The sequence below is a fragment of the Diuraphis noxia genome, unplaced genomic scaffold (genome assembly GCF_037042655.1).
Source record: "Diuraphis noxia isolate RWA-SAM2 unplaced genomic scaffold, SU_Dnox_SAM2 contig0003, whole genome shotgun sequence".
Lineage (NCBI taxonomy): Eukaryota > Metazoa > Arthropoda > Insecta > Hemiptera > Aphididae > Diuraphis > Diuraphis noxia.
The window spans coordinates 30,188,362-30,453,374 of NW_028301713.1; the positions used below are offsets into that span (position 1 = coordinate 30,188,362).

The following is a 265,013-nucleotide window of genomic DNA, read 5'->3' on the forward strand; positions in this document are numbered from 1 at the left end:
ATTATTGAGAAATAAGTTCATGTTAGTTCAACTAGTTACATTGAAGTATATAGGCGTAGGTACAGTGCGAATAGGATAAATTTAAATTTTTGCTATTTTTCATGTTTTAAAGGATATCATAGTTATGGTATGCCTGAATCTTGAATATTACAATCGTTCACACCACGCATTTAGTAGTAAAACGTTGGAACAATGTTATTGAAACGATTACGCAAAACTTATGTAGGTGATTATAGATTACCTGATTGTATAACATATTAGTGTAAACGGTATAGGTTTAAACATTACACTTTTAAAAATAGTACCATCGTTCATTTAATTATTAAGATGTAGTCAATTTGCTCCAAAATATATACAACAAGTGAAATTTACACAATTTTTTTAAAAATGTGTTTGCAATTTGCACCAAAATAAGGGTATGTAAATTTACTTCATTCTCAGGTAGTAAGAAATAGAAATTGTAATTTGCACCAAAATTAAAATCGATTATTTTTTCGATAGTACCAATTTACAAGTTTCTATATCCTAATATAAATTTAGCTTAGTTTTTATTTATTAAATAGCTGAGCTTATATACATATTGTGTATAAGAATATTCGTTTCCATATGGCATATATTATAGTCTTGACGTCAACCAGGATATCGAGGAATAATCGAATATTTCAAAACCATTAATTACATTGAATTGAGTCCCTCAAATACTTTTGGGTTATTGGAGATGAGGCCGACCAATATTTTTAGGTTGTTCGAGTTGAGTCCCTTCAGCTTATTAACGTTACCCAGAACACAACACGTTGATAGTCTCTCAAATAATGTGTGTGATTGTATTTTTTTAATCATAATAACGTTTGTCATGAGAGTTGAAATGTCACCTTTTAAACTCATTACCTATGTAAAATCTTCGATGGCCGGACAGAAATCATCCACAGCTTTCCTTTTAACAGCGTTACTAATTTTCTGTCTATTAAGTACATTTTCGTCACACTTATCATGACTATGTTCATTGGAGATTTTCTGACATAACATTATCAGAGGTTAATTAAAAAAAAACACTTACACGAGTTTTTACAACATGTCCACCGTTGAATCTCGCCTTGCAACATTTTATGGAATCGAAACTTAAACCTTTAATAATTTTTGTTGTTTTTTGTTTTTCACTTAACGACTTAACATACACTCCATTTTTCACTCGTAATAATTTTATAATTATTGTGAAAGTATTAACTAATTGTGTGTTCACAAAGTATTCGGCACGATCTGATTGATTTTGAACGAGTACCTTTATACCACCGGGCCGTTGATGAATATCCGTTATCGTTGCGTATCCGGTATAATATGATGTGCAAGGTCACCGGCTTAACAAGTAGTTATGGCATTTTATCTATGCGGACTCAGTTCAAAGATATTAAGATAATACCCTGGACTCAATTCAAACACATAAAAGTAGCATGGACTCAATTCGATATCATCGCAAATTACAAACACTATTTTCGACTACCTGCAGTGGTGCAAATTACAAACTCCCGTATAATTGGTACTCATATATTAATACATTTGCGCTGATCTAAAATAAAATACTCCGTGATAAAAAAAAATCGCGTTGTCTTAACAAATCTACTTAAAAGCCAAGGCCAACCGTGCATTTGACTATTTACAGCTTTTCAATATTGATGTAAAAAAAAAACCGTTGGTCGTTGTAGGATTTTGACGTTAAAAACGAAAACTACACATTCACACATACACGAGATCGTCGTAAAGCAGCTTTTTTCCTTATCCTGGTGTATCTCATAATATATTATAAAAGACTATAAAAATCGGTTTTGAAGCATACACTTATATATTATATTATATATTATTATATATAAATATATAATATATCTGTAGTTTATATTATTATTTACATAACGCATTATGGATATCGAATGCAAATTTACGCAAGAGTATAGGTTCTGACGGCACACACACGCGTTGCTACCTAATTAAATTGTGTGAAATTTTTTTTTTATTATTATTATTTCTCCACGTTTCTCGGTAGTTAGTACGTTATAAAAAACAAAAAAGTTCACGAATTCTTCCGAAATATATTAGGTTATAACCTATCACGATGGGAGTCAGAGGAGAAGTAATGCAACGCGGTTCCTTCTCTGGCTCTCGATACAAAAAAAAAAGGTTATTACTTATTCAAAATTCGTAGCTTTATTTTATATTTATTGTAATCTGATTATAATTTGATGAATAATTTTTTCGTCGTCAAACATATCATATGACGTCGTGTCTAAAACGGGTGTATAAAAACAAAAAATAATGTAAAAGCCGGTGAATCAAATTATTACGCGCGGAGATACCGAAAGAAAAAAACATCCTTAACGAACATTTATTGTTTAATAGCGATTTGCGTTTGTAATATTGGTATGCAATGTAATTATAATATTGCACACTTTATATTTTGATACAATTCTTTTAATATTTGTTTAGGTGGAACCTACATGTTATATGTATGTATGATTCAAAGGTATTCGCATTAATTATTATGGTTACTAAGTTAAAGTTAAATTAAAGAGTTAACTTTTTTCTTAACTTTTTAACTTAGCTAGTTAATTGACTTAATGAAATTAACTAGTTTAATTTATGTTTGAAATAATTTAGCTTTTCTCATTTTATTTTAAAATAATTCATTAAGTTAAAAAAATTTTGAATTTCTTCGCTTCTATATGGTTTTGTACGCTAATATTAATATTTATTATAAAACACTATAATAATACAAACATTTCTGTTAAATTATTAATTGACACAAGACAATCAATATTTGTTAAATTATTAATTGAGATGTGTATTTTTTTAATACTTAATAATCATGCAAAGTAAAATAGGAAAGTAGGTAAAAGATATGCTGTACGTACAATACGATAAAAGTTCAATAAAATTTAGGAAATAAGAAAAAATGCAGTCACTCTTTATGTGATCCACATATTATACTAATTTAAAAAAAAGTAGATTAACTTTTTTTAAACTAAATTAAGTACCTAAGTATATTTTCCGTGTTAAGTTTAAACTTTTTGTTAAATTTATGATATTTTAACAGTTATTAACTTCTGACATATCGATTACATGTCCTCTTAAATTGACACGAGTTAATTATTTTCATCCACTTGCCCATTCCTTTTGAGCTTTGACTTTAATCTTTTTCCGTTATTTTATTTTCAGTTTTCAATATCGTCACCAACCATAATATTATTATGTTTCAAAGAACACTTTTGCAATTTACTTAAAATATGATCGTGAAAAAACATGCACATACTTTACACGTACTCATATCAAAAAGTAAAATCATAAAGAATCTAGCACGTGCGCGCATACAATAATAGTGACAATATAATATTTCCGTAGCCATTACGGTGGTCGTAATATTTACTCATGAAAAGATTATAATATTCATTAGAATAATGACTAAATATTATATTAATTATAATCAAAAACAGTGCTTAAGACTCGCTTTAATATTTATTCCGTATATCTACATATATCTTTCTTGTATAAGTAATTTTTTTTTAATGGAAATTCAAGGTTCTTGGATATCTGATATACATACACGTGTGCTGATTTAACAATATCATAAACACAATATAATATTTATTATTTATAAATTATAGTTTGCCTAACACTCGAACACTGATTATTCATTAATATTAACAATAATAAAACGTTCAATGTTGTAATGATTTTTTTTTTTTAATGAAATTTTATATTTTCATATTGTAACGTGAGTAATATTATAATATAAATACGTCGATAAAAATGAAATTTTATCGTTCAATTTATTGCTTATAAATGTAATAAATAATATATACGCGTGGTCTGTCAATTTTATGTTAAACAGGGATAATTCAAATATAATATATGAATACCTAATTTATTATAGATTATTAAGTTTCATTAATAAATATTACACTTTGTATACGGATACGGAACATGTCATGATGTGAATTAATCGGAATATTTATATGAAACGCGTATATCAACATTATAGACTATAATACAGTCTATAGGATACTACAATATAATATATCTTGAAGATATAAAAATGTCATTCCGGAAGTTTATATAAATAAGAAACGATTGATGGGACAAGGAGGGAATTAATAACGCAGCTTTTCGTAATAAAAAAAAATACACTCATAATAGAAATCACATTTTTTGTTTTTTAAATAGGTTACCTGTATAATTTGTTCAGATGCGTTAGTTTTGGTTTTTTATTTTTACTCTTCACCTCGAGTTTATAACGCCATGACACGGCACGGCATATTATTGTTCTTGATTCTTATTCATATTTTCTGATCGAATTCATACACATAATTACTATTAGGTATCGGAAATCAGCTTATTATTATACTATACCCGATATCGATCGTTATAAAATATAAAGACGTGAGTTGTGAGTAGGCGTATAATTTTTTTTTTTTTTTTTTTTTTATTTATTAACATAAGACATTCCTAGCCTAAGGCTATCTAAATCTAGGGATATTTACAGTTTACATAATATTTTTAACATTATAACGTGATAATTAAAGATTTTTAAAGGTACTAAAGACTTAATTTACTTTTATATAATATTATAACATTATAATGTTTATAATTTCACTGACTTCCTATAGAATATGGTCGAGTTCAGACCACGGACCTTTTGAAGTTATTATGTATTTATGTCTGCTACGGTTTAAACCTACGCAATGGAACTATAATAACATATAGTAGTATATAGTGTAAACGTTACACGTCGATAGTGATATACAATTTTTGAAATTAAACACAATTTTTTTCTTTTAATAGAGCATACTTTTTTTACTCAAGGAGTCAAGGCGTATAAAAATTAAGAATATATTTTATATTTTAATCTTTAAAGTATATTTAATAACATTAAAAGTATAGAGTTCATGTTTTATTAATTTTTTTTTTAAACATATTTAATAAGTACAGAGGTAAGATAATGTTTAATATTTGCGTGGTGGTATAGCATTCGTAGTATTGTTATTTTATCACAACATTAATGTAAAATAAAAACATTTTTTATTATGAAAATTTCAAATTTAAAGATTTTTAAAATAAAAATTATGAAAATTCCCTTCTTATATCACTAGGTATATTATGTCAACCATCGTTATGTCATTATGTCACGGTAAATTAATGCTACTTAATATACATAATTGACTTAATTACGGCGCCACATGTCTTGAACCCTCCGATATTATACGGCAGGAGCTAAAATATTATATGCTCTTGTACCTGTCGAAGCTAGAAATATTAAATAATAAGATATATAAAATATCTGATTAAAATATAACACTGTTATACATTGGTTTGTTGAATTTGATAACATTTAGCACATAACTGAAAAAAATATATAATTAAATAGCATTATGTTATAATCGTGTTATTACTCTCAACAATTACAGTCGTTTTGCCATCATGCATAGACATATAAACTAAATTAAAAAAAAAAAAAATTTTAATTATATAAAATATAATAGTGTTGTATGCATAATGCATATATGTATAATAATTTACATTCCACATATAGTTTTAAAAATATACAGATTTTGATGTTTGTTTGAAACTTTGAAATCAATTAACATAAAAAGATAGCGTTCCTACACGACTAAAGCGATCGGCTTTAAATATAACTAAATTTGTTATTATGAATTTTGGATCAATGAAAGTTTTTCACCAGGTAAATTTTATAACGGAGTTAGCCAATAAACATAAGCGTAAATATCGTTTATTATGATTTTGGGGGAAGGGAAAAAGTCCTATCTTATAACATAGGCGCTAAGTTAAAAAATAACATTTAGGACATTTGAGGGGGGGGACTATGGTCTTTTTTGTAGGAGTTCGCCTTTTCCCCTCTGATGGCGCTTATGTAAATGAGTTATTATATGTTCATGTACGACTACACAGGGCTGTGATACATCGCGTACCTATAATAGATCATATATCATCGACTCATACCGATATAAGACGTGTTTTTTATAGTATTCACTATTCATGAGGAATAATTATAAATAAAAAAAATGTACAGTTTATTTTACAAGGAATAATAAATACCTACGGTAAAAAGACGAACATATATATATATAGGTTGAAGAACTTCAGTGACTGGCATGAGAAAACATTAATTGATTTATTTCGAGCGTATATATGTATATAATGATACAGTGGCGTATTTAATATATTATAAAGGGGGGATATAAGTTAGCAACAATTATATTTCTCTGAGCTGAGGGGGTAGTTCACTTACCATCGACATCACAGTATTATAAATAAGTAACAAATAATAAGAGACCAAGGGGATCTATAATATATTCCTCAATCTCCTTCACATAATAACTGCGCCTGCACTTATATGATATCCAACACTCAAAACTGGTAGGAACTCAAGTGAAAAAAAGACTATAATATCTTGTTGTTTTTCCGACGTAAAACTGAACAATAAATTATCGATTAATGATTAATTATGAAGTAATGGCGCATATTGAAGACATAATAATCGATGTTACGTATATCCAAAATTCGATACATCATCGCCACCATGACCCTGTACAGTGGCGGCGCTAATATCGAACGATATCGTCGTCGACATTGGGCACAGTGCATAATAATTTCGGACACTTCTAAGATTTTGCAATAATTATTGTTTCAATACGTCTACGTGACGTAACCGATTCGAATAAATTAAATCTCAGACATTTATTGATTTATTGGTCACTCGCCGTGTGCTCTGCAAGGTCCTTGACTTACAATCTGACACATATACATTTATTATTTTTATGTTCTGTGATAAGTAATAACTGCTAAAACGATTCATTAACGTCGTTATACACAAGTGTGTATAGCATAATATGCGTATATATATTTATTGTGTCGAGAAATCGTTGAACTCGTATTATAATATTGTGCTCGAGATAAAAACGAAATAAAATTACTATCGACTCTTATGCAATAGTAGATACTTATATTATAATCTGGAAAATTCTTTGTTTATCGAAAATAAATAAGATTTACTAGACAATATTATATTAAGCAGTAAATGCACCGATATATATATATATATATATATATATATAATGCTGCGGTAATTAAAATTATTATTAATTAGAAATTTTAAATCTAAAAAAAATCACGCACAATATGCGATACGAATGTAGGTATAGGTATAGGTAGTGTAGCCGCGTAGGTATATATAACTAATACTATGGCATCGAATTAAGCGTATATTATTGGGTCTTGAAATGGTGTTTTAAAATAGTATCATGCACGTGCGTTGCTGTTCAGACGAAAATCGCAGCTGGATAACCGTCCCAAACGTACAAGAATTCAATTTGTTTTCTTTTTACGATTTCCAAGAATTTTTTCCCAGCCCGCTCGCGAGTCTGACGTTTAGCATACCCGATATTTTTTACGGTCTACCGAGCATATTTTTACTGGATTTATTTGTTATTAATGTTCACGTGACGCCTAAAATGTTGTTTGGTAAATAAAATATAAACAAAACCGATTTGAATAGGTAGACCGATACCTATAGACTATAATAATAATAAATTACCTAAATGCTAGAAACAAATGGTATATTAGACATATTTTTTTTTTTTTTGTAAGGAGAACCCGCGGCAACATAGGCGATTGGATGTGGGGTGGTACGGTAGGGGTTATTTTTGTATGTTTGTTTGTAGGTTTTTAAGTGGGTAGGGTTGTAACACGTGTTTGTGTATGTGTGGCAAGGATATGTTGCTAAAAATCCCGGGTGGTCACCCATCCAGGAGCTAGCAACTGCGGCCGGTACGTACGCTCAGTGCGTTTCCACAGATTGAGCGTACGACCGCGCCACACCAAGCCACTATAGACATATTGTTCGTCCCGATAAACAAATTCAGTAGTAATAAATATAATCCAGAAGTAGGTTAGGTATATGACCACTAATATATATTTTTTATGTACCACGGGTGGCCAATGTGAATACGTCCACAAGCCATCATATGGATAAATATAATGATAATATCAAGTGCAAAAATGTTTATAAATACATTTTATAATTTTTATAATTTTATCGTTAATAAGTAAATAATGATTTTTTTAGTAAGACACGTGCCGCATACGACTTTGACGTGTATACCTTAAATATGCTCTAAATATAAAAATAGTTTTGCCGGTAACATATTATAAAACAGTTTTTTTTATGCAAACAATATATTAGGTATAGACGATAAACTCTAATACATGTAAAAGAATTTCAAAATTTCAAAACCTAAATAAGTTTAATGACCGACAGCATATGTTTTGGTGTGGTTAACATTAAATGTTCCGCTAATAATTATTGCATGTCTTTTAACTATTATTACTGTTATAATGAAAATTAGGTTATAATCAAAGTTGTTTTGAACTTTAAAAAATAATAAAGTACTCATAGGGAAACGTGCTTGGAAGAATCTAATTACGATATATTATAGTTATTCAAGGAAGTATTTCTGTTGATAAATTTTCAGTAGCTGAAGGTTTGAACACCAGAGTGTGTGGTGGTGGAGAGATAGGTTGAGTATAAATTGAGTTGTTTAATTATATAAGTATTATAATTAATAATTCAATTATCTTTAAGTTCGATGTAGAAAGGAACTTCGGAAAAAGTTGGAGGTTCAATCAATGGTTTTTGACATTATTTTTTGAATTTATTACCATTTTTATCATTATTTATTATTTTATAAATAATAATATATTATGTATTAATATAATATGTGTTTTCATTAAGATGGTGTTTAATATATTTTATTACTAAGGTTTTTCACAAAGTGGTATATTACTATCTTATTATTTTATCAAAAAATAGAAACTATTGAATACCTTATAGAATAATAATAATTATTATTTATTATAATATAAACAAAGTCCTAACTCCTAACCAAAATTATATCAAAATAATGAAAATAATAATTTCGAATGACAGGGGGATGAATTATATCATATTCTTGAATTGCAATAAACATTTAAATTGGGAAAAGAAAGAAAACAAATGGTTTTAAGTGCTGCTACCACTTTGCTCCTCAGTCCTCACCTATTATATATGTTCAATGCTCTTCACCTATCTGTAAGCAGTATATTATATTAACTACATAACATAATGTATATAGTTAAAAACAACAAGTAATATGTATTTAATGACCTATTGGTACATAAATATGGTCTCAACTAGGGTTAAATTTCTGGGGGGGGGGGGCTGTAGAGCACACCTAACAAAACTATTAATTTAAAATAACTTATAAGTGGCTTATATCTAAATAAGGAATATTTTTTAAAGGGGTCTGAATCTTATTCGCGGGAGCTTTGCCCCCACCTCCTCCATCCCACATTGTTGCACCACTGTACATGGGCCCTATATCTTTAGTCGCACATCCACCAATATGTACCGAGTTGCGGCACTGAGTACATGTACTCTTAAAAGAGTACTAATGGTAACCCTAGTTATACTGAATGTCGACGGATTTATAAACTCTGTATAAATAACAAACAAGGTTTCTGTTGAAAATATACCTTTTAATGATTTTTTAGTCATTAACATTTGATTTACACACTTAACAATACGGAAAAAAAAAGAAACTAAAATTGCTTGTGTATACAAATTACAAAATTCAAATATTATAACAAATGAACGAACAGTTAAAAATGTATACATTTATATAGGTACATGTTTCAAATAAAAAAAATGAACATACAGTTTTGAAAAAATATTTTATAACTGGCAAAAAATAGAGCAAAGTTGCAATGATCATTGGGAAAACATTTTTGAAGATATAATATGTATAATTTTTTATTAATTAGCACAAAATGGCTAAATTATTACATTTTTACAAGTAAAAGATTTTCAAAGTCGAAAAAAGGGTTGGAGGAATAATAAATATACATAAATATAAAGAAACAAACAAATACATAAACTAAACGTCACATACAGTGAAAGCTTAGTAAAAAATTTTACAAAAATATAACTTTTAACACATGGATCAAATACAAAAAGGGGAAACATTTAAAAAAAAAATGAGAACATTAAAAAAAATAGCACAAAATAACTATAATTTAAATGTTTTGAGTACAAGATTTAGCCAAAAGGGGTGGGGGGAGACAAACAACATTGAAAAAGGAGATACAACAACAATATATACACAAAAAAAGTTATAAAAAAAATAAAAATAAAAAAATACGTCAGTCAGGAGACACAAAAACAAGGAGGGGAGGATACGAGATGCCGATTGGGTGCGGATTTGTAACAGTTTTGGCCACTGGTCACCTCCAGAACGTTCCACGACCGGTCCCACGGGTAGACGAGTGTCACATGCGAGGATATGGATGAGGTCCCCGAAGACACAACGCTCGACACAGAATATACAAAAGATACCGATGACCAGTTGTCAATTTTCGTGGGCAGTAGTGCATCGTCGAGTGGGCCGTCCTTGGGAATCGAAGTAGTTTCGACGGGCCCCGACTCGAAGAACGGCGCGTCGCCACTCGACCATGCACTACAGCCCACGAAAATTGACAACTGGTCATCGGTATCTTTTGTATCTTCTGTGTCGAGCGTTGTGTCTTCGGGGATCTCATCCACATCCACGGGTTCCGATTCTGGAGACAGTTCGACAGTTCTTGACATGGTATCTTGATCGACAGCAAACATAAGAGAGTTATGACCCAGTTGTACATGTTGTCGTTTTCGTCATAATAGCAGCCATCCATGATACCCGCAATTATTTCATGCAAGATCAGGAGTTATTGGACTTGAACTTCTTGTATTTTGCGATGATAAGCAGTCATTTTTTAAATGTGCGTATGTGTATACTATAGTGTATTTAGTCGCTGGTCGAATTGAGAATTGCAAATGAACTAAAAACGTCCCTTTCAACACAGAGACCGATAAATTTAAAAATCTCCTGGACGACAACGTTTGTTACTAGCCAGTGAGTACGATAGGTAATCGTTCTTATCGGCCAGCAACATTAGAATTTCGAGCGCGTTTATTTTCATAAACTTTCTGCAATATTAGCGATTCAAATACCTCATACTATATCATATTACAATAATCTATATGCAGTAACTATAAATGTAAACATTTTTTATTTCTATCATAAATTTCAAAAAAATATTTCTCAAATGTTCAATAAATCAAAATCAAAAATTAATCTTTTTACTTATCAAAATTACAAGTATTTTATATTTTTAATATTGAACCTAATGACAACATTTATTAGAGTCTTATCAAAAATTCAGTAGTTTTGTAGTGCATTGCACTAACGATAAGAACAACTCATGAGGAACCTTGTATTAAATTTTAAAGTTTTTTTGGTCATCCAACATTTTTTTACCGACACTTAAAAAAAAAATTCTCATAAAAATCGAAAATTTCAGTGGTCTATAAATAACTCAAAAAAAGTCGAAAATTTTTTTAAATTAAACCGTAAATATATAACATTAACACAAACATTTGGTGAAAATTTCAAGTATTTACAGTGATTAGTTTTTGAATTACAACCATATAAAGAAATCGGTTCGGTCGAAAACTAGTTTTGCGTAAAAATTCCGGTTTTTCTGTCACTTTTTTTTGTTTTTCTCGATTTTTTTGAAAACTGTTGGAAAATGTTTACTTTTGACCTCATTAATGCACCAAGGATATTCACTTTCCCATCGGAAACCACCCCCAAAGTTTGAAATTGAAGCATTATTTCGACTAGTTATGCTGTACACAGACACAAAAAAAAAACACACACTAGCAATAAAAAACAGGGATTCTCATTTGAGAAATAGAAGTTAGTATCACCACAGGACAGTGATTAAAATATCTGAAAAAAAAGAAATTGGTAAATATTATCTTTAAAAAATCATCCGGTAAGCATATAAAATAAATTATATTTCAGGTTTAGGAACTATTACTTTATCAGTCATATTTGGGGATGTCACAATCCATCGTCACATCTCTTAGCCACCAAGTAGTCAGGCTAATGTATTTATGTATGTTGTATGAATAGTAAATAATTATATTATATGTCTTGAAAAATAATAACTATGCAAATCAATTTCAATTTTGTAGAATATAATACTCATAGACCTTATACCGTTGATCAATACTTCAAATCAAAGAAACTTAAATGCATATATATATGTGACTACGACTTCAACGATCGTCAATTAAATAAATTAACATTAATCAGTGCAATAATAACATTAATACATTGGCGAGACTAACACTGGTATAATATACCGCATGGGATATTAATATATTATTACCTAGGTATACTCCGACAGTTTTGGTTTTAAATATTATTATTCCCTAAACAAAAACAAAAATTTTTATACTACCAATTTATACAATACCTATATAATATATGGGTAGGATATACGGATGTAGCTATACCGTTTTCGAATTTTGAAATCATTAGGCACGTGCATCAACATTATAACATAACCATAGTATAATAATATAAAGTGCTATGTTTTCCAGTCATGTTATTGTGGTCCTCGACGATATAATCCGTATAACATATTATTATCGTATAATAGGTATTAGGCATTGTTTTGTCGTATTAATTTCGTTATCGTTTGTACGTACGTTACACATGTCGTTCGTTATGTCATCGACGTGTCGCGCTTGCAATGGGTAAATCATTTTTTTTTCACCCTGTAGGGTATCAAATTCATATACTCGCCCGCACGATATAATATATGCAACGATTATTTCGAGAAATTGGCGCGGCAGCAGCCGGAGACTAAACATAATATTATAAATCTCAGCGGCAAGTCGAAATCACCGTCAACAAAATGCATATTGCATATACAGTACGATACAAAATTAGGCACGCTGTATAACTCCGCAGTACATATTATAGACTGTTGCAAATTATGGCGATTTGATTTTGGTCGCCGAGTACTGCAGCTTAACGGGTACCTATTTTCCACGGCGTCGCGTCGTCCGTACGGAATAACAAAATGAGTTCCGAGAACGGGTTTTTTTTTTCAAAATCCCATCCCCCCTCCCCCTGCAGTCGTCGTATGCATATAGCATTGTTTGTATATTTATACAATAGGTATACATAATGTTATATAGGTCAAGCAGCTCACCAAATCTTATTATACGATTCGAACCGGTACCGCCCGCGTATTTTATAATAATATAATAACATTTGCCTTAGATTTTTTTGAACCATCCTAATACATAAATAACGTACCTATAAAGATTTAATATTATAGGACTTAGTATTATACAATACAATATTAAAGTATTTATTTATTTTTTATATTTTCTCTTGTTTTTCACTTTGTATATTATATATAGCTGAAGAGTTTGTGCGTTGTATGTGACGTATATGTTTGAACGCGTTGTAATCTCAGAAACTACTGGTCCGATTTCAATAAAAGTTATATAATAAAATATATTCATATTGAGGCTCAGAAGGTGTTTTAAACTTCATTTTGTAACCCATATTGGTTGGTATATAGGATGGCGCTTAATACTATTCACACTTATATTTTGTTTTTATCGAAAATCAAATCATATTTCGTTATTATATTATACGTTTACGTGCAAGATTGTCAATGGTTAAATAAAAATACTAAAAATTGTTACTATGGGTTTTTTTTCCAAATGACAGAAAATAATATTCAAATATAATGTTTGTTATTCAAATGTACAACAAAATGTATCCCATAATATGTTTGTAGTTTATATAGGCTCAACAAACGCTTGACTGATTTTGACGAAAGTCTCAGAAATATCTAAGAAAGAGATGTCAGATAAGTTTAAAAAGTAGTTTTGACTACATTCAAAAATATACCGCGACGTGCTAATAAATTTAGCTGAATAGATATTTTGCATTTTACATACTTGCATTTGCATTTTTAATTTAATTTTATAACTTACAAATTATTCGACCATTTTAATCGATTAAATTGTAATTTTTAACTTTTACAAGTGTATTTTACATTTATTTTATTATAATTCACAGTAACAAACTCCAAGTCAAACAAGGGATAATTAGTATACACATTTTATATCTATTAACAACTTTACTCTTTATTATATTTGATATATCTATATATCACGTAATTTTAATTACAAGTTTCAAACCATAATTTTTTTTTTTTTTAATTATAGTTTTTATTTTATGTTAAAAGTTATTAATGACGGTAATATGTTAATTTTTCTGAAAGCTGTAGTATGCATACATTGAAATCTTAATTTATGTGTGTATAAGTGAATATATATATATATATATATATTATATATCTACAATAGATCGCCCATCATTAACTGTACATGAAATTCTTATAGGTATCTTTGTAGTATGTATAATACATACTATACAGAATACAGATAGAATAGGTAGATATCATAATAGTCCTATTATTTGTGTTTACAATATTAAAATGAAATTTGTTCGCTTTCACAACAAAAATATTAACCTGCACAATGTACGCCGAGTATAACAATAATACCGTTATTGAAACTTTTGCCGCGCCCGAAATATCGGTGCACACCCTTACGCTATACATAAATGCACTGCCTAGCTGCATATATATAGGCAATAATGGTATACGTTATTATATTATATACTTGACACTTGTAATATATGTATAACGTTTTAATTTAATATATCGTTCGCAGGTATCGAAAATATATTATAGATTTATAGCTATACGATTGAATTATTATTAACCATTGATAAATTATATCTGGTATTCCGTTTATAGTTATAACGAGTGAATTAGTGGTGGGACGAGAGCGTGTCTTCCCCTTTTGGCTTATTTTTGTTATGTTCTCAGAATAATTAAAAATGTATATTCCTTAAAAGAGCTGAGCACGCCACTTAGTAGCGATATCATTATAATATCTCTAAAGCTCAATCAAAGGGAGGAGCGTGAGAAAGCGATCGATTTTCTTTAATGAAACTCTTGATTCAGAGCTTTATATTTTGTAGTCTTAGTAATTCATATTAAACAACTACCTACTCGATTTTTTAAAAATGTAATTATTGGTTTTTCTTTTTTTCGATACATTCAACATAAAGTTGACGTATGGTTATAAAGAACTGTATTAACATGGTTTCTCGTTGAACGCGTTCAGAAACTGAAATTAATACTCAGTGCCATCGTTGTATCATACGCTATTGAAATACTTTTAAATAAAAAATTTTGTTTTTCAGACACGATTTTGAATACGTATGCAATCATATAATAATTGAAATGTGTTATTTTTAATCGATATAAATAAGGGCACGAAAAGAGCAATAATGTATATCGTTGCACAAAACGACTGCGTATATACAACAATGTGCGGTTATTATTATTTCAATACAACATAGGTATTAGGTACATAATTACAGTAGAATATAACTACTTGGTTTCTTATAATATACTTGAGTATATTATGCATATTATATAAATAGCCCCTCCTCTCAAGCCATGACCATTTGCGACAATCAAAATAAGTGAGTAAATATTGTAATTATTATTATTATCACGGTCGCTAGCTGCATTATATATTACTATTATGTGGTGGGTAATCTTTTTATACAGTTATATGCATACAATATATTATAATATGGCTTGGTGTGGTGCGCCATGCGTGGTCGTACGCTTAACTGTGGAAACGCTTTAAGTGTACGTACCGGTCAGTGTTGCTAGCTCCCGAATGGGTGACCACTATGGTTTTCAGCAACAAATCCTTGCCACATATATACAAAACGTGCTCCGAACCAAACTGTTCCCAGCCCTTTCAAACAGCTAATGGCCACAGTTGCCGGGCTTGTGATAAAAATAAAAAAAAATATAAAATAAATATACGCACTTGCAGTTTACATAAATGTATATAATTGTAAAATGTATAGGATTCTAAAATTAAAGTCTTCGGACATGCAATTTTTGCACCATAATTATGAATAAAACGATTTTGTGGGTTATAAGTATATATACTACCAAGTACCGATACATTGTAAATTCACAATTTACATTAATATAATCGTGGTAAGTTATCTATAATTGTATATAGAGTAATAAAGTAAAAAATAATATGTATGTAACACTTGCTGCCGTTAGTAATAATGGATAATGTTTATCAATCGATGATTATTTAGGGATACTAAGATTGTGGATAACTCATCAAGATATTACTAAAAATTGTGAATATATAGGTAAAATATAACAATATATACCTATATAATATAAATAACATTTAATAACGTATATTTTGTGAAATAACGATTATTTAAAATCTTGATTACATTTTATTGAATTGTAGAGTTCTATTAAAGTTGTGTAGACATTATATTGATTAAAATCAAGTATTGCCATTTGTCAGTAATTATAAAATATAGAGTTTAGATCAGGGATGACGAACCCACGGGCCACGGTATGGGACCAAAAGTGGCACGTTTGTCAAATTTCAATAGCACGCGGAATATTAAAATTGTAAAATATTATGATATTCATAAAATGATGCTTGTAAAAATTCAAAGAAACAAATTATATACATTTTAAAAATTATAATATTCCTGTAACACGTAAAATTGATTATGTTACTATATTTATCATTTTATATTTAGTGTTTAACTTTGTAAACTTTAGACACTTGAAAAATTGTCAAACCCTTGATTGCAAAAATTTGGCACTAGGCCCAAAACATGTTCAACACCCCTGGTATAGAGCATAGAGCCATTTCTGATTATATAGCTTAAGCGTATAATATATACGCAATGTTTGAAAATTTTACGGGATTTAAAATATTTCAGAATTTTATTTGTATGTATAATTGCTATAAATAGTTCCATTATTGCATCGTAGTTGGTGATAAGCCATTTTCTGGGGGAAAAATCTAAGTATTGCTACAAATAGTCGAAAACAAGACATAGGTAATAATTAGAGCAAGGACTTTCATGCATTTGCATATTTTTTCTGGTTAACTTTATTGTATGCTTGTTAAATAAAAAATACATTTCATAACGTTTATGATGAAATACTCAAAGTTTTTAGTGCATATTTTGACATTTTTTGGATTAAGGGGCATATTTTTGATTATAAGAGCATATTTTAAGATTTTAGTGCATATTTTGATGGTTTGTCAAAAATCAAGCTCTTTGGTGAATATTTTTCATGAAATAAGGTTAACAAATATGCACCGATCACGTCAGTGGACGTCGAACGAAGTTTTTCGCAATATAAGAACCTGCTGACAGATAAAAGACGTTCTCTGCTATTTGAAAATATCAAAGAAATGTTAATAATTCAGTGCAATTCTAATTTAGGTAAGGTAAATATTTGAGAATAATTCATCAATTATTTTAAAATACCTTTTTTGTTTTATTAGGTGCAGAATAATAATTAAAAAGAACATTCATCAATCATTCAAAACAGATTCCAAATCAATTTAATAAATAGTAATATAAATCTAGTTAAAACTTATATAGAATAATAATAAAATTAATTTTTTTAAGGGCATATTTAACCGCATATTTTTAATTTTTTGATGCATAAGTGCATATTTTTAAATGCATATTTGATGATTTTTTAGTGCATGAAAGTCCTTGCTCTAGTAATAATGTAATAGTATGCCAACCACAACACTCGTCGTATTGATATCAATGATTGAACTCAAAACTCATTCACTAATATTTAACTAGGTATATATCAATAATTGATAAATGACCATTATTAATATTTGTATTGAAAACAATTTTCACTGTTTCACATTTTTGTGAAATATATCACCATATTATAGTGAAATATTTCATACTTCAAACACTATATTATATCATACATATGTGACAAAAACAAAAGATACCATGATTCCGGTTATATAATGTACCTACCTATTTGTGCGACCATATATTACTTGAAACAGAAATAATTTGCAAAAATCTGATTTTTAACAAATATGATATATTGCGGAGTTGAAAAAAATAGTGATGATTGATGGTGACAACGACCGGCATGCGGTGTTGGTCTGTGTCAATAAAAAATGTCACGACATCACGGTAAAAAAATTGTATTTATTTATCATCGTGCGCACGTGTAGTCACGTGCAGTACTAACTATATTGCAGGATGTCTGAAATTGTCAATGTTAAGAGGACACACACGTGTTAATTGTTGTCTCCACCTTGCTGCAAACGGCGCATAATATGTAATATAATAATATACGAATACGATTACCTATACATGGCTACATACATAATGGTATTGTAAATGGCGAATTCGCGTTCAGCAAAATTAATATAAAAATTACGAAATCCTCATACCGATTCTACGCTTGAACACATAATATATTATGTTTCTGTTTGCACAACGTTTTCCCGCTCATGTTCAGTGTGATTCACTGTGAATGCTCACCACCTATTTTTTTCTTCAACAATGCAATTATTCAAAATATGAATTTTGAAATATTTTTTTATATTTAAAGACCATATGTGTAAAGTTTTGAAATTTTACACACTACTCAAGGAGTGTCCTGTGAAGATACGAATTTCTGTTTTTTAATTGAAATATGAGAACCCCCTCTCTTTCATCTGTAAATTTTTCAATGAATACTTTTTCTCAAAGATTTATCAAATTAGAATTGAAATTTATACGAGTAGTTTTTGAGTTATGTATTAAACCTTAAATTACAAATATTTTATACTTTTTTAAAACCATTTTTAAGAACTATTATCCTTATAATAATTAATAAAGTACGTACTTGCTCTATTTTTTAATTAAAGGTAGGTAGATAAAAATGCTTAAGAAAATTATCTCTTAAATAATTCATAGTATAAATGGAGGGATCTGATTTAAAAAAACAGAAGTTTGTTTCGTCACAGGACACTCTTTAAGTAGCACAACAAATTCAAGAATTCGAAAAAAAATTTTCTTTGAGTAGCTATATTTAAAAATGTCAAAATTTTGAGTTTGAACGAATTCATTATTAAAGATAAAACGGAGGTGAGTAAACTTTGTGAATCTTCCTATATTTACCAACTGGAGATATTGCTAAATTAACTACTGCTATTACTGAAATGAATATTACCTATACCTATTATATTTTGAACTGGAGTTATTGTTTGTGGCCTCCATATATCTACCTAGCGGGCCCATATGTGTGTGTTTTAGCATAGTGATTATTACAAAATATTGCTTCAGCGACAATGATGGTTTTGATGATGATGAAATGTACACGTACCTATATGACTATTTATGTAGCTCATAGACACACACACCACGTCAACTGCAGCTGTATAACTATTATTTTAAACAATATTATTATTGGTTGGTGCAGGTAATAATATAATATTATGTATGTACCAGTTGATCTATTTAACTTAAGATTAACGTTTTTAAATATATTTTTCTTATGATTTCATGTATAATTTAGTCGTCAAAAAACAACATTTTTTAATTATTTTTTATCGCACGTAATCAATTTTTACTTTTTTAAATGACAACATTATTTCAAAGATGAATATATTTTTTTGAGTATATTGTAGCATGAAAATCTAATTTTGAAAACGTATCTATAAGGTTAATGATTTAAAAGTACCTATTTGAAGTTCAGATTAACAAAGTACATGCAATGGTATACAGGACCTGTACCACACGAAATGTTGATCCACTATACCGCTCGCCTAAACTTCAAATACTTAAAAGATATAAATAATAGACTACATGTCCGAAAGTCATAGTTTTATTGACTACGAAAAATATGTATGTTGTCATTTAAAAAAGTACAAAACATAATTTTTTCAACAAATGTCGTTTTGTAACACCTTCAGATAATGTAAAATAAATGTTCTCAAAACCGTTATAGTATATTCTGAAATAATAAGGGTCTTGTGGTATATGGACTACGCCATATATATTATATATGTAATTGTTATGATACGTATATTACGTACATGTGAATATAAGTCATATAGGTTGGTACTTATACTATGTAAATGCGAGCAACCAGGATTTAATTTTTAGAGGTGTTTTAATTGTATATTTTTATTTATCATTGGATGGTTCATATAATCTCTGTTATAAAGTAATCAACCTTCAAAATAATAATATAAAATAGAATTATATGAATAGTGAGTACCTGTATAACAACATATTTTTTAGATTTCCGAGAAATAGTCATATATGTATTAAATATATTTTTTGCTTAAAAACGGGGTTTGTCTAGGCTGTTATAACAATTCATCACACAACACATTGACTATATAATATTATATAATATAGTACTGCGTGTTTCGTCTGTGTTTATTTTGAAATCGATATTGGTACAATATTATCCGACTATATGTCGATTAGAGACGATTACAATAAATCATAATAATACGCACTTCACTCATCAATAATTATTACGTGTATATTATGATGGTAATGAATTAATATTGATGGTTCTTGCGACAGTTGTCACTACCTATACTATAGTTTAGATACTACAGGATATTTCTAAGTTTTTGTACGCTCAACCACTTATTAAATCAACGACAACAATAGATGATATTAAAATGTTCGCCTCTAGGTATCTGTTATATTGGAGGGTGTCTTCTATATCAAGACATATACGGCATACGCGTAACATACGTATCAACATATCATGGCAATTTGAACATAGGTTAATATTAGTAGGCAGCCGGTATGTAATTCAGTTAGATTTAATATTCATTACTAATTCTATAAATTGTTTATTTATCATGTTATAATAATCATTGTTGAACATAACAATTTTATTTATTGAGTTTTAATAAACCTAAAATATATTTGAATTAAATAAAATTAGTACCATATTATATTTAATGTATTGCAATTTTATTATTGTTTTCTCATGTTATATTGAAAAAATAATAATTATCTAAACAGAAAAAAAATTAATTAACGATCACCCTGTATAAATATTAATATTTTTAAGCAGCGTCTCATTCGGCAATTATTATATGTTTATGACCTATTGTTATTACTTATCATCAGAGTCTAAAATGTCGTAATGTAGACGGCGTACCTAATACCTATATACCTACGCATGAAGTTAAATATTATGTTTTATGCGATATTGTATAAGTACTTACCTATATTATGTGTCATGTGATGGCTATGTATGATTTCATCAACTCTTTTTCAAGTTGATGAATAAATAATTTAGAATAATGTATACATGTCATATATTATAACATTGCAGGTATTCGTTGATTTATTTTCATTTGCAAATTTCTTGTACAAGCTCTGCAACTTATATCTTCCTATGAACAAAATGCGTTACCGAGTGTTTATCATAAACATCAAGTTTTATGTAAAAAAAAAATAGGTTTCAAGTACAGCAAAATTGTTGTATAAAATTTTTAATTTTCCTTTAAACAAACAAAGATAAAAATAAAAACCAGAATTATGATGTCAGATGTACAGTTGATATTTATTATAGTTGAATTTGAATTTTTAAAATATTATACAAAAGCAGCTGAAATGTTATCAAAAATGTCCGAAAAATAAAACGATTAGGTATAAATTTTAATCATTTTTTATTTGAAAAGCATATACCTAGGTAGGTTTTTGTAGTAGGTGGATCCGGAAGTTGCACGACTACGACCCAGTATCACGGCGTGTACTTCCTCACGTACGCCATTTTTCATGTTACGTTCTTATTTTGAGGTCAATACCGTTTATATTTGAAATTTCTCCGAGGGAATAAGTCGCATGCTGCACCGAGATGTCGAAGAATTCTCGAGGCAAATCCGCGTTCTCGAATGTTTATAAAGTTCATCGCTACGGAAAAACGGAACACATTTCTCATTAGTTCTTATGACGCAATATCGCTATACAAGATTTAAATTAGCAGTGCACATTGCAATAATAATAATAGTTATAATATGCGCGATGGTATTTTAAATCGTCAAACTATGAAGTGGTCTAGGAAGTTAAGCTTTAATTGCAACTTGAAGTACTCTGATAGATAAAAATCAATTATCGTTGGATATGTTACTTAGTTACTATACAATAAAATATGTGATTTATCGAAAATCTATATAGTGAGACGCATATGTTTTCCGATCTCCAGGCTGAACGGAGGCTAATCGTTTTAAATCTATTAAAACTCCTGCAGGAACAATAATATATATTTTAACGATCAATTTATACTTTCAATCTATATATGTAATGTTAATAATATTATACTTAGGTACCTACAGATGTGATACGGTTAGGTTGTATATTTGAGTTGTATTATATGAGTATATTTCTTAAATTATTTACTGATCATATAATACTAACAATTTTTGCCATACATTTAATTAGTATAATTTTTTTTTCAGGTCATTCTGTTACACCCTCTATACATGATAATACCAATATTTTGATATACCGTCGCGACAACGGGAAGTTCTCGTGCACGTCTATAATATAAAATATTTACATGATTACGTCATATTATTATTATTTAGACATATTTTATATTTCACTCGCGACGAAAACCGACACCGCGCGTGATCGGCGCAATATAATATGGTACAAGTATTAGTGCAGTTTATATTACCTATTCTACATGTTTATCGATTTATAGTTGCATCTAAAATATGTCGTAACACATATAATATTATATCCGAGTATTCGTTTTACGAGGATCACGTCATATATTCTAATAAACTTATGACACTGCACGTCATATTCTAATCGTATTATAATATATACTGACACGCAGTGCCGGATAGACAAGGTATCGGCCTACCGAGTTTTAGTTTTTTAACCGGCCCTAAAAGGGGCCTTTTTCAAATAAAAATGTATAAATTGATCTAGATTTGACGTAGCGCACAGAGTTAAATAAATGTATTCAAATCTGTGTTATGAAATAATTGCCCAAACACTTACGATCGACATTTTTTTTGAGCGGCCCACCGAGATTTTGAGATTTTCTCGGCAGCTCGCCTAACCAATCCGGCCCTGCTGACGCGGTGTGTTAAAGATAGGAAGCGCGTAAGACCAATAATATTATTGTGAGGATAGAGAAGTGACGTATTTCGCGTGGGGTGTGAAATAAGTAGGTTGGTGGATGTTATAACTGTGTACAGTATTGTTTTACTTGAGCTTTTATTAGTATTTGTTTTATAATGTTTCATTAAAATTTTAATGATTTTAGGTAATAGGTAGGTACCTACATGATTTAGAAAAAAGAAAACCTTATTATTTTTAAAAGAACGATTTTAATTGCGGTATTCGTCTATATTTTATTTACTACTAGCCTTTATTCCAGAGGCATTTATACATTTTTTTGGACTACACGTTTTATATTGAGTCGTAGGTACGTCTATTAATCCATTAACAGTGAAATGATTTAAATTTTTAAGATAAATTTAATAATATTTTTAGTTGTTTTCTTGGTTATTGTGGTGGTTGGTTATGAAAATTAAATAAAATTCAAGAATAAAAACAATTCAAACCAACGTAGCTTACCGACGTAGGTATACATAAAATTAAAATAAATCTCGGTTCACTTTAATCATCGATTTTATACTTTAAAAGCCGTATTTAGATATGGTAACATGATTTTAGCACCCTCTATATATGCATAACTTTATCCCTATAGTCTCGTAATATTGTGACTCTGTATGCCTATGCAGTATTGTACCTATATATTATAAAATATATTGATATATCGATTTCTTCACAGCCATGCCATAATATTATATACAAACACCAGTTATTAAGCGTGCATGGCAACATCACTGCAATAATAATTAATAATAATAACCGTCAACATCATCCTCATCATCATAATTTATACATTATTTGATCGGCTTTGAGTTTGGCATTTATTGCACGTGCCTGCACTGCTGTGACCAAAAGTAAACAAAATATTGCCATACATTATGCACGTTTAAAATATTTAGGTTAACTTAACACACACACACTGCAAATGTATAATATACATAATACACTCTGGTTGTAACGATACGTGTGTGTGTGTTAGCGCGCTTTTACCACTATCGTACATTGGGTCTGGTGATGGAGGTTAAAACTAGGCCAAACGCTGCGTATAATATATTTCCGCGGCAATAAACAAGAAAATTACAGCACACACACACAGAATATCATATCATACTAACATTTTCACGTCTATACTAGGCGTGCACCAACTGCTGCAGTTTATAAGACATTATCATGTAGGTATATATATATATATATATATATATATATATATATATATATATATATATATGTGTGTGTGTGTGTGTATATTATTGCATATACGAATCGAGTTATGTCCAATAGCCACTTGTGATGATAACAACCGCGACAACAACGATGATGATGATAATATCGCGCTATAACCAGTTCGGACCCGGATCCCGCGTTGTCATCGCGTATATATACATATACGAAAAAAAAAAAAATAATAAACATCGCGTATATGCAAGACTCGGCTGTATAATATATTAGGTATATATGGGTGGGTACAACAGGTGCCGCGCGTCTACACACGCCGAGGCGCCATCCGCGAGACCTACTTCGTATCGGTACGACGTATCGTATGCGGCGGCTGCCGCAGCATCGCACGTGCGCGCGGTCACTCGTACACTGCTGCACCACAAATTATTATTATTATTATTATATTTTAAAAAAGACTTAAAACGGGACCGTCGCAGGCCACGTACCTCGGCCATGAATACAGCAACTGCAGTGACCTGTCCGGAAGTCATCATAACTGCAGCGCCCCAATTTTGGGCCGTCGGACGTTATGCACGCGGTGCTTATAATGAGACGCAGTATAGGCAGCCAATCGAAAAGATTTTAAAGATATTTTAACGAATGAAATGAAACGATAAAAATATGTACTAAGTGTGTGTGCGTATGTGTGTGTGAGACATAAAAAAAAAAATACATATATATCGATAAATAATATTTTGCGCAACGCAGTGGACGGTCGCACTTCGAGGACCATCACTATACATAGGTATCATTGTTTTTATAATAGACTATTTAGCTATAATCAATTATGATAGGTACTATGTGCTCGATAATATTTTTCAATGGTATTATTGTAGTTATGCGTAAAATAATAACATCGTAATAATTAATACACGTGTGACGCCCCGTCGCGTAGGTCGACTTTTTTCCTTATTATTATTATTATTATTTTTTAACGGTTAATATTTTCATCTCGGAGCCGATCCCACGCTAAAACGACACGACAAAAAATGTAACAATATATATATTATATTATAATATCGTATGTGGAGAAGACTAAAAGTGTCTGCCGTCAGTTGGCGGTATATTATTCTTTTAATGCACTCGAGTATTGATAAATGATATTACGACCATACAATCTCGTGCGGAGTTCGGGAACAGGACAAATTACGAATATAATAAATAATATTATACCTTATGATGATTTGTATCGTATATGGAGATAAAACGAGAGAAATTATTAAAAGAGGGTTCGCTGTATTATAATAAATACCAATATTATATTTCCGGGAAAACTTTTTTCAAAATACGCTACACGTGCGATGAATATATACGTGATACATACTATAACTATATCATATATAGACACTAGACTGTGCTCGACTTGGCAATATTAAAGTAGAGAGACTCTATTAACTCTAAATAAAGAGCGTCTCCATCACTTATTAAATGTTACTAAGCCGTTAACCCCTAATGCCCCTCTTAAAATTATATTAAAAAATATTTATAAATAATGAAATTAAAAAAAATTACTATAAATATTATATTGTATATTATAGTGATAACTTATAAAATATAATAACAAACTCAAAAATAACTAAGTAAAAGTCAATTGATTTTAAATATTTATTTAAATAGTTCCATTATTTTTATCATATATATGTTCTTTCTTATCTTTCAATTTGATCCTTTTTGATCAACGGTTTTCTTCTGTATCTCTTTTACCATTTAATATCCAAGATTTTACATAGAAAAAAAATTATGATGTTATCACATCATGCAGTTTTGACAAAAATGCAAAATGACACAACGTCCCGTGCGTTCCCCTTAAAAATTAAAGTAGGGGTACACTAAAATTTCTGAAAAATTAGTTGGGGTACTCCATCCCCCTGCGACAACTCACCCAAGTCAAGCACTGTCTATATATAGATAGATAGATATTGTATATATATAATACCGCACCAATCGGGTGACGAGTTGATCACGAATAGTGAGTACTGACTACTGAGTGGTTTACCGGTACAAACTTGCGATAGATATATTGTTTTGTTATTAATAATATACAATAACTGATGTAATGATATTCATAAGCATATTATTTTAATAAAGAAAACTAAGAGTGCTAAAGTTATGTATTTTATCATTTTAGTTTTTTTTTTTTTTTGTAGGAAAAAGTTTTTGATACGTAATCACAAACATTATTTGAGGATACTAATTTTAAAACTATGGGTGCTAATACTCCCTTATTTGTGCCTATGCTAATGCTAATCATTGATTCTTACAATAGCATATAATATAATTTAATGGATATTTACAACCGTCCTTTACTATGTGCATTATTATATCTATACAAATATAAAAATATATCATATAATTCAAGTCAGCTCCGCGTCCAAATTTCACGATTATACCAATTGTGTATGATAAAAACCGTTATTAGGTTATTATCATTATACATATACATAAATCCATTATATATAATATAAGTGCATATGTGCATATGTCCAGACTCTATAGAGTCTTCTACTCATCTGTTTGAACAATACTTTTCGAGCAGTCTAGTCAGTCTACTACCTACTATACATTGTCTGCTAGTTTATTACCACATGCAGATATTCCAAATAATATTATAGTGTATATTATTATGATTTATGTTATAATTATTTATGATATTATTATATATTGTGTTCAAAAGTATTTTACGCACCCGCAATTTTCGGCCGATTCGTCGGAGCAGCCATATAAGGAAATCTTGATTCGAAAAAGCTGCTGTTGTGGGGACATAATAATATATTATTTCAGTGTGTTCGCCATTAGGTCCAGTTATTTTCATTGTATGTTTGTGTATAAATTTGACTGTGGTGAAAAAATTATGATTATCATAACACGACCGCGTTGTTGTTGTTATTGTCATACCTACTATATTGTGTTCACTGTTTGTCTGTACGACGTGAACATTTTTTGTGTGACTCTCTATTAAACACAGTCGGTTAAAATGCTTTTAGTTGATGACATTTAATTATTTAATACAAATTTCATCTAAAAATGCATAAAAAAAATGTTGAAATAAAAAAATAATTTTAAAACTTATTCAAAATATAAATATACATAGTTCAAGCAGAATTGTGCTTTTTCTTTTTATAAGACATATCAAAAACTGTTTTGGTACAGTCATAGGAGAATATTGGCTGTAAAATATTGTTTTTTTTATTTTATTTTTTATATCGAAACTAAAAAAAGTTAATTTAAAAAAACATTAAGGTAAAGGATTTTGAAACAATAACAACTTTTAAGTACCTTATTATTTAAGTAATATTATGGTTTTTTTTTCATGATATATACCTACACAGAACGGATCAGAGAGGTCAGTCGGATTAACATGGAAATCAAATTTGAACATTACAATAATATGTCAGATATCTTCGTAATACAATTATTTATACTTATATACTAAGATTTACAACAATATCTCTACCGTCTTTTTATATAAAACTATATATATATATGTATTCGGAGTTAGGACTTTTGGGTTAGGTTAGTTAATTACAATAATCAATCGGATTTCGACCAAACCCTTTTTTGTATCCAATAGATTTCACCAGTTATTCGTACTTAAGTACTTTTATCATAACTTACACATAAATTGTATGTAATGTGACTATTAAAATAAGTTACATCTTACGATATAATATACCCAACAATTTCAGATATCTTTGTATAGTACAATAATTGTTTATCCTATATGATTTACCAAAATATCTTGTTTGTATAAAAGTTTGAACTGCAAAAATCAATCGGACTTTGATCAAATTGTTTTATGTTTTCGCCATACCATCACCCTGCAGTGCGGATGGCTATGTATAATATACACAATATGTAATATTTATACATTGTTTAAATCGGCCGACACAACGAGTAATGTTTATGCTGTGCAGTTCGCTAATAATTACACAATAACATAATACTATATACAAACGCAGTGTAGTTATAGGCATTATATTTAGAGATGGCCATGTGGCAAAAGTCGCGTAAATACCTATTTCATATAATATATGATATCAATCGGCAGTATCAATTTATAGAGTGCCATATTATTATTATTATATATACGACTAAATCTAAAAGGGAAAACGTATACATATTATATTATGTAAATATTGCACTGGGCTGACGAAAAACAATAAATTTTAACAGTTTATTGATCGCTACTTTATATATATATATACTGTTTTGCAAGCCAATACCATTAGCGTTAATATTAAATTGTTATGACGTGTATCACCATAAAGTTGGATCGTCTATGAAAATACCGAGTTATACATACCGCGCGCTTATATGAGTGCCAGACAAAAAAATACAGATCAATTATTAAGCATATGTGTGGTTAATTGAATTTCGAAAACAAATATTAATTTGCTGGTCGAAAGTCTCTGCTGCACGTGCGCCGAAATATCAACAATGCACGCAGTATAATATTCACGTATAATTTGAACAATAATTACCAAAATACCAATTCGTATTAATCACAATATGCAATATGTATACTAAAATTTTGTCTTAAGAAAATGAATTGATTTATTAAACAAGATTGAAGATTTATTTATAACCGTACAGTAATAAGTGTAATATTAATTATATAAGCTATATGTATGATGCACAACATTTAATGTGTGCGAAAACCATATATTTTTACAATATTATGATTATGTTTCTTTAAAAATATATGTAACTTTCATTCATTCAAAATTCAACAGATTTGAAAAATTGATTTTTTTAAATATTATAATAGACGAATAACACTAAAAATTACTTTTTTGGAATTTTTAAAAAAACATCAAAAAATATGAGTTTTTTAGATTTCAAACGATAGGATATTAGCCATTTTTTTACATAAAATAAAACTGCACTAGAATATCTGAATTGTATTTTGAATTCATTAACATCCGGTACCTAAATATACTGTACAAATCAATTATTTGGTGGGCATAATAAGAAAACACACGTAAATATGAAATATGAATTACCTATACTATACTATTCATCAACAAGTTATATTTTTGAAAATGGAAATGATTCACTGTAGTACCTTCAGGTAATGATAAAACAATTATTTTCTGATAGTTAAAATATTTTAAGTGTTTAAAAAAATAATCGAATAACATAAAATTATTATAAATACGTTATCTTGGAGATATAATAGAATACAGATAAATAAGTGATAATACAAGTATAGAATATTAGATGTAATATGAACTAATCATTAGTTGAATATTTGCACACTATTCTAATAAAAATGTTTTAAAGGTGCAGTATAGCCAGTATACATACGTAATCTACACAATTTTAGATTATATTAAAATTTTGTTATTTATTATATTTGTTGGATAAAAACATCTAATTACATATTATAATGCATTATAAAAACCTAAAACTATATAATTATTAATTTGCATATCTATAGGTATTAATTATTACAAAAAATTAATTTGGTAAGTTTTTCCTAATTGGTATACCTAAAGGCGATTTTTCTTGTTGTTTTCCAATGCTTTTTAGTTTAAGATGTATATGAAAACTTTTAACCAACGCATTATATCTAAATGTAATTATATTTATTGGTATATAATTACAATTGTCATCTTAAATTATTACCAATAACTTATTGCTTTATTAGCGACGACTATTGTATCACTAGTATACTTTTTTTGTGTAAAATATAGTGATCAAAGATTTTTAAATATTCCGGTATAAAAAAACCTTGTATAATTTAAAAAATATATATTGATTTACAAATTCTAAAAGCCAATTTGCAAATAATACCACATTTTCTAACGAATCGCACAAATTCGGGAGGGAATGGTGAATAAAGCTTTCGACCCTCGAAAATTGATTTTAGCTTATATAATATTCTAATAAATCTTTTACTTAGTGGTGTATACACCATGAAACAAAAATACTGTCCAAATTCCATACTCATATGTGATTTTTTTTTTACCACTTTTACCCCTTATAACCACGGTAAGGGTTGAATTTTGAAAAATCCTTTCTTAATGCGCCCCTACGTTGCTTAAGGAACCTCTGTACAAAATTTCAAGTCTCTAGACACAGCGGTTTGGCCTGAGCATTGATAAGTGAATAGGGGCGGTCTTTTATATGTATATTGTATATAGATATTAGGTATGTACGTCAGAATTAGGTTTTTAAGTGTTAATTGTTATTTTGAATTTCGATTGTTATAACATTATATTCATTATAATGAAGAAATTTTGATTATTATATTGTACCTACATATTATAAAGGTCGGTTAGGGGGGTTATCGTTTGTGAAAATAACTTTATCCGAATGCACTGCGAAATGTGTATACAATTGGTGATATAAAAAAAATAAATAATATACACCAATAATGCAGTACATATTAAACATTATTATAATATAGTTATTGATAATCGAACTTTGTATATTATACACATAATATATCATAAAAAGGTATGTATTTATGTAGGTACATTTGCATAATATAACACGACGAACAAGGTCCGTCTATTGCGATTATAGAATTTCATCACTGCTCGCACTGTCTTATAGTTTAGTTGTATTGTGTACACGACGGTACATCTAAAATATTAATTTATCTGTTCTTTTACACATAATACACACACACACATACAGGCAACAATAGTATATGTATATTATATTTTACTATTATTATTATAATGAATTATTATGGTCGACTGTGTGAATTTAAACATAATATCGTTTGAAAGACCCGTGCGATTCATAATCGATTTTTAATATTTTTTTTTAGACACGCCGTATAAGTACCTACACATAATTTAATATATGATATGAACAGGCATATTTAATAATATTTAATGTTTACGTATGCGACACGTGATGACTTAAAGAATTTTCGAATCACGCTGGTATAATAATATAATATTACTGCAATGTACAGTGTGATTTCGGGAACGCGCCACACTTTGCATATTGCATAGCGCTCAGTACAAAGTTTCAAATACCACACCCCGCATAATACTGTTTTATAAACACAACGCGTAAACCTTGAAATTTTTTTCTCCTATTTTATTTTGTAAATATACATAGTTTTCATTATTTCAGATGTTTATTCGAGATTCGGGTTTAAGTTATATGATACCGTTTGGTTAAATCGTATGGGTAGACAATTTCTATTCTACAAGAATATCCGAGAATGTATAATAATATATAGAAATATATTATTATGTTATACCAACTATATGGATAAATTCCAGTTCTTTGTTGGGACAAAAAGATTTTTTAAATAAAAACACAGCTATTGGCATTGGTACTATATAATATTAAAATAGGTACCTAATATACTTAGGTATTATATATTTTGGTACGGTTGATTGGTATTGGTTGTGCGGATGGTTTCATATTTTAAATAATAGTAGATAAATCGTTGCATTATAAAATCGATTTTAACAGAGGTCGATCTAATCGCAACTTCATGTTGAGCTACGTTTGCGTATCCATTGGTTCAGACAGCAATACAGCATGATAAATAATAATAAATATTTTATCCTTCAAAAAATGTATTTATTCAGTTACTGATTTTTGGAATATTTCTGTATACCTTAAAGTTATTTTCAAATACTTAATATTTTTATGCCATTATTAAGGAGTATTCAGTAAAAATACGAACTATTTTTTACAAATAAAAATACTCTTTTTATATATTACACATCAAATTAATAAAAAACGGTAGTTTATGTTTGAAAAAAAAAGATTTAACTATGTAATATATAAATGTATTAAAATATAATGTAATATATAAATATATTAAAATATAATATAATGTATTTTTATTATAAGGCCCTTTTTCAATTTCTAGTGATTTCTAAGTAATTTATGGTACTGAATTATTCTTAAAAATCTAAAAAAAAAAAAAACAGAATTTGAATAGATTCATTAGTATAGAAAAAATATCGGATGAGCATACTTGAAAAATCACCCTGTATGATATAATATAGATAAACAAATATCTACATAAATTTCATGAATGCAAAAAATCTCTATGAATTTTTTTAGTGGTATGCAAGTGGAGGGTAGGTTGGTTACAATGATGAAATCCATGATTTTGTTATCTATTATATTTTATGGTAATATATATATTTCGTCATGTTCACGACGATCAGTTTATTGAAATGTTTATCCTCCACTATGATTTGCATCTATAAAAAATTCAATAAAATATGTTGACAATTTTCTGAATGCGTATAATTTATGAGACATTTAAAGCAATTGATCTGTTGAATGCATGGTCTATGTTAAATTTATAATCCACACAGTGCAGTACATATATCCACGTTCCTTATCTAGTACAGCCAGTACAGGATAAACCACTCTATCAAACATAACATGAAAAAATACCATTCAAATATCGAATTAAAAAAATAATAATTGTAAGAATATTTTAAACTGTAATTACGTATATATATAATAAGGATTTATATCCTTATTCTGGGCTTATGCCCAGATATACGAATTAAAATAATATACCTAATATTGATATGATCCTACATATTAGGTATATGCCCGATTAATTTATTTCCTGTTATATCGGAAAACTTCGGCCAAATCAACTGAATTTTATTGAACCATAGTAGTGTTACGAAACATAAATTGGTTTTGGAATAAAATTTAAAAATTATATTAGGTATGCTAATAATTAATATATTATAAGGAAAATTTGTTTAGTTATCATAAATAAAATATATAATATCTTTAATGTAGACAAACATGCAAAATCGTAATAATTCAAACAAGTAATATTGTTGCGAAAGCTAATAGTTATAATAAGAATATATAAATTTCAAATTTCGATCTATCCATCGTGATAAAAATTGTATACCTACATATTTATTTTAGTATTCATACTTATTACTTTTATATAGACTATAATAAATATGTTGATTTTCATTGATGTTTTTTTATTTGGCACCGTTCATTGATTTAAATAACTAGTAACTACGTATTATAGTGTACTAAAAGACTATAAGTAATTGGTGAAATAGAAACATAAACTATACAGTGTGCACAGGCATAACTATATACACATATTATATAGTTATTAAGAAATATTAGTATATGCTTTGTTTTTACTGAAAATAACCATATGGATACAAACTTACATTTTTCTATAATTATATTAATTAAAAATTAACTTGATAATTGATTCAATCGTTTACACATAATTTATATCAATGAACGATACGAAATAAAATATCAATGAAAATCAAAATATTTTTTCAAATACACGATTTTAATGGTGGATAGATTGTAGTTTATTCAGTTTAAATTATTATAAGTTACAATAATTATTATTTATTTTAATTATTATTAAAAAGACGATACGACTAAATTAATATCTATTATATCAATATACAATTTACAGTATCGTCGTTGTGAACATAGTGTTCCAATTTGGACTGAGTTCTACACTCCGTAAGAAAGGTATATGAGCATATGCTCGTCGCTCGTCCCCCTTCAGACGGAGACACTGATCTTTCCTTTCGTTATGATTTTATGAACAATGCATAATTCATTAATTTATCTATACGTTTGTATAGTATTACAAACTTACGACATACTACATTTTCGTTAACTAATTTCAATAGTGTGCTGCTAGTTTCGATAATAGAATGAATTGAATATTATCCAATATTTAACAACATATTATTAATAAAATTATCTGTGCTTAACCGTCGATGGTTTTTTGTATTTCAATTTTCAATTAAGCAATGAGTATCTGAAATATCACAAATCAAAAATGCTCGTATTACGTTTGAATGTTAAAATATCGAATAAAATGCGACACTTAAGCACACATAATGTTCTTAGTTCTTATATAAAAGTCTGATAGGAAGTCAATTCGCTCTAATATCAAATATCAAACATGCAGCTCGCTAGTGAAAACCAGTGAACGAAAATTTGCATGCGTTTGCAAAACGAAGAAAACAAATGCATGGGTAGTGTCCTCTAAATAGATATTTAATTAGATATTAAAAATATTGAATGTAGTAATATTTACTTTATAACCATGCATTTTAGCGAGGAACTTTACTCCCCCCTCCATTGCACCTAATTTGAAATCTGAGATTTCACTAATATGGGATAAAGATCGTATAATACTATAATAGTATAACATTTTGGGTTAACATAACTGTAGGGTAATATAAAATATTAGTTGCATGTGTTGAATGAAAAATAATATGTCGCAAAATAGTTTTTGATACCTACAAGGAGTTTTCGACATTAAAAAACTCATCGCATTTATGAGTATACAAAACATTTTAATGTTATAGTAAATTAATAAATAATATATTATTTTATGTTCGTTAGACAAAAACATCTTCTTATTTTTCGAAGAAATTAAATGTAACGACTGTACGATGCAGGTCATCGAAAAATATTCATATTCCAATATTCCATTCCATAATATTATGGTCTTTAACGTTATTATAAACTTACTATTGATTGCTATTGTCTTATGAGGTCATGAGCCTATTTAATAATATTAGCAATTAGTTTTGTCTTATACGTAGCATTATAGCAATATACTAGTTCATTTTCCTACGCGGTATATTTGGCATTGTTTATAAACTGTTAAAGTGTGGGGCTTTGAAAGCAGTCTAGTAAAATCAGAATTACCCATGAGCTTTGCAAAATCCTAGTGTAGAATATAATAAAAATATAAAACGTGTATATTAGTACGAAATCGCACTTTACTAAATATTATAACGTATATAATATATACATATCATGTTATATGCAAGGACGATGCCGCTTTGACATCGATATAAGTGTACGTTGTGTTGCCTATTTCGATTTATAAATTATTTAGAAACGTATACCTATTACCTACCTATACCTACACCTATAATCTGCCGATATTAAAATGACACGATATCATAGTTTTAGACCATACGGTTTAATTCCCGCAAGGGATCCCGAGAAACGATTTTATAAATAACTACTATATATATTCTATTTATTCATTCGTGTATTTTATTGACCAATATAATATTGCTATTCTCTGCCACCTGTAAAGTATATTATACCGTTCATCTGCATTATGATATATTATTATTAAATCTTGCAATTCGTTTTTCAAATACATAATATATAAAACATGCATATAATTATGAATTCGTACGCCGATCGTAAAAACCAACGGCCATTTATGCGTGCTGTTGCTCTCCTCGTTATAGAAATCGGTTGTTTTTAACCTGCACCAGCCCCCGTACTGCAGCTGTAGTTGTTCGCCCAGGCCGAGTGGCGCGCCGGGTCACGAGTCCTTTGGCGCAGCTAGCACCGCTTGGTATAATAATGTTTATGGTAACGTAAACTGACCGAGTATCGACGCCGCTGACCCATATTTATAACACACTACCCGACTTGACCATATTATTGTATAATATATACCTTTATCATCATGACGAGTGCCTCGCCGTCGCCACATAATTTCGGGTGCATCGCGCATGCGAATTTGGCTCGACACGAACAGGTAGTCGTATATCCGCTGCGGAATAGAAAATAATTCCTTCGCGACAATACCCTTCAGGCGAAAATTGAGTAAAATCTCGATCAGATTTTAAAGGCACTACTGTACACACACGTGCGGGTGCTAACGCCACTTACTCCGATAATTAAATAATAGTGTAATAACAATTATTCTCTCGAGCGTATTATATTATTATTAGTAACTTTATAACTCAATTTGTATTGACTTTAGCTGTGAATTAATTAGGTATTATTATTGTGACCGTCGTTACTGCAGTGATGCAATAGAAATAAAAATATCTGATATTTTATTAGAGTTTTTCCGTGGCTATCGCTTGAAATAAATTATAATATAATTGTTTATAAATAATAATAATAATATCTGTACGATACATTGTATAAGCAGGTAGTAAAGCGAGTACATATAATAATATTGCGTTAAAGCGTGATCGAAAACATTATTGAAGTAATCCGAGTGGACGAAATCATTCCTGTCTGATTCAACATTTATAATATTATAATTGATGATAAATGACACACCTACGAGAGAAAAATTGGCAATTCCTACTTAGTAGAAAATTTTAAAATAATTATATTGACTATTTTCTGAACCCTTTGACTAAAAAAAATCTAAAACACATTAAACCAGAATGTATTATCTGTATTCGTGTTAACAATATAAATAACATGATAATCGTTCCACAAAATCATTTTAAATTAAATTAAAAATTTTTTGTTTTTACAATGTTATATCCAATCTGTTGTAAAAAAGAACAATAAAAAAATTAAAATTAAATCGGAAAACTCGATAAACAAAAATTATTAATAATGACATAGGTAGTATATGACTAAATTTAAAAAAAACTAACTTGAAAATGTCAATGAACATTAAAAGTTCTACAAAATTTTGAAGATAATTTAATTTAAAGAAAATTATGTTATAAATATTTCGTGAAAATATAGTGTTTCTGCTGTGATTTCTTTGGCGAAAATTAGGTACAACCAAAAAACAAAATCGATTTTTGTCGAAAACTGGTGTAGCGTGAATATTTTTTCACGGTATTTTGTTACTTTTTTTCCAATTATTGAGCAAATTGTTCTTTCTATATTTAACATACGAAACTCGACGAAAAATAGGTCGCCATTATAGGAAAAGAAATGTAAATACACACATTACAATAATGTTAGTAACTGTCGAATCATTAAGCTATAATATAAATATATTAGTCTAACGCTCACTGCAGGACTTGAACCCACGTGGTCACGACGAGGCCGTTTATCACCCTTCCTTATAATATACGAGTTGTTGTATACGGTATACCATCACATACCTTTATCGGACAATAATAATCTTAATAAAATAATCGTAATCACAACCAACGTTTGCGAGCCTATAGGATCAAATAAAATCATATTATCCGAACCGCTTTATTATTATGCGCGATTCGTCTACTGCACAAGGCGTTCGCTTGTGCGCGTCGGGTGGCGAGGTGTATTAAACGCTTGTACAGAGTACTTACCTATATCATTATGTACATTCTACGTGGGATAAAAACAGGTGTCTCGCTATATGGCCGTCGTAAAAAAAAAACCCCGTGAAAAATATAACACTCACACACATATAATAATGACAAAATGAATCGTTTATAGACACACACACATTACATTTATTTTTTTTCTCGTCTAGACCACAGTCTCAGCTATATAATATTGCGCAGCACACACGGTTCGTGTATATATATATATATATAATGTGTAGAGATACACATACCGATTTCTATATATATGCGAATATAATATAATATAACGGTACAAGTATTCGGCGGGCACATCGCCGTTGTATATATCCACGTATAGGTACGTATAGGTCGTATATAATATACGAGTACCTTATATACACCCGCAGACGGTCCATTCTCTTTATCATTACGATTATTATTATTATTATTATTACTGTATGCCCATTGTACAAAGGTATACACGTAAATAATAAGCGTCTCCTATATAGTGAAGAGTATATATAATATACTATATATATTATAATTTATATATTATATATACCAGCTATATATAGCTGTATATTATATATGTGTGTGGGTCTATCTCGCATGTTATTCCGGAGACTTTTATATACATATACGTGGCGCATTATATATGCTTGTGCATATTATGGGTACCGTTACGTTGTAATATACGCTCTACATCTGTCCACGCACAAAACGCCGCCGCCCGTCCGTCGTACAACAATCCCACCTTGCGATTTACGCGCGCATATATTATTATATTATATTATTATCATTATCGTCATCATCATCATCATCATCATCATCATCATATCATCATCGTAATATCCTCGCGCGATCCTGCCGATGTCGATACCACGACCACGACGACGCCTCCCCACCCGTAAGTCGCGTAATGGTAACCTCGTTTTTCCTCGTAACAGTTTTTTTTTTTTTGCAATTTTTTCTCCCGTTTCCTTACGTCGTCGTGTGCAGTTTTTTCTCTCTTCGTTTTACCTATATATATTTTGTACGTAAATTATATATAGGTATACACATCCGTTTCGTGGGCGTCTGCAGCCGACCGACTTATACCTCGTACCGAAATATCCTGCACGTGTCACCTCCCAGCTATTTTATTATATAGGTATAGGTACTAATTACATATTATTATGTTTATGCGTTGGCCGCCGTTTGGAAAATTTAAGAGAATATGTATTTTGGCGGTAATCGGGAAAAAAATACCCGGAAAAAAAATCCCCCGACGAACGACCCCGGAAAAAAAATCCCCGACCCTATGAAAAAAAATCCCCAGACTACAATATTACTCACAACTTCATTCACAAATATTTTTTAAACATTAATATATTATATCTATAATTACCACATTATTAATATTGAATTACAAATACGTATGTTATATTATATTATATCATTCAATAAATTTGTTGAAAAGTTGTTAGAAAAACAAAGTTTTTATTAAAAAATTATATTTTTAAATATTTTTTATCCTTATAATTTTTAAGTTTTTTACTTTTTTGAACAACAACATCATTGAGTTTTAATTTCATATTCCAAAGCAGAATATTTTATTAACTCATTTTATGTTGGTATAAGTTTGTAAAAATTAAATCCCCGAAATAAAATATTAAGTTTTTTGTAATATTTTGACGATAATTTATACGATATAAGATTTTCAAATATTATTTAATATGATTGTTGTTGTGTGCAGTATAGTTTGTACCTACCGGTTACCTTTGATAATATATATTATAAAGTAAAAGGCATAGATATATGGTAAAAGGTTACAACTACCTATTTTATCTGCAATGGGCTCACAAACATAATTTTGATACTCTCTATCTTAAAATAAATGGGTATCGGGTATGACCATATTCAAACATTTTATTGTACAATAAAAATTAGCAACGTTTTTCAGTGCACCACATATTATAGGTCTTGGTACACATTGAGGACACAACACACACGACACACTACACAAGTACAGAACGACAACGCTATGGAAACGGTGGACATTTTTAAAACTGATGGTAAAAAACCTAAGCCTACACACATCGGATTTATTTATCATTTTCAAAAAGAGTACTCAAATTTTATACGTTGGCGGTGTTCTAAATTTAGTTCTTTAAGAGATGTCCGAGTGTACTTAAGACTAGTTTAAATATTAATAATGAGCTAATTATAGATAGTAATTAACGTTTAAAAATATATGTTCAACCATTTTCAAGAGGTTATGAGTAATATTGCGGTCTGAGGATTTTTTTCCTAGGGTTGGAGATTTTTTTTCCGGGGTCGTTTGTCGGGAGATTTTTATCCTGAGGATTTTTTTCCGCAATTCATTTTGGCGATAGTTTTGCAAATCTGTTGAGTCTGTTTAGAATTATTGTTGTTTGATTTTTTCGCACTACAGTCGTAAGTATGATAAAAACTCGTTTAAAATACGTAATAACCACCCAATAATTAAATTATTACTGTTGTAGACTCATAATAGGTTATTAAATACAAACACTTAATACATAGCACAGTGGCGTAACCAGGAATTTTCTTCAAAGGGGGGGGGGGCTCCAGCCCACTCAGTCCTACCCGCGACAACGCCACTGACATAGCACCTAAGTATCACCGTATAGGCCAGTAACCTAACCTTTGATCAAATAAAAAAACCCTTTGGTAAAAAAATTCTAAATGCTGTCTGCAAAAATGTGAATTTTGCAAATGGATTTTATGTAGGTATATACTCACTAGTCACTACACCTGCTGTCGTAATAACATGCCCACCAATATTTGCACCTATAATAATATATAATTTGGTATATTTTATCGCCTACATATTTAACATTCCATATTATACCTATTATTTATACATAAATATATTTTTGTATGTAATAGGTACGTTCATGACCGGATGACGATACCTATATGGCTATATACATTAGGGCGGGCGTATATTACAGGCCACCGGAAGCGATTTTACATGATTATATATTATCGACTTATCGCAGCAGTTTCTCTAATATTTGTCAACCATACACGCGTAGATAAAGCCATATAGTTACAACGAATATAATTGTATTATTAAATTAATTTTAATTGTGGAAACAGATAAAATAAGCTCTGAGATCGATACGCATATGTCATGACGCTATCATCGTCTATAGGGTGAATCGTTCATTATATGGTGCGCTGCTATTAATGCGGAGAAAGATCGACTGACGAGAAAAGAACTTGTCCTGCGGCTGCGGTACAGATCTACGTTCATATCCTGGTTGAGATATGAAAGTTTTCCATTTCCGAAATCGTACCATTTTGTCATGGATGCCTTTTCATCTACATCTTAAATGTTTCTACTTATATAATATGTTTTTTTTTAAAAATATTTTTAGATTTTAAATTTTTCGGAAAACCACTATTTTTAAAACGGACGATTTTGGAATTTGGTATATTTTATCGGAGCCTGGTGTGGTGTGGTAGTTATGGCCGTAGCCACTGTTGTATGCTGCAATGGTCAAGAATCGTCCGGCGTCGCTGCAGGTTGGAGGTGGGATGACCCTAACCTAACCCGTGTTTTTGCAGACGACAAAACATTCACCCTACAACACGTGTTACACACACCCGTAATAACCGTAACCCCCCCCCCCCTACACATACACACCCAATAACCCATGTTGTCATAGATCAAAAAGAAAAAAAATTTTTGTATATATTATATATTTTTAATATTGTATTGGTATTTTATTGATATTTTAACCAACGAGTAGTTATTGATTAATAATCAATGATTATAATTATTAATTAGGGACCGGACTTCAACGCAAAGTGCATCTTTTTTGATTGATCATATAGACAATAATGCTTTCCAAGTATAAAATTCGTTTTATGTAACGAGTGTAAGCTAAACAATTTTTTTTGCATATTTCGGCGTTTTTATGTTTTAAGAGCATTTTTAGCATTAGTGGGTCATTTTTATGATTTTTAAAGCATATTCGTTCAATATACAAATTTAGTGTATTTATTAATATATATTAATTTTTAGCATTGATTAAATTAAAATTGTATCTATATTTAATTAATGATTTTAGTATCTATGTTTAGAATGAATAATATTGCCCCAAAACATATGCATGTCAACATCATAGCAGCATCAAGTCAATTTTTCCAATTTTTTTTTCAGTAAATTAATAAATATATTTTAATAATAAATTCTAAATTAAAATAACAAATTTGATAAAAAAATAAATATAAATGGCATTTTTAAGATCATTTTTTAAGGACATTTTTGGCTATTTTTTAGAGCATATTTATATGGTTTTAAGTGCATTTAAATCCGTGCCCTAAAGTTATAATAATACATTTTTTTTTTTATGGTTAGGGCTTCGACAACTGAGGTCATTAGCCTGGGGAACTGTAGGGGAAGGTACTGTAAAGTTTTAACTCGTGGGTTTTTTTTTGGCAGAATTTTGAATGGGCACCCGTGGGTTTCTGCCATGCCCGGTTGGGGGCCGGCGGCCTCTCTCTCCAGACATCGCGAAATGCCCAAAGAGCGATGCCGCCCGTGACCGAGATTCGAACCGGCGACTGCGTGCGTCGCAACCGACGCCTTAGTCCGCTCGGCCACTCCACCCCCAATAATCAAATTATTATTTATAAAAGCACCTATAAGTAAAAATACTTTATTAGTTAGCTTCCAAGGATGAATATGAATGTAGTCTTGTTGTCTTATTTCAATTTAATAACATCAATTTAAAATGATATAAAGTACTAATAAGTAATAACCAACGGTTATGGGTTATATTATATTATAATATGCCATCAAAAGAATCCACTTTTATGGGGTATCCGGGTAAGTCATTCCCACCAACATTTTTAGATGTCATGATAATTTTAAGATGATTAGAAAAATTTGTATTTCTATCGGAGAACAAATCCGTAATTATTGTTTAAGAAAAATCACAGTCACGTAACACTCTAATCACTTGATTCCCTACTCAAAATTATTATGCTTATGATTAAGGAACGGACTTTAATACCATAAAAAAAAAGAAAAATATCCTGACTTAATACCTCAAAAAAATGCACTATAAAACTTTAAAATCTATTTAAATTCCATAAAAACACAAATTTGAACTTAAAATTTATAAAAAACACATTATTATGAAAAATTTATCTGATAAAAAATATTGAAATACAATAAAAACTATAATTTGTTGTAACTTTTATGTCTGTATATACGTGTGTCTACACGTGTCAACAATAATTTCGTCTGGGTTTATCTGATCGGTAAAAACATAATAAATATCTATTTTTATTTTAGAGCAGAGCGAGGAATATATATTGATTTTACCATGATTGATCCGATTGCGGCAGATATAACATAGCTCTATACATGCATACACACTTACTGTTGGCAATATATAGTTTTATGTGGTTTTATATGAAATATCGAAAATTAAAATAATGTTTTAACAACGGTGACAGAACATATTGTTTTGGATATGCGAGATCTATGAAAATCCAACTTGTTTTCAAATCTATAATAACTCTTATTATTATTATTTAAGAAAAATTTGTCTGAGCGCTACGACGGTGGTATATAATATACATAATATTAAATAGCCTGTGCAGGAAATATATTGCGATACAATGCGAACTGCATGCTACGCATTGTGTTTCAATACACATTTGGAACAGGTCTTGTAAAGATTTGTGAGTTACCTAATGCATGAACTTTCAGACATTTATAATATTATACGAACTATAAAGGAAGTGGGAAACGAACGGTTTTAAATTTAAATATATCATATATGTATTAAAATAGTATCGCATTACTTTCAGACTTCAATGACTTTTGAATATAATCTGAACCACTTCAACTAAGATAATACATTTATTCGGGACGATCATATTTTTAAAACATTAGACAATATTTTGTGCATCAGTGCATACAATAGAAAAAAGTATCATTATAATATTAAGATCGATGAAAAATGTATTTTTTTCTATATAATCATTAAATAATGTTAATTTTTCGATAATGAATGAAATTTAAATAGGTGTAGTGCTACCATATTTTCCCAACGAAAAATTCTGAGCATATTTACATATGCAATAAAGGTAGGTAGTAGTTACATTATAATTATGGTCATACATAATTTATAGAAATGAGGTCAATTTTTTTCTTCTATTTTTCTATTGTTTATTGATCAAACGTATAAAGTTAGCCATAGTATATCATCGTTTAATAGTTTTTATATCTATAGAAATGTATCTGTCAATGCATATTATATTTATAGATAATATATAATATCATACTGAATAAAACATAAATATTATAATAATAATACAAATAAATAAAAACAATTACAAGGTTTTAGTTAAATAATAAAATATTGAATAAAGATATATAAATACCATTACAAAATATTCGTTCAATAATCTTAATAAATAATAATAATTTACAAATACGATAGAATACGATAGGTACCTTTTTATTTATGTGCGAGATATATAATAATTTATTAACGTCACCTCTCTCCCCATTCTAATATTCTATCATAGATAATGAGTTATATTGTAAAACTTATGAAATGAAATACCGTCATTAATTACGTATGGAATAAATAAAAGAAAGTGATGTGGACTTAAAATTGCGACAGCAGACCTCCCCAAAAATTAATCTGGCCCAACCTTGTACTTGAGCCTTCAAAATATGTATCTGTACATTGTATATTGTGTTACATTAGTATGCTAAAATCATATTATCACAACGGCCATTAAGGTCTATTTTTTTTATTTTTTTTTTGAACATGACCTATATTTATACACAGTTGTAATACAAGTTTTTTGTGCATTTAATTCTGTTGAAGAAAAATATATATACCTAAATATTTTATGAAGAACTAGTAAATGATGTTGATAGATTGTCCTTGAAAAAAAAATGTTTATTAAATTTCACAACGTATTCTAACTTTAGCTAGGTGATATGTATATGTTTAGGTATCTAAATTACTTGACTATTGTAGGTATTATGTTTAAAAAAAAATTTAAGTCAACTCGTAAATATAGGTATATTGTTGACAACAATGAATAACACACAACTTAAGATGTAATTTATATATAAACTGTAGTACTATAGTACAATATGAATATTGTTTTTAAATGTATATAATACTGTTTAGACTTATAAAAATTCTTAATGGGACCTATAATATACTATTTTATAATACGTTGTTTAAATCATGGTACTTATAAAATTAATTTATTTAAGCGATAATGATGTTTGTACGCGGAAAAAAATGGTCCTTAATAAATACTTAATAATTATATACAACCAAAAAGATATTATTTTACAAGTTTACGACTGGCAAAAAAAATAACTGAATTTAAAACGGTCAAACGATGAACACGCTAATAAAGCCACATGTTACACGTGGCTGCATCAGATCACAACGATTTCAGTTTGATTTATATCACACATGGCATAGTTATTGAACAGATTTCGTACGAAACACACTCACACTAGTGTACAAGTGCAACGTCCGTACATACGAGTGTGTTAACAATATTTAAGGCAATGATTTCAAACGTTCACAAACTAATAAATATAAATTTTAAAAAAAATAGTGTATTAAATAATACATAACTATCGCCTCGAGGTTTTCAATGAATTTGTGGTTTTTGACTAATTGACGAGAACAAGAACTCTGCATGACAGCATCATCAACATAATGCATATTTTGGATATTATAAGGTAATATGAATTTATCCTCATCTATTATTCATAGGTAGCTTATATTTAAAAATCAAGTATAGATCGTTTAACTTTAATACCTATAATATGTAATAGCCAATATAGGTTATTAAAATACATGATAATATGTATAATGTACAAGTATACAATAATCATTATTATTATTATCATACAATATTGACAAGCAACAATTATAATTGTAAAATTGTTCAATAAGTCGTGTACGATATAATCTCTTTAATAATATGCTATACTTATAGTTTACCTTCCTAAATAATTATTTGTGTTCTTTAATATTGTTCCTAAAATATATTTTCCTCGCATTATGTAATTAATTAATTTAAGCCAAAAAAATTTAAATCGTATATTTTGTAGTAACAGTATAGTTTGACCTTGAAAATTAACAAGCATAATTCGCTATAAATCACTGATCATTTTAATAACGTGATAAAACTATTAAGATAATATTATTAAACATCAGCTAGTAAACTCTCTATTAATGAAATAACAATAATGAAATTATATTCTTCTATATCATCTTCTTGAAGAATAAAATAGAATAAAATATGATCATTATAATGCAAAACGCCAAAACATATTGTTATACTTATATCGACATCAGAAAAATATTAAGTAATTTTAATAATCATAATTTGTACACATGCCATATCTAAAATTATAAATTTAAATAAATAATTCTACAGTTAAAATCATTAAACTACACGTATTATACTTACTATTTTCCTTAACGTGTTGTTATTCGAATTTTCATTTCTGAAAGATTTAACTCTCCTTGTTTACTTACACAAATAATAAGCAATTCTTAATTAATTGTTTTATATACCTTATTTCACAATTAGGTAAATTTTCATTTTATTAGGTATACGAAAATAAATGTGAGCATTTTTTTGAAATATTATTATCATTTTTATTTTTATAGTTGAGTTTTGATCTCCAGCATTCAAATAACACAGTTACAATATGTTTGTATCTCATATATATATAATATATATATATATATATATATATAGAGAGAGAGAGAGAGAGAGATAGAAAAAGAATACATATAATATATATGGTATATTATATTACACATATTTTTGTCCCACAGTTTTAAGAAATACGGTTTACTCAAATGGTTGTTCGTTTAAAGTTTAAACTAATTTATTAGCGTGCGAAAAAAACTCTGATGGCCATTATATAAAATTCGGCTGTATGAGCAAATAAAAGAACAGCGCTCTCATTAAACAAATATTGTTGGACATGAGAATCGGTAAACATATTATTCTTATTGGTTTGTAAACCAGCTCGACTTAAGATTTAACGTTTCATTTTTTTATTTTAATTTTATCATAATATTGCCTACACGGCTACACTAAAATGTTGGACACATAATAATATTGGACGATAATATCGTATAATTATAATATAATATACCTTCAATGTATTGTACATAGATGAATAAGTGTATTTATTTTATTTAATTTACGATTTAAGCCTGTTTGGTCGATCAATCAAATTATAAAACACTATAATATTGTTATGATGATGAGCATATTATTATTATACTAATTAAATTGGTACCTATACGCATATCGAAAATTATATTATTTATATTTATGTGGTTGATTACACTGCGATCAATAAACATTCGCACAAATTCGGTGTCTTAACGTTTCGAGTAAAATATTAATAATAATATAATAAAATATATTATTTCGTATAGGTCCGTGATGTATTCGTTTTCGGCGAAATGTCAGTAGCTGGCGAATTCGCGAGCACCCAAGGCCTCGCCCTTGCAGCGACGATGGCGGTGGATCTCGAACGGCTATGTTGGTCGGGCGGGCGGGTGGTTTGTTGTAGAATAATATCGTTATGTGTCAATTATTGGCGATGGTACATAAAACATATTATAATATGCACGTGTAATCTGCCCCATATGTAAACAAACGTATTTGAAACATGATTGTTGAGGTCACTAGACTCGGTGGCGGGGAAAAGAATAAATTTAGCCGGACGCAGTCGTGGTGTAGCAGTATAATAGGTACCATAATATTATAAAACATATATTGTATATTATTTTATATCGCTCACATAATATTATTATAAAATACACCGGAATAAATGTAAATTGTGATCAACAAACTTTCCTCGACTTAAAATTATTAGGTATATATCATTATATCCATCACCACATAAATCATAGGTTTGGTTCATCAGTTCATCACTCACTGTGATTATCATATATGAAATATATGACGTATATTATTCGCTGTTCAGTATTCAGTAAATCTGACAAACATATCTATATTATTATATAATAATTGAGATCTTTATTTTTATGTAAATGCATATATTGTTTTACACGTCACTTAAAACAATTCTTATTAGATATATGTCAACGTTTCGTAATGCGTAGATTATAATAAAATCGTATAGTTTATTTTCTTTTTCGAATAATTAAGTACACGTGAATGTAATTTACATAACTGTATATTTTATAAATATTAAATAAAATAATTTTAATTTTGTTTGGGGTTTTTAAGTTCGATTTAATTTTTAATAAAAACATATTATTAAGTTATTTTGAGCCTAAGATAATTGAACAATCAGCTGGATAAATATATAGTTTCCGAATATATTATATAATCCTAAATTTATATTTTGCTGTTATATAATGTCATTTCAATAATTGTTTTATAATAAATGATAATTAAAAATACATCGTGATTTGTAAATCTTTAAAAACTTTCTACCACTTTCCAAGAATTTGTATATTGAACATATTATTATGCGTATTTATACATTGTTCAATATCAAAAATTGATCAAGTGCATGAAAATTATTAAGATTTTATTCTAAAATTCTAAATTTATTACCATCCATTATAGTAGTTGAATTATTAAATTCTTTCACATTATATTCAATTTCTGCATATCTAAATCACAACATAGTTATTAACACATGTAAAAAATTACAAAATAAAAAAAACAACAATAATGATGTTACGTATTTTATAATTAAAATTAAAAAAAAAAAACAATTATACAATACAATTTGATCACTTTTGATCAAATTATATAATTGATGAACACTAAAATGATGAATTATTTTATATTACATTTGATCACTTTTTGTATGCAACAATGACGTATTACTCTTCGCATATGTATTATACAGTTATTCTTTTCATGTTTTTGGAATTTTGTATGCACATATATTTGCATATTCTACAGTATTTTTCGCTTGATGATCCGGACCTTGATAATACACCTGTAATAAATGCGTGATATAACAACGCTTTATTATTTATAGGTACTGATAAATGGTAAAATAAAATAAAAATAAAAGTATGTGTATATTGTTAGAGAGAGGTAAAAATTGATCGCACTTGTAAAATTGTTTGTTTTATTAGTTAGTAGTTCGGCTTTGATTAAATTTTATCAAATGTACAAATTATCAATAATAATTGTAAATAGCAGTATACCTCAGAGGCGTGTTCCCGAGATGACGATGAGGGTGCCATATCTCTCCTAGTTTTCTTCTTATTCGTTCTTATTCTTATCATCCCTTTATTTTCGTCGTACAAACAATATGATAGAAAAATGAATGTTTATATAACGTGGTCCGAGAAAAGTCAAAAATACATATCTCTCTCGTTTCAAAAAATCTGGGCACGCCACTGGATATTCAGTGGCGTATTTTGGGGGGTGTCCTCCGTGTCTTGACACCCCCCGACATTTAAAAAAAAGTCCTAATATATTGAACATTATAGTGTTGTCATTTATTTTATAGTATACTATTTTTATCAAATGTAAAACTTCTTGTCAATTCCTAACATATTAATTTGTTAAAAAATTAATTCAATGTCTTTTTACATTAGTAAATAATACTAAAAAATTTTGTTTGTGAGGTTCAATAAATGTTGACACCCCCCGAGAAATCACCCAAAATACGCCACTGGGTATATTCACCTTTGTCTTACATATTATACAATAATGAGTATATAATATATATAGTGACCATTAAAATAAAAATATACCCCACCATACGTTACAATATATATCAATGGAATTATGGAATGATTTTATAAACTTATAGGTATAGTATTTCTAACGACTATAAGTAGGTACCTCATTCGAGTCCTAGGGACAAATTGTCTATGACTAAAATAATCTAACCATAACATGTTATAATATACACTTATAGCATGCTGCTGCTACCTATGCTGTTCTGTAATGCTGGAGTGGAGCTTGTGTTTATAATTATACTATCGTAAACACCGGTATTTCGGTCGGCGTATAGTATTATAATGGGTTCTTAGAAAAAATATTATTTTTTTGCGTTTTAGATCTGCTCGTAAACACTATCAAACCTGAATGATAATAAATAACATATAATAATATACAAGTATTCTGTATAGTATTTTGTGTGTTTCAAGACGAAAAATAAATAGATAATATACAAAATCCGGTGAAAATTCTTTCGGAATACCGTACAGGTATAATGCGTATTGTGTGTGTGTGTGTGTTATGTAGAATCTGCGACGAGTAATGGTCGATTACGGACAAAAAGATAAAATAAATAAAAAAATTACCACCACCGCGACAACAACCCACCCGTACGATCGCGCACAGGTTTCTCTCTTGGCACCATAAACCGGTTCTACACTTTGGCGATGACGCCGACATCGCGGGGCGCTCGGGTCGATAGTGCACGTCTCCGTCGTCTGTCGTCATCGCCGTCGTTGTGTTATTATACTTTTATTATTATAATGACGAGCGGCAAAAAAAAAAACGTGCTAAACACTCACAACCAATCATCGGCCATCTCGTAATGTCATACAAATGAATAATAATGGTTTACACCGATATTATCATTAATTATTGTTATATTAGCTTTATTTTTACAAATCAATTATAGAAATATACATTTATAATTATTTATATTATAAATACAATTGAAAATTTAAATACAGTGTAACAGAAAGACCTGACAAAAAAAAATATGCTAATTAAACGATTGACAACAATTTTTAATATTATAGATAAGTAGATAATTTAAAAAATATACTCATATCATCAAATTTTAAAAAATGTATTACGTTCTAGATTAATTTAAATAAAAAAAATTCTAAAAGATAAACTACTTGACTTAGATCAATCTTTTTACCATCAAAATTGTTCTTATAATCAAATTCACAAATAGGCCATTTTTAATTTATACAAAAATTTTTAGTTAAATTTAAATTTTTTATTTTCAGTACTAAAATATAAACATAAAAAAATTGTCTGTACATATAGGGTCACTTAATAAAAAAAAATTAATTTAAACAAAAGTTATTCCAAAAGTCAGTTCTATTAGTTGCACCTTGACACCTTGTATATTTATTATTAACTATTATATAGAAGAAAACAATAAAAATATATATGTACCCTTTCAAAAGCTATATAAAAGCTTGCGCCGAAAGGGCGTGAGATCTAACGATCTAAGTATAATTTTTCAACAATTTTAGATAATAATATTATATTATAATGTACGGAATGAGAAGACGAATATAATGTATATACCTTGCATTACAATAACACTAATAACAGTAATGATACGTAGTAGGTACTTGCTGCTGACCACTATACTTACTGTTACACGTTTAATATTGTAAATAATTGTAATGGACAGTGCAGGCGGAAACAGGGTATCCCCTGCAGTGGTCCAGACTACTTTCACGAGTATACCTACGTCCGGATATGCATTTCGCTGACGCCACATATTATTATTACTCTTTATATATGTATATAAGGTAGGTTAGGTTAACTTAACCTATACAACGTGTCCAATTTTGTTTTCGCTCGTGTACGCAGTATGTATAATATTACATTATTGCTGCATGTAAACCACTGCAATTAAAGGCAGTAAAGTCGATATTACCTCCGTGGATATCACAACAGATATTTATCCTGCGACAGTCCTCCTCGGGAATTGTGTTACATTATGATGATTCATTTAAATAGTTATCGAGAAATGTAAAAATAAAATAAAATATTAACTGTGTTTTTCGACAGAATATATAATGATCTATAGAATCGGTTCTCATCGATAAATATCGATCCAAGTGAAGTTTTTACTGTTTCAATATATTTAGTATTCTATAAGAACTTGAGATACCTATATGTGATAATATTCTTCTTCTGGAACATAATAAAAAAGAAACAAAAATAGCTGACGCGTCATATCCATACCGTTCTAAAGCTGCAGATCACCAATAAATCATGTATATTATTAAGATGGGTGGGGGAAATTTTGCCTCAGATGTAAAGCCACTTGCTTAATTTTCTGCTGGCTGCATTAATCTATCCGCACATAGGATAGGTACATATGATAGATTTGTTGTAATATTGACAGCAGCTATATATAGCCATGATCATTCCGCACATTAACACCGTTTCACGTGAAAATATGTTTCGATGGTCGATTGATGAGTATACATATTCTGCAGTAGAATGTGATTTTAATAGCTAGATATATTATAATAAAGTCGCGGTAAATGCAGTGCTTGAATCGAATTATGTCTACTACTCTAGTGGTGAAAAATATTTAATGGATAAGGGAGAGGGGGCTTGGTCGCAGCTATAAAAAATAGTGCCTCAAAATCATCGTAATAAGCCCGTTGGACAAAACGCACGCAAGGGATCGATTGTATATTGATTTATATTATAGGCTATAGACCTAACCCTACACCCCTACATGTATGTATGCATTAGTATGCATATTCAATACAGCACACCCACCAGGTTATAATATTGCTTCAGTACGCCCCAGTAGGTACTTATAAAAATATGAAGGGATACGGTGAAGCTCTTACGGTGATTTTGCTGATTTATGCGTCACTGCAGTCATGTGTTGTCATAATATCATATAATGTAATAATATTATTATAAAATATAAACTTTCCGGCTTCCGCGTGATCACAATTAAATATATAAAAAAAAAATAATAATAATAATAATATTTATATTAAATTTGTGTGTGTATCTGTGTCTGTGTGTTTGTGTGAGTGGTTAAACGACCTCTATTACACCGTTATTCGTTTATAAACGGAAACGTGTTAACGTTCTAACGTATGCACATACCGCGCGATGTATTATATTATAATAATAATATGTGAGTAATAAATCATACGAATATAATAATTCTTGCCGCGTATAGGGCGCACTTATCATCGTCATGTATGATTTTTGGTACGAATATTATATATTAATACGTTTTTATTATTATTATCATTACGTTATTATACTATAGGTATCTATATTTTATCCACCAAGGTTAATCGCCAATTGTATTTGCGGAATTCGATAAGGAGCTTCTTGAACTTCAAGTTCACTTTATTAGAGTACCTACCTATACCTATTTATATAAAAATACATATATATATACACATAATATATATGTATAAATTATGCTGATTTAATGTAGTACTCATAATATACGTGCACTGTGCAGCTTAAAAATAACGACGATATTATATTAACAAAGCGTGCTCCTTCGGACAAATATTACGCAATTTTCTCGATTCTCGCCGTCAATTATATATATATATATATATATATAATTATAGTATGTACAATCATAATATTATATTACTTAAATGTGAACCTCAAAGTGCTATCCATATTATAATGGACTAGACTATAATATCAATTATTTTCAGGCGCGTGGAAGACCCAAATACCACTTGATGCCTACGCAATAGCACTTTTTGGTCCGTTTCTTTATACTATTGCTGATAATTATATTAGTACCTGCGTAGCAAATTAGATATTTCTTCACAAATATACAACGTTTTACCACTAAATGTGATAGTAATAACACGTTTAAAAGTACCTTCTCAGTTATGCAGGCGTAAACAACGAGTCCATGACTGTTGTCTGATTGTTTAAATAAAATATTTCTTTTTATTAAGGCCATATGGCGCATAAATTAAATAAACATAATTAATTCGGTAAGTTTGAGTTTAGGTTTAAATCTTATTACTTGATTGCGGTTTAATACAATTTCGAACCTTTTAAAGGGAGATATTCTATGACTGTCATTATAGCCACAGAAATAATAACATTTATAAATTATTATAAACTGTCTTAACGTTGAGGGCCTCAACTTTAAAATGTCATGAGGTAGATGGGTTGTGCACATGGCTGCACATCTTGCAGTAAATCTCTAACTACCAAGTACCAAGTGTAGTTGATGATATGTATATGGTGTGACTGTGTGAGTGTGCAAGAGAAACGGAACAACGCAATTTCGTGTTCCAGTACGATATTTGCATAGACATCATGCCAATAGTATAGATTGTGTAAAACTTGAATCCCAACTGCGATTTTGCCCGATACCATTTCGTATAACATTAGTCAAACAGTTTGTATCATTTCGCGAATTCTGTCGATGCGTTACAATGCATTGTAATGTAATGATATTATGTTACATGACACCAATGTACCTATAGATGTATAACTTTAATATATATAATATATTAACTTACCGTCATGGACACATACGAAATTATGATATACGATGACTAACTGCTGAATGATACAATAATATATTATTTACACTCAACGAAACTGTAATGCCAATAATTGCCAATACACGTCATAATATGTAAGCACAGCTGGTTTACTGAAGCGTGGAAAAAACCATGAAAATAAAAAATTAAAAACCAACTTTTTATATTTTTCTATTAATTCACATTTTATTAGACGTACGTTTCAACTCTCTAATTAAAAATGTTGATCAGTAGTATAACTAACCCAAGTACATCTTAATAACAATATGACATTTAATACACCCATTTTATTAATACATTACCGAACTCTGTACAAGGACGATGCAGCCATTTAGTATTATAGTATTGTCATTTGTCAAACTCGACTTATTTAATTAGTGCATAAATATTATTATTTGTATGTATTTAGTAGATATAGGCAATCAAACTTGATAGAGCTTTGTGACTCTCCTGAATAGATTTACTGGTCACCCATGACCACGTTACAGCATTCATTGGGGAGCGGGTGAATAGAGGGTCTCGACCTATCTGACAGCACTCCGGCACCTTTAAAAATTCGTGTCAATAGTGACAAATTGTATTCTATAATAGCCTGTATGTAAATTATAAATTATGTAATAAGTAAAGAAGTTCGGATTTGATGGTAAATACCTTTTTTGGGGTTGATTATTATTTATTATAGACAGAAATTCTATATAAAAATATGATTATAGCTTATATCTGATTCCTGATTTACAAAAAAGTAAATTTCCAAACGGCTTTCGTTGTTGAAATCACAAATTTATTCTTATTTTAAACAAACTTAAGACTGTCTATTACTAGGTTATGTTGGTATTTTATTTTTAAAGTTTTTATTGTAAGTAAATTATAGAAATATGAGTTGTATAAAAATAGGTGGGTATTATGAATCATAAATAAAAAATAAAATGTGTGATGTATTGACATGACTATTAGCTTTTATTTTCGTCTTCAGATTTTATTATTAGATCAGTATGTCAATAACCTTAATAATATTTTTCAAATACCTGAGTCGTTTAAGAATTTACGCATTCGTGAAACATTTTTCAACAGGAGCCGTTTGTTGGGTTGCAACAAAAAAGATGATTTCATTTAATTTCAAAGAAGGAAAATGGAAAACAGGATTTTTGCCGTTTTCGAATTTTGTTGCTTTTTTCTCTTTTTATTTATTCATTTTTTTTTTAGTTAAACAGTCAATTGGTCCATAAATCATAATAATTTTATCAAAACAAACTGTAAAAAAAGTTGCATATTTTCTGATTGCACGTAGAAATTTGTTTAAGTTTTCTAAGTTTTCTAATAAAAAAATAAATTAAAAAAACTGTTATAAAAATTGCATAAAAATATATTACAATATTATTAGAATTAAAGTTCTATTCTCGTTGTAAATAATACTTGTTAGTTGGGCTATAATGTCACCGTGGTTTCTATTAATAATAATAAAAAAAAATAAAAATAGTTTTATACTTACTTATGTTAGTATATATAATTTATACAAACTTAAGAAGACGATGCATTGTCGATGTTAATTATATTCAAAATTACCTTTAGTAGATATACTAATATTATTGTTAGACGTATTGATACAGTATCACCATTCACCTGTCATAGCAAGTAAATTTAAAATTTATGAAAGTACCCATTACCATAATATATATGCCTATTATATAGGTATATGGATTAAAATGCAATTCTTGATGAGTAAATACAAGATTTTGTATTAATTAGAGGAACAACAAACGATAATATTATTGCAAACTAGTTAACTAGACAGAAATAATGTAGGTACTCAATTTTTTAGTTCATTTTTTAATTATTTTAGATTCTGAGCGTAGCGAGGAATGTATTGGTTTTACAATGATGTTTATTTCTTTTTCCTTTTTATTCTGTGAACACTCTTTCTCCCTCTAAACATGCTCAAAAGTCAAAAGTATCAAGTGTATAGCATCTTTTCTGAAAGGTAATGTTCTTGAGCTAGTACTTTAGAGAGGTCATTTTTCGATTTTCGAAATGGTACTTGAAATAAAAGCGGTTAAAGGAGAAAAACGAACGATTTCGCGATTTTATAATATTAAATAATTACGGATGACTTTTTCTACCAGAAATATTTTTTTAATTGAAAAATGACAAGATATTTTTTTTGTTCTATTTTTGATTTTGTCCCTTACGGTTTAAAGTTGTTTGGAAAATTTTAGATATTTTTGAGCTATTTATAGACATTTTAGTTTTGGGAGTTTTTTTTGTTGTAATTCGGTTAAAAACATTCGTAAAAGCTTGAAATTTGGGCTGTTTACTTATATTAGCCTTACCTATAGACATAAAATTGTCAAAATATTTTAGCAACTTTTTTCTTTTGAAATCTAAAATTTGAAAATTTTTAATAATCTATAATATATCCTAAACAGATAAACCCTGTCCACTCAGAATCGTTTTTTGTATACAATTAATATCATTGGATTCAAATTTAATTCCATCCATTACAGTTACCCACTTGTAACCTAATACTGTACAGCAGAGCGACATCCACGACTTACCCGCTCTTTTTAATTTAATAATATAATAAAAATAATATTTTATTATTATTATTCAATATATTACTTTAAATTTGACTGGTTTTTTTATTGTTTATATTGCTTTCAAATCCGAACCCTAGTATTAAATGTAATTTAGGTATATATTATGTATATTATATATAATGTAAATATTGAAAAAAATAAATATTATTTAACATTAAAAGGTGGACTATCGGCTATCGTAAACGATATAAAGACACAAGACAAATATATATATTACACGGATTATAATTTATTATTACAAACGTAGCACGTTGTCGCATACAACTATCGTTATCGAGCTTGCAAGTCTGACACACGATTAACATAAATGGGTTAACGCGTGAGAGGTTCCGCGGGTGCGTGATCGCCGTTTTGGTTAATTTACCACCACTTATCGCGTCTATAACAATAATATATGTTATACAATAACTTATATCATACATGTGCATGTGTGTATTTAAGTACATTATAATTTATAGTATTATTATGAGGTAGGATACCATGGGAATCGAATTCAATAAAATACCAACCTACATACTTAGTAGGCACCTGTTGGTTCTTTTTCTGTCGGCTGTCGATCATTAACAGTAGTCTCCAGGTTTTTTGGCTCGCGCCTACTTCCATTAGTCCGTGCCTTAGTGCTGAGCGCTACTTACGGGCAAAGGTGGAACTAGAACGGCAGCGGCCTGCGAAGTAACCGCCGACGGACTAGGGTCTTCTATGGAACACCAGCACCGAACACATGGCCCGTACCTTTCTTGAGGTCCGGGAAGACTCAATTAAGTGCCCCCTGGGTACCAGACCTCCCACCAGGTACAGTGGCTTCTTTTACTATCAAGTGCTGGTCCCACAACCACCACGTTGCAGCCGAGTTAGGTTCCTCAACCATTGAGGGGCATCGCCGCCGGAAGGCAAGCTTGTCCAGCATACGATGGGGCTCCCCTCTCCCGTGGTACCGACAGGATTTTTGGTTGATGTCGGTGGGTCAACCAGGTCAAGAGTGATCTCCCACTATTCTAGCTCCCCAGCTGGCTAGTGGTGGGCCTAAGTCAATCATTAACAGTAACGATATATTATTGGGTATTATGTTTTTGGGTGTTGATCGATCTACAAAAATGTAGGTGGTTTTTGGTTGAAGTGGGGCAGGGGGTATAGTTGAGGGAAGCGTGCCATTTCTTAACGTTAAACACATTGAAACATCATTGTCATTATTACTATAAAGTAATTTTCTTTTTTTTTTTATACATACTTACTACTTACATATCGAGTATAATATTGTACACCTAAGCCAATATTTAAGAATTGTGTGAAAACAACGGAATCTATACTATTGAGAATTTTCCTTATTATGAATTGTATCTGGGTTCCCACCCCGCAAGTCAATTATTATTGATTGAGCTCACGATGATGATATCGTAATAATTAGTAATCCTTGAAATTATTTGAGTGGGAAGTATTTGCATTATTTTTACCGTGAACCGAACGTGTAGTATTTGATCCCTCTAGCTGTTTTGATTATTTGCTTAGATGACCCAGTTTCAATTAAATTTAAATGAGTTTAAAGGATTCGATGTTTATTCATGGTAATTTCCTGCAGGTGAAAGAATTTCTGTCTTCACAAGTTGTCATGATTTATAATTAAATAAATAAGAAAAATTATAAGTATGATCATACGTGTCTACTGTCTACAATAAATGTACATAATGATGAATTACCCAGTTTAAAACCAACATAATGTATTTTAAGAATAATATATTACTTAATAATTATTGTAAAATATGTTGAGAACACTGCTGCTGAGCGGTACTCGAGATGTTTATGCATATTTTGTATTTTTTCATCATTGTATATAGCGCATAATAATAAATTATAAAAGCGATAGGAATTCCTTCACATAAACAATAATTACTTCTAAGTTTTTTTTATTAATTTTCTTAACAACCAATAGACGGTCATTAATTCTAGTATTACGCGCGGAGGTATACATCCGCAAGTGTTAAATGTACGTAGGACTTTAAAGTATGAGTTTTACATTGTTAATAAATCGCGCAGGCGTTCTATTATTGGCTTTAAGTCACTCTTTCCACATTTTACAGAAAAGCGAGAACAAATATTTAATTGTATATGCGCGCCTTCTTATTGAAGTGCAAAATTTTGTATTTTGAGTAGGTTGCATGTATAACGTATGATTAAAAAATATTCGTAATTTAATTGGATAATTTTTAAGTACCGTTTTAATTGTTTTAAAGATAATATTTTGAACAGTAATCTTCAAAAATAATCGAAGTAAAATTCTAATAATTCTAAAAACAATAAACACTCAATTAAAAAAAAAAAATGTCACGGTATATAGTGCCTTTTTATTTAATACCCACGTATTATGTGGACTTATAAGAAATATCTATTTTATATTGAACACAGGTAAGTATAGTATAATCAAAAACAAGCTGAATAGTTAGTTCATGATTTGTTTGGCTACTATTATTGTAACCTAAAGGCGAATAAATACAATAGGCAATATATAGGTGCACAAAAAGGAATAATATACAATAGTTAATATAACATTCATCTGTCCCGGCAAACTTCGTTTAAAATTTACCAATCACATCCGCAGGCCAAATTGTGTCAGTACTTGTAAATTAAATTCTCTAAATATTTAGTATTCTTATGTCACCTTTCCTCTGAGCACATTATGTTTTAAATATAAATCAAAATTATTATTTTATAACGGTAACCATAGTCCATAAGCAGTGGCGGTGCGAATAGCTATTTTATGAGGCGGCTGCCTCATACAAAAGTGAGGGTGGGTATCCCAATGACTCCAGGACCTATAGGGCTAGTTTATAATTTACACTCACATAGTCACATAATCACATACCACAAACATACTAGGGTAAATATTAGGTAATCTTCGTTATATTATCGAGATATGGATTTATTAGGTACTTTTGCCTCATGAAATAAAATAATTCACGCCGCCACTGTCCATAAGCATTGATCATACACGCCATTTAAATAATATTCATTATATAATAATATATATTATTGTGCATTATGTCCAAATATTAAAAAATTCATACGCTTGGCCGTATCATATAAGAATAATTGGCTTAATTTATTTTTCATTTAGTATAAGAGTATAACAATAACATTTAAATTATAATATACCTAATAATGCGATATTAAAAAAATTAAAATAGATTTAGGCGCCTACTAGTTGTAAAATCATACATATATATGAAAGACCAAAGGACATTAAAGACCATATTTTATAAAAAATAAAAAAGATAAATATTAATCAGGAATCAATAATCGTTTAAAATTTTCAGTTAGATAATGATTGATAAAAATTTCCGAAAATTGAAATTTTTTATAATTTTATATACCTTACATTTTACAATATAACAATATAATGTTTATTGTTAATACCTATAGTCTATAAATGTACCAACACTAATGTAAAAGTGATTAATCATAATAAAACATCTGAATGTTAAATTTGAGGACAATATCTTTAATTAGAACGAATAATTGCGAGATATCACTTTAATAGTTGTAGAGGAAATACTAAATTGAAGGTCGGCATTACGAAACGCACAAATAATTTAGGAAAAATCAATATTGATAAAAATGCATATTATTTTAATTTACTATGTATTTAACAGATATCTATCTAATGTAAAAAAATAAGATTAAAGACTGAATATATTAGACATATTATATTTTTTAGATGTTTAATTTGGTGAGCGTTTTTTAAATATCCAAAATTTTAACATAACCCACAGAAACAGTGGCATTTGGAATGGATTTTAATAAGATTGTAAACAATTAAATATATTTGTGAAAAGTGTAATGCTACGTTTTAAATTTAAAGGAAATATTGTTAGTTTTAAAATAAATAAATTGTTGGTAGCATCAAAAATTGTTTGTCATAACTAATAGTTTATTGGATTGAGTCGTATATCCTATACTATAGTAATAATAATGATACATATACATCTAACAAAAGATAATAATTGGTAACGATCGCGAACAAAAAAAAATCAAACTTAACTTCTATGATGCGCCAATTAATAAAATTATTACATACCAGTAACAACAATAATAATAAAATACATTACTGTGAGATCAATATATTAATCGAGTGACTAAGGATATAAGAAAAACTTAACTATAAAATGCTAATGTCGGTGTGATATTTGTTTTGTTTTTCGTCACACGCAGTGTGACATAGATAAAACGTATTAACGAAAACTCATTTTTGAGTACCAAATATCCGAGTGGAATCGGTAATCAATTATATAACAACAATAATCTTATATAAAGGTAATATTTTTGAGAATTTGACATATTGATTTTATATTTTACTACAACCCAAATTTTTCCGATAAAAATGAACAACCATAAAATATGATATTACACTGGTGGATTTCGGTATTAGTAAATACTTTAGTTCTTGTGAAATCGGGATCGCTGTACTTCACTTTGTTTACAAATTCGAATGAAGTGGCCAATACGCCAGTGGTGGATTTTACAATAAAGCACTTGAAATATATTCAAACGTGGTCCAAACTGATTTCTAAACTTTCCTGATATATCTGAAACTTTCGTCAAAATCGGTCGTATATCTTTTTAAAGTTATAGCTACTAGCTTAAAGGCATTGCCTTTTGTTATACTTTCGAATAACAAATAATACATTTTATATAATTTTCTTTTATTCGAAAAAAAAATCAATAGCAACGCATGATTGGACAACTAGTCAATACAATTTTTTTTTTAAATTGTATTCCTGCAACCAATGGCTGCCCTATTTTAGTAATTTGTATATAAAATCGATTGTGTCCAGAGTCCTAACTGGAAATGTTTAGTCATAACTTGTCATAAGAGTTCGCTATTTTAGGGACAACGAAGTGCACGATCTTTACCTAGTGTAGTATATACTCGTAAAAATTAAATAATATTTGATTAAGAGAATACGAAATTCATGTTTATACCACTCTATAACAAAAAATATGCTTAAAGCACCAGAGTCTTAATAGGAATCTATAAATATTACTTTTATTAAAATTGGCACAAAAGTTTCTAAAATCAGGTTTTAGTAAAAAAGCTCATTTAATCTATATATATTTTACACATTAGATAAACCTAAATTATTACTTGACTTTATATTCAACTTAAATTAAAATAAATTAAAATGTTGAAAATCTAAATGGATATCAAACGGATTTGAGATAATTCAATATGTTATACCCTCTGACATATAATTCTCTATGATTTTATTCTATATTACACGAAACCATAAAAAAATAAAAATGATTTTGAGTGAATACGTTTTGTCTATGTTGGATATGAGTCAGAGAGAGAAAACAAAAGTATAATGACATCATCTTAACAAATAAAATATTACGTTATGAGTTAGTGAGGTTATCATTGAACTTTTAACGGTAAATAAAGCTATAATAGTATAACCACAATTGAATCATGCATTAGATTTAAATTTGTTACACCCAAGTTATTAAAACTAGTAAATATCTATTGTTCATTTGTAACAAAAAAATTCTCACAAATAATAATTGTTTACCTTATTTTTTGCAAAATCTCTTTAAAAATCCATGGTATATTTTGAATAAATGTTATAAATTCTAGACCCGTAAAATTATTTAACAAAAAGATAGTTACCCTATTTTAAATCTTGTATACTTACATAATGATTAATATAGGTAATGGTTTTTTTTTTATTACATTTTTAAAGCAATCTGTTTTAAGTATTGTTGTTAAAATAATAATCAATTAAAACTTATCAATTTATTAATGTTTAGATTATAGTATAACTTGGGTGTCTCACATTTAAATAATTTATGCAAATAACAAAAAAAAAATTCAATAATCGATACCAATCCAGATACAATTAAAAAAAACATAATATTACATGTACCTACACCTATTCAACTTAAAAACAAATATTTTTAAAATAACAATGTTTAATTATTCAATATGTCTATATAATAATTAATAGGAGGTAGGTATCTTATTATTAACATTATGTAAATACCTAATTTTTGAAAAATTAAAACAAAATCACAAAAAAACCGTTTAATGCACAATAGTTATAGTAGGTAAATAATATGTAAGTAATGAATACAACACGATTTATCATTTTTTTTTGTGGCTTCCCCATAAATTAATTACATAAATGATGCACTTTCTATCGTTTGAAGCGTACGCGTCACACGCGTGCACGGTGGATAAACTATCTTTACCTATACATTGTATAATAATATACATCCGCTATATGCATATGAGATAAAAAAATAAATAATATATTATGCAATATATTAACGCTGCAGAAAATGACTGAAAACGTAAAAAAAAAATATACGTACGAATCACTGCTGCAGTGAAACAAGAACGTCAACACAATAACAATATTATGGATTTTATCGTGTACCACTTACAATCCAAAAACGACATTCGCACACCGCTCTTGTGGTTAGCGTTCGATCGGAATCGTTTAATATACATAAAAATTATATATTTGTACGTGGACCACCCGGCATACATGCTAACACGCAATTTGGGCTAATATACACGAGAAGAGTGAAATCAAATGTAATTTTTGACGACCAAATATACAAAGTATGATTCCCCTTGAGGGAGGATACAAATGGTGGTACAATATCATATTATGTTATTACAACGACTGTGACTATATAAAGGTAACGGAAATATATAAAAAGCGGTAAGTCGTGGATGTCGATCTGCTGTACGGTATGTTACAAGTGGCCGGTTACTGTAATGGATGGAATTAAATTTGAATCCAATGATATTATATTTTATATCATTGTATACGTAAAACTATTCTGAACGGAGACGATTAATCTGTCTAGGATATATTATAGATTATAAAAATTTTCAAGTCTTGGATTTAAAAAGAACACTTAACACTTTTTATGAATTTCTAGCTTAAAATAATCTGTGAATTTTCGTAATTTTTACGTATGTTGTCAAAATTCAAACTTTGAATGTTTATAAAAAAAAAAAAAACCGTGCCTATGTATTTTTAATATTTTTCAAATGAATTTTATTTTGGCCCACGGAAATCGAATAACTTTTTTTTTAATTTGCCATTAGTAGTTACAGAAATATAATTTAAAAAGAAATGTGTATGGACGTTTTGATCCACCGTGCAATTTAGACAAAAGTTACAAGGATTAATTTAGATATATCAGGAGAGTTTAGAGAGTAATTTAAACCACGTTAATAATAGATCTATTAAATAAATAAAGTGCTATATCTCGGTTGAATCAGTTCACCAAATGAGGTACATCGATACCGATTTGTCCGTGAACCAACCGTGAAGTATATACCTATAAACATAATTTGTGTTTGTTCATTTTTCCTGGGCAAAGTCGAATCGCACAGTTAGCATATTGTATAAACTTTAATATTCTAAGATTTAAACTAATTTTAAAGTATACAAATAGTATACTATAGTAAATATATATATATATATATATATATATATATTGTATATGCACACTGTAGCTACGAATTAAAAAAAAATCAACAAAAGTATATACAATTAATATTTTTTTTTCTTGGACAAGAATGCTTTTAATTTAGAAAAGTATATAGTACCTTATGTATTTTAAATTATATCATAATAGTATAGTATAATGGTCTTTACTTATTCAATTATATAATATAGACTATATATATTTATGTATTATATACCTCAGCGTTACATTGTATAAGCCCACATTCAAAATTCGTTTCTAAAACAACAGATTTAACTATAATATGTGTTACATGACGTATATACGACGTACGCAATGTATACATACGTATTTCGTTTAATTATATAACATGTGAGTACAATAAACAATAATAAAAGTGATAATATTAATATTTATATATATATACTTGGACGAATGCAATTTATTATCAGTTATGAATGGGTACTTAATTAAATCTATTACAAGCTCAATAACTTTTATAAGACACCGACACAATTGTATATATTTCTATTTTCCGTAGTAGTTTCGTAGTGGTTTTTTTTGAGAAATATTAAAGTATCAATTTTTTTTTTAATATCAACCATAAATGCCATCACGTCTCTATAGAGTCGAAATATACATAAATACACATTCAATTAATTAATTGTATACAATTTCTCGCTATGTAGTTATTTATTATTATTATTATTAACACCCACTGAAAACACTTAAACCATCTAGTTTTTTTTTTCATTTAGAACATTTGGTCGAACCTTATCCAGTGGTAATTATTTTTTGTTTATAATACTCTACCTACGTCATCCGCCAGTTTTCTGAATTTAACACGACATAGTATATATATTTTAATATACCTAAGAGTTATGTCTTATACTTCCCTATAAGGAGCATAAATTGAGTGTTTTATGGGCATGCAAGTAGCTTTTAATAGCTGTTTAAAAAATTTACTAGGTCATCTAAAAGACTAAAAAGATATATATTATTTTTTGCTGCTTTATTTTTGATAATTTCGACTACAACAGTGAACAGAAAAATGAATTAAAATATTAAGTTTCTTTTTGAAGAACGGAAATTATTTTGGATAGTTCTAATTTAAACAATTTTGATATTTATTTTTATTACTCATTAGAGTTTTAGCAAAAATGAATTTACGCCCCGTAAGATAAATGTTTGGTTGTTCATGGTTTTAGTATTGAATTTAGAAGTTAATGGGTTTAATGGGTGAATTACTTAAACGGATATAAAAATAATTTGATATGCCGGATAGCTTTAAATCTTAAGTCTTGAATATTCTTGATGGAAAACGAAAAACGTTAAATTCATTAAAACAAACATAGAAACAACAAATTTTTTTCAGAAAAAAAGAACGAAGTTAGTTGTTATTTATACACACATTTGGTCGAAGGTAATTTGGTTGAAGGTTTAGTGATCGAAAAAAAGCGATCGAAATGTCATGTGGTCATGTGGAAAAACAGATGGTCGAATATTTTATTAATATAGTCGAAATATTTTGTGGTCGAATGGGTTTTTCGGTCGAAGTAAAGATAATGATTATTTGTGCCATTGGACCTACTGAGATTTTTTAATAAACAAAATAAATATTGTGTGTTTAATTTTTTTTTTCTAAAAACAAATAATCATCTAAGGTAAACTTTCACAGAATAATATTATCACATAATAGTATCATTTGTGTATGGTATAATAATAATAATTATATCTACTATCTAGACTATACGGGTTATACTACACTCAATAATCGAGAATATTCGATAACAAGTAACACTCTCCTCGGTCCTCCCCGTGCATTACGATACGTGTATACGATACGTGCATACGATAGCTGATCCAGGTTGTGATTTATTAGAGTATTTAAGAGGAATAGTTCAAAATTTAAAATTTTAATTACTTATATTATATTATTTATACTAAAACTTACAAGTAATACTAGTATCTATACCTACTAATTATTTTAATATTTTACTACAATTTTTTTTTTAAATAATATAATACCTATTTTAGTTAATTTTTTTTAATTATTTACTTTTGTGTTTTTTTTTTTTTTTGAAATATTTAACTCAATCGATTACATAACATTTCGACCATTTAAATTTTCGATATTATTTTTTTCGATCACAAAACCTTCGGCCACTAGATTTTCGGCCAGACAACCCCCACCCGTATATTTTATATAGTAAATAAATAAAAAAATTATAATAATATAATTAAAATGGAAATTACATGAAAATATAACAGAGAAGGAAAAATTTAGTATTGACAACAAAATAATGTCCTGATTGGCCTCTCAAGCTTAAAAATTAATATATATATACTGGGTAAACATATTTTATAATACAAGTTTACTTTTTACTATTTTACTTTTTTCGAATCTGCAAAACAACATCATTCACATAGTCATACCCGATTATCGATGAACTATTGAAATTGCAGCATACTGATGTAAATGTTATACCTCATTAACATTTTAACATGTTATTTGTTTTTTTTTTTTTAGTGGTCCTTAAGTATCTTCAAATACTTCTCCATATCTTTCCCCACTACAGAAACAATGCTGGATACAACCATGCACATAACCACTGTCCTACGCGTAAATACCTGTGAAAGAATTGCGAAAAAATAACTGACCTTCTCAATAGTGAATAGATAAATCAACACAAAATAATTATTATACCAAGTAGACTATTCATTTGTATACTGCAAGGTTGTTTCTAAAAAAAATTTAAATCAATAGGTATCTACAACTAACATTTAACACACCGGTGACTCATGTCCATAATATGGATAAATATAATATTATATTTGTATCTTTTTTTGGTTTTATCACTCTGTGGTAACTTTACCAATAATCACCTGCATAATGTGTATTTTATTTTGTATCAATATAACACCTACTTGGCTACTTATACCTATTTAACTAAGCTGTATATGTTATGGGTAACTACTTTAGACTAAATAATTCAACTCCTTTGTCTTAACTAGATTGTTCTCAAAAGCAAAATATATGACGTTTGTATGTTTTTTTATGAGTCAAAAGAATTTACTAATAGCCTCGTTTAAAATTATTTAGATGATTAAATGTACAGGTTAAAATATTTTAATGTGAAATATTAATTTTTCAATTTCATAATATATTAATAGCTTAGCAATTTAGTACGAGGAACTTTATAGTAATAATATTGCATACATAAACTAAAAATATTAACACTTTTAATATTATATTTCGTAATTACTATCAAAATTCCTTTATAATTTTTAAAATTTAAGTACTTTCTGTGTCGATCACATTTTTACTAATTATAATTGAATGGAAGTACTAATACCCAATTCAGAATATCATCATACATTTCTTTCTCTATGGCCATCAATGATAACTTATCATTATAATTTATAATGTTTAAAATAAAATGTATGATAGGATTTCTAATGCATAAATACAAAAAAATTAATTGTAGGTATGGATTTTTATAAATTCGTTTGTTTTTGAAATATTATACTATTCTATATTATGCATAATCTATTTTTTATGAAATAATGAATTGATATTAAATCACCAGGAATTTTATGATAAAAAATGAAATCTTTTAGATATACATATTATAAATAAATGGTATGTAACAAAATATTTAATCATTATCGAAAAAATCATTCTCACATATTGAATACAAGTTATTTTACTCTTTGTTACCAAATCACAATCACCCTTTAAAATATAAAAATGAGGTGATAACATTTTGATCATATTCATTCAATGGTTCCAGCAAACTCTAAAGGTTCAATTTATGATATTTATTCGTTTTTATTACTACGCCATATTGTCAAATGTAAAATAAATATAAGTTTACATATTTTTAAAGTATGTGTTACTATACAAAAGTTGAAAAATAATATTTTAAAAAACTGAAACAGCCTACAATTCTACTTGAAAAACTATTCATATAAACCACCCCTTCTCCAACTTTACATTATAACAACAATTGAATAATTTAAAAAAAAATAACCAATAAAAATCAAAAACAAAACTATGACAATTTGAAGTGCTCTAATTATTAAAACATTACAGAAGAGATTTAAATCTTTAATATTTCAAAAACATAACAAATTATAAATGGTTGTTATTTAATACAAAAAAAAAATTATTAAAATTAAAGCAAAAGTATTATATTGTACACCTAAACATTATTATATAAATTTATCAAAAATATATTTAGTTCAACAACATTAGGTTTGGAAATAGATCCGTACCCAATCTTTAAGTAATCTTTAATAACCCCATAATACATTTGTTTTTTTTATGTTCAAAAAGGTACTTGCTTAAACTGTATCTAAATAGAGCTTTTTAAACCGTATTTGTAAAATAACTAAACCTTGAAAATAATTTATTAAATAGATGAATTAAAATGGGTATCTTTCTCGTTTTCAATGAGAGGTTGAGGTCAGAAGAATAGTAACATACAAATACACAATATGTCAATATATATATATACATATCATATATCATAAAATTTATATTTAATTTGTATAGATGCTATATACAATGAACAAATACATAATTTGACCAATCCCAATCCGGTTCAAATAAACGGCTAAAAACATATTTGGACGAAAACCCGAATCAAGGCCTGGTAATAAATCATAATAGTAAAAAAAATAAACGAATGAATAATTGTAACTATAATATGACAAATTGGGGTTTGGTCTAATTTAATGTTGACACTACAGTTCAAAGTATATTAAAACACGTTTTTTTATACCAATTTGTATAGTACGTCATTAGATTAGGTACCCAAGTATCTATTTAGATTCATACACGAGTAGATACTAATAAAGTAACAAAATAAGTGATGATTAGTGCAATATCGATTTTAAAATTTTATTTTCAAAACACCTAAACTTACTTTATTAAAAAAATCAGTCGAACATTTAAGGGTAGTAGAATTCTATGTCTTTTGATTGGCTATATATAAATGACGCGTTTATTGACCCGATTACTTACTTGGAAAAAATGTCAAATAAAAAAAAAACACCCATGTATAGATATTTAATAATTCGTTTTTTTAATAAAACGTAATATTTTATAGATTTGGGTCTTAGACTTTTAGGTGTTGTATATTATATTATATAAATAGACCGCGGGTTCATGGTTGTGCTTAAGTTTTCAAGTATAAGTAACATAAAAAAAGTTCTCTACATTTTTTTGTGATTATGGATAATTAGACGTATTTTTAGTTTACTATGAAATAGAACATAGAACCAGTTTAAGACTGCAGGCTGGTATTGAGACTTAGGAAATAAAAAATAAAAAATATAAAACATATTTCTAGTTTTTATTGATTTGTTTATATATAAACAAAATTGTGTATGTATATAGTTTTTAGTGTATACCTAACCTAGCCTAACTAGAAATAGGATTTTAATATTTAAGTGTCATATAAAAGTACGGTGTATGGGCTGCAGTTAAGTATTCTTAAACTAAGAAATTATGTAGGTAACGAATCTTTAACGAAACAAAATCATATGAATAAATTATAAGCTTGTCTGATTTGAATACAAAACTCAAGCATACATTACTATATGAAAAAAAAACCATTTACACACGATATAAACGGATTATTATTATTTTCTTCTTATTGTTTCATAATAACAAATATTTTCTAAGTACCTATACCTATTTATTGTTTTATAAAAGTTTAATTTCATAACAAACTACAAACATATAGGTAATTATTGGATATAACTAATAATAATATGATAATGAAAGTATACATACAACTTACCTTGGTTTATATTCATTTTAGAATAACTATAATAGTAAAATTTTTATTTCAGCAACTAATACTATTATAATTACAATAGTAATATTGCACTTTGATTATTAAGAAACAAAATACAATACATAAATGGAAATTTAACAAGACATTCATATAGTTCTATACGTTTTCAATCACTAAATACTAATATTATATTACTTAAATTAAATTGTGAATAGAAAAAATAGTTTAATTAAACCTACTACCTAATAAATAAGGTTTTATCGGGTGAATAGATTAAAACTAGGAATGGCTAAAATCAGTAAAATCGAATACAAAAAAATAAGCTTTTGTGCTACTAAAAAATATGTTTAATATCATGGGTACAAAAAAAAAGCACGAGGTATATGATAAGAGATAAATAATTTTATTTAAGATAAGTGGTTCAAACTTAATTTTGCCCGTGAAAATAAGGTGAGTTTATAGTTTATAAAGAACATGATAACAAATGTAATTGAAAGTGTTATTACAAAACAAGATAAGATATTTCATGGCCATTAATAAAACACACGAATTTCATTAGTGACGTAAGGATTAAATAACGTTGTATAAATTTTACCTAGATAGGTACCTATGGTTAGGCACTGATCTAAACAAACGGAATTAAATATTGTTGAAATAATTGTTCTGTAAGGTATTATGTTTATTGTCTTTTTACTTAATTAAAATATTAATTATTTAACTATCTTACATCATCAACTATGATAGATTAGTGCAGACTTCTTTGAAATCACATTTATATTAAAATATAAATGTGAAATTTTCAATACATAAACATCTATATTTTATTGTTGCCTTGAACAGTGATTTTGTGCAAAAACTATTACGTCTATTACAATGTTATAAACCCTAAAGTGAAATCAACTAGACAGAAATTATATCACTATAGCTGAGTATAGCTATTGTTTTTTATCTCCCAACACGTTTAATATAAAGAAATATAGAACAAGTTATAGTTCAAGATCACTTCAAGCACTAATCACGATTCTTTAACAATCGTCAATTACCGTACGTTGTTTGAACCAATCGTTTTGGAAGTGCCTAAGTGTAATTTTTAGTTTTTTTTAGATTCGAAATCATAACGTGAAAATTTTTTATACCACTAAAGATTTATATTTATATCTTATTGCAACTATTATATTTATCGTTTCTTTGGATAATCAGCAATAAATTTCCCAAGAACTAATCAAGTGAGCCATTTCAGAATATTAAAACATATTATAATATTCAATAGTGTTTATTAGATCACACTACCCACAGAATTCATTATCTAGTTTAAATCAAACACTCCTCACTTAAATACGGACAGGACGTCAGGGTCATTATGTTTAAAATGTAGTGGGACTAGTGTCTCAAGTTGACCCTGGTTGCAAATTTATATCGAGAAATTAAGCTAAAAATAATATCAACTGTAAGTGACAGGTGATGCTCTGTAAGCTATATATACTCAATTTTATTTCACAAGTTTTGAAAAAAAAATAAAAGAATTATTATAATTGTATAATAATTAATAATGCAAAGTCATATTATATAATACTGAATACAATACTTACGTATGTAGTGTTATTAAAATTTTCATGCCAACATATACAAATATCATAGTGAAAATGATTGATAACAGTTAGTTATAGTCTTAGATCCAATATACGCGATCTATGTCTTAAGGTTATAATATATAGTACTCGTAATAATAGTAATATCTACATGGTAACAGTATCTCATAGTTTTTAAATTTTGAACCTATGGATAATTTTCCAATGATTTAATTACTTTTATCAAAAATCCTTAATATTGAATTACCTTTTGTTATATTATTATAGCCTAATTATTCTTAGAAGAAAATAGGTATTTAGATATATAGTAAATTAATAGACTATAGGCATTATATATCCATTATTAGGTATACATATTAATATACATACTAGTATATTATAATATTATACAAAAACATTTTTTGAATTTGTTAGACTGTTTCATTGCGTAGTAATTATCAACTGATTAAATATTTTACATGCAATAAATTAAGTTTTCAAAGTTAAAAAATGTAAATTATTTAATCAAAAAAAAAAAAAAAAAAAAAATGATACGTTTTAAAGCTTTCGGATTGTCTATACAATCATAAAGAATAGTTATAATAGTTATAATATGTTATATTTTTATTATTATTAATTATATTTATTTTGAATGTCCAGTTTCCTACATACTACATTGACAATAATTCGTTATTTTTTTCAATATATAAATATATTATTATATATTATTATTAGATATTGCAATATAGCAAATCAAGTAGTAACAATATATTACATAGTGATGAAAGCAATAATGTAATCGAATAACCTGACAAATTTTATGTCTGTTAAGAATTTATCGAGAGGTGCCTAAGGTCTTAAGCATGAGAATTAGCTTATCATAATATTTAGGTAAACTAAATGTTGTAAACTAAAAAATGCATTTCTCTGAAGTCAATATTAAAACTAAGTTTTAAAAGTTTAATATATCTTATATTTTATGACATATCCATAATAATGCAAATGCAATAATTATGATAAGTTTCTATACACTTAAAAAAAATAAAAAAAATAAAAACTTGGTTATCAGGTAGTTAAATATATAATGAATCGCCGCTACTAAACTTTCTGAAAGAAAAAAATTTTAATATTATTACTTCATAAACAGTGAAAATTGCATAATATAATAAAATTAATTTCTTCTATGGTTTTCTAAAGAAACTTCGGAAAGATAGAGAAGGTGTGAAATTATCTAGGACCTACTATAGGACAACCATCTCAATGAACCCATCTGACCATGGTTTAGTTTAATGAACTTTCAATATAATATATTATAGTATAATATATGCTCATAGGAAAACAATTCAAAAGTCTTCAATTATCATCAACAATAGATGTTTGACCTTGGACTATTTAACTGTTTGAAAATGAAAATATTACTAGATGAATGATTTTACACCACACGGAACGTGTGAAATTATTAGTTCCATATTGATATTATTATGTATTTACAACAAAATAGTCTGGAATATATATATATATATAATACTTATATATATGCGTTTAAGAACAGAAAATGTTTAAATTTAGAATAGTTTACTTTAATTAACATTAATATGATAATGCTATCTAAGTAACTAATCAATGCATTAATATATTTATAAACCAATACATTCAAAATCATAACTGAAATATTATACCAACGGCACGTGGATATTTTTTTATGAGTATAAAAATCCTATAATAACATGGCTATTGGCCAGGATACTTTTTAATCACGTATTGCAAATAGTATTATACTATAGTGTCATTTCAATAACTCAATATTATTCAACAACTACACTTACCTAGATCAATGTTTTCTTTTTTTTTGAATTTTAGTTAAATTTATATGTAAAGGCAATGCTATTTCTGTATTGTATCCCGTTTAACCACGAAAGCTTATTTAATGTAATTGATAGATTAACATATTTATTATTTAATAGTTTAATACCTATACCTATACCTTTATTTCTTAAGTATATAATTATAGTGTCCTATGTTTATTTAATTAAATCATATTTTTATTTGTTTAAGTTTTTCACTATATTACGAATTTTAATATCATTACCTATTAAACTCCGTAAAACAGATATGAGCTTACAGCTCATTCGATATACCTATCAGCTATTATTAATGTATTTTATTTCAGTAAATTAATTGTAATATTGTCTTGGCTGAATAAATAAATAATGAAATAAAAATAAATACATATTCGTAGAAAAAAACAAATCTTCGTGAAACATGATATTTTGAAATAGGTAGTTAAGACATAAATAAATTAACTCCCTATATCTAAATTACTAAATATCAACTCTTAGTTCTTACCACCCAAAAATTAAACACCCAATTGAAAAAATATAATAGTATTATTGAATATTCAGGTACCTTGTACCTATAACATTAGGTAATGCAAGTGAAAAATGTAACCATATCATAGTATTATCGTACTTTATATTACAATAAAAAAAAATGTGACAAATAATTTGTAATTGATGTTTTTTTTTTTAATTAAACACATTTTATTATATAATAAGTGTGCAAGAGTATGTCTGATAAATAACAAGATATAATGGGTCCAAAAAATAAATAAAACGCATGGTTATATATATTCTGCTGCATGTATGCATAAACGATTTAAATTTTAAGGATACAATAATCGTAACGAACTTATATGATATGATATTATCATATATACAGGGAAATTATTTTTGTTATAGAACATTTATTGTTCCTGGTCAATTTTTGTCAGTTCTTATATTCATATATACTTGTGAAAATCTCATTTTTCACTATTTTAAAGTTTTAAAACATCTGGGGAATTGTAAACTGTTGTACACCAACGGCTTAACTTTAAATGCTAATAAACGAAAATCTATTTGTTCAATGATTTATATATAAAACTAATATTTTGATTTATACGTAAGATATTAAAAATATGAGTTGTCATAATAGAACTCCCTCAAATAAATAATACATTATGTTATTAAAAAATTATTGCATAAGTTTAAATATATTTGATTTTTATTTTAAAAAAATTGTTCAAAACGAAACAAATATTGGGGTGATGTTTTTTATGTTTAAAACGAACCATCCTGTACATAAGTCTGAAATTCGGTGCATCCCATAAGTGTTCTTGAAAATGAAACTGTTCTGTCTCTACAGATAATAATATATATGTATATATATATATTATACAAATTTGAAATTATTAAAGTAGTTGAAGGTTAAAGACAGTATAAATTACACTAGTTAGTTAACGATGAGTTTAAAAAAACTGATGCCCAAATTAAATTTAGGAAAAAAAATGAGAAGTATTAACAAGAATATAAACACTTATTAATTGCAATATTGCAATAATATAATGTAGTAACAGTATAAATATTATATAATATTATAATTTATAGATATACAATTAAGTAGTCTAATATAGATGAGGATAAGGATGATATATTTTAATTTGAATATAAGAAACTGAAATCCTTGTAAATAAAATTGAATTATTCATGAGATATAATAAGAATTAATCGAAATATAAGAAGTTATTAAGAAGTATTAGTTATTAAATAACCTATAGATCAATATAATATGACGCCAATTTACCTAATGCCAATAAATTGTATAAAACGCCCACAAAAAAATGATTAACAAAATAATATGAACGAATATTTTCATTCAAATATAGTGATTAAAAATAGGTATAAATAGTTGTGTGTGTGTGTATTTATACAAATTAAAAGATTAGTAATGTCGATTATTTCCATGGTACTTATAAGTGTAAAATTGACAAACATTCTCAACTTTCTAAAAAACATTATATTGTATAATGTGAGTAGGCACTTATTGATTAGTTTATTATTTTTAAATATTTTTCGTTCAGCAGTAATCAATGTAACATAAGGTTTAAATTCATTCTACAATATATGCATAAACCAAATGATTTACGAGCAATAAAATTATTTTGACGTAAATAATATGGGCACATGCGCATTATTGTAATCTGAATCATTAATAATTATGTATTGTATTATTTTAACTAATAACTTATTTTGTGTAGAATAATTTCAATATTTTGGGAAAATATAGTATTGTAACTGTTTATAATTGACAGAAAAAAATGATTTGCTGTTACAAAAGAATTATAAAAAAATATTAAAAATTATCTCAAAAATAACGAATTATAAAAATATCCCATCCAAACTAGAAACTAAAATCAAATTTTCATGGTACCTATAAACAGATTTCACCAGATTTTTTTTTTTTTTTGTGAGTTCTTTGACATACTAGTGAAACGAAAAATAACGAGGGCATTGAATGTGTAAAAAAATCAACTTTATCGACACCTATTCTTCTTGTAAGGTTACACGCACATGTATGTCACGACGTTACAATATCTTCCACATCCACAGTTAAACGAAATAATTTAAAGAGACGAATGATAAGTAAAGATACAAAATATATAGGGTACTACCACTGGGCACTGGGTATCTTCCCTAATCTCATTACTCAAATTATTCTTACTTGTCACCTATCAAACCTACTTACTATAATAAGAAAGTGTATAGATTGTATAGATTACTTCAAATACATTTTTTTTTAAAAGATACAAAATATAAAGTCATTGCAGAGAGACAGATATAGTTACACTTCATAATTATCTAGAACCTATAGAACATATAGGACCTATACGGAGTTTTTTATATTAGGTACTTTTGATGACGTTCAGTTATAATCGATGAACAAAATATTATAAGGTTTTAATCGGTGTGACATATTATAATCTGCCTTATTTCGTTTGTGACATTTAAAGCTTTAGTAAAATAAAAATTACAACATTTCATATTTTAACAATATTATTTTTTCTTTTTTATAATGACACTTATAATAGATAACGTATTGATAGAAATTAGAAAGTCGTCTTGGATTACCTAATAAATGCATATAAAATAAATTTACTAAAACTATAATACTCATATATTTACAATCAAAACATACTCAAATTCTATAATCTCTGGAGTATTAAGAATAATATTCACTTAGTAAATAATTACGAAAAGAGTAGAAATGTTTAAAATTATATTACAAGTGTGAGTGTATGTTTAATGTTTATGAGTAGATTATGTGATTAATTGTTGTCTGTTGTTGAGCAAACAGCTCAGCTACATTCTAAATTGATTTTTACGATAAAACTACACATATAATATTAAAATTTAAAGTTATAGAAAACAAATTAATTCATTCGGAATCTAATATTTTTAATGTTTCACTATTTTGTAAATGCAACTGCATAATAATAATATATAATATAATACATTTCATGTTATTTTAATAACTTATAACTTTATAGCTTTATAAGACGTTATAAATAAAAAAAAACAACACGCATATAGGCCCTAATGTTATATACGTACTTGTGTTCATGAATAATTGTATTATATAATATATTAATTATAACCTATATAATATTATTATATTGTTAAAATAAATACTTTAATAATCGAAAACGAATAATCACTGCCTAATGTCTACACTATTTACAGCCGACAATATTTAAATCAGGGATTGAGCATTTGGTATAACATCTCTTTACTTAGATCATATCGCTAGTCGGCACAGAATTATAGTGAAATATATTATTATTTTTAACTTAAGCGCCGTATTGTTGAAAGAATCTAATTTCGGTTTATCAATTAATGGGTTTACTATAGCGTGTTCCTGTACACATTTTCTTCGCCGTTGTGCACTTATATATTATGATTTATTCAGAAACTACTGAGAAGTTTAAACAGAAATACTTTACGAAACCGCTTTAAAAGTGTTAAATTAATAAAGCACTAGTAATCGTAAAGCTTAAATCCGTTTAGGCGCCGACACACTTACAACGATATAATGAAATTAAATATTTTACCAATTATTATTATTTTTATTTTACATTTTTTCTAATGTAATCACTAATCATAGTTCATAGGTAGACCCCTATAATATTATTAAAACATATATTACCTAATAATAAATTATTATCTTTTTGATATTTTTCACTTAGAAGTCTAAAAGGAGATTTCAGGTCTTAAAATTGTTATCTGTTATCACAAAATGTTATATATGATATTAAAAACTTAGTAAATCTCTTCAACAACACAATAAATACTTACTTATTTTAAGACATATATTTAATCTAATGTAATATAGTTGGTAATTCACTTACTGTAGTCTGTAACGAATGTAAACTAAAAACTTAAAAAAATATTTATAAGTTAAATTGTGTCATTCACAATGGCCTTTGACTTCACCGGATCCGCTTTTATAAAAATAAATATACACATCATAATATCAAAAATGCTTTAAGTCAAACTTACGTATTATACTTTATACGTCATGAGAGATTATGTATTTCATAATTCATTAATCATAAAAGAAACTCGAAAAATAACATAGGTATTGGAGTTTTTTTTTAATATACCTAATTAAACTAGTTTTTTTCCGAATCCAGGAGTACCAAATCCTCAATTTATCAATCTCACATACAGTAAGTTTTTTTCCGTTCAACGACAATAATTATAATATGTTAAAGAGTCCACTATTTATTAATGGACTAAAATTCAGGACATTTTTAGTTTTACATAGCGTGGTGGTCATACAAAACAAAGTGTACAAAAAAAAATAAAATATAAAATTTCAATGATCAAAAACAACAGGAAAAACAATCACGCATCATAAAACAGTTGGATTCTGTCAATTTTTTCTTATTGAAAATAAAAAAGTTAGGTCACATTGGTTTCCGATTTTTGAAATAATTTTTAAATAACTTCGGTAATATATAACTCAAAATACTTGAATGTGTATGATATTTTTAAAGATCTTTTTTTCGAAGTTTATTATTAGGAAGATTTGTAAATAATAAAATTAACGTATTAAATATTTATTTATCATAATATCACGTATAAATTTATGCTACTACCAAGACATCAAATTGCAGTTGGAAATATAAAAATACGAAACATCGGTATATATCAATAGATACTCCTTGAATTGATTGTTTAATTCTCTTATACAATTAGACATCTAATTATAACCAACTTTGATGTTTGTACAATCTATTAATAATCTTCAAGTACCTACTTTAATTGTGTAACATCAGTCCTACATTCAAAAACATTTATAAATACAAAGTTATGTTCATTAATAGTGTTATAATTAATTTAAGGATTTTTAAGATATGTAGAAATCACTTATAAAAAAATTTCACGAGTCACTCATGAATATTAAATGTATATTTTTATTCTACCTATCTCATGGATTTAATAATAATTATCAACCAATTTACATTATAAACATAATAAGTACATTACTACTTGACTTTTTACAATTCATAACCAAACAGCAAATATTTAACTAATAACAGTAAAAATTGATTGCATAGTCATAAATTCAAAATTCATAATTCATAATAAATTTGGATTCAAGTTCACATATTTTCCCCATTGGGAGAACATTTTTCTCAATTTTCCCATTACTTGTATACCTATATGAAATGTACCTATGTAATAAATAAATAAAACTTATTTTCAATTTTAAAATAAATTAAATTAATATTTATAAATAACAATTTTCGTGAAACATACAAAAATTAATTTAGGTTTTCAAGTAATTTTATTTATTATGAATTATGAATGCAATGAATTAAAATAACTAAAAATGTTTTTTAGATGAATAATAGAAAAATATTAACTATCTATAATTACAAGAAAAAAATCCATATATTTATACATATTTTGTATGAACTTTTTTAGAAATTTGATGAAGTTAAACGTTTTTGAAAATGTGAGTCGTGAGTTGTAACCGGCAGCCCTAATACTAATGAATAATGAATTAACTTTAATTTTATATGTATTCTAAACACTTAATTAAATAGTGTATCATTTATAGAACTCGAAATATTTTTGTAAGAAAAGCAAAGACTTACACACGTTGTAAAGAATAACGTTTACATAATATAGTAGGTATTATAATATAGGTAATGCAAAATGCATATATTTATCTTAACCTATAATTATTAACACTTAAAGACCTCAACCCTTATTTATATTGTGACATTTTCAAAATGTTTTTATTAAATTTAACCTATTGCCTATTTCATACAACGAACTAATTCACAAGCACTCAGTTCTACGAAAAGTCATGATAAGTAAGTTAATATAACAAGGAAAACAAATGCTTTAAAAACAGGACTTAATAATTAGTTATATTACAAAGTCGTTTTTAAATTTAATTTTAATTTAATGTCAAATACGAGTAAAACGTTTAAACTCACTTTAATTTTATTTATTTAAAAAAAAAAGAATTTAAATATTTCAACCAATTTGAATTAAACAAGCACATATTTGTTTAAATTTAACCCAAAGCTAGTACATAAAAATGTACAGTATGTTAATTAAATATAAGTATGTTCTAATTTTTTGTAGTTTTTTTTACTCGCTTTAGTAATACGTAAAATGTATAACCATCATTAGAGAATTTAAGAGTATCCGGGTTTTCTATTGTACATTATAATGGTGAACAATGGTGGTCCAATCGTACGGGTGAGTACAGAGTGCTCCTTATTTAAAAATTAAAGAATGTAACATAGGTACTGCTGATATTATTAAGCATAATATAATATAATTATAACATTAAGCATACATTTTGTAATAATAAAATATTAGCGAAGGGAATTTTATTCACAGTCAAGACCTAATGGTCTTGGCATGGTATTAATCTTATAATGATAAAAAGCAAAGTAAAAACCGTGATATTTCTGAAAACGGATTAGAAAAAACATTTTGTGTATTATCAATATTATTTGTAGAGGTTATTATACGATTACGGAATATAGTAATAACGACATAGTATAAGATAACGGATACCAAATCTTGATTAACTTAATTTAGCCTCCCTCTCCCAAATCCTGAATACGCCACTGGTTTAAATACTTTAATTTTTGGGTGTTGTTTGAAATTAATAATAAGACGGCCATATATCAGGCTCCAGACTTCATATTGGTAATATCTTAACATCAATCTCAAATATTTTAAGTTGCCATCGTATCTACGCGTATTTATTCATTACTATGTACCTAAATAATATTGAATGTTACATAATATGCATTATCTGCTTCAAATTTTTTTTTCCTCAATCCAAGATTTTCTTAGCGTACCAACGAGAACTCTTGACTTTCCTACAACAGTCGAGAGCCACCAACATATTATATGTAATTTAAATATACATGGACGTTAAAAATTTTCATTTAGAAATGTTTAGTTTGAATCTTTAAATATAGGTTCAAGTATCTCATCGGTGGTTAAAAATATCAGAATCTGAGATTTATACATTATGGGTACATAGATTTACATTCTTATTCATAATCATATTATTTAAAATTGAATCTACAATTCTGTTTTTATTTAAAAATAACAAACGTTTTCGATGAGTTTGTGCTTTAATTTCTAGTAGTCTATGCCCTATACGGCTATAAGGAGTACTTCTCTACCTATCTGGTGATCACGGAGTAAAACTGCAGCTCTCCGTTAAAAATGGAATGCTTATTGTAAAAAATGACGTATACCTACATAATTTTCTGGTGCAGTATGACTATTCTGTCAATCTCGAAGTGCCCAATTTCTCGAACCAGGCAACCGCGAGATACTCGTGTGTGAAAATCCATTACAAATTTCAGAGGGGGTAACATTTTTAACATCGATGGGCCGGCTTTGATCACCACTGCACACAACTAAAAAACTGCTTATAATTTTAGCATCCCTTCGATTTGCGCCCACGGATGAAATTCCGCATTACCTATAATCATATGATGACGTATCCATTATTATATCTATCTCTTGCATAGTGTTATGGAGTGGATTTGAGTTTTAAGTTCGCGCACCGATAAGGAGGAGGTGGCGACGACGACGACGACGATCGCACGTGCGCGTGCTTTGCCGATTATCCGCCAGGTATCGCTTTGGCCGGTGGCCGCCGCCGGAACCGCCGCCACTGCCGCCGCCCGGGTGAGTGTGCTGCGTGCGAGCGGTTTCGTTAGAGACTGAACCGGGTAACCAACGCAGTCGTCTCTATCTGGTTCAGTGTTTCACATTGTCAGTGTGTTAGGAGTGCCGCCACCGCAGCGGTCTGCCCGAAAGCTACACACGTTCGTATTTCCGCGTACGGTCGTCCCAATAATATCTACGCGTATTATTGCAAAACCAAAATCGCACCATCGGTCGTGATTGCACAGAAACCGTCACCGTCGATCCGAACGGAAATCACGCAAATTAAAATTAAATTATTATTATACTTACGCGAAAAAAAGCCGACGCAAATCACACGACTCCGGCATACGAACATTTTTTTTTTTTAATCTGTCCGAATTACACTCGCGGAAAAACACGTAAAAACCACCGTCACCGCCGCCGTGAATATAATATCCAGTTTACCTAACGATTTTTTTTTTCCCCATTCCAATGAGAGGGCTCCACTTAGGAACGTCCAGCACGTTTTTTTCGATCCGTTGAATCGTATTAATTTTTTTCTTACTGCCAACATCGGCCGCCACGATTAGCGATACCACTGCCTCCACGACCGCTTCGACAATGATCATATCCAAGGACCTGTTCCTGTTGGGCGATCAAGACTACCTGCGATTGCCCAAAGACGACAAACGGTCCAGAAATGGAAACAAAACGCTCAGGTCAGTCTCATACTTATATGTATACGCATATTATCGCATTCTATTTTCGAAGACTACTCACTTGTCATATTATTTGGTGTTGCTGCACGGCTATAGGATTCGTGTTTTTCGATACTTATTATTTTTGGCCGAAGAAAACCCCACCCACATCTGCAAATCAGCTGTTATCTCGTACGTGACGATGATAATAAAAATAATAATAAAATGGATTTATAAAAAAACGTATAATTAACAAACAGTTTTGCGATTCGGAATTTATCGTATTCATAATACATCACAGGTACAAATATTATAAAAGTCCATAAAACATACGACAATGTGAACTTACTATTGTATAATACATATATAGCCATTGATTAATTATCTATGATCCATGATACGCAACATCTATTAATATCGTACGAAATTTATAAATACTTGTGCCAATGAACATACACCTCCGTAAACTACCTATATATGAAATATTAATCAGCTTCGTTAAAACTCTAAAAGTTATCATAGGCATTTTCCGCCCTTTTCCACGGGTCCTGCCGCCGAAGGTAAACGGACAGAATCCGCGGCGGCGGGGACTGGGTCAATAACCTCCACGGTCGCCCCGGCACAAATTGTGCCATACATATTATTTTTTTTTAAATTACCAGTAATATTAGACGTTTAAACTATTCACCACGTTTAGGTCCGTTTTTGAATAATTTATTTTTAATATTTTATACGGTGTATAATGTATGTATTATATTCATTTAAATGACGTATATTATGTAATTTTAAGTACTTATACTATTCGGTCGGTTCGTCGTGAACTCAAAGTCCTTTATAAAACTATAGTTCTAAATCGTGTCAGCATTATGATATAGTATGAACGATCGTAATCCTATTCGGTCAACTCGTTTCATTAATTATCGAGAAACCATATTATTATAATAATAATGATAATTACAACGTTATAACACAAGAACAAAGTTCCGCTATATTACAATAATATGTTTTACGATTGGATAAGCTCTCGAAATAAATCATTAGGGCACAATTAATACACTGTCCACACATGCGTGCGAACGCGACAGCTTTTGTAAATTCACCAAGCCCATTACCCCGTACCGATGTGGCGGTGTCGCCAACACCGTGTTTTAAGTGCATAATTATTGACGACGACTAGTACAGTTGTACGTTCGTTGTATTCGTAGGTAGGTACCTATATGTTTGCGCCGCGTTTTAATATTATCACTATCACTATCACATCATATTAAATTTAACTATTTATTATATTAAGTATTAATGTATATACCAACAAAAATCGTATACAAAAGTTGTTAAAAATGAATGGCCGGTACGGTGCCTAATAATACCTATGGTAGTAACTCTGTGACGACGATGATAAAAAAAAAACACCATATAGTCGACGATACAACGTGACTGTGTGCATAATATCTATTTTAATTCTCGACGAAAGTATTATAATATTATAAATTAACAAAATAAAAAATGTACTCATACAGAATATGATGCTCAGGTATCTTACCATCTCGATGTTTTCTATATGTACAGTAAACAATATGTAAGTTGAATATAAAATAATATTATAAACGTGTACAAAAGGCCTTGGGTGAATATCTATTGTAATACGACTCGAATGCCCGTAAAATCTTTTTTTGAACCTTTGGTCGTACGATATTGCGCGCTAGGGACTATATTTGGACGCCCCAAAGTTCGCGAATCACGATTAGCAGCAGTGTATACATACATAATTATACACCACTGTGAATATAATTTTAATGTGGGATATCATTTAAAGTTGTTATTAACTAATAATTATGTATAAACATCAAGTACCTATACGGTATATCAGTTATCAATTCATTGTTATATACAGGTGTAACAGAAAAACCTGACCAAGAAAAATAAAAATATACCAATTCATTGTATGACAATTTTAATATTATATGATAGATAAATAATTTGAAAAATAATTTGAAAAATACACTCATGTCAGCAAATTCTCAAAAATCATATTTTTTTTAAAGTTATTGCGTTCCAAATAAATTTTACCAAAAAAAATTCTAATAAATAAACTACTTGACTTACATTTTTTTACCATCAAAATTGTTTTTATAATCAGATTCACAAATAGGCTATTTTGAATTTATCCAACATTTTTTTTATTAAATAATTTTTTTTTTATTTTCAATGCTAAAATATGAAACATAAAAAATGAATTATACATTTAGTGCTAAGTTCACTTAATGAACAAAAAAAAATATTAATGTGAAAAAAAGTGAGTACAAAAGTGAGTTCTATCTGTTACACCTTGTATATTTATTTTGTAGTTTGTACTACAAAATATAAAGTCTTATTATTATTATTTTTTATATACCCCCGACGAAATTCCGAAATGAGATTATTTGTTTACGAGATTTTTCGTTTAAATACCTACTGACCGCTGTAGGCACGAAATATAAAGAAAAACTTTCATTAATTCCTTTTGACTTGCGTGGCGTTTGATGCAAATCACGAACTTCCAGACGTTGGCTTTTCCCTTTCGTTTGACGCGCGCGTACGCACTAGAACAAACGCGTGGCGTAAGTTAACAGACTATAACGTGTATAACCCAGTGCTATGAATTTTATATACCTACATTTGTGTTCCACAGTTTTTACTTTTATTGAGTGTTTTTTGTTTTTGTTTTTTCGTCGTTCTTATTCTCACGAATCTACACTACTTTTTTTCAAATAAATGAACAATAGTTGCGAGCGAGCGAGTCTGCGGTTCGCTTACTCGTTTTTTGTGTGCGTGCAATAGGTGTGTCACGTGTTATTAACCAGTCTTCGGACTAAATCGCTGTTTAAATTTCATCTCACGTACCGCGACTACAGTCATAACGCGGAAAGTGAAACCGCATCATTCTGTCGCAAAGACAAAAAATATATATTGATATAATATTATTATGCGAAAAAATATGAAACATAAAATTTAAAAATATGACGAGCGAGGCAAACGAGTGGTGTGCCACAGCTGACGTTATCCGCAAAATTTCGAAATTTTTTTTTAACTTTACCTACCGGCCACCATATGTTGTCCTAGCATGAGGTCGAACAATCACAAAATATAATACTATTGTCGCCTTGGCCTTGTGAATACACTTGAATTTGATTAAATTCGGTTTGATGTGGGTTGAGTAAGCTATATTAAATTATTACATGCAGCTTATAATATATGAACGGCGTTCATTGAACGGAGATATTACATAAGTGTGACTTATGTTAAGGTTGACACATTACATGGGATCCGTTTGAAATTTTTTTGTTTTAAATTTATTCAATTTCTGATCAGAGATCATCTAACGAATAACGTTTGTGCAGTGCTTATAAAATAGACCGTCATTTTTGTTTATAAAATGAGGAATTATAAATATAATAATGTTGTTATACCTATAAACAAGAATAATAAAATTCAATGATCTAGTTTAAGCAATCGATTATGACTTTTGCTTTCAAAAAATACAATCTTGTTTAAGTGTTTATACCTATAAGTATACTGAATCGACTTGAAACATCTTAAACTTAAATTTTCAAGTAATTTGGTTTTAACGATATATATTATGATTATTGTGGAATCGTTTTAGGTCACAGAAATAACAGTTTACCTCCAACATTTCAAGTATACAATAGATCTTTTACGCATAAAAATGTATTATTATGTTCACATATATATTTCGATAGCTAAGGAAGATAACGCGTGTGTATGTATATATATGAAACGTATTTGTTATAGTTGGAACGTCACGTCAAGTGCTTTCATGTATATACAAAAGAAGATGGTTATCGAAAAACAATCAAAATTTCAAATATATATTATTCACGAATAAGTTGCGTTATTGTCGACAAATTGAAATTACATTGAATATTCCAGAAAAAAATTTATTTAGGTAAAAATGTACGCTTATTTTTTTCAATTTATATTTACTTATACCACTCTATGATTACGCACGTGGATTTGTAGGAAATTAAAAAGAACGCAATTGCGATATTTAAAAAAACATAGGTGTAATATATAATATATATGTATAATGTATAACAGACATAAATTACTGACCATGTGATATGGACTTGACAGTTGATTGAAACCGGTTGTGTCGATTGTTTTGTTCGTAACGATCGTTTAATATAAATACATTATTAAGATGTGCATTTATTATTCGTTTGTGGTTCAACATGTAAGACGAAAAGATCCCCTGGCCCCCGAGCGTTTTAGTTCCCTTGCATGTATGCATCTATAGTATAGTTATAGTAAAACAATAATACAATATATGGTGTATACTGTATGGCCAAACATTCTATAGTATAACTATTAAATTGTTTTATTTTATATTTTTTGCGTTTGGTTCGGGTGTATACATTAATCCGTATAAACAAATATATAGTTTCATCCAATTCGTCCATAAATAAATGTACAATATTTTACCTCCTAATTTTCCAACGTTCAAGTTTAAATGTTTTTTTTCAATTTTATTTTTTTACGTCACATATTAATGCGTGTACTTTTTTTCATAATATATAGCTCGTACGGCGCGTGCACATATAATATATAAATATATTATATACGTGAGTGTGTGAGTATATATAATAAAAATATATATATATATTTATATATATGCGTGTGTGTGTGTGCGTAACTAGTGTTTTGACGTACGGTCAAAAAGTTGTATTTTTATCGTCGCTATTTTTGTTGTCCGATAAAAAAAAAATCGTGAATTCACGGACGGACACACAGAGCAGGCTAATTCTTTTGTTTCTTCCACTCAAGTTTTATTTATTTATGTATTATGTATTATTATTATTATTATTTCATTTACAATAATATCACATGCTACACGTTTTTTGTATTCATTACACGGCAGCTGTCTCTAGCGTCTATAATACTATTATATAGCAGTCTAGCATAATATAATAATAATAATATTATTATTTTTATTATGTATAATATAACACAGAATAACGTTATCGAATATGTAGTACTGACAGTACTGTAGTACCTAAACCTAAACCTGTATATACTACTGTGACTCTATATATGTATATGGAACTACGCATGAATTTGTTTTTTTCAACTACCATCACGATGATTTTAATGTGTTTAAAATGATAACGATAAATTTTGACCGTCTCTATATTATACAGCTGCAGTCGAAAATCGCACACATTCCATTACCGCGCGGTCTGCAGGTTTGTATATAATTTTGTTCCAGACGACGGCCAAACATCATGTGCGCGAATTCAGATTTTTTAATTCAATCAAAATGCCATTTGAATGTTTAAAATACGCATATTTTATATTATATAAGTATTAAGTATAAATACTCGTCCGAATACAAAATTGAAATTGAACTTGATTAATAAAACTCCAATTAGACGAAGTAAATGTGTATCCCTGCAGCAATATAATAACAAGACGACGAATTTCGGCGCAGACGATTTAACTTATTGATGTGTGTTGTTTTTTAAAATTAATTTTTGAACATCGTCCAGACGGGTGACTCGTGTTCTTGCTATTACGTATATTAATATATTAATATATTATTATATTAATGGTGATGTAATTCTTTTCTTTTTCTTTTTGAAAATTTTTTGGAAATTTCCGCGCAGAATTTTTACAATTCCGCCGTGTGTAGGACCATGTTTGCCGGGGGTGCTTGTTGTACGTATATATTATAATATATACGCCGTGTATAACATATACTGCACTTACATATAGAGTGATCAAGAGCCAAAGTACGCGTTTTGGCAAACGGCAAATTCTCGTGTAAATGACCCCGAGGGTCGTGTCGAGTGTCCAATTCATTATACATTTCCAATTTAAATTTCATTTCCTACTCACTACAGTATACACGCCATCATGTACACAGTATAATGTATACCATCGCGGCCGTCCATGTCATCCTATATTATACGACTTTTGCGATCCACCGCACTGGGATCGACGGCCGGTCATTACATAATATTATCGTTATATTATATTATACATTATTTTCTCATATATTCGATGCGCGATTGCCATCATTACATTATATATATATATGGTGTGTATGTGTGTGTATGTGTTTAAGAGTGTAGGCGCTATATTATAACCACTGCGTGCCTTGAATTGTCTTAGAAAAAAATAAATCGACAATATTAAAAACCCGACTACGTGCAGTTTCGCCCAATAAAATAACTGTATTTCAGCACACATTTCTCACCGCCGGGTGTATACATAATATATATATATATAATATATATTATAGTATCGATGATAATTTTTTCTTTCTTTCTCTTTCCGTTTCGTATACTTATCTGCAATTCGCCACTCGACCTTCTCATTTGTTCCGTTATATATCCTCGATCGCGTGGTTATGTTATGTATAGGTACGTTTTATTTTATAATATCACGGACGCGTGCAGTCGGTACGTAATGTAGGTACAGTATACATAATATACTCTTAATAGAATAGAATACATTTTACATAAATATGGTACACTTATATGGCTTATACAGTAATAGTTTTATATACAGTAGGAGCAGTATAGATGAGGTATAGGATCTATACACATTATAGTTTAATAAAAAACATCGTAATTCGCATCTTCCGTCTCTTTCTTATTCGACTCGCGTATACCCCGGTATACCTATAATCTATATACAATACTTCATGTCGTATGTAATACGGACAATTATACCTATTATTAGTGCAGTGTTGACCGGCTATTTTTGTCACGTTATGCATACCATTATAATATTATTATATTATTACATACTATTACCTACATCATGTGCATTATACACCTATTACATATTTGATATAGGCTTGTATACACGACACTCGCGTTTTATTATTATGGTTGATCGACGACCGACCGCGACACCGAAACATTGCGCGCATCTCTGGCGTTGCAGCTTGCAGGTAGGTATAATATAATATTATAATGATTAAGATGTACCTACGCGCATGTAATCAGATATCTATTATCCATATATATATATATATATATATATACAAATAAGTCCACAGTATATTATGCAGATGTATTCATCATACTATTTTCCCTTACCTATTGTATATACCTATATAATAATATATACGTGGTTATATTTTTTTTCTCCAAAACATAGTCATCGTTATCCGACAACGGTTCGATTGTATACATTATAGTAATGATAAAATGATTAAAATGCATTCGAACTCTGGCCATGAAATTCTGGACTACATTATATTATATTTTATCATTATTAAAATGTACGAAAACGTGCATTTGTCCATAAACCCAGTTTGTTTCAGGCTTCGAGTATTTATCGCAGAATAATATACGATCGGCCGACATAGGCGGACTGAATACAATTTTTCAATGGGCCATATTATACAGATATTATAGTTTTTTAAAAATCATAATACGTATACATTATAGAAAGCAAAACTGTAAATTTTCCGACGAAACCTACACGTTTAGACGTTTGCACTGATATTATGATTTATTAAAAACCTATTGAGGGGGTAGCTAAATACCCTCTGTTGCCTGTAACCATCTAGCATATAAGCATTTATTCAGGAGACGATTGAGACTAACCTGGCCGTGAGAATATAATATTCTAAAGCGTGTTATTTAATACGACTACCGCAATGGCGTAAACATATATTATCATCTCGGACAATTATTATGAAAAGATTTTCAGTAAAGAACTGGAGTGCGAAATCATTGAAAACTAAAATAAAACACAAAACTTGCCAATCCCGGTTTACCTCCACCCACACCCCTCCACGATCACCAGCCACCACAACCATCACCGTTATGCTGCCCCCACAAGCGTACTGCAGCTCGCACTCGCATCCATTTATGAAATTTAAACGATGAACAACGGCCTTAACTTCTGAGCTCGCGAAGATGTATAGACACGGACAGAGATTTCGTAAAAATTTCTCAGAGTGATGCCGGTGAGGGGAGGGAGGGGGTAAAGGGTACACGGACGGATGGCAGTTGTGGCGGCGGCGGTCACCACCCCGCGGCTGGCAGGTCGCCAGACGCTGCGGCGGCCACGTCGTACACGTACGGTCGCGCGGGGTGGTGCGTGTGTATTCTTCAGGGGGACCGCGCGCGTGATCCGCGAGTTCAGTAACCTCTCAAGGCGAATTGCGCGCGCAACACGCATGCACCGCCGACGACGCGCCACTACAGGCACCGTTCACACACTGCACCCTTCATCGGGCCAAGAGAGACGAATGCGTTTTTTTTCGTTTCCCTTATTGCGCCCATATTGTAGCTGCAGAGCACAAGATAATAAACATTATATTATATAGGTATAGTGCTCAAGGTTAAGTTTTTTCCGCCCATGTACCATGCGAACAATGCGCCGCCGCATCTCAGGGTCGGTCGACCGTATTTTCAGATTAATTAGTTATTATACACGTGATGCGAGAGCATTACAATACTATATACTATTATGTATGTATATATATAATATTATATATGTTGGTACACGAGAGCATATTATTATTGAATGCAATCCCCTCGGTAGCGTAGTCACCCTACACGTTCCACGCCACGACGGCCGTCGCTCACCGCTGCAGAATATGCAACGACGACGCCACGCGAGTTGCATTCGACCGGCCGGCGGCGGCGGCGTAAGTTTATAATATTATATACCTATGTATAATATAGTCGATGACTATGAAGATGATGTTATATATATATATATATGTTTATACGATGGCGGTGTTGTGGTGCAGAGTTGTTTGGTCGTTAGAGGGGCAAAGGAGAGGCGTCAGCGATGTAATAACAAAAAGTAGGATAGTAATAATAACTCCTAGGTAAATGTAAACATAATACTTTATGTGTTATATATAATATTGTTTTTATTATATTATACGACACTGTAGACGGGAAAAAATTAAAACTATTATTATAGTATAAAATATAATATCCATTACCTAATAAGGCGTGAATGACTTTATTTTGTTTACAATTTTCACTGGAGATTTGCGACCTTCCTGCACTCTGTGTCCCGCGCATAATATATAACTACTGTATACTAATAGTAATAAGTAGTAAGTGTACTATAATAGTGTTTACACACAGCTTCCCTAACATACACGCCGATTTGATTTCAGATCGTTTGACTGGACACTAATTTAATATTTTAATGATTATATCTTAGTACATAATTTGGTTAATTGTATTGGTCAATTATCTTCACATGGACACTGTATATTATAATTTGGCCAAGTGTCGTACGAAATTTGGCGCGCACGTATACGCGTTAAGGAGTTATATTACTTACACTGTGTATATGAACATATAATATATAAATGAATATGACGGCCTTGAATAACGAGGACAATGCAACTTGCAATTTGCCGTCAAACGCCACACCGGCGTGACGATCGCGTCAAAGAAAATTTGCTAAAAAAAAACATCGACTTTATTCCGTAGACCACGGAACAACATATGGGTTATATAGTTTGTTACATTAAAAAAAATTGTTATTATCTCATTTGTGATTTGTATAACATTTATCTTCCATCTAAATATTAAAGCCCCGTTACAGTGCGTGACACTATATTAATTATCATTGTGTGCGCTTTATTACCTTTTAAGGCTCAAAACGTACAAACGACTGGAAATCACGTTTCTGACAATGATTATTGATATTCTGTTTTCTGTATCTATAATGGAAACGTATAAAGTGTATTAACCTAAAACACTTTAGTAATATTAATTGTGCGAGACATGGTAATTTTTCGTTATTACGACTACTAAAACAAAATACTTAATTATCAACTATAATATATAGCCATTTAAATCAGTGAAATTCAAATATAATTACATTATATTTTAGTTAAATGTATACATATATTATATAGTAACTTTTTTTATTTATTCAAGTACAGACATTACGTTTATAAATTCATAACGATGCGTAGGTATATACATAAGAAAAACGTATTGATAACTTTTATTATTATACATAAACCTCCCCCGCATGTCTATATCAGTGCACGTTTAGAGCTTACCTATTATTATTATAAAATTTTTTGTGTAACCAAAATTCTTCTTTTTTATTGAAGAAAAGAAAAACCTTATACCTACACACATGTGCAAAAAGTTATTATGATATAAGGGCACGTTTGTAACACGAATCACTTGATAGGGGGAAGTAATATATAGTTCAGCTGGAGTACCTATATTATTTTTTGAGGAGGGATTTAAAAATGTTTTATTTATTTTGTCAGACCAACAGTTTAAGCAATAATATTGTATTGTCACATAACCACATGATTTAAACGAAGCGTATAAGTTTTGAGAAATGTTCATATTCCATACATTAACATTAATCTTGATAAAATGTAATAATATAATAAAAATAAAATAATATTATGCAACTTATGAACTTAAGAATAGCAGTAATGGATACATTCGAAAACTGCGTTGTAAATAAACTTTGTAGGGCTTCTATGCTAGAAAAACAGTTCGAAACGATGTATAAAATTGTTATTATTATATATTATAAAACCGTTGTGCAGGCGGCGCTGTGCAGACGGCGCCGCGGCGGCACGCTGTATATTAGCAGGCCGAATTGCAATTCGACACACGTTATCGTAGGACGGCCGGAAAGGATATTCAGACGATGCAGGAAAGGCGGTAACATAGACGAAGGGGTTGTGATGCACCGCCACCGAATCCACTTGACTTCGAAAGGGGGTGAAGGGACTCAACACGTGTCCCCATGATCGGCTGGGTCAACGGCCTCATGTGGTAGCGCCGTCGTTGCCGGATCGCGTTAATAAGTGCGTTTGCATAATAGATATCAACCCACTAAACGTTCATCCACACGCATGTACATCCGGGGTCTAAAAAGTAGAACACAGTATACCTGCAGTGACATAAAATATATAAAAGTAAAACTTATTAACATTATTGTGAGTACAATGTAACACGATAAAATTAAATACAATACATCAATGAAACATATTACAAAGTTATCACATGTATAATAAGCGTGAATTAAACATTGTAAATAATCGCATTATAAATACTTAATAATTTTTTTTTCTTCAATACTACAATGTTGGATATACAAACTTTACTGAATTATTAATGAATAATCACATCATAGATAAGTATGCTCAATAAATGTTTAAATCATCAATCATTAGTTCTTTATAACGTAACATAAAATTTTAAAAATTATTAACAATATTTACAACAACATTTTAAACCAACCAATTTCACGCACCTTCATCAGCGAATAAGTGACACTAAGTAGGTATTAGTCAATGCATTTTGTGCTTGTATCATTCATATATACTTTTAACTTAAAGTTAATATTATTTCTTTACTGTTTACCCATATCGTTTTCGAAATAACGATATTTTACATTAATAAACCTTTTCACAAACGTTTTAGACAACCAAAGTGGTGCGACATTGTTTCTGATTTATATTTTGCCCAGAAATCACTCTAGGCGAAACCTTATTAAATCTTAGATATAATTATGATGATAATGATGGCAATAATACCGGTAAATAAACATATTTGAAACCGCACGTGGTGACTATATCATATATATTACGGATATATTACATATTAAAAAATTCATTTCCAAGGTCGAAATAATTGCATTTAACAAATGCAAGTAATTATGATATGCAATGCGCAATTTTAAACGTTTGAAATTACTGAAACGAAAAAAAAATAGTAATAAAAATAGCTACGATTACGGTACAAGGTCTATTGTATAATAATAATAAAATAGACAATAGTTGTGTATAATATATGTATCTATATTTTAGCTTCTATGTGACTATATTATGTAAGTGTCCATCACTTTATTGTCTTTCGTTAAGCTACGGTGGTTGTCCATAATAAACTTTAGCATCATCATCAGCGTCTATCAGCAAACTAACCAACACCAACGCACATAAAATATATAATTTATAGGTATCACAATGACCCTCGTCAAAATTTTTCAGAAAATTATTTACAATAACTGTTCGATATTATTATGATACATTCGAAATGGGCTTATTTTATAGGCCACGCTGCAAACAGAGATCAGCGATTTCTCGAATGAATAATACATTTAGAATTAGATATCATTCTCGTATTGTATATAATATGTACGCTCCAAGTTGGACGTTTTACTGCTGCAGCGTCCCACGCGTGACGAAAAGAATTGAGATGTGCCTTTCTTATAGTTTAACCCAGTTAGGTATGCATACTTTACATTTTGGTTTTTACATTTTACATATTTGGATCGGATTTTCAGCAATTACGTCACAATAGCCACTTCTGGCATTTTATCTGACACGTGAGCGAACAAACAAAAAAAAAAAAATGTAAAAAGTGAATGTCATTGGGGAGGATGGGATGAATAATATACATTTAAAAAAAAAGAAAAATAGTAATTTTGAAAAACCGGTCTACACTGCACATACGATCGACTATACACGTCAGCAGGACTCTCTTATGCACACATACACTCTCTCACTCACTCTATCTCTCTTCTTCCTCTAGAAACAATTCTTTTCGCGTCGTTGAAGCCGATGCATCTCGCGTGTTTTCGCGTATACAAGAAAAACAATTAAAAGTCGCAGCTGACACTCAATGCATCGCCGCAACCCAATGCACCTCCAACACCGAACAGCGTGTTTGAAGTTATAACCATGAAGCTAACCATTCGCGTTTATGGTGATCTCCAGTGATCAGCTACGTTTGTCGCAAAAACTCTCGCTAAAATTCTTAGATTATAAATTATTTTGTGCCACCACAATCGAGCTATTGTAAATAGGAATTTGAATTGCGAAATCTACATTTTTTTTTGAACTCGTTTCGAGTAATTTAATGTATTATATGATGTGTACAAACAAAAACTTAACAAAAGGAAAGCGAACACTCGAGAGTTGTTTGAGAGAAACGTAGGTATAGGTACAAATCATTAGCTGTTGTACATCATGTGCATACTGCATATGATGCATTATTAATAAATCATATTCCAATGTAGCGTGTAAACGACAGGATCTAGTCGAAAACCTATTCCACCTTAGAGAGAAAAATAAAGTTAATTTTTTTGATTAGTTTTCGTACCCGTGGGCTGTATAAAACAATATCGGAAATGTAATATTATATTACCTAATGTATTTTATGTCCGGCTATATGTACAAAACCAAAAACTCTGCGTCCTTAGGTAAATACATCTTTGCAATCTGCAGCGTATCAAACTTAATAAATATAATGTTTACCGCACATTTCCATTTTTATTTGCGACTACTATAATAGTGGTGTACACATTTTGTTGTCGCAAGAGACAAAACAAATACAATATTTGCTGAAAAATACATTATTAGTGCGAATTTAATAAAAAATCGGTGGCTTTTCAAACTTTAATAATATAGATATTAAATAAACTCACTAGTGAGACAGAGTCATATAGGTATGACATATTTAATTTATTATAATATATAGGTATACCTACGTATAATGTAGTTTTCCTATGAATGTAAAATATATTTTTTTTACAATATTGTCCGATTAAAATATATGAGTGACACAAAAACGGTGTTCGACCGCACAGGCACAACATAATAATTATATCATTGATTTTGTTTTTATTGGCAAATGTTTCATCAACCCGTGGTGTAATACACATGAGTAATAATATAAAATTATATTATATTATACATATATGATATTAAATAATATATAATGATACACTGCAGAATATAAAATATTATACATACCTTATACCTATATAGTTATAATATTATATGTACCTAATATGATGTTACGTTATCGATTATCGAATAATATTTTTACAATGTAACTTTTGTGGCATACAAGTATATTTAAGCCGGTAATTTGTGATATTATTTGTTTTTTTTTTTATTATTGTGTATACTGAGTAATTAATAATACATAGAAACCACTGGAAACGAAAAAATGGAACATTTGTAATAGTATGTTTAATATCATGACACTTACGATTTTTAATTATTTATATTAAATACAACATTTGCAAAAGTGCGCTTTAATATCAATATTACGTAATGTATAATATGTGAGTCAGATGAATTTATTTTCCAATTTGACACAAATTAATAAATTGCACACATGTATACGATATCGGTTTATTTTTTTTTTTTTTAATTTAATTTTCTCTATAATATGACATCGAAAGGTTTTATGAAAGTAGTTGCAAGTTGTCGCTTGTATTTTATGACCAGTTACAGATCTTATCGTGTACGTGCACGTCTAAATGCAAACGATGTACTTATCTTCTTTTAAAGATTTGTTTTTCAATTATTCGCGTGAAGTCCATTAAGTCCAAAGCCGTTCCTTGCTATTATGTGAATTATATATTTTCGAATAAGTTATGAGGTTTTTGACAATACTTTTAAGGATACACAAGGAAACCTTAAAAACTACCCTTGAAAAAATTATTAGTAGATACTTGTAAGTTTGTATAATTATTTTACATTATTATACTTTTTATACCAAGGTAAATATTGTTTGATTATATAATTAATTAAAGTTCTTGGAAAACGGAAACCTTGTGAAGTGGATTAGCATCAGAGAGGTCATCCAAAGGATGTTTTCAAATTGATTTTTATTTTCTCGTAAAACATTTGTACTTCCCTGAAACACTATTGCTGTTCGAGTTTAATTATAATAATTATTATTGTTATATAATGTTTTAATATATGATGGTTTATACCGTTTGGTAGATATACCTAGTATTATATATTTGTACGATATTTTTGGTGGGAAGTAATAGCAAAACGAATTCAAAACACATTTTAACGAAGAGTACGCGTATAATAATATCATAAGGATAAGTATGTATGTAGACATAATATAGTGATCGATTTCAAAATTAATTATCAACAAAATATGAATTGATATTTACAATAACCAGCAACCAGCAGGTAACTAACAATAACGTTTTAAAATTTTGTTAAAAGATATAGGATTTCTTCGTTTCCTCTTGGACACCCGCTGTATCGACAGAGTCTAGGTATATTATTATATATTTTCATACTAGTACCTAGTACCTATACAAAATAGTTTAAATACCTAGCGATGTATTACAGTCCTATGCACTTCCTGGATTTGTTTCTGGCCTCTCGGCCAACGATTATTACTATAATATATTATTATATGATATAAAATATAAACAATAATTTAGTATCTGTGACATACAAACGACACCGTCATCGCTATTTATCGTCGTTCTTCCTGCAAGCTCGAATATCAAATCTCCATCGTCTTTGTACGAACATTTATTTTTATTTTTTTTTATCGCAATCTATGTACTTGTAATTATCGATAACAACAATAATAATAATAATAATATAATCTAGAACTGTATTGAAAAACAATCTATTGGGTGCAAATATAACTTTAATTACCACAATTTCTGTCAAGAACAACATAATAATATATGAATACATAACTATACTAGGTACTAATAAAAACTATTTTTATTTTAAAATGTTTTACACCCTGCCTACATTATAATGATAAATGTTACCAAACCAGGTTTCAAATATTTTTTCTCTATGCAAAAACATCCACTGCGGCCGACTCCATTTGTTATACGCTCTTGAATCCGGTGCAGCTACCAATAGTAACTAATTACAAGCATTTTACCTACACTATAATAGTATATAATAACTATTATATTACATAACTACCTATCTGTTTAATATAATGATTTGAGAATAAGCTTAATACACCATCCGAGTCTGAATAAATATATTGATATTATTATATAACTTTTATTAAAATCAGTCCAGTTCCTTTAAAACAAGCAATGTCTTCAGCTTTATAATATTTATAATATCTATGTGTTATTATACTTTTTCCGGTGAAAAAACTGTATTTATTATTATTAAATGGTACTTGTGCACGAGTGACAGTGGACGGGGTTAGTCTCGGTAGTAGGATGGGACTATGGAGTCTATCACCTCAATTAAATATCTGCAGATACCAATATTTCTAAATCATAATAATACATATTATTATTTTTATTATTATTAAAACAAGTGCCACGTTTTTATTAACACACGCATATTATACAGCTGCTGCAGCAGCACCCTCGTTTAAATATTATGCGTTTTACGCGAGTCTCCGCCACCCGATCGACGGTCTTATTAAACAATAACACTCGTTACGATGATTACGAAATAACGATGATTTGATGTGTTGTTATGTGTTGCTCATTCTCATCCACCGTGGTCATATTGTTATTACATCGTAATGACACAAATAAAAAACAAATTATCACTCAACTATGAATACTTGGAACGCTTGTTTATACACAATATAATATATATGCACTATAAATGACGTAAATGTACTGCATACACGTACATTTTTCACACGAATATAATCGAAATTATGTAATATAAATAATATTCGACCTATTAGGTATATGTTCGTGTAAGCTATGCTATTTTCATGGGCGTTCGTACACTTAACTACCATCCATATTATAGTATTTTAAAGTAAGGACTCATCTTAAAGTGTAAATAGAATGGAGATCGTCTACAAAATTAATCGAGTGAACAGATTTCCTTCAGACCTTAGTGCTTATGCGATTACCTATATATAACTATTATTGTTTCAATACTGATAATAATAATAATCAGTGTTATCCATAATTGCATCCTCAACAAATTATTCCCTTCTGCACCAATTCACATGCACTTCATATAGTTCAGTTAAATAACGGTATATTTGGCATAATCAAATTTATTTTAAAAAAATCATAAAATGCGTATTTATAGGGTAGGTTATGTATATAATATTTTATCCATAGCATTCCATAGGTACGCCAATGACTTATCGAAATAGCAGATCTCTGCAAGAAGGAGTGCCTTTAAAACATATTTCGGTAATATTATTCGTATATATGAGTACTGCAGTGTTGTTATGTTGTATGAGCGTTTTCGGTTCAGTGATCACATCGACAGGAATATTGTATATTATTTACATTGTACGTTAGACGTATTATATGCCACCTGCATAAAATGTCTCAGATTTCGTACGCGTTGCACCGCTATATGGTCTGTGCATCTGCAGATGGCGTTACGATTCTGCAAACGAATTTTATAATTTCCTTGGCGTACCTTAAGTTTAAAAAAAAAATATTTATGAACTATGACAATAATGATATACATTACAATAAAATAGTACAAGAGCCAACTATGGCCAAATCACATTTATTATATTATCGGACCGATCTAACTGATTCTGCAGTACAGCTCACGCTTATCGTAGTCTCTATATCTGGAGATTCTAACCAACACTTGACACAGATATTGATCACTTGGATAATAAGCGTTATTTATGATTCGGCGTGTTTTAGATTGCAAAAAAATAATATACGTTGTTGTAAACGTTTTTCGGCTTATTTGAAGTGAATTCGATGCGTAGGTAGGTACACGTTCAGATCGTTAAAAACACTATTTAGTCAAAGTTAGTGGGCTGCGACGGGTGTGCATAGATTTACCCTGTATCTTAAATGCATGTTTTTTAATCGATACTTATTTGTGTAATATTATAATATTATGTTACACCTAATTATTAACGTGTTTTCTGAATGCACATCAATTCCGGTTTTAATCATTTTCGCGTGCGGTTCACAAAACAACGTTTTCCTACAATTTCGGATCGGTGTCGTGTCGAGACGCGCGCGCGTCTGTTATTCTCAAAATAACGAGCCAGTGACGACGAAGCTCAGTAAAAATTGATGCGGTTCGCTCGAATATTTTGGCGGACGAATCATGTGTGCGTTGGTTACACATCATGTGAGTGTGTGTGCGTGTGCGTATGTGCAAGCGTTCGGATTTTGTGTTTTTTCCTTCCTTTTTGCACCGTTGCCAAATTTCTATATGCTCGGCAGTGGACCCGATAACCGGTTGAGCGTCGCCGATTGGATGCATACCATAGGTTTAGTAGATATTACACCTAACGAAAGAAAAAATTATAAATTGAATATTATTGTTAAATCGTTAAATCAAAATAATAATAAAATCGTAGAGCCGGAATGAGAGAGAGAGAACAAAAGTTTCATACGTGGTTTTCGGCGGGAATATTAAATGGTGTCTACATCCCGTCTCGTATTATTTATTACCTATTGGTCATTATTATTTATACGTCATGTTTATGGTGGGCCATATTATGCGCATGGTAACTACGATATTTTTAAATTTAATTTAGATACTTGACAGCTGGACTGTAGACGAAACGTTTCCATACATATTAATATATTATTATTACAATATAGTTTTTTAAATCCAACTCGCAGAATATAATAAACAAAGAATAATTTACTGCAGGGGTCAGTAATCGCGTGTTGATATTGCCCACTCACTAAGTTTAACGATAGCATAATAGTAATATATTATTTATTAGTATTATATTAGCATTGCCATCCGTAGGTTTCACACAAGCACATGTATCAAACGTTGAAAAATCAGATCAATATTCAACATAGCTTATATTTATATGTTTGAACGACTTCCGTGTTTACTATAACAAAAACACCATGATATTATTGAATGCAATATAATATTATATCCATTACAATATAAATTAGTAGTTATAGAAAAACCATAAATACGATCAAAAAAAATTTGCCACTCGCGAGCGTTTTAACCGTGATAACTGATAATGTTCCATATAGATTTGGATAATGATTACTTGATATTATGTCGTTACAATTACTGTAGGGATCCTTCATTTGGGAAACACGCGTTATGGTATTGCAATAATTATGATATTACCTATAAAGTCTAGTGCAGTGTTATACACGAAATATAGGTAACTTTGAAATCGTATTTTCATTCATATATATAGTATTTTTATACTCTTGCTTTTGTCTACGTCAGATACATGATTTTGTCTATGAATCTATAGACTCGAAATATGATAATAAAAATTCAGAACATACTTGATATTCGTCTGCACGCACACACACACACATACATCTATAGCAGCAGTTGTGTTTTAGTAGGTATATCATATACGAGTATATATATATATATTATATATATGTTGTGAATCGTTTTCACTTTTTTCTTCTCTCCGTCTCTCTCGATATTCTCCTCGTAGAAGAGTTCATTAATCTTTCAGACGCCGCGTGGTAGTTCGCATTTTTCTTAGTTGTTTCAACTACCCCCTTGCCTCCTCTACCGCCAGCACTATACTATACTATACTATAGTACCACCGTCACTCGGGCCAAACGTGTACAATAATAATATAATATATAGTTAAATAAATTCTGATTTAATTTCTGGCGTGCGAGAGCCGATCTTTTCGATATATAGGTATTTTTTTTTTTTGTTATTATATTATTTTGTTGTGGGACCACAACTGGTTTCACGGAACACTGACCTTGACCCCTCTCTCCCGTCGTCACCTCGTGCCCCCACCGCCAATGGTATGCACAACCGTCGTGCGTTTTTTCTCTCTCTTTCTTTCTTTATGTATATATTATTATATAAATGTATAAAAAGTACGCGTCTCGATCATTCCCAGATTTGGCCAGCCAACCCTCTTAGCGCACCCATCCATAATACCATAATATATATACACCTGTGTGTGTATATGATATTAATTTTCCCTCACTCGCTTGTATATTATATATATATATATATAGAGGGAGACAGAGACAGACAGACACGACGAGTGTAATAGGAACCAAAAGACGAAAAAAAATCGTCTGTCGAAAACCGGTTTTTTTATTCGCGCGGCCACGGGCTTCGAATGCCCGCTGTGTGGAGAAAAAAAATCAGAAACAGTCAAAAATCCACTTGGGTTCGCGTGACCGCCGCCCTCAATCTCGTCTGCCCCTGACAACGACCGTATATGCCGACCCGGTGCATAAATGAAATACCTCTATATACGCGTACATAACTTATGTGTAAAATTTACCAAATATATATATATATATTATATATATTGTATATATGCATCATATTATATACGTGGACGATGCCGTATTTTTTCCTCAAGGTCATATCGTTATTACGACACACACGTGCGACTTACATCCATTTGTATTATTATTATTATTGTCCGCGCGTGTGTCAGTCGATATTTTGTCGTCGTATGACACCAAACAATAAGTGACGACGGTGTGCCGTTGTTTGAAATGAATTTTTTTTTTATAAAAATGCATAATGTGCGTATATAGGTGCATTGTTATGAATTGCATGGATGACCTCTGCGTTGCGCACATACGCCCGGGCCAAACGTATATAATATTATACAATGTATAGAAGAAAACCCAACAACACTGCATAATAATATTCCCTACATCTAATATCATTTATGTATATCGTCCGATCATCAATGCAATTTTGAGACTCATTAAATCGAGTATTGACCACGAAAATGTGCCCAGTCTTAAAAGTTTGACCGATGCATAGAAAATGTCGGTTACAATGTTGTTGTTTTTTTTAACTGAAATGGACTGGTTTCTTAAATTTGAGTGTATTGTAGTGATACGATGGAAGAGGTGCAATAGGGTATTATAGTAAGTTATATGAATAGATACATATATTTGTAGAGCGTGTGTCTGATGGTTTTTCTCTTGGTTTATTTGTCTTTAAAAGTTAGCTGGCGGATTGATGTGGATGAGCCGTGCGACGCAGTTGGCAAATAACTTAAATCGGTGCAGTACTGCAAGGTGCATATTATGCTTATACATGAACAAAGACATGGCAAGGCCAAGGGGCTGTTTTGGGTGCATTCAAACCGTCAATAAACCACAGTTAGGCTTATTTGTCTTTTCTATAATATGACAAACATGTGTATAAGTACTAGGTATGAAGTTAAAATTAAAGTCCTTTATTAACTCAAAATTTTAACACAGATGAGTATCTATGTATCATACAAATGTGATTACACAATTTATCTTATTTCGTATTTATGCGATGTATACAGTTTAAGTATAAGTATACCACCTACTCGAGATAAAAAAAAAGTCAGCCCATAATAATTATCAGCTGCGACTAAGTACAGCAGTATATTGTATATTTCTACTATACTGTCGATAATATGTAAATTGCAAAGACAGTATAACATTTAAAATTTTGAGATAACATTTTAATTTTCGAGGACGCCATTTGTAAATACAGCTACGAGTGGTCCCCCACAGAGCAATGGAACGAGACAAAAAACAAACTATATATATATATATATATATATATATATATATATATATATATATATATATATATATATTAACCCACCTTTGTTTTAGAAATTATCCTTTAGTTGTAACCGAGGCTTGAGAAATTTTGACCCCTACGCGGCCTACGCCATTTAATATGATAATATAAAATATAATATCACAAATAAATCACAATTCGAAGAGTTTCTTCTTGCACGAGCGCGCAGTGCAAGGTTTTGTGCGCGCACGTATTTCGTCTGCCGAAATCAATGTCAGTCCTTGCGCGTCACAAACACACACACACGACACACCGATGCAGCGACAACGAACACGACCTTCGACAACATTAACATAATACACTCAAGCTTTAGCGTCATAATAATAATATAACAATATAATAACAGTAGCAATAGGTAATAACAATAATATTAATAATACCTACATGGAGCATGTCTACGATAATTGCGACCCGAGACGGCGACACAATTTCGATGAATTGTATTCTCGTTGTCGGCAATTTAAACGACCGACGAATTTTCTACCCCCTCGGCAACAATGCAATTATAATATAATATTATATTATCATGTTACACTATACTGCACTAGTGCACTGTATATATATATATATGTGTGTGTGTGTGTGTGTGTCATCCGTACGCTGTTTGTGATATTAAAATATTCTACCTAATATATTACAATATTACTATAGTAAATTGATTACAGTGCAAAAGTTTTTTTTTGCAGAGACTTCAGAATTCTGAAGTTTCCTCAAATAATATATGCCTATAATATGTTATACGCAATTATATTCTTATAATATTTTGCATAAGTATGGCTGCAGTGGCGTATTCGAAAGAATGATAATATATAGTAAAAGGTTGGTGCCTCATCATCGCATTGATATACGTATTTTACTGATTTCCTTTTCTTAAATCACAATATGACTTAGCCGCAAAGGTTGTTGCGAACGCTATACCAAACACATTGTAGGTATATCTCTAGTCCCTACACACACACTCTTCAGTACCTATAAATAACGTAATATATTATATTATCATTATCATTATCATACACTGATATACGACTTCCTATAATAAAATTGCGTTAAGATTTTTTTTTCAATCGAAAAAGAAACAGCATTTACTTCGCATAATTACACCATCATAATATTCCAATGCATAATACTGATTAGAAATCATCAATCGACGGATTAGAATGTCAAAAAAGCTGTGGACGTTTATCATGATAAGTAGTAAAGAACAATACAATATTATTTACCGTAAAGTTATAGAATTGGATTTTATTAAAATAATGCATACGGTTTTACATTTACTAAAATCATTCATGTGCAGTATAAAATATCTTACGTATATAGTACTGATAAATTAAAATCGGTTTATATTAAACGTGTTGTTGCCGTAGAATTAGATTTTAAATAGCTTATCTTAAAAATTAAATTAATTCCTTAATGATATATGTATGATTAATAATACTATTTATTATTTATGTACCTATGACAATGGTATGAGCATAATACACGTTAATAATGGCTTTTTATATTTTCGTGTTGCTATAAAATTTCGAATACAGAATTTAGTGGTGCCTATATTGTTTATACATTACATCATAAAATCTATACATTGTTTAACACTCTTTGCGTGCTACACTTCATAAATTCTTAAATATTTATTGACTTTATATACCATAACATCATAGGTGTATATAATTTTTTAATTAAAAACTACTTTTATATAAGCAAACAAACTGCATATGGTATCTATAACGAGAGATTGTAATTTTATTTTACTCTCGCGAGTAAAAAACTATGTTTAGCTATCAAAAATTATTTTAAATACAGCATACGTTTGATAATATAACAATGTCACGAGGCACAGGTACTCGAATAGTGTAGTAGGTACAGTTCATTATTATATTATTCTCCAGTTAATTATCATGTGGTAGTTATGAGTTTTGTCTTATAATGTACGTTAATGTTTTCACGCCTTATTGTTTATTCAGTAAAACGATATCACTAACACCCAATTCATATTATTATCATTATTAGTTAACTGCTACTAAATTGTTTATCGATGTGGCACATTAGCTCGATAACAAACTATTAACGAGATTTCATTGTAATATTGCGTAAGTATAATACCTCCGTCGTCGATCATAACTCCTACACTAGAGCGTTGCTATATTCATAATATAATATAATATTGTTTATCAGGCGCGCAACATAGAAAAAAGAAAAATAGTCTCACTCCGTATAGTGTATCTTTTTCCACGGGGTTAAGGTTAAAATTACCATAGGCGTATTACTATACGCGGTAAAATTTGAAGGCGAAAACTTCATCCATAATAATATGTAACGCGTATATTTATTGTGTGGCACCTATGCCATTTTTTTCAAATATTTAAATGTTGAGGTATCTAGTAGGTATACGAATACAAACTAATATATCTATCGATCGCTGTGAAAGAGATTGATTTACGTTTTTAGCTGTAAGAACATTGGTAATATATTATTACGTAAGTTTGATCGTCCGATTCGTCGCGATTTATATTATTATAATTTCTGTTATACTTTATACCATTTTAATATAGTGCAATAATAATATAAAAGCCGTAATGAGGAAATATATGTTTTTTTCAAATTAAATATATGTATTATTCATTGATCTACCATAGCACCAGGCGTAATAAGACAAAATGTTGGTCGAAAAACAGCAACCATAACCTATGCATAGTAGGTAATATATCATTGATTATAAATACCGATTGTTTATAATCAATGGTAATGCATTAATAAAACATTAATAATATACAGAAAGTATAATATATTGTAGTACACCGTAGTATTGTGATTATAGCAGTATAACAATGCTTTTTAGATAAAACATATATATATTATATTATATGTATACAAATGACGTATCCACGTCATAAATACGGGCCGATAGTTGTTTTTACTTTTTCATTCACCGCATCGCAAATAACGATGATATACCTACATAAAATAGAATATAACCATACATAGTAAAGTAAGTACATATTAGATACTGTTAGATACAACTAATATAATGATCACCATCATCATCATCAACATAAAAATATACAAATCAAAAAAAAAAAAAAAAAAAAAAAAAAAACGTTAGAACTATGTTATATTACAATAATGTATTATTGTATCGGACCTTGACAATTATATTATGTACCTACTTATATACATAATATATTATATATATATATATATATTAGACAACGATGTTACGCGCAATTTCGGTTAAGGTTATTATAAAAAATTCGTTTCTATCGGGTGTTCGCCCAGAGCTGAAATCGGACGAGCGGAGGGACGCGCGCGGACGACCTTTTTCTGAATTGCATCTACCAGTGGTAGACTACCACACAATTTTCTTTTAAAATCGGTTGTACCTAATTTATATTATGTGTATATATTTGGATTTTTTTTTTACATACCTCCAATCGAACATAATGCGATGATAATAACAAAAATATTATAATTTAGTCCTCAGCTGCAGACGCCATTGTCATAGGTTTCGTTCGTCGTGTATTGCGCTGGCCAAAATACAATTGAACTCTCCACGCGACGGTTTGAATGTTATAACATGAATAATTTCATTATTATTATCATGTATAATACGTATATTTATATTATATTATTATAATTTTTTCGAGTTCACCGTCAGTTTGGGCGTTGACTTATTTTCCCATCCAAAAGCACACACGCGCCATTTTAATATTATTCTTATTATTACGCACACGATTGTTGCCAATTTTTTGACCAGAAAATCATATAATAATATATAAACATCTCTGCGTTATATTTTTAGCGCTCGAGCCATCACCGTCAATAGCACGGTGCTCGCGTGTTGTTTTTTTCAATTCGCAGGGACGTGTATGTATATGGGCTTTGGGGAGGGGGAGCCTAAGAATGTTTGACTTGATAAAGCAAGATATTTCTTTTCGTTCTCAATTCAATTCTTGACATTATAGCTTACATATATACTCTATGTTATTGCAGGTATTATCCTAGAGCACCGCATCTATAATATAAACACCCCCAACGACCCAATCCATCACTGACATATTAACCACGACCCCTACAGCCATTATCACGACACTGCAGCGAGTTATTTTTATTTAAGATCGGTTCACACACTCGTTCGTCGTTGTTCACTGTTGTGCATATAATAATATAAAATATACTTACGCTGCACGCTTCGACCGCCGTGTTTGTGATACGAAAACGCCGACGAATAATGAGCTCGAGAATAATATTATAATGTTCATATTGTCATGTAGGTATAAAGATATATACATATACAGCATACCTATATATTACACATTGTAATATATATAACATTATAGCTATACAGCAATATCAGCTATATCGCGTAAACCACCATACTATTATATCGAATTGACCCATTAGCAATGATAAATAAAAACCATGTGTACATTATATTGTTTAAAAAATAAATAATTAATTATCATATATTATATCGACATAAAACGCGATTAGGATACAATAATACCTATAGCGAAGTCTAGGCGCCACGTGATGGCTGCTATATAGATGAGGGAATTGAGTGGTCAACCGTAGCGAAACGGACGTATTTTATTTTTTATAGAGTTTAAGCCGATATATAGTTACGAAATGATCGCAAAGAACAAAACGCGTAATAAACGCGTATGGTATTATTTGTTTTATTCGTCGGTTTATTATTTAATATTTATTCTCCTCGCGAACCCCGAGTGTTGAATGGACGCACTAATTGCCGTTAATTACTGCGGCGTAATTGTGCGCATCGAATGTAACCAGAAACGTTGTACCTACGGGTAGGTATAATGTTGTTGTAATATACCATAACCATAATAATAATTAATAACATAATATAAACACATCACGCGCGGTCTTAGCCCAAAAAAAGGGCGATTTTCGGTTATTAAAAAAAAAATCCGATATTTATGTACACATATATTATTATATTTTATACACGTGTTTCGTCGGTTTCGTTACAACTGTAGCCACTGCCTTCCTCCAGTGGAGGTTTAAATAATAAAAATGATAAATTATACAATATAGTAAAAATATGCTTATTTCGACGTTACGTGGAGCCGATTGGTTTTTTCTTCTCCGCACTGCAACGACGCAAGTGGCAAGTCTACGAAACGCCTGGCGGCCAGTTATTTATTTACACGTTCATCGTCTTCTTGTCGACTACCCGTGGACACCATATATATTGTATTTTTAAGGAAAAATTAGTTCATCGGCGGCGGCGACGGTAAATTGTTGTTTATTCTCCGAATATAATAATATATTATGCATGTAAATAATATAGAGTGAATATGATATACGATATAATAATATGCGTGCTTGTATAATAGTAATATTATATAGGTTATTATTTCGACACTAAAACAATGATTATTTTGTGACATACATTCAGGTGTTTAGCTATTTACTTGCAGGGAATTTATTGTGCATGCATATATATGCGTTATACCTACTTACAATACCAAACATAAAATATAATAAAGTAAAATGAACCCACGTGTAATTTTTATAAACTAAAAAAATAACCTAATACCTTTCGATAAAAAAAATAACTAAGGTAAGAGAGGTTTGACTGATCGTCGATCGCCTTTCATCGTCGGTAAACTACAAAAGTTTCTTATCACACATCTGCAGTGATTTTATATAAGGAGTGACCGTAAAATGTCAGTTCAGTGTGTGAAAAATTAAACTAAACTACCTTTCCTCCTCCTCCTATTGCCATAAATTATTAGTCCACCTCGATAATAAATAATAACAATATACATCATATCATGTGATATATATTACAAAAACATCTATTGAGTATTTTTGTATTAAATTTATAAAAAATTTTCAGTCAAAATAATAATATAATAATATGTAAATTTCAATTTGAATCCTAAAATATTCCGAAAAAAAATGCTTACACCTCATCGCACCCCACCCCGTGTTAGTTTTTTGATTTATAATCATAAATAATTATTATATTATATTATTTTTTCTGCGTTATAATCTGTAATAAATATAGGTACGAATATTTTTTCCAAGGTTTCTCAAATATTTTACTAGATAATTATTTTTTACGCACTATCGTATAATATATTTAGCTGGCAATCTAGCATATTATATTACTATATTATATATATTTATATTGTATATAATAGTATATATACTATAGTGACTATACGTTTTAATGGCGTAAACAACAAAATAAACAAAACGCCATTCTAAGCTAAATTAATAGATAGGTACCTATAAAATACGTAAGATGACGATTTAAAATACAATAATTGAGTGCTAAAAATAATCGGTGTGAAAAAAAATTGAGTTCCGCACCATAATAATTATAATGAATAATATTATTAATTAACAATACTTATTAGCTGGTATAATATAATTGTCATCAATATATTATATATCGTACCAAACTATGTAGTGTCTCACTATGAGTACCTACATAACTTATTCGTAGATACCTGGTCGATTTTTAAAATTTTTATGTGATGGGGGGGGGGGGGAGAGGGGAAACAGTACCCGTGAACATCCCTACCAATCCATCACCAACTGTTGGCCACCGGCTGGTAAATACCTGTCTGATGATATCTGGTGTCTGGTATACGCCTGTATTAAATTTAGTAATACATATTGTAATAATATATAAAAGTATATTATTAATTAATATGAGTATATATATATGACTAATAGTGCTATTTACAGATGCCAGTTTTTTTTTAACCACCTGTAATTATCTTTCGGTTACGTTTACGATAACTATTTTTCATTCGAAAGAAAACAACATATTGTAACTTTTTCATATAATATCATAAAAAATACATAATATACGAACATATTATATGGTTGCACTTATTAATATATGACGAAACGCGAAAAACGCAATTTAGGCGTTTTACGTGAATATACGTCACGGTCACTTGCAATGCTATATTAACACGATAGTAATATGATTATCACGTTCGCCCGAAAGTCCCAACCAAGCTGCAGATAACATATATAGGTAAAAATAAATTATTAAAAATACATATATCGCGTCTGAATTTTGCTCACGCTAAAACTATATGACACGAGCTTATAACTACTATTCATAATATATAATATATTGAATTATATAATAACACCCATACTAACTAACATTACAGACTATAATATGGTCTGTAACGCTAACATCATCTCGATTTTGTCTACGTTTACCGCACCGCGTGAGTCGCGTTCGTTTAAATATATATATAAACACCTATATATATAATATAAATATACAATAGGTACATAACGTATATGTACATATACTTGGCATTCGGGAAACGCGCTATAGTATTTAAACAGCGTCATTTGCAAATCGTATATGTATTCAGCGCCCTTGACGATGTCCGGTTCAAGGTCTTTCCGCCATTTTTAGTTCTTTTTTTCTTCTTTCATTATGGTTTTTATTTTTATTCTTCTCCTCCTACATTTTTTTTTTTTTTTTTTTTTTAATTAGCCAATATTCCCCCTCGGCTCTATGGCCATCATTCCCGCGTGGTGTATATTTTTTAAATTAGTGACACGACGCCAAAATTTTATTAACGCCCATCAATTTGATGCGACGGCGAGCGGGGGGTCAACTGGCTGCCGAAAATCGTTTAAAAATTTAATGCGATCGGTTGAACGACCATCCACACAAAATTGCAATAAATCCGTACAAATACAGTTTCTCTATACCGGAATATTATAAGAACGAATAACATCTGAAGACCGTTTTGTACGGTGCGTATTTATATCATATTTTTTATTAAGAGCAATGCGCCGAATAGGGATACATATATATCGCAGTGAGTGATGTATGAGAGGTATATAATATGAAGATTTATCAAAATGTTGCGGTTCAGATCCGCGGTTGGAGATTTATGCACAATGATTGTTATCATAAAAACCGCATAGATGCGAACTTCGTATAACCTTAGAAACGCGAAAATTCGAACGACCCCACGACCCTGCATGCATACACTGCAGAATACACACACTCATTGTATAGGCTGCGTCTGCACTGGCAAGACCATCGTTTGTATATACATACAAACATAATAAAATAATGCCTATATATGTATGTGTGTGTGTATTAATATAATAATATATCATCCATGCAACGGTAGATGATAATACGCCGCCGTGGTTTAACGAACTCGCGAACTGTGTAAATGATAACCTCTGTGAGACGATAATATGCCGTGGCCACTTGCGTAATGAGTAGATTACACGAACATAAATGGCAATTTAAAATAGAATTATTTAAATGTTTTAAGATATCGTTATACACCATTTTAATTAAGCTTCGTGTGGTTAGAATGTGTACCTACCAATATATTAGTATGTATTCGCTATTGGCCGTTTGAACCTGCCTATAGGTACACCTAAATAGTATACATTTTATAATCAGCCGATTGCAGTTCACCGAGAGCAAACATCTGCGACATAATATTATATATTATAATTTATATAAATTTACAATACATAAATATTATACTTATATTGGTACGGAAATATCAGTGGCGTATATCTAAAAAGATTTTTTATGTGTATTGGTTGAGAGGGGATCAATGTAACGTACACAATTCCCTCACAATTTGTTATGAATTTTCAGGTTATGATGGCGTTTCCGGATTAGTCATTTTAGATAATGACGTGTAATTCGTATGAAATAACCGCCTCTATCATTCATCCTCCACCTACCTCCATCGCAAATATGCGGCATTCGGCACTGATAGGTATACAATAATAATCGATTCGAATAAAAATTATACACAGTAAAATAACCTCCGCATAACGAATCTCCGTTTAACGATATATTTTTGAGAACCAAACCTTATTTATTTAATTCTATTTAACAAAATCATCTTTATAATACGATTTTTTTCTTTCCACGAAACTTAGTAATATATGGAATCTTCAGTCTTCGCTGTATAATATTTGTATCTCATGCTTGTATATACCTATAGTAGTTATACTGAAATATTATAGTGGTAATATAATAATGTTATGTCTGATGGGCGATGGCCTATATATTCTCGGTCTTATAATAAGTACACTAGAATAGTAGGACGAGATAATTTTGGAGGTTCAATAGAGTATATAGCGTCAACCCTCACACCCAGAAAAAAAAATGTTGTTTACATTCACGTTTGTATATATTAATAATTAATAACAATAACACTACAAAAACGTCGAAAAGTCACAAGTCTTGGGAAAGACTTTTTTTACACGTTTTACTTTGTCGACAGTCACTCGTATGCACAATAATATTGTTATAAATAATAACATTACTATGCACGCGTTGAATTCGCAGTGTATACATTATAAAATATACAAAAGTACACAACAATAACCGCACACCTAAATAAAAACGATTATTATTATCGTCTGCACTGTACCTACTATAATATAATAATATATGTAATATATTATGTAGGGGGACATGAGTCTTTTGAAAACGAAAACTCCTCGTCCCAATACACACATAGTATAATGCACGTATTAAATGCATAAAATAATATATTTTGGTACAATAATAACAGCAAACTGCCAAAGTGTATACGTAGGTTCATTATTATATATATGTATACGATATACATATATATGTGTGTATATAAATTTCATATTATATTATTATATTGTGTGCTGACATGACGGGGTAATAGGTTGAGGGGAGGGGGACAGGATGTGTTTTGATGAATCGTCAAGGTTGCGGGACTAGACAACGCGACTAATGTTGGGGCAGGGTATGACTGCAGCAGCAGCAGCAGCACCGCGCCGGTACATTATATATGCGCCTTGTACACAATAATAATAATAATATAATGCGCGTACAATGCAAGCGGCGGTGTCGTCCCCCTTCCCGCTCGTCCGCTGTAGCGCTGCCGCCGCGGTAGTCGACGCCCACCCGACGTCGCCTTGGATACGTCCGAAAAACTTTTGTCGTCGTAACCCACTAAAATACATATACGTACACCAACTCGACACACTCACAGCACAGACGAGCGACCGACCCACCCGCCCGATGACGGTTAGCTGCTGATCCGTCATCGGTCCACCGCCGCGCTAATCGCCTCCCGCCGCTCTATCATATGATATATAATATTATACTAATACGATTGTAGAGACGGACTGCAGTAATAATCTGCAAATGATTCCGAGTACCTATATTAAACTAGCGGTCGATCGCGCAAGCGCACACGTTCTCTCTCTCTCTCTTCTGAAATCGATATATAGGTAGCATATTATTATAATTTTACAGTAATATTATCATTAGTTTCAACGCTTTTGATGCGGATCTCATGACTGTATGCATATTATTTATATCACCTTCAATTTTTACTCCTAACATATTGTACGATTTTGTAGAAAAAAATTATGTGAAAGACTTCACCCCATCGATATTGACCAACATACCCGAGGCAAACTACATAATTATTTAATATTTTAACATAATAAGAGATTTTAAACAGGACTACATCAACCACCCCCTGCAAGTGGATTAAATGTGCATTGACCATGGGTTAATATATATTTACGTAGTATTTTCTCTTGACGTCTTAACAAGTGTACATCATTATAATATTAGTGATTTGACGAAGACGTATAAATATCGAAACATAAGTAGTTCAATTAAAAATTGTGAAAATAAAGTAGATTTTTGATGATTTAGAATGATTTACATATAGGTAGCACATAACCGCGTAGATCTGTATGACGTAGACCAGTGGATTTGCAGGTAAAATAATTTAATAACATGTATATCCTATGCAAATTGCAATCGACGCATTATGATGAAAAATTTAAGAAAAGACGGACGCGGACGGCGTGTGAAAAACGATGACACGCGTGCGCGCAAATCACCGAGTGCCGGTCGAGTTGAACGTCCGACGCTGCCTCCCCCCTCTCGCCCGGTGGTGCTATGGCGGTGTCGGTGGTGGCAGCACCGGCACACGAAGGGCCCGTCGGCGATGTGGGTCAAGGTCACCGTATCGCTTTCGCGCTCCGCCTTCTCGCCGCTCGTCGAGTGGCGCGGGACTGGCCGCCGGGTGTTCCCTCCTTTCCTCCCGCCAACCCACCGGACGACCGACTACCGCTGCTGACATCAATCCGCCCGGTCCACCCACTCAAGCGCGTATTTATATATGTATATAATCGTACATTTCAGCTGCTTTATTACAAAGTCGTCCGATACGCGCGCATCATTTATTTCGTAGCAAGTCCATTTAGTTGTAATGGAATTATAGTATTTCACCCTTAAAAAATAGTAAAGAAGAAAATATAATGGTAATAATATTATCTATTATACACGACCTAATACGTTTGTATTTAGACGTGAAATTATAGATGATATGATTATCTTTTATCTCTGTAATATTATTTAGAGTTGTTAAAGTCTAACAGTTAGACGTAGCACTGAGACTTACTCATGCAGCATAATATGCTGTATAACTTTGATGTCTTCCTATGATGGCGTTCGATATCTGAATTATGCGAAGGTAACCATTTGATTATCAGAAACCTAAACATTTGAAAAAATCTATACTTTAGTTTAAAAAGAAATTATTGAACATATTTTGTATCTATATTACCGAAATAATTTGCAAAATAGTTATACATCGGTATTTGGTATTTTACATAGTCAATAATATTTGCATCCGCAGGTTATATTATATATACTAATTGTTTGTCAATGTTGTAACTCTATAAAATATATCATAAATGTATATGTACCATAATATAATAACTTTAAATAAATATTGTTTCATATACTAATACGCTTATTATACAATGGCGATTTATTATATTATGTATAATATGTTTTGTATTATACCTTTATGTGATTATTTCGATTTTAGAAAATATGTACCTATTGTACCTTACCTATACTGTAATTTAGCACTTTTCATATGTACTACATAACATGTGTATGCGTGTGAGCTTGTGCAATATGTGTGATATGCGTACGTTATAAACTGCACCTCTGCAGATGAAATTTCAACGTGCAATTTCACTCTCTCATCGAAAAACGTTCATAATAATAAAATATTATCGTTATCGTTTTCAATATATATTAATATCAGTGCATTATTGTGTTCCATTCATTCACTGTCGTCCCTTGGATAATATTAATGCATTAATATGTTACGTTAAATGTTAAATGTTAAATGTATTTAATATCATGTGCATTGTGCAAATAATAATTTGCAGTATATTTATTGCACTGCAGTACAATATTTATCTATGAATCTAGGTTTCAATCAATAAAATATATAAAAATATTATGCTACAACCCACATTGATGATAATATAATAATATATTAAATATTTATTATATAGTATTTTATAAGCCATTTTTAAAAGCTCGAAAATTATTCACGATTTAGATAGGTATAACTCACAGCGTAATGCTATACGTAGTTATACTTTATTCGTTTTCTTCGTATATATACATATATATTCACCGATCGTTATATTATATTAAATATTAAGGAACGACAGTTCGACTCGAACACTGCTGCACCACATACTTAAATAAGTTTCGTCGTAATAATTGTATATTATTATGTGATAGTTTTAGGTATTCGACTGTGAATACTGTAAAAGGACGTTACTGACTCATCTTCTGTAGACAATTCTCTGGTATATAATATATCTATATTTCATTTTTCATACAGACATGCCTCGCCACGGAAAACGTATATTATTTATTTTTTATATTATACTCATTGAATACTGCAAGTAGGTACCTAAATTATAGGTGCTGCATATAATAAAAAATTTTACTATCTACGATTAAGTTTACTATTGTAGTATATATAGTTATTATAGTTACTCGTAATAGTTAACAACGCACTAATTACAAAAAAATGGAGTATTAAAAATTAAGACGATGCGTGAACTTTTGTCACTTAACTTAATTATTATAATTGCAATGACATATATTATAATATTAATTCTTGTACGCTTTAAATGCTTATATAATAACTGTTTCTGTTATATACATTTTAATATATTATATGTATTGCATTGCAAATGACCCATAGCTACAATAATATTATAGATTCATTAAACATTTCTTAATTCTAATATTGTAATAACTCATTTCTATTAATTATACTACATAAAAGCACTTACACTGATTATTAATCGATTTATCTTTAATACATTATTTAAATAAAAACATGATTGTATTATTTGTATTATAATAGTGTTTAGTAAATAATATGTATAAAATTGATACTTAATGCAGATACACGGAAACTCCAAATTTATGAGTGATCATCAAAGTTTATGGAGCATAAATTCAATATATGCATGTATACATACTGCATTTCAAATAAATATCGTAATTTATTCAAAATCGTTCTGGTTTGTCATTCGTGATTCGTCTGTAAACTCATAGAATAGTAATTAAATATGATTTCGTAATGTGGAATCTCGAATTTATTGAATCCTTAAAAATGTATAATATCTTAATATTAGAATTAGACTATATAAGATTCGAATATTAAAATGTATTTAAAATCCTTTCAAAATGACTTTAGAATTATTATTAAGTTTTTGAAAACTATAATTTGCTTTACCATACAATTATAAATGTCTTCGAATTCTTTTTAACTTATAAAAGAGTAAATTTTATAAAATAAAGTAATATACACTTTTCTTTTATGGTTTTTTACGATAATCTAAATTAAATTATAGCTTTTATTTTGGTAATCGAGTTCTGCAGTAAAAATAAAAAGCGGTAAAAGTATTGGAAAATACTTCTAAAAACTTTTTGTAAATTAATTAATGAAAACTTTCGCCTGTATACACATAAATAAATACATAATACGTGTATATAGTGGTAAAGTTTCAAAGTTTTACTAGTTGATGTAAAATGTTTATTCCACGAACTCATATATTATATAATTCCTTTACGCCACCTAGTATATATTCATTGTATAAATATATATGAATATGGTAGGTATAAAAACCCTAAAACATAGATGTGGTTATACCTCTAATCTCATTGCATCGAAGTTTACCAGTTCTACATCAACGAATTTGATTTGAAAAATGAAATTATGTAAAAATTATAACTCTATAGAATTTATTGTATCTAATACAACACACTTTGAAAAGTGTTAACGGTTAAACGCGGATGACACTTTTAATTTTATGTAATATTTTTTATAGTAATTACCTATTTTTATTAGTTCCTTATCGTCTTTGTTTGAATTTTCTTACATTTTGAATCCATAATTTATAATAGGCACACACTGAGCAGTTGATTGGGGCTATTATTTATGAGCATATTTAAATAAATTATGATGACGAAGAGTGGCACATATTATGGTGGAACTTGGCAAAATGTTTGCTTTACTTCTCCACTTACATTTTAAATAATACTTATTAAGTTGTAAATAATAAAAATTACTAACAAAACAACATTTATATAATTTTTATCAAATTGTCTTCGAAACATAATTATAAAGTCGGTGCGGTTTTCTAATTTATAAAGTTTTCGCTGTTAAAGTCTGAATTGCATCGTTATGACGTTTTGTCACGAAGAAATGAAACATCTAAACATATTGTGTTAAAAATTTTATGAGCTTGTTGTTTAAATATCATCACACATTTACAAATTTTAAAAAAATGCGTTCGATAATTATTCAAAGATTGAATTGACAAATCATGACTTCATTAGAGCAATGTAATTGTGTAACGTTTGGTATACTGCAGGAATTTAGACATCTATACACATGATAGATATTCTAAAAAAAATATAGTTACAAATATATAATATTTTATTATATTTATAGAAAATATTATGAAATCATCAAATTATCGGATTGCTTGAAGTTATTGTTGTTATAAATAGTCATCTGTAGAGTTGATTGCGTTTGAATAAGTATAAATATATGTATACTGCGTACGTAAATGAGTAATTTCCTATATGATTGCAGCAGAATCATAAAGATAGGTCATTAATACTACGTGAGTTAGATAAACCACTGCGGTGAGTATAGTGCTTTTTATTTAAATACAAAATATAAGCAGGTACCTACGTGCGAGTTGAAAAAAAAAATAATAATTTTCTTTCATACACGCGTATAATTCGATAAACAGCCAATTGTTTTCTAAATGTTTTGTTTAAATACTAAAAAATACGAGTGTAAAATTTCTCAGATTGTGATACCTGGGCACCTGCTGCCTCGGCTACAATAATCGCGCGCGCTCCTCGACGGTCGCGATTTAAAACACAATAATAATATGGAGTTTGTTTTGTTTGAAATTGTTAAATAATGAACTGTGCCATGCGCGAGGTCAATTAGTAAAAGTTTATTTATGTACCGGCTGTGTGATAATTATTATTCCGGCGACAGCAATGCTCTATTTATTGTTTAATCCTGCACACTGGGCAACAAAAACGTTTGTATGGGCCACTGATGTAGCTGATTAAAAAAAAATTAAAATAACTATTATGATATTTTAATAATATTATATAATATTATCTACTTGACGAATTGCAGTTCGAATGTTATGCGTTATAATATAATAGTATGTGAAAAATGCAGTCGGGCCAGCGACCGCTGCTGCGCGTATAATATAATAATATATAATGACATGCAGCAACATTGCGACATCAATTTATTTGAATATTAATATGAAATAATGTATACACTATACGAAAGAAACTAAAAATTCCTGAGGAAAAACGCGATTTTATTATTTTCAACTTTCGTTTATATTCCATGTATATAGTACGTATATAGATACGTATCGGTCGCAGCAGTGTGCGACAACAATGTTATTGTCCACTTAAAGGAGACATCGCAGTACATAATTACATAATAATAATGTGATATATATTATACATCGCTCTCATAGAATTTACAATATTTTTAAAACAAATTTTATTCCTATACGCAGCTCATATACATAACTCACAAGTCACAATACGGGTATCATATATAAAGGGGTTGTAATTATTATTATCGATGGCATGTTATACGGTCTGAGTCGGGTTTTATGACTTTCAGTGTACTTACATAAAATATTGATGTAGGTACCTATACTGCATATTATATAGATCCAATGTTATACAATTATGTGCATACCAACAATCAGATCGTGAAAAGACTATAAACTGAATATGATGTGTAACGCATAAATTAGGAATTTTAGGGTAGCGTTTCGGTTTATTAAATTTAATATTTTAACCTATGTTATAAAAAACACAAATAATTCTCGTTATATAGTGTTAAATTTTAGCTTTCGAATTAGTGTTTTCGAGACATACAAAAATTAAAATTATTATTCCCACATTATTTTGCCCTGTCGATTACCCACTTATCCTGCACGATTAAAATATATAAACCGGATAACTTCACTTGGCGATCGAGAGAGCATGGAAAACACAAAAACCCGATAAAATGCCATGTTTTAGTGCTCAATTTGTGCTACACCGATCTCAAATAACCATAATAATATAATTATGGTACACCACCACATCAGCCACTATACGACTTATAGCAATTGACAGTTGCTGCCAGTGACGGCGCCAAGGGCGGGCCATTTCCCGCCTCGAAAAATCCCTGGCCCACCCTGAAATTTTCTGAAAATCAAATGTATTCAAATACACATTAAAACATTTCGGCGTGGAACGTATATCATATATATATATATAGTATTGTAATACAGCACTTTGTGACGAACATTGTGTTGTGCGTGGGAGGAGTGTAGACTTAAATGTGCTCCCCCCACCCAAAATCAAGCCAAGCGCTTATATTTTATTGCATTTCGGTATGACGATGATGTAATGCGATGTAATACCATAATGAAAAACATAATATTTTGGTCGTCGCAACGGCACGAGACGCGGTGGCAGCCTGTGCATTTTAAACACGATGCAATGTATTACGCGGAGAGCAAAACAATAAATGATATACGACGACGAAAACAACAAATCTCAAAACGACGTGGAACAGGACGTATAGGCGCGCGCGTTCGAATCTGGCACATAGCGCGGCGCGATGCGATCCACTGCGCTGGCCCGGTGCCACATTACCGCGGAGGAGCACAATGTCTTGTCGTATCGCGGCTGTATACGCAAACCCGGAGCCTAACGTTTTTTTTTTTTTGGCACGCACCTCTTTTCCACCTCCGTCGACTAACATCATCCATCTCTCCCTACCGATCTTTATTCTCCGCGGTCTTTCTTATCGCGTCTACTTCGCTCCTCGTCTCGCCGCGCGGCGCATAACCCGGCCGCCCGAACTCGCGAAAATAAATCAAACGACGATGGTGCTGTGCGCACGTGTGTTCTGTAGACGGATCACCGTCGATATTCGTCGTCATAACAATCATAGGCACAACTTCAAAAAAAAAAAAAACCTAAGGGCGCTTAAGCTATGCGTTTTCTAATTTCAGTTTTTTTTTTTTTTTTGTAAGGAGAAGTTTTTAATACGCAGAAACCCGAAAATTATTTAAGGGTGCTAATTTTAAAATTATGGATGCTAATACCTCCTAAGCTTCCCCTATTTGGTATTTGGTGGTATATGATAATAATAATTGTAGTATAATACACGCGATTTCGCGCTATTCGTGAAACGCGCCTCAAAGTCGACGGCGGCGTCTCTCCGACGAATTTACGTAACTAAATTATAATATTATCGTCGTCCCGTCGCGAGGTCGACGGCCTCATCCACACGCGTGTAATTCTATATTTTATCATATAGGTAGTACAAATAGTATCATATCGATTTTATTTATTTTATCATTATTTTTATAAGACCGAGACGGTGAGGTCGGGCGTCTCGTCGATAAAATAAAAAATAATGTATAATACAGCGATTTCCCCGCAACCCGCGGACGGTCCGTATGCACCTATACTCGTAAAAAAATAATGTGTTGTTCTTGTCCGTATATTATAGATTATCAAACATGAGTGCGCGCACGTAAAAATATATTAATAATAATTATATAAAATATATTATGTACATAATATATCTATGTGTGTGTGTTATTATTTTAATAAGGTAGAGGACACTGTCACACACACCACACACCGTTACGGTCGATTTCGTGGAGAGGAGAGGTCGTTGGCCGGCCGCCGCTGGGTCGCCACACTGATAACTTTCACTAGCGCCGCGCCACCCGGTGAACCCCACCACCCCGTCGCGTTTCCGTGATGCAACGGCCGCCCCCGTCAGCTGACTATAAACTCGCGAACGTCGTCGTTGTCTGTGCTGCTCGCGTTTCTCGTCGAGAAGTTTTCTCCAATTTCCTCGAACCCGCACCCGTCGTAAAAACGATTAATTTTTAGTTTCCGCGGAGCCGGCCACGGGTTACGGGGATGTGGATGCAGCGACTGCAGAATACGCGTATCAATATACCCTCCACCGTAATGCCCCAAATATTATCGTATTTTAATATTGTCGTTGAAAACACGGAGGAATCGTTCGTTATTTTATCGAAACCAAGGCGCGTGCAATAACTAGGTATATATTATACGATTGCGATCGCGAGCGCGATGAGGCGAAAAAGGTAAAAACAAAACGGACGACGAGACGTACACGTACATAATAATAACAATAATATGTATATAGCCCAGTTGTTGTTCCGCCGCGGTTAGCCGGCCGTTGAACTATGTCCCACATTCGAGCGAATGCACCGCACCGCTTCACCTATAGCACCGCCGTCGACCCGCACCGCAGCGCGCGTACACGCCAAATTCGTACGCACGCACACAATGGGCTCGTCCCGGTCGCGTGTCCGTCCTTGCAGCGCGCCCGGAAAATCGCGCCGCGTCCTTGTCGTCCGCAAATCTACCCGACCGCCGCGCCGGCCCGTACATAAAATATTGTAAGATCTCCGCGCGGCGGTTGATCTTCTCGCACGCCATCACGACGCCGACGGTGCGACAGCGGGAACGAGAACGGGACTTCGGGATCCCAACGGCAAAACCGCGCGCGCCCGGGAGACAAGACGCGCTCGCCGCGGACCGGATCCGACGCCGGCCGTTGACCCCGCGACGCTGTCTACGCGGCGTTATACATTATTATTAAATTTATACGACGCCGGCGAGACCTGCAGCAGTGGGTGGCCGGCGTGGGGAGGGGGCATTGTTGCAGCCGTTGCCGAATAATATTGTAATTATCGTGATACGTATACGTCTTGATGTATATATATATATATATATATATAGGTGCCTACTTAATACTATAATTTGTGCTGGGCGCCCGCGATTGTGCAACAATAACGATTGGCCAAAACACCAACAGCAATTTTATTTATATAGATAGGTACCACAATAATGATAATAATAATAATATTATACTTAGAATAATATAATTCGAACAAGAGGCCCCCGCCGACAAGCCGTCACACACACGCTCGACTGCTCGATATATATATATTATAAAATAATAATAATATAATACTGCAGCTCTATTGCAACCACTACTGCCGGTTACGGTATATTTTACCATTGCGGTATACCAGCAGCAGTTACCGCGATAATATTATATAGGTGGGTGTTGTGTAGGTATAGGTATCACTGGTAGAAGAGGTGATGGCACTTGCCCGGATAATACAGCACAAGGAAATCTAGTATTAGCGCGTCCGACCTGCAGCGGTACTCCCCTTCACCGCACCACCCCATCGTACACACATCCCTCCGCACGCGTCTCCGGCTCGTCACAGCGACACAGCCAGGGAGTCACTGACCGATTATGATCGTCGCCGCCACCGTTTCCTCCACGCCATCACCCTCTCCTACACGGCTAGCCCGTTTCCCAGTCACCCCCTTCCATCATCACTACCCCCTCCAAATCTAATCAACCCCACCCCTCTTCACAGCCTTATAATAATGATACCATAATATTATACTGTCCTCTTCTTAAAAATAATTTACCGCGCGACCTACTTGCCCGCGCATAACGATTATGTTATTATTATTATTATATTATCATCGCCGTACATCACCTTTATTATTATTATTATTATTATTATTGTTGTATATATTATTTATTAGTTTTCTTTCTCTATATCCCTCTCCATCACCATATCCGTCAAACCACTCGCGTTTTGTTGTGCGGTTTTTTCTCAGCCGAGGATACGCACAACACCAGTATTATAAATATACACCGCGTACATACACTGTATAGGTGTATATTATAAATCGTCGTGCGCTGCTCCGCATTCCGGACCCATTGCCCTAGTGAACGGCGGCGGCGACGTTTCCCCCCTCGGTCTCCCCCGTCCGATTTCACCTGTACCTATATAATACGACGACGAAATATAATATATAACAATAATAATAAATAAAGTAAAAATACCGCCGTGGTTCTCCACATGTAGTCATGCAAGTTTTTTACCCGAACGGATTTTCATTTAAACGCATTGCGTATTGCGCCGGCATAATAATATTTTTATACATTATAATAATATTAATATAATAATTATAATTATAATGATAATATTTCGCTGGAGTGTGTTACAGCAGTAGCATACGGAGTGCTGCAGCTTTCGCTGGTATATTCTTATAAAAATATCTTACTCGAACGGAACCTCGAATTTTCTAACTTTTTTTTTTGTTCATTAATCAGACTGATGTACCTATTCAAGTGCGCGGACTTTGGTATTATAATAATATCATATACGGTCAAAATATTATTACTTCACCGCGGTGTGCGTGTTTATTATTAAGCAAATAAATATATTATATAATATAAGGGGGTCATTGATCGCTCTTTTAATGCAGATAAACGCGGACACGATTCGTACCTAGTTATACTCGCGTAATTGTGTATACACTTATTAGTAGTAGTCACCTATATAATACTACAATTACATATGCGTTTGTGAATAATTGTGTCAGCTACGCGCTAATCGGTCGTCCGTGCAACGACGGCAAGATATTCCAGGTTTTCGGCATTATAATATACTAATACATTACGTTATAACATTATCATCGTCGTTTTCGGATGCCGTTGGAGCGTTGAGCACATTTAAATCGTTATTTATTTTCCACGCGTCCGACCGAAATCGTTTTCGCGTTGCAAAAAAAAATTTAAAAAACCCCGTTTTTCCACGACATTATTATCATGTTAAAATAATATCAATACAAATTTTAATTGATTTTGTATAAAATAACTTTAAGTCCCCAGTAATAACTTATACATGCTGAATCGTGAACATTACGTAGTGCAGTGTGTATTATTTTATTCTCGCAAGGTCCGTCTTAAACGTTCGTTGCAAAACGCATACCTAGCAGGTACGCGTGTTTTAGTCGTAAAAATAATAAAAATATGTACCATAGCCGCGATTATGTTCTTGTTTTTTTATGATACTGACCATCCGTCATCAACCGTCGGTCACGTCGGTGTAAGCTTGCACGCTGCAGCGGCTTCGATGGGATTGGTGTTGTCCAATCGAAATTCGTTCACAGCACAAGACGTCGATGATTTTTGCCACATCACGATTATCTGCAATAACCATGGCCGTGTCCATTTCATAACATTATTTTATTCGTGATATTAATCATCTCCGATGGGAATTCGAGGAACCTCGTCCAAGTAAATTAGTATAATATTATACATAGGTATATTGTTAACCGTAAATGCCCAACACTTCTGTTGTGGGTACACTGCAGCGATATTAATGATATATAACTGTCGGCTGTTTCGCATTTAACTCCAACAGATCGTAAAATCCATACATGCACGTATAATATAATATTATCTATATTATTTATATTTTGTTTCGTTAAAACTATAATTTAGACGTTATTGCGAAATTCACCATAAAATCGTAGGTAGCCGTTGCTAGTAATTGAGTTGGCTTTTGTTTTAAGAATTATTTTTCACGCACATACAAATATAATAATATATTATTTAAGTTACATCGTTTACCGAGTCGTATATATTCATTTGCACGTATTTAGAGTTTGTTGACCCGTTGGCAACACTTTTACTGAATAGTTTTCTTAAAAAACACAAAAAAACTGAGTCATCTCACGAAATTCAGTCTTATATTATATTAAGGAGAGCATTTCGAAGTATTGAATAATGCAATGGTACGGTTTAAATGTAGGTAGTTACTAACTTAACCAGCTCTGAATTTGAATTAATTTAAAAATTTACGTTTTTTACATGAATATAATACGTATTGCCTTTATATCACAAATATACCTACATGTTATTATATTACACTTTCGTTTTTAAATATAAATAGGTACGGTTTGTTTTCGTTTTGTTAAAAATATCAACTTAATTCGTTTAACCCTTTATAGAATATTACACTCAATAGCCATACTACACATATATTTACAGTTTGGTTTTAGAAAAAGATATAAATAAAGTTCATGTAATAATTATTTGGTTTCTTTACATATTAGAACATGTATAAATTGTAGAAAGTTCCACTTCACGTATATATAATATTATTATACGTAGTAATACGAGTTTCAGGATTTGCAGTGAATTTAAAACAGTAGAATTAAAAAAATCCTACATACGCGTTATCAATTATTGCAACAAAAAATTGCGATTTTCCATCTATATGAAATAATATATTATATTTATATAAAGGACGTTGACCGATTAAAACGTTTCTTGAGAAAATCGTGTAGATTATCATGAAAAAAAATAATATTAAGAAATAGAATCGACCGCGGCGGCTATAATATAATATACACCTATATATAATTATTCATTTTTATCGAGCTATATTTTTATCTGTGTCTCGTTTTCCGGAAATTGTATTTTTTTCGCCGTGGCAAACAATAGCAGCTCTCACGGTCCGTACGGAATGTAACCGTACCCAGACACAATCGCAATATAAACACACACGCACACACACGTATTTGCGAACTCCAAAACGGTTTATCGAAAACGTTTTGATATGTTCATAAGGAAAAAAATCCGATCGTTAGCAAAAACATAATACGACCGGCCGGCCGACATCGGGTAGGTAGTCGATAAAACGTATGTAAACATTTAATCATAATAATCACACGGCCTACATCCACCCAAGTGTTGCTGATGGTCTTTTATCAGTGGACCAATGGCTAAATAGTTTTGAAATATTTTTTCCTCCTATCGCGTTTTAACGGGCACACACCACGCACGTACATTACACTATATTGCTGCAGTGCGTTCGCTGTTCGTGGTTAGAACACCTTGCAGCGCTCGTGGTACAAAATGATCAAAAAACTTCTCTCGGATTGTTTGTAAGTTGATTTTTTTTATTATTATTTTAATTTTTTCGTAAATTATTATTATCATCATCGTGCCGTAAGATGTACCTATACAGTCGTCCGTTCCGAATTTACATACATTATTTCCAATCCTTGCACCATATATTATCAATAAATTGCATAGGCACCTATAATATAATAAATATAATCTAAAAATAATTTCTCGTCGGCATTGTAAAACCGAATAAAATTATTATTCGTATAATTGTAGAAAGTACAGCTATGTATTATAATATGGCAAACGTTAAAGTATATATAGTGTTGCGAGTTTCCTGTAGATGAGCTTTGACCTCGACCGCTCAATAAGTACACGAGTAATGAGTTATATTATATTATAGCATCCCCGGTTTCGTAATATATTTATATTTATATGTGTGTATTGTAATCGAAAATAAAATAAAAGCTGATCGTATTAGCTGATTAATAAGCAGTGATAATAAAGGTTTTTTTAGCGACTGCGCGAGATATTGTGCTATTATTATTTTATTATATTCGTGCAGTGTGTATAATATTAAATACCTATAGTGCAGCGCGTATTAGCTATACGTCCCGATGAAGTTTAACCGGTCTTGTCAGCAGGTCATCTGAAATGAAGAGAAATAGAAAGTGGTGTAAAACTCGCGGTCGTATATTAATATAATATATTATTATTATTATATATCTATAATACGTCTTACATAGGAGTTTTTGTATGTATATAAACACTGCAACCGTCGGTGCATATAAGTTATTGACTTCGTGTGACGCTTGCCAACTAGAAAAAAAAAATAATAATAACAAAACGGAAAACAATTAAAACGTATACATGATATAATAATTATTAATTATTATACTTCAGCTCGTACGTTCGCCTAGCCGTTATACGATTGCAATCAATACATTTTTATATGCACTATATAATATGCATATAGCTGCGACCGTGGACTATAATAATAGTAAACGGTCAGATTGTGCATAGTTGAGGAATGCGTGTTTTAATGCACTATTTAATTTTATGCTATATACGGTACATGATGTATATATACACTATATACGTCATGTTAATTGATATTTAAATATGTCGAGATTTTTTTTCAAATACTAGCTATAATAATCGTCTTCGTTGGCAAACTACTGCAACTATGTTGAATGGTGCAAATAAATGAGTGATGTTGAAAGTCTAAACGATGTTTTTTTTATACATCAAAGGATGCGTCGTAAAATTTTTATTTCGAAAAACAATATATATCATAGCGACTTATGATGATGATGATATTACTACGCGCGAGACAGATTTTTTTCAGACATCTGTCACAATTAAATGTAGGTATATTCGATAAGATGGACATCTGCTATAACGCAATTATAATATCTGCTGCAGGTTAAGCCTACGCGTTCTAATTATTGTCTGCTTAACTCGGCGTTTATAGCCATATCTAATTCGTTTATAGATTCAATTACAGACAACTTACAACACCGTAGTGTAGTAATCACGAATAAAAACTTGATGAGTATATAGTCAGGTACTTAGATTACATTAATATTATAGTAGAAACGAGTGTTTTTCATCGATCCGGCTGTGTGTTTAATGCTGTAGCACGGTATATATAATCACTTTGCATTGGAGTTGAATATGCGACTCAAACGAAACCGCGTATATAGGTGTAGTGCAACGATAAACGAAACGCTGAATAATCCAATAAAAAAAAATGATATGTGTAATATCATTACGATTGACGAATCTCTGGATCTTATCGCCTCGTTATTATTTTAGCCGCATCAGCGGAATGGTTTAGCGCCGCCTGCTCGCTCTCACAACAATAATAATATAATATAATATTATAACGACTGTTGTTGCATTTCTCGCGCGTATTTTGAAATCGGATAAGGTCGCTGTGAACCTAAATCTCATCATACATTTATACGATACATTAAAATACTATCGACTCTCTCACGCAGTACCCATATAATATGTATATACGCAGTGCCGTTACGTTGTTGTGCAGAGTGCGCCCAACGAGCTCGGAAATACGTATGATAATGTATGCAAAAAATATTATAGATCGTCGCCCGATCTGATTTTTACATCGCGAAATCATTGCAGACGGACAAAATGTCGCGGTGAATAATAATAACAATAAACGTATTTATCGTCGAACCATCGGCAGTGGCGTATAAATTATCATATAAGTATAATATTTTAATGAAGTGCTCACGGCTATGTTATAACGGATAAAACAAAACACTGCTGCTGCGCACTTGCTGCACTCGTACAATATATACAATATATATATCACCCCAGCTGAATAACAAATAACAACAACAACAACAACAACAACAACAATAATAATAATAATAGCCGCAATACGGGAATAAACGAAACTGCGTATGTTTTTTTAATCGGTGTTAACTAATGCTAAATGATGATTGCGAGACCCGAAAATTTGCAATGTCAAATCGAAATCGGTCCACACACACACACACATATGCGTACGTGTATATATTATACTTATGCATAATATATTTGCGTGCGTGTGTTTTCGTCTGGCTAATATATATATATAGCTGGTTCGTTGACATCTGCTGCAAACATCACGCGTGGGTCGGTGAACTTATTGTAATAACATTTTTGTCTCTTGATCAAATAATCAAAATCATTAAATCAGCCGAATAACGTCGTCGGCCGAAAAAAAACCTAACCGTAAAATTTAACGGGAATGTTAGAGTCGTATTTTTTACGCCGCTGCAGCAACGCTATTACTAACGCAAGATGATATGGCTTAGTTGATCACGATGCATTTAATTTCATATTATATAATAAATAATAATATTATAACATATGGTTTGCTGTTCTGTCACAGGTTGGAAAACGGAGTGAACGTGCAAGAACCCCCGGGATGTATGCACCCGTTGCCCGCACATCGGCCGATCGAGCTGACTTTCAGCAACCTGACAGTGACACTAGACGACAAGAGACACGTGCTGAAGAACATCAGTGGTGTCGTAAAACCGGGACAGGTGTTGGCCGTAATGGGTCCTTCAGGTGAGTCCGATACCGCACTTTGTCGAGTTACATATAATTATTATGAAATATCTTATAGTACTGTACAACATCATTACAATGACAACGTTATATTTAGTTGTATGTATAGGCAATGTCCGCGAAAATGATCGAATCTAAAAAAGGAATAGACACAAAACGTGTACGCGCCTATACCATTCAAATTAAATACTCTAACAGTTTTAAAAAGCGCTTAAACTATAAAAATATAAAACATATTAGGTATACTTTTAGATTCTCAAACCATAAAGTAAACATAATTATGTTGCATTAATTTGAAACGTTTGATCAACGTTACTTAAATTGCGTTTGTCGATTTAGGTCCAGCACTGCAAACGAGTCCAACTATCTCTAATTATTTAGTTATCTATATAGGTGCTTTATTACTAAATCTCACCACTGACATAGGTAAAAATTTCAGATTAAGGAAATTAATAATCCTATATATAAGTTGAGTTTTCCACGAGTATAACACGTATTTTTTTTAAATTTTGATAACATATAACATATAATATTGCTGATGATAGTTAAATTTTTTCTACTTTTGGATAAATATCTGTAAGACGTATTATGTTTTTAACGATATTGACCGTAGAAAACTAGAATTTTATCAATATAATATGTATAATATATATTCCTTATATTTATATATAGATATATTATATTAAAAAGCATTGAGTCTAATAATAATATGATATGAATACTAAAAATAATAATAACAATAAAATAAAAACCTAACCTGACCGATCGTGGAAATAATTTTACTAATAATTTCTATTTGTTTGTTTTTATATTTTAAAGGATGTGGAAAAACAACTTTGCTAAATTGTCTTTCGGGCCGGACCAAGTTGAATTCCGGGTGCATCCACCTGAATCGCGAGCGTCTCAACAAGCGGTGCAAGCGGCGTATCTGTTACGTATTACAACAAGACATTTTTTTCCCGGACTTGACCCTGAGACAAACGCTCGAGGTGTGTATTCCGCATTTAAACGCAATTTGGACAAATAATATATTATTCACAGATAATATAAAACGTCATACCTAATGACGGCGATATTATTATTATTATAAACGTTGTTGTGCTGTATTCAATTACGGGTGTATTAACTAATGATTTGAGTATAATAATGACTGATATTATAAAGTTACGTTTTGATATTTTCATGTTCGCGGTCGCAGTACGCTGCAATGCTGAGACTTCCCGATTCATTATCTCGCGGTCAAAAAATGCAGTACGTTGATCATATCATAGACGTGCTCGATCTGAACAACTGTCAAGATACAAGTATGTAAATTCGTATACATTATTATTATTATTATTATTATTATTACATAGACACTCGGTACCGACTAACAGCGGTGCGCTGTATATAATATATTATAATAGATCGATATAATAAATTAGATTAGAATAATCGTAAATGATATATATTATATACACGTCGTGCAAACACACACACACACACACACACACATGCTTTGGGACTGTTGAACGAGTGTGCTTTGTTCGGACGCTGTTGTAGCACCGATGTGGTTGCATAACCGATCGAGAATAAAACTGCATAAAAAATACAAAAAAGCGAATAACAAATATGTGTACGAGAGTATTATACGCTAATCTATCGTAAAGGTTAGCCAAGGTTAACCTTCGTGTTACACTATATATATATATATATATATATATACGCCGGCCGTGCATTATCTATACCTATCTTTAATTTAAATTATTAATAATATATGTATAATATAATTTAATATTATATTATAATCATGTGGTGTACACGACGTCGTTTACAAATTATTATTGTTTTGATTAACAAAAAATATAAACGTGTTCAACGTTTCAGTAAAAATGATATATATTTTGAAATTTCGGGCGTTAATATTATTATGTTCGCTTTATATACTAGAAAAGTTCAACCATTACATGAACGGGAAAAGTAATGTAATTGAGTTCCGAGTATAAACGAAAAACATACGAATTGAGTCCGCGATTTGGAAACGAAAAATATACTTATTGAGTCCGAGGATTATTTTCAGTAAGATATACAACCAAACATAGCAAAAAAACATAGTTTTCATTGACTACGTGATATCGTTCATATAATTCAAAATTTGTATGATTTTAATAAAACGATTTGAAAGTGTACAATATATTTATCACATACCAAAAGTTTAGCCAATGTATAAAAACAATTTAATCATCACCTATATTCATTTTTCAAATATATATATATACATAAATAACATTTAAATTATACATATATTACACCCAAACATGATTATATTATAAAATACAAAAACTATATTAAATCTGATAACAATTGGAAGAAAGTTTTTTTTTTTAAGTTTAATAGGACTCTATTAGTTTATATTTACCTTAAAACAACCAAGAACTCATTTCGTTCTAAAAGGTTTTATTGAGACTCAGTTCGTATGCATCCGTTATTTTAGTCTCTGTTGGTATCTGTGTTATATTTAGTGGTGCATTAACGATTTTGGCAAGTCGCAAGACAGTTACAAATTACAATTAAAAATCACCTATTTCATTTTTTATTATTGCTAAAAACTCCTGTACAGTATATAATACTATTATATATTTTGTTCTTGAAATTAATGTATGCAGTATGCAGCTTATCGATACACAGAGCTTAGATGGTGTTTTCTTCGAATTCGTATTATTATTCAGTTTACCGTTTTCTTTTAAAATGAATAATTCACCGTCAATAAATTACTATACCACGATTCATATACCTATATCATATTGATATTTGATACTTAATGTTTCTATACCAAGTACACTGTTGCAGTGCTGCACAACCGCGCATGCAAAGACAATAGTATTATAATCTATCGCTGCTGCAATAATACTGAATGGCTACCTAGTTTCATTGTTATTATTTACCGAACATATTTTTTTTTCACTAAAATATACCTACAGGCTACAACGTATGTTAAGTATTCTTTTAAACAACAAAACTAATTTTGTATTTAGCTAATAATCTTCTACCGTATTTATACTACCTAATGATGCTTAAGTGATTAAAATATTATTATGTTAGCACATTAATCACCATTAAAAAAAAAAAATCATAACTATAGGTATATATTACTATATATTAATAAACATTTAACTAATCTCACGTGTACATTTGTTTGATTTTAGTTATCGGGGACTACATGAAGCGTGGTTTGTCCGGGGGTGAAAAGAAACGAGCAAACATCGCTTGCGAACTCTTAACCAATCCAGCTTTAATGCTGCTAGATGTAAGCATAATACATTAATACCTATTAGTCGAAAATATTTCAGCTTGGTTGAATTGATTGACACTCGGTGTATGTAACTTAGGAACCCACAACTGGACTGGACTCTCATTCAGCTTACAAATTGATGTGGTCGCTAAAGAAATACGCCGAAAAAGAAGGAAAAACTATTGTAGTCACTGTTCACCAACCGTCATCTCAAATATTTCATATGTTTGATAAACTACTTTTGATCTGCAATGGACAGGTACGAAACACTAAAATCAAACAACATAAAAAATGTTCATATTTAATACTCTTCATTAATATATTTCCTATCAACCTAAACATAATATATTATGTATATATATATCACAAACTAAAACTATTGTTATATTTTATATATAGACTGCATACTTTGGTGACATCAATAAAGTTGTAAATTTCTTTAGTAACATTGGAATGACGATAGCCCCACATTACAATCCGGCTGACTTCATTCGTAAGTTTCATCGAACATAGTGTTTAATTATCTGGCGATTCGTTGTGATTATTTTATTAAGATTGTGGTATAATTCGTTTATAGTGGAACAAGTTAAAGGTACAGAAGAAATGAAACAAAAGATAATAGCCGCCGCACAGAGAGCCCAAGACGATTATTATCAGCAAGAATCGTTGAATTTGAATTGCACGTGTGACAAGTACCTAAATAACTATCGTCACAATCATAACGGTTAGTTGTAAATAATAATAACAATAATATAATCATATATTTTAAGAATTATTAATATTATTATAATTAATTATTATGAAAAATCACTACCTAAACGTAATTAAATATGGCCATATATCAGCGAAATCGGTGGTTCAAGTTAACTTCAGTTTAAGCCACGGTTAGGATATTGTAATACGCCCATTTCGATTTGAACCAGGTTTAAACTATGATTGTAAAACGGGCCCTTAGACAGCTAATATCGTTAAAACTGTACCCAATGCCCTAATAATCTAATCATTTGTTTGTATTGTACAGATAAATATCAATGGCCCATGAATGCTACCAACGGTCATATTTGTACAGCGTTCAGTGACTCGTCTACAGATAGCAATGAAAAATGTTATACTGCAGTCAGAGGTGTGTACGAAATTTAGTTTTATGGTTTACATATTAAACAACGACTCCAATAGCGATCGATATCGTTTAACTATTGACTTTGTATTGTAGTTCACGAAGACGAAGTGAAAAATTTATGGCCCGACAGTCAGAGCCATTCTTCAACTTCTACATCTGACGAAGACTTTACTTGGCAATGGCCCACCAGCTTTTGGACACAATTCAAAGTAATAACATATCATTATACAGAATAATTAAAATATGACACGGGATTTACATATATGGGTTTTTTGGTTATTTAGGTGTTGAGCCAGAGGAACTTCCAAGAAGCGCGTCCTCAAATGTTGAGCACACTGAACTGGGTGCAAACAATTGCGCTGGGCATATTGGCCGGTCTGCTGTGGTTCCAATTGCCGCGCACGGAACAATCTTTGCAGAACATCCAGGGGTGGATGTTCTTTTCCACTACTTACTGGATGCTTTTTGCTCATTTCGGTACACTGTCGTCTTGTAAGTACCTGCACCATTCCATAATATATTATAATGTTCACACGATACGACGACACTACATTAAAGTGTTGTAAAAATATGCACATTGCATACTCATATGGCAGCTATATTGTAATATATAAGTATAACTATATCAATAACTGAATTTTATTGTGTTTTACAGTCCCTCCAGAAAGAGAAGTTATTAATAAAGAACGCCAGAGTGGAGCGTATCGCTTGAGTGCGTATTATCTGGCCAAAATGGTCGGCGAACTGCCGTTGACAATCACCTTGCCAGCCGTCTATCATCTGATCTCCTACCCAATGCTTGGCATGCATAGTGTTAGTACATTCTTCACCCTATTAATGTTTCTATTATTGAACACCATCGTCGCTCAGGTAAATTGAATTGAATATATTTCGTGGTGCAATTTGTCTGATTGCTAAAAATTACAAAAATACATTTTCCGCTTATAGAGCGTCGGGTTTTTCGTGGGAGCGTTTTGCATGGACATGCAAGTCTCGATTACAATCAGCGCCCTGTACACGCTGGCCACACAACTTTTTGGCGGCTACTTGGCGACAAATATTCCTAGCTGGTTACAGTGGATGCAGTATCTCAGTATGGTGCATTATGCCTATCAAAACATGCAAATCGTCGAATTTAGCGATGGAGAACCAATCATGTAAGTGCTTACCTACCATATATTATATTACCAAATACACTTGTTCTAAATGTTACTAATACATAAAATGATCTGGTCGAATTTAACACCTATAAAATGGCGCTGTAATTCTCATCCTAGTTTCTTTTTTTTTTCTTTGCTTTTTTTTTCTTTTCTTTTTTAAAGAATTTTATATTTTTATATTTTCTTCTTCGGAAAACATTATAAAAGAAGTTATAACGAAAAAAGTTATCAAAAATTGATAAAATAAAAGATCACGATTTTCAGATTAAAATATTCTGATTCGCTTCATTTATTTAAAAAAAAAAAAAACTTAAGATATTGAAAAGTTAACTAAAAGATCTTGCCACTTATAACTTATATGGCAATGATTCTCTAACAAATAACATACAATTTAAAAACAAAAATCAAAATTTTGTATAAGAGTAGGTATACGTAGCCAAATCTTGTTTATACAATAATGAAGCTCGTAGTTTTGAGTAAGTGAGTGGAACGCTGGGCATTCTTGAATTACCTAAATGTACATTGTTTATTGATAATTTAAATATACAAATTTAACGTAAGTAGATTGTATTCGAGGTATCTGAAGTTTAGCATATTTTATAATTCAGCTGCGTGCATAATTTTTATCTAATTAAATAAAATAAAATAATAACTATCATTGTGCGAGGGGCCACTATAGGTGGGCGGTTAGTTGATAAGGAAAATAATATTACACAAGGCCAGCTTTAATACCCTTTGGGCGCCACTGTATATACCTATACCATGTGCATAATATCATACTATATGCACTACACCTGCAGGCAATATTGTAGTACCCATTTTATTATTACATATTATAATATACGTACCTAACCTTTGTCAAGTTTTATAATAATTTTGTATGTTGTTCGTACAGGTGTGCAAAACAATCCAAGTATGCGGTGTGTGAAAACTCGACTTTTATACCAGCTCTGGACATTGTAAACGCGCAAGGTGCATCGTTCCCATTATGGCTGAACACTGCGATACTGTTCGGCTTCCTTATCGTGTTCAGATTGTTAGGTTATCTAGTGTTGCGTTTCATCCGAAAACCAAAGTGAATACCTAAACCGTTGATGGCTGTGAGCGATTAACATTTTTAATTATTAATCGTTTTATAAAAACATAAATATGGCTGTGTCATTTTAGACATTATAATATTTTTTATCTCGTTATAAATATTAAACTTAGAGACTCGTTTTTCAACTCGATAATACCCCGAACTCATTTCCTAACGCTAAAATTTGGTGCTTGTACCTATTTTGATCGGATTTCGGGAAAAGCGGTGTGAGATGTGTTACACGTATTTATATGTCGCATTGTTTTGATTTTTTGTACTACATCGTAATAATGTTTTTAAATGTTGCATAAAAATTATTTTATGACTTTAAATACCTATTTTTTTAATTTTTAAAAATTATTGTATAATTATTATTTTATTGAGTTCGAACATACAGAATTTTGTTTTCACTAATACCTCTGAGATGAAATTTTGTTACATATATACTGTTCGCACAGATTTTTCGTTACTACTTAGATAATCACATTTTTAATTTTTACTTTAAAAATGCTTTATTAATTTTAATTGAATCACTATTCACCGTTATTTTATTTTATAGTGTATGAATTATACATTTTTTTTTTTAACTATAAATATTGTATTTATTTTAATTTTTTTGTTCTTATTTATTACCATTTACATAAAATAAGCGGTACAAAAAATGTTAATTTTGTTAATATATATAAATATATTTTTTTTTTTTTGTAATTTGATAGTTTTTGTAAGCAATAATAATTTCTAACTACAGTTTCTGTAATTTTTGACTGGCCTGTATAAAGTCATATTTGTTTTTATTGTGTATTACAATATAAAATTATTGAAAAAAACATATAATTAAAATGTTTTATTTAAATTGTTTTGTATATATATTATATTAAAAATATTCATGTTGCTATTAAATATTAAGCATTTGGATATTTAGTAAAGTTATAAATTAAATTTATTTATTTTTACAACTGTAAAAATAAGTATACCAAATTCCAATATTCCATGTACCAACGATCTATCAGCTATGTTATGTATATTATATTTTATTTATATTTTATTTTTATGTGGACAAGATAAAATATTACTAGCATTTCTATATGATTTGAATATCATTAATATCAATATTATCGTATAAACTAAAACATATATTAAATACTTATATATTATTATGATATAATATGTTAGGCTTCGAGTAACACGCTGACCACTGAAGCACTAAAAATGTTAATTGTGGGTACAGATTTAGAATAAAATAACCTTTGATATGTTATCAACAAAATTTTTTCAAAAACCCGTAAATATTGTTTACTTTAATACATATTAATATATTATTAAAAGCTTAAAACTGAAAAATACAAGGACACAATTAAACGGACGTTTGCCAATAAAACAAACTATTTATTTTTAGAGTTAATAAACTATTAATTTTAATGTATATTTAAATTTACACATCTACATACGCTTCTTGAAAAGCTAACAACTATCTTTAAATAAAAACAGATATACTTACTTTCGCGCTGTATAAAATTAACGTAGGTATTTTCATTTTATTTTTTACTTGAAAAAGTTGTAAGTCCGCAGGTCTTGTATATTGTAAAGAGTCCTAATGCATATAATATACTATTGTGATATATCGTGTTATATGCATTCTGGTATTCATATCATTTTTTATATTATAATATTTAATATACATAATATAATATAACCTATGGATAAATGACACAACACTCTAGGTATATAGGTACAAAAAAATAAAAAATAAGCATGTGTTTCTATTGTGGAAAAATAAATTAAATAGATACTATTATTTATTCAGCGGAACTGTCGTTCCAATTGTTGCACTTTAATCAATTTTAATCGTTATTGACAGTGTAACTATTATACGATCAGAATCCAGAGTCGAGGCGAGAACAGAGTCACGACGTCATATGGCCCCATCGGACGTCACAGGTCATCCACTATTCCCAGAAGCACGAGTCTTGCAGATGACCAGAGAAACGTTGTACACTCGTGACTCGTAGGTACTTGGTAGTTGGTATTGAAGTATTGATATACTGCAGTACCTATATGCAGTGTATATTATTATTATTTGTTAATTATTTTTTATTTATTTATTAATTTAATTGTGTCAATAAACCAAGTATTTTTACAATGCTTTACAATTTATAATAATTATAATTATAATTGATGATGTAATTGTTTACAACAGTATTTATATTCACTACAATATTTTTAAATTTTTGTTAGCTTATTAATCTAGATCAGAATCTGAGGTTGAGGTATTTTCATTGAGTTCTAGTAGGATATTCTGAGGTAGCCAAGGTTTGAGTCTTAGATTGGCGGACCTTCGGCCGATTTTGTAGTGAAGTGTTGAACTTTGTGAAGTCTTTCGTATTATAATTTATAATTAATTATTAATTATTATAAATGTTCTATGTACTAAAAAAAATGTTGTCATTAATTCATAATTATAATAATTGTATATAAATAACTGTATAAGAACTTGATTCATACATATTGTTTTCGTAGGTATTGATGATATTTGGTTAAAAATATTTAATGATGTGGCTGAATTTTTAAAATTAGATGATTTTTCGGTGTCTCGTCCACACCACCTGTTTCAGATTTACAAAATAATTGAATTATATAACACATTGATAAATATTGTAGATTTCCATTCTACATTTTGTAGAATCACGTTAACAAATATTATCAACATAAAAGATATTATACTTTTTAAATAATTTGTATGTACTTCCACATTGAGTACTTAAAAAAAAATTGTATAATATGGGGAACAGCCAACATAGTTTGAGTTGTAGGAGTTGTGTCATAAACGGGTGACTTGTATAAGTTTCAGGTAATTTGAAAACGAAACGATACACAATAATATTATTATACCTATAATTAATAATATGTTGTACGATATTATTATATGTCGTCCCTGCGATAATCATTTTGTTATAATAAAATATGTTTTCATTAAGGGGACACAACAACAAAATAATATTGTATTCCGGTCGTTGCGGTATTGATACGGCCCCACTCGCCTAGTCGCCCCAGCGCTTGCGTCCTCTCCTCATCCGTATACACCATCACATCCAAACCAACGTCGTTCGGTTCGTGGCGGGAGTATGGCGCGATACGCATCGAGCAAGTACTTAAGAGGACGCCACACCCGCATGTGTTGTCTCCGTCTTACAAACGTATAACATAGAAAAATCTGTGAAGCGCGGGACAACTTTACTCCCTTTGTATTTATAGTAGAATTACCAAAATTCCACAACGCATAGGTAAGAACTTCATCAGTGTCATAGCGTCATAATTTTTTTTGATAACATAAATATAATTAAAGTTATAAGTTTAAGAAAGTACATTTATTTTTAATTTTTCATTAAATTACTTAAAATTATTGGTTTGTGCTATCAAAAAAATAACGACGCTATGACACAGATAAAGTTCTTAACAACTATGCGTTGTGAAATTTTGAAAATTCTATTATAAATATTGAGGGAGAAAAGTTGTCCCGCGCTCAACAGATTTTGCTATGTTATACGTTTGTAAGACGGAGACAACACATGCGGGTGTGGCGTCCTCTCAAGTATAAGTAATATAGCGATCTATCTACACTTTCCTCATAGTTAATAGTGTAATAGTGGTTCATTGTGGTTGTAGAATTATTCCGTTTAAAACGCTATTGCAGCAAATTAATTATTATAATCATCACTTTAAAGTCTTAATATTAACGTCTTAAAAGGTAGGTACAAGTTCTTTAAATAATAATTATAATATACTGATGTAGTTACAGCGAAATGAATATGGCATTACGATTTGGTGAAGAGGAGAATATTTGTAGTTGTTTCAGCGAGGGAGATTGTAATAGAGGACGTTGATGTTTTTTTCGATAGTCCATGATATTAATTATTTATTGTGTATTAGTGTTAATTTCACTGGATAATTTTTATAGTTATTTTACTTCTCTGTATACAAATTTTCTAAATAATCAGAGGAGACATTGTTAGCGTGTACGGATCATTGAGCTAATCCGATATTGGGTTTTAGACTTTTTTAATAGAGATAAAGCTACGGCGGGAAAACGGCACATCTAAGTGTTCCGCATCCCGAAGTATGATTAATTAAAACTGTTTCAAATTTATTTATTGTAGTAAGTGCTTATTATACAAACTTTCGGATTGCGGTCTACTGATATTTAGCTTTTTAGCAGTAAAACGGTTTTTTTTAATAACAAAAAAAATTTGAACTTTGAACTTATAATAATCAAAATTTAAAATGTATGTAAATAATTGATGAAGGTAAATATAATAAAGTGTGGACGCGAGGTCGGCTGACATTACATGGTTTATAAACATATTTTAAAGTTCAAATGTGTACGGAATTAGATATTTCAACGGAAAATAACAATGCTAGTCATTTCATTGTAATTCAAAAACATATTATCCCTTGATTTTTGCGTATATAACAAATTTAAATCACGATACAATATCGGAAAAATAAATACGATATCGATTATTAAAAATATAATATCGTTGGCCAACATTACTCATTACCCAGTTAATATATCTTTCAATTCTATTTGCGGGACATTAAACTAGACTATAATCAATTATAAATTTCTATAGTTTAAATTTTTTTTAACTTATGTATTTTGCGCATTCACAACAAAAATTCATTTTATTCCAATGGCAATCACTATTTTAAATATCATTTTCAGATTGATCGATTTTTGAAAGACATTTTTATGAGCCCACTTGTATTGTAAACTCAAAATTCGCTAAATTTGAGCTATAGGTAGGTATAATTTAAAAAAACTCATTAAATTTGAATACTTATTTGCTTTTTTGTGTATTATTTCTTTGTAAACACCGTGATGTAATCAAAATTATTGTTATTAAGTAATACATTATTTACTATATTATTACTTATATTATATTATTTTATTTTTTTATATTTTTTGTTATTAATAAAAGCCTCGGCATCTAGGGCCATTGGCTACTACAAATGTATGGGGTTACATTGGGAAGTAATTGCTTAATATTAATGTACAAATTATTTTACAGAAGGTTGATTAAATTAGAATTGATTATAAATGATATCGTGTTTTGAATGTTGGCTGGCTTCGGCGAGAATGGATGGTACTCTTGCTTCCCGTTTTTCTCTTTCAAATTTGCGGCATTCTGTAATGATATGCTTGATTGTGAGCTGTGTGTCTTAATTTTATTGTTACACGTCATTATGACATTTCATTTAAACAAATCATTTTATTTTTAACAATTGGTACTATAGATTTTTTTTTTCAATCTACAGAAATCACAAACATAAACTATTCAATAAATTGTTCGAAAGTTTATTGAAAGAAAAATACATACAATTAGAAATAAATTAAATGTTGAAATGTTTTAATATCGATTCGACGAGTATAATAGTTACGATTCTTCACAACGGAATGATTTTCGAACAATAAGTTTAATTTTATTCCAACTTTGTTTATCAGACGTGAAAATGATGTTATTACGGATTTGTTAATATTTTATATTATTATTGTAACCGAGTGTTTTTAAATTAAATTTTCCCTCGGAAAACGAACATACCATTTGAAAACAAACTGCCGCACTGACAATGATAAGATCTACCATGGTCATAGCATAGATAACAGTATTTAGATTTGGGAAAATTTACAAGTGATAACAGTGATAACATCATAAGGCAATTATAGCCTATAAGGTATTCAACAATATTATGCTTAAAAATTAAAATTAATCTTGTTAAATGAATTTTGCATTATAATATTATTTAAGTCAACATTATATTTGTACAGTTTATAAAATAAAAATCTTAAAATGTTGTTAAATTGTTTGGCAAAACAAATTCGCGCTCTCCCGTCGACGTTCACAGCGGCATGTCGGTTGTCTACCGTGGCAATTGAAAATTCCGAGTTCAGTAAGTCTGCAATAGTTTAAATTGCTTGTTTTTGAAATGTAACAAAATTTAAACAATAATTAAAAATTCTTAGATGAAGTTGAAGAGCCGCCATTGGTATACGGCGGATACACACAACTACGCCAGGCATGGGTGTCTAATTTGGATACTATAAAGGAAAATCCATCTACAATCATAGATTTGCATCCCCAAGTGTTTGGATCGAGACCCAGAATTGATATAATACATGAAAATGTTGTGTGGCAAAAAAAATATAAATATGTTGTAAGTTATTTTCTTTTATTCCTCAGTTATTTTTCACTATACAAGTCTAATAACCATTTTTTATCACTACAGAGTTACGCCAATACCAAAGTTACAGCCGAGGTAAACATGAGCAGTAAAAAACCTTGGCCACAAAAGGGTCAAGGACGCGCACGGCATGGTACTAGACGTTCTCCACTGTTTAGAGGTGGATCTGTTATACATGGACCACGCTCTCATACAACTCATTTTTATATGCTTCCATTCTACAAAAGAGTATACGGACTTACATCAACACTATCTGTCAAGCTAATTCAAGTATATATATTTTATATTGTTAAATTAGTTTGCACATGACATTACCAGACATTTTTATTTAGGACGATTTACACGTAGTAAAAAATTTGGATTTACCTACAGACGATCCTGGATACATCAATGATTTAGTTGATTCAAGACTATGGGGACCTTCAGTTCTATTTATAGACGAGTAACTATAATAATTGATAATTTTTATTTGAGATTTAAAGAATTATGTACAAATTCATTTTTTTTTAGTACCGATACAATGCCAAGGAATATCAGTTTAGCATTGAACCAAATCAAACACATGAATCTGATGCCAGTTTATGGTAATCGTTTAAAAATAAAATTTAAAATTTCTTTACCTCAAATCAATATACTTTAATTATTATTTTAGGTTTGAACGTATACAGCATGCTGAAATATGAAACTCTCATTTTGACTGTAGCGGCAGTGAAAAAAATTCAAGACAGACTTCTTTACCAATTACATAGGCCTGATGTTCATCAAGCTACAAAAAAGTTCATGTTAAATAAACAGAATTAATATAAATATTATTGAGGAAATAACAATTTTGAAAATATATTATAGTTGTTTTTTAATAAACTTTTCACCTTTGTAAAGAAAATATTACTGCAATAAAAACCAGATAGCATTTTAAAGACATACTGAAGATGTTTGTTGTGGAAAGGCACTCCTTTTCTAGTAAACACAATATTTGTAGTGTTTATTTTTTGTGTGCTTGTTATAGCTAACTGAGTGCTAACCGCAAAACCACAGTATTACTTATTTTGTACTCAAAACTAATGAGCATAACACCTAATAACATTAAAATATATTTTAAACGTCCTTAAGTAGCTTTTATTCAATATTTTATTTGTAAAGTTTATACATTTAATATTTATATTATAAAGATTTTTTTAAATGTTTTTGATATCAAAAAACTAGAACCTGGTAAATTGTATGTTATTATAGTAACCTACTTTGAACAGTTTAGTAACAAAATGACCAATTGAAACCATATGATTGATTTTATTTAATGACATACATGTTAGATATCCACAGGAACCTGTGCATTTTACATTATCATACATTTGAAAACTGAAATATTTTTTTTTAACTTTTAAGTCATGAAAGTTAAAATATTTTCATATTTCTCTTTATAAATATGCTACTGCTTTTACTTATTGAATGTCTAAAAGAGACAGCTAATGTAATACTGACTTTATCTTAATATATGGAATTGTAGCTCAATGTAGAAACATGAATGTTTGGTAGAACAAATCAAATTAGTTAAAGATTGGATAACTGCCTATATCTATCATTCTGGACATTTATTAACATAATAAAAAAATAAAAAGGTTAAAAATATTCCATTAATATTCTTATCAATTTATTGTAAAGGTAACTTGATAATTATTCAAATTATTCATTTCAAAGTTTCTAAATAATTGAACTGTAGTACCTAATGATTACTATTTTTTTAACTAAATAAATATTTTTCATATATAATTAATATTCAATATATTGACTGATTTATTTTATTTTTGTCATTACTTAGTTGCTTAAGTTTTTTTTTTTTTGTATTTAGGTATATATATTCATTATTTTTTAAAGTTTTAATTTAACATAAATAATAACAATTTAAGTAACATTTTCACAATATCAATATCAAAATTATCATGATGACCATAATCAGAAATTTTTGACAAATTTCGTTTGTTGTAACTTATAAACAGTATGCTTATAGATGCGTAATTTGTCACTGAATACATTGAACTTTTAGAGTAAAAACACATTTATTTATATTATAGTTTTGAGATGATTTCTCTTTCGTGGAGTTCTGTTCTTACAAATTATCTATGCTTTATTCATATTATTAAGAAATGTAAGCTTAAATGGCTGCACGTCTACGACTAACCCCTATCTTCATCCATCAGAGTATGAGATACAAACATTTTACATTAGGGCCGTGAAGAAAATTACTCATTTACATAAAAAGTCTACACTGTTAAGCGATGGAAGCTCGTAGATAATCACCATATGAGACCAACGGTACAGAAATTATCGTGTGAATCGAAATACCAGGTATATAAAAAGATAGATAATAAAAAATAAAATATCTTATTATTATTAATACCGCGATTTGTCATACACGTTTGACACAGGTTAACAAAAACATAGAAAAATATCGACTTAAAATAAGCACAATGTACAAAATTAACATAATAGTCTATACAAATATCATACATGATTTTAAGAATAAATCCACACAAATAATCAGATACATTGTATCGAGTGTCGCCGTCTTGTCGATAAGCTAATATAATATTATATTGTCGGACAAAATCACTTGAGAACGGACCACGGTAGGTGTCCCCGCGCAGAGCACGACATGGACACATCACGTCTTCGAGAACATGTTCAGTATGGCCGCACAGATCTTCTGGGGGTTGGTCTCGTTCGGGTAGTACTGCATGGCCGCCGACACCTGTTCCTCGGGGAATATCGACGACAGATGGTAGTACAGCTTTTGCCTGGCCTCGTGGTAACCGGGGAATATCTGCGGGTCCGAACAGCTGGCGGCCACCACCGTGTGCGGCGGCAAGTTCATCGACGGCTGCGGCCGCGGCATGGGCACGGGCGGCGCGGACGCTATCCGCGTCACGTTGCAGTGCTGGCTCTGCCGCAGGTGAACCAGTCGCGGGTCGTAGGTCGGGTTCAGCGTGAGCTGCCGCTGCAACTTGTGGTGCAAGTTGCTGCAGTCTTCGGGCTCGGACGACTCGGCGGACTGGCCCCTGTAGTTGTTCGAACTAGACAGCGGTGGCGGCGGCGGAGGAGTCGTCGTCCACGCACCGCCACCCACCCAGTGCGGGTGGTTGGAGTGATTGTGGTGGGTGGTCGCCGGCGGGACGTTGGACATGGTTCTGGTCAGCGGCTTCTTCTGCTGGTTGTTGCAGCCGGACTGCTGCAGCGGCAGGCTGACGGACTTGCCCTTGATCTGTCGGCCGGCTGAACCCTGCCGTTGCGCGTGTTCCATCAGTCGCTCGGTGACGGACTTGACGGGCTGCAGGCCGCGCTCGGGGTGACTGAACTTGCACTTGTTACCGTACGTGCACTTTTTGCCGTACGGGCACGTCTCCGTGCTGACGGCGGTCAGACCGACGCCTGGCGCTTTGCTCCGGAGGAACACGTCGAGGGTAGGACCCGAACGGCCAAGCGGATCGTCCGGCGGCATGAACCTGGGCGACAACAAACGACCAACCGTTTAAATTCAACACGTTTATCGAAACGACGCGTTGTCGTCATCATTTATTATACGCTTATTACCTGTCGTTGACGAATGAGTACATTAGGATGTTGTTTTGCACGACTGAACGGAACGCCGGACTCTCGTTGGCCAGATCTCGGTAATTGTCGTTCGACACGACGACGCCATCGAGTTCCGAGGCCAAGCGCAGAATGTACCGATCGTCGTAGCACACCATACGCTTGCCACCGATTTCTCTGGAAGGTGTGAAGACCAACATCCTGGCCCGCTCCAATTCCGTCAGGATATCTTGGTCTGAACGAACGAAAAAAAAAGTAATTAAATTTTATGCGCATTCAATATTATAGTCCCTAAACAACTATTGTATTGGACTCCGTTTTTTCAGACATAACCGTCTCTCCCTTAAAAAATATATTAAACGAAATATTATGCTAAGGTCCCAACTAATTAAATCGAATTATAACAAGAATAAACTACTAAAGGAATAGTTACTTACATATTATTAATTTTTAATTACTTAACAATAATGTACCTCGCATTAACTATTATAGTATTGACGAACGACCGCACTATAATGGCCGGAGACCGATATGACACTGTATAATATGTGAAATGTGTCTATATAGGTGACAATGTGACGTGTTATAAAACCTCGGAAATTATAAAGTATAAATTAACGACACTGCACACTGTCCAGCTCATTATAGGATCGGCGCGATAAATTCGTATATTATTGAGCAATTTAAGCACCGTAGTCTGATGCACTAAAGATCAATAGAACAATTATTCGCCAAATTTTTTCTACTATAACTAATACCTATATCTACCCATTTTTAATAACATATAACAATACTATCTATTTTAGTTATTTAAATATTTAATCATAAAGTAACCCAACGTCTCTAAACCATCTGCAATGTACAACGGGCTATTCCTACATAGTATAATATTATTGGTTACAGGGACGCTTCAACTGTAGTCGACCACTTACCAATGATCCTCCTGTTGTCCGGCCTCGAAGCTTCTTTTCGCCACTTCGGTACAAACACCGTGATGTCCGTGTGACCCCTCATCCGAAACCAATCGACGCAGATTTTGATGCCTCGACACGAGAACATCTCTTTGTTCCCGTGGCTATAGAGGAAGCAGGACAGAAAACAAAAACAAAAAGTTATTGCATGAGTGACAACGATCGACAGGAATATTATCACGATCTAACACATACCTCATGGCGACGTTGCTACCGTCGATGACGATGTGTCGGAGTTTGGGCGGTTGAGGACTAAGCAACGGGTCGTTGGTGTTATTCGACTGCGCTTCTTCGCCGTCGGACTCGCAGTGCAACTTGTGACCGCATTGCGCGCCGAGCTTGATCAGTTCCTGCAGCACAACAACGTTGAAGTATTATATATAAACATACGAAAAACTTCAGCCCATATACATAACAAGGAGGGACACTACAGCAGGGTCTCTCATAGCCGTGTATAGATCGCATTCGCTGCAGGTCATCATGAACAACGGTAGCATATCCAAGGGGGAACTATACCCCCAATCAAAAATCATGTAAGGGTATTGGGATATGAGCCCCGAATTTTAACTTTCAAATTTAGATCAAATTTCGCAGATCATGCTTGTGCTTGACAGGTAAAATCCGTGAACACGCCTATGGGATCTCTGCAGCAATCTTTTAGGTACTACACAGTACACCACGCCGAGTCAATTAAATTAAGTCTATTAAATATGGCAAAAACTCGAGAAATGTGACTCAAGATTTTTAAAATGATGACTCTCGATCTAAAAATTCTTAATTTTTTGACAATACCTACAATTATTTGTCTCGTAAACAATGAGCATATAAGGTTATTTGTTGTATTTGTGACCCTAAATTATCAGTTAGTGACCGTGCCAAAGGGGCGTCAAGTGATTTGCCTATACAATAGGAACTAAAATACCTTAAATCGAAAATTCTTCTTTTTTTGTAACATCCACAAATATTGTTCTAGTGCACAATGAGCATACAGTTATCTTATATATTTGTGACCGCACCAAGGGTGGCTCTAAGAAATTTGCATACACTATAGAAGATAAAATAAATAACCCTAAATCCAAAATTCTTTTTTTGCTGCAACACCCAAAAATATTGTTCCTGTGATGCGCATAAGGTTATTTTTGGCGTTGGTGACCCTAAATTATCAGTTAGTGACCGCGTCAAGGGGAATTGAGAGAATTACCTACGCTATTGAAACTAAAATACCAACATCACATGCACGTGCGACAAGGCAATACATACGACTGATTTACCATCACGCCAGGATTTATATTATATGTATATTATTTTGAATGAGTTTTCGACGGAGATCTTAATAAATTTAATAATCATATTATCGCCTAGAAGCTTACGGCTAACAGTTGATCCTGCGTGGGTTCGGGGCCCAGCTTGCTGATCGCCGTCTGCACCAGACGTTCGGTGTAGCCAAGCTTGAGTGCAAAGTCCACTCTCGACTTGTACGCGGCCGCGCTAACGTATTCCGCGTACTCGGCACCAAGCGTGTCTGACGTGGTACGGCTGACGTCGTCGTGATGGCCTCCAAAGTGTGGACCACTGCTGGCATCGTCGTCGCCTCCAAAATCCGAGTCGTAGCTGGAATCGTCGTTGCTGCACTCGTCCAGTGTCTGCAGCTGCAGTTCGTCCAACGAGTCCACATAACACTGTCCAAACGAAAACGTTCCGGTAAGTATATATATAGTAACAGTTCACTGATATAATAGGAAGTATTTTATTTAATGGCTATTTCTATATTATATTATTGTTGTGTCAATATTGTATTCGATTAAAAATAATACCTGTACGGAACACAAAATTACGTAATATATATATATATGTATATTGCAGAACTAAAGCGGACATAAGTAACGTGAAAATATATCGGCATTTAGCTGGGTGGAGATCTTGACCTAAGAAACTGCCACGGCTTCTATAATGTGTATTAAGTCGTAAAAAAGTCAAATCGTAAAAGAGTTTCCTACATATCTACATATTAATACGAGTAAAAAGTCATGCGTTCGGGCTGGACAAATATTATAATATTATGTACTATACAGCCCATGTATACATATAGTGAGAAATTACCTTTTAAGATATATACGAGAAATCCCATAACTATTTGATTTAACTAGATAATTATTTTATCGAAAAAACTATTATGGTTTATGTATTGCTAATAGTATATAATATATAATACATTATATTTATTTCTATAACTGCCAAGTATTTAATGAATGTCGATAGTGTGCTATAATGTTTGATAATGAGAATTGCCGGTAAAATTTCCTGCGATATAGCTACAGGTGAGACGAAAGTAAGCAAAAATGCTGCGCAAGAGATACAAAAAATAAGAAGCAACAAACGGACGAACAGGTGGCTGCGACCGGCGCATCCGGTTTGCGGCGAAATATAAACAAAAAGAAAATACATAAAACGGAAGCAGAGTACTGGAGGCTACAGGTACAGGAAAATAAGTCCTGCACAGGGTACACAAAGGGATGGAAAGACTTACCCGAAGTACGCCAGTAAAAGTCATAGTTTCTAGTCGGAAAATTAACGTTGTAACGTGCGATAGGCTGTTGTTATGTGACGGTGCGCGACGCGAGAGACTGCTGCGCTGCGCGACGGCCGATCGTGTACTGATGCGGCGGCGGCGCGCGGTGGCGGATCCGGATGAGCTCCGTGTCGTGGGGACTGCCGCCGCGCGGCGGATCCGGGAGAAACAACACGACACTGACCCGAATCGTCGTCGACGTCGCCGTCGCCGTCGTCGTTGCCACCGCCGTCGCGCGCTCACTCGCTCGCTTCCGGGAGTGAAGGTCTGCTGCGGCCGCCCACCGTCACGGGCGGTTACGAGCGTGCAGCGGCGGCGGCGAGCGCACTTACACTCACACACGCGCGCGCGGGCGCGGAATATTATTACAAACATACGCGTGCGTGTGCGTGCGAGCGGGCGCGTGTCGGCGGCGTGCGATGTGCAACAGGTATGCGTAAAGTGAAAAAAGGGTTAACGGACCCGAACGCCACCGTCGTCGACGTTTTGGAGGGCGTGCGCGGGGTCATGTCATAGGTTACTGAAGTATTATATTTTTTTAACATATATATTATTGTGTAATGTGTACTCATTACTCGAAGACCGAAGTCACCAAAACGGCCTACCTAAACTATATTATCTTAGATAAAAAGGTCTATATTATCTGCAGCAGAAGAGGCACGTCGCACCTGGATCTGGAGCTACAATTTTTTTTTTTTTTTTTAAACTGTAAATTAATACACTCTATTTTCACTTATGCACAAAAATTGGAATTCGTTCAATTTGCGTGAGTTACTAGACATACCCAGAACTACAGTTGTTCGAGACAAATTTTGAGGAGGACCTACAATAACTGGTCAGTCGAGCCACAATGTATGTATGCAGAGTTCGTGAAAACGCAACTATATAAACTTAAAATATTACGGGGGTGCTAAAATTGTGCGAACCCCTTAATACTAAAAGTTGTACTTACACATTGAAATTTATTATATTATAAACAGTGGATTCCCATAGGGTCGTATTATACTCCATATTCGCAATATATGAGTATACTCTCAAGTTTTGATATTTGCATGAAAAAAAATGGTTATTGTTTTTACAAAATATAAATTCATCTGCAAAATAATGAGCCACTGATATAAAGCTCCATAATATAATTTATATTTATGGGTAAATATTAAATACATATAATATACGATTTATTAATTTCAGGATATATTATATCCCTATTGAGTATTTAGAAAATACCAATAATAGTCTTGATCAATAATTTTACATTTCACGAAACTTAACTAATTACAATTAACAATTTGACACACGGAACAGTCCTCCGCGTATATAGGTAATGTTTATTTGCGCAAGTACACTGTCAAACAAATACTATGCGCACACATTGTGCACATCAGCACATCATCGTCACTAAGGTTAATAGACAACATTTTATATCATTAATTATAAATTGATATCAAATAAAAAAGTTTTTAAATTTGCAAAATAAAATATTGTAGGTACACTTGAAATTCTCTGAACTTTAAAATGTGTTCGTACATGATTCAACTACACATTTTCCATCAATACCACGATTATGCAATCGCTGTCATTAAATTCATTAACTTAAGTCATTTAATATTTTGATAATACCTAAAGTAACCATAAACAAGAAATTTGGGTTATTTTTAAAAAGAAATTTTTTGAATAGTTATATATTGAATACTGATGTATAACTCAAAGATAGCTTCTGCATTCATATACAAGTTACGAATCAGAAAAACACTGAGCGTTCTTTCTCTAATAAAATCATATTTAAGATCTATTATCGAGGAAGAAAGTTTAAATTCATTGGCAATCATAAACATATATATGAGTATAGAGATGACAAAGAGCATTAACTATATGACGACGATGTAATTAACGAATTCGCTATCAACAGTCACGACGTAAAGTTTAATTATTTTTTCAACAGCCTACACTATAATCATTAATTGTTTTTTATTTTACTGAGAAATATTAAAACAATGTGTTGCTAATATAGGTGCACATTTATTAAATATATAAATTGCTGATTTTTCCGATAAAATAGGAAAATATAATTATTTAAGAGAGAATTATTGTGAAAATAATATGGAACTTCAAACTTAATAAATTCGATACTGAGTCAGGAGGCTAAGCCCTCCCTAGTTGCAACAACTGGATAAACAAGTACCCAACCAAAAGCGATCAAAAAGGAGGCAAGATGGGCCATTTTTCACCTTTTCGCCAATTTTAAAATTATTAATGAGTTATTTTTCTCACATGATGTTATATTAAAAATTAGATGATTAAATTGAAACTATTTTTGCCAAGAAAAATGCCCGAGGAGAGAGTAGGTACGTCTATGTCTCTTTATACCCACTGTATATACGTATATATACTATAAACCAGCAATATTTAAAGTGGATTCACACGAATTTTACGTTTGTTTGGAGGACCAAACGGAATCTTTATTTTTCCCGATATAGTGCATATATTTTAAGACTATACCTACAGCAGCAACATCACGTGCGCACGATATTCGCAATGTACATGCAAATATTGCAGCAGATGCGACACAAGTCGTACAGGTAGTAGGTACAGCACTATATATAATATATTATATTGCATCCGGGTGATATTTATACAGTTAAGTCTTAAGTACACAATCCGGTGTATAAATCACGAGTGTGTGTGTATAAGCGCGCGAGTGTTACTCGTGTTATATATGATTGTAAATAGTTTTATTCGTAGCGCTGTGTAGGTACTTACCATATTATGTTTACGACTTTTTCCACGACCATTGTATATCGTATGGGCTATAACATGATCGTATAAATTAAACGTCACAGAAACTTTATAATCACTGCAGGATAACATTATATAGTCTACACTATACATCTATACAATATAATACGCGATAAGTTAATCTACGTTCAATGTTCAATGTGGAGTGTCGACATTGGCGGTATTTAATTAAATAAATATTGTTTACAATTTAAAAACAGTTTTTCCTCCGTGTCGAGAATACATCGCAACATCGACATAGAATCAATAAATCCAAATTCCTCAAGAATACTATCGCCAAATGAATACAACTACTGATCATTTGTAAATATTATGAAACTCGTAATGCTATTTTAAGATTTAACCAGTATTGTTGATTTTCAAAAACAATATGGGCCATCGCATTTATAAAAATACATTATGATGGTTGAGTCGACATGTACAAAAATTAGAGTAATACTGTAAATTGCAATAGGTATAATATTATGTTTTATATTATGTAAATAATAAATTACTACAATACATCATAACATCTTTAGTAAATACTTACTGACTCTGTGTTTAAATCGATGTCGTATAAAATTAATTTCAAACGGAGCGGAGGAGGGGAGTTATTTATAAAAATCTTATTCAGGAATCTGAATAACGAGCCGGGCCTCTTCAAGGGGGGAGGTCATAAGGACCTATTGTACAGATACCCGAACTTATAAAGAGTCCGTCGTTCATGCAAATAATTACTTTAATATATATTAGAAAAATATTGAGGGCCCGAATTTAGTTCTAAACCAATTACCAGGGCAAAAATATAATGTGGGGACCTGATAACGAGAGTAACAAAATAGTTCTACATATGAAATTATTTAGGTAAGAATAATGTTAGAAAATAACTTCTTTAAAGATATGATAAAATTCTTAAAAATATTAATTAGCTCAATAAAATGTTGATATTTTTGTTTATAATTGAAAATGGTTATCGTTCATACGTTAAATACTCAATACATACATTATTTTGCCATTTACGATAAAATACGATTAGCAATAAAAGTTAAATGATATTTAGTATAAAAAATCATTACATATTGTATTGATTATTATTTATATAACAGTTTGTTCTTAAATGAATAAGTTTAAAACCAAACATTTTTTACGACGTTAGATTCATATATTATATTATTGTATTTACAAACTTTATAATTATTGTACATGACCTAAAATACCTATTATGAATTTTAAAAGTTTGTTAATCCCCAATTTAATACCTTTATATTTTACTGTAAGCATAAAAGTTTTAAATCTTCCCGACGGGGTTTCGATAAAACTAAATAGGTACCTAATATATAAGTATATCTGCAGCTCTGCACGTTACATATTTTTGATGTTACACAACTATAATAACGTTCATATTTTTCGATTACAGCAGCCCACCAATATTTTCCACCTCACGGTCGCTCCTTTCAATATCCGAGACTCTAGCAGCTAAGCTATAGGTAGTTTATTCTCCATTTTAATATATAATCGTAACATCTTCTACACTTTCTCTAAACACTCATTTCTTATTCTATATTTTCTTTGTCACTCGAGAGAAAAATAGAATAAATTGTTTATCACTATCGTCTGTAACAATAAATGTAAGTCACGTTATATATCTATACCTTGTTTTTATGATACACTGCGGTTTTACATACTATCATACATTTTTTATATTTTAATTATAGTTTATGTTATCAATGTCCATGATGGATACGATCGTGTAGTTTATCTGTCTCTATTGTACACACTTAGGGTGGGTTGCATAAAGATCAGTCTGTAAACTTGTTACTGGTCTTGTAACTTAATCATTCTGTTAAATTTTACTGATTGATAACATTATTGAGGTATTTCATAAAGAAAAGTTAATTTTATTGGTAGTTGTGGCTATCAAATAAATTAAACCACATTTTATGTTATAATTAGAGATAACGAAAATAATATTAACTTATTGATACCAAATAAACATATTATATAAATTATAATAAACATATAATCATAATTCATAATCCTATGAATAAACCGTGATCATATTTATTATTTTAAATATTCGTTGATATTATTTATTAATCTATAATTTATAATGGCTACCTACGCAAAGTGAAAAGCGCACAAGGACAAAAAACTTCTCAGACAATGAAAAAAAAATGTTAAATGCACTAATAAAAAGTCCCTATAAAAATATCATTGAAAACATTAAGGTATGTATTTTACATATTTTCCTGATGTACTATACAATTATACTATATATATATTACATTTATTCATTTCAGACTAATTCTGTAAATGTAAGGAAAACACATCAAACCTGGGAAGAAATTGCTTCTCAGTTCAACTGCCATGCTGAAACTGGGACAAAAACAGTTCAACAGTTAAAAACTGTGTAGTATATGGCTAAAAGAAAAGCTAAAATCTCTAAATAATTAAAACTTAATAACCCCGCGCACAATAAAATATACTCATAATTAATTACATCCACTGCATAAATCTATTAAAATTATACATTAGTACATTACGAAATTTTTGCAGGATTACACGATACCCACTATCAGGTGTTTAAATATATGCTATCACACTCCTAAACCTCCCTTTTTTAAAATACTCCCATAAATGTGTATTATATAATATAAAAAAGAAATAATTCTATGAAATTCACTTTTTTAATTAAAAAAATTTATCGATTAATTTCTCAACTTCACTCCAAAAATGTTATACGACCACGTTACATTCTTCACTTTGTGAATTTTAAAATATAAACTGTAACTATAAGACCTATGGTAGACGCGGTTTGAGTTATAATAAAATAATAAGGGCATATCCCTAATATTACACTATTGGAATGTACACTTTACATACAGCCATACACAAGGGCGCCCATAGTAAAATTCTCAAGGGGGGGACAACATTTTAATTTTTCTATCTATTTATAAAAAGGAATGACCACGAGGTAGGAAGGGGTTTACAATTTTACATTATATATATCAAACTGAAAGATCAGAAAATTATTATTATTTATCCAATTAACCATAAAATTAATTTATTGAAATTTTTATTTAATTAATAATATAACTTGGACACTTAAAACATTAATTACATTTGTTAAAATATTAATTTACGAATAAAAATTGTAATTTCTTTTTTTAACACCAAATACATTTATTACTTGTTCTACATATTCATTCTCTAACTAAAATCCAAATAAACCGATTTTTCATAAACAAATTACAGATTTTCATAATATATTAAATCAAATTTTTAAATTATATTTAAATAAATAGATTCTGATCACTGTTAACAATTTTTCAACATTTTCCAGGGGGGTCATGCCCCTCCCTTGCCCCCCCCCAAATATGGACGTCCTTGGCCATGAAGATATAGCACGAAAATACGAACAATTATTGTAAAATTAAAATTTACTTCCTACCTAGGTAAACAAACTTAAAGTTTTAAATATATTCATCCTTATCAAACAAATTATGCAACTATACTTTACAGTGGCGGACCTAGGATTTTGTTTATTTTTTTTTTTTTTTGGGGGGGGGAGGAATATTTTTTTACATCAGTACAAGATAAGACGTTACATCATAACAGCTTTCACGGTTGACTTATAAATATAAAGTATAATATAATTAAATATTAGGTATCAAAACAAAATCAGAAACCTGAATTTTTCGTGAATCGTGATTATAAGTTTTACGCCACAATTATATTCTTACACATCTGATGGGCCAAGGGGGTGGGCCCAGGCCCCTCTGCCCCCATTAAATCCATCACTGATACTTTTTACATTTAGTGCAAAACAATATTTCAACATCTTCCTATACATATACCTATCCCCTATCACCTATCACCTATACCTATCACTTACATATATTTTAGATGTTAAAAACCCATGTATTTGGAATTACCCGCGGATTACCATGGTCTGTAGTATTTTTAATTAAAAAAAATATATATATTTAATCGGTCCTGCTTTGTTTTGTAATGTTAATTGACCAATTAATTATACACACGCGGATACTTATAAGTCAATTCAAGTTAAAAATAGGTAGGTACTTTATTCGACGATAAAAATAATTATAAATTACAATACAAATAAACTGTAGACGAGGCTGTAGATAATTTATGTATTTAAAATCAAAATTATTACTACATAGAGTACATTATGATACTTTTACAAAATTGTGAGAACGTTTCTATTTCGCTTTCAACCCATATTATAATAATAACGTTTTGCACGGCCCAATAGTTTTTTTCATGCTATTATAACAATAAATTGCATCAAAGAAGTTGATTTTAATCCTCAGAGAAAGTGTCTAAAGTGTTCATCAAGTAAAGCCAAGTATAGAATATGACCTTCTAAATATATTGGTCCGTGACAATATGACATCCGATAACAGATTCATATTTTAAATTTCATACGTACGTCATATCTAGAATATAGGTACTTAAAGTATGTAAGTATCTGACTAATAACTGGTTAAAACCCAATGACTTACAATGTTTTTGCTGTATACACAATATACACATAGTACGTTATCCCTAGTACTTATTATTTCGATTCTGAAGCAAAACCTATGTTAACAATGTAGGAATCATTAGTACCTACTGAATTTAATAAGTACTTAAAGTTATTTATTAAAAATCGTATCAAACAACGAATTAATAGATTTTAGAAACTTATATATTTTATAATAAACAATTTTTTTAAACATGTACTCTGATGTGTACCAATGGTTGTATGCACTATACAATATAAAATATTATTTCAGCATGGAAATTAATACGGTTTGTTTTACTTGAAATTATCGTAGAAATTGTTGATAAATTAACATTATGTCATTATGTATACCTATTATATATTTTAACAGTATGATTTCTTAATTAATGATAAGACATTTTATTATTTAGAATTTGATTTTACCAGTAGCAGTATAAAATATTACAGTAAAAAAATATATTGTCTCATAGAAACCACAATGATTTTTAATTTATCTAACTATTGATGTGTATTATGTATAAATAAGTACAATAAGACAATTGAAGCATAATTTTTATGCAGCAAAAAATTAATCGTCGAGTTTGGAAAGCGAGCATTGAAAAAACGCCCACTATGCCTTCTGTTATACCAAAAAAAGAAACCGATTTATTAAGTATGTACCTTCCTAAATAAATATTTTTAACATAATTGAAAATCATTCAGAGGAACCGATGTTGGACTACAATAATTTACATTTCAATTCTAATACATATTATAGAATAAGTATCTGATAGAGTATATCAATACAATTTTAAGTTGTAAATACGCATATTACGATTAATCTAAAAGGAGTGTCAATAATTGTATCTAACAGGAAACTAGCTGAAAATATGATTGCAAAACCTGCAGTGATACGTTTTTCTATTTGGATAAATTTTAATATTCTTATTAAAACAGATTTGTTCTCTGAAAGAACCTAACTAGAAAACAACTGAACGCGGCCACATAATATACCATCAAATCAAAATATTTCGTATAGTAAATAATAAATAATTCCACATTACCAAAGTGATCAAAAATTCAAAAAGTGTATATCTCTAAATAGAATATGTAATAAAGGTGACGATATGATGCATATATATTTATATTTATAGGTATACGATACACTTAAATATCCTGTCAACAGAATACCTGTCTAAACGACACCCAAGTTAATAAACACTTTCAGAGTTCAAGATATTATATAAATTGATCACTTATTCACATTTAGTATCCTAGCTAATGGACCAATGAGCAGTTGAAATTATAATAAAACTCGAATATTTCAAAACAATTTATAAAATTTATAAAGATAGCAAGCATAATAATAATAATTTAACTACAGCTAATTTGAGCTGATAAAATAAAGTTACAAGTATTTGAGAAGATACTGAAGAAAATATTCGGTCCAAAAAGAAACATAAATTAAAAGTATGAAATACGGAATAAACAACATTTAGAAAATCAATAAAACGAACCTAGCATTTTTGGAACTTTGAAAAGTACCTGCGTGAATAAGTTAGATTGGGCATGTATGGATATGGATATGTATCAGAACGACTAATTGAACAAACAAAATAGTGTGTAAATCTAACAGAAATAAATCCAGAAGACGTCCTAGACAAATATGGGCAGACAGAATAAAGGAAGGTCGAGATTATTGGGAGTAAAGTATGCAGGAAATATTGAAAGGATAGGGAAGAATAGATAATAGAGATGGTATGTTGTTGCGGCAATGTGTCTGAAAGACCAGTAAAAAGCTAAAGAAGAAGAAGTAAAGATTTATTTAAATTTGATTAATATTTGAACAAGACTAATTTACTTTGGATTGTTTGCAATATACACATTATAAAATAGTGATTTCGAAAATCAGTTGAATATTATATTGTACCGAAGTAATTAAAAATAAATCGGTATACATATAATATATATAGTATCAATTATTTATATTTGTACAAAAAGAAAAATACATCACCTTGGTAAACGCTAAAAATAATTGAAATTATGTAGTTTAACTATATATAATATACATAGGTGAATGTACTGGTTTTTTTTCAAGGCTTTAAAAAATAGGTATACAGGAAAATAACCACGTATAAGAAATTTAAGAGGATCGCTATAGTTTATAATAAAACGAATACGAAATATTGTGCACTAAAACTGTTGAAAAATATTAGGTTTTTATATAATTATTTATAGGTCTAAATGTTTGCTAAACACTAAGCAATATATAAAGTATAGGCAATTCTAATCAAACTTGATCTAATTTTATTACAAGTTCCATTACTTTTTGTGAGAATAAAGGGAATATAGGGAAACCAACTCTGAGGAAGCAGTCACGCACCATTTAATTTGATTTGAATTGAAAATAATGAAAACCAACGCGCTTAGTCGAAGAAAAAATACGCTATATATTACGCAGAAATAATCTAGGTACCAACTATAGCATGCTATAAACTACATTTGTTAAAAACTATAATTTACTGAACGTATGTTTAGAAAATCGTAAGTGACGATCGGGGATAAAAAAAAAAATCGAAAAAACACCAAATCCGTGTAGGTTATAGGTTATATAGGCACCAATCCAATTACGGACGTTCTTGACGCACAGATGGATTCTAAATAACGATTTAGGCCATTATCGAAAGGGAAAGTAAATCACACACACACACACGAACAGGATGTACTTGGGCGCCTTTCACGTGCTTATAATATGTGTACAACGTTGCGGCATAATGTTTTTATACATGAATATGAATGGCAGACCTATGTCTCTATTGTGCTTTTGTGTGTAACAGGATTTGGTGAAATATTGATTTCTAGGTACCAGTGCACAAAACAAGCGTGATAATTAATCGAATATGTACATTACAATATTATATATTATGTCTGATCAGCGAGTGGATTTCGTTACGCATCCCTACGAGCACATACAAAAATTAAACGGACGTTGCGGTGCACGACACAATATATAACAATAGTCAATAATAATTTATTTATTAATTAAACATCGTCGGTAGACGTAGACTATGATGGTAGTATAATAATATTATAACATCACTTCACATCACAATATATTCTAGGTACCTAGGGCTACGGTTATCCAATATTTATTTTGTGCATACATCCCATCGTTTTTCGACGACAAATATTAAATATTATGCATACCAGCAGCTACTAATTAATGTGTTAGTAGGTAGAAATATAAGCATTAAATACCTACACATGTACGTGATAATATTTACTGTAACGTATTATATACGTATACGTAATGTGTGTAATCAAGACTAGGTAACGGAGATCAATATTTTATTTACATTGTATAATGCATTATGATTTGTTTATATTATATGAATGTATTATTTATGTAAATCATATTAATACATTATTAGTAAACGAAAATATTTTCAAAGTATAAAATAATATACTTAATAAACTTAATACTTTATTTCAAGCAAAAACAATTATAGTTAATTGAGTAGGAAATTTTATATAAATTAATAATAATAATGTCGTAACAACAGAACTACTTTATACTTAGCTTTTTCGGACTAATTATTTTAGAACGCTTATCCTCTATCTCTCTAGGCTCTGGATATCGATGATAGTATGATATAGGTAGGTGCTTAGCTACCTATCATAGAAAAATGACGATATAAGAGAAAGACATGGGAAGAAACTGAAAGTTAAATATAATATATCATATCTGTATTTTGCTTTAGATATATACATATTATGTATAAGTACGATATTGTATGAGATGAATATTATTTAAAAATTGATAAGAAAAAAAAACAATTTAGTTTTCGATATTTAATTCTCATCATCAAAAAAAATAAATAAAAGTGGGGTTGCGAGAAGTATTCAGCACTCAGATTCCCCATTATTACTAAGGCACTAAACCTGTAACATGTCTTAAATAAATTACAAATTACAATGCCACATTTTTATACGATGTTATGGTACTAAACTAATATGCAGCTGTATTAGCCAGTATGTAATCAACTAGCAGTGCAACTGTGCAAGTGACTAAATGTGGCGGGGACTGGCTTCAATGCGAATCGAGCGAATAGCATAATGCGTTTTCGTTTCGTCTACCTATTACACAACTGCAGCTAGCTGACCGTCAAAATCTCTTAATATACTTATACAGGCTTTAAAGTTAAGAACAAAATTCGTAAACTAATCGGTTAGTAAAACTCGGTCGAAGTGAGACTAGGTACGATTTTTTTTTTTTTAATTTTAAAATAGCGAAAGATCGACGACCATGTAAGTAGAATTATTTATAGCATGACATTATCTACCTTTAGTCGATCGATCAAACGATCGTCCGGCGCCTTGTATTCGTCCAGCCTGGTGACGACAAAAACCACCGCCGCCGTGGATGTCCCGCCACCACCGTTGACGATCTGCAGCTCACACCCGAACAGGTTCCTGATGGAGTCCATCCGTTCGACCACCAAACGTCCCTTGGAACTGTCCACCGACAGCGTTATATTGGAGGCGCTGAGCGGCGGTGGTTGTCCGGCGCGGTCCATGGTTCGACGCCGCCGTCATGGTTCTGCGATCAAGCGGCGGCCACTTCGCCGGACCTTTCACACGGTTCAGCAGTCGTCATCGTCATTCGAAGACAGTTAATAACTTTTTTCGAACTTTGTTCGACCCGAAAAGATGATTGCGATCGTTTTTATTAATGATAGGTGCCTGTTAAGACGACAGCGATGAGCAAGGATAATGACAAATAGAATCAGTCATTACTCAGTCAGTGGTCGGGCACGACTGCATTTACCGTCGTAATTCACGACGAAATAATAGAAAAAAATAACGTACATTGTAGTTGACGACATTACAGTATAATATTTAGTTAAAATTACAGTCGACAGTATAATAGGTATTAGGTACCTATATCACAAACAACTAACAAAGTAAATGATAAAAATAATAATATTATGGTAGAGCCACGGTTATCACAGCTGCCGTGGTTATCGCAATTCGCGATGTGTTATTGTTGTTGTACTGTCCGACGTGCGCACGGTCATTTTGCGCATGAACACACCTACTCAACATTACTTTACGCATGCGCACCGCGACCAACAACCGTCGCCATTTTATACCACTGCCAATGCCAAAATAGGTACAATTTTATATCTGCAGCCGCGGTAGCATACAACAAAATGCGGTAGTGCCGTAGTGCAGACGTGGTAGTAGTTTAGTTCCACAAAACACTTGTTCCAATAGTCTTTTGTTCCACACAATTATGACCTTTAAACAAGAAGAAAATGTAGGTATACTGTATAGACCAGGGGTGTCCAACCTTTTGTGAAGACTGGCCACAATAACAATATCATATAGAGGTAGAAGTTGTTGTAGGCCACACACTTTTTTTAAATAATACATTCAAATTTAATGATTAAATTATATTCTATAATACAACAATACATTTTTTTATAATTTTACTATAGTGAATAATAAGCAGAAATATTTTTACAAGCATATTAATACTATTACTAATAAAAACACGGACGTGTGCATCGGCCTTTATAGTTTATTTGGTATTTTATTAATTTTATATTCCTATTTCCTAAATTAAATTTGTTCTCGTAATATTAATATATTATATACAATTAATTCATGGTTTTAAAATTGAAGTGAAGACCGCATCAAAATCTACAATGGGCCGCGGGTTAGACACCTCTGGTAAAGACGTATCGCGTATTGTCATATAGAATATAGATTTTATTTTTATTTTTATATATTGGTTCCACAATAATATGTCGCAAAATCGTTTTACTCCGAAAAATAATTAACCCACCTACGCAGTACCCATTATCGGGTAGCAACAAGCAGCACCGTTTTTATAGCATTTTTTTAAGAGCCAAAACCAAATCCAAATATCCAATTATTTTGTACCTATTTGGTTTTATTCTGAATTCCTAAACTGTTGTATATGCAAGATATCAATTGGCCTATTTAGCTCTTTTACCGATTCTTCAGGAATGAAATTTTTTTTAAATTTTATTTATTCGCCATCGTTACATGACTACACGAGAACTAAGAGTATAAATTGTCGAAAACATTGTTTATTTAAATAGATACGTACTGACTTCATGCTCTATTAGTCATTACCCCTGCTATGCCCGATCCACATACATGATCAATTTTAAATGTATCATCATTATTCATTAAAAAACAGGTAGGTATAAAAATTATTTTGATATTCTTAATAGAAGAATAATTATCGGCTCAATAAAATTAATCATGTATAGAGCCCACTAAAATTTCAATTGATGTTTACAATAAATTGCATTGCTTTCAAAATCTTCGTTTTCTTAAATAGTATTCTGTATTTTTTTTAACACAATATAATCACGATACCCATCTGCGATTGCCGATTATAAATACCTAAAATGTGTACATTGTAACTTTCGTGTAACTAATTAATAATTATTAATTACAACTACTAATCAGTTATCAGTGGACCAGAGGAGTGAACAGAAATCTGAAAGTTCAAAGTCTGCACTCTACAGTCTACAGCATAACACCTATTATAAAAGTTAGTTGTTGGTTTTCAATGTTTTCATAATGTGAATATGTGATGGTTACTTCTTTTATTTTTTAACGTTAATCTCAAACCTGGTAACAATTAGATAACACTATCTCGTTGCTATCATTGAGATAGTAAATAATAATATAATTATTAATTATTTATAAGTTATTTTAGAGTTTTAAGTATTGACTATTGAATACTTGCTTTTTGACTATTTCAGAGTAAGCTATTATAATATACCACTTTATGTGTCCTACTGCAGCAGTAGAACAATATAAGAAATACTTAAATAGTTATGAATAATTAATAATAATAGTTATTAATAATTATGAAACATTTACTGACACTTTGAGATTTCTATAATTTGTAATGGGTTGAAATTGCAAGGCGTTGAAATGGACAAACTTACTGTTATATCGGGAACTTTATTCTTATTGGCCGATGTATTTGCAATCATCAGTTTGGCGATGCCTGACTGGATCATAACCGATGTAGGAGGTGATTATTAGCTTATAATTATTATTAATAAAATTAGTAAGTAGGTTATAGCCTATAGGTACAGATACTAGTTCTTTTGATGCTAATATTAAGAAAATTGTTTCTAGGTGACACTAGATTGGGATTGATGTGGACGTGTATGACTCTCTTTAACAGACCACAAGTGTGTTTCACTCCTGATCTGAGACTTGAATGGTTATTGGCTTTAGTCAGTATTTTCATTGGATGTATATGTATTACTACTACCATAATTTTACTGGCCTCTTCACATTGGGACCGTAATGTCATACCATATGCACGTTGGGTTGGATTTACTGCCAGTAAGATAAATTAAATATGTTTCAGAGGTTACATAAACTTATAACTATTGATTTTTCCAGTGGTACTATTTTGTTTTGCTGCCGTGGTATTTCCAATGGGTTTTCATATACCAGAGATTGGTGGTCAACCATATCAACTACCAAACAGTCATCAAGTTGGCATTTCATATATTTTATTTGTCTTGTCACTCTGGGTAACTGTAATATCTGAGTTATTTGCTGGAAAAGTGTGTTTACCTCATTTTTAAAAGTACTTGTAGACTACAAAGTGTTTGTTGTTTGTATTATTGAACTCAAATTTTGTCAAGTTTGAAAGCAAGAAAATTAAGTTGAATTATGAGGAAATAAAATATTGATGTCCATAAATTTTTTTAAGAAAATGGCTTAAAGAATTAGAACCAAAAACTCTAATATATTAGAACCTTATTAATCCGGACTAATAGGGGCTCTAAGTTGTCCAATTTATAGAAAGTACGGATTAAACAAAATAACCAAAAAACATGTCCCTATTATAGTTTTATGAATATCATATTAAACTAATTACTATATATAATCATGATTATTATATATTTAGGCACACTTTCATTAACTGGTTTGAAAAAACTGCTAGTCTTTTGTTGTCTTCCTTTAGCATTTATTTTTTGTATTTATAATTCATGTAGATGCCTCAAATGTTCGTAATATGTAGATATTTTTTCATCGTCGTGACGATGTTAGACAATATTAGACAACTGTCTGGACTAATGGGGTCCGGATTAATGAGGTTCTACTGTATAATTATTGGAAGCTATATAACAATAACATCATGCCAAAAATACGCATTCCTAATGATAAATTCATTTTTAAAAACAAAAATCTTGTACATTTTTAAGTTATATACAACTATTTTAATAAAATAAAATGAAAAAACAATAATCAATTTTTGAAATAATTGACTTATATTTAAGAATAAAATTGTAAAATTCATGAAATTATTAAATTTATTATAGTTATCATGGTAAAATATAATATGACTGTAATTATTAATTATACTATGTACCCGAGAAAATACAGACTGAAAACCAAACTCTTTTATCCTTAATATAAAATATGTTTGATTAGATTCTTTTTGAGGGCCTTGGTTTTCAGTGAAAACAGTATCATACACTGGTTTCCATTTGTTGGAGAAAATAAAGCCTCAAAAGATGTAATTTTAATTTAATATTATATATTATTTTGATAATGTACAGTAGACTTTATACAAATAACCTAGTTTTAATTATTCATAAAAACTAAATACTTATATTTATGATTTTATGGTCTTCAATAATTAGATATTTTAGAAATAAATTTACTTGGTTTTTTTTTTAATTCCTCATTTTTTTTAGAGCAATAAATATATTTCAAGATTGGTTTCTGGTTGCATACTGGTTCTAGAGAGTACTGAGAGGATTAAAAATTCCTATTCTTTTCTTAGTCATTAGGGATACTAAAAATTAAATGAAAAATTGATAATATTTACACAACATATATAATTTGACATAAAAAAAATGTATTATTTTGTTGTATAATAAAAACAAATTCCACATTTCTACTACTTCTGCTGATAATTAAAAGATAATAAATGTATCAGTAGTAGTCTAACTGTGGCTTCTATCTTAGCATAAAGCGCAAAACATTTTTACTAACATAATAATAGATTTTTTAGAAAGACAAAATCATCCCTAAAAATTTAATATGATATATTGTTTTGCCTTTTGCACATTTTATCACATTTGATGTTTTATTTTATTTTCCTGCTCCTGAATTTTGGCCCTTATATATTTTTCATTATACTGTACATTTCGCAACCTCACTGGCCACCCCTGATATGTATAGTACATCAATACTGAATTGAGAATAATATGTATTTATTTTTTTGTCAAAAATTACTCCAACCTACTTGTATAACTAATTTAAAAATGTAATAAATCCTGATGTAAAACAACCAGTCAGAATAATTGTATGTATTTGATGATAAACCATTGTATACAAATTTAACTAATTTGTTAAATAAAATGCTCAATGACACTCTACATTTAGCACCTACTACACAGCAGAACATGTTCCCTATTGTTTTGTATTTATTTACAGCATAAAAAAAATTTAAATCTGCAGGTCTATGTTCCCTGTTTTAACTAATTTTTTATAGGATGGCAGATTGACAGTGTTTTTCTTGCAATTTCTAAATATGAAATGGGTTGTTAGTTATTTTAACTCATTATAATATTCTCAAAATATATCTTATCCAAAGTAAATAGCTTCATTTCATGATTATAAGAATGAATATTAGGTAAATTTCAAAGAATGATTGTTCTTAAATTGTATTATAAGTGAAAATTATCAGTAGTGTATTCATAAACGTGCGCAGGTTTCAATTTCTAGTTGAGCTTGAAACAATTTTAGAATACTAATACTTCAAGAATGCACCTATTTATTATTATTTTTTAATACATAACACATAATGATTGTAAATGAAACAGTGTTATTTATACTGAGAAGAATAAAATTAATAACTATTATAATGTATCAGTGGCGTATATAGTGTGGGGGTTAACCCCCCCCCCCCCAAATGTATGTTTGGTATTGACCTTGACTTTGATTGTTATAATATTATATCATATTATTATTATTAAATTATATTGTCAGGATTTCTATGAAATACTACAAGATAACGACGCATCGTGATGGACTGCTGTGCGTCGTCGATGGTCTATATAATATATGTATATATAGTTAGTATAGAAGTCTGTGTTGAATATACGATGATAATCTAAAAACGAAATTCTCGATATTATTATTTCTTATTATTTGGTTGTTAATTATTATGAAGAACCAGAGAACCGGACAAACAAAATTTAGTTTCTTTTCGGACGTCTGTTGTTTTGGTAAGTGTCGCGTGTGTAACAAAATATTAATTATTAAATATGGCATCATAACCTTCATTACTATATTTTTTTAATAAAAAGGTATCCGTGACTGAAAAACATGACGATAATCCTTGTTCATCCAATACTATTAATAATAGCAAAATTGATAGTAATATTGATTTAACTGAATTAAATGAAATTCTTGATATTGGTTTATATATTAATACACGAATATCTTGAAATATGATTTATTGAAAAAACCATGGCAGCCTCCTACGTAATACAACTTTCCGGTAATTTCAAAAAGAAAATTAAAATTTCAATTATCTTGGATCGGACGTTTCTCCTGTTACCTAGTATATTCTAAAAAAAATAGAAGGTGCATTTTGTAAAATGTGTGTACTACAATTCAATTTAATTATTTAATTTAATGTCTATAATTATTAAAAAAAAGTTAGTTTATAATATTGATTAGGTAAATACATTTTTTTTAACCCTCCCCCCTCCCCCCGAAATTAATTTCTATATACGCCACTGTAATGTATCATAGTATTTTACGACACAATATACAGCGCTACTGATTGAGGCTATAAATATTTTTATAAGATCAAAATATCAAGATAATTCACTTAATACCGAATATTTTGCTGATTATCTTACGTTTCATCAATCCAAGTTGTTTATTATATTATTATGTATATAATATGAAATTATTTTGAATGTGTTATTGTAACATTTGAAAAAATGTTAATTCAGGTATAGATAGATCTATTTAAAAATTAATATTAGCATTAAGTTTATACTCAATGATATTAGTTAAAATTTCTAGGATTAAATTTGAAATAATATACAAACAAATTCTTACAAAATGTAATTATAAAAATTGTCAAAATAATATATAATTATATATATATATATGTTACATGTTTGAGTATCTTATAACACAAATCATAGGTAACTCACACTAAAGATACCCAAAATATATTTATGGTAGATTTGTTAATCCCAATATTTGATCAGTCCATCCCATCCAGCAGTTGCGACTTTACTAGGTTCGTGTGGATGCCACAATGCAGCAATACACACATTGTCGTGTGCTTTCCATTTTGTATACAAGCGACTTGTTTTCCAATCCCAAATAAATACTTTTCCATCAGCATCTCCTGAGACTAGGTAACTAAACCAATAAACAAATAATAAAATTTAAATAATCAATCTTTTAATTATGAATAATAATTTATAATTTGTACCTCATATCAGGAGAAAAATCTAAAGAACAGGCATATCCGGCCACCATATGACCAGTAAAACTCTTTTTTCTATTCATTTTGAAACGATTCATTGCCGAGAATATAACTATTTTATTATCCATACTTTGACAAGCTAGCCATTTTTTATTTGGTGCAATTGTAACACTTGGCATCGAATGCATGGTTGGATCAGCTATATACTTCATATCTACTGGTATATCCCTAGATAAAATTTCAAATTATTTATTTATTTTGTTTTGATTAAAATACATTTTCCTCAGTTTTAATCAAAAATTAATCTTTTTTAATATTAGAATATTCAAATGTATGCTAACCTATGTAATTATATATTATGAACATACCATTCCCAAACACGTAGACTTTTATCATCAGACGTTGTGACAAATCGTCTATTTTCATCAACAAAGGTGATACTGTTTACTGCTCCTAAATGTCGTTCATATTCTTGGACAATATTTCCTGATCTGGTATCCCACTAAAATTATATTTAAATATGTACATTAATAACATCATAAATTGAGTTGAATTTTTTTGGTTTTTAACAAAAATAATATAAATATATTTTTCACTTACACAAACAATTTTCTTATCAGCGGTACCAGCAACAAATAAATGTTGTTTCTCTTCTTCTGGATTGAATTTTACACAATATAATACTTTATGATTAGTAAAACTTTTTATGCAGTCTCCAGTTTCCGTATCCCATAATTTAACATACCGATCATACGCTAAGTAAATAATAATGTTTGTTATTAATCAGTAATTAAAATAAAGCCTACACAGTACTGTTAACTTCTCCCGGGGAAAATAACGTCAAAAATCTAGCCGCCGGACCGGGAATCGAACCCAGGTCTCTCGCTTGCCGGGCGATTGCTCTACCACTAAGCTACCCGACCGCATAGACCTAAGACGCTATTATCCCCAAGTTAACGGATGTTTACAGTACACATAAACAATTGTATGATATAAAATACTATACCTGCTGATAAAAATTTTGTTCCTTTATTGTTGAAACATGTATCCCTCACTGCTTGTGTATGACCTATATAAGTTCGAATACATTTTCTATCTCTATAGACATCCCATAACTAAAAATAAAACACTTTTTTAATACACCACACCAACAGTTTAAAAATGGGATAACTAAATACATACCTTAACTCTACAATCCATGCTGCAAGACATAAGTAAATGTGCAGACCTTGGGAACCATCTAATTGCTGATATACCTTTAGTATGACCCTGCCATGTATGTATATGAGCTTTAGGAAGGAAACATCTATCAGGAGGCGCATTTGATTTAAGATTAACACCTACATCTTGTGGAATATGTAAAAATGAACGTCCTTGGTAATCAACAGGATCTTTAACTGTGAAAAAATTTTTAATTTAAAACTTAAATTCATAAATTTCAATTTAAAATAAAATTACTATGCAGAATTGATTTTTCTTTGAAGCTTTTATCTTCCACTTTTTTGCCGCGTTTATGTTTTTTTGCAAGAAATTCTTCAATAGCAATTGCATCTTCCTATAAACAAGCATTTAGCAATAAATAATTAATAATATAATAAACTTTGAAAGAAAAATGTATTCAGTATTAAAAAATCAATAAATAGAAGAGATTTTAAAAACAATTTAACAAAACAAAACACTTTCTTACTCCTTCTGGTTTTGATATTTTTTCTTCATCAACATAACATCCCCAAGGACCTAGATACCCATCAATATCTTCTGGTTTGTCATTTTTATGACGTTTCCTTTTATCAGCTGGTCTTTTAGGTACAGATTCAAAAACTGTTTTTAATTCATCGGTATCTTCAGGCTTGCGACCAATTATTTCATTGGAATCAACTGTAGGATCCAGAGCATAACCTAATTGTACAGTTGATAGAAAAATATATTATAAATAATTTAATATTTAGAAACAAAATTAAAAACAATTCTAATCTTTAATTATTTTTTTAACATACCAAAACTATGAAATGTTCTTCTTTGAGTTTCAAACATGAAATCACTAATATGTGCTTTTTCAACAAATCCAGTCATCATGTTCTTAGGAGCTTTTTGTTGTTGTGTCAAGAAAGGATTTTCTGGTCCTGCAACTGGTGTAAAAAGCTCTTCATACTTCATATTCCGAGAGATTTCTTTTGTTCCAACATCAAGATACTGAACTGATGTATCGTGTCCCTAATTAATAAATATAGCATGTTGAGTATTATCACAGAATATAATAATAAATAAAGATAATATGGTGTCTATATTATTATATATATATATGATTATTATAGGCAGTAAAATACCAGTGCTATACCTACAGATGTTATTATATACTTAAATAGGTATACAATGGAATAATTTATTCAGTAATAATACATTTTTAACTCGGATTATATTAGATTAAATCAGAAATTATTTTAACAAATTTTAAAGTACCTAATTATATATTTAAAGGAATACTTCAAATTTGTAATCTTCCTAGAATGCTCACTAAGATTTGTATTAAAAATTGCAACATCTATTTTTGATACCAATTTGGTAGACCTATGTTTTTTAGCTCAAAGGGATGTCATACTTCACATACTTGTATGTGTTGTATCCTCTAACATCCGAGTAAAATATGATTTAAAACAATTTTATTACATTATAACATCTATAAATCCATCAACAGATAATTTATTTTTAGAAAAAGATCTTAAAACTTTTGCAAAGTTCAATCAATAGACAAAGACGACTACCAAATATGATTTTCAATTATCTAAAACTTAAAGTGTTGAAATTTTGATCCAACTTTTATGGGCTGCAACATTTGATAATACACCAACCAAAAAATTAAGTTAACTTAAGCAAGGAACTACGTCATGTTAATAGAATCTGAATTTAGCCAACAAAATTTCAGCAAATTCACTATCTTTATACTAACAAAAGATGTATTCACAGATCAATTGGATATTTATGATAAAGAAAGTGAAGAAACAATGAATTTATTTGTGAAGATTGTATTTGATTAAGTATTAAATCAATGTTGTGGCTAAGGAGGGGAGAATTTCTTAAGGGGTGATATAAGGGTAATGATCTTAAGAGAAAATTTAGTATATACTATAATATTTTATAGTAATAATTACGACAGGTAGTTGTAAATATGACAGTGAATGCACTTTTAACAGGTTAATGGTGCTGCAGTGAATAAAATATGAGACGTCTCTGAAAATGTTATATAAACACACCACTGTATTCAATGAAAAAAATCACAGAATTTAAAAAGAATAAATAAAATAGAAAATAGTAAAAATAATATACACATTATCCACCAATCAACATATTAAACTTATCATTTATTAATAAATTACATTATTTTCAAATAAGTATACGCATTTTTTTTATAACTATTGTTATGACTGATATCAATAAATGCTCCAATGCACCTAAGAACTATACAATACATTTACTACTTAAGCTAAATATTATTTCTAAATAGACATTCAAATAGTAATAATCCCGGTAATAATAAATTTGAGCAATAAATAATTATAGATATGTGAAATACTTACAGGTGGTAAAACATTTGGAGCGGCATTTACTGCAAACTTTTCACTTAATTCTTGAACACTAATTGAATTATCAAAAGGTGTTTCTAGGTTGGTTTCTTCTTTTGATGCATCTTCTTCGTCGCTACTGCTACCATATTCTTTTAAATTCAACATTTTTTGTAACAAATTTATTTTAGTTCGTAAGCAGTCTATAACTTAATTTATTATTCAAATCAACGGTATCATATTCTAATATTTAATAATATTAATAGTTAATACACATTTAGAATATTATGGTGAGTAGTGACAATTAATGTGAATAATAAACAACAAACTCGATCTAGAGAAGATAAGAAGGCGGTCTCGTATCTTTCGATTCTTTCGACGTTATAAACTTATAATGTTATTATAAATTATAATCTAGTCTAGGCCGTGATCATAACCAAAAATGATGACCATTTGATAGTTTAGATTTAGCTCACCAGAGTACGCTAGTATTCTCCCGAAGCTTAGAACAGTTGTAGCCCAAAGGTTGGTTTTTATTTTTATTAACGTATACGTAAAAAATAATGATAAACTAATAACTGATGTACCTAATAATATAGGTAATAGATGTTTATATTTATTTTTTATTTATACGTAGGTTAGTTAGTTAGTTAATATATAATAATACATAATGTCATTCAAGTGTAGTTGTTTTTTTTTTTAACTTAGAAAGTTAGAACAAATCTAGTTTAGTGCCCATACGAATTTTTTTTTCGGAAACCTATGTATTTCGACGAGTTCAGAACGATGGTGCAAAAATTAATTGGCGGAAACCTTAAGTTTTTATGTTATAACCAGGGCCGGCCAGTGGTTCACACTGGGGGGTGCAGAGGTGTCGACTGACACCCCTCAGAGAATTGGTGGGTGACTGGGTGAGTGTGACTGGTTCTGGATGAATTCGGATGTTATTTTGATAAATATTTGTTTGATTTAATATTAATTGTATAAAGAGTATAAACTCAGATTTTACTTGTGGGGTGGGTGGGTACCGCGAGATATATATTTTCGACACCCTTGTGAAAAATCTACTGTGCGCCACTGGGGCTGGCCTAGGTATTTTGACGCCCCGGGAAATTTTTGAAAGGCTCCCCTTAATCAAATGCTCCATAATATATTTAATACTTTTTATACTTCTAGGACGCTAAATTAGATTTCTGCCATAACTTTATTGCTAAAATACTACCTAATAATAAGAAAATATTAAACGTAACAGTAGGTACAATAGTACAAACATAAATACTTATCACTTCAACATTATATTTAAGTTACTATACAATATAATTATACAAACATATTTAACATGTACAAAAGATTTTGAACTATTATCAATCGGTTGATTATTTTATAATTGGACATAAATTATTTCAAAAAGAATGAATGTTTTTGGAAAAGAAAATGACATGGTTTCTAGTAGTTAAAAATAAAAAAATTAAAGTCATTTGACCCCACAGCTTACAAACTATGAATTAAATTCAATTTCCTATAATGTAAATACGATTATATAAAAGTTAGAAATCGACTGAAAGGACGACTGTAAAAATAGAAACCACTGGGGACAATGTCAAAAATGTCTGGTAACACAACACACACTATTATTTTATTTTTACAAGTGACGAAATGATTAGTAATACCTAATTAAGATAACAGGTTGTAAAATGGGCCTCCTCAACACCCCCCTGTTGGTGCCCATGTGTGTCGAGTACTCCAATTAAGTAGGAACCAAACACACCTAATGGATCAAATAAATTCAAATTTTAAAAACATTTATCAACTACCTATTGATGAGTCAAAAATCCAGTCAACTACCTATTGATTTGATCAAAAGTCAAAAATTAATTTCAAAAGTTGATGCTGTAATAGTAATTTCAGGTAGTAATACTACCTTATAATATATAACATTCTATTTTGAAGCAATTTATTAACAAATTAATATTTAGTAGTAAGTAATAGGTGTCTAAACAGTCTAAGAGAATGTAATGTTTTAAAAGTTGATGATTTAATAGTAATTTCAGGTAGTATAATTAATTGTTTCTTATTTAAATTTTACTAAAGATCAAAAATCATGAGTAAAATCTTTGGGTTTATTTTGATTTGGTTAGGTTAAGTTGGGTTTGATTAGGTTAAGTGAGGTTTTAACTAATAAAAAAAAAAAAATAAAATTATTTAAACTAATAATTTATTTGGATTAAAATAAATTCAATAACGACAGTCCATCTATTGGATTGTCACTAAATATAATAAATTATCAAAACAAATTTTTTTGAGTAACCTGTATTATGTTCTACTCGAAATTTAAAATAATATAGATATACAATCTATGCCTACCTATGTTTAAATAACAAAACTAACCTTACTTAATTAACTTAATTAAATTACTTTGAAATAACTTATTCTCTACTTTACTGCTTGAAATCTATTTATGGGAGAATGCTACGATGGAAAGTATTCAAAAATAAGTTTAATGCTGGCATGAGAATATTTTTAATTTTTTCACTTAAAAAAAAAAAATAAAAATATAATTTGATTGATCTCAAGAGTATCGTATTATTTTCATTACTATTATAAGAAATATTCTACCTCATTATTAAAATTGTATGCATTGTAATGCAATATGTATAAAATTGCTTTATTGTGAAAAATTGGGTGTTTTCATTAAAACCTCAATATATGCAAAAATTCTTTAGTATTTTTAAATTCATTACAACTCTTGACAAATTTCTGTCTTACTTAGCAACTTTTGGAATATTCAATAGAAATATGAAATTCAATAAGTCCCCAGCCCTAATTATTACCAATAAGAATAATTATTATTTATTTATATATAGAACATTATTGCATGCAATTATTAGTTAAAAAAATTGTTTAGGTAAATCCATGGCGTTCTAACCTAGCCCCTAGAGCAGGGGTCGACAATTTGGGCTCGCGAATCACATGTGACTCTTTTGATCTTAAGTTGCAGCTCTCCAGTTACACACTCAAAAATTAATATTTTATGTGTAAAAACAATATTTCATAATATAAAAAAAATGTATAATATTTTTGTAGTTTTTTAAAATATAGAATAATACATAACAATAACTTGATACTTAAAACAACAACTTATAAGCCAGACTTAACACAACTTTCAAAAGACATGCAAAGCCAATGCTCCCATAGATTTAACGTTTTATGTATCTCATTTCTTGATGTAACCCATTAATAAATAACTGTAAATTTGTATTATTATGTCTATTAAAATTTAAAAATAAAGGTATATTTAAAGAATTATGAACATTTTTAGTGGCTCTTTAAAATCAGAAAATCTTTGTATATTGTAGCTTTTGATTTTTCTGTCAAAAAAGCTTGCTGATCCCTGACCTAGAGCATAACGGAGCAAAAAATGTAAGGATACCAAAGCACAGCAAGCAACTTTTGAGGCTTAAAAAGGTATGAATTTCAAAGGATTTTTGAGGTATGTTGAAAAGTGGCCCAATGTTAGTTAACATGATACTGAATAAAATTATTAAAAGAATGTGACTATAAATATGTATTACTTAATAAATTGAAAATAAATAATAAATAGTATAAATATCATTCATACGCATGCTACTCTTATAATTCTGAAATTGAGTTTATATCATAACACACATTATTTAGGAAATATAATACACATAATTGAATGATTGCAATAATTTTGTCCATTATTATTAATAAACAATGTAATCATACATGTATCTCTGATCTTAAGAGATAATATTTAATATAATAAGGAAGAAAACGTACAAACTAAAGCTTTTAATAACTAAGTTTATAAATTTATAATATATAACATTCTATTTTGAAACAATTTATTTTCATAAATTAATATTTTAAAATAAATAACATAATAAAATGCATAATTAAAATGTAAAAACAATGTCATACACTTAAAAGTAATAGGTGTCTAAACAGTCTAAGAGAATGTAATGTTTCGAAAAAAATATATATAAAATGTAATAACAAATATTTATAAATGGAAATTTATTTATGGCGCATCAATTTTGAATCTACCTCAAATCAAAATGTTTGCCACATAATCACAATTGAACCAAGCGTATTTAGTGTCCGTAACAGGAACATACAATGTTCATAAATATTTTTTTTTTTTTTTAAATACACGAACAAATAAAAACAACTATATTATAGAATTCTGGTATGCACCGGAATGTTGAAGGATAACTACACTATTTTAAAACGACGCCATGCAAAGTGATAAATAGGTTTGGTGACACATAGAGTTTTTATGCAGACTAGAACGACTAGGACAGCTGTGTAATGTGGCAATAGCAGCATTTGGGTTTTGATGAGAGGCGTGTCCCAGACCGGTTGATCTCAGCTTGGGTATTTGGAGTAAAACGATACAGTTAGGTCATGGTTTTTCAGGGAACATGTCTTGTTTGAGTCTTGTTGCCATTCACCCAGATGTGTTAGATATTTTAATTCCTTATGATTTGAATTACTTGGCGATACCTGATAAAAAAAAACAAACAAATTATTGAATTAGAAATATTTGACATAGTTAGAGTTTTTAAAAAAAAATTTATATACCTCATTAGTAAACATGGTGACCACACAATTTTCTGGTTGGAATGTTTTCAGCACTTTTAAAATAAGTTCCTTGTAAGAGCTTTGAGGGACATTGGTCTCAAAACTAACATAAGAAAATTCTTGTTGTGGAGTTATATGAATAGTCATATAATGTCCCTAAAAAACATAAATATACATTATTTAAGAAACGTTAAATATTTATTATACATTTGTATTTATTTTATGATACTTCCACTCAAAATACACAATATAAAAACATTAATAATCCAAATTAATAACTGGATTTCACTGGCCGAATTATTATGCAGAGTTAAATTGTGATAAACAGACAGAAATGTTTTTCCCAACCGATCAGTTTGCCCAGTTAGCTATCTTTGGCATATTTACCACACAAAAAAGAACATGGAAATCGGCTGGAAAAATCCAATTGTTTATTTGGATCCTAACAAGTATTAAATAATAATTTTTTTAATAAATTAATAAGTAGTAGTAATAAGAGATAAATTGTATAATAACATGATAGATCAAATGATCTTACTTCTTTTGCAATACCATTCATAGAATAACCACAAGGCTCAAACAAGAAATCATCAATTTTCATATTAGGCAACAATTCCGAAATTCCAGAATCCTAAAATAGCGTACATAAACATTAACTGTTATTTTCAGTAAATTTCTTCTGAATGTTATATTTAATGTACCTGAGTAGCTTGACTTGCATTAGCCGACTGTTCTTTTGTGAATATTTGCATGACATCAGGATCCAAATTTGTCATGAGTATCTCTAATGTTTGATCAGGATTTTGTTTTTCTTTTCCAAAGCATTCAACTGGATGCAAAGCATATAAATACCAACAGTCATCTGTTTTTGATGAACGCATACACCTAGCCACTCCAGCTGTGGAACATGTTTTTAATAACAAATTATATTGATATTGTTGCTTCTAAAATGTAATATTTACTTACTTCCTTTAAATATAATATTTAAAGACTCGGTTTCTAGTTTAAAATTACGATGAGTATCATTTTGAAGTTCAGGACGTTCAAAGTTTTTACGAGAATAAAACACATCTTCTACTTCATCAAATCCAGTGAATTCATGAACATTGAGCAACAATGGTTTAATGCATTCTATTGGAGTTGTTGTGCCGCAAGTCTTCAATATAAATCTTCGTTTTGTAACAAACATGCTACTTTCACTGTTAAATATAAATTAAACAAATTTAAATGTTTTAAGATTTACATTTTTGACCAACAACAAATTAATATTATACATTAAGATTAAGACCAAGATGGTCAACCAAAGAAATTATTCGGTTTGAATCATTTTTGTGTAGGGCAACATCATGAAGTAATGAAAAATTTTATATTCGGGAAATTATAGCTTTAAAAATTTACAAGTTACAACTCTAACCAATTAATTATAACTAGTATTCTTTAGATATGAATTATAAAAACTTGAAAAATAATAGTAAATTATATTTGATGATACAATTTCCAACATATACTGATAGAATTTGGTCTATAAATAAGTTATTGAAACTTAATATTCAATAAAAGATTCTAGATCAACTAAAAAGTACATTTATTAAATTATAATTTAATTAAATTGATAGAAATAGTTAATAAACATAACATATTCTAGAACTGAACCTTATCAGTTATAAATTAATTTTAATATGTAAATAATTGTAAACACTTTAAAATATTTCAAAAACCAACCAATATATGTTTTTATATTTAATTATAATTTTTTTTTTTAATAATTTACCTTAGAACATAAGCATCAATCTTGTCATTGCTTGTGTAACTTATTACTTCACAACAAGCAACTTTTAAGAGGTCTTCATACTTTTCTCTAAAACAAACAACAATACCTACATTAATTAAAGTGGTTAGGTTTAATACAAGATTATAAGAGATATTATAACTCATAAAAGACTTTATCTAAATGTATTTATCTGTGTTTTTGAAGAGGTCATTGCATTAGATATTTATAGTAGTATACAAATTGTGATAGTCACTGCCATATTTTATTTCTTTAATTTATCTGGGTTCACATAATTCTCTTGGACTTAAGTACTACATAATATATATATATAATACACATTATTTTTATACTACTAATAAATACTTGGTAATACAAAATCAGAAATGTTTGAAAATTAATTATTATTAAAAAAACATTTCAGACAACATATAAATCATTAAAATTGTTCTATCCATATAAATTTGAAAATCATTCAATTATTTGATAATAAATTGTAATATTAATCATTATAGTTAAATAGGTTATTGATAATTGTTTTATTCAAACGTTTTTCATTATGTAATATGTTAGACAAAAGGAATATAAAATTAGATACATTGTCATTAAATTTTATTGCAGTTTCAATAATGATCTACAACATAAAAGAGTAATAAAGGTAACTTAGGTTATATGCGTATTGCTTACACAAACAAAATTATCAGTTTTGTATTGAGCAAAATATTTTATCATTTTAAACATTATATACCAAAGGGTTACATTGTCATTTAATACAGTTACTTATTAGGAAGATTAGGGTTAACGAAATATAGATTAAAATTCAAAAGTAAATTTTAAAATGTCTCTGATAATAAAAAATTATAGAGCAATATTATTAAATTAAAATCTTACATTTTTCTCATATTTCTATACATACATTAGTGTTATTGTACAGTAACTGGAAAACCTTTTCTTAGGGAAATATTAAATATTTTATAACAATATATTACCATAAGAACAAAATATGAGCAAAAAAACTAAATAATATTATATTATATTTCATTTTTTAATTTTTTTTTTCAATCAAAGAGATTACTAAGCATCATTGAGTTATACCTTGTTAGTTGTTGTGTTATATATTCCTAGTTAAACATCAATATATTTTTTTATATATATACATATTTCATGCATAAGTACATAATTATTTAATAAGCAATAAAAATCATTTCCATATAATATCTTTAGGATTAAAATTGAAAAAACCCCTGCTGTGTTGTATATTTAAAGTATATCTTTTCTTAGAGTAAATTATTGTAATGGGTGTGTTGAATTGAAATTCAATCATCAAATATAATTGCATACAAAAACAATTCTGATCAGAAACTACTTGCCTTTATTTTTAAAGATATATTGTAATAATTTATACATTAGTAGTATTAAGTAGTTTTTTATTAAATAATTTATAAATCATAATGTAATTTTAAATTTAAAAAAAATATGCATACAAAAAAATTGACTAACTATTATATATACTGTACTATTGATATTTTTGAATTTTTAAAAGAACAACTTATAACAACCTTGTATATCTTCAAACTTTTCGACTTAGAATTAAAAACTGTTTTTACATAATTTTATAAAAAAACAAACAAAATTTAAAACATCTGTAAAATTCATAATGGCCATGCCTAGATAATGCTAATACAAATAGTAACAGGAAATTTCGAACTTAAACTGGATTATTAATTTTTGATTAATTAGAAAAAAAAACCAATAATTCTGCAAAAACTAGTGGAATATAAATATTCGATAGTAGGTATTTCCGTGGTAATTTTTAAAATCTTTATCTATTCTTTTTTTAAATACTGATAATGTTTTTATTATTAACCTTATTGTACCAAATAGTTCGAACTTCCTAACAAAATCCATTATTAATGTTAAAAATTAAGATATTTTTCTTTTTTAAACGTAATGCCAGACAAAAGAAAAACAAACTTCAATACTTCATTGTAAAATGTATGCATAAAATCAATACACCCATTAGAATCTATAAATATTTAACAGATAACTGATTATTTTCGTCTGATAAAATGAAAAATGAATATATAAAAAGTAAATTTAAGTACAATACAAAAAATATGTCTCTCAAGGCATCCCCTGTTGACTGTCATTGAACAAATTTGTTGTTAAAATAATAAAATGTAATATTTATATTACACAATATAAAGTAATGGCTAATTTTCAATCAACTATATTTTAGTACTTTATAGTATATAATTATTAATTTTAATAAGGGATAATTCTTATAACATAGGTATATTATGGTAATATGGTATATTTTTATTTTTATGAATGGCAACATACATATTTTTACTTTATACTTTCATTCTTAATGAATAATTATATTTTAAATGTGTGAATATTAGAACATTTAAAATACTTCAGATAAAAGTATTGTAATTTGATAATTTAAAATCAAACATTAAGTTAAGTTTAATCTAATGAGAAATTTAAGTAAATCCTAATTAGTAATTACTATTCAAATTACATTAAAGCTTAATATTAAATAAATATAGTTTAATAGTTTCATTATTTTTAATCATATAAAAATACAATTATAAAAATAAATCTCAAGATAAAAAAATGCAGATTATAATTTCATTGATTAGATATTATATTATAAAAAAAATGTCCAGTTAAAAATATTAATTATTATTGAATAACAAAATAAATATGAATATAGCTTATATAATATTATATATTTATTAGTGACTTATAAGTAATTAGTAATAAACATAGTAATATTTTTGAAAAAGACTAGGAGTATAAAGTATTTATAAGAAGCCAAATTCACAAAATACTTTTAATTTTAACTATTTTTTTCAATATTATTTTATTTTAAAACTAAAAAATAGGTATTACACAATATACTTATATCATAAAATGTATGTATCCAATTCCATCATATATAATAGTTTTGTTATTACTTATTAACATTCTTGTTCATTTATAAAGTATATTATCACAAAAGAGATAATAAAAAATAATTATATTTTAAAAATCTCAATTGCAGTTGTTATTAGCTTTAGAAATTATTTATATTTTGTTTTAATACATACATATTTTGGTTTATTTTTATGACGATTGTTATTAATATCAAGATCAATTTACATAATTAATTTAAATAAATTATTGTGTTAATTTAATTTGATTTAGTACAAGGAATTATAAGCTTATAATAATCATTCTTTATATTTTGCTATTATATTTTAGCTAACTGTAAATATTTTAGTAAGTTTAATTCAATTTTGAATTTAATGTTTAATATGGTTCACTTATATATTTTAGATTCCAAAGTATATTGTGTATGTTTTTAGTGATTGTGTTTTATAAATAATGAGTTAAATCAAATGGTGGAATTAATTTTTTACATTTACTTACTACCCTTACAGTCTTAAAATAAATTGAAAAGGCCATGATCAGGGTTCAAAATTGTCACTGTACCTAACTGCATATAAAATGTTAGGGAATGTATAATGTTTAATCTTTATACGCTTATTCAGTAAGGGGAAATTTATTAAGTTTGAATAACATTAAATTCTTATAATAAGTTATTTCTAATCAAGAATTTTATTTTGAACACTTTAAATTAGTACAATATCACAACTATCACAAATTAAATTCATATATATATAAATATATGCGTTTTAAGAAGTCTAGATAAAAATTTAAAATTACAGTATTATTTTTTTTTATTTACTAAGACACGGTTTATAGATACTTATTATAGACACGTTTTATTAGTTTTTTATTCATATATATATATTTTTTTTAATCACTAAAATTCAAGTATCATATTCATATAGCAAGAGTTACTAATGCTAATAAAAAAAAAGTAATATGAATATTGATAAATCAATTTCAACGGTTGAATCTATAAAATAGGCTTATCGTTTTATTAATTATATACATATAAGGCACTTTAGCACTAACTTATCACACATTCACATATAGACAAGGATAAGATAAATTGTGGTTCTTAAAATATTATAAATTTTAATCATGAAATAAAAAATTATATAACAAGTTATACATAAATACATGGACTAAACTACATATTAATTTAGGTTATTATTAACCTTCACATGCATATCATGGTTTTTTTTCATATTTTTGGCGCCGAAAATAATTGGACAATTTCCAAAAAATGCACTAAAATAAGCTATAAAGTAATATTGTTGTTTTTAAGTAACATTTTTGAAATTGAAGTTCACAAACAAAACAAAATATAAATAAAAATAGTTATTTCAGAATTTAAATTTAGAGGAATGAATAAAATAAAGTCTTAAAATATCAAAATAACAATTTTTTTACTATTGTCTATTACTATGATTAGGCAGGAACGATATATTATTATAGTATAAACAAAATGCTAACTTAAAATTGAGTGATTGTCAATGAAGTATATTTTTATACTTAGAAAATGATTCTTAATAGAACTTGGTTTACTCAAACTTGGTAAATATGTAGGTTAGATTGGTTGAATTTCTTCACTTATTGTCATGATATCATGTCATAATCTGGAAAATTCTTCCAATATTTGCCTTTAGTATGAACTGTATTTAATTTCTAATTTATAGAAATAAGAGACTTTTTATTAATCACCGAAAAAAGACAAACATTGTATTTTAATCGATTAAGTTACATACAAATTAGGTACATATTATTTCATATACTATGAGCCGTGATACAATTATTTAGTATTCTAAAATTGATTGGTTATTTAATTTTAAAATTTAATGTTGTATATAAATTATAATTAGTATAATTACAACCACCAAGTTTAAGTAAACGAAAGCAATAAAGGTATTTTATATAATGCAACCAAAAAATAAGTATTTAAGTACATTCAAGAAATCATTGTAAAGTATTTTATAGTTCTACACTCTTACTTAAAATTAAAAATATAATAATTAACTAGTAAAGTAGATATTTATTTGTTTGAATTTAAATTTATATATTGTATTATAATAGATAAGAAATAATTAAATGTAAATAAACTGTGAGTGAACAAATTCAAAATCAATCAAAAATTATTATTCAATTTATGAAATTAAAATGTCAATAAAAATAACACAAATAGGCAATAAGTACTAAAATGAATCAAATAATTTTTTAGAATAAACTAATGAAATATATTAAGTAAGTTGGTAGATAGCCAATATCTAATTGCTAAAATTTTACAAATATTTTACAATTATTTAAACTGTATAGGTAAAGTGTTTTTATATAACAATATATTTAATAAATAACAGGATGTACAATATTCTGTTTCATAAGAATTCATTTTTTTTCAGGCACATGATTTAAAATTGACTAAACCAAAAATAAACGGTTTGATTCAAGGCTAATATATAATTACTAAATACTAAATAGTCTAAAACAAAACAAAAACCATAACCAAGGACTAATATTCAAAATTATTCTCTTTACCAAAATATAATTTATAAAAAAAAAAAAATGAAAATAATAGAGAGGTTAAGAAACTTATTGATTTTACCTTGGTATTTTTCTCAAGTCTCCATTCTCAACTTTTCCATCTTGACGTCCAAACCATATTTCCAACAGCTTTTCAGCCCCCTCAAAAAAATCTTCTGTGGCCATATTTTTTTTACCCCTTGAGATAAAAATAAATTAACAAAATTTCAAAATTTGAATACTGTTTTAACTATTTTTAAATTATGAATAAATAAATAAATAAATAAAAACAACCGGCTACATTAAGCCTGTTGTCAATCAGCGGAAAACCGCCGAGCAAATGAAATCTGCAACCTCTCCGGTTCTCCAATATAACGTCGGAAACATAACTTGCAAGCACCTTGTGACCCTGGTTGCGCGCATGCGAACGCAGAGGGGGTATAGATTAACTCACCTCTTGACTGTAGGAAGTATAATAATTAATGTATTATATGTGCGAGTGTGTATGGTAGCAATCTACTGTGGTGTGAACAAAAAATAAAAAACGAGGCTTCTAAAATATTGTAATTCTCGAGTGCTGTTTCGACGATAAAATTATAAATTTCGGTGCGTTCAGCTATTCAACGGTCTCCGATAAAAAGATCTTCGTATATTCGTATCTATTTGATTAATTGATTAATATAATTAATACATTATTATTTACCGACACGACAGACAATTAACAAGCACGAAGGTACACATTACACAATTTACTCTCCTGCGTAGTGGCGTGTGCGGTTGGACTAGTTAATAGTTATCGGCAATGCAATATTAATATCGATTTTCGAGGAAAATTGTGAAAAGAAAAAAGGTAATAATATAGTAATACCTCTTAACCCGGACCACAGACGTAACAACATAACCTCACACCAGTGCGTGATAACGAAATGCTGATAATAAATTCGTGATAGCAAATAGTTTGATTTTGTAGTTTTTGACGTTTTTTTAATTTTGTATACACTACAGTTACACAGCCCTTACGACTTAGGTACTAAATAGTGTATAGTAATTAATAAATATTAAATAGACAATATTATGTACTTAATTGTGTCACAAACTCACAACTATTGATCTTTTATGCATCCTAAAAATTAAAAATGTGAAAAGTAGCCACTAAGTGTACCTCGTTATTGATTAAATCACTGTAATGTTTATGTTAAATTTGAATTCAATGAATAAATGTGAACATATTATTGTGAGCATGAAATTTAATGATATTAATATACGTACAATTTTCAAGTTCATCTAATTTATAATATTTTTGAATTATTACAAAATAAATAGCTAAAACCGTTATTCTTCGAATTAAATGTCTAATTTCATCCCAACTTCGAATGCCTATAATAATAAAATCGTGTTTGTCACCTATGTTTCTTAAATATTTTAAATGTATAATATAATAACAACTTAGAAGAATCTTGTATTACATTTTTAAGCTTTTTTACTGAGTAAAATTGTTCATTGGTATTTATAGAAATAAAACCAACAAAAATAGTAAAAATATTAAGAGGACGCTACACCCGCATGTGTTGTCTCCGTCTTACAAGTACGTAACATTGCAAAAACTGTTTCGCGCGGGAAAGAACCGAGAAGGCTACATTCATAACTAAAAAACGAAATTCTCACCACAGATAAAAGGGAATTTCGACTGTGCAACGTTGTTTTTATTTTTTTGATATTAGAACTGAAAAAAAAGTTATTCGATTTTGAAAAATGCAAAAATAATGCATTTTGAAACAATAAGAACTTTTTTTCTATTTGTGATATCGAAAAATTGAAAACAACGTTGCACAGTAAATGTTCTCCTTATTATGTGGTGAAAATTTCGTTTCTTAGTTATAGCTGTAGCCTTCTCGGTTCTTTCCCGCGCGAAACAGTTTTTGCAATGTTACGCACTTGTAAGACGGAGACAATACATGCGGGTGTAGCGTCCTCTTAAATTAATATTTTAAGAAAATTAAAGTACATACAGTTAATTATTTTTTAGATACACCGGCAACATAAAATCTTTCTTTTTTTAAACTGGTTTTGCGTATAAATTTAAGATTTTTCCACAAATATTAAATATGTTTTACTATTTTAGTAACAAACAAAAATTATACCATACATAAACTAAAATTATTTAAATATACCTATATAAATAGCACAAAGAGGATCAAAATATTATGAAATTTAAATTTTGACTAGAAAATGCTGATAAGAATATTTATTTTAGTAAAAATTCTTTACCGCATTACTCATTTTTAAATTACAACAAAGACCGACGGTAGATTGAACTATTTTTTGTCAAATCAAATGGCTTATAAATTATAATTAAAATAAGTAATAGTTATACTAGTTATAACATTACTAAATACTAGTTGTTATTTATTAAAATGTTTTATGTCTGCAATTCTGTGTTCTGTAATAGGTAAGTTCTGACTTCTGACGTAGGTACCATATATAAGCAACATTCCAAAGAAGGGTTTTATTTTATTTTTGATCAAAAATAAACTTTAATTAGCAAATACCTAATATTTCTGTTCATGTCAATTTTGCTAGTACCAGTAGTACCTATAGACTAAACTGCTCAAATCATAGAATATTCGAAGAAATATGTTTGATACTCTCAAAGAACATTTATTATAATGTGTGTAGTTACTATGCGTAGTGGTATCAATGTATTATCTAGAATCTAGTTATACATTATAGAAAATATCCTATTAAATTTATTTTTGCTTTTAAAGTTATGTGGGATTTAACACTTAATAATCTAAATAATAATTTTCGCAGATGTAGGAGATTTTATCTGGTGAAAATTACACGTCATGGTTTTGGTATATGTACCTATTTTATGATATTTATGTTGACCGATATACCTGACGAGTACTAACCTTAACAAAAATAAAATATGAAAGGTAATACGAAATGAAATAGAACAAACATTTTAAATACGCCTTCAACAGCTCTACGCATAAGTAAGTATTAGGTACTGCTACATATACCAGATAAGTATATATATATATAATCAGAAATATATAATTACCTATAATATGGTATTAGGATATCTTTAAGGGAAAGTAATAGAGAAAATAAATTATTATGCCACATAATCGCTACGTAAATTGTCAGTGAGTCAGTAAATTTAACAAATTTATAAATTCTCGCACTTTCATTAAATTATTGGTATGGTTTTAATTATATTGTATGTCTCATTTAAAATATTCAAAGTAATAATATTAATCTAACTTTAAAATGTAAATTATTGTTTTTTTTTCTATTTCATTTTTTTAATATCCTATTAATTATAATTCGTGGCTACTCAAACACGTTAAAATAAATGTATCCTAACCTCGATATAATCTACTTTCGATAAATCCAACGATTTTAAATAAATCATGTAACACAGTAATTTTTCTAGTCATTCGTACCTATACTCAGAGTTTTTCATCTCCGATTTTTTATGCTCGATATATTTGTTAATTAAAATTATATTTTTATACCCTTGCAGTAGCAAATAATTAAAATTTTAGATTCTTTTTAGTGGAGCTATTTTACAATAATGACAAATTTTAACCTTTTTCTGATTTTCTCAGTGTCAGTAGCTGATCTAGTGTTAAATAGAGGACTAGCAACAACTATTGAAAATCGTTGAAAAATGTTATCAGTGAAGGTAGCTACACACTATGCGCGTATTCGTTGTTCGCGGTTCGTAGTTCACTATTCGTTTAAATTCGTGAATAGTGTGTAGGGGTTATTCATCATTCGCAATCGTCATTCGTGGGCCAATATTGGCCTATGACTATTCACGAATGATTCGTGGTCTATCGCTCCAAAGGGCGGTAAAATCAAAAGATCAAAGAGAACGAATCGATTCTAATGAGTAAATTCGTGTACAATTCGTGTGATTTCGTGTGATATCAAAAAATTACGAATTTATATAAATCGCGAACCGCGAACCGCGAACAACGAATACGCGCATAGTGTGTAGCTACCTTGAGGGTTTTGAAAGAATTTCCGATTAAAATTGTTAATATTTATTAATGCTTTTAAACATGTTGTAATTGTAACTTGTAATATCACAAACTCAAAACATATCAGAGTATAATCGATCGATTGATTAAATTAAATTATATGATATTTATTTGTTAGACGATAAACTGGCATGCTTATATTAAATAAATTTCAGAGGTTGTATATAAATTGTAGCATTGAGCTTAAATTTCAAAAAGATGACAAATTGGTAGCCGATACGTATTTATATAAATATATCATAATCATAATTATAAATTAAAATATAAATATTTCTAAGTATTATACCTACCTACAATAGCTGCGATAGACACAAATTGTATTTTTATCATTAATTTTGTACTGCACCTTGTAACACTAGGTATCTATTAATTATAGTAGGTACAAATATAAATTGAAATTGAATACGATTCAATACAGTATAAAGTGCAATATATTTAAATATCAAATTTGCTGCAATATGCTTATATTTATCTATACTTAAATATTATTTTATTGCCGCTATCATAATTCGCCCGTTTCAATTACTAGGTAGGAACCTAGAATAATAACTGTTCAAATCATTTATAATAAATAATCAATATTCTGATAATAACTACCTATATTCTTAAGTACCTATCTTTATAGTAATATATATATATGACGTAGATAGGTACCTATATATTTAATGATACGCTGTTGTGATTAATTTAACTACCCGGTATGTTGATGTTTGAATAGTGTAAGCAACTTTTGGTTGGTACATAGGTATAATATACAATATAGGTACATAATAATTTTAGTAAGTTATTAGTTGTTACATTAAATATATTCCTTTGAAATATTACTATTATATGTTATATATTTAACTATTTAAAGTATATGTATATCATATTTAATTTATCTCTTATAGTAGAATAAATTGCGTGATTTTATTCTGAACGAGAAAATGTTTTTGTTACACTTAATAACTGTAAGATATTATATCATTAAATGACGTTGGAGTAATGGAGTCAACCGCAAATAAGATTTCTTTTCATACAATATTAATGCACTACAAAGATATTATGTGAGCTGCATTAAATTTTTTAATTCGTATATAAAAATATAAATTCAAATGTTTTCTGTTAAATTAATCAGATAGGTAGGTAGTTAAGAGGACGCTACACCCGCATGTATTGTCTCCGTCTTACAAGTGCGTAACATTGCAAAAACTGTTTCGCGCGGGAAAGAACCGAGAAGGCTACAGCTATAACTAAGAAACGAAATTTTCACCACATAATAAGGAGAACATTTACTGTGCAACGTTGTTTTCAATTTTTCGATATCACAAATAGAAAAAAAGTTCTTATTGTTTCAAAATGCATTATTTTTGCATTTTTCAAAATCGAATAACTTTTTTTTCAGTTCTAATATCAAAAAAATAAAAACAACGTTGCACAGTCGAAATTCCCTTTTATCTGTGGTGAGAATTTCGTTTTTTAGTTATGAATGTAGCCTTCTCGGTTCTTTCCCGCGCGAAACAGTTTTTGCAGTGTTACGTACTTGTAAGACGGAGACAACACATGCGGGTGTAGCGTCCTCTTAAGATAAATGTAATGTTACCTATATGGCTATATATTATGTTTGTATTAATTTGCAAAATTAAACGACATACGATTTTATTTTTAATCTACTATTATATTGTAATCATCATATTATATATCACTATTTTTAGATTGATTCGATATTTAATAGTAGGTATACCTAAAAATACTAAATTTAATTTATAAGTATATCATAGTTATAAAGGTAAGTAGGTATAGGTAGAGTTATTTTATACTTAATAAATATCTACACGCGATTTTGTCTACTATAAATCATATAGGTATGTTCTGATATAATATGTTAGTGGCACTTTTAATTACCAAGTGTGCAATGTACTTATTATATCAAGTCGGTAGAATATTTACTAAATTTTTTTTCACAAATTTCTTTTAATTATGACTCATGATTAATGAATTATGTACCTAACTAAGACTTTCGAAATAATAGTTTTTATTTTATACTGTAGGAACTATCTTGTATAGTCAGTTAACGAACAGATAATTCAATGATTAAAACTCAATTCACAAACTTTGATACCTATATTACTTACACAAAAACCATAATTATTATTTATTATTATAGAGCAGGGATGGCCAACCCGCGGCCCGCCTGAGAAAGTTTTGCGGCCCGCGACATTTATCAAATATGTATTTACAAAAAAAAATTATATAAACACTAATAATTCTAATTGAATCTGATAAAAATATATACTAGTAGACACTAGCTTATAGCAAATTGTATTTTTAAAATAAAAAAAGCTTAGTGAACGAGTTGAGAAACAAATATCTCACTAAATAGTTATGTTTACTCCATTTTTTTTGTATTAAATACTTTTATATAAATTAATTATATGTGATTATATTAATATTTTGGCTGATAACCTTTTTTTTTTTTGGCAATTCTATATATGACCCTCAGGATTGTTATGTATTTACAAAGTGGCCCGCAAGATCATTTGGGTTGGCCATCCCTGTTATAGAGGGTGATGTTATATATTTTAATATGCCTACTTAAATTCTTCAGTAGTCAGCTTCAACATTTTTTTGAGATAACTTTGTAAAAGAATTTAAAAATATTATTATAGCTATAAGACTTTGTTAATAATTAGACGTTATAAACTAAATTACTAAATTATATAAATAAAAAAACAATATATTTAATAAATACTATAACCTAATTTCAGTTTGTCCAGTGTTATGCAGTAAATAATCTAACTAGGACCCATATGAACATTTCAAGAGGGGGTCCCAATGATATAATTAATTTGACCTCACTTGAGTTCTGTAGAATTTAACCGGTTGAAAATTAATTTGATATTTGACGATTTTAAACCTATAGAGCATTATCTATTATGGGTAAATCTAGGCGGCACTTCAGTGGTCCTAAGTATTATAAAATATTTATAATAATTGTTTTTAAATAATAAAAATTTGCCCTTTTCATAAATATAGGTAACTGTATAATCTTATAATTTACCCAATCAAAAATCCAAAAATATATATGTAACAAAAGTCAACATATTTAATTTTAGTTTAAAATAAATTTAATAACGTTTTACGTTATAACTAGATATACCTATTTATAAAATAAAATTTAGATTAATAATATAATTATTTAATTAAGAACACGTTAAACACAAATCTTTAGATTATTGATAATGTATTAATGATAATATAATTAATTTAATTATTGCAAAAAATTTGCGTTTGTTTGAAATATCACTAATTACTAATATTTAATCAATTTGTATGGTGATATAATATACCATTAAAAAACACAGCAATGTAGGTATTATATATACACAATTAATAGATAATATGTCAATTTATTTTTAATTACTGACTATTTGATCATTATTTAATAATCATTTTTACCTAACCTAATCAGTATGTCAGATTAATTTGAATAGTATACGAATCTGTATACAGTTCTGTAAATAATCCTTTATGACAATATATAAATGCATACATTTAATGCGCGTGTAGAAAGTACAAGTACCTTAAGTGTAACGTAGTAGATACATATGTCATATACAATATTGAGTTGCTCAACAAGCGATACGTTCAAGTTAGCCTGTGATTATCTACTATATTAATTATATTATGTTGTTCTATTCCGTCGATACAATAATACCATCTCCGTGCCTGTATTGGTTAGGTAGGTATATTATAATGTCCAATTATTTAGTTATGTTATCTAATATTTGTTTGGGATACCTATGAATCTATGATTAGTATGATTCTTTAGTATTAATGATGTATTTTAGAGGGTTACTGTTCCATACAGTTCATTATTAAATTATTAATCGATGAGTGGGCAGATTTTCTTCGCGATCGTACCTGGTAAGTATAGCATAATATATAAAATAAATAAATAATTATTAGTGACATACATCATAAATGTTTACAATGGAAAATGCCGACCAACAAGATGAAAATCATGCACTCTAGATTATATTTAATGTAGGTATCTAGTCTACACTGTACACTAGCTTATCTATATATAGCCATGATGAATTATTAATTAAAATCAAACATACATTCAATATATTATATCTATTTTGAATTGTGATTAAAATATTAAGTATCTATACGATGATATTCATACCTACAATAACGAATAAATAACATAATACGTATTAAAACATCATGCTCAATATTTAAACATATACTATATTTTTTTTAAGAAAAGAAAGAACACGGTAGCTATTATAACAAGTACTTAGTAGCTACCCATCCAAAGTTGCTTATCCAAATACGTCTTCAAACGCGTATACAATATTTTCGACATAACAACGCAATGTCATTGATGTCAATAGTTAGTTGTTACTATTAAACATAAGTTATAGTGAATTACAATAAATAATATTTGAACAATTCATTCCAGAAGCTACCAATATATAATTTTCAGTCATCATAACTTTTTATGAAATCTGCTATAAACCAATATAGGTATGTTACATTTGATAAAAGCCAAAATATTGATATTGATTAGCTTATGTAAGTGATAGTTTAGATTGTTATACTTTTTTATATAGGATTTAGAAGACTAAGAAATGACTAAAGTATATAAGCTGATTTATTTATTCAAATACAAATTTATTTACTAGAGTTTTAATTTTGAAAAATATATTATGATATATAATACGTATTTATAATTCATAATATACCTTATACCTTAATTAAATGTTATTAACTTATATCCGATGTTATTGAATTTATGTATATCACTAACAAAATGTTTGAATGTAATATTCACATTTGATACCTTATTTACAGCATGATATATGTTAACATCAACGACATTAATAATTATATGTTGTATCACTTCTATTCAGGACTAACACGCGTACATTAAAATAAGTAAAATACAAACTTGTTTGTTGGAACATTAAAGATTACTTTACTTTCCTAACCATATACGATTATACAGAAACACAGAATATAGAATCGTGTTTGTAATATAGAAATATCATCAAGGTTATCAAAATAAATGTTTCGTATAGTATAAGTTTTATTAGGAGCTGAATAGAATACTTGAAATAAAATATATAGTTATCCACCTTTAAAAAACAATTATCACCAGTTGATTGTTGCTGTAGTTTTATATAGATATTTAATAATAAAAAAAAAATATAATGGCATTATTATGATTTGTTGCCTATTTACAAAAAAATTTAGTATAGGTAATTAAAAAAGGTATTATTTACAAATAAATTGCGAATTCGACTATATTCGAATACCTACATTTTGTTTTTTTCTTTGGGTCAAAATTGTTAATACTTTTTTATGGTTTTATTATAAAAATATTATACTATAAAACTTTTATATATTAGAGAACTTCGACTGCCATTTTGATGACCAACGTATTTTCACACTAAAGTCTGTTTACATTATAACACACTAATATCTAAGTCTCGTGGGTGAAAAAATCTTTTAACAGAGATATTCATTAAGTTTTCATTAATTTATTAAGAATTAATCGAATTAGGTACAATAATCAAGGGCGTCCGAGGGGGGGGGGGGTCAAGTAGGGGCATCTGCCCCTCCCTTGGCTTTTTTATGGGTTAATTATCATAATCACTATGTACTATGTAGTATTTATATATTTTATTTTTATTTTATATTATTTTATTATATACTAAATTATTTATTTTAGTCGACAAATGTTATGTGAATATTTAGTAGAATCTCGTGATATCACTGGCATCATTGACTATAAATACTAAAATACTATACTAGTATTTATAATCATTAATCAATATTGGTATATTTGAATTTTGCGTAGCTATTTTTAGTGGATATTAATTATGTTTTCCCGAATGACGACGGCGATACTGAACAATGCAGCGGTGCTATTTCCGATGATAATAATATAATAATTTAAAGCCAACAGGCCTCTTTAATTTTATTTAATTATTTTTTTTTTTATTTTTTTTTTCATAACCTACCATAACTGTAAGTCTGTAACTTATGGCCATAGTTGCCGAGTTTATTGGATTTCAACAAATAGTTGACCTACCAAATGGTTTAGTAGTTTTTTATTTATTTTATAGAAGCTACAAACATTTAATTTTATAAATAACCTAAACTTATCAAGTCAATGATTACATTTTATTTATATAAAAAATGCATTTGTTAAGATAAAGTTGCACGTTACTTGATTAAAATTAATACTGTAAGATTAAGTTCCAACACTTACGACTATACACATAATTAATAATTTAATTTTTACATTCACTACCTATATGATAGAACTCGTCAAAAACAATAATGTACTTTATCACCAATCAGATAATGAAACAAAAATTTAAAAATGTAAATACCTTGCCCTCCCCTTGACAAATTCCTGCGGACGCGCTTGACAATAATTGGTTCTAATTTGATTCTAACTGATACGTTAAACCGAAAATTTCGTTTGATGGAAGTTTGCTATACATATTACTGTATTAAAATAATTTAAAAAATATAAAAACAGAGAAACTTAAAAAGGATGGTTTTATAAAATTTATGGTTTGTTACACAATTGATGGTTGAAAATTCAATATTTCGTAATAGTGAGTAATAATCAATTACTATTATGGCAGTGTGTGTTTCAAATTGTCAATTATTTAAATCTCCAATTGATATGTTAATTTGTGCATTATTTTATTTACTATCAATAAAATTAAACGAATTATTAAATAATTAAGTGTACCTACCTATAATTAAACGGTTAATAATTGAATTGTTGTATTCAATATTTAATAACAATAAGGTAACAGACACATATATTGTATAGGTACTTAACAATTTATCATACTAAATGATAAATGCTTTATAAGTAATAACATTGTTTATTTTATTGATGATTTGAAATCACTTTAAAATGAAAAAAAAAAATTAGATTAAGAGCAGAGCGTTTATTGGTTTTACAATGATAGCATTTTCTTGTGCCTGATAATACAATAATTTGTATAGTAATAAAAAGCAATTATCTTCAACTTAAATAGAGTATACATTTTTCTGGTAGCAAATATATTTGATCCTATAGGATCTAATTGGTAATTTAGGGTTAAAAAATGTATACTCCTCAGGCATCGGTAATAATATTTTGCATAATACCTATATTTCCCTAAATAATATAAGAAGATAACAAAAATTGAAATCTTTAAAAATCAGTTACCTAACGAATATATGTACAGAGACTTAAAACTTACCAAATGTTCAAGCTAATATTTTTTAGACATGACCAAATTGTAAAAATATTGTGGATGTTTTTGAGTTTATTTTATAATAGATATTTGAAATTGTCGACTGTATAGAATTCTTATTCAATTTAAATATGATACCTACAATAAAACAATTTTGAAAAAAATATTTAAAATACATATTTCTTAGAATTTTACTTAAATTTTTCACCACAAGAATCACGAATTATTTTGTACATATATTTTACATATAGACATGCAGGCTGACGACCGTCTCCGCTCAGAATTGTTTTTCATTTTATGCAATGATTATTTATTGTATTAAAATTTATTATACACCATATTATATACAGATACTTGTATTATATACCTATAGGTGCCTATTAAAGTTGTTTAAATATAATATAGACCTACTAAAAAAAGTTACTTATAAATTATGTTAAGTTGGTAAGTTCGTAATACATGTATGTCATATTATTATGTATAGAATATAGTTGTATATAATTAAAAATTATCTTTTAAAAAATACAAGCTGTTAGTTTTATGCTTTTATCGTATGTAATATTTGTTGTGTGTCTTAAAACCTAAATTATTGAAACCGTGTGAGACCTGTAAGTGATGGCTAATTTAGAATAATATTATAGAATGTATACCTAATAAGTCAAAAACAACAATAGTTAGTATTAATTATTAAAATTTTTTATTATAATCGTACATATTTAATTATAGAGCATAACCCTTAAAGCATGGATCATGGATCGTACGTCATGACTCACGTGGCCTCCTTACTCCCGACCTTCAGGCTTGTACCTAAATATAAAAATTATTATATTTATGATTATTTTTTTCGATATTTAGTAATGGACAATGGTTTATAGAGTTGAAATGTAAAATAATATATTTTTAGAAAGTTTTAACATCAATCTTAATTCTTAAGTATAACTAACTCTATCAAAATCTACTCGTTTGAATTTCCAGGTAAATAATTTTCAAAAATGTCCACAGAACAATTTATATGAAAAAGAGTGATTATCATTTCAAAAGAAAAATAGTAAGTTGATGAATACCTATAATGTATTATCTAATCAAATAGTATGTATATAGTATATACTTTTTATAATATTACAAATTATAATTTTTGTAAATATATAACATAGTTAATCGCTTAAAATATACTTTTTCTGTTTTCTGACAGTAAATTGTAACAATAATCCATTTCCGATTATATTTTTCTAATTAATTAAGAAGTACCTACCAAAAGAGAGGACCTTGTCATTGTCCTATTAAAATTATAGAGGAGTACAACCCCGCCGTCTTTTTACAGCTATGATTGTACTGTACCTTATTTTTTAATATAATTAATTATAGATGGTTACAGATTTAAAATATTTAATCGTTTTAAAAATGAAAATTTGTTTTAGATTCCATAATAATACATAATGCCATATTCACTGGGATATTATATAGTATCTAATAGAATAATAATCATGATTATTGATTATTCTGTCTGTTTTTTCAAGGTATAGTACCCAGTCACGTTTAAAATGTATAATGGATGGTACCTACTGATGGTCATAGTATAGTATAATGGTGTCAGTGGTGAGCGGCGTTTCTAGTTCCTGTACTTCAACTATGCTTTCGAACGTACTTAATTCCCTATCCCTCCTCCATGAATATCACTCATTAGTGATAAATTTTGTATTGTTATAAGTAGTTTAAATTGTACTTGCTGATTGCGTGTTCCTGACAGAATTATACTCAAATCATATAAATGTAGATACAAATTCATTTGGCAAACAACGAGATTATTGATATAACAATACCTATAGTACTTACTACTTAGTATACTAGCCTATCAAAATGCCATCAACCAGGAAATAAAAATAATCCAAATAGACTCGTGTGGAAATACTTGCATAATTAATCACTATTTGTAACAAATTCTATCAATATTTATTTTATGTTTTCAACAAAATATAACTAGGTTTAAATTTTAATAGCTATAACACATTTTAGTAAAATAACTTTAATGTAGCTTATTACACGTATAAGTAAATGCACATAAATATTATGAATTAAAAGTATATTTTTCTTTTTATCAATCAAGAAATGTACAAGTGCATAAAAGTACAACAAATAATTTTATGTACTCAGGAAAATGTAGGGCATGATGATAAAAAGCCATGTTATTATTATAAATTAATACAAGATATTGTATATTGTAATTATTTGGAAATATATATATATATATATATATTTTTAGTTTTTGGATATATGACTACATAAGATAAGTACCTTGTAAAATTAAATAATACATCATGTAATATGTACAATGTTCCTATATTTTGAAATGCATTTCTCCATTACAATATATTAATATGTTGCTGCCGTTTATTGCCGTAACGACGCGATTACTGTCGCACCTGTCACATAATTGTATCTAAACTCTAAAGTTACACATTATTGTTAACTTTTTCTTTGTTTACTATAAGTATTTATAATGCCATTCCTATTGCATTCGCATAAAATATGATCAATGTAGTTGATTATAGTCGTCCATCGGATTACTATCATTATGTTCATGTTATTATAGACATAATATTATGAGTATTATGACATTATATTTCACTAACAAACCAATTATTATTATTGTCAGTTATTACTTGTTACAAGACCGCGGTTACAATACAGTTATAACACATAGATACATGATGATAAAATATGTTGAATCGGGGCGAGGAGTGGAGGAAATTCTCTCGTTAGCTGAGCCCCAAATATTACTATATGATTCATATATCGTATAGAGCAGAAGTATTCAAACTGTGCGTCGCGGCTCCCAAGGGCGTAGCGAGAGTTTGCAAAGGAAGCCATGTCAAAGCACCGAAAACCAACATCATACCTAGGTCTTGTATAATAAAATTGTTATAAATATTATTTGAAATCATTATGGAAATGAAAACGACACACCTTACGATTCGACCATTTGAAGTCTTATTTCTTATCACCCGTATAGCATATTTCCCATATTGTATTCGTGTGTTGTTTCAATTTTTTCATAATAATTTGGGAGCCGTAAAAATATTGTGAAAACCCAAAGAAGCCGCACGCTGAAAAAGTTTGAATACCTCTGGTATAGAGGGTATTTCACCGAATATATGACACTTCCATTATTTCTCTTAATCATTTACTAATCAAAATTCTGATTTTTGGAATTAAAAAAAAATATTTGATAGTATTTTTGAGATTTTTTAGATTTGCTATACTACTTAAGGAGCGTTAAGTGATGATACCATATTCTGTTTTTAAAATGCGAAAAACATTTTTTACCGTAAATTATTTAGTGGATAATTATTTTAAGCACATAATTATTTAACCTATACCTAATTCAAAATTCAAACGAGCCATTTTTCAATTATTAAAATGATAAACTAAAGATAATAATTTTTAAAATTGGTTTTTTAAAGTATCAGATACGTGCATGTGATATTAGATTTAGTATTTATTGTGCTTGAACCATTTTTTTATAAATTATAAATTTTTATAGATTAATATTAATTGCCTACCTATTAAAATTATCAGAGCACCATAGATTCATATATTTCAATTCAGGACAATGCTTGTCCGGGATAAACTCCGAAACTACTGGACCGATCATGATTAATTTTTTTACACTGTGTGTAATTTGTTCCAACTTAAAAGATAGGATAGTTTTTATCTCGATAAAGGTCCTCAATATTTTTTTACTACAATAATAATTATGAAAAAGAAGGTTATAGAATTTTCCAGAAGGATCCATAGTGAATAGGGAATGACGTCGTTTAAAATGTTCGCAAATGCTTCGTTCTAGAAATTTCGATCTTCAAAGGTAAAAAAGTTTAAGTTTGGTACGACGTATTCATCAGTGTTATTTATTTGTGACCTAACTAAGCCCTAGAAGGATACCTATGTCAATTAAGTGAAGTGTGAAGTATACCTAAGTGTAGTGAAGTGAATTGAAAATCTTAAACCATTTAACTTAAGTATACAGTTTTATTCTTATCCGACATTTTTAGAGTTAGAAGTACTCTGCAATTTTGGCTACCCATACGAACTTTTAGTTAAAATGTTTTATCTTCATTAGTGACATTATGAATAATATTAATCTGATATATTCAAAAACTTACTATACGCAATGATCTCCGAAGCTACTAATAAACTACAAATAAGAAAACTTATTTCCTCATACATAATAAATTAAACACTATAATAAACGGCCTGCGAAAATGCCAAAAAACAAATTAAAACGTGAGAGAACGCCGTGTCGAGACAGCTAGTTATATTAGTATATACCTATACTAATACAATTTCCATGTATAAGAAATTTTCTTATATAATATTTAGACTAATTTTAAGCTTTTAATACTATTCACTACACAGTTATGTTTTTTCGGTATTGATTTAAAAGTATGATGCAATGCTTTTGGTAAAAATCAATACAACCTATCGAATAGAGAAATTGATATACTGATCCAATCTCCTCCACACTCAATTATTTTCGTGTGCAATGTTTTATCATTGAATTTTCAGTGACTTGTTATGAGGTTCACTTGATAACTAATATATAAAGAAGCAATAAGTTCGTTGGTTTGTTTTTTAATTATTAATTTTGATTCTTAGAAGACGGCGTTTCGTTTAGGCTAAATACATACCTATCCACATAGAAAGGTTATATTATGTTGGTTATTAAATATCAAAAAATATCAGCCAATTTACTGTAAAAAATACTAAACTCAAACAAACGTTAAAGTCTTCTATGATGGTCACAACGTTTTATTATTATAAGAGTATGGAATATTTTATTGTTTAAATGATTTAATTAGTAAAAATATGAGATAGTATTTTATTATAATCATGAAACTCTATACAATTATTGATAACTATATTAATATAAATTTAGAACTAATTCAATCATTTTTGTAAAACACAATCCTCTTTTTTTAAATTAGATTGTTAATAACAAAAAAAAATGTGTTATTGATAATTCAAATTTAGTTTTAAAATGTAAACGGTAGGTACCTACTATTATACAGTAATAATATATACTAGTAATGTTAAAAATATTTTTAAATATAGCGTTAAGGAAAAAAGTAAATTTTTATCAAAACGCAATTCCCGATTGTTGAATCCATAGAATTTGTTTCTTTAAACCTTTTGTAACATTTACAATCTGTATAATAAAAAAAAAGTTACAATAAGCAAATAAGAGAACATATTATATTGGACATGATTACGTGGAGAAGAGTAGTTATCCAGTGAAAGGACCCTTTAGACGTATTTCAGCTGATTTGACAAGACCTTACTAAAAGGTCTCGGAACCAACATTTTTTATGATGGCGAGGTTGGTTCTTTAAACCTAAAATCGAAACAATTTTGAAGGAATGAATCTTCAAAAATTCTTGGCAATTTTTCATCATTATTACAAAAATGCAAGCAAAATGGCCTATAATGTTGACGAGGGGACATGTACAATTAAAAAGAATTACAAAAATGCATCATAAAAATATTCCTGTTAACCTTGTTAAAAGCTTACCCATTTACATATTACATTAAATTACATGTAAAATTTATCAAAACCTGACAAATATTCAGAAAATTACGTAATTTGATACATATAATATATGGTATGTTTAAAACAAGTTAACGAACTTAATACATTATTTTTAATGGGGTGTTTAGTTTAATTTAATTGTATAAAACTAGTCATATCAACTTTTGTTCTACATTATTATAGATGAAATATTATTTTATTATTATTATTATTTATATGTAATATTTATTATGTTATGTTTTAATTTTTATGTGCTTTCTAAATTAAATTTCCTATTTTATTATTTAAATTTGAAAATCATCTGCATCATATCCTTCAGTAAATTTTGAAACAAGTATTCAATTTGTATATAATTTAAAATAATGTCAAATTATTAAATATATTAATTATTATATTATACAACCAAATTAACCATATTTTATCATAAGAATGTAAGGACCAAAGCGTCAAAAGGATAATTTATACATTTATACAGATTATACAGTCTGTACACTAAGAAATGGCACGCATGCCTTATATACGGTACATTTGATATTATTTACCGTGATCAGAAAATTTAAGTCTGATATAACTTTTTTTTTATAGCCAAATCATTTCATTAAGGCCATACATTGCAACTCTTAATTCACTCGTTCCTAAAACAATGTAACATCCACCTCAATCAATAATAGACTCGACTCATATTTAGTGTGAACGCAGTCTTAATATTCCCATCATATAAATACTACAGTATAATTAAAAGTTCATTATTTTCATCATTCAGTTTAAATATCTACTATATTATCTGTATTTTCACTGTGTAATATTATTCTTATATATCTGTTCCATTTCCATTATGTAATGTACAATGTACAATCAGGTAATTATTCTAATCGCATAATGTTTTGTAGGGGAATTATTGATTCCGCCGAAACTACCTGTTTAGAAAAAAGGTTTGTATCGATTCCGCCGGCTACTGTTTAAAATATCTACATATCGATTCCGCCGGCTACTGTTAATATTATTTACATATTGATTCCGCCGGACACTGTTTATCCCCCACCCTTGTATATGTATTTTATATAGTAGAATACAGAGTCGGTAATATATAGGAAATATACGATTTACACATAGATAATAAATTAATTTATTTATTATCTATGGATTTACAGCAATACGTACGGAATAAATTAAAATTCCTATATGGATTCGTTTTATTTTTATTATTTTATACAAATTAGACTATACATTTTAGTTTTAATTAGTATACAATTATTATTAATTTATACATAATTTATATATTATAAGGTATATTATGTAGGACTGTAATTTAAAAAATACATTTACTAATTACAAGGGCGGGATAAACAGTAGGCGGCGGGATTAATATGTAAATAATATTAACAGTAGCCGGCGGAATCGATATACGCCCGTTTTGTACCGTAAATCGGGTCTAAATGTATCTTATCTTATAAACTCTTTATTGTAATGGTTGAGCCATCATAGTCGATGACTGAAGGCTAAAGGCTAATAAAAATATTAATAATAAAAAAAAAAGGGCCATACATATTTCTTTACATAATAGTATTACCATTTAGCAACTAATATTATACTACACAATAAATCAGATAGGCAATACAAATTTCAATAATAATTAATAAGGAAAAATCTATACCTTATTTATACAGGTTTTTCTCGGTATAACCATTGTTATTTGTTAGTCTTGGTTATTTCTTCAATAAAATATAAAAATAAATCTAATATTTGGCATTCCTATTAAAAAAAAATCACCCTAACTAAAATATTATAAAAAGACATTTTAATTTTCCTAAATATTCTCTAGGTAATTAAAAAAAATCTTTTATTCAGAAATCTTTTTTATAGTTTTAAACTTAATTGTATTATTATTTATTTTATACCATTTAAATTAAATATAAGAAAGTATTGCAGGAAGTGTATATGGCTCATCTCAATTTCAAAATACATGTTATTACAATAAAATATAGGTACTTTATATATTGTCCTGACAGATCGTGTTACCTCAGAATCGTTTTTAAAAAAAAAATAATAAATCATTTAACACATTAATTAGATACTACTTTTCAGCAGAATGGTACACATTTGCAAAACTTTTTTGTATTTTATAATTTTATATCATTACCAATTTATTTTTTAAAAATTCTAATAGAGCATTTTTAGCATTACAATAGACACTTCAAAAAAAAATTTCAGTTTGTCTATAAATATCTCAAAAATAGTCAAAATATTTTGAAAATTAAATCATGTAAAGAAAATTCCAATCTAAATAACTGGTAAAATTTTCAAGTATCTACGACTTCTTTTAGAATAATAACAAATATTTAAAATCGTTTAGGATAAATCGTTATCGTTATGATATTTCGTAAAAATTTAAAATTCAAACGTACTTAAAATTTTTCCTATAATGATGCTTCGAGTTTTCTCTATAGCTACTTTAAGGAAAACTTATGAAAAACTTAGTTTTGTATTTTTAATCCTTAGTTATAAACGCAAAAAATTTTATGATTTTTCAACTTCAAAATTACTTGCAAATTTTCGCGTTTTCGACAGATTTCGTAAAATTTTGAACTGTAAACGCTTATTAAAAAAAATTGTGACTTACGATTTTTAATTTTTTTTTTAGCTACAATAAGAACAACTCATAAGGAACCGTGTATTAAATTTTCAAGTTTTTTTGTTCGTCTAACATTTTTTTACCGACACTTCAAAAAAAAATTCTCATAAAAATCGAAAATTTCAGTTGTCTATAAATAACTCAAAAAAAGTCAAAATCAAACTGTATATAGATATCACTAACAATAACATTTGGTGAAAATTTCAAGTATTTACAGTGATTAGTTTTTGAATTACAGCCATATAAAAATATCGATTTGGTCGAAAACCGGTTTTGCGTAAAAATTCCCGTTTTTCTGTCATTTTTTTGAAAACTGTTTGAAAATGTTTACTTTTGACCTCTATAATGCACCAAGGATCTTCAATTTTACATCGGAAACCACGCCCAAAGTTTGAAATTGAAGCATTATTTCGACTAATTATGCTGTACACAGACACAAAAAAAAAACACACACATCATTGTAAAATCAATACATTCGTCACTTCGTTCAGAATCTAAAAAACACACATCATTGTAAAATCAATACATTCATCACTTCGTTCAGAATCTAAAATGCAGGGTTCCTCATAAGTTATTGTTGTCAATCTATAACGTTTAATATAAGTGTCTGGAATTGAATTTTTTTTGAAATTTGTCAGTCACAAACATTTTAAAATTATTTTGAATTTTTGAATTAGAAACGTATAAAAATGTTTCTATGCTATTATATTAATGTTTTGTGGTAACTTTTTTTAACAATTTGGACTTGTTCAATATGACTCTTAGCTCTTTAAATTGTTATTTTTAGATTATTACCTACTATTATATTTAATTAAATCTAATTGTTATATAATTAATTGTCTAATTTTTAATTTCTATAATATACATATTATATTTTTTTCTCTCTTTCTTATATCATTTGTTTTAATTTTTAGTATAACACACACATATGTAAATTGGAATACTATTCCATTATTAAAATATTATTATTATAAATAAAAATAATAATCTTTAATATTTCCTAGACAGAACTGTCTCCGTTCAGAATTGTTTTTCGTATACAATTGTATAATATCATTGGATTCAAATTTAATTCCATCTATTACAGTAATCTTCTTGTAACCTACAGCGGAGCGATAACCACTTTCCCGCTTTTTTTAATTTTTAGTTAAGTTGTTTTTCTGTAAAGGTCTAATTGTGTCAAAAACTCAAAAATATTGAAAATATCGTACAAAGTTCCTCATAAGTTGTTAAAATAACAGTTAAAAATAAATTAGAGACGATTTTTTTAAATTAACATTTCAAGTTATAATTAAGTACCTAACCAAAAAGTTCGTTCGCTTAAATTATTATAATATTATTATTATTATTATTCATCATGTAAATTGTTTATGGTTATTACAACTCTACGCCGTGGCACGGCTGTTTACTATACCTTCTTAATCTTTTGTGTTTAAAAAAAACGTTATAGTAGTATTATTATTGTCAATGGGCGGATACATCGGATACATCGGAGCTCGGAACGAATGTCGATGGTGCAAAAGTGACAAGTTAAACGACCAGGGCACGATGAGCGGACCGCCTCTCTCCGCCAGTGTCAGTGAGTTCAGTCTCGGAGATTTCGGCGGCGGCGGCGGCTGAACAGCATGCGATCCCGGTACACGTGGACTTAACCTAACTCTTGGTTTAGGTCGGGTTCCGCATTGAGACTGCGTCACTCAGATAAACTGACGGGCTGTTTACGCGGCCGCCGTTGCCAAATACATCGGAACGTCACGGACACGGAACCGTTCAGTGACGGTGCTCGTGCGCCGCTAAATTCGACGGATGGTACCAGGACACCATCCGTACCGATCACCGACTTATCTTTCGTAGCCGCGGTTGCCCATTCCTACCGCAATGACAACAGCGTTGTGGCGATGCAATTCACAGGAAATACGTCTCACACAATATTACACTCTTATTATATAATTCTCATAGAAATATTCCTTATACCATAGTATTCAGTGGCGGCGCTAGGCGTGGGCGGTGTGGGCCATTTCCCACGACCTCACACCTCAAAGGGCCTCGCGTTCCATAGGGCTTTATAATTAACCATAGAGAAATATGACAGAAATTAAAAAATTTTTTAAAAGGGTCTCTTTAAGTCTACTTCGCCCACATGTAACTTTTACCTCGCCACGCCACTGCTAGTATTTCCTTCCTTTTCTATACGCGGCGTTTTTTTATGCGTTTTCACAGGCATTTTCCTTGGAGTTGCACATTTTGATGTCAATTAGATAAAACAGTGGATTTGTAAAATGCGTAATTTAAATATAGATAAATATTAGCCGAGTATCCAACTATTTATTCATAAATATAACTAATCTATCGTTTCTCTTTTGCTTTAGTTGAAATATTTTCAATTTCACTCGCAGTTGCCAATTCATTCCCTTACAATAATATACATTATAATTAAGGGAGTTTGTATAGGCAACCACTAGTAAAATTGTTTGCTATGTCGCTATGTTTCCCGTTTTGTTGTATGTAGTATTTGTCGTAAGTTCGTAAGTACTGTAGCTAATGGGAATCATATATATATATATATATACAAATAAACAAGAATATATAATCTTATAAACAAACTGTAAATTGTAAATAATACTAATCACTTAACTCCTAATTATTACTACTTTGTCTTGTTTTAAATACTAAATTACTTTGTATATCTTTTTAAATATTAATGTAATATGTAAATATACTAATAGATAATGTACTGTTACATCCAATGGCCATAGACGCCGCGGATAGTTGTTTAATAAAAAAAAAAAAAAAAGAATACATTTAGTTAGAATACATAATTGTATTTGGAATTATCGTTTATTGTTTTGTAATAAAACACGTTTGGTTACCAACCAAGAATTTAGTACCCTCGATGAGCTAGCTTCCTAACTTGTTGATGTGTTGGAAATATTAAATACTGGTTATGGTATAAACGCGTTATTTTCCGTTACTGTCTACAGGTGTAACCTATACCAATTTGAAAATATCAACAATATTAGGTCTAAGAGTAAGCGATTCTTGGGCGTTCCGATAAAAATCTGCTAGCTGGTCGCAAATAAAACGCATTATATAACTATGAATATTGGACTGAAAACGAAATGCGTCAGAACACATTTACCATCAAGTCAGAGATATCGGAATTTTTCAATTAGTTTGCAACTAATTTGATCTACGGAGCGATTTTCAAAATAATTTACTTATATTAGGTTAGAATTGGCTAACGTTAACGCTAACCTATATTTTATTTACGATTTACCTGTGTTCTCAGCTTTGATTTTTTTTTTTTTGAGGTGCCTATTCCACGGTGGCCAGGGGCCAGCTCCAAATTTGTAATTACTTCGCGGTCCTATCCATGTGGTTAACGGTAATATTATTACAACAAATATAACAAGTAATAACAATAATAATTATCATAACACAATAGGATCGGTGTACTACAATAATATCACGTTCTATACTCACTGACAGGCGGCGATCGGTTGCATTCATCGTACCCTGGTCCATCACCGTCGGCCCGGCGCAATGCGAGCTGCACCAGCTGGCAATCGGGCTCGCCCATGATAATCCTGACCCATCCTGCCCGTCCGCAAGATTATGGCTGGTCTGACGAAATAGTTTCCGAAGTATTAAACCCACGGATTAAACCGAACGCCGAGGGTTAAGTTTGATACCGCAATACCAGGGTACCATAACATCGTTGGCACCGCGACGGCCCGCGCTCACCATGTCAGTGCGAGTTTGTGACGCGGCGTGATAGCAGATGATTATTAAGTTATATATATATATTATACCTACAGGCTAAAAGTATAATACTGGTGACCACGCGCTCTCTTGCGTCGTTATCATTATTATTATTACCGTAACTCGTAATGTACTAAAATCATCATTACTCATTACTCCTTATTTGTTAACGTTAATCGTTACTATAATGTTATTATTGTTATGTTCTTGTGTCGTGCACTAGGAAGTCGGAAGTATCGGTTGTACCTTGTACGGTACTACGGTGGTTGTACAGTTGTACAATTTTGAAGCTTGTGACTGAGACTGCCGAATTCTTTAATGTAAGTATAAATTCAGTATGCGATTATCCTAATTCCTAGTGACATTATTATGTATGAAACAGTGATAATAGTACTATTGTCTATTATACGTAATTTATACCCCACGCGTGTATGTTTATGTCGTGATAAATGCATTTTTAGTGACCATCACTATTGACAATAATAATAATAGGTAGCTACATAAACATTATATATGTCATAAAATATACACATAATGTATGTAATAAATACGTGTAAAACATAATAATAAAGTCTCCACGTTATTTGATTACGATTCCGTATGATTTTGTTGCAATATTCATCTTTTTATAGTTTATTGTATTTTAATCTGATCTCTAGACGTATTTATATTACCTCTTCTTAATGATCCGTATTACTGAAAATTTGAATTTAATATAAGTCAGAAATTTACCCGTTGCTCGTGGTTAGTTTATACATAATTTAAAAAACTATTTATTAATGGATTATAAATAATCCATAAAATAATAAACAAGAATCATCAAATTAGACATGTGGATCTATAAGGTTACCTAATAGTTATGAAAAATAATTACATCCACAGCCACAAATTAATATTTATTTTATTTCATCTATATAATTATTCTCATAAAATATATTATTTATTATTTTTATTTTTTCAACAAAAATTCTCAAATTTGCTATAAAAAAAAATTGATGGCCACTTATCGAGATAAGATTATAATTTATAACCTTTAGTATAGATCCTTAGAATAGCGCACCTCTTTGAAAAATTTTTAAATCGGTTAAGTAATTCTAGAAATTATCCCAAATAAACGAACTGACAAACAATATTTATAAAGATAACATTATATTATACTATTGTAGTGTAATCTGTGTTTTCAACCATTTTATTTTTATTTATTCAGATACGTACAAGTCAACTTAATTCAATAATTTTGATTGTTATTGTTTATAACTTAAATTAAACTAATTATTTTAACTATGAAGGGTATTTATTTTTGTTTAAAAATTCTATAATCAATTGATTTAATTCATGGCGCTCAAAATAGGTATCTAAATATAATTATAGGTATTGTAAATAAACTCAATCATCAAACATTGTAAAATATTTATGAAATGTTCGATTAGATTTGTATTTTATGTGTGTTGAAGTACTGAACATTTTATTATATTAATGATTTCGAACTTTAAATCGTTTTATATTTCTAATATTTATCATTGTTCATCATCGTCTTAGACACAAATTAGATAGTTTATAATTCATTTTTTACATTTATTGTGTTATATTAATTATTGATTATAAATTTATAAAAAATATATTTTAATAGGTATTTATAGTTTTTACTTAATATATACTTGAACCGTTGGTAATATTAGGTGTAAGTATAATTTATAACTAATATTTAGTTTATAAATACATTATGACATTTATTTATTTATAGTTGCATAAGTTACGAGTATATCATCATCAGTATTTGCCGTCATTCAATTAAACTGTATTATTATTTTTAAACAAATTCTTCAAATATTGTAATTGTATTATAATAAGTATTTGTAAACTTGTCATTTTTAATATGTAATATACTTTTTGCATGAGGGTCCAAGCTATGTAAGGCCGGGGCTATACACAGCGTATTCCGCCGCGTTTCGAACGCGGCGTATTCCGCGGCGTTTTCCGTCGAATTCAAAATGCATTGGTTTATATCGGAGTAGCTATACACGACGGATGTAATACGCCGCGTTTTCATCCGCGGCGGAAAACGCCGGTCGGCTTGCGTTTTGGCGGACGAACGCCGAAGTAATAAAAACGCAAACTCCTAATTTTACATTGTTTTATATTAGGATGGGCTATACTGGTGACGGAAAACGCTGCGTTTACACCATAATTTTATGAATACAATAATTTGACGAGGATATTCAATATTTTATCTATTTAATTTAACTACCTACTCATAAATAATAAATAGATTGTATATTTTATATATAGGTAGGTATTATATTATATTAATTTTAATATATGTAAAGAAAAATGTTAAATTATTTCATATTTGATATGTAGTATCAAAATATCTAAGTAAATATTTTAATTAGTTTAATTAGTAATTGATGTTTATAATTTGTGTTGGTTACCTAATTTTAATTTATGGAAGTATTAAGAACAGTTTTGTAAAGAACAATCGTAGAAAAGTTCAATAGGTGGTGTTGTAATTAAAGAAATTATAGAAATAATTATTGGTAGAAATTATTGGTATATCAAAGTGCATTGAAGCTTCCTCCTATTTCCCCCCTGACAATAACTTGAAAATTGAGTGATGCTAGTTGCGAGGACACTAGGAAGAGCATTTGTAACTTAAAACAACTTTGTGAATAAAATGGCCTATGTTAAAAACAAAAAAATACTAATTTACCTATGTAAACCCCAATGAAAGTATGGAACAGTACAATATTGTCCATCATATAAATTATAAGTTATAGGTACTCAAATATAAGCCATAAACATGAAACCAGCTAATAATAAGACAAAATTAAATAATTTCTGTTTTATTTTTAAACTAATATTATATTATATAATATGATGGGATATTAAAACTATTTATATAAATTATTTTAATATATTGTGCATTATTTTTCATACCACCGTGCTGGTTAGCTGTGTGACTCGAGCCGTACCTTCGAGCTGTAGGTAGTCTTGTTTTGAAAATGTATAATAAAATTAAAAGCTACCAAAGTATTTAAATAGAATTGTTATTTTAAAATAACTATTGGAAAAATATAAACGTGTGATCATATTATTTTCTTTATTTGAGTGTTCGACACTGTGACGTTGACATCTACGGACTCGTGGTCAACTAATCATTTATTATAATTAATAAGTAGGTATATCACATTTTGTGCACCAGTATTATACCTTTACTAAGGTAAGTAAAATTATTAATTTTTTAATTGTGTTTAAAATAATAAAATGTATTATAAATTATTTGTATACATTATTTAACTTAATTTTCTACATTACAGAAAAATATGTCATTTGATACTGATTTTTTCATTATATCTATTGAACAAAAAATAAGTATTTGGAACACATCATGTATGGAGTACAGAAACCGTGATTTAAAGTTAAAAGATTGGGAAGATATTGGAAAAACTATGAATCTTAATTTTAATGATTTCACTGCGAAACAAAAGGATGACTACAGTGAGTATCTACATTATAATAATAACAATAGTATTTATAACCAAAATTTATTTAATAATACGCATTTGTGTGATCATAATATAACATAATAGAAAAAAATTATTATTATAATGTTCCACCTTAATTTAATCACGTAATGCTACTTATTGTAACATGATAATAGTATTATTATTAAATATTAATGTACCTAATACATAAAAATATATTTATTATTTAGTAAGAAATTATTAAATTTTAAAATACTGCCACTCCAACAAGCCTTCTGGGCTATTAAAATATTTAGCATAATATTCTCTGACGTCTTTAGCGTTTGTACCTGATGATCCTCGAAATACAGTGTCTATTGAATCCAATTCACAACAAAGTGTTTCTTCATAATTAATACCATCACGTCTTCTCACAAAATTATGCAAAACACAAGCACCTTTAACTATTATTTCTGCAAAATCAGGTTCAACTAGTAAAGGGGTATGAAACACCCTCCATTTATTGGATAGTATCCCAAATGCGCATTCCACAAAACGCCTAGCTCTTGACAGTCGCAAATTAAAAACTTTTTTCTGGACATCCAAGTTTTTTTTAGGATACGGCCTCAATAGATTTTGGTGTAGACCAAACGCTTCATCACCAACAATTACGAAGGGTTGTTCTTGACCGTGGTCGTCGTTTGGTAGCTTCTTAACTCCGGGTACATTTAATTTATTGTCGTATAATTGTTGTCCTAGGGGAGATCTTTTAAATATATTACTATCTCCTTCTCGACCATATGCACCTACATCCACTGTCAGAAAACAATAATTAGAATCAACCAACGCCATAAGTACGATAGAAAAGAACTTTTTATAGTTAAAAAAGTCTGTTCCACTATGTTGTGGACTTATTATACGAATATGCTTTCCGTCCACTGCTCCTAAGCAGTTTGGAAAGTTCGCATTCTTATAAAAACCTTCCGCAGTATTCAACCATATTTCATTTGTTGGTACAGGCATCTCTAAGGGTTGTAACTTTGTCCACAGTACCAATAAAGTTTCCTTTATTATCACACGAATAGTGCTTTTTCCAACAAAGAAATCCAAATGTAATTGATTGAAAGTAGCTCCAGTTGATAAGTACCTGGTAAAAATAATAAGATTTACTTAACTTAAAATTTAAAAAAAAAAAGGTGGGCAAGTGGATGTCGCTCTGCTGTACAGTAGGTTACAAGTGGGTCACTGTATAATGGATGGTATTAAATTTGAATTCAATGATATAATATCATTGTATAAGAAAAACGATTCTGAGCGGAGACGGTATGTCAGTCTAGGTTTAAGACATATTATATACTTATCTATGGTATTAAAAAAATAATTCACCTATAATAAATTCCAAATACATCAACAACAAACCGTGACACTATCACAGATATATAATAGTTTACTTTAGAAGTTTCAAGTACCCAAAAATAATATTGTACAATCACAACAAAATAACTAAAAAGAATATTCTAGGTTTTTTAATTTGTAATTCGTCCAAATTTGAACTTAAAATGACTATAAAAATAAACTGTGTTTATGTATTTTTTAGATTTTTTCTTAACATAATTATCTACTTACGTGGAACCTTGTTTTAAATTTTCAATCCTAAGCTATAAAAGTTGAACATTTTATAAATGATTAACTACAAAATAATTATTAAATTTTAAATTTGATAAATGTTGTCCAAATTTGAACTTTAAATGTTTATAAAAAAAAAATTGTGCCTATGTATTTTTAATATTTTTCAACTGCTATTGTAACAATATAGCAGGAGCCTTGCATTAATTTTTCACGCTTTTTTAACCAACAAATAAAATTTTATTGATATTTATAGAAAAAAAAACTAAAAAAATTGAAAACTGACAATGTCCGTAAACAGTTCAAAAAGGGTCGAATTATTTTCAAAATTGTATCGTGTATAGAAACTGCAAATATAAACAACCAGTTAAAATTTCATGCATCTACGATCATTTGTTTCAGAGTTACACCAAAAACCAAAATCGATTTTGATAAAAATCAATTTTGCGTAAAAATTCCCGTTTTTCCTTAATTTTTCTTTTGTTTTTCACGTCGCTTTTGAAAACTACTGAGAAATTTTTACTTTTGACCCCCCCAAAGTACCAACTAGATTCACTTTCCTATCAGAAAAGTTACTGTTGAAGAAAATCGAAGCATTTTTACTGTCCTAAAAGGTGATGACAGACACAAAAAAAAATAAAAAAAAACACACATCATTGTAAAATCAATACATTCATCGCTTCGCTCAGAATCTAAAACTCATAAATGCCTAGCCTCGAGTATTAATTTATTAACAAATTTAGGATTCTGAGTGGAGCGATGAATGTATTGATATTACAATAATGTGTTTTTTTATTTTTTTTGTGCCTGTCATTACATTTTAGGACAGTAAAAATGCTTAGATTTTTTTCACCAGTATCTTTTCTGATAGGAAAGTGAATCTAATTGGTACTTAGGGAGGTCAAATATTTCTCATTAGTTTTCAAAAGCGACCGGGAAAACAAAAGAAAAATTAAGGAAAAACGGGAATTTTGACGCAAAATCTGTTTTCGAGAAAATCGATTTTGGTTTTTGGTGCAACTCTTAAACAAATAATCGTAGATGCATGAAATTTTAACTGGTTGTTTATATTTGCAGTTTCTATACACGATACAATTTTGAAAATAATTCGACCCTTTTTGAACTGTTTACGGACATTGTCAGTTTTCGATTTTTTTAGTTTTTTTTTCTATAAATATCAATAAAATTTTATTTGTTGGTTAAAAAAGCTTGAAAATTTGATAGAAGGCTCCTAGTATATTGTTTCAAAGGCATATGAAAAAAATTAAAAATCGTTAGTCACAGTTTTTATTTATAAGCATTTAAAGTTCAAATATTGACAAAATACGGAAAAATCACGAAAATTAGCAAATTATTTTGTGTTGAAAATTCGTAAAAATTTTACTTTTAAAATCTAAGATTTTAAAATGTAATACAAGATTCCTTATAAGATAACTACCTTTATCAAAAAAAAAAATGTCCATAAGAAAGTCAAATTAAGTTTTTTTTTATAAGCATTTAAAGTTAAAATATTGACAAATTACGTAAAAATGTCGAATATTTTCAAATTATTTTGAGTAAGAAATGTATAAAAACTTTTATTTTCAAATCTAAGAATATGCTTGCAATTTTAATTGAAATTCATATTTTTTTAGTTAAAGAACTTCAGAAGAAATGGAAGAGTTTACGCGATGCTTTCAGAAAAGAACACACCAAGTATGATAGATCTGGTTCTCAAGCATCAAAAAAACCGAAATATTGTTATTACGATGCTTTGTCATTTTTAACACCGACATTTACAGTTCGACAGTAAGTTTAGCCTACTTTGGTTACAAAATAACAATATATACCTACATTAGCTACTTTTTATATAGAATTAATTTTTAGGCTATATACTATACATACATGATAAAATGTTCTAAATGCTTTGACTTAATTTGAACTTTCTATAGACATGAGAATTTTTCGGAATTTTTTTTAAGTGGTTGAAGTCACAATTTTTACAATTTTCGTCAAAATTCCTAAAATTTGCAAATTATATTTTTTAGTAACAAATTTTTTTTTTTTTTATATATCTAGGAGCTGAAAATTTAATAGTAGAATCTTCATATGACATGTTAAAAACTAAAAATCATAAAAAAAAAATGTTTTTTTACAACTTTTTTTATACATATTTGAACTTTAAATATTTGTAAAAATTAAATATATTATAATATATTTTACGTATAGGTATTTTATAATACACAATGACATTTTCAAAATGTTTAGATTAATTTTAACTTTTAAACTAATGCCCAAATACCATGAATCTATACACACTGTTCTAGAGCAAGGTAGTATATTGACTCAAAAGTGAATAACAATAGTATAATATGATAAACATATTATTATGAAATAGGCTGACAGATCGTTATTACTTATTACGCTCAGAATCGTATTTTGTTTACAATGATAATATACCATTGAATTCAAAATTGACACTCAGTGACCGATCACTATCGATACCACCCAACCTAACCCACTTCCTCAGTCCTCACTTTTTTTATTTCAGAACATCAGGTAATATTTCACTATTTTCACTCGAAAATACTATGAATATGGAAGATGAAAATCCAACAGAAGATTCACCAGACATTGACGCTGATCCTTCTTGTGATTTAACTGCAAAAATCGATACACCCACCATGAACACGCCTTTGCCAACATCCATCTCGGGAACAAAAAAAAACACGAATAGAAAAAATAGTGATTCGCCTTCTTTATTCCAACAGAAACTTTTAAAAGTTTTGGATAAATCTCAGAACGAAGATGATGATGACGACAAACATTTTCTTCTGTCATTATTACCCAGAATGAAGGCAATTGATAACGCCAGTAAAATGGATGCTAGGATTGAATTGATGCAGGTCATACAGAAATATGCCAGGAAACGTCCCGCTGAATCAACTTCACCATATTGTCTACCCATACAACCAATTCAATATCCACCATCTATGCCAACTTTGAATACATCTCACGAATATGGCCTGCAGGTTCCTGAGAATGTAATTCCTGGCTCAAGTAATAATTGGCCACCCCACTATTAGATCAAAATTTATTTTCATTTTTTATTATTTTGTTAAGCACAGGTGTTAATATTATTTTGTTTAAATATGATACTAGGTATTTTTCATTTATTTAATTTGATTTTATAAGTTGCATATAAAGTGTTCAATTTTGATTTAATTAGAAATAATAGGTAATAAAGTATTTATTCAAATAAAAAATTGGTACTTACTTTAGAGTAATCGATAACCTTTCCACTGCCGGTATTGTATCACCTTTGATGTTTTGTTCTTTTTCCAAATCACTTTTTACAATATTTAAAAGTTCATCAAATGTTTTTACAGACATTTTATAATAACTAAAAAATTTTTCAGGAAATCGTCGTAAGTCCTCATATATTATATTGAATTGGCCCTTTTCTGCCCTTTTTTTCCCGTAGGGATGTACCGCAAACTTCCTGTGTACAGATTTCTCTCCTTTTTCTTCCAATGCCTCATTTATGGCAATTATTAGAGCTGGTGTAATTTTTGGCATAATGATAATTGATAAACCTACTCCTACGAACTGACTAGTGCAAATGATCGATCGATGAGTGTCTATTTATTAATTTGTGCTATTCGATTGCGATTAATATATTTATTATTTATATTATTGATACAATAATTATGGGATTTACCATTATTTTTAAATATTGTATAAATATATGAGGCGGAATACGCTCGACGGATACGTCTTGTATAGCTCGGCCGTCGGAAAACGCCGCGGAATACGCCGCGTTCGAAACGCGGCGGAATACGCTGTGTATAGCCCCGGCCTAAAAACAGTACAGTCCAATTCTCTATGTCGTGAAAAAAAAATTAAAATGTATAGGTAATCGTAATATAAGCAAAAAAACATAGTTGTTACTTATAGCTAACATTATCTGATTTACAAAATGTCAAAAACTACTTCTGTATCAGACTGTATCCCTAGGTTTAGATGATTATTGTCAGGAAAACTTAAAATAAATAATTATAAAAAAAAAAAATCGTAATATAACTATAAATAACTTACCATGCAAAAATATATTATTTACAAACACAAATAGTGGGCTCCACCTTTGAATGCTTTGCTAATTTATGATTTTATGATGTATTTTACTCGATCTATTATTAGTATCCTATACTCGTCTCCAGTTGTAGATTATAATAAAATCAATGGTTTTTAGTTTTGCATTGTAGAACAAACATTCATGATGCAGTAAATTATACCTGTTTTCTTATGGAATTAATTAAAATTAAAAATGAAAATTTTACATCAATGTATCTAGCGCTCTAATAGATGGGTTTTCTTTCGAAGAAAATAAGCAATTAATGATATCATCTACAACAATAAAAAAAATCTAGTCACTACTATGATTACGCAATACGCATGCTTCTAATACTGTGGAAGGTAGTATTAATACTACTAATTAGGGCCCTAATTATTTAAAAATATTTATGAATTATGATAATCAACATGAACTAGGAACTCTTAAGTCTATCAATAACTTATGATAATTAATATTATAATATAATATTATACAGGTGTCCCGCGAGGATTTACCCATTGCGATATCTCATGAAATAATGAAGATATCAAAATTCTGGTTTTATAATAAGATTTTTTAATTTGTTTTAATGTTTTTGTAAATAATTTAAAAAATACATTTTTTTATTTAATTATTTCCAAAAAAATTAATGATAGCCATTTTATAGAGTTTATTAATCTGAAAATATTAACGTTTCAAAATTTTATTTTCATTAATTTCCTGACTTAATATTTTTTCTAGTTTTGAAGAAATAAAATATGATTATAAATTTATAACCTAACCGCCATTAGAAACACGGAAAGTATTCGGCCGGCCGTATGGGAATGCGAGCGGCGCGGTGGGTTACATGTTTGATAACATTATTGCTATAAATAATTCGCAATTTTTCTCGAAACTAAAACAAATATTAAAAATCAGAAAATTAATGAAAATAAAATTTTGAAACGTCAATATCTTCAGAAAAATAAACTACAAAATGGCTATCTTTAACTTTTTTTAAAATAATTAAATATAAAAAAATTTTTTTAACTTTTTTACCAAAACATTAAAATATGTATTAATTGTAGTTCTTATCCCTGCGAGTCTTATTACAAAATCAAAATTTCGATATCACCATTATTTCGGCAGATATCGCAATGGGTAAATCCACACGGAACACTCTGTATATTATATTATATTATTAAAATAGTAAGTTGTTTGACAACTATTGGTAGGAATGCCTCAATTAAATTCATTGTATTTATCAATACTTGAGGTTTAAGACGATTACTGTTAAAATATATGATATAACCTAACCGAGTTAAATGAACTAGTAAAACTGTATTAATCATGGAATGATTTAATCATAATTTTTTGATTAATTTCACTTATTTTTTAATGAAATGCTTACTTTTTTCTTCAAATTATTGATAAAATCCCCATTAGCTAATTTTTACTATAATACTTATTACTTGTATAAGCATCTATATCACATTATTATCATGGTTATTTTTCCCAATCCTTGTTCACGAATTACGATTTAGGATAGTCTTTTGGCCGGTTTCACCATCTAGGAGTTAAAGTTTAGTTATGGTTTATAATAAATCATGCACATTGCACAAATTTGTTAGTAGTTGTGACTACTGACTTGTGAGCATAGAACTTGTTTATTGTTACTTGTGAGTAACTGGTATGTACTAAGTAGTAAGTACTAACTACTAAGTGACAGTTGCGTAGTCGAATTTTGACAATCGACAGACTTGGTAGTGCGCTCTGTCGGCGGTTTATCTCTGGCTCTTGGCCAGTCTTTTATTTTCCCGCGTTACCGGTTACCTGGTTGTGCGCGTGCGCGCCATATTATCAAATATCAAGTTATCTGAAATCACCGTTTATCATCATTCACGTATTAACTATAAATGTTGAATAATAATATTATATTTATACACTATACACAAATTGCGGTCTACAGCGCTCTAAATATTATTATTTTTGCACACGCGACGACCATGCAGCAGCTACCTATGAACCTTTTCGTGAATCGTAATATAAAATATATGTTAATGCAACTTGTAGCCCCAGCCGACCAAGTTTTAGCCAACCGCTAAGCGATGGTAGTCTAAATTTTTCAAATTTAACGTAAGTACAACTTCATGTGCTACACTCGATACGATTATCGTTATTATCGTCGTTTATATGCCTATTATATTAATATTTTATGATGTCTTCTGTCTTCTGTTCACAATTTGTCTTGTCTATATCTTTCTTGGCTAGATGTATATATCATGGACATCCTCGAGAGGTAGATAGTCATGGTTCACTGTAGTGTGATTAGAACCTTCAAATAAACACCTCAAAAATGTGCCACCATTTAGGACTAAACATCTAAAGATTGAGAATGTTAATGGCCAGTAATGGTTTTGGCACCAACCTTTATCTTCAAATATCTCCATTTTTCAATCTTAAATTCTAATTTTTATAATTATAATATATTTACCTAATACAACATTGTTATCTGTTTACATAATATGTACCTATAATACTATTGTTTGGGCATAAGAACATATTTTCTTTTTTTTTAATCCAAACTACATCAAAAAATTTATCTTAAAGTAGGTATTATCACAATAATTTGAATTTAATGTTTGTAAGAAAAATAAGTATACAACACTGCAGAGAACCATGTTTTAAGTGGCATTAGAGGTGTTGTACTTTTGTTTATATAAATCTATGTTAGTTGAAATAAAAAATTATAGATATTTTTTCCTATAGATTTTATACAAATATTTTAAATTTTTGAATTTTGAATCCTTTGTTTTATGAACCAAGAAGTATTTGCCATTATTTTTTAATATTTTATTTTGAATAATAAAAAAAAAAAAACATTTTTCTTGAAGACAGTATTTGAATGTGAAAGAATTAATGGTGTAATATTTTTTTTATATTTAAATAGTGAGCATTAATTTTGAATTTTAGATTTTATTTTTAAGATTGAGAATAACATTGAAAGAAAAACACTAATTTAGTCGATAAATTGGTCATCCAAGATGCAATCTTATGACCCTATAATAATATAGCATCAGTTAATACAATAACTAACACCTATTATCTACCTAAGTAAATAGATTATAAATATTTTTGTTTTGTAATTGTACAGGTAAATATTTATGGGTATTTAATTTAAATATAGTTAAAATGTTTAAAACCAAAACAAATCATCAATAGCTAAAGTTCTAAGATACTGTAAACTGTTTCATTAAAAAAAAAAAATAACAATTATACTCATATGAGATCTAAGCTCACTTTGCTCTCACAACAAAGATTAATAATTAAAATCCTATGTATGTCTATCTAATTTAAGTATAATATTATATTAACCGTACCTACCATAATTATAATATATCCTAGGGAACTCCAAAAACTAGAAATGCTCATAAAATATATAAAACTCATAAAAAATATGTATGAATAGTTTGCTTTTGGGCCTTTAGGGCTCCGTGGATCACAGCTTAAAGACTGCTGAACTATAATAATTCAAATTGTTAACTGAAACAGCATAAAATTAAAACAATACAAAATATAAGACTGTTATTTTTATTGATTTTTAATTTTAGGTCGTTACCTATAGAATAATAACTATACATATAAAATATTTAAAATAGGAATTTTTAAATATTTTACTTATTGAAAGAATAGTATGATTGTTCATATGAAATAATATTTTTGTCATGCATTGATATTTATTACATTTTTGAATATTTTTTTTAGGTATGGATCAATTACAGACGATTGTTTAGTATATCAAGATAAAAACCAATGGTTGTAAATTTTACCTTTAAATTTAAGTATGTATGTATATTATTATTGTATTATACCCATAAAAATAATTGATTTATTGTATAATTTTTAATTTAGTTATTATTGATTAAAATCCCCGATGACTACCAAGTTGATTGACAACATGAATTTAAATTGTGCTGTGAAACTGCTGCGTTATGATGACCTACTGCCAGCATCAACTAGAGAAGATGCTGTTTCAGTGGCTGATAGTCAAGCTAATGCTGATGTAAAAAGATCTGCGAGGATATCTAGAAAACGTACTAAACCCAATATAGAAAATGGCGATCAATCAGATAATGCAAAAAAAAAAAATTGCAATATCAAAAAACCTAAATTGAGTAAAATTGAACCAGAAAAAATTGATGATGCTCCTCAAAAAGAAACTAAAAACACCAAAATCCAAGATTCTTCTACAAAGAGCGGTTTAATTGATGATGATCTTAGTGTAACATCTGGTTCTACACTTTGTACAAATAATCTTATAAAAAATGAAAAAACAATTTCTACACGGCGGCCTTTGAAACCAAAACCTATTAAATTTAAAATATCTAAATCTATCATAGCTGTTAGAAAGAAACCTATAATACAAGATGTAAACAAAGATAATCTGTCTAATGAATTAGTAAAAGCTGATAACTTAGTTGTACCATTAAAATCTCCTAAAACTAAAACACCCAAATCTAATTCATCAAATAGAAAAAATCCAGTATTAAACAATGTTAGCAAAAGTAACACATCTTCTGAAGTAGAAGAAAGTAATAGCATTTTATCAATAAAAACTCCTAAAAATAAATCACCAAAATCTATTAGTAAAAAAAAATCTATGAACAATGCAGTCAATGCTGAAACACAACATGAACTTGAAATAAATGATAACTTTGCTGTGCCACAAGTTCCTAAGAGTAAAATAACTAAATCAATTGTTTCCAATAAAAAAAAACTTGCAGTGGATAACACAAACAAAAGTGACATAACTAATGAACATGAAATGAGCAATAAAAATGAAATTCCTAGAAAACGTGGTAGTCGTACTTCATTAAAAAAAGAAAAATGTCAAAAGTCTGATTTTGGTAATACATGTTATAATGAAGAAAGTTTAAATCAAACTCAAAATGTGGACTTAATTTGTAAGACACCATACAGTAATGAGGACTTAAAGTTATCTCAACACTCTGATGATAATACCATGATGCTCAGAAGTAATAATAAACCACCAAAAATTAAGAAAAAATGGAGTGATGAGTGGAGTGGGGACAAATCATCAACAATTTTATCAACGTCCAACAATGAACAGTTTTCTAGTGAATCAACATTGGATGTTAATAGTAAAAAAAAAATCTCAAAATCTCAAAAATCGAAAAAAGTTAAAACTAAAGTGTTAGAAGAGTTTAACCCAAACAATCCATTTGTTTTCTATACCCCAGTTCCAGAATATGATAGTATAGATAAGTTAACAATAAATGTTCCTGTAGTGCAAAATGATGGCATATCAATTACGTACAATATGCCTCTTAAAGAATCAATACCAGCTGTCTGCAATGATACTGTGTCTGAACCTGTTAGTGTTTGCAATACACAATCTAATGAAAGCTCATCTAATATATCTATAATACATACAACATGTACTGAGAGTACATTTTCCAATATCAATGATCAGCAATCAGATTCTAGTACATTAGAATCAATATCAGATTCTAATTATTTATCAGCTTCAGCAATAAGTGCTAAAAATCCTCAAATGAGTTATGGTATGGCTATACTATCTGAAGCTATCAGCCGGCAATGTAGAGAATTAGCCAACGAAAATATTAAGAAAAAATCACCAGAACCGAATATTATTGACACGTCGTCTTGCCCCCAGAAAGAAATCAGTACCTCACAATCTCAAATACCTAGTGCTAAGGTATCACCTCAAAAAGTAATTAAGAAAATATCAAGAAAAAAATCTAAACGCTCTTCGAAATTGTGCTCACAGCCCGATAAAAATGAATTAGAAATGCGTATAGAACATGAAATTAATGTCCTTTCTAAACGTTTTGACATCCCAAGTACCTATCTCAGGAAAACAGTAGTAGAAGAGCCCCTTTCTGTGTTCCATGAAAAGTATTCCAAATCAGTGACACCGTCCATGGTAGAAATCTCACCCATAGATGTTAATTCCAAGTCAGGACTACACGTAAATTACGGAAGTGGAAATATAGATGTAGAGTACAAGTTGGAACCTATTAGAGAGAGTGCGGCCTATGAAAAAAATAACTTAAAAGACTTGATGCTAGAACTTTCAAAAACAATGCCATCATGGAGCTTGAGCATTGTCACCAATCCACCAAGATATGTAATTTCACATATATCAATTAACAAGTATGGTGTCCCTATTGCGAACAAGTGCATTGTACTTGATAGAATGTTTAGAGCTTCGGTTTACATTAATCAATCTTTAGAACACAAATTTTGTAAAAGTTACACAACAGCAACCGAAATCGTTAATCTTATTAAGGAAATAAATTCTATATGATAAATATTTATGTCATACATATTTGTTATGTATATTTTTCTTATGGTAAATGATAAATGATTTTTATTTTGTTTATGTTTCCAATTCAGAGTTCAAACCATCAAATGTATATGTATATAAATTATAAACATTTGTAAATGAACTTGATTGATAATATGTTATTTTGTTGTATTGTATATACTCATTGATCATTATTTAAATTGGCAAATAATTTTTAAACAGATGTATATTTCTTTTTAATAAACTAGAATGATAAGAAATAGTTATATTTTTGTTTTTACTTTTACTTTTCATCAAAAGTTTTGATTCAGTTAATTTGTTATTTATATTAATAATATTTTAATGCTATGATTGTATAATTTTTAATATTTATGATTAAATGTAATTAAGACCATAAATATATTTTTTTGTTTTAAAGATTATCAAAGCTTAATTACATTATCTAAGTAACTAAACTAATAACATCTGTAAAGTTATAGAGTTACAACTTACAAACTATAATTATTATAATTTACTTAGTGAATGGTGTACAACTTATTTAATTTATTTGTACTATTTTTCTGTTGGTTTTAAGAATAGCTATTTTTTAAGGGTATAAATTAGTATCCACTATTGTGTAATTAATAATTTTTATCTTCCCCAGGTTATTTTTCTTAAATTAAAATGACATTGATTATGTTATGGGGGTTTCATTTTTTATTAATTGATATTTTGACAGATAAATGTTAATGAATGTGATCTGAAGAGAAATTACTGCTTTTGTTTTAGGTTTGGTTTTTTGACCATATACACCGCTTGATGTGTATTTGTGATATCAAATAATCAAATACTAATTGGTAAATCATTCACATTTCTGATAGCAACATAGTCTATGCACTACTGTTATTCAAAGTTATAAAACTACTTGTAGGTATTTTAAATGTGTAATGTCTTATTTTAATATTAATGTAATCATTCCGTATTTGTATAAATATGGATTTGAGAGAATATTCTAGGGTAAACTTTGGTTAAATTTCTAACTATATATCGATAAACAATACATAGAACACATTTTATTTAATAATAATTATTATTATTCTCTAAAAGTTGGCTAAACATAAAAAAGAAAATTTATCTCTACCAAAATTGCACAAGGGTATAAAGATTTTTTTAAGTCGACAATTTATTTCTAAATTACAAGAAGTATATAGATGCAATTCTGTTGAAACTGGTGGGGTTTTTTGAATATTTTTTTGTTTTCCTCGTTTTTAGTAAAACCGAAAAGTACAAAATTTTAATATTATTGACTGCTCGTACCTCAAAGCACCAAGCCACCAACTATTTCAAATTTGCTACAAAACCACTCTCTATATTGAAGATCGGAGCAGGTCTAAAACGTGACGACACAATAAAGATTTTAATCCTACATGGCAGGTGCTTCAGAGCCGTGAGCCTGTGACACTCGTGACAGCCTAAATCAGATGACTCGTTATCGTCAGCCCCCCGATTTAGACAATACCCAAGTTAAAATCCTTCTACAGTTGAATAGTTTTATTGGAAGATGGGCCAAATAATTCCTTATTTTCAGGTAACCCGCTTGTTTGCGATCGAATTGTTTTATTTTCTCACTCGGCAACAGCCTGTCCGGCCTCCGGCTGTGTTACGCATTTCCCACAGGAACGCTGTGCTCTTGGCGCGGCGGCCCGATGTCCTGTTTTCGTGACCAGCCACCAGGCACCAGCGTCGTAACGCCATTACACATTAAATATTAACTTATATAATTACAAGGCAAAACCAAACATTCAACTTGATCACTCGATCGAACATACAATAGAATATATTATATCTACAAGCCAACTACTATAGCATTATTGTTAGAAATTCTTGAAGTTTTTGCGGAAGAGTGCCATATTCATTTACACGGCGCAATGGAGTACAACAGATTGACCAACGGTGAGGTGCTGAAGATCGACAACACGCTGACGGCCATGGGATATGAGAACAACGTTGAGTAAGTGTATAAGTGTAATTATTGGTGGTTGGTACATTATTACCTGAGTAATAAAATATTGATATTTTTTTATGGCATTCTTTATTATATTATTGTGTACTAATTTAAATACTAATAAGTAATAACTTATTATTACTATTGCTGTGTAGTGCGTAGCCTATTGGCGAAATTGATTTCAAATCTGCGGAGCGTTTAAACCTATGAACAGCTGTTTTGCATTATAAATAGGCGTAGTTAATATTTTACTAAATATGGTATTAGTAAACTAGGTAATTTATTGGGAAAAAAACTCAAGAAAGTCGATCTGCAAGTGTGCCTCATTAATTATTCAGCCCGTCATATTAATGGATTTGTTAAATTTGTATTAAATGATAAATCTTTATATTATATGAAACACGAAAACAGTATGTATCAGCCTCTATTTCAAAGAATATTTTATTATTTATTTATGGAGCGTGCTGCACCAGAAAGACCTGTCAAGAACCAAAAAATGATACTAGTTAAACATATGACAACAATATTATAAAATTATATGGCTGATAAATAATTTAAAATATATATTTAGGTAGGTACCTTTGTCAGGAAATTCTCAAAAAGATTATCTTGAAATAGTTTATCTAATAGTAATCCAGAAAAATGTTGATATTTAAAAAAATAGTGTAAAAATTAGATTTACAAATCGGGTATTTTGTTGAATGTTTCCAAAAAAAATTTAACTACATTTAAATTTTAAGTTTTTATTAAAATTTAAATTGTTTAAATATTAATTAGAACAAAAATAATTTTATTTGTCAGCTTTTTTTTTACTTCGCTCTGTATTACTATATAGGTATTAATATTTTTTATTACTTATACTGCAGTGAGCTAGTAATATTTTCAAGTATTAAATACGTTTATTATGTTTTTGTCAAGTTTGAAAAATAAAATGGGATGGATGATCGACGAGATGGGTAAAGTATCAGCATTGGCTCAAAAGTTAAAGTCACCGATCACCAGCGCAGAAATTCTCATCAATTCCGATGACGTCCTTTACATGATGATCGAACACAATACTTCAACGTAAGATACCTTTGTTATATTTAATGTAATTTATCTTGGCCATAATGTATCTAATTTTTAGCAGTGTTAAATTCTAAATATAAACTTTTATTCATGTCTAGAAATATTAATATTTTATAAAGGTGTTACTATATTATTATTCTGTTGCCATTATTAATACAATATAATAGTTTCATATTTCGGGTATTTTATTGACTTATGTATGTATGTATAAAATAACACACTTTATATCGTATTTTATAATTGTATTGTATAACAATTGTATTTGTTGTGAAGGAATTTTGTCGTTGTTGGGATTTTAAAGATGGGATGGAAAAAATTGTGTCTTTACAACAAAGCTGTAGGATCATGTAAAGAAACCATGGTTTACTGTTTGATGGATTTCTTCGTTCATGAATCTAGACAGCATAAAGGTTATGGAAAATATCTGATCGATTACATGTTACAGGTAACTACGGTGAAATATTTTTGTAAATTATATTAAATCATTTAAGTTCTTGTTTGTTATGGCTCCGCCGCTACCCAATTGGAAATTAACAACAGGCGTTGTACCACGCCAGTACTGATTTACACTGGCGCGCTACTGACAGACAGTACTTGTACCAATACTGGCATTTGTCTGGGATGATAACGCTTTTCTGTACTGGCATTACAGTACATGCCCAGTACTGAAATTACAGTACTTGGCCCAATGCTAGTTTCCCAATACTCGCCCGGTACTGGCACATATCTTGGATGAATGGATGATATATAATATATAAAGTGGTATTACAGTACTTGCCCAGTAGGTAGGTACTGGCAATCAGTGAAGGTACAATACTACCTAATATTAATGGCATATTAATATTACTAGTGTCCGTAGACCTGTATTAGTGTATTGTATACTTATAACCGGAATTATCATATCATTAAGCTCTTTCAGCTATGTCTACAACATCATTCTTTAAGATGATGTCAGCGCACTATTTGTTTTCTCTCTCTGACCCACGCGTAACATAGACGCGTATCATAAACGCATTTACGAAGAATCATTTTTTCTATGTCTTTAAGTAATTTTAGAGTAAAACCTTCCATTACAAAAAGGATAAAGAATAATATTTTTGAGGGAATGACATATTGATTTTATATTTTATTGATATTTGACTTTGTATTCGACTTTCAAAATAAACAAAAAAATACTGTACATTTAAATAATGTTTAAATTATTTAGAGACAATATTTAGACAAATCGATATGTCATTTCCTCAAAAATATTATTTTCTATCTTTTTTGTAATGGGAGGTTTTACTCTGAAATTACTTCAAGATATACAAAAAATGATTCTGCGTATATGCGTTTTGTCTATCTTACGAGTGAGCCAGACAGAGAAAACAAATGGTGCGCTGACATCCTCTTAATAAGTAATTATTTGATTTGATACTGAATAGTACTACCAATTATATAAATTACTTTGAATGCTTTCTAATATTATACAATATTAACTAGCTTTAATTGTTACACTCTAAGACAATGTTGACATTGGCGTTGAAGCAATCATTCATGATATTATTTACGTTATCTAAGAAATATTTATTGAATTAACTAATAATATAATTTTTAATTAAAACAACATTTTGTTTTATATAATATATATAGCCTACCTCAGTCACTACCTCGATATTATATTTTAGTTAAAAACAAAATTTAATAATACATGTTGTTTTTTCAATTTATTATCAGTTAACATAAATATGGTTTCGAATATTTCGGTAGTTATATTTTAATACTAATAATACATAGGTAGTTGTATTGAATAAAAATGAAAAAATTATAATCATTCTATTTTTAAAAGAAATTAATAAACTTATTAAATATAAAAATAAATATATCATTTAGAATAGTTTCTAATACATTTCGTCCAATTAGTTCATTCAAATTCTACTGAAAACGTTATCACAAAATAATTTGTCGGGGTTTCACGGTGCGAAATTAATTAAAGAAATGTATAAAATAAAAATGTTGTTATTTATCATTTAATATAATGTTGGAATTTAACTTTTGTAAATTTGTATAGACACTTCAACAATCTTATACAATTATGAATTCAGTCAGGGAAATAAATGTAATTCGTTGATGTCGAGACGAAACAATAATAACAAACCATATTTTTATTAATATAAAACCGTTTTTATAATAAAAAACTAATATTTTCGTCAAATATTTTTTATAGGATATGCATTTACAGGCTAAAAATTTGGCTATAGAAAATCCGACAAAAAACTTATTGCAGTTTATGTGGAGACATTTTCAATTGTATAAACTAGTAAACCAGGGAAACTATTTCATAGTCTATGAGGATTTTTTCGATGACGCATGTGAGCATTCAACTTATTTATTATGCATGTCATAGATAAAATTTTCAAATTTACCTAATGGCAAGAATATTAATGAAATAATTAATTGTGTCCATAGTCAACGAAAGGAGCCTTAACGATAGCAGAAATGGGTAAAATACTATATTATGCAATTTCATAAAATATATTTTTTATAAGTTTAAAAAAAAATTTTAATTGCCTTTTTGATTTTGTGTAGAATATCATCATCACCGTGTACGTGTCAATCAATGTCTGGACGATCCGAAACACAAAAACATCACGAAGTGGTGGGTGAAGTAAATGTTACTTAATGAATTAAATATTTACAAAAAAAAAATTGCAAAATAACTATAATTTTTTAGATTGTAGAAGGCAATCCTTCATTTTTGGAGTTGAATAATCATTACAGCCCAGGGATTGATTTGTTAGTATTGACATGTACCTATGAACTTAATATTTTATTTTATTTATATATTTTTTTAAATTTTACTAGTGTTGGAAGCCAACTTAAAGCAGCAAATGTATTTCAAAATGCACAGCAAGATAGAAATCCAGTGAAACAAGATCAGATATTCCACCAGATCTAACATATACGCAGAACATTACAAATTATAATTCAATATAATAATTTGTTAGGCATCTATATATAGCCTATAGTATAATTTTCCTCCAATATTTTCTTTTTGTTATTTTAAAATAATATAATTTAACGTTGAATAATTATGAGCTCATTTTTCCAATAAAAAGTTATACATTTATTCTCTATTTCTATTTATAATAAAGTTATTAAACAGTATAATATAAATGACGTGATACGTATTTTCATTACCTATTGGTATTGGTTGTACAATATTCAATTTAATAAGTTAATTTTATTATATATTTTCAATCATTATTGAACCATTTATTTGTCGCATAAAGTCATCTTGTTAAGTTGTGTTACCATTTGATATGCTGTCATTATGTTGTTATAAAATATCGAATAATAAACAGTTAATACCATAGGGCATAGAAATAGAGTAAGAATAGGTAAAAGATATTATTATACTTTATATTTGCATACTTAGTTGCTTTGTAGTTTAAATTGTTTATTTGTTGATGGTAGAGAAAATTATATTTCAGACATTCATATTGATAAGCATTGTTTAAGGATAGAATAACAAATCGGATTTATTATGATACAAAGATATTTATATAAACGTAAATAAGTAGATAGGACATAGCCACATACAGAGGCGGCTTGAGACTGCAAAACTCCAGGAGCAATCTTCATGAGCTAAATATATTTAGGACATAATATATCTATTACACCTAGCTGGTTTACCACATATTACCCCCTCCCCCCAGTCACAACACGAAAAAAAATGTACTCCTAGTTTTGCAATGCACCCACCAACTACGTTTAATAGGACCAATGCAATATTATTATTATATGAAACAATAATTTTAAAAATATGAAATTTGATAAAGTTGAATTTTTTTATACAGTACTAATTAGGTATAGGTATAAATATATTTTATTTATACAGATTTTAAGCTTCTAATCTAAAACAATTAAACTAAATTTATATGTTGTGAGAACAACGATTTAAAATAGTATATTATCATTAATTTTAAATATTTATAACCACGATTAAAGATATCTTTAATCGTGTTTATAACCAATGGTACTAACACAGAATATATGAAATTTATAAAAATTTCATATACTCTGTGGTACTATCTTAAATAGTGATTATGACTCACTTGTTATTTTGCTATATATTAGTTATTACATTGTACTTAGTTTGTTTTGCTGTTACGGCATAGCTATATTTACGTGATAAATAATTATACGATTTAGATTAAGTTACATATTAGTTTAGCATACAAGTATACAACCCTGGATAGTAGATACACACTCACCCATTTTCGAGTCAGGAGCAGTCGCTCCTGGTATTCTTATAACACGTCGCCCCTGGCCACATAAGTCATACCTACTTAGCAATCACTCATCAAAAAATTAATTACATTAATAATTAATATATTTATATACCTATTAATTATTATGATTGTTTATTGGGACATTGATTACATTTATTTATATTAACATTTTATACATTATTTAGTTTTAGTACAATAGTACATACAACAGCATATGTATGTGTTTATACTGATATCGACGAGTATCATACTTAGAGTACCTAGGTACCTATACAAATATTATAAATACGCATTAATATTGTACAGCCGCCAAGGCGCTAGCCAGTATTATAAAAATTAATCTTTACACAATTGTTACTTTTTATTTTTATTTTTCGGGATTGGGGCCTCTGAGTATAATATTGATGGGGGCCTACCAGGAAATACCAATTTCCCGATGGGCCTATCCGCCCATTAATTGGTTCACGAAGTGTAATTCATTTAAAAACAAACATCGACTTATGACGTGAAAAATATAATCAATGACAAATAAAAACATTGTTCTGTGGCATAACTATAGATGTTACGCATGCTAACAAAAATAATCGACATTAACTCACATAAAATATGAAAAATATTGGTAATGACTAATGAGTAATGACTATTTATAGGCTATAGGTAATTGTCTGGTAATTGTGGGCCAATAAAGAAATAAAAATAGGTAAAACGTTTGGAAATTAATAATAATCATAGGTGGAGCTCATAGGACCGTAAGACATATTAAATGTTTGTACTGGTAGACATATGATGTTTTGCACCAACTTTATTACTTTTACTACTATCAATAAGATTTAAGAAGGTACGTATGTGATTAATGCCACAGTGTGATCACGATTTAAGGTAAAACTTAATGTTTCAGTTGGGTGAACTTATATTAAGACGAATTTTGGTACTGAAATAAATATTTTGCAAAGTTTTCAAATTTTTAACATTTACGGTGCGTGCTATATTTATATACATTTAAATATAAACAAATCATTACCCGGGAAACGCTGGGAAGTGATAGATATTATAATATATCCATAGTTACGAATAAATAGATTGTATTAACAAATTTGTTCATTTTCAAATATAGTTTTTTTTAAAATATATTGTCTGTGCGAAGTTTTATTGAAAAATGTCAAAAGAATCATTATTCGGACTTATATTTGGCGTTATAGGCATGGTGGGTATGATAAGTTGTTATTTATCCCAGAAGAAGAACCAATCAAAAGATAATCACGAGGAACAAATAATTGAGGATTTAACAGAGGTAAATAAAATATTATTTTTTGTCATCATTATTTTAATTTCTATGATCTGTATCAAATATTTTTACAATAAGTACAATAAACAGAGGGGAACATAGGAAGGTTTGGTTGGCTTGATTGAAGAAGCAATGGAATAATAGTACTTAAAATCAGGTACCTAAGTAGAATGTACCTATGAGGGCCATTAAATCGTGAATTTCTGTCTATCTGTCTGTTTATCCTTTATGCATTCCTAAACGGCTTAACGGATTGGGACTAAATTTGGTTCAGAGATATATTAGGCCTATGTGTAGAAGATAGGCCTTAGCCTAACTTAACTTATTAAAATGTGACAGGCCTAAATATCATTAACTTGAATATTTAAATTGTCAGACTTCTCGAACGAATAAATTTACATAATGATTAAACTTAATTGAATATTGTTGTTAGATTACTACTTAGTATATTTTAACCAATTTATGTATAAAAATATACTGGTAGCATAATCACAGGTAACGAATTTAACATACTGCAGTTTGAGACATTATAAAAAGTAGGATTTTTAACAGGTTACAAAGTGCACGGGTTCAGCTATAGTATAATAATATGTGATTCATTATAATTTAAATATAATAAACTAGGTAGGTAGGTAAATATTTTATTTAAAGTTTAAAAATATAATGTTTAATGTGGTACTTGAATACCAATGTTGTGCAACTATAAATAGTGACAGTACCTATTTATATTGATAGGATGATGAGGACGTATTTTATGACGCAGAGTCACAAAGAAGTTTTAAAATAACCGAAAAGGATTCAAGTAAAATGTTTATAGAGCGAAAAGTGAAATCTATAGAAGGTTAGTTTTTCATATAATTAAATATATTAAGTATTTATTGTACTTTACATCAAAATATTTTTACATTAGACACAATGGAACTATTCAGAAAAGAACTGGCGTCCATAAAAAGTAATATTATAATTTATAATATATCAACCTACCTACAATAATATTAAACATTATTTTTTAACCCAACATTCATCTAGATAGTGGATCAAAAAATCGAATTTCAATCAGAATCAATCAAAACTCACCGAACACGCATTCATGCAACCAAATAACCACACCAACGTGTTCGGCATCTATGCAAACAGAATCGCCTCCGGTAAATGAGGTTCCTAGGCCACCGCCTCCACCTCCACAACCTCCGACAACAAAAGATTTTAAGTTACCTCCATCACCTACGCTACCTCCACCACCTCCGACACCACCTCCTACACCACCAATGACAATCGGTATGCCTGCGTTTAGGGATGAAGTTCGAGGAACGGCCAAAGGCTCCTTTATCGAGGGCAGGCCGAACACAAATGCACCAAAAATATATGGACGCATACCAATTACAGAAGAAATATTGAAGTCTGTCGTACTGAAACCACCCGGACAGAGGGTGGCTGGAAAACGGGTTTTAAAGAATTAACCAACATCTTTCTCAATTCGTATTATAAAATAAAGTTGATAAATTCTTCAAGAATCTAGAGTAACGTATTAATAATTACATTAAAGCATTAAATTTATGACGCACGTCGGTAAATAACATTGGGTTACCTCCAACACCCTCAATGACAAGCGGTATGCCAGCATTTAGTGATAAGGTTCAAGACACGGCCAAAGGCTCCTCTCTCGAGGGCGGTCTGAACAAAAAGGCACCAAAGATGAATGGATGCATACCAATTACAGAAGAAATACCAAAGTCCGTAGTACTGAAACCAACCGGTCAGGGGGTGCCTGGAAACGGGTTTTAAAGAATTAATCAACAACTCTCTTAATTTCGTATTATAAAATAAAGCTGATAAATTCTTCAAGAATCGAGAGTAACGTATCTTATTACATTGAAGCAATTTTATGGATGGCTGGAAAACGGTTAATTCTTTAATTTTGCAGAATTGATCAACTTTATTTTACAATTTGGATTGAGAGTAAAGTTAATTATTTTTTTAAAACCCATTTTCTAGCCACCCTCTGTCAGGGTGGTTTCAGTACTACGGATTTTGGTATTTCTTCTGTAATTGGTATGCATCCGTACATTTTTGGTGCCTTTTTGTTCAAACCGCCTTCGAGAGAGGAGCCTTTGGCCGTCTCTTGAACTTTATCACTAAATGCTGGCATACCGCTTGTCATTGAGGGTGGTGTAGGTAACCCAATGTTATTTACCGTCGTACGTCATAAATATAATGCTTTAATGTAATTATTAAGATTACCCGCATGTGTATTGTCTTCGTCTTTTCGTGTTATGTCCTAAAAAATAAAAAAATTTAAAATCGTAGGTATATAAAAAGTGGGGAAACATTCATGTTACAATTTAACCAGTGCACACATAAACATTTATTTTATATATAAAATCATATTTAAATACAACCTCTCAATCAGTTAAATATAGTTTCAAAATTGTTTGCAGTTTATTAATGCTATATCCAGTAGTGTATTTGGCAGAGGGATGTCTTCTATGTCTGCAGGACGCCCCCTGACTTTAAAAAAAATACGACTAAATATTGTTTTTATCATTTACTTTATATATATTTTTTTTTTTTTGGTTTTTCTGGCTATCATCAATTTTTTTTTTAAAAATCTGTTATAAAGCAATGAATCTAAAATGTGAATCTGAATTTAAAATAATTTTGAGTTTTTTTACATAAAAAGTTACCTAATACACAACAGTAAAAATATTCCGAATTGAGAGTAAAGTATTAAGAGGACGCCACACCCGCATGTGTTGTCTCCGTTTTACAAGTGCGTAACATGGCAAAAATTGTTTAACTCGGGAAAAAACCAAGAAAGCTACAGTTCTAACAAAAAATTTTCACCATATAAAAAGGAGAATTTTGTCTTTCACCACACATGCGGGTGTGGCGTTTTCTTAATACGTTACTCTCCATTTGGAATATTTTAACTTTTTATGTAAAAAAACTCAACATTGTAAATGATAAAAACAATATTTAGTCGTATTTTTTTTAAAGTCAGGGGGCGTCCTGCAGACATGGAAGACATCCCTCTGCCAAATACACTACTGGATATAGCATTAATAAACTGCATTCAATTTTGAAACTATATTTAACTGATTGAGAGGTTGTATTTAAATATGATTTTATATACGAGTATAAAATAAATGTTTATGTGTGCACTGATTAAGTTGTAACATGAATGTTTACCCACTTTTTATGTACCTACCATTTTCATTTTTTTTTTCATTTTATAGCCATAGGACATAACTACATGCATATTTAATAAGATTTTAGGGTGTATAAATATCTACACACAACAACGTATTGGAATTTGATATGTAAATATAATTTTAATGTGAATGATTTATAGACACACAGTAATTATAGACCTAATTTATTAAAATCAAAAAAAAAAAAAAAATACATAATATATTAAAATAGTAAAATAGTAAAATACAATATCGTTCTCTAGTGATAATATAACTAATTCAAATAATTCAATATATATTATATCTAACCTGAGTGATAAGTACAATATGACATACGATTTCAGACTAAATTTTATATAAAATAAAAAAATAAATCACTGTAAAAGTTGTTATTTTTATATCGTTGTATAGTAATTTATCATCTAAATTAAAATATGATAATAGTATCTTTATATGACAATTTTATCATAATTTTTGCAATTTAAAATTTAGTGTAGGTACAATGTACATGTTCTTCGGCTCTTCGCCATAATTTTGAAAAGCAAAAAAATGAAGATATTAACAAATCGTGAAACCTACATAAAACTAAATTTTTCAACGATTGTCCAGAGTTGTATCTAAAATCGGCCACTTCTCTATAAGATTATTTTATTTATTTTATTAAATCAATAATTATTATAAATTTAGTGAAATATGGAATTTTTACGCACAATCAGTTTTCGACAAATTTTTTGATATAACTTTAAAACAAATGACCGCGACTACTTGAAATTTTCACTGAATATTTATATGAGCATTTGCTATACTTGACAGATAAATACCGTCTTTACTCAGAATCACTTTTCGTATACATGCAATGATATAATATCATTGGATTCAAATTTAATTCGATCCATTACAGTAACCTACTTGTAACTTAGCGTACAGCAGAGCGACATCCACTTTTGCTTACTATTATTGTTAAAATTTAGGTTGAGTTTTTTAGCCATGAAAAAAATTTCAAGCATTTGAAATTATTTTCAGTTAGAAATTCATATTTAATTTAATTTATAATAATAGACAGAACTTACTAGGCCCTTGCAATAATATGCATAATATTAATAATTAATGATTTAATAATACACATACAGAATACTAAAAAAGATAACAATAAATAACATGTAGATACAAAAGAATTGTTTAGATGTAATTGGTCATAAAACGCAAACTGCATGGGACATGGGTTCATTATATAAATAATTTGTCGCACAGAACAAGACCCGTAAAAAAGAAAAGTTATGCAAATCAAAACCAGATATATTAGTTAATTTATAAATCTATGTTTACAATATAATAAGCATATTTGTAAAGGGATATAGTGCTTGGTTTTTATATATAAAGAAAAGCGCTAAACATTAATGACATTTTTGATTTAAAAATTAAATATTTAAAAAACATAATTTTTTAAATAGAGCATTTTTATAAAACAAGCTCACCCTGTTCATTTTGTATTAATAAAATGTTTATTTATATATTTAGAATTTAATTGTACTGCCAGAAGCTCGATTAATATGTTGTTTGAAAGCATTCGTTATTCCTACCTAAGAGATTCGAGGGAAATGTAAAACACTGGTTCAATTTATTTATATATATCAAATTTTTCAAATTTTTTGAAGACTATTTAGAAAATTCATTTTTAATACTATTAACTGACCAAAATAAATATTCTTTATTTCTATTTTTTGTTTAATGTTGTATTAAATACCTACTTCTGTATCAAAACTTAAATATTGGCATAAGATTTAAGTAGTCAAGTAAAGAGTAAAGTATTTGATATTTTCCAGAATTGATTGTTCAGCAAACCGCAATGCCTAGATCATATATAATATATACAATAGTATATGATCTAAGCCGCAATGTATACGAGTATATTTAAACAGTTTGAATTTTGAATGGATTGGCTCAAACATACCTAATTAATGATTTGTTGTTGGATTCTTAATAACTGAATGTTTATTACTATACTACGTAAAATAATTTTTTGTCTTTTCAATTACAATAAATTTTTAATATATAATTTAATAATTTTTTTCATACTCGCCGTAGATATATAATCAAAAAAATGCCAAAAGTTATCATGGAAAAATAATTTGGGTGTTAGCAATTAGTATTTGGCCTTTTTTCATTTGTATTTGTTTAGTAATAACCATAAAAAAGTGCTTTACGTCATTTTCGCCAACAGAATTGTCTCCGATAAACAAGATTTCTACACCACAGTTTCTAACTCAAATGCCCTAGCCCCTGGGTAACAATTGATTTTAGATTATAATAGAAGGTTTATACTTTATATTAATTTTGAATCGAATCAAAAACTTCAAATAATTGACTATCTATCTTATGGTCAGTATTCCATAATGTAGATACATGTTATTTTACTGATAATCTAATCTGCAGATACTATATATTAAGATATAAAATAAAATATAACCAATAACAGGATGTTATTAAATATAGTTCAGCGGCGGCTATCGTTGCGATAGCACGCGTAGTTGTATTGTACTGATTCAACTGCGGCCATCTCTGGTAGCAACATTGAGTTAGTGTTTTTTTCTGCATCAAAGGTGTAGTAATTGTGCGTGCTTGGATCGGTGTCGATTTTGAGTCGGTCCACTCTAAATTATCCCCATAAGGGCAGTTAAAAGTTTGCTCTCTAAGTTCGTCGTTACGCACACTGTTCAAGGTAAGAGATATAAATATAACATATCTATCGACTTTGCGAACGACCAAAGGTCGGCCTGCGGATAACGCCGCCGCCGAGACCGTTATCGCTAACACGGGCGGCTCGCGGCAAGTTAGTCACTGCATATACATAGCGGGCGCAATAACTCTACGGACAAGGTGTATACAGGTCGTTGTAGTGCTTGGTTTTTTTCATTACCATGAGCAATCTCAAGTCTTTGGTAGACATAGATGTTGATATGGAATCAGGTTCTGAGTCGTCGAGCAATAGATTGAGGGGGCTGAGTGTATGTAGTGGCTTGGTTACCACGCCAGAGCATGGCTCCAAACGGAAGAGCACTCTCACCGCTCCCTCTGCGGAAACCGGTGAGAATCAAATTGAGGCAAGTTTGGCCTACATTAAGTCCATGTTAAAGACAGCGATGCAGGAAGCGAGGACAGTAGGAGGAAAAACAACTAGTTCCAAGCAACTTATGAAATTGTTGGAAGATATGTATGATATAGTGGCGCCGTTTCTAACAAAGAAGGGAAGACTGAGCTCTCCCCTCCTCCCTGTAGCTAAAAAGTTGAAAGACAACGGAGCAGTGAACCTAGTGGCTAAAATGGTAATGGTTGATGCTGGCACGGATACCATACTAACGTCGAGCTGGTGGGACAGCGAAAAGGTTATCGAGGCCAAGGAAATGCATAAACGAATGATCGCCAAGAAATCTACGAAGGCCGGAACTCAATCCGTTCACCATGAACCAGACACTGACGATGGGTTGGTCATGGAGGCTGACGAGAATACTTGGTCGACAGCCACTGCCAGGAAACCTCGAAAGTCACGTGAAGCCGCTGGAACAGAGCCTCACCTACCGACTTCCGTGGTCCCACCAAGGACTCGGACCTCGCTGAAGAAGCCGCCGGCAATACTAATTAGACCTGCCGAAGGAAAATCCTACTCGGATACTGTCCGCAACGTGCGATCATGTGGCCTCTCTATGCAAGATATAGGTGCAAACGTCACCATGCGGCAGACACGAGATGGGTGTCTTCTTATGGAGTTGTCTAAGGGGACGAAATCCGTCATGGCAGCCAAAACCATTGCGTCGGCCATCACTGATAGGTTGGGAGGCTCTGTTGGAAAAGTTATCCAACTTGGCGTCCAGGTCGAAGTTGAAGTTCTTGACCTAGACGCTGTGTCCTCTGCAGCTGAAGTGTTAGAGGCCCTCCGCGACGCTCTCCCCAGACAAGACGACCCAGGGACCAGATCTGAGCGTGAAGCTATCGGAGATGTGAGGATTTGGCCTACTCGTTCTGGGCAACAGATTACTACGGCCAAAATGTCCAGGTACGCTGCTTCTGTGATTACTAGAATTCCTGTAGGTTGGACTATGTGCCGGGTCCGCCCTAAGACGCATCTACCTGAGAGATGCTTCCGTTGCCATGTCTTCGGCCATAACTCAAGGAGCTGTACGGCTCCAGACATGACTGATGCCTGTTGGAGGTGTGGAAAAATAGGACATGTTATGAAAGATTGCACGAAGGCTGACGATAACTGCCTGGCGTGTGAAATGGCAGGTTTTCCCAAGATTAGTCACAAGCCAGGCTCAGGAGCTTGTGCTGCCAGAAAGTTAGCGTCGGGACCGAAGGCCACCCTGATAAATGGTTAAATGCCTACAGATCAACCTGAACAGAGCATACAGTGCTGCGAACTTGCTGCAACAAACAGCCTCGGAGCGGAATTCGCAATTGCTTATTGTTAGTGAACCCTGTATGAGGAAGATTGAGGATGACAGGTGGGTCTTTAGCTCAGATGCAAAATGTGCTATAGCAACCCCTGCACACGCTGACATTATGCATAACATATCTGGCAGCTCAAACGGTTTTGCATGGGGTAATTTCGGCAGTGCTATCGTATATAGTTGCTACTATTCCCCAAACTGCCAAATATGGGAGTTCACTAACTTCCTCGATGACCTTGATCGTTCCCTCCGTCTTCATGCCCGACAGGGCGTTATCCTCGCCGGAGACTTCAACGCGAAGAGCAGTATCTGGGGATCTAGAACGAATGATAGAAGAGGGGAACTCTTGGCCGACTTAATCGCAAGCCACAACCTCCTCGTCGCTAACACTGGCAGTACTCACACCTTCGAGAGGGGAAACGCCACCTCTGTCATCGACGTCACCTTTTACAGGGGCGTTGTTGTCTCCGACTGGTCAGTTCTTGATGCTGTGTCCTTAAGTGACCACCGATATATTGAGTTTAGTTTTTACACCAACGAGACGGATAGCGTTCTTGACGCTCCTCCACCAGAGCCTGTAGCAATCCAGCATGCAGGCTGGTCTGTAAAGAAGTTGAACGGGGATGCTCTTTCAGAGTTCATTACTTCCAACCCACTGGTTCTCCCGGAGCTCAGTGACCCCGTAATGAGAGCCACAGCGGCTGCGGACGGAATTAATGAGTATCTCACCAAAGCATGCAACATCTCAATGCCTCGGAGACGACCAGGCCCTTATAATAAGAGGCCGGTCTACTGGTGGTCGGAGGACATTGCGGAACTACGCCGGTCGGTCTTCCATCACAGACGGAGTTACCAAGCATGCTTAAGAAGATATGGACCAGATGGAAGTCACGACGCAAGGACTAATACCATGGCGAGGAGGTGTCTGTGCCTAGCAATCAGAAAAGCGAAGGAAAAAAGTTGGATGGACATGTGTTCACAGGTCGATAATGACCCCTGGGGGATGCCTTACCGCTTGGTCATGCGGAAGCTGGGTAACAAGGCCTCTAGATTAGCGATTAAAGGGAAAGAGTTGGAGGTTGCTGCTCATCTATTTCCAGATGCCCCGGTGACAAATTGGGACTCTGAGCCCTCCCCAGCTGTATCCAATATCTTTGACGCGTTTGATCCCGACACGGACGATCTAGTCTTCACACGTCCGCTCCCGGGGTTTACGACTGAAGAGCTGTTTACAGCGTTTAAACGTCTCTCGGCGGGAAAGGCTGCGGGCCCATCGGGGATCCCCAATGAAGTGCTGAGGCGCGCAGTTGCAGCTATTCCCAACTGTTTTAAGGAGGCGTACAACAGATGTCTTCGGGCAACGAGTATTCCTGCCTGCTGGAAGAGGGCAAAGCTGGTGCTGCTGCACAAGGGTCCAGGGAAACCCATAGATTCTCCCTCCAGCTACCGGCCAATATGTCTCTTGGATACCCCAGGAAATCTGCTAGAGAGACTGCTTGTTCAAAGACTAGAGAGTCACTTCGACGCCCAAGCGACAAGGAGAGCCCCGAATCAGTTTGGCTTCAGGAAAGGCATCTCTACAGAAACAGCTGTCACAACTGTCCTCGAGATCGCAAGCGTAGCTGCGACACAAGGGCGTACCAAAGACCTATGTGTGCTCGTAACACTAGATGTGAGGAATGCCTTTAACACGCTTCGATGGCCCGTTATAGACGCTGCTCTCAGAAAGAAATCTACACCCGAGTACCTTGTCTCGATGCTGCGGTCCTGGCTGTCAGAGCGCGTATTATTGGTGGATGATGAGGGATCTTCCAGACCAGTGACTTGTGGGGTTCCCCAGGGATCTGTCCTCGGGCCAATCCTCTGGAATGCTGCCTATGACGACCTTTTGACGATGCCAGTGCCGGTTGGTGTTCATCTGGTTGGGTTTGCTGATGATCTGGCTGTTGTTGGTGTGGCAAGAACGGGATCTTTACTAGAAAGCTTAATCAACCCTGTTCTGGAGCAGGTTGATGGATGGATGTCAAGTAGAGGCTGAAGCTCGCTCATCAAAAGAGCGAGGCCGTAATGCTGACTAGGAGACGGGCATATACTCCCCCGAACCTGACGATAGGTGGACACCCAATAGAGATAAATAAGCAGCTGCGGTGCCTCGGGGTTATTCTGGACCAAAGGCTGACGTTTGCAAAACATGTGGATACGGTTGCCAAGAAAGCCTCACGCTCAGCACTCGCTTTGGCTAGGCTTATGCCCAACATAAGCGGTCCAAGCCAATGGAAGAGGATGCTTCTCTGTTCGGTGGTAGAAAGCCAGCTGTTGCACGCCGCTCCTGTGTGGATTAACCCTGTATCAGCCTCCGCTAGGACCAGGGCTAATCTCATTCGACCGCAGAGGTCTGCTGCTCTAAGGGTTATCCGGGCTTACCGGACGGTGTCAGACGAGGCTTCGCTGTTGTTAGCCGCCATGCCTCCAGCTGATCTCTTAGCGAAAGAGAGACTAAGAATTAGGGTCCGGACGCACGCTCTAGCACTTCCTGGGGATCCACCCCCCCTTTCCAAGGACGCTATCAAGAGGGAAGAAAGGAGGATAACGGTCGCTCAGTGGCAAGTTAGATGGTCTTCCACGACTAAGGCATCGTGGACACGGCTAGCGATCCCGGAAATCGGTAGGTTAGAGAATCGGCTGGGGAGAACGGTCCCGGAGGTGCCTTTGTCGTATCACATGACCCAGGCACTGACGGGCCATGGTTGCTTTCAGTATTACCTACACCGGATGGGTAGGGCTGACAGCGCGTGCTGTCATCATTGCAACAGTGACGCAGACACCGTTAACCACACCCTTTTTGAGTGCCAGTATTGGAGCGGTCTAAGGGAGGAGCTTGGCGGGCGCCTAGGCCACCCCCCAGCTGTTGAGGACATGCCGGCCATTCTCTGCGGCCCTGCTTTCGAGGACTTGCCGTTGGATCACTCAGTTAAGGCCGATGTTCTTTACAACGCGGAGAAGACGTTCAAGATCTTTTACAAGATGGTTGAACAGATCCTGACTCTCAAAGAACAGGAAGAGAGGGCCAGACAGGCAGAAGAAGCCTAGCAGACAAGCTATGAAGTGACGGAAGGAGGACCGCGGACAGAGGGGCAATCTGGAACAGGATGGCAAGGGTGGCGGACTCCGGTCGGCCCGAGAAGTCGGCACAGCGGCTCATCAAAGGAAAATAGTATTTGTTAATATTGTATGCATGTTTGTAATTATTCATTATCATTTTTAGTGTATAATAAACGACGGCGGCGCTGTTGACGTAATGCGCAAGCAGTTCCAGCAGCGTCGTCGATAATAAGAAAGAAAAAAAAAAAAAAGGATGTTATTAAATGGAATTCGTAGATCCTATTCGCAATATTTGATGTACATCAAAGTACAGTTTATTTTAATAAAATACAATACTAATAGCCTCTTTTTACAAAAAAATTTAAAATGATGCTTAAAATCATTTTTTGATTTTTTTGAAATTCGAAAATGGTCTTTTTTATATATAAATCACGAAGAAAAAACAATTTTTAAATGAATGAAAGTAGCTCAAAATATTAAAAAAATTACAGCATTATATTATATATTATAAAATTGTAACGTTTTAAGGTATTCGCGATCTTTGATTACTAACACTAATGCAGTTAGTAATAAATTTAAAGAAATCACTAATCATTGAAATCGCATTATAAGCAATATAATATATAAACAACGGAAAAGTTATTTAAGTAACAACTATTAACTCCTTAGTCTTTAAAAACTGGTTACCTAAAATTTAGTCTCAACTCCTAATATACATGCTTACGCAAAACACTGCAAATTATTATCATTTTCTAGTGCATATGCGGTTACAATTTTTAAAAATTATCTTATTCTATGGTTATAAAACACTTTTTTAATTTTTTTTTTTTAGATTCTGAGCGGAGCGATGAATGTATTGATTTTACTATGAAGTGTGTTTTTTTTTTTTTTTTTTTTTGTATCTGTCTTCACGTTTTGGGGCAGTAAAAATGCTTCGATTTTTGACTTCAGTACCTCGTTCGATCAGAAAGTAAATCGAGTTGGTACTTTGGGGGGTCAAAAGTAAAAAATTCTTAATACTTTTCTAAATAATTGAGAAAAACAAACTAAAAAATAAAGGAAAAACGGGAAATTTTACGCACACTCATTTTCCGACAAAATCGATTTTGGTTTTTGATGTAACTTTAAAACAAATGACCATAGATACATGAAATTTTCACCTAATGTTTATATAAGTATATTCTATCCACCATGTAATTTTTAAAAAATTTTGACTTAAGTTGAACTATTCATAGGCATTTCAAATTTTCGGTCATTATTAGTTTTTTTAAAATTAATATCGATAAAAATTTATTTGTTAGGCAGAAAAGCTTGAAAATTTAATACAAGGCTCTTAACATATTGTTACAATAGCAGTTGAAAAATAAAAGAAATTCATAGTCACAATTTATTTTTATAAGCATTCAAAGTTTGAATTTTGACAAAATACGTAAAAATCACGAAAATTCACAAATTATTTTAAGCTAGAAATTCATAAAAAATTTTCTTTTTAAATCTAAGATTTAAAAATTTAATACAAGATTCCTTACAAGTTTTTCAAAATCTTTATCACAAATAAAAATTCCACCGGAAATTCAAATTAAATTTTTATGAGCATTTGAAATTTAAATTTTTACAACATTGGATTTTCACTTTTAGCGATTTCCTTATTTTGGTGTAACTCTAAAACAAATTACCGCTGATACTTGAAATTTTGACTGAATGTTTATATAAGCGTTTTATATATTTGATAAAATTTTCAAAATATTTAGATTTGTTTTGAGCTGTTTACTGACATTTTAATTTTTCAACTTTTTTAGTTTTTTTTTCTATAAATATCGATAAAAATTTATTTGTTCGATAGAAAAGCTTGAAAATTTAATACAAGGCTTCTAACACATTGTAACAATAGACGTTAAAAAATATTAAAAATTCGTTGGCACGATTTTTTTTTATAAGCATTTAAAGTTGAAATTTTGACTAAATACGTAAAAATTACGGCAATGTTCAAATTATCTTAGATAGAAATTCATAAAAGTTTTTCTTTTTAATTCTAAGATTTGAAAATTTAATACAAGGCTCCTAACATATTTTTACAATAGAAGTTGAATAATAAAAGAAATACATAGTCACAATTTTTTTTTATAAGCATTCAAAGTTATAATTTTTACAACATATTATGTAAAAATCACGAAAATTCGTAAATTATTTTATGCTAGAAATTCATAAAAAATTTTCCTTTTATATCTAACATTTGAAAATTTAATACAAGGCTCATAACATATTTTTACAATCAAAATTGAAAAATAAAAGAAATGCGTAGTCACAATATTTTTTTTACAAGCATTCAAAGTTTGAATTTTGACAACATATGTAAAAATCACGAAAATTCGCATATTATTTCAAACTAGAAATTCATAAAAAATCTTCTTTTTAAATCTAAGTTTTGAAAATTTTTAATAATCTATAATATATCCTAGACAGATAAACCGTCTTCGCTCAGAATCGTTTTTTGTATACAATGATATAATATCATTGGATTCAAATTTAATTCCATCCATTACAGTAACCCACTTGTAACCTACTGTACAGCAGAGCGAAATACACGGCTCACCCGCTTTTTTAAATTTATTATTATTAATTTTTTTTAAATGTTTCTCCTTTTTGTATTTGATCCATGTGTTAAAAGTTATATGTTTGTAAAATTTTTTACCAAGCTTCCACTGTATTGTGACGTTTAGTATGTGTATTTGTTTGTGTATATATTTATGTATATTGTTTATTCCTCCAACCCTTTTTTCGACTTTGAAAATCTTTTACTTGCAAAAATATAATAATTTAGCCATTATTTTATGCCAATTAATAAAAAATTATACATATTATATCTTCAAAAATGTTTTCCCAATGATAATAGCAACTTTGCTCTACTTTTTTGCCAGTTATAAAATATTTTTTCAAAACTGTATGTTCATTTTTTTTATTTGAAACATGTACCTATATAAATTTATACATTTGTAACTGTTCGTTCAATTGTTATAATATTTGAACTTTGTAATTGATTATAAATTTGTTAAATTAATAAAAGATAATTTTTGTATACACAAGCAATTTTAGTTTATAATCTCACCTGCTATAACCTAGACTTTTTCCATATTGTTAAGTGTGTAAATCAAATGTTAATGACTAAAAAAACATAAAAAGATATATTTTCAACAGAAATCTATTGTTTGTTATTTATACAGAGTTGAGAGTATATAAATCCGTTGACGTTCATTATAACCCTTCACGATTATCAGATTATTATATTGTATTCAAGGAAATATTTAAATCATCTGCGAAGACAACTAGACGCGAAGAAAACTGCGAAATAAATGTTTGTGTGTGTGTGTGTGTGTGTGTAAGTGTGCCGAAATAAAAAATGAGTATCGAAATTAATATTATAATACATAATGTAGGTAGTAAGCAGAATATATATATATATATGTGTGTGTGTGTGTGTGTGTGATAGGTATATAATATTATAATAATTTGTATTAAATATGGAAGCGTGTGTACGACGAGCAAGTCCATAGAAAAATACCTCTAAGGTGTTTTCGTATAATGTAATAAAGAGGGAAACTTGCAATATATATGTATGTATTTACCTCTTTTGTTGTATATCGCGTACACACCCCAGATTACTACCTTCTTATATGTATATATGTATACACATGCAAATCCATATATGCATATAAGGGTTTGATTATTTATACATTTAATTAACTTAGCCAACTTCGACTGAAGACTTTCTAAGTGTTTTATGGACGAAGGAAGGAGAATTAGGTTCAACAGTCATTAATTTATAATTCAATATTATATGACAACACAACTGTTAATATTTAGAGATATCGAAAAAGAGTATTTATTATTTAAGACACAGAAAAATTACATTTAAAATATATTGAACGGCTCACCATGTATGTCTGTCTCCAAGGGCATACGCAGGGAGAGTGTCGTTGTATTTATCTTGTCGATGGTCAAAGGGTATCGTCCGAGCACAGATAGAACGGATTTTGTATAAAAGGATATAACCATGTATGACCACAGATGTTTATTATAATATAAACATCGGTGTGGCTGTATTATACAATACTATAATATAATATATTATGTTGAGGGGCATGATGATGACCAGGGCTAGGATTTGTATGCAATAAAAAATTGTGAAATATGTATTTTATTTACCAAAATATGCAAAAGTAGTATTTTAATTTCTATCTTAGATTTTATATTGACCGACATACTTTTATTAATTGTGTTTATCTTTCTCCGTCAAACTATTCAATCTTTAATCGCATACCTATTGTACCATAGGGTTGTATTTATAAAAATAAAATTTGTGTTTGACAAAAAAATCAAGTTTAATACTTTAATCAGCTGAGCTAGAATTAAATACGAAGTATTAATATTAAATTATAAATATTAATTACGAAATATACTATAAAACATGCATTTTTCGCATTCTTATAATGGAAATATGCAATAATATTAACTTTATTCAATATATGCATTAATCTGCATTTTATCCAAAATATGCAAAAACATGCAAAATAAAAACACCACCATTTATCTCATCATGAGGTGATTCGTGGACATTACTGGCAAAATCAACAATCGGAAGTCGCAAAAAAAACATGCTGTTGCATACAAATCCTAGCCCTGATGATGACACTCTTTTTAGTATTACCTAGTTGTGAAGAGTGGCTATCATATTACCGTGTTGCAGCTATTATAATAATATTTTTTTAATGAATCAGACTAGATTCTAGATTCTAGACTCTAGATAGCGTTAATTCCCAGCCAAGTGTCACCTACAATGGGTGATTTCTTAATTTAAAATATATTCATACAACTCTTATAATATCATATACATTTATTACTGTGCTATGTTGCGTACCTACATATTGTGTATTTCAAATTGTAAAATAAAATAAAATAAAAAAATGAATAAGATTTTTTTAATTTTTTATGAAAGTCACATAATGCAGAATAATAAAATTTTTGTAAAATGTAACAAAAAAAATAAAACTTTAATTATTTTCTTCATTACAACTTGAACATAGTTGTGACTCTCGTTTTGATTTTGTACCATGTAAATGAAAACAGTGTATGTTTTTAAACGATTTTAAAATTCAATTTATCAATAAATATAAAAAGCAATATTTACTCAAAGTCAAAAAATAATTAAGTCACTTACACTTTAACATCGCAGTTCGCTTTGAAAATCTTCTGGTAGGTATACCTACACTATAGTGTCTATGTTGATGAGGCTCACACAGTGATTCCAGCTACCATTTCTATCCGAATAATCGCCATCTTTCCCAAACATACACCATATTTATTCATGGACGTCAAGTCAACTTGATTCAATATTAAGGGTGACAATTTGAACATACTCGTCTCCAAAAACATAAATGTTAACTTTTGAGATATTCAATAGTATTCAGTTTTTATAGCAAAAATGACGGAAATCCATTAGACACATTGTTAGATTTTGGTAATTTACTCATGACTCATGAGTCATGACATTTAATGACGACTACAGTGCAATATACAAAACGCATATTACCTTGATAAAATAATGAAATCTCAATGTACTATTACTAAACTGAAGCGTTCTAATTCCCATATTTTAATTTATTCTACCAATAAATTAATGTTTCATGTATGTAAACTTACTATTTCACTGGGGGCTAAATTTATGTTGATGAAACAGGCATTCAATATTTAAACAACCTTACGTAAAACAAAAAAAACTTTTTCATATGATTTTTCCATTTTTGGTGTTTTTGATCTGGGGGTGCTGAAGCACCCCCAAGCACCCCCCTAGTTGCGCCTATGAGACTACCTATATGGAATAATGGTGAGCAATGTAAATATATTGGCTGTACTTACAAATCACAATGAAGTTTATCTTATACAAGTTAAAAAACTTGACAATTGTCTCAAATAGAAGTTGGCTTTAGGGGATTTAGACGATTTAGTATCTCTAAATTCCAAATAAGCCCCCCTCCCCAATATTCAAAAATTAGTTGGTACATTATTCAATCTAAAAAACAAGGTTATTTGCAACTATGTGGATTTTAGTATACATTAAGTTAATTATATTGATTGGTGGTTTTATGTTTTGGAAAGGCCGTGCATAGAATTTGTTAAAATTTATATTATGTACATTGTAGCTATTATTCATAATAGGTTATAATTGACAATTGTATAACTATATATTTATAGTTATGATATTTTATTATAAAAATGTTTTTATTAATATTATATATTATATATTTCTTTATTAATATATTGATGAATAAATTCAAATTTCTACGGAAAACAGCAAACTATAATAAAATTCAATTTGATGGCGTAAATTTGAAAATAAATAACACATTTCTAAGCAGTTTCAATTTTTGGAATTTTCAAAATAATCATTTAGTAAAATAATATTTGTTTTCAAAAAATTATTAAAATTTAATAAATATTAACCACCAGTTGCGCCTTACGTTTTCGATATTATTTTTAGTTAATACAACATATTACATATCGATTGTTGGTCAGATATAGGTAATAATATTAGTTATATATTAGTACTACTACGCTACTACTTGGAAGTGAAATATGATTTATTAAATTGAAATCAATAATGTAAATGTATAAGCACTATAAACATTTACAGTCAAATATGTGGACATTGTGAACATTGGCGTAATCAGGATTTTTCTATGAGGTGACGGGGGTTTACGGTTTAGGTCTATACAATAGGTAGGTATACATAAAACAAATTATTTCAAATTGTATTGTACTTAAATTAAAGCATTTAATATCAAACAATATTTTAATTACATTACAATTTACATCAAACACTAAATACCCATTGTAAATAATAACTATAATAATGTAGTAAAATGTATTCCAAAATTTAATGTATACATATATATATTTTCCTTTCTTTTTCTTGTATAAATTTTAACTAAAGTAGGCTAAAAACCTGTGTTGTTGAAGCCTTAATAAACTTTGAAAAAAAAAAAAAATTTACATCAACCGTAGTCTTCTTGTTTAAGTCGCTAATTTATTTAGGACATCATCAGGGTCTGTTATTATATCACTATGTATATTCATCATTGCCAAACCATTCAACCTATTTTTACATGTGGCGATTCGTAAATATGTTTTCAATCTTTTTAATGCAGAAAAAGATCGTTCACTGCTAGCAGTCGTAACTGGGAGAGTTGCTAAAATCTGTAAAAGTTTGAAAGTAGAAGGAAAAATTGATACGTTACCATTTTTGAAGAGCATCGATTACATTTTTTGGTAAATCTTTAGTTACTGTAAATTTTTGTTTCCAAATTTTAATTTCGCTCACAGCTGCTTGTTCACACTTGCAGTCTAAATCGCCTTGATGCATTTCAACTAGCTGCTTAATTTTTTCTTCATTATGTATACTATTGGATGATGGTAAAATAGAGTTAAAATTTTCAATTATAGATCCGTGAGTTAAAAATCGATCATTTAATTGATTTAAAATATAATCTATAAATGGAATGAATAAAGATATTCTGTAATAATCCTCAGTTTTATCAAATATTATGATAATACATTGTAATAACTCTTAATCGTGGTCATAATTCATAACCATAAATAATATTTTTAATCGTGGTCATAACCACAATGTTGTTGAAAACCCGTGCAGATAGTATTAAAAATATAATATAATTATTCGAATAATAATTACCGATGTAGAGTAGGTAGCGAGACTCGGAACCTTAGATATGTATGAATTATACATTATAAATTATAAATAATAATAATAAATAAATATATTTATATTATGCGGCGCATACCCACTTTTCAAATTTTTAAAAGAGAACATACTAAATAAAAAAACTTGAGACAGGAAGTATGCGCTGAAAAATATGCGTATACCCACTTCACAAAAATTGTTTTAAACTAGCTGACAGAAGTATTATTAATTATTATATTATGTATTAGGTAAATAAATATACTTTATAATAATATTAATTACATTGTTAAAGTTATTATAATTTAAAATCAACTTAATAAAATAATAACTAATTATATGTTATTAATTTATATAAATGAAAGGAGGTTGGGGTGGAGGGGTTGATGCAGGCCGTAGCCAGACCAAATTTTCTGGTGGGGCAAAGCAAACTTTAGGGGGGGGGGTGTTATATATAAAACAATGTCTGTCTAATATATTAAGGGGGCAACGCCCTTTCCCACCGTGGCTACGGGTCTGGGTTGATGACAAAAGCTGCCACATATGTAGCATACTCACAAATAACTTAAGGACTACATGCCTGAGTATAGCTTTAACACACGGGGAGCACAGCACGATGATTCGGATAATTTCACGTCCGTTGACCAGCTGGAAAACCGATTTAATTACGGCGACCGTGACATAAACCATTCACTTGACCATCAGGTTCTGTGCGGCAGCAAAAAAAACAAAGCACAGCGGCGAGGGACGCCAAAGCTGCGACGTGCTCAACCGCTCAGAAAAGGCGTCAAAAGACGAGTGAGTGCCCGACGTCGATAGCGCCGCGCGATCGCGACCGGCCAGGAATAATCGCTGGATCAACGACCGGCGATAATCAGCGGGTCGGCAATCTATAATTGACGGTCGGCCGGTAGATTACGGGCAACCGGTAACGGCAGAGGGAGGAATGAACTTTTGACGCACCATCCGTCCGGCGTATCATTTGATCTAGATTAGATCGAGTGGTTTTAAAAATACCGAGTTCGAACACTGTTATTATAGCTTATAATAATTTGTAATATTTATTTAAATTTTTTTGAAAGAGCTTGTGCAATAATAGTAAAGTTTTACACATTTTACTACAATAATTGGTGCAAGATTTGACAAATCCTGACAAATATAATTTTTCTCAGTTTTTCACCACCTATAAAAATTAACATTATATAATAATAAATTGTTTTTCATAAGTTATTGTGTTATATTTTAAATGTTTATTCATTATTGAATAAATAACTGTTGTTCTGCATAATATTTCTGTTGTGCAACTAGAAAATGAATAATCAACTAGATTATATAATATAGAGTATTGTTGAAAACCTTTGAAGTGTTTACATTTATATGTTAAAATGAAAATACTGTGTTACTGTGTTATCATTGGGGTAGATATTATTTATACACCCTAAAATCCAATTAAATATGCCTTAAGTAATGTCATATAAAATGAAAAAAAAGTTGAAAATTGTTAAACTTAAACAGTTCACACAAAATCATTTATGTTACGTATTAAATCTTATTGTAACATGACCTCTCAACCAGTTGAAAAGATTTTAATTCATTTTAATTTTTAATGCTATATTATAATTTGGTTTTTCAAAATATCTGTTATAAAGAACTGAAACTAAAATCTGAATCTGAATTCGAAATAATGTTGTCTGTAAAATATGTTATTATAAATTATAATAAAATATTGTGATATAATTATTATAAAATTATAATTATATAATATCTCGTGAGAATAAAGTCTCGATAGTGTTCACTCGATAACTTTAAGCAGCGGGCACATGATAGAAAAATGCAATGGTTACTTTCGTGTAAGTACTAAGTACTATCATGCAGATATAGATCACTGAAATGAGCTATAGCGTATATCACGCGTAGTCCATGTTTGAAGCAGACCTGTGTTCGGGCCCGAAGTACTTTATTGCATATGCGTGAGAACACTGAGAACTGAAATAGATCGCGCGAGATGGGGAAGGAACTAATAATATGTATATAATGTATATAACGACAGTTATACAGTGAAACCTCCTTTAACGGACACTTCCAAATAATGGACGGAATTTTGAGAACGGTGAAATGTGTACTCACTGTATTTCCCCTCTTAATAGCGGATGACATTTAAGCGACCGAGAGTGTCCGGTATTTAGAGGTTTCACTGTATCTTATAATATATATATAATATAATATATTTATATATTGTTATATCTTATGTTTTTTGTGTATTCATCAGTAATCTCTTGTCATAAAACAGTTTTGCGCATGCGCAGTAAATTACTTCAGGCCCGAACTGCTACGCTTCAAGATTTTAAATCATAGCTCTATCCAGTGTATAATATGATCTAAGCCAATTTGAATAAACAAATAAATATAAATACAAATTTAAAAAATGTATATACCTACCTATTTATTAACGTGTGTATAATACAATCTGAATAAATAAATAAGTATAATCACAAATTTATAAATTATAAATACCTATTTATTAACGTGTGTAAAAGTCATTGAAACTGTTTGGACCGCGTAAAGTTTGGTAAGTTTCAAAACGGACCCCCATAGAAATTAGTTGGTGACCCCTGATCTAAGGTGAATAAGTAGATAGAGTGATAGTAACTATTATCCACAATTATTGTTCACACCATGACACTCTCCTGGTAGTTGATTTCACGACATATAATTTTTATTTTTATTTTGTAATTTTAAAATATACAATTGTTATTATGTTTTGCACTTGGAACTGCAGATAATGGCTTTGGTTTTAAAAAAACACTTCATGCGGCATAGAACAGCCGTCTAACACAGCTAATATGTTCTGGCTGGTCATCACAGCCATCTCTTCCTCCGTCTCAAAGGTGGAGGTGCCGATGTGTGGAAGGAGCACTGCAAATAACGTGAAAATATTATTGAAGTAGAACACTGAAACCTCTATGTTAATAAGCACGTGTATTGATCAATCAACTTCAGCGGCAATGAGAAAAAAATTTTAATAGATACTAAAAGCTTATCCTAAAAGAAGATATTATTTTTAAATAAAAACCGATAAAGATTTATTATAATTCAATACTTGTGGAGAACTATAAAAATTACCGAAATAATCTACAACTTATTTAAAAAAAAAAAATTCCATAATTGTTAGTGCACATACAAACATTATCAAGGCCCACTAGTGGATGATTCAATGGCAGTGGTTCGGGAGTCATCACGTCCAGTCCAGCACCTCGAATTCTCTTCTCCCTGAGCGCTTCGACCAGAGCGTCTTGATCAACCAACTCTGCGAAATTCAAAAACAAATAAAATATAAATCATTGCTATAAATAAATTTTAAGGTTTCGAGTGTGCCTCGTCATCAAATAGGTTACTGTAATGACTGTAATTACCAATTCTATTAGAAAGTGATATTATGATATATTATATCAAAAATAATCAAAGAGAAAAATTAATCTACATTTAATAAAGGGTACATAAAAAATTTAAATTTCAACATTCCTTTTTAAATTTTAATTAATTACACCCGCACCAACCACATATTTCGTGGAGGGGAGAGCTGAACCACCAAACCCCCTTCTAAATACGTCACTGATAACTTAAACTAACCTCCACGACCTATGTTCACCAATATGGCATTGGACTTCATGGTGGCGATCCGTTCTCTGTTGACAATGAATTTCGTATCCTCATTTAAGGCCGAGGCGACAACGACGAAATCACTACGCTCCATCAATTCGTCCACCGAGACCAATTGTCCACCGAGGGCTTTGACTGCCGAAAATACACTTCATAATATTAATCATGGCTTTGAATTTAACGAATTTACTATGTTTACATATATTTTTTAAGCCCCCGATTACAAATTATGAATTTTACGTACACAGATCATTGTCGAATATCCATATACATTGTAGATCCGTAAATACTTACCAGCCGGTTTTTCATTTCTACTGGTGTACAAAAGTTGAGACAATTTGAAATTAATCAATTTCTCGGCGATCGATGTGCCGATGTTGCCGCAACCTAAGATGCCCACGACCGACCCTTTTATGCTTCTACCACACATCCATCCGGGAACCCATTCTTGCCATCCGCCACTATAATATAATATAGGTACATGTAAAAAAATATACAACAGATTTTAACAGATCTTTTATCTATTAGCAGTCCCAAATGTCTCTTATCGCGCGTGTTATTAGTTTGATTTACTATCTGGCATAAAGCAAGGGTAGGTATTTAAAAAATTTGTGCTAATGTTTGACCTCAGAAAGTCGAAACATGTAGTGACTGCGGCCAACCACTATGCCACATCAGGCACATTATAATTACTATTCTTTTTTTTTTTTTTAAGTATTATCTATTATAAATATTGCTTGAACATATAAACATACAATAGTGTTTAATGTTCTCTTATTATTATTATTTTTAAACGAAAATTATGTTAAATTGTACAACTATTATTTATATTACCAGTGGTCGGCAACCGGCGGCCCGCGAGTCTATTGAATACGGCCCTCTTTAAATTCTACAACAACAAAATTTAATTGAATATCATATCAAAAAAAAATAAAAATCAACAGGTAAAAATCAACATATTCCTGATATGTGGCTTCATATTAAATCATCTTTTGAAATAAAATTGAAAATATTACGGTCTCACATTGAAAAAAGTGAATTAACACATTTTCCAACAAGAATTTAATAATCGATTTCAAGATTTCAAACGACATTCACAGTATTTTCAACTGCTCGCCAATCCGTTTAATGTTGATGTTGAAGATATACCCGTTGAGCTTCAACTGGAAATAATAGATTTGCAGCCACAAGATATCTTAAAAGACTCATTCAAAGCATCGCTTTACTTTTATTTGCTCAACTTCCTGCATCATTTTCAAAAATTAAAAATATAGCTGCAAAATACTTCAGTATGTTTGGTTACACTTACGTGTGTGAACAGGCCTTTTCTCATATGAAAAAAATTAAAAACCCAAACCGTTCACGCTTAACCATCTCCACCATGTATTTAGAGCCAGCATAAGAAATTTTGATGTGGAAATCGAAAAAATAATAAATAAACAATATCCAACAACAAAAATTACATTAAGCCTATTAAGCAGTTGTAGTTTCCATACTTTTATATTAAAATTATAATATTAAAAACTGTGATTTTATTTTAATATTATTTTAAAGCTTATTTAAGCAGTTATTTTTTTTCTTAATAAATAATTTGGAAAATAAATTTTTTATTTTTGTCTAGCCCTCGAACTTTTTTTTAATTTATGAATGTGGCCCGGGAGTTTAAAAAGGTTGCCGACCACTGATTTATACTAGCTCTATGAAAGGCTAAATAAACATTATTCTTCAAAAAAAAATGTTTGATAAAAATGTGCATGAAAAGCAGGTGTACTCAATTTTACTATTCGGACTCGTTGGTATAGATACAACTAGAACATTACGATAAGTATATATGAGTACACCGTACACCATTAAACCAACTAGTTGTAATCAGGCCCCTACATCATATATTTGGTTTCTCGAAAGTCCGGGCAGCCGTACCGTGGGTCCTTCTGACCCAACCCCTCTTTGCGGGACCCCTGGTCGTAACGCAGGTCTTCATAGTAATTTTAAAAACACGATTAGATCACTTACGTTTTAACTTCACGGTTCGCTTCGAAAAACCTTCTGGTGGTGGCTATGATGAGACCCACAGCGATTTCAGCTACCGTTTCTGTCAGAATGCCTGGCGTATTTCCTAAACGTACACCATATTTTTTCATGGACGTCAAGTCAACGTGATCGAATCCCACTGACATGGTACTAACCACTTTAAGACTAGGTCCTATATTATATAGGTAACAAAATATGTTTAATATTAATTATTGATAATGTTTATGTTATATTACATAAACAAATAACTCTTCAAGACACCGGTGAAATAAACAATATTACAGAAAACGACAATACTCAGCAACCTCAGGCCAGACCTAAAATTCCACCTATATATGTTTATAGTTTATAATATTCCCGATTACGAAAACTTTCGTTGTTCTTTAGAAAATATAACAGTTGGACATTTCTCCATTGTAAATACAAAATCTGCTCTAAAAATTAATTTAAACTCGATTGTTGAATATAGAATCGCAACTAAACTTTTCGAAGATATCGAAATTGAATGCCACATATACCAACTTCCTGAAAATAAATAGCTTTCGGTAGTAATTAGAAATCTACCTGTAAATATATCTGAAGCTTGTAGAACTTAAATTTTAAGTCGATTCAGTCTCATGCCTTCAAAACCAGTTCAAATCGCAAATCCCAATCGTAACAGTTTTATTATCAAAATTATCTATTGAAATATATTCTTTAAATAGACTTCTACGTTGTATAATAATAGTAGAATCACGTAAAGCCTCCAAGAACATCTCACAATGTACTAATTGTCAAAGATTTTCCCACACCAAAAAGTTTTGCCATCTACCATCAAGGTGTGTCAAATGTGCGGGTGATCATCACTACAATCAATGAAAGAAACCAACAGAAGCTCCCCCTAAAAAAAAAATGTGTTAACTGTGATAGTGATCACCCAGCTAATTATAGAAGGTGTACTTTTTACAAAGAAATATCAAGAACTAAAAAGAACTAGTACAAATCTGTCCCATCCCAAAAATCACACTATCGCAATACCTAACGAAAATACTCAAAATATAATTCAAACAAAGATAACACTAATATGCATTACACATACAACTCCGAGTGTAATAGTAATAGTAATAACAATAATTATAAAGGCAAATCAGCCAATTCCACAGATAACGATAACGACTTAATGAAAACTCTTTTACCACTAATTAACACATTTGTTACCCAATTAATGCAGAAAATAATACAAAACCTGACAGTCATCATTAAGTGCCGGATCACACTATGCGTTTTGTCGGTTGCCGATAAAACGCAACCGATCGGTAAACGACTGCGACATCCATAATTAACATTAAACCGTATTATCAGGACCAGACTGACCGATTCGGCGAACTGATTTAAAATCGTCAGGAACCGGCCGCAACATGTTGCGGTTGACTTTGCCGATGCGTTTCGGAAAATACCCCAAAACACTTTAGTTAATATTGAGCCGACCACACATGCGGATCATCGGTTGCGGTTTTTTAATATAAATTATAATTTTTTTAAAGTTTAATTAAAATCGGCAACCGATAAAACGCGTAGTGTGGTCGGTCTTCTCGCTTGCGGTTAATCGGGATACATTTTATCGGCAACCGACAAAACGCATAGTGTGATCCGGCACTAACAGCTTAAACTTAAACACTAATGGAGTTCCATAATACCTTATTATTAAACGGGAATGCTAACGGTCTTAAAAATAAAAGAAATACATTACTAGCTTTTCTTAATCATCACAACATTCATATCGCATGCATTACTGAAACGCATTTGTCGCATACAGATAAAATTAAATTTCCAGGCTACAAAATTTATCGCGCTGATCGTATTACACAATCTCGTGCCATGGGCGGAGTGGCTATTCTAGTACGGAACAAAATCAAACAACAACAATTGCCTACACTCGTCCTAACGTACCTCCTAGAAGCCGTAGCAGTTTCCATTAGCATAAATAATAAGCATATAACGTTCGTCAGTATGCGTATCAACCTCCTAGTCGCCAAATGCTTATCGCAGATTATAAAAAAGTCATGAGTCAGTTATAATTGCTGGTGATTTAAATTCTAAACACATTAACTGGGGATGCCGTGTTACAAATCCAAATAGCTCTAAATTACAAGCATTCATAGCAAACACACTTTTTTCAATATCAGCTCAAAATACACCTAATTACTTCCCAACAGAAATAAACCGTTTGCCCGATATATTAGACATTTTAATAATTAAATCTGTCCCATTTGTAATTTGTATGCGTGCATAAACCTCTCATTGTACATTTGTACTCGACTCAGATCACATATCTGTTTACGATTAACTCACCCTCACTTTTCCGCCGTACAAAAACTCATTAATTAAAGGTAAACCAAACTGGAATAGATTCTCTAAGACTCTAACCATGTACAATCTCATATGAAAATACCAACAAGTATACCTACCACTTAAATAGCAGAACAAACAGCCGATCATCTGACGGACGTCATAACAGAAGCCACTTAATCCTGTTCTAATCCCGAATATCAAATTATACACAGTCCTGGCAACTTACAACACTGCACATCTTCACTTTTTCGTCGTAAACATTTAGCCAGATGCACCTGGCAATACCATAGGAACCCCACAGATAAAAAAAATACTAAAACTACTCACCAAAGAAGTACAAGCAGCTTTACAAAATTACCGTGTATCCTCATACAATAGTTACTTGACAAACATGCGACCGGGTGAATCAAATTTGTGGAAAGCAACAAAAAGGCTATTAAACCATTCCCCCTCTCCGCACTGATCCAAAACTTGTCATATCCGATCAAGGAAAATGTGATGTTTTTTCAAACATGCTGTACAATACCTTTTCTCCCAACAGTCCCAACCATATATTATGTATTCCAAGCATTGACCTAAGAGTAAAACACATCTTAAAACTTCCAAATTATGAAGTCCAAGACTCCATAAATTACGTAACGCCAAATGAAATCAAACAAATTATTAAAAATGTTCCGAACGAAAAATCACTGGGTCACGACTAAATTACAAACCTTAATCTAAAAAAATTACCACTGAAAGGATTAGTGTTTATGACCACACTATTTAACTCTTTATTGCGTCTTGATTACTTTCCATCCAAATGGAAAGTCACAATCATAATATTAATAAACAAACCAAGGAAGGACAAATCCAATCCTAACAGCTATAGGCCAATCAGCCTCTTATCTTCAATTTCAAAATTGTTTGAAAAAGTCATTCACACTAGATTCTTTTATATTTAAATGTCATAGATTTTATACCTAAATTCCAATTCGGGTTTAGATCATATCATTCTACTACGGTTCAATAATTACTTAGAATAACTGAACACATTAATACTGCATTTGAAAAACATTGTCATACTAGAGCTGTATTTATAGATATTTCAAAAGCATTCGATAAAGTCTGGCACGAGGGCCTACTGTTAAACTTAAATCCATGAACACTCCATCTTACTTATTCAATATTATAAATTCATTTCTACTTAACAGGCAGTTCGCTGTTAAAATAAATGATAACACCTCTGACCTTATGCCTATATCTGCTGGAGCACCTCAGGGCTCTAAGCTTGGTCCCATTCTATTTAACATCAACGTATATGATATGATATCATTGATATCCCCCAGTCACCTCATACGAATATTGCCCTTTTTGCAGACAATACTACAATATTCACCGAATCACGAAACATTGAAGCAATTACCACAAATCTGCAATTACATCTTAATACAATATCTTATTGGTGTAATAAATATCGTATCCAAAAATATGCGTCAAAAAGCACAGATGTAATTTTCAGTCTTCGTCCTTACCACCCCTCTACACAATTAACATTTAACAATGTAAATATACCTTGGAACTCGTCAGTAAAGTACCTCGGCTTGACATTGGATAAACGGCTAACATGGCAGCCCCATATCTCATCCAAACTTCAACAGACATATCAGCGCCTTTCTATGTTATACCCTATTTTCAATAAAAAATCTCCAATACAGAAAAAATTCTCTCTTCTAATATTTAAACAAATTCTACGCCCACTACTCACTTATGCGTGTCCGGTCTGGGGGAAATGCGCAACCACTCACATCAGTAAAATTTAAATTTTTCAAAATAAAGTGCTACAAACGCACCTTGGTTTATAAGGAACATGTTATCTTATCTTTTTTTTTCTTTATTTAGAATATACAATCTGTACCTATGAGGCACAATGAGTACATGAGATGAGAGATACATACATATTATTATACAGTTAACATTAATATAAAATACTAACCTAAGCATATATTTACATGAATACACGGGTTGTGAGAAGCCATCCGTCAATGACACTCAACATGGGTATTTATTATATATTTTTTGCTATTATTTATTTATTTTTTTAATTTGGATGGGGGGAGGGTGAGAAGGTCACGACACCGATTGCGTTTTAGACGCCTAGGAGGATTGCCAGGAATGGTCGGGACTTCGAGATCGCGGATTAGTGGATTACTGTTGGTGGACAGACGGTTATGAAAACGCTTATAATGTACTTTAGCTTCTTCCTAGACAGTTTTATCTTATCTTAATAAAAAAAATTTGATTTTTTTCCAAAAACGTTTTTAATATTTTTTTCGTATTTACCCATGATATATTTGATTTAATATAGAAACTTTATAACATCATAATATCATCAACCAACACTAACCTGCTGCTTTTAGGATCTGTTCGTTTATTGGGATCCCAGAATAACAGAAAATTGAAAACATGCCGGGAACGGAATCAACAATATCTTGCGTGGTTATTAATCCATCTTTTTTGCTGCGTTTTAGCAACTTCACGTCACACCTGTAATTAGTTTCTATTACAATGCTTGTTTAAGATCTTAAAATTTTTTTGATTTATCTGTGTTTTACGCAATCGCGAGTATTTGTGTATTAAACAAATTAAAACATATACAACGCCAGGATCGGCCATAAAAATTGTATCCTCAATATTAAGGATGACAATTTGAACATACTTGTTTCCAAAACATAAATATTAACTTTTGAAATATTCGATATTATTCATTTTTTATAGTACAAATGATGGAACCATTAGACGCATTGTTAGATTTTGGTAATTGACCCATGACGTTTCATGACGACTACAGTGCAATGTACAAAACGAATATTTCATTGATGAAATAGAGATCAAACAATATAATTCTATAATTTTCAAATCACGACAAAATACACTAGCTATTTCAAATTATATTCGGTATGAACGATAAAATAAACAATGCTCACTTTCCATACATTTATCACAATGTACTATTACCAAATTTAAGCGTTCTAATTCCCATATTTAAATTTATTCCACCAATAAATTAACGTTTCATGTACTTGTATGTAAACTAACTATTTCTACATATAAAAATCCAATAAACTTATAATATATAATTGTTTCACTTAAAAGATCAAACATAAAAACATTGTACATGTTGACTATTTATAAATATTATGAAAAATAATCACCATAATAAAGTCACCTTCATCACAAAAATTAAAATTAAAAATTAATCTATATACCTTGTACGTAATAAATCAATGGCTTTTTTTGGAAAATCATCACGTACTAACAACACCATTGGTTTAGATGACATCGTTGTGCACTAAACACGTGATTTTATACTCCAAACAATTTGCCTCTGTAAAAACCATAATAATATTTACGTAAATACATGGGACAAAAAATAAGAAATAATGATTAGGAATGGAAAACTCAGGGTAAAATTATATTGTAATACAATAAATATAGAAACAACACTATTTCTACCTAGACTACCTATATGGAATAATTTATTATTTTTTATATGTAAAACAAAACCGCTATATACATGACAAGTATATAAAATTTTAGATTTTGAGCATAGTGAGTAATTTTAATTTACACTCACATTTGTGTTTTGAAGAAAATCTACATGCTATTCGTATGAGGGGTTCCTAGTACAAATTTAATATAAATATTTAGTGCGGATTGGTTTGAAATACTTTATTAGGTCATTTAAAACTCTGTTAGCGCTAATTTTGTAATTATTTCATCTTTTTTTTATTAGTTGACTTTGTAAAACAATGTAATAATTAATTTTATGTATATGTATGTTCAATGACAACAAATAATTATCACCACTGGTTATCTTGTACTGTTCTTATACAAATCGATGCATCATGCGACTTTTTTAAGTTGGGCTACTGCCTACTCTAGCGTTTAAAACGATTTTACGGATTTTACAAAAAATAAGGTTTAAGAGTGTTTATTTCTACATCCAAAATAATATCCTAAAAATAACTTTAAAAACCTAGATTTTGAAGCTACAAAAAAAATTTCAAAAATCTTTATTATGGCATCACAGTGAGTATCCGTATACTAATTACCTTACAAAATTCAGAAACACCTGTATATTATCTGTTTTTATATGTAGGTACAGCATAGGGAAATTATTGGTTTTTATTATTATAAATTATAATCTAAATGGTGAAACTTATGAATTATTACTAGGTATGGAACATTTGTTAAGACTCTGTCGAATAAATGTATTTCCAATTTATATACGACAAAAAAATATAATTGTTTTTAAGCTGCCTGCTCTTGACTATTTAATAAGGAGCAATAGTCAGTGCACACGACTCGTTAGTTGTCCTCGAATATTCCCGATATTATTTTATATTTAGCTTAAGGATTTATCAATTATTTGTTATCTCTAACAATAACATTTTGACTCTCGATTTCAATTATTCTATGAAAAAAATTGTCAAAATTAAACACTAAACATTTTTTCCTAAAACCGGGACATAATATAGGCACCCCGAAAACATTTTTCGGGACACCGGGACATAAAGTCGAAAACCGGTGACAGTCCCCGTTTTCCGGAACGTATGGCAACCCTAGGTATATTATATGCAATAACCTTGTATACTTAATTGAAATAATTTCAGCCATGTTCAACTTAAGTTCAATTTGTATGCATAATCTCTATGACTTAAAGAAAATAATGATAATAAGGCAATACATGCGTCATGCACTTTGTCAATATTTTGTAAAAAAATAATTAGGTTTTCGAATGTTAGTTTTTAAATTATGGCGTAGGTAAGTAACTCATGATTGTGTAAGACGTGATGATATCGATAATATTCAGTTAAATTGATAAGATTTAACTGTTAACAAACTGATAACAATTTTTTAATATTTCATAAAATCAAACCCTATTGGAATTTTCTTCTTCAAATCGCAACTATTATTTGAAATATTATAACTTATAACTCATAAGTTACAACAATGTAGGTATCAACTGTAATCTAAATTTGAAAATTAATCCGAAACATACCAATTTCTTTGTAGGTAGACACATCGTACTTGTGTACTAGTACTAATAACTATAACATTTTTAAACCTGAACTCCACTCAAGCGTTTTGTAATGTTATCTTTTTTAAAAATTACGATACTTTCAAATCCAAGGCTCGGACTACTACGAGCAACTAGTTTTTAAGGCACAAAACTTAATTCTTGTTTGGTACGGATTCAAGTAATCACAATTACCTAAAACTTTTGTAGGGTTTAGTTACATATTTTATATTAACGGTATTAACTTAAGGGCTAAGATAACTGATAAACACTAAGTTTTCCGTACTAATATTCCAGTCACTGAACTGAATTTCAGTTCGAAAAAGTTAAGTGTTAAACAATGAGTAACTTAATAGCTATTATGTTTACCTTATCTATAGAAAAATGGTATACTCGTATATGGCCGTTAGCCGTGACGTGTCGGTTGCTACTCGTGTTGTTGGGTTACCGCACTGTCAATAAAAATGATTGAATAATAATTATGGCTTGTTAAGAAACACAAAAAACTTCGGCCTACTCTCAATGGTTTTAATTTTTAAACGCGTAAAAAACAACACACCCGATCAGTTTATACGCGTCTATGCATCAGATACAGTGATAATGTGATACGGGTACCTAACACACACGAAATGATTATGATTTAAATTTAAATCACTATTATATAACGGTGTTCACGTGCTATTGGCGACCACTGACGTTTAACAAAAAATTAAAAAATGTACACTGTATATATAGATATACTATGAAGTATGCACGCACTATCCACTACCAGATTTAGATATTGTACCTATTACAGTATTACACTATCACGTGAACACTGAACAGTTCGATAGTTCGATTATAATCATTAACGGACTTACCTATACTACAGTAGTACCTACGAGTTATTATTTGATGCTCTTAAAGTAATAAAGTCAAGACTTTAGAAGACTAGAACTCTAGCACATGCCAAGTTCTAATGAACCCGTGGCTATATTTATGAGACATTAGCACTGGGCCTACTCGAAAGAGGGGCCCACCGACTTCACCTATATAAAATTAATTATATTTATATACCATTTGGCCATTTTATCATATTTAGGGCAAACACAATTTTACTTGGATATTTTGGTGGATTACAAGGTATAAAGGAGATTTTGCGAAAACGATGGCTTTAATCAACATTGCTGATAACAAAATCTAATTGTCATTATTATCGTCATAATATTAAATAATAATAATAATATATTAGTATATTAAAAATAATCGTATTTGTTGTAGATTTATTAGTAATTTGTTAATTATTTTTAAAAGTTTCAAATCTCAAAAAAAAATATTTAAGTGGTTCAATTAAGAGAAAATTAAAGGATAAACGAGATTAAGAATCAAAAAAATTAGACGGTAGTTTGGATAAATTTACGTTTAGATAATTAGCACACAATCGACGGGTAATAAATGTTTATTAACAATATGAAGTATTAAAGTCATACTCTTATATTATTTACTATTACAGACGTTACTGAAAAATATACCAATGACAATGAAATGACTGAAATCGAAAAATCTGTTGAAATTTGAGGTATTACTAGTCAATGGTAGGCAATAGGCATTAACTTATTAAAAAGTTAAATTTAAGTTAAAATTTTAATTTTTAATTTAACAAGCAGAGGTTAAAGTGGGAAAAAATTCCAGAGGGGACTAATGTTTCCAAAAAGTTTTAAGCGTTCCATATATAGTTTTATGTATAATGTCTAATGTATAAAATCCTAATTTGTTAAAGGGGACGCTTTTTAACCGCCGTCAGAGGTAAGGGGACTGAGTCCTCCTGCGTCCCCCCCCACTTTAACCCCTGTTAACAAGTAAGTTATTTTTGTTTTCAACTTATTAAATTTTGTATTGTTTTAACTTTTTATAGTTAATTATAATTATTGTACAGTTAAGTTAATTATTTTTTTTCTATCAAGTGGAACCAACAGACAAAACTTATTCTTTCGATTTTGGTAATTTATTTTTCTAATAATAAATAGGTGTCATAAATTAATAATAATCAAACTACATTTTAATCTATAGGTAATAATTAGTAGGTATACTGTTTATCGTATGAAATGGCTATTTTCACGAGTTATATTCAATGATCTACTTGGTGTTGAATAATCCTACTTTTAAAAATATATTATGCGTACATTTTTATTTTAGCATTGAAGAAAATAGAGATGTAAAATTTAGGGCCCAAAATTGTAAAGGATCCAAAAATTGGTGAATCAGGCCCTAAATGAACCCATGACAAGATATATGTATAACTGAATAAGTATATATTGTCATAATAATTGAGCCTACTGCAGTACTGTGTACTTATAAAAAAATAGTCTAGGCGCTAGTGGGCAGTAGTTGAGGTCCAGTCGGCTAATTACGACACGATTTTGAGTAGAACACGACTATCTTTAATGTTCAGTCATTAATTTTGGTTTTTGAAAAAAAAAAAACAATTAAAATTATATGAAATGTTTCCTCCACTAAGTATATGTTTTTGTT

The 265,013-nt window shown here is 29.9% G+C and overlaps 10 protein-coding genes, 1 long non-coding RNA gene and 1 other non-coding gene across 23 annotated transcripts; 6 read left to right on the forward strand and 6 right to left on the reverse strand.

The window, feature by feature from the left end:
- The first annotated feature begins 44,870 nt into the window (after window positions 1-44,870).
- On the forward strand, window positions 44,871-136,866 carry E23 (ABC transporter G family member E23). Of its 3 annotated transcripts, none has more exons than XM_089222920.1 (14): window positions 44,871-45,017; window positions 129,139-129,320; window positions 130,140-130,309; window positions 130,519-130,624; window positions 132,506-132,606; window positions 132,689-132,850; window positions 132,991-133,084; window positions 133,169-133,315; window positions 133,613-133,714; window positions 133,805-133,920; window positions 133,996-134,203; window positions 134,367-134,581; window positions 134,660-134,868; window positions 135,767-136,866. In XM_089222920.1, exons 1-14 carry the CDS (start codon window positions 44,995-44,997, stop codon window positions 135,948-135,950), a joined length of 2,019 nt encoding a protein of 672 aa, XP_089079046.1. In that variant the 5' UTR covers window positions 44,871-44,994; the 3' UTR covers window positions 135,951-136,866. The 3 variants fall into 3 exon arrangements, with proteins under 3 accessions (XP_089079046.1, XP_015367837.1, XP_015367838.1); XM_015512351.2 differs by lacking the exon at window positions 44,871-45,017 and adding an exon at window positions 81,123-81,760; XM_015512352.2 differs by lacking the exon at window positions 44,871-45,017 and adding an exon at window positions 126,133-126,271.
- A 4,795-nt stretch (window positions 136,867-141,661) lies between these two features.
- On the forward strand, window positions 141,662-143,107 carry mRpL4 (mitochondrial ribosomal protein L4). The gene is made up of 6 exons (XM_015512328.2): window positions 141,662-141,895; window positions 141,969-142,159; window positions 142,232-142,456; window positions 142,519-142,628; window positions 142,697-142,770; window positions 142,839-143,107. The coding sequence occupies exons 1-6, from the start codon at window positions 141,796-141,798 to the stop codon at window positions 142,985-142,987; spliced, it is 849 nt and encodes a 282-aa protein (XP_015367814.1). The 5' UTR covers window positions 141,662-141,795; the 3' UTR covers window positions 142,988-143,107.
- A 1,442-nt stretch (window positions 143,108-144,549) lies between these two features.
- LOC107164496 (endoribonuclease ZC3H12A-like) lies at window positions 144,550-161,609 on the reverse strand. 2 transcript variants are annotated; one of them, XM_015512345.2, is made up of 6 exons: window positions 160,937-161,609; window positions 148,113-148,421; window positions 146,938-147,092; window positions 146,704-146,846; window positions 145,772-146,006; window positions 144,550-145,683 (listed from the first exon to the last, which is right to left on the reverse strand). In XM_015512345.2, exons 1-6 carry the CDS (start codon window positions 161,168-161,170, stop codon window positions 144,846-144,848), a joined length of 1,914 nt encoding a protein of 637 aa, XP_015367831.1. In that variant the 5' UTR covers window positions 161,171-161,609; the 3' UTR covers window positions 144,550-144,845. The 2 variants fall into 2 exon arrangements, with proteins under 2 accessions (XP_015367831.1, XP_015367832.1); XM_015512346.2 differs by lacking the exon at window positions 160,937-161,609 and adding an exon at window positions 149,270-149,466.
- Window positions 161,610-162,175: 566 nt separating this feature from the next.
- Window positions 162,176-165,326, forward strand: LOC107164498 (uncharacterized protein C16orf52 homolog A). The gene is made up of 3 exons (XM_015512347.2): window positions 162,176-163,677; window positions 163,785-163,997; window positions 164,058-165,326. The coding sequence occupies exons 1-3, from the start codon at window positions 163,575-163,577 to the stop codon at window positions 164,243-164,245; spliced, it is 504 nt and encodes a 167-aa protein (XP_015367833.1). The 5' UTR covers window positions 162,176-163,574; the 3' UTR covers window positions 164,246-165,326.
- Window positions 165,327-167,743: 2,417 nt separating this feature from the next.
- On the reverse strand, window positions 167,744-172,056 carry LOC107164482 (pre-mRNA-processing factor 17). Its single transcript, XM_015512324.2, has 10 exons — window positions 171,705-172,056; window positions 170,127-170,343; window positions 169,817-170,028; window positions 169,588-169,684; window positions 169,312-169,526; window positions 169,136-169,244; window positions 168,730-168,884; window positions 168,498-168,631; window positions 168,136-168,357; window positions 167,744-168,062 (listed from the first exon to the last, which is right to left on the reverse strand). Exons 1-10 carry the CDS (start codon window positions 171,855-171,857, stop codon window positions 167,885-167,887), a joined length of 1,692 nt encoding a protein of 563 aa, XP_015367810.1. The 5' UTR covers window positions 171,858-172,056; the 3' UTR covers window positions 167,744-167,884.
- On the reverse strand, window positions 168,980-169,052 carry TRNAA-GGC (transfer RNA alanine (anticodon GGC)). Its single transcript has one exon. It is a non-coding gene; the product is annotated as a tRNA-Ala (tRNA).
- Window positions 172,057-175,382: 3,326 nt separating the features above from the next.
- On the reverse strand, window positions 175,383-184,346 carry SamDC (S-adenosylmethionine decarboxylase). 3 transcript variants are annotated; one of them, XR_016191058.1, is made up of 9 exons: window positions 184,223-184,346; window positions 183,602-183,718; window positions 178,066-178,152; window positions 177,261-177,493; window positions 176,996-177,192; window positions 176,833-176,925; window positions 176,682-176,736; window positions 176,295-176,450; window positions 175,383-176,216 (listed from the first exon to the last, which is right to left on the reverse strand). XR_016191058.1 is itself a non-coding variant. In XM_015512348.2 (8 exons), exons 2-8 carry the CDS (start codon window positions 183,703-183,705, stop codon window positions 176,079-176,081), a joined length of 1,008 nt encoding a protein of 335 aa, XP_015367834.2. In that variant the 5' UTR covers window positions 183,706-183,718; window positions 184,223-184,244; the 3' UTR covers window positions 175,383-176,078. The 3 variants fall into 3 exon arrangements, 2 of the variants coding, with proteins under 2 accessions (XP_015367834.2, XP_015367835.1); XM_015512348.2 differs by lacking the exon at window positions 176,682-176,736 and having other exon boundaries at window positions 184,223-184,244; XM_015512349.2 differs by lacking the exons at window positions 176,682-176,736; window positions 184,223-184,346 and adding an exon at window positions 183,974-184,203.
- A 22,537-nt stretch (window positions 184,347-206,883) lies between these two features.
- Window positions 206,884-222,736, forward strand: LOC107164481 (uncharacterized). 4 transcript variants are annotated; one of them, XM_089224141.1, is made up of 3 exons: window positions 206,884-207,125; window positions 219,733-219,813; window positions 219,880-222,736. In XM_089224141.1, exon 3 carries the CDS (start codon window positions 219,902-219,904, stop codon window positions 222,317-222,319), a length of 2,418 nt encoding a protein of 805 aa, XP_089080267.1. In that variant the 5' UTR covers window positions 206,884-207,125; window positions 219,733-219,813; window positions 219,880-219,901; the 3' UTR covers window positions 222,320-222,736. The 4 variants fall into 4 exon arrangements, with proteins under 4 accessions (XP_089080267.1, XP_089080268.1, XP_089080266.1 ...); XM_089224142.1 differs by having other exon boundaries at window positions 219,733-219,809; XM_089224140.1 differs by lacking the exon at window positions 206,884-207,125 and adding an exon at window positions 217,867-218,103.
- Window positions 209,182-215,176, forward strand: LOC149057208 (uncharacterized). Its single transcript, XM_089222955.1, has 3 exons — window positions 209,182-210,303; window positions 213,530-213,683; window positions 214,426-215,176. Exons 1-3 carry the CDS (start codon window positions 210,129-210,131, stop codon window positions 214,958-214,960), a joined length of 864 nt encoding a protein of 287 aa, XP_089079081.1. The 5' UTR covers window positions 209,182-210,128; the 3' UTR covers window positions 214,961-215,176.
- On the reverse strand, window positions 216,032-217,661 carry LOC149057209 (uncharacterized). Its single transcript, XR_016190689.1, has 3 exons — window positions 217,616-217,661; window positions 217,379-217,537; window positions 216,032-216,176 (listed from the first exon to the last, which is right to left on the reverse strand). It is a non-coding gene; the product is annotated as an uncharacterized LOC149057209 (long non-coding RNA).
- Window positions 222,737-222,960: 224 nt separating the features above from the next.
- LOC107164488 (alpha-tubulin N-acetyltransferase 1-like) lies at window positions 222,961-228,487 on the forward strand. Its single transcript, XM_015512331.2, has 8 exons — window positions 222,961-224,309; window positions 225,222-225,368; window positions 225,645-225,816; window positions 227,578-227,722; window positions 227,820-227,853; window positions 227,940-228,009; window positions 228,085-228,146; window positions 228,216-228,487. The coding sequence occupies exons 1-8, from the start codon at window positions 224,227-224,229 to the stop codon at window positions 228,307-228,309; spliced, it is 807 nt and encodes a 268-aa protein (XP_015367817.2). The 5' UTR covers window positions 222,961-224,226; the 3' UTR covers window positions 228,310-228,487.
- Window positions 228,488-252,112: 23,625 nt separating this feature from the next.
- Window positions 252,113-263,275, reverse strand: LOC107164480 (glyoxylate reductase/hydroxypyruvate reductase-like). 4 transcript variants are annotated; one of them, XM_089224566.1, is made up of 8 exons: window positions 262,872-263,275; window positions 260,689-260,807; window positions 259,827-259,966; window positions 255,092-255,281; window positions 253,373-253,539; window positions 253,049-253,213; window positions 252,604-252,725; window positions 252,113-252,334 (listed from the first exon to the last, which is right to left on the reverse strand). In XM_089224566.1, the coding sequence occupies exons 2-8, from the start codon at window positions 260,760-260,762 to the stop codon at window positions 252,278-252,280; spliced, it is 915 nt and encodes a 304-aa protein (XP_089080692.1). In that variant the 5' UTR covers window positions 260,763-260,807; window positions 262,872-263,275; the 3' UTR covers window positions 252,113-252,277. The 4 variants fall into 4 exon arrangements, with proteins under 4 accessions (XP_089080692.1, XP_015367806.1, XP_089080694.1 ...); XM_015512320.2 differs by having other exon boundaries at window positions 252,600-252,725; window positions 262,872-263,272; XM_089224568.1 differs by lacking the exon at window positions 259,827-259,966 and having other exon boundaries at window positions 252,600-252,725; window positions 262,872-263,274.
- Window positions 263,276-265,013: the final 1,738 nt, after the last annotated feature.

Coding starts and splice junctions, on each gene's coding strand:
- E23 (XM_015512351.2), top strand. CDS start 81,663: ATGATCATATCCAAGGACCTGTTCCTGTTGGGCGATCAAGACTACCTG. Junction 133,921..133,995: donor GCTTTTGGACACAATTCAAA/GTAATAACATAT, acceptor TTGGTTATTTAG/GTGTTGAGCCAGAGGAACTT. Junction 134,204..134,366: donor TTTCGGTACACTGTCGTCTT/GTAAGTACCTGC, acceptor TGTGTTTTACAG/TCCCTCCAGAAAGAGAAGTT.
- mRpL4 (XM_015512328.2), top strand. CDS start 141,796: ATGTTGTTAAATTGTTTGGCAAAACAAATTCGCGCTCTCCCGTCGACG. Junction 142,629..142,696: donor TCAGTTCTATTTATAGACGA/GTAACTATAATA, acceptor ATTTTTTTTTAG/TACCGATACAATGCCAAGGA. Junction 142,771..142,838: donor GAATCTGATGCCAGTTTATG/GTAATCGTTTAA, acceptor TTATTATTTTAG/GTTTGAACGTATACAGCATG.
- LOC107164496 (XM_015512345.2), bottom strand. CDS start 161,170: ATGGACCGCGCCGGACAACCACCGCCGCTCAGCGCCTCCAATATAACG. Junction 148,422..160,936: donor GTTTGATCGATCGACTAAAG/GTAGATAATGTC, acceptor TCGTTTGGACAG/TGTTATGTGGACTCGTTGGA. Junction 146,847..146,937: donor GGTAGCAACGTCGCCATGAG/GTATGTGTTAGA, acceptor CTTCCTCTATAG/CCACGGGAACAAAGAGATGT.
- LOC107164498 (XM_015512347.2), top strand. CDS start 163,575: ATGGACAAACTTACTGTTATATCGGGAACTTTATTCTTATTGGCCGAT. Junction 163,678..163,784: donor GATCATAACCGATGTAGGAG/GTGATTATTAGC, acceptor AATTGTTTCTAG/GTGACACTAGATTGGGATTG. Junction 163,998..164,057: donor TTGGGTTGGATTTACTGCCA/GTAAGATAAATT, acceptor TGATTTTTCCAG/TGGTACTATTTTGTTTTGCT.
- LOC107164482 (XM_015512324.2), bottom strand. CDS start 171,857: ATGTTGAATTTAAAAGAATATGGTAGCAGTAGCGACGAAGAAGATGCA. Junction 168,358..168,497: donor AGTCTACGTGTTTGGGAATG/GTATGTTCATAA, acceptor AATTTTATCTAG/GGATATACCAGTAGATATGA. Junction 168,063..168,135: donor GATTTTTCTCCTGATATGAG/GTACAAATTATA, acceptor TTATTGGTTTAG/TTACCTAGTCTCAGGAGATG.
- SamDC (XM_015512348.2), bottom strand. CDS start 183,705: ATGGCCACAGAAGATTTTTTTGAGGGGGCTGAAAAGCTGTTGGAAATA. Junction 178,153..183,601: donor GACTTGAGAAAAATACCAAG/GTAAAATCAATA, acceptor TGTTTGTTTTAG/AGAAAAGTATGAAGACCTCT. Junction 176,217..176,294: donor TCACCATGTTTACTAATGAG/GTATATAAATTT, acceptor TTTTTTTATCAG/GTATCGCCAAGTAATTCAAA.
- LOC149057208 (XM_089222955.1), top strand. CDS start 210,129: ATGTCATTTGATACTGATTTTTTCATTATATCTATTGAACAAAAAATA. Junction 210,304..213,529: donor GAAACAAAAGGATGACTACA/GTGAGTATCTAC, acceptor ATATTTTTTTAG/TTAAAGAACTTCAGAAGAAA. Junction 213,684..214,425: donor CCGACATTTACAGTTCGACA/GTAAGTTTAGCC, acceptor TTTTTATTTCAG/AACATCAGGTAATATTTCAC.
- LOC107164481 (XM_089224141.1), top strand. CDS start 219,902: ATGACTACCAAGTTGATTGACAACATGAATTTAAATTGTGCTGTGAAA.
- LOC107164488 (XM_015512331.2), top strand. CDS start 224,227: ATGGAGTACAACAGATTGACCAACGGTGAGGTGCTGAAGATCGACAAC. Junction 227,854..227,939: donor CTTAACGATAGCAGAAATGG/GTAAAATACTAT, acceptor GATTTTGTGTAG/AATATCATCATCACCGTGTA. Junction 228,010..228,084: donor CACAAAAACATCACGAAGTG/GTGGGTGAAGTA, acceptor ATAATTTTTTAG/ATTGTAGAAGGCAATCCTTC.
- LOC107164480 (XM_015512320.2), bottom strand. CDS start 260,762: ATGTCATCTAAACCAATGGTGTTGTTAGTACGTGATGATTTTCCAAAA. Junction 259,967..260,688: donor ATTGATTTATTACGTACAAG/GTATATAGATTA, acceptor AACTAATTACAG/GTGTGACGTGAAGTTGCTAA. Junction 253,214..253,372: donor TAGAAATGAAAAACCGGCTG/GTAAGTATTTAC, acceptor TATTTTCGGCAG/TCAAAGCCCTCGGTGGACAA.